At 48.1% G+C, this 284,388-nt stretch overlaps 6 protein-coding genes, 1 long non-coding RNA gene and 2 other non-coding genes across 19 annotated transcripts in view; 3 read left to right on the top strand and 6 right to left on the bottom strand.

The window, feature by feature from the left end:
* Positions 1-14,095, top strand: part of PLEKHG3 (pleckstrin homology and RhoGEF domain containing G3) — a 40,379-nt gene extending 26,284 nt beyond the window's left edge. For 4 of the 9 annotated variants that reach the window (XM_037031732.1, XM_037031741.1, XM_037031738.1 and 1 more), the window contains 16 exons: positions 450-547; positions 1,756-1,825; positions 2,159-2,205; positions 2,315-2,465; positions 2,557-2,688; positions 2,910-3,092; positions 3,292-3,384; positions 3,647-3,733; positions 3,994-4,027; positions 4,382-4,486; positions 7,182-7,220; positions 7,671-7,693; positions 8,215-8,568; positions 9,078-9,191; positions 10,804-12,223; positions 12,725-14,095. In XM_037031732.1, the coding sequence (XP_036887627.1) occupies positions 450-547; positions 1,756-1,825; positions 2,159-2,205; positions 2,315-2,465; positions 2,557-2,688; positions 2,910-3,092; positions 3,292-3,384; positions 3,647-3,733; positions 3,994-4,027; positions 4,382-4,486; positions 7,182-7,220; positions 7,671-7,693; positions 8,215-8,568; positions 9,078-9,191; positions 10,804-12,223; positions 12,725-13,455 (3,681 nt within the window). In that variant the 3' untranslated portion in view covers positions 13,456-14,095. The remainder of the gene's footprint in view (positions 1-449; positions 548-1,755; positions 1,826-2,158; positions 2,206-2,314; positions 2,466-2,556; positions 2,689-2,909; positions 3,093-3,291; positions 3,385-3,646; positions 3,734-3,993; positions 4,028-4,381; positions 4,487-7,181; positions 7,221-7,670; positions 7,694-8,214; positions 8,569-9,077; positions 9,192-10,803; positions 12,224-12,724) is intronic. The other 5 variants (XM_037031735.1, XM_037031733.1, XM_037031734.1 and 2 more) reach the window with 5 other exon arrangements.
* A 1,486-nt stretch (positions 14,096-15,581) lies between these two features.
* On the bottom strand, positions 15,582-82,132 carry SPTB (spectrin beta, erythrocytic). Its single transcript, XM_037031795.1, has 35 exons — positions 81,977-82,132; positions 65,201-65,352; positions 63,768-63,941; positions 62,650-62,741; positions 62,209-62,289; positions 61,715-61,830; positions 61,284-61,396; positions 60,317-60,504; positions 58,559-58,676; positions 57,773-57,931; positions 56,617-56,919; positions 55,744-55,894; positions 54,250-55,120; positions 53,026-53,163; positions 48,286-49,042; positions 47,625-47,827; positions 47,436-47,526; positions 46,015-46,161; positions 44,274-44,537; positions 43,735-43,941; positions 43,224-43,313; positions 39,362-39,640; positions 38,685-38,815; positions 37,535-37,739; positions 36,902-37,276; positions 35,280-35,524; positions 33,891-34,029; positions 33,127-33,211; positions 32,174-32,370; positions 31,821-31,870; positions 31,231-31,309; positions 21,535-21,794; positions 19,138-19,311; positions 18,848-18,890; positions 15,582-18,627 (listed from the first exon to the last, which is right to left on the bottom strand). Exons 1-35 carry the CDS (start codon positions 82,122-82,124, stop codon positions 18,460-18,462), a joined length of 6,993 nt encoding a protein of 2,330 aa, XP_036887690.1. The 5' UTR covers positions 82,125-82,132; the 3' UTR covers positions 15,582-18,459.
* A 71,751-nt stretch (positions 82,133-153,883) lies between these two features.
* Positions 153,884-160,516, bottom strand: LOC118976668 (uncharacterized). Its single transcript, XR_005064328.1, has 2 exons — positions 160,406-160,516; positions 153,884-154,087 (listed from the first exon to the last, which is right to left on the bottom strand). It is a non-coding gene; the product is annotated as an uncharacterized LOC118976668 (long non-coding RNA).
* Positions 160,517-160,646: 130 nt separating this feature from the next.
* Positions 160,647-172,009, top strand: CHURC1 (churchill domain containing 1). Of its 3 annotated transcripts, none has more exons than XM_037031370.1 (4): positions 160,647-160,766; positions 164,271-164,331; positions 166,613-166,683; positions 170,935-172,009. In XM_037031370.1, exons 1-4 carry the CDS (start codon positions 160,728-160,730, stop codon positions 171,025-171,027), a joined length of 264 nt encoding a protein of 87 aa, XP_036887265.1. In that variant the 5' UTR covers positions 160,647-160,727; the 3' UTR covers positions 171,028-172,009. The 3 variants fall into 3 exon arrangements, with proteins under 3 accessions (XP_036887265.1, XP_036887266.1, XP_036887264.1); XM_037031369.1 differs by having other exon boundaries at positions 160,654-160,766; positions 164,271-164,406; XM_037031371.1 differs by lacking the exon at positions 166,613-166,683 and having other exon boundaries at positions 164,271-164,406.
* Positions 172,010-176,945: 4,936 nt separating this feature from the next.
* Positions 176,946-180,411, bottom strand: GPX2 (glutathione peroxidase 2). The gene is made up of 2 exons (XM_037031368.1): positions 180,091-180,411; positions 176,946-177,637 (listed from the first exon to the last, which is right to left on the bottom strand). The coding sequence occupies exons 1-2, from the start codon at positions 180,310-180,312 to the stop codon at positions 177,287-177,289; spliced, it is 573 nt and encodes a 190-aa protein (XP_036887263.1). The 5' UTR covers positions 180,313-180,411; the 3' UTR covers positions 176,946-177,286.
* Positions 180,412-183,631: 3,220 nt separating this feature from the next.
* On the bottom strand, positions 183,632-205,896 carry RAB15 (RAB15, member RAS oncogene family). The gene is made up of 7 exons (XM_037031367.1): positions 205,627-205,896; positions 189,816-189,876; positions 188,935-188,995; positions 188,402-188,479; positions 187,658-187,747; positions 186,429-186,494; positions 183,632-186,253 (listed from the first exon to the last, which is right to left on the bottom strand). The coding sequence occupies exons 1-7, from the start codon at positions 205,748-205,750 to the stop codon at positions 186,095-186,097; spliced, it is 639 nt and encodes a 212-aa protein (XP_036887262.1). The 5' UTR covers positions 205,751-205,896; the 3' UTR covers positions 183,632-186,094.
* Positions 205,897-206,019: 123 nt separating this feature from the next.
* On the top strand, positions 206,020-282,849 carry FNTB (farnesyltransferase, CAAX box, subunit beta). Its single transcript, XM_037031366.1, has 13 exons — positions 206,020-206,192; positions 218,441-218,791; positions 232,137-232,201; positions 240,266-240,338; positions 242,552-242,643; positions 252,309-252,455; positions 252,559-252,642; positions 256,700-256,786; positions 265,190-265,319; positions 269,865-269,997; positions 276,227-276,338; positions 277,235-277,349; positions 281,382-282,849. Exons 2-13 carry the CDS (start codon positions 218,648-218,650, stop codon positions 281,511-281,513), a joined length of 1,314 nt encoding a protein of 437 aa, XP_036887261.1. The 5' UTR covers positions 206,020-206,192; positions 218,441-218,647; the 3' UTR covers positions 281,514-282,849.
* On the bottom strand, positions 260,653-260,780 carry LOC118976998 (small nucleolar RNA SNORA19). Its single transcript, XR_005064409.1, has one exon. It is a non-coding gene; the product is annotated as a small nucleolar RNA SNORA19 (small nucleolar RNA).
* Positions 260,900-261,027, bottom strand: LOC118976999 (small nucleolar RNA SNORA19). Its single transcript, XR_005064410.1, has one exon. It is a non-coding gene; the product is annotated as a small nucleolar RNA SNORA19 (small nucleolar RNA).
* Positions 282,850-284,388: the final 1,539 nt, after the last annotated feature.

The raw sequence follows: 284,388 nt of genomic DNA, 5'->3' as shown, positions 1-284,388 counted from the left end.
TCCCGGTTTAGGAGGCCAGAAGTTTGAAATCCAGATGCCGGCAGGGCTGGCTCCTTCTGCAGGCCCTGAGGGAGAGTGTATTCTAGGCCTCTCTCCTGGCTTCAGGTGGTTGCTGGCCATCCTTCCTGTTCTTTGGCCTGTAGGTGGCATCACCCCAATCTCTGCCTCTGTCTTCACGTTGCCTTCCTGTCTCTCTGTGCCTTCTCTTGTAAGGACACTAGCCATTGGATTTAAGGCCCACCCTAAATCCAGTATGATATCGTCTTGAGATCTTAACTAGTTACATCTGCAGAGGTCACATTCTGAGGTTCCAGGCGGATATTAATTTTGGGGCGGAACTGTCCAACCCAGACCAGTAGGTGATGTTTGAGAAACAGCTGTTCAATGAGGTGTGGCCAGGGCAGCATCGTGCCGGGAGGGGCTGGCCTCTGATGCCTCTCTCCATGCAGGACTACCTGCTGAAGATCATTGACACACCTGGGCTGCTGAAGCCAGAACAAGTCAGTGCCCTCTTTGGGAACATAGAAAGCATCTACGCACTGAACAGGTAGGGAGTGGGCCTGACATACACTGTGTTACACCTGTGAGGCCCATCTTGAGACCTGGGGGCGGGAATCTTGGATGTCCCCAATGTGGTGGGCTGTGCTGTGTGGGGCCCAGGGCCTGCTGTCTGAGGGTGGGGAAGGGTGGCCCAACCCTGTACAAAGTTCAGTTAGCTCCCTACAGGAGAAGAGGACCTGTGGGACTGTGTGCCCTGGGGTCGAGGTGCTTCCTGTCAGGCAGAGAGGTCATCTGAGGCCGTGAGCTTGTTGGGTTTAGCCTGAGCCAGTGTCCCCTCAGGGGACTGCTGGACCCTTGCACATGATACTTTTCCCTCTCTCCCTTTGTGACCCCTTTGTCCTTTTCATCTTTGTCTTCCACTTGCACATATCTTAATTTCTTCTCCATCTTCCTCCTGACCTCATGGGAAGGCAGGGCTCCCTGGAAGTGATCTGACCCATTAGGGAAGTGCACAGGTCAGACTACGTGATGGGTGAGGCTGAACAAGGCCTGGTGAGGGGCTGCTTCAGGGCAGAGGGGCCCTTCGAGGTCCCACTGTGTGCTGCCTGGACCCACAGATGCCCCGGAGGAAGGGCAGGGGTCGGGAGGAGCAGAGCTTGAGGGGGCAGTGCAGGTAGTTCAGGAGGAACTACCCAGGCCCTTTAAGTTGAGCAGGGAGACCTCCTGCTGTACAAGCTAGAGAAGTCTAGAAGGAGTCCTAGGCCAGATTGTGAGGGGTTGGGAAGGGGGGAGCGCTTTTTCTAGGGTTTTCTGTAGTGCCCCCATCTAAGAAAAAGGGGTTCTGTAGTCACCCTGTCTCTCTCCTTTTACTGCATCCTTTTGAACTGGGGACCTTGGTTCCTTTGCGAGCCCCCTTTCTCTTTTCTTTCTCCTTTAATCTCTGCTTTTGTGTATCTGACCCCTTCTGCCTGCAGAGGAGCCCTGTCCTCTCCCGAGGTGGGTACTGGTGTCCCTTCTTCCTCTTGCTGAGCATGTGGGTCTCCCTTGCTCCCCTTCTTTGCAGTGTTGCTGGATGCTTTCTGTGGTTGCTGCCCCGGGCAGGGCTCACTTTGAGGGTGGAAGCCCTGACTCTTTGGCATGACACCAGGGCTGGCTGTGTGTCTGGGCACCAGGAGGTTGGGAGGGGTGTGGTGGGTCGGTAGCTGTGGAGGCTGCACGTGGTCTGGGGTCTGATGACCGTTCTTCCTCACTCAGTCAGCTACTCAGAGACCTGGACAACTGCAATGGTGACCCTGTGGCTGTGGCCAGCTGCTTCGTGGAAAGGGTGAGGAGGGCTGGGTCCTTGCCTCTTGTCCTGTTCTGCTGGAGGCTCAGTGGGACAGAAACGCCCACCTTCACGGGACACCTGAGCCTTGGGGCCCCCTCTCCAGGGGCAGTGCCAGGCGTCCTGTCTGGAACAGGGAGGGCGTCTGGGGTGGAGCTAGGCGTTGCTGGGTGGATGGCATGTCCCAGACAGATGGGTGCAAAGGTGGATCTACAAAGGCTCAGAGAAAGAGGGGCAGAGTTGTCCTGGGGACTTGGGGTATGTCTTTGGTGCATCTGGGTTTACAGTCCAGTGGGAGTCTCTCTGAAATCACTATTTTTGATTTCTCGTTAGAGCCAAGAGTTTGATATCTACACCCAGTATTGCAACAACTACCCCAAGTGAGTAATTGGGGTGGAGAGGGGAGGCTGATCCATTTGGTGAGTCTGGAGCATCCCACTTGCCCATCCTGGCCTTCCGAGGCGGTGACAGTCCTTTCCCCACTCCCAGCTCAGTGGCCGCCCTGATGGAGTGCATGCGGGACAAGCAGCAGGCCAAGTTCTTCCAGGACCAGCAAGAGCTGCTGCGGCACTCACTGCCCTTGGGCTCCTACCTGCTGAAGCCCGTCCAGCGCATCCTCAAGTACCACCTGCTGCTCCAGGTAACCCAAGGGTCCCCTGAGTACGTGGGTGGCTGCGGGAGGGCCGGACCCTTGAGTCTGTGGGCTGCCTAAGTCCCTGCCTCCCATGTAGGAAATTGCCAAACATTTTGACGAAGAAGAGGAAGGCTTCGAGGTGGTGGAGGATGCCATTGACACCATGACCTGCGTGGCCTGGTACATCAACGATATGAAGAGGAGGCATGAGCACGCAGTCCGGCTCCAGGTGCTCTGGGCCGGTGGCCGTAGGGACGAGCAAGGGCGATCGGGTGGGCCTGGGCCTGGAGAGGGAGTGTGGTTGCCCTGCAGGGGTGAGCAGAGGGGCAGCGTCCGTGTGGGACAGGCTTCCCTGGGGAGACCCAGCAACAGCTGGGTTTTCAGGAGCCCTTTGGTGTCCCCAGCAAGGTCATAAGCCTGACCTCTGGGGGTGGGGCTTCTGTGCCACAGGAGATTCAGTCACTGCTCATCAACTGGAAGGGGCCAGACCTGACCATCTACGGGGAGCTGGTCCTGGAGGGCACATTCCGCCTGCACCGAGTGCGGAGCGAGAAGACCTTCTTCCTCTTTGACAAAGCGCTGCTCGTTACCAAGAAGCGGGGCGACCACTTCGTCTACAAGGGGCAAATCCCGGTACCCAGACTGCTGCCATCTCCTCTGCCCCCTCCCCTCCCCTCTTCGTCCTTGTCCTCATCATCCCCCAGTCTGTGGGGATGCAGCTCCATCCTTCTTCGGTTATTCTCCCTGCCTCCCCAGGCGATTTGGAGGGGCTGGGCTCCGGGTTGGCTCCCCTCCCCACTCCTTGTGCCTGACGGCCCTCTCCCTCCCCCAGTGCTCCTCCCTGATGCTGATTGAAAGCACCAGAGACTCCCTGTGCTTCACCGTCACTCACTACAAGCACAGCAAGCAGCAGTACAGCATCCAGGTGAGGGGTGGGCCGGGGGCCCGGGCTGGGGACAGACCCGCCTCCGCTCACTGAGCTGCACTGAGCCTCAGGGTCTCCCTCCGGAAGGTCGGGGTCATTGTGGACACCGCTCAGGCTTGTGCTGGCGAGTTGAAGTAGCCTCGCAGAGGCCCCAGCAGAGGCTCTCTGTCCACCTCTGCTCTGCTTGGCAGAAGCACGGCCCACGTCGTGTGCCTTCAGGCCTGGGGTAATCCCTGGCTCTCTCTCCCTTGGGTCCTCCCAGGCCAAAACAGTGGAGGAGAAACGGAACTGGACTCACCACATCAAGAGGCTTATCCTGGAGAACCACCACACCACCATCCCCCAGAAGGTGCATTCCTGGGACACCCCCACCCCTGGGTCCTAATGGGGTACAGGGAGAGGGTGTCCTTCAGAGCCAGCTGCAGGGTCCATGGGGCCTCACCCTGTGGACATTGGCTCCACAGCAGGGGTCAGTTCAGTGGAGGCCCTGGGTCCTGGGCCTCAGCAGAGCACTGCGGAGTGTCCTCACCCAGCAAGAGGGAGTCCGTGCACTGAGGGCGGGCAGGGCACCTGGCAAGGTGGTAATGGGGTAGGTTTCTTCCCTTCCAGGCCAAGGAAGCCATCTTGGAAATGGATTCCTATTGTAAGTATATGTGGCCTCCCTGCCTGCTCTGTCCCTGTTTGTGTGCATTTCAATGTCAGGCTGCAACCTGGGGAAGCCTTGCCTGACGCTGAGATTCCAGGAAGCCCCTAGGGAGGCCTGGGTAACTTCTGTCAAGGCCTGGGGGTCTACTGTGAGCCTAGGGGCATGGCACTGCTGAGGGACGGACCCTCCATGCCTGATGCTCCCGAATGCAGTTGGATGGAAGAGGAGGGAGCTTTGGAGGCTTCTGACCCCGGGGGCTGGGGTGAGCAGCAGGGATGTGGTTGGGTGTGGTCAGAGTCTAGGCCACAGCCGACAGGGTCCCAAAGGCCTGATCGTCTCTCTTGGGTGCAGATCCCAATCGGTACCGCTACAGCCCAGAGCGCCTGAAGAAGGCTTGGTCCTCCCAGGATGAGGTGTCCACCCACGAGGGGCGCCGCCAGGGCCGCCGGCAGTCTGGTAAGGGCTCTGTGGGCAGAGAGGCATCTTCACGGGCCCCTGACCAGGTGGGGGGGGCCCTTTGCAGCAGTGCTTGGGGCTGGCTCGCACCTCCAGAAATCCTGGGAAGGGCAAGGCGGGTGTGTGTGGAGCATCCTCTCCCTGTGGCAGCCCACCTTTTCCAGGGCCCTAGGAATGCTTGTTCCCTTGGGCCCTGGCACCCTGCTCAGCTCCCTGAGACCGAAACCTCTCTCCCTCACCACTCAGAATGCTGGCGGTCAGCCAGGAGTAACTTCGGGCGTGTTTTGTAGACCTGAGCAGAGGCAGGACGTGGGGAAAACAAGTTACACTCCAAGTGGCATCAAATCCAGACGGGAAATATTGACTTTGGGTCTCAAGAAAAGTTCCATTTTCCTCTCCTGGGTTTTCCACGACTGGACTTGCTGCAGTGCACTCGGAGTCAAAGGGGTTAGCTGTCCTTTGAGAAAGAGAAGACATTGCTTTTATTCTTAGCTCTCCTGGTGATGAGTGTGTTTTCTTTCTTTTTTTTCTGAGCATCCTTTTTTTGGAAAAAAAAACAAATTTTAAATTGTATTTTTTTTTTGTTTTTGTTTTTTGCATTTCCATTTATCCCCCTGAGTGTGTTTTCTACCTCTGTTTTTACTCTGCCTTTCAGTCTGAGGCCCAGGGAAGAACTTGGCCTCAGCCGGGTACCTGTCAGATTTCTCCATGTGGTGGGAGTTAGGGTGGGAAATGTCTTGGAGACCCCCGGAGAGACAGACTCAGGCGTGACTGGGAGCCGTGTCCTGGCTTGGATCTCTGCAGTGCTTTGGGCTTCGATTGGCTGCGGCCCACAGGCCCCATGAACAGCTGTGTGGATCGATGCACACGCTTTGGTCTCCTAAGCCGAGCTGTCTCTGGAAAGCTTCTGTGGTTTTACTTTGTTTGGTATTGCTCCCAATGGATCTTGAACCCTAGGCAAATTGTCACAGTTGCAAAATGTTATGGGGCCATATGTTAAAAGCCGCAGATTGGCGGTGTTAACTTCCTTCTATAATCCTCTTGCTGTTCCTCTAGAATTCTCTCGCAACCCGCCATAGCTTTAAATTGGAAGCTGCTGGCACATGGCCATGCTCAGTAAGTGTGGGCGGTGGTGGTGGTCCTGTAAGACTGCCTGTCATATGTTAGCATCCCAATAGAGCTGTCGAGGCCCTTGGGGAGTGAGCAGTTTCAGAGCTTAAGTGTCCATGTGGCCAAGATTTTAGCCCAGAAACTAAAAGAGTTAGGTTCACTCCTGTCTTGTTTTTGTGTTTTAGTTTTAACCATTACGAGAGAGACATCTTTCTAACACACACTTCGTACTCTGGAGCCTTTAAAACAGGATGCTGACTACAGGTGCAGGGCATCTCTGTGGTGTGTGAACTGCTAGATTCTTCAGGGCCTTCCAGAGTAGGGAACTGGGGGTCCCCGTACAGACAGCCTGCATTTGTGGTCTTGTGTCCATGCTTCCACTGATGAGTGTTTGTTCTCATCCGTCTTGTGTGCTTCCTATAGTATCCCTTCTTCCCCTTCCCATCTGCCAAAATCAGGCTGTTGAACTTGTGGGGCGTGCGTGTAAGAGCAGGCCAGGAAGTGGCCGAGAGGGGAGGGCAGGGAGTTTGGCAGAGCTTGCTGCCTGCTCTCAGCCAGCTGCTCCGACCACCTCGGTGCATTTTCTGCCTCCTGCTTCCAGAGAGCTGAGAGGAGCAGATAAAGAGCATTTGTGAATAAGTGAGGTGCTGGTGTCATTATTTGTCACTTATTACACATTCTTGATTACAGCTTCTAAAATGAAAGACTCGAGTGTTTTATGAAAACAGTTGGATGTTTACTTAAGTTGTGCAGATCGTGTGTGTGTGCGCGTGTGTAGGTGCACACGCATCTCAGGAGAGAAAAAGGTTTCCTATATCCTCCTCTGCCCAGGAGCAGCCAAGAGACCTCAGTAGACTTTCCTTCCGGCGTCATGTGTACAGTGGACTTCCCACTTTATGCCGGCTGGGCACCGGCAGTGTGGGCTGAGGCCAAGGCTCTACAGACTGGTCGTTGGCAAGTGTCCTCTTATCCCTGCCTGCCTGCCTCAGGTCTGTCTGCAGAAAGGCTGGGGTACAGGGTGGTGACATCTTCTGCCTAATGGATGTGTTTTGTGTCCTGTCCCTAGAGCCCAGTCGGCCCCTGTGTGGCCGGGCAGCACTCTCCAGCAGACAGCAAGGCTTTGTGGGGCCAGGCCTTAAGGGCCGTGGAAAGTTGGGTGCGACTTCCGCTTTCCGGTGGGGTGCTGTAAGAGAGCTTGGCCTGGGCTGCAGCTAATGTGCTGATGGGCTCTTTGTGGGCAAGGTGGGGCTTGAGGTGGCGCCATGGACCTCCAGAGTGGCAGCTAGTTGGTCTGAAGGCGGGGCAGTGTGGAGCTGTGGCTCCTTGCGTGAGCTGCCCTAACTCAGGGGATTGTGGGCAGTGCTGCCCCTGGGGACTGGCAGTCATAGCCATGGGCCCAGGCCTGATGGGAGTGGCCCTCCCTCCCTGTGGGGTAGGTGTGAGGACTGCCTCCTTCAGGCCCTAGGGCTGGGATGGGGGCAAGCCCAAGTGGACTTGGAGCTGGTGATGGGCTGGTGGTGCTGTGGGCGTGGGGGCAGGGCTGTTTCCAGGCCTGCGCTGACTGCCCGTGTGCTTTCCTTCTCAGAGCCAACCAGACACCTGCTCAGGCAGCTCAGTGAGAAAGGTGAGTGTGAGGGTCAACAGCCAATCGGGTGGCTCTAGGGCAGGGTCTGGAAGGTGATGTAGGTAACCACCTGGGTCAGGGTGTTACGGACAGTATAGAGGGGATTGTGTCTCTATTCTACCCAGAAAGTGGGCCTCTCCTTGCTGTCTAGCCAGGGGGCTTGATCCCCACCCCCGAAGCTTTCACCCTGTTCTCAGGTAGCAGCAGGAGCAAGCAACACTCACAGACCTGCATTGCTCTGCACACCTCCCCACCCCCGGCCCAGTTCCTGTTCTATCAGTCATTCCTTTGAGGGTTCTAGGAATAGGATCCCCCAGGGAGGTCTTCCCCAGGGGGCTCTAGGCCTCTGGCCTCTAGCCTCTGTCCTGTATAAAGAGGCTGGTTCTCCTGTTTACCCATCTTCCCTCTTCTCGCCCTCGTCCACGTACTGGAACTCTGTGGTGGCGGCAGCAGCCAGAGCAGTGGGAATGAAGGTAAGGTTTGTGGGCAGGGGGGACTGGATGGGTAGAGTGGGGTGGGACTGCCCAGGTCAGCCCCTGGCGCCTTTAGTTCTCGTTGTCTTCATTCATTTAACAAATACCTATCAAGCATCCCCTGTGCACCAGGCTCTGCCATGTGGGCCACAGAGGCGAATAAACCATGTCCCTTGCCTCAGGGACCCTCCTGTACCCTTCCCCTGGAAGGTACCCTGGTGGTGGCCTGCCCAGCCTGGATGCTCTCAGTTTTTCCTCTCTGGGGCAGGCAGGCTTCTCTGGTTCTTGAGTTCCTGACCAGGCCCCTGTCCTAGCTTTCCCTGGTCCCTACCTTGAAAACCACTCCTACCCCTTACTTCCCCTCACCCTTACCCGCTCTGGTCTTCACTGGACTTAAGTGGAGAGCAGGAGTTGGTATCTAGAGGTGCATCTCTGTGTAAAGCCTCCTCACCCGCAACCACTGGAAGGAGGAGGGGGTATTGCCCTGAGGCTGGTCACGAGGGGTCTTGTGCTCCAAACAGCATGCAGGCAGTGCTGGTGCTCTCCTGGACTTTGGGCAGCCGTCCCGTACTCGGGGCCTGCAGCCAGAGGCTGAAGGGGGTGCCCAGGAAGAGCAGGAGGAGGACGAGGAGGAGGAAGTGGTGGTGGAGGACGAGGAGGAGGAACAGGCCTTTCAGGTCTCTCTGGAGGACTTGGCAGGGCACGAAGGCAGCAAGAAGGGGTCTGGGCCGGAGACCCCAGGCTCAGAGGAAGAGGAGGAGGAGGAGAGCCTGGCAGTGGCGGAGCAGGTAGCTGACTTTGCCAGCTCCCTGCTGGCCGCCCTCCACTGCTGGCACTATCGGGCCAACGCTTTACTTTTCTCCCGGGGTGCTATGGTGAGGTGTCTCTTTGATCTCCCCTCCTCCTTGCATGCTCCCTGGCATGTTCAAAGCCCATGCTCATCCTAGAGTCCCTTTCCCTGCCCTTTCCACCCCTCTGTTCTCATTTCTGTCCTTCTGCCATCAGCATTTCTTAACCCCTCACTCACCGTCACGCCCGAGCGATCCCCTGGCATGCAGTGTTTCAGTACTGGGTGTGAACTAGCATACTACCCAACAAGCATGACTAACAGGGTGGAAGTGGTGGGGCGGGGAGAAGGCGGCACACAGCAGGGCTGCAAGGGTCGGCGGGGGGCGGGGGGGGTGGCTTTTCTGAGGCTGCATACCTGGTGGGGATTTGTGTCCCCAGGTCTGGCAGTTCAGGTTGGCTCTGGTGTGGCTCAGGTCCAGAGCTGGCTCTCAGCAAAGCCCAGCCCCCTTAGGGAGCTGCCCGTGTTGGGATGGATGCAGAAGGGACCAGCTTCCAGTTGTCCTGGGAGTTGATGACTCCCCTCTGCTCTCTGCAGGGGGAGGGGCGTGGGGAGTCTGAAGGCCCCGAGAGCTGCAGGAGGCCCAGCAGTCGGTCTGCCAACAGTGTTGAGAAGCGCTTGAGCTTTGAGTCTGTGTCTTCCCTGCCTGAGGTGAGTGGCCAGCAGGCGGGAGGGAGACCATGCACCGGTGTCTGGAGCCCAGATATCCAGGTCTGCTGGCGGGGCTCTGAGGCTTGGGCTCTCCTTTTGGGTCTCTGGGGACAGGACTCTACCATCCCTTCAGGAAGCCCGTCTGGCTTATGGGCTCATGACTTGGTGAGCAAACAGCCCCTTTCTATGAATAAGAGGAAGGCGCCCCTTCCTTTGGGAAGATGTGGCCCCTTGCTACGGGGCATAATTTGCAGAAGTGACCAGATTTTAGATCCCTCAGCCAGGCCACCCTGTGTAGGGCGTAAGGCGTACCTCCTGCATGTCTGGTATTTGTTTATTCCATCTGTTCTCTGCAATAGCTCTACAGGGAGAAGGAGGCTCAGAACAGTTGGGTGACGTGCCTGACGCGGCTCTGAGGGGCAGAGCTGAGACTGGACTTGGGCCTGTGGCGACTCAGAAGCCCAGGTTCTTCTTCCCACCACCCCACGCCGTCTGTGGGTTGTCTGGAAATGGAGGCCTTTGCTTTCCCAAAGTCACAAGGAAAATTTGTTCTCGGGGCCTAGACCTGTGAGGTGGGCCTCACAGCCAGAGACTGAGAAATTGGATGACACTGGATAAAAGTCTAGAGCGGTGCTGTCCGGTGATGGTAGAATGCTAGCCACGTGTGTGATTAACTTGTCTAGTAGCCACATTAAAAAATCATTTAATCCAGTATGTCCAACCTGTCACCATTTCAATATGTAATCAATATAAAAAGCTATTCGCGAGATGGTTTATGCTGCTTGGTATGAAATTTTTGCAGTTGGTGTGTATTTTACCTTTACAGCTGATTTCAGATTGGACTAGTCCCATTTCAGGTGCTTGGAAGGCACGTGTGGCTGGCGGCTACCGTCGTTGGACAGTGCAGGCCTAGGTCATGGCTTGTGCTCTGCAGATTCTGGATGATATCAGTGGGGTCGAGTCTGATTCCTCAGAGTGCAGTGTTTGCGCTTATCTTCTCCCTACAGACCTTTCTGGAAAGCTGCCTGTTCTAGCCAGTTTTGTGGTTCGAATGACTTACAGGGTGGTCAAGAGAGAGATCTAGACTTTGCTTCCTTCCTTGCCCATCTGCTAGGCACATGCAGAGGAGCCACATTCCTGTCTCGCCCTCTGTGGGATTCCAGCCTGTGGTTCTGTTGCCCTGTGGACCCTGAGCTGCGTGGGAGGCCCTGGCCTCTCAGGTTGCTTAGGCCTGGGTTTGAACCCAGAACAGCTCCCTCGTGGGGAGCCTCTCAGACTGTAGGGAGCTGCTTCCCCACTGGGTGGGGAGTACTGGTGCTGTGGCTCTGAGTTCGTGGGTTCCCGTCTGTCCGTGTAGCTCCCAGACAGGCTGCCACAGAGAGATGCCACCACTTTCTCCCATCCACGTTCCTAGAAGTTTCCTTGGGTTTGAGGACTGTGGGCCCAGCACCGAAGCTGCAGGGTCACTAAGGGACAGCATCACGTTCCTCCCTCTGAGGAGCTGTTGCCCCTTTTGTCCTAAGCTGCAGCCCCCTCTCTCCAGGCTTTGAGCAGGCAGGCGTGCTCTCCCCCTTGTCCCCGGGTCTCATGTGAGCTCCCTCTGCTCTCCCAGGCTGAGCCAGACCCTGAGCCTGGATCAGAGCCGGAGGTGTTTGCTGCCGTGGAAGGTCCCAGCTCTGAGGAGATGCCCTCAGACACAGAGTCTCCAGAAGTCCTGGAAACACAGCTTGATGCCCATCGGGAGCTGCTGGGACTGGACCACCGAAGTGACATGGTGGACTTTGTGGTGGCCAAGAGCACTGAAAACATGAAGGCCTTGAGCAGTGAGGAGGAGGAGGACGATGACGAGGAGGAGGAGGAAATGGGGACTGCCCAGGAGTCTGAGAGCCTCCTGCCGCCCTCTGTGCTGGACCAGGCCAGTGTCATTGCTGAGCGGTTTGTCAGCAGCTTCTCTCGGCGGAGCAGCCTGGCACTGGAGGATGGCAAGGCCACTGGCTTCGGGACCCCGAGGCTGCCCAGCCGGAGCAGCAGTGTGCTCAGCCTGGAGGGCAGTGAGAAGGGCCTGGCCCGGTGCGACAGCACCACAGACTCCCTCAGCTCTCAGCTCCCCTTAGCAGCAGACCTCAGTGTGGGCGTGGCCATGGAGAGTGGCCCTTCTGTCAATGGGACAGAGCCCCCAAGTCCAGGCTGCTCAGCAGAGACCAATAGGTCTTCTTCCTGCAAGAAGAAGGAATCGACGCTCTCCACACGAGACCGGCTGTTGCTGGACAAAATCAAGAGCTACTACGAAAATGCAGAGCACCACGACGCGGGTTTTAGCGTCCGACGCAGGGAGAGCCTCTCCTATATCCCCAAAGGCCTGGTGAGAAACTCAGTCTTCAGGTTCAACAACCTTCCCAGGCAGGACCCGGAGCCAGTGGCCCCGTTAGGGCACAAGAGACAGGTGGGCTCCAGGCCAGCTTCGTGGACCCTGTTTGACCAACCAGGCCAGGTGGGGGCAGGTTCTGGCGACCCAGCTCCTATCACAGATGCTGAGTTCCGTCCATCTTCAGAAATTGTGAAGATCTGGGAAGGTATGGAATCTTCTGTGGGGAGTCCTCAGAAGGGGCCAGGCCAAGGTCAGGCCAATGGCTTTGACCTGCATGAGCCACTTTTCATCCTGGAGGAGCACGAGCTGGGAGCTATCACTGAAGAGTCAGCCACTGCCTCACCAGAGAGCGCCTCCCCCACCCAGCGGCCCAGCCCAGCCCACTTGGCGCGGGAGCTGAAGGAGCTGGTGAAGGAGCTGAGCAGTGGCTCCCAGGGGGGTCTGGTGGCCCCGCTGCACCCCTGCATCATGCAGCTCTCCCGCGTGATGGACAGCCATGTGAGTGAGCGAGTCAAGAACAAGGTCTACCAGCTGGCCCGCCAGTACAGCCTTCGGATCAAGAGCAAGGTGGGGACCGCCAGACCACCACTGCCATGGGAAGATGCAGCTGCTGCTGTTCCCCACCTGCCGGAGGAGGAGGCTGGATTGCCATCCCGTGGCAAAGGTGTGATGGGGGTAGGGATTGGGCCCCTCCCACAAGTCTGGGGTGGAAGAGCCCTTTAAGAGTTAGTTAGCTTTTGGGGGAAAGGGATCCCTAAAGCTCTACCAAAGAGAGCTGGAACCCCCACTGAGAGCCAAGGGCCAGGGTGAGCCCTGGCAGCTGGTCTAATGCCTGGAGGCCACCTGTGCAGCCCTGGTTGGGCATGCTCACTGCCCTCCCGTGTCCTTCCTGTGGAACAGAGACCTTCGGAGGAAATGGAGCCATGCCCCCCTCTCTAGGAGAGCAGAAGCTCTTGTCTTTCATCCTTCGACTCGACCCCTTGTCCACTGCCTTTTCTTTATTCTCCCCATTTCCCTTTCATAAAGGGACCATGGATGGTCAATGAAGGTTCTCTTCCATCATTATACCCAAAACCCCACCAACTAGCCTTCCCCAGAAGTTCAGAGCCCTCACTTCTGCTCTTCCTTCCTGCCCGGTGACTCAGGCCGCTCTCTCTCCTCACAGGCAAGAGAAAGCCGGTGCTGTCCCTCTTCAACCACGAGGAGGTGCTGGCCCAGGAGCACAGCCCACCCAAGCCCTGCTTGGCCGGGGAGACGTCACCACGGCGTTTCTCCATCCCTTCTGCTGCCAACTCCAGGACCACTTCACCTGGGGCCCGGCCTGCCCCTCGAAGCCCTCTCAGCCCCTTTGACACTGAGACCTTCGACTGGCCTGACGTCCGAGAGCTCTGTTCCAAGTACGCCTCCAACGACGAGGCGGTCCAGGTCAAGGGAAGGCGGTCCCGAGGCCCACCCGTCAGCCGGAGCCGCTCAGTGCCAGAGAGCATGGTGGAGCCGCCTCGGTCAGGCAGGGTGGGCCGCTGCTGCAGCCTGAGTGCCAAGAAGGGCCAGGCAGGCCCAGAGGCCGTCAAGCCCCTGTCTTTGGGGGTGTTGCCCCAAAGTGGGCCAGACGGAGAGGAGGCCCTGTACGTCACTGCAGACCTCACCCTGGAGAACAACCGGCGGGTGATTGTCATGGAGAAGGGGCCCCTGCCTGGCCCTGCGGTGGGGCTGGAGGAAGGCAGAGGCCCTGGGTGGAGCTCAGCAGCAGCCATAGTGGGGCGGGGCCAGGATTTGCAGCAGTCAGCCGAGTACCAGCTGAAGGAAGAGGGTTCCAGGGACCCAGTGGACCCAAGCCAGCAAGGCATGGTGAGAAACCTGAGGGAGAAATTCCAGGCCTTGAACTCTGTAGGTTGACTCTTGAGTCTTGGGGGAGGGAGGATCTTGGGGGATGAGGAGGAGCCTTGACAGATGTCCACAAGTTTGGGCTCATCCTCCTTACTGGAGCCTTACCCAGGACCCTCGGAAAGGCTGTGCCCGGGAACAGTGCTCTGGTGCACTCAGCAAGTGCCTTCACGGGCTGTGACTACGCTGGCGCCCTCCCTACCACAAGCCCACGGTGACCTTCCACAGGTCCAGATGGGCCCTTCTTCCCTCTGAGGCCAGTGTGGCCACTTCCTTTATATCCAGTTCTCTGGTGAGAAGCCAAATATTTAAGCTCACCTCTTCCCAAGGAGAGCAAGCCCTGCTCAGGCCTCCAGTGTCAGCTGGCCACTGCCAGACCGAGGAGCCCGCTGGGGGAGGCGCGGGAAGGTGGCCTGGGGAGGCTTTGCTCTTTAGCCGTGCCTTCTTAGGATCCAGGCAGGAATGAGGTCCATAATTTATTGTTTGTGTGCGCGCGCGAGTGTGTTTTCCCTCTTTATTCCCGCCCTGTGAAGAATGTAACGGACTCCGTTCAGGTACTTCTGTGGATTGTTTCGCTGACCCTGTGGTTGTCGCTAATGTACACACATTTCATTATTTGCCAATGGTGCAATAACCACTGCTGACCAACTGACCTGTGTGTGGCCTCCTTACTGGGCCTGGCTGGGGTGGGAGGCGGGACGTTGTTGGGGGGGGCGGTGCTTAGAGTCCGCTTCTGCCCTCCATGCTTATGAAGCGCGAGGCACCAGGGTGCTCATGGGGAGCTGGCGCAGCAGGGGGGACTTGTATGGGAGGGGACTTGTTCTTGGCTGCTGCACTCCCACAGGCTCCTCTGTCCACCCCCAGCCTGGCATCCTGTCTTGGGGGCAGGGACATCGTGCCAGCCTTTAGGTCTTTTCCTCAAGTGCCGAAGTCGGACTAAAGAAAGTAGAGATGGGGGAGTGGAGGGAACATTTTTCTAATAGGCAGAGGTTTCTAATGTCTGGTGCTGTTTACTCCTTTCTCCCTCAGTGAGTCCCGGGAGGCAAGGGCTCTAAACCGGGAGCCCAGAAATGTCTCCAGGTGGCCTGGAGCATTGGGTGAGGCGTGCAAGTGCACTTTTTCCTGGGATGCATCCTCAGTTTCCATCCCATTCTCAAAGTGTCTTTGATTCAAAAGGGCTAAGATTGCCTCTCTATTTCTGGTTGTGTTTTCTGCCCTTTCTTCATGGGGTACCAGCCTTGTTTTACCATTTCTTATGTCTGGGGCCTGGGAGGAGCGGGGCCATGGGGCTCAGGTGGTAGACCGGTCCTCAGGTGTCCCCCCAGGTCTGCTGGTTCAGGGCCTCAGGAGGTTCAGGGCAGGGGCAGGGCTGGTGGAGCCTCTGCTGGGCAGCAGTGGACAGGGCAGAGACAGGCCGCGTTCTGCCAGCTGCCCTGAATGTTCCGTGGCCCCTTCCAAGGAGAGAGCTGGCTTGTCTACCAGGCAGGTCTTGGGCGATAATGCTGAGGGCCCACAGACGTAATGGAGAGAGAGTCAGAAGACCCAGGCTTTGGTTCTAGCGCTGCCGTTATCTAGCTGGGTCACCTAAACGCTTGCTTCTTCCTCATCTGTAAATTGAAGGAGATGGATGACTCGTCGTTCAAACTCCCTGACTCAGAGTCTTCAGTGGGTGGAGCCTGGGAAGTTGTAGTGAATACTTTCCCCAGGTGATTCTTACACAACCATCTAGGTATGTCTGGGAACCTGGAACCCGCTCAGTGGTTCTCACTGGCTACCCATCAGAGTCATCAGTGGAGCCTTTCGGAAAACGGCTGTGCCTGCACTCCATCCACCCAGACCAAACAAACGCTCGCCTTTGGAGATGCGCCCAAGCAGGGCATTCTGGTGATGCTGGTGTCCAGCCGGATCTGTCCTGAGCCCTGTGGGGAAAGGCCTGCAGCAGGCTCTCAGGATGGTAGAGTGCACGGCCCAGTGAGCTTTAATCCAGGTCTTTGGACCCTGGTGCTGGCAGAGTTGTCCCGTAAGACTTGGACAAGCCAGAGTCTTGGGTACAGCTCCCTCCTCACTCACTCACCTAGCCCTCTTGGCCCAAGTCAAAGGGAAACAAGACTTGTCAAATAAGAAATGGAGAGAAATATAGAGTGTTATTATTGGTTTATTAGAAAAACTAGTAAATGGGTTTCCTCTGTTTGGTGGAAGCACGTGTGAGCAGGTGGAGGATGAGGCCCAGATTGCATGGTCTGTGCCCCACAGGGTTGCAGTCCTGTCGCTGCCTCCTCCACTGTGACCTCCCTGAGCTTGCTTGTCCAAGGGACCAAGCCTTGTGGTCCTTTGGCTCTCTGTCTCCTCCCACAGAAGGGAGGAGGGGCATCCAGGACCATCCTTGGGGACCCTACTCGCCCTCCGAAGGGCAGGAAGTGGTGTGGGTGGGAGCTGAACCTTCTACAGGCCTCCTGTGATGGGTGCTGGTGGGGGGAAGGGGGAGGTAAGCCCAAGAACTGTCCACAGCCCCCTCAGCCAGAGCCCGTGGAGGCCAGGGGATGAAGGGAAGGAGGACCACCTGACCACACCCCGAAGGAGCTGCTCCTAAACTGCCAGTTGTGCTGGTGTGGACTGGAGCTGTGTCGACCTAGTCTGGGAGTACTGTTACAAGATTGCAGAGTAGAAAATGTAAGGAGGACCAAAAACAAACACCCCCGTCACCCCCCATGAAACCATGCCAGGGTACCAGGCGCCGAGCATGCACATGGCACAGTCTCCCACACTGGGGTGCCTGCAATTTCTGTCCCGTTGGTTGAGGGTCTTGGGGCCTGTGTGATGGGGGAGGGATGTGCAGGAGCTGGCACTAGATGGTGGGTCACATGCAGCTGGCTGCCCTTGACAGTGGGGGGCAGCCGGGTGGTGAAGTCCTAGCGCTTCCTTTGGGGCCCTTTCATTGGGACAGTGGAGTTGCTCCGTTGGCGGGGCCTCGCTCAGGCGCTGCTTTGACGCACAGGGGAGGGCAAAAGGTTGGAGACTCTTGCCACCACCTGTTCTTCAGCAAGGAACGTGCTCCCTACTGTGGAGCAGGACGTGCCCTCAGGTGTCCCGGGGGTCTTCTTTACTGCCACGTGAGTGTGGTCCCCTCACTGCCTCCTGCCTTGGTTTCTCCAGGTGGAGAGAGAGGCTGGTGAATGGTCTAGACTACAGGTACAAAGAGGGCTGTAGGGGTAGGTGCACAGAGGCCAAGGAAGACCCTGGCTACAGAGGTGGGGCCACCTGACTTGGGGGTGTCAGGATCCATCAGACAATGTCACCCTCCTGCGGTTCTCGTCTGCTGAAGTCAGCTTCACCTCGACACAGTGTTCTTGATCCCCGGGGTGTGCCAGCACTAAGTGCTCCTGGGAAGGCCCAGGAACCCTGGATGCCTACCCATGTGGTCTCTACCTGAGCCTCACCGCGTTCTGGAGGAATCGTCTCGGTGTGTCTGAGGCTCCTTCCCACAGGGAAGGTGATAAAAACAGCAGTCCCCAGGGACCTTTCTGGTCTTCTCAGGGAAGCACCTACTGCCACCAACTTGACCCTCTTTTGGACCTTAACCCCAGTTAAGATGATAGGCTGGAGCTATATTGCTTTCAGAGGGTGGGAGGTGGAAATCCTTGTGGAACGAGTGCCCCCCGCAATCCGGCAGTCCGACTGTCCCAGCCTGGGGAAGGCTTTTCCCGTGGGTCTAGGTTGCAGGGCCCCTTCGGCTGTGCTTGGGCGGGGGTGGGGGTGGGGTGTAGATATTTGGTGACTTCTGCACCCATGTGCAGAACCTTCAGGAGAAGCTGAGCAAGGGCTGCTACACCTTCATGGCCCTGGTGCCAGCGTCTGTCCCAGCTGTCCATGGGTTGTTAGATGTGTGGTAACATCCAGGTGTGGCCATAGTGCCACCCCAGGGTGATAGGTCACGTGTGAACTTGGCTGTCTGTCCAGTCAGTACCCTTGGCTGGTACCCACTGTACTCACTGGGCATTTGGCTTTGCTTTACTCCAGGTGCTGGGCTGTCCATCTGGTATCCGGGGACTGTACTGCCTCTAAGGGCTCCTGGGTCTGAGTCAGATATTGCTGGTTCAGCTGCTAGTGGGTGTTGGGGGAGACATCCCCGAGTGGAGGGGGAGACATCCCCGAGTGGAGAGGCAGAGCCTTAGGCAGTGTCAGGACTTGTCTACCGCCTTCAGGTCTGAGCTCTAGCCCTCAGCTCTAACTGAAGCTTTAAAAAGACAGCTGGAGAGCTTCCCGATCCTACTCCCATGGTTGGCAGCAAAGGACACTGGAGGCAGTGGAGGCCCCTTGCACTTAGGAACCGTGGACCTTGGAGGGTGCCCCGCTGCTGTTTTGGTGGGAGGAGGATGGGGGGAGGGATGTAGTGGCCCCTGAGGTAAGAGACCTGGTTCTGAGGAAGCCCAGCGGGGAGGAGGCCCATAGTGTCCCCGCAGTCCCCAGCAGCCCTTTCCCCAGGCCTAGGGCCCTGTGGGCCTACCTGAAGGCTCTGTCCTTGCGCCCCAGGGGTGGGTCAGGTATTTCCAGTGTCTTCTTCCCTTTCCCTGGTTTTGACTAAGTCAGGGGTGACTCCAAGTAACTTGCTTTGGGAGTGGGCAGCATCTGACAAATCGGTCAGCCTTCTCCAGCTTTTATGGGGCATGGGGGCCTGGTGCATCCTCAGCCCAAGAATGGGGTGGGGAGGAGGGTGTAAGCCTGGGAAAACCATACTCTGCCCGCAGGCCCGGAGGCCCAGTGGAGCTGGGAGCCTCTGTCCCTGGAGCTGCTCTACAGATGGTGGGGGAGCAGGCATCAGGCCAGGCAGGTGAAGGCAGGTATTGCAGTACAGCATGGGCCCCAGAGCCCCGCCTGGTGACTCGGAGCAGGCGGGCAGCAGGCAACCAGGCAGCCGGAGTGCCATGGTCAAGGCTGAGAGTGCCCGCAGCCTGTCCTGGGCAGTCGAAGGAGGCACAGTGGCACCGCCCAGCCCCACCTGTGGGGCGCCACAAGAGGCTACTTCTTTTTGGGGAAGAAGCTGAATCTCTTTTCCTTTTCTTTCTTGCCAAGGCTGGTGTCAGGGCCCGTGATGGAGGGCAAGGGCAGGCTCTGGGCCTTGGTGCGGATACTCTGGGACTCGTTGATGGCAGTGCTCACACCCTGCAGCCAGGACACCATCTCCTCCTGTGGGGTGGGAGGGTCAGGGCCTCACGCTTCTCTGAGGAGGCCCCCCCCCGCCCCCCTCCCCCCCCCATCGTCCCCCGCCCCGCCCCCCCGCACAGGCTGGGAGGGGAGCCCCAGGACTGCCCATTCTGTGAGAGGGAGCTTTGAGGTCAAGTGGCTTGAGCCTCCTCCACCTGCCCCTTTGTTAGTGGGGGTCTGGGCCGGGCTGCTCAGCACTTACCTCGTCCTTGCCATGGAAGAGCCACTCACTGCCATTGCTCAACCTGGGAGGACAGAAGAGTTCCTGTCCTGGGGCCACCTCTGGAGCCCTCCACCTGGGCAGAGGGCTGGCTCGATCCCACAGCCCCCTCAAACCCACAGCACCGTCGGAGAGAGGTAAGAACCTGGACCATTAGCCTTTTTGATCTGAACAACCCCTGAGGGCCAGTGCAGGCATGTCATGGACCCCCGTCCAGCCACTGGTGCAAAACCGAATCGCCAGGGAAGGAGCAGTGGATGGGTGGGCCTCACCTCAGCTTGAAGACGTGCTTCTTCTTCTTGTAGCTGGCGGCAACCTCACAGATGGCATGTCTCAGGGCCAGGGGCTCTTCCCCATGGTAGGGCACCCCCAGCGCCAGGTTCTTGGCGTCCTTATAGAAGGTCAGCTCGCTATTTCTGAGCACACAGTACAGGTTGTTCCAGGACCTGCAACAGGGCAGACAGGCAGGTCACCCACAGTCCTGACACGGCATCTCTGTACTCAGTCCCTACAGCTGTGCCTTTCCTGTTGCACAGTTCTCTCCCTGGTAAGTAGTGGTACATCTTCCTGTGAAAAAATCATCTCCATGTAATTTCATTACCAAAAGTGAACTCTGGTTAACCTTGAATGTATTTCCTTCTAGTCTTTTTCTATTTGCATATTCATGTTGTTTCTTACTCACATACTGGGGTGGACCAGAGTAGGTTTACAGTAGGTTTTGTGAGTACCCAAAACACAGAGTTTATTGTATTATCTGTTCATTGTATTTATTTATATTACAACTGTAAACCTATGTTTGTCCACCTCTGTATATGGCTGAAATTGGATTATACTGTATAACTAGTTTTATGTCCTGCTTTCAAGCTTAACACTAACATGAGTATTTCCTCATATCCTCAAATATTTCTCGAAAGTAATTTTGAATAACTATGTGGTATCTCATCACAGATATAAATAATCCCTTTATTGGTGGGCCATGTGGAAATTTAAACAGTACAAGTTAACAATGCGAGGAACATTCTTGTGCATAACCCTTTGCCTGTACGTCTGCTGTTGAGACGTGGTTTTAGAAGCAGAATTATTGACTCTAAGACCAACTGTGTAAACTTTTCAGAGCATTGCCACATCCATCAACAGGGTTGATTTTTCACTACAGAACTGTGGAATGAATAAAGCAGGGGTTGGCTTGGTGGTTGCTGGTAGCTTTCGTTCTGCTGGTGTATGCCGGTACACTGTACTAGCGCTTTTAAAAGAAGCACTTAGGGGTAGACCAAGGCTCGTCCCAGCTGGTGTGTGTGGTGACAGCTGCCAGCTTATAAACTCATGTGTGGGCTAAGCGGGGCTGCTTCACTGAGAAACGTGAAGCGTGTTGCATTTTCACAGAAATGAATGGTGCAAAACATTGAAGCTTTTGTTCCTTCCTCCTCCCCCCTCCCCCCTCCTCCTCCTCCTCTCCTTCATTCTCTCTCCCTCCCTTTGAAGGGCAGGAAGGTGGAAAACTAGTAGGCACAGTGGGTGGGAGGCCTGGAAGGTCAGAGAGAGAACCTGACCTGTACGAAGCCGGCAGCAGAGCCACTTCGCAAAGCCCAGATTTCTGACGCTCAGCTTGGGGACCTTCTCTGGAGCCTGAGCCTCCTGGAGCCTGAGTAAGGCAATTGCTACAAGGAACTGGGCCTTGGAATAAAATCCTGCCTTGAACAAATAAATGACTTAACCTATCTGAGACTCTGTTTTCCTATGTGGAAAATGGAAACCTTAATATTACAAGGTGGTTAGGAAGATTTTATCAGCCCTAACATAATGCCTGGCACACAGTAGGTGCTCAATAAATAATTGTTCCCTATTTCCTGGTGGACTCTCCACATAAGCAATAAACCTCTTCGGGCCAGTGGGGTCCCCAAATTCATTTCTGGAATTTGCATTAGCTTGGGCATTCTCCAGGACAGGCTCTGTGTGCCGCCAGTGGCCTTGGGAATGTGTCTGGCTTCAACCTTGAAGCTGCCCTGTTTTCCTGGGACCCCCTGGACCACTGCCTGAAGGCAGGGCTCTCAGAGTCCTTATAGGGGCATCCCCAGATAGACCAAACCTAAGGGCATGACTGCCTCAGGGCCAGGAAAGGACACAGCCAGTGAATGAATGCCTCAAGGTCACGGAGTTGCTGTGTCATGGTCTGGCAAACGCCCTCCAGCTGCACCTACACCAACCTAGCTCTTCCTCCTCTCCTGTGTTATAGCTAGGGAACTGAAGCCCAGATTGGTAAAAAGCGGGACTCTGTCAAGGTCCTATTGTTAGTGCCTAGATTGACCCACCCGGCCCTAGGATAGGAACAAACAGTAGTGTTCTCCAAGCTCTTCCGGTGCACAGGCACCTTTCTGCACCAAAGACACGTGCTGCCATTAACACCCCCGTTTTACAAATACAGACGTTAACTTAGGCTGAGTAACCTGTGCAAGGTCATAGGATTTGAACTTGGGGCCAGAACTGAAGACCGGCTTTCCCTGACACGCCAGGCAGCCCCTGGGCTGGGTGGAGGAGTACCCAGAAGCTCTCAAGACCCGGGAAGCAAAGGGCGCCCTCTCCCCCAGCACACACGCCTGTGTTGCCCAGGCTCTGCTGGTGAAGTCCCTGAGCGCCACCCACCCCTCCCACCGCGGCCTCTTCCCACACACCTGTTGGATGCCTTCTTGTTGGGCCCCTCCAGGTCGTGCTTGCGGCCCAGGTAGCCCTCCATCTGCACACTGTGCCCATGGGCCCGCTGGGCCGGCAGCGTGGTAGGCTCCTCGCCCTCGCTCAGAGGCGTGTCCAGGACCTTAAAGAGGGGCTCTGTGGCGGGCCCCTCATCCCCGCCAGATTTCTCCTCTTGCCCTTCCACCTGTTGCCCCGGTGGGGGTGGCGGCTGCAGGTCCTGCGGCCGCTGTTTGTCTTCCCCCTGCTCAGGGGCATATGGGAGGAGCACACCTCGCTCAGGGGGTTCTGCAGGGGTGCCTGCTCTGCAGAACTGGGGAGCCAGCAGGCCCCCTCCCGAGCCTGGTTCCTTTCTGCCATGCACCTCCGCCCCCTCCCCCAGGTCCCCCTCCCTTCCCCCACTCCCGCTTGACCCCTCCCCCTGCTGCAGGTACCCAGCTGATTTGCTTCCCTAGACTCCGCCCACGTCTCCGGCTCCTTTCCTACCCCCAATCTAACATCAACAAGTTCTTGGAGTGAGCTGAAGGTGGCCTGAGTGATGGTCTTGTCCAGGGGTTTCCAACATAGCCGGCAGAGCCCAGGCTCACTGCCCGGCGCCAGGCCCCCACCCCTGCTGCGGTCACACACTCTAACTCGGCCGAGTTCTGCGTGGGCTCTGGCAAGACTTCCTACGAAGAAGGGGCCGCTGTTAAGGCAAGTTTGAAAAACACGTGTATGAAATGGTGAATGGGAACTCTTCGCTTGCCTTCCACTTATATCTAACCCCTCAAAGTTAGGGCAGCCATTCCTTGGTGTCCCCCACTACCTTAAAAAGGAAGAACCCGGACTAACTGGTCCTGTTCCTGTCATTTGACAGGAATTTCTTGCAGTAGGGCAGTGATGCCCGCCGAGCGTGGCTGCCTGGTACCCTCACTTCAGGAGCTTTAATGAAATAGTCCCAGACCCCTCCCTCAAGACGCTGCTTTCACCGGCCTGGAGTGGGCTCTGCACATTGGTATCTCTTCTTAAGCTTTTCATTGCATTCTGATGTGCAGTGGGGGCTGACAGTCGCCCGTAAGGGGCCCCTGCCCTGGGGAAGGGCTGTGGCTTTACCCGCCTGCACTTCCTTGTGGAGGGTGGGGTGCTGCCCACCGCTGTCAACACTGAGTGGGGGGCCTCCACGTGTCAGGCGCCCATGCCCCATTCCCCAGCTGGGCCCCAGACTCCTTGTCAATCTGCTCCTGTGCCTGCGGCCAGAGAAGGCAGGGCAGGCCCAATGGGGCAGCAGCGGGCAGCCTGCCTCCCACCGCCAGGTAGGGCAAGAAGGGGTGGGTCTCCTGTCTGCCTGAGGAGCACCCAGGAAGGCAGCCTAGCTTTAGCCATCTGGTCAGAACCCTGTCTCAGAGGCCTGACCACTGGAGACGTCACAGCACCAGGTGGGAAAGAGCCTTGAAGGCTCCTGCACAGGCCGCATCTGAACACCTGTAGGAGCAGGGCCAGCCCAGGCAGTAATGAAACTCTGGCCCGTTATCTACTCCTGACTCCAACCACTGCAGATGGATGGAGGCCCAGAGAGTGTTGGAAAGGAGCTGGAAAAGAGCAGACACACCCCATGCTCCCCAACATCGGTCCCACAAACATGGGCCAGAGAGACGGAACACGAGAGGGTGTGGGCACCACGTTGGACATCAGATTGAAGCTTTAACTTGGGCAGGCTAAAAGCCACCAAGGTCTGCCTGAGATGGTGCTCTGGAATGGGAAGGGAGGCTCAGCAGAGACGTTTGAAGGCGGTGCTTGGAAGAAAGGTAAAACTAATCATGTTTGTGTTCCATAAAATTAGAGCTGTTCAATAAACAGTTGTAAGTTGGGATTCAGTGAGATCTTATTCAAAGAAAAGATAGTATGACTGGAAAAGTTTGAAAACCACACTACCCTAGCCTATTTACTACCTTCAATCTATGAGAAAACCTTTGCTCAGAGAGGTCAAGTGACTTATCCAAGGCCACATAGCTTCTGAGTGTTGGAGACAATTAGAAACACGCACTCCAGAATTGGACGAACCTGAGTTTTTATCACACCTTTAGAGCTCTCATCCTTTTCTGTTGTAGAACCCCTTGACATCTGTGGCCAGACCACACTGGTCTTTCTGCATCTTGTACTATTTGAATCTTCAAGAGTGCAATGAGCCAGCACTGACCACAAGGATCCGGGGGGCCCAAAGCCCTGCCTGCACAATCCTCTAGCAGGGAGCAAGGGCAGGAGTAGCAGGAATAAGGCTGGTAGCCTGGGTTTGGGGTCCTGTGGACCCATCAGGCCAAGCCTTTGACCTGGGTGTAGTTTGGGGAGGGGGTCTAGTATTGCAAAAAGTGAAGCCTCTTTTTATCCCTAACCTCTTCACCTGGCTGCACTGCTCCTGGCTGTGGTGGGTTGGAGCCCTCCCCGCCCTTGCCCTGGGGTCTCAGGGAGATGGCCCAGCAGACCCTCAGCCTGGTTCACCCCTCTTATCCAGCCTGTAACCTCCTGGGACTGGTCTTACTAGAGGCCTGTAGGTCCACATTTTCTTCCTGTGCTTTCACTTCCATTCTCCTTCCTTTTGGGAACTGTCCTCTGAAAACAAAGACGATTTTTCCAGGACTGCTTCCCAACTCAATTTCACCTCTGCTTCCTCCTAATGGGTGCCTGGCCCACATTCCCTGGCAGGGACATTTTGCAAGTTAAATGGCTGGGTCGCGGGTTGGCTTTGGAAAATAGCTTTTCCAATGTTTGCAAAGGTTTCTTATGTGCTCTTGACTGTTCACATGGAGACGGTATAAAACGCACCCTGTCCTCTCTATCCTGAAGGCCAAGGCCAAGGCCTGAGGAGGAGGGGGGGAGTATGGTGGCTGTTTCTCCCTCCCAGGCCCAGGACGGGCAGAGCTTCTCTCCCCCTGGCCTGGGGGAAGAGACATCCAAGAGAAGGATGATGTGGTGGTTTGGGCAGAAGGGCCCTCCTGTCCCAGGTTCCAGGGGTAAATACGCTTTGTGCCGTTTTAGGAGAGCAGGGGAAGTTGGGGGAGGCAGCCGCAGTTCTGCCGCTGCTGGGACGGTGCTCTCACATGGAGATGGTGCCTTGCCCAGCAGGGCGGGGTCTGTGGAGCCGGCTACTCCTGTGGCTGTAGGGACAGGCAGGTTCTGCCAAAAGGCCCTGGATGGATGAGATGATCTGATTCCCTCCTCTCCTCCATTCTCTAAGGCAGAAGGCCTGCTGCTTCAGCCCTCAGGTGGTTAGGAGGACACACAACTCACACCTGCACTGCTGAGGGGTACCCAGCCTACAGGGGTCACCCAGAGGAGCTGGGGACACTGAAGGGGGAAGGTCCAGCTGCCTTGGGATTCTCAGTTAGGCTGGTGTGGTCTGCGAGTCTTCAGCCATAAGTGGGAAGGGCAGCATGAGGGAGAATGAGCGTCTGGGGTTGGCTGCAGCATGGACCTAGGATCTCCAGTTTGGGCCCAGATGGGCAGGGGATGGGGAAACGACCAGAGGTGGGCACGTGCTCTGGCTGCTGGGATCATGATGTCAGGGGAGTGCAGGGCACAGACAGGAGAGCCTTTTATAGGGTCACAAACAGGGAGAGGCCCCAACACCCGAGGGGTGGGCAGTAGGGGGAGTAGCCACCTCAGAGTCTTCTAAGCTTGACTTTTTAGGGTCCCGCCTTGCTAGGAAGCTGGCTTGTGTGGGGGTGCAGGCAAAGGTTGAGGGTCTCCACAAAAGAAGAGGCACGGAAGCGGTGCAGGGTGGGTACATTTCTTCTCTGGACTAAAGGAGTTGAAGGTGTATTTCCAGGCTCAGCCAGCAGGTGGCAGAGGGCACAGCACACAGACAACTAGCTCTAGCTTCCAGGAGGGAGAAAAAAAAAAAACCAACCCTTTCTGCAAACACAAGATCTTTTAGAGGTTCTTTCAGGGGTGTCCAATCTTTTGGCATCTCTGGGATACACTGGAAGAGGAAGAGTTGTCTTGGGCCACACGTTGCAACACAAAATCACACACAAAAATCTCATAATGTTTTAAGTAAATTTGGGATTTTGTGTTGGGCTGCATTCAGAGCTATCCTGGGTCTCAGGCGGCCTGAGGGAGGCAGGATGGACATCCCTATAAGATGCTCAATGGCCCCCAGATACACTGACAAGCAAAGAAACACAAGCGATGAGGCTGTTCTCTAAAGGAGATGCTGATAAGTGAGAACCAGGGCATAAGGATGCAGCCCGGAAAGAGAATGTTTGACCTTAGCCACATGGTGGTCTTGCCTATGTCACAGCAAGGACTGGGCCCAGAGTGTGTGGAGCAGGGCTCAAGGGAGGGCCACTCGAGGAAAGTCTGGGAGGCTTGGGCAATGGAAGCTGGAATTCATACGGAGGACATTTCTTTTAAGAGATCCAAGTGTACAGTGAAGGATGGAGAAAAAACCGAAGGGAAAAAGGAGGACTTAACGAATCACCTGCTAGTTGCCAGATAGTCTACCTATGTTCTCTCTCTGATCCTCACACTCCCCCTGCGAGGCAAGTATCACTGCACCAATTTTACAGATAAAGGGAACCCGGGGTCAGGGCGAACGGATAACTTGCCCACAGACACACCTCCAGTGAGTGGAAGGCTGAGGATCTGTGTGGTCTCCAACTCTCTACTCTCCTTGCTGCGAGGGGAGGAGGGGCACTATTCTAGAGGAATGTACCTACCTGATGGGGTTCACAGTCTGAATGAGACGGCTTACTAAGACCTGTGGCCCGTCCTTCCAAGGCAGAGCGGGGTCACATCGGAGCCACACCGGAAGGGGCCAGAAGAGGGGCTTGGAGCCAGTCAAGACCTATTGCTGATGTTTTAGGTGAGCAAATAGCACTGGGGAACTAGGGGGTGGGTGGAACTGGCCATGTTCACAGCCGAGAGTTTTCCCCTCCCCCAGCCTTTGCGGTCTGGGCTCTCCTCCCTGGGTGAGGAGGGGTGAAGGGGTGAGGGGCCATTGGCAGACAGGTTGGGAAGGCTGTTTAGAAGACAATTTTTTGCAAGAAAAGAAAAACAGATGGTTTGTTGAGTTGAGAGCAGCCATGGAGATAAAGAGATAGGAACTTAGGATGAGCAGAGACAAATGTGGGAAGAGAAAGAAGTTGTTGCTGGATAAGGAAAGACTGCGTGAGGAGCGGAGGCTGGACCAGGCAGTGAAGGGTCGCCCGGTGGGTGGTGGGATGGTGAGGGGCTCTCATGAGAAGTGGGATGGAGGGAGCAGAGCAAAGCCACACTGTGCTCTAGGGGCAGCTGTCTGAGATGGCAACTGGGGAAGCAGGGAAGACGGTGGGGGGGAACACAGAGTGGACGGCCACCAGGTAAAGTGAGGGGGAATGAAGAGGGGAGTGTTCAGGGTCCCCTCAGGCAGGGAGGGCAAGACCTGGTCCACCAGCAGTGTCATGGTGAGAGGAGAAAAAGCTTTCTTGGGACCTGTCTCCCTCATTCCCACCACTGGTGTGGGCTCTTCGGGCCCCTGCCCTGGAGGAGCGAGATGGGGTGGGGGGCTTGCTGGATCAGCATTAGAAAGGCTAGAAAGGGTTAGAAGGCACTGACTCCCCCATCCAGATGCACCACCCATCTGACAAGTGGGCAGCTTCAAGCCCCATTTCTGAGATGCCTCCGGTGCTACCTGAGGCCACCCTGACTGAGCCCATTGATATCTGGGATGCTCTGAGACGCAGTTGGGAAGAACAACTTCGGAGAGGCCTTTGGAGCAGCAGGGCCAGAAAAGATCACGTCTGACCACAGCACAGAGAGCTGGGCACACCCAGCGGTGAACAGCTAGCTGTCCAGAAAGAGCCTGAAGCAAGTTTCTCTGGGGAGCCTGGAGTGCTGGGGCTCTGGGCCAGACTGCAGGCAGACACACCCCTGCCATGCTGACTCAGGCATCCTGGGGAGACAAGGACACACCCAGGTTTAGGGGAAAACTGAAGTTCTTTCCAGGTGGGGTCTGCTCATATGAACAAACACCCAATCGGCCTTCACAGTACAATGCCAGAAAGAGCAGCTCCATTCGCCCTCACAGGGGGAGGGGAGAAGGGATGGGGAGAGCTTGCTCGGGCAAGAAGAAACACAGCTGCTGCCTCCACTCCCACATCCCTTCCATCTGGGGACGTCAGAGCCTGGTCTCTGGCTGCTGATTAAAGCTTCGGGCTGCCTGCCGGGGTCGGGTGGGGGTGGGGGAGCTGTGCAGGTTGCCAAGGGGGTGACAGCAGCAGGAGCCAGGCGGGCACTGGGTGAAAGGGGTCTGGTCTCACAGAAGAGTGGGAGGGCCTGCAATCCAGTGCCCCTTCAGCCCCTGGGGCACCATCCCTCACATTGTCCAGCGCTGGTCACTCCTCTGAAGCGACAGCGACCTCGAAGACTGTGGGGGGAGAAGTCTTAACTCCCTGTGTTCACCCCTAATGAGGAAGCTGGCTGCAGGCAGTCTTGAGAGGTTGCGGTAAGAGAGTGCTTGGGAAAAGGAGTTTTCCCAGACAACCGGAGGCCTGCTGCAGAACAGCACCCAGGCAGTCGCTTTCTGGAGTGGCCTGGTGCCCGACAGTCCTGAACCACAGACTGGATCCACCCTGGAGGCTTGAAGGCAGCCAGGGCATGATTGCCCCGAAGAATGAACCCTGAAGACAGGCTGTTTCCTGTCACAGCCTCTAGAAGCACCAATCCCTTTCCCGGCTGTGACTGTCAGAGCAGCCCTGCTGGGCGAGTTCCTAGGGCAGGCCCTGNCTCACCACCACAGTCACACTGAGGATTCTGAGGCAACCAGAGCCTGGAAGATGAGAACCTTAGCAGGACCACTCAACCCTTCCCAGAGCCACACCCAGGATGAAGGGGAGACACAGAGGGTGGTGGGGTGAGGGCGTCCCAGACACTGAGGGAGGGGGTTGGCTCAGCCTGCTGCCAGGGCTCCCAGCAGTACCCAGGGCTGCCTTCAGGGCACTGACCCTGTCAGGAGCCGAGGTCCAACCCTGCCTCTCTTCCCTGAACAGGGACACGGGCAAACACCCTGGCCTTTGCTCTGTCCTTCCCAGCTCCTGCCTCACACCCGCTGGCACCTGACAAACACAAACCAGGTCCCCTAGAGCTACAGAGAAGACAAGGGGAAACTGGGGAAAACGACCTCTCCCTGCCCCCGCCTTTATTCAGGCACACTGATGACATTCCGGAATGTTCTTGACTTTCTATAATCCTGCAGAGGGCTTTATGAGGGCGAAGAGACCCAGGAAGATTAGATGGCTTGTCTAAAATCATGCAGGAAGGTTCCTGAAGAATTCAGGACTACAACCCAAGGTCCTGACCTCCACCCCAGGAGTTCCACTGTCATAATAGCTTGTTTCTTGTGCTTGGCCTCACATGCACCTATGTATACACTTACCTGTATGGATGGAGTGGTTTTTTTATCAGAACACTAATGTGGAAAAGTAAGAGGTGAGGGAGGCGATGCATTACCATGATGTGCTTGAAGAACATGGTGTGGCAGGGAATGGCCCTTGGGTCCCTGCGTGTACACGTGTGTGTGCTTCCATGCACTGGGCAGGGGAGGACTGGGATGGGCCTGCAGGGTGGCCGCGCCTGTGGTGTGCAGCGGTCTAGACAGCGGTTCAGGTGCCCGTCCACTCCCGTCTGTTCCCCGAAGCAGGAAGCCGGCATGCACTAGTGATGGGTTTCACACGAAGCAACACCGCGTGGGTCTATTCTATAGGGCACCGACACCAGACCACACACAGGGGGACAGCAGACAGCCACCATCACCCAGGCCTACCGAGAGAAGGCCCAGCAGACAGCCCGCACTCCCTGGGAGAGGCCTGCAGTTTCTGCAAAGGTTTCCCAGCCTGTGTGGGACCCATTCTTTTTTCTTCTCGTATCAAAAGACCAATTGGGTAGCGCACCCTCCCTCCGAGTTTCGCAGATCCTCATGAAAACGCAACACAGGGCTGAGACGGGAGAAGCAGCAGGAAATGTTTCCATGAGGCCTCGGGCCTGGTGTTCATTGATTCGCCATCTGGTTTCTTCCCAGGACTGGGCACAGGCCAGCTCTCCCAGCTGGCGTGGCTGGCTCTCTGAGCAGTGTCTCAAATGCGGGCTCACTCCACCCTTCCAGAGATACTCAGGTCCAAGCAAGTTTTATTCCCCCCGAACCCATTGACATTGAGATGTTGGATGGAGGCGGCTCTGATTCACAGGTAATCAAACTTGCAGAGACGTACAGGACACAAACAATGGATGGAGTCATTCAGGGGGTCACAAAGGAGCCTGCAGACCTGGGACACCACCGCACACAGACACACAGGGATGCACAACGGAAGCGCAGGTAGTACAGGAAGCAGGGACAGTCCCAGCCCCCGTGTCCACAGTCTGTGCCAGCCCCCAGTTCTCGCTCCTTCCAGTGGGAGCTGTCACTGGGAGAGAGGGGCTGGGACCAGACCCCCACAAGCGATGATGGGAGCTTCAGAGGGAACTTCTGGGAGAGGCCCTCCAGCGGGAGCCCAGGAATGCCCTCTGCTGGACATGAAGGGCTGGTGCAGCTCAGAGAGGGAGGCGTCTGGCCAGGCTGGAGGCCGCAGAGGGTGAGGGTGAGGGTGAGTGTGAGTGTGAGCGTGTTTCACAGAAGTGTGGGAAGGGTTGAAGTCTGGACCCAACAGGGATTCTGCACAGGAAATTCTCAGTGTATGTGTATTTTTTTCTGGGATGGTTGGTGTACCAGAAATTTCAACCTAGAATACCAATGTCCCTACCCCCCAAAGTTCCGGCAAGCTCACCTGGGCACCTGTCGAAGTGGGGTACATGCAGTGGTGAAGCCATGCCAGACACATGCTGAATTTGTACTTTCTTCTCAGCCAGCCATTCCCCAGGGCACTTCCCCCAAACCTGGGTTACAGCCTCCCAGGCCTCCTGCACGGACCTCCTGGGTCTTTTTAGCTCAGAGACCTCTTCCAGGTGGAGTTCCCGGGGCCATATGCCCCGGTGACTGGCAGCTGGTGTGTCGGAGCTTCTCTCATTTCCTCCCCTCAGCCACACGTTCTCCTTTTCTACAAGTTGGGGACTGGCTCTGTGACCTCAAAGCCCTGGGGGGTCTCCCACATGACTGCAAGACTCCTTCAAGTCTGTTCTTGCCCCAGGACCAGGTCCATATTCAGACTTGCTGACCAGCAGACCTCAGGCCGGGAAGGTGCAAGGGGGGTGGGCTCTGCCTAGGAGGGAGGAATGTGCTGGGTGGGGGGCAGTCCTGAAATGCCCGTGGCTGTGGCAGGCAGGGCTGGGCAATCTGTTTGTGGCTGTGTGTATGTATGTGTGTGTGTAGGGGCACTATGTTAATGAGGGAGCGAGAGGGAGAATGGGAAAAAGGACAGTGTACAAAAACTGATCATCTCTGTATAAACTGTTTCCCCTGATGTAGATGGTAACATATTTATAGAAGAAAATTTATTAGACTAGATAAAACCAAACTAAGAGTCATGCCAGTGGGCTGGCATGTCAGTTTCTTCTGGGTTGGAGGAAACCACCTAAGTGAAAAATGCAGGCTGGTCTGAAGGAGCATCTGGGGCTGGGGTGGTGTGTGCCTGTCCTCGACTTCCGCCCTGGCCCCCTGGCCAAGCCTAGTAGGGATGAGCGGGTTCTGGCAGCAACGAATCCAAGGAACTAGACAAGTGGGACAGGAAACTGACCGGGGACGTTCTCACGGTGGCCGCTGGGTCAGGAACTCGGGGACCCTCCCCCGCTGTCTCTCCTTCCTCCTCTTGAGGCCTGTGAAGACGCAGCCCCTCTTTAGAAACAAGCACCTCTCTGAGGCCAGCATCTACCCCCAAACCTGGCTCTCCCACCCTCCTCAGGGAGCTCAGGCCACGCGTCTCCCTGTCCAGGCTTTTGGGCGGCCTGGCAGGTGCCTGGCAAGGAGCTGCTTAATCTGCCCTAACTGTCTGGTTAAGGCAGGTACTTCAGGAATGGACGCTCTGGGGCACGTGTTCAGCCGGCTCCCAGAGCAGGGGAGGTGACCCTGCAGCAGCCCCTGCTCTCTACCAGCCCTGTCTGTAGCAGGTCTTGAGGCCACCTGTGATTTGGGGTTAATGAAAGCTCCTCTCTGCCTGCAAGATGCAGACACTCCAGATTTCTCTAATCAGTGGCCCAGGTGTGTGAGAGGTCACCAGTGCATTATTAAAGCATCAGAGGGCTGTTTCTGATGAAAACTACCCTCCTCCCTCGCCCCCCGCCCTTGGCAGTGCTCCGGTGAAGCCCCCACTCAGCCCCGCCTTCTTACCCAGTTTCCTCCACGGGTCTCTCCAGGATCTGACGTTCTTTTAGCTCAAGCTAGAGGACGAGAAGGCCAGGGGTGTCAGAGTCACCATCAAATAGGGGAGACCACTCTCAAACACATTTCTCTAAAAGTGGCTCTCCGTACCCAACACACTCTGGTGTATGTTCCTTTTGGGATTTATCCCCTTTTGTCTTTGGGTTCAAAAGGCAGTACTTTCTGCCACTCGTACTTCCTTCCAATTCTCCCACCTTGCCGAGCCTTTTACACGGTTTGGGGGTGTCTACGAACTGGCTAAGAGTTCTTGACTTGAGATACCCTCCAGGTGTGGCTGCCCACCACCCCAGCCTCCCGCTCACCGTGGTGGGTTTCTCCAGGGCAGCAAAGCGCTCTGCCCAACTGGCTGTGGATTTCTCAAAAGCCTCATGCCTCTTGATGAGCTTCTCCACACTGTCCACTGTGTGTCCAAAGTCCCGGCTGGCCAGGTAGGGCTCCTGGGCGATCAGCCACGCTTCGGCCACAGAGGCGTCCCGAGAGAACTGGCACACTTCCAGCACTGCCGCGGGGAACAAGACGCAGGCCGCCCAGAGGGCCCAGGGGGCTGTCAGCACCCAAGGGTCAGCTCCCGCGGGCCTCGGGGCCGTTCTGCAGACCAACTCGGAGTTGGCAGTCAGGCAGGAGGCCTACACCTGTGTCCTCTTTACTGTGTGGACACCTGCTCAGTGATGGCCTTCTGCCTGAGATGGCCCCTTCCCACACTGGGGCACCGCCTCATCTCTATAGACTGGTATTTTAAAAACCCACCAGTTAGAACCAACTCCGTTTTGAAAACAAGATGTAGTTTAGACATCTCCCTCGGAGGAGCTGTCATCTCTACCCTGAATACTCCCTTTCCGGCCCTTGGCTGTCTCACAAAATTGTGCACAAGTAGCCACATGACCAATCCAGGTCTTCTGGGCTCTGGCGGGATTTCTCCACCTCTCCTAGTCTCTAGCTGCACAGGATAGGGCTCCCTCTGTACCTGACGCGCCTCGGATCAAACATCTGGGACGCACTAGAGCCCTATCCTGACCCCTCTCCAAGCCATGGTCTATAGGGATCTCAGCCTGGCATGAAGTGGGGGGCTGGGGGCAGAGAGATTGGGGGCTGGCTGGCTGGTTACAGCAGCTCGGGTCTCCTGAGGGGATCCCTGAGGCCCTTGACCATGGAACTTTCATGATGAGTGTGCTGTGGGGGCTCTTCTCCCAGCAGTGGTGATGTCACTCCCCGCCCCCCCCCCCTCCTGGTTCCCTGGCTCCCAGGCTGCACTCACACATGCTGAGCCGCTCCCAGCGGGCCTCCCACTTCTCGTTCATCTCCTTCCTCCTGGATACCACCTGCTGCAGCTTCTCCCTGATCTGCGGGGAGGGAAGGAGGGAGAACAACAGCCCAGGCTTGGGTAATCCTGCCCATGTGTGAGGCAGTGCACAGACAGATCCTGCAAAGAATGCTGGGTGGGCTTGGTCACAAAGACCTGGCTTCAAGTGTGGGCTCTGCTTAATCTGCCGTAACTGTCTGGTTAAGGCAGGTACTTCAGGAATGGACGCTCTGGGGCATGTGTTCTGTTGGCTCCCAGAGCAGGGGAGGTGACCCTGCAGCGGACTCTGCTCTCTACCAGCCCTGTCTGTAGCAGGTCTTGAGGCCACCTGTGATTTGGGGTTAATGAAAGCTCCTCTCTGCCTGCAAGATGCAGACACTCCAGATTTCTCTAACCAGTGGCCCAGGCATGAGAGGTCACAGGTGTGCAGCCTTGGGCACGTTACTTAACTTCTCTGAGGCACACGTGCCTCCCCTGGAAAGTGGGTGTTGCCAAGTGCAAAACGTGCACACAGGGGGCATCAGGTGGGTTACTAGCCTGCTCTCCCTGCAAGCAGCCAGCCCCTTGAACAGCGGTGGGTGGGGCTCTCATCGCCAGTACTCCCTGGGGGAGAGAAAGGTGCGCCTCCTCTGAAGCACCCTCCCAGGAAGCTGTCTGGTCCAGCAGGAGTGGGGGCAAGGACAGGGAGGAGGCCATCTCTGGCCCACGGTCCCTCTCACCTCCTCGGAGGCCTGGTGCTGCCGCTGTAGTAGGGACTCGCCAAGCTCCAGGCAGGCGTTGAAGTTCTTGCTTCGGGTTTCCATCTCTGCCTTGATTCCCTGGTGATACTTCATGAGCAGTTCCACTGAGGAGACGTCCCTGGGGTGGGGGTGGCAGGCAGGGGGACAGCAGCAGGTGAGAGAGTTTGGGGGTGAAGCAAATGCTGGTGACTACGGTCAGCCTGAGGCCGAGTCCCGATCAGGGGCGCCCCTCCCTCTGGCTGCAGGTCTGAGGCCACTCCCTGCTCTGCCCGCCTGGCCCCGGCAGGAACGCTGACGCCTGGAGTCTGCCGCTGCTCGTGGCCAGGGCATGGGTCGGGCAAAGGGACCCCAAAAGAAGCCTGGGAATGCAATTCAGCAATAAAAAGGAATAAAGTACCGATACATGCTACAGTACAAAGAAATCTTGGGAAGGGTGTGCTGAGTAAAAGTCAGACAGGAAAGACCACATATTGTATCATTCTACTCATGTAAAAAGTCTGGAGAGCCCTGGCTGGTGTAGCTCAGTGGATTGAGCGCGGGCCTGCAAAACAAAGGGTTGCCAGTTCGATTCCCAGTCAGGGCACATGCCTGGGTTGTGGGCCAGGACCCCAGCTGGGGGCACATGAGTGCAACCACACATTGATGTTTCTCTCCTTCTCTTTCTCCTTCCCTTCCCCTTTATCTAAAAATACATAAATAAAATCTCAAAAAAAAGTCTGGAGAGACAAAAAACAGATTATTGGTTACCAGGGGCCGAGGGGAGGGGGGATGTGGGGGAGGGGGTGGTGAGGACTGCTGAGGGGTACAGGGTTTCTCAATGGGGTGATGACAACCTTCTAAACTGGTACTGTGATGGTTCTACAATGGTGACTATATGAAAACCCATGGAATATTGAATTGCATGGTATGTGAGCTGTATGCCCCCAAAGAAATATACAAGCTTGACCTCCAGAGCCTGCACCAGAGGGGCAGAGGGGGGCAAGGGCTACAGACAATTGCTAGCCCGACACCAAGTGCAAGGGGAGCCCTGGTCCCCACGAGGCTCCCAGTGCCCAGGGCTCTGCCGCTGCCTCCCACGAGCAATGAGCTCCTCCCCGAGTCTCGGGGAGCAGCCCCGTAACCCAGAGCTGGGTGAGGAATAAACAGTGAACCCCGTATTTCATGCCCATCACTGTAGAAGTTCAAGAACAGATGTCTCTCTAGCCACACTCAGGATTCCCTTTACTTGGAATTGGTCAGTCCTCCCAGCGGAAGCTGAGCCACTCAGATCATCCCTCAGGGGAGAAGCCTCCGTGCAGCGCCCTGGGCTGCCAGCATCTGGGACAAGGTGGCCAAGGCGTGGGGCTGCCCTGAGGATGCCCCCCTCACCTGGGCCTCTCCTGGGTCTCGATCTGCCGGATGATGCTCTCCATCCAGGAGAGGAGGTCGCGGGCCATGCTGAAGAAGCGGAATTTGTCTGCCGTGTCCACGAGCTGGGTACGGCGCCCGGCACAGGCGTCCAGCAGTGCCTGCCACGCGGCAGACACCTCCTGCTCCTTGTTCTGGATGGCGTCTGCCTTTTCCCCTGCGTACGCTGTCTGCAAGCGGGTGGCCACATCCTGGAACTGCTGTACCTGTGATCAGACGAAACTGGACATTGTTCCCCAGAAAGATGCATGTTGGGCCTAGGATGGGTGAGGGCACCTCTCCTCCCAGCCTCCCTTCCCAGGGCGCTGCTGGAAGGTACCGCCCACTGGGTGCCGCAAAAGGCTTTTGCTTTGGCACCTCTGATGACCCAAGGCACCCCCACCCCTTTGACCTTCATCAAAGGGTAATAAAAGGGACTGTTCTAAACACTTAGTTTATTACTCTCTTCGTTTAGTTTATTACCACCACCCTATGAAAGAGACACTGGTACTATCTCTGTTTTGGAGATGGGGAAGCAGAGGCATGGGGGGCTAAGTGACGGGCCTGAGGTTACCCAGTGGAGCGGGACAGCTGGGATGGGAGGTTGCTTCCAAGTCCCCGTTGGTAACCACTCATGTGGCCTCTCCGAGGAAGGGGCTGCAGCAGACCCCTGTCGGAGGCCAGCCCAAGGGCAGGGCCGCCTCAGCCCTAAGAACTCACTGGGGCTGTGCCTGCCTCTGGCTCTGGCGCCTCCAGGGCACAAGAGCTGCACTCTAGGCCCCACCTCCAGTTGGAGGACAAATCCCTAGGATGCCCGTCCCACCCCCCATGTGAACCGGGGGCCCCGAACCCCCTTGGGTTGGTGCAAGGCTGCGCAACAGCCCATCTCTCCTGCCCCACAGGAATCCCAGCCAGCCCCCAACAGCTGGGGTCCCTTGCCCCTGCTCTATCCCACTGAACTGTGTAGAAGCCTATGGACCTGTGGCGGTACCTCAGGGGCACCCCAATGAGGGGAGGAGGGGGTGGTCTAGGCAGATTTGGGGGCTCCTGCAGCTCCCATGTGGAAAGGCTGAACAGCCTCGTGGCTGAGGACACAGAGTCTATAGCCAGGCTGCCAGGCTCCCAGGCCAAGTGCGGGTTCTGGGCCCCTTACTGACCCTGCTATGGCTGCCTTTCCTCATCTACAAAGTGCAGGGAATACTGGTCCCTCCCTCAGCAGGTGGCTCCGGGGTTCAGTGAATATGTGTGCAGCTTAGAACAGTAGCTGGTGCTAGAAAACACGTGTGTTTGCTGATAATACTGTACTACTTCGCACAGCCAGAGAAATTGTATTCTAAGGTATTTTAGGCATTGGGTTTTTGTCAAGATTCAGCTTGAAGAACGAGAGGCTGAAGAACATCTGAAAGCCACCACTCCCTGCCTTCCTGCCCTGAGCTGTTGCCTCTCCGAGGAGGTGGAATCCCCTAGTGCCTGTTCCAGAGGTTTCCCCTGCAGAAGCCAGGACAGGACCTGACACGCTTGGGCCCCCAGGACACTGGTCATGGGGAAGACATGCAAGGCGGGACCCCGGAGCCTGCGGGTGGACAGCAAGGGACAGAAGGCACCTGCACGCCCAGGAGGTGGAGCTCCCGCTCGAAGGCCGTGTGCACCCGGTGGAAGGACTCGGCGGTGCTGGCGTCCAGCCCCACGTCCTCCGGCAGCTCGCGGTGCTTCTCGTCGATGAGGCCCAGGATCTCGGTGCCTGTGTAGAAGTAGCGGTGCAGGTCGTAGGAGGCGGCCAGCAGCTGCATGCGTGTGTCGATGAGCTCCAGCAGGTCGGCCCACATCTCATTCAGTCCGTCCTTCCACTCGGCGATGGTGGCCGCCTCTCCGTGGCCCGCATCAATGAGCCGCTCGATGATGGCATTCACGTTGTCCACCCGCTCCTGCCCAATGGCCCCAGTCTCCCGGGCAAAGTCCCGGAACTTGTCCCGGAGCAGCTGGACAGGGGTAGAAAGAAACGCAGTTATTGCGGTCAAGGGCAAGTGGGGTCACCGCACTGGCTGCAGACTCTCCCAGGCGGCAACCACAACCATGGGGAGCCACACTCCTACACCTTCCCCGGGGCATCTGGAGTGCCCGCCACTGTGCCTGCATCTCTGTGGGCCTGGCAGGTGTGTGTGTGGGTGTGCACACGGCTGGAGCACTGGCTCTTGCATTTGAGGAAGACGGAGAGGGTGTTTGCTGCGAGTACTCACAGTAACGTGGTCAAAGTCTTGCCCCATTTCTGGGGACGAGGCCACCAGCTCCTTTTCTGCAATCCACTGCTCCAAGTCATCGGCCTCCCTCTTCAGCTGGAACAGGTGGTACATGTTCTCCAGCTTCCGTTTGCGCTCCTCCGCCACGTCCTTCAGCCCCGCGTACTGCTTGTCCACTTGCCCCTGGAGTCTGATGATCTCTTCCCTGGAATTCAAACAAGAAAGCGTTCAGAGTCAGTGGCAACAGAAAACTCAGAGCAGCCAGCTCAGGGGAGCCGACCACTCCTCCCAGCCCTGCGACCGGCCCAGGTGGAGAAACGCAGCTTAGGAGAAATGGCAGTGACTTCTCCTGGGGAAGAGGCAGGGAGATAAGGAACCGCCCCATAGACCATGATGATTCAGGGATGACAGAACATGTCCTTCTTGGAGGTGGATACTTCCTGCCTGGCACCCTGGGAAGCCTACAGAGACAGAGCGAATGGGGAATTCCCCATTATTCTTCCAAGGAGTCTGAAGGGCAGGTGGTCTGAGTGGGACCCCAGCAGCAATGGGCCCCACTTAGCTCTTTAGAGAGGGCCGTGCAGTACCCAGGACTCCCTCCTCAGGTCTCCTTGGGAAATGCTGGGGGGGCTGTCGAGGACTCACAGCTGTGGATGCTGTAAAGGCAGCTGAGGTGGAGCCATGACTGGGAGCAGCCTGAGGTGGGTGGCCCAGTGGGCTCGCATCTTTGCAGAACCTGCACAGCTAAGCAGCTGAGATAGATGAAGGTTGCTTCCTCCACCCCTCTGTAATAATTTTGTCAAGAGACTGAGATTGTGAAATGCCTTCTGGACCATAAAATGAAAAGTGAGCATCTCCTAGCACAGCCCAACTCTTCAAAAGATTGGGGCTCTCAGTTCACTCAGGGGGTGGTTTCACTATTTTGTTTTCTGATCTTTTTGCAAGCTAGACCTCAGTTGGCTCCGTTTGAAGTTACCCATATAGAACCCAGGCATGAAATGGAATTGGGCCAATCAGGAGTCCAGAAAGCAGTTTTCTCAAACCCATACTTTTCAGGGAAACTGTTCCTGTTTTCCCACTTGAACCCGAATGGATCCTGGTTGGTGGGGCCTCTGGCCTGACGCCCATGACCCAGCCAGGTCACACGCACCCCTCGGGATGGCCCGCAGTGAGCAGGCTCTGGGCCCGGCCAGCCAGCTGCTTGATGTTCCGCCCATACTCCTCCACCGCACGCTGCTGCCGCAAATGCCGCTTCAGCATCACGATGGCGCTCTCTTCATCCTAGGAGGCAGGGGACCATCAGCATGGGCTTGGGGAGCTTGGCCTGGCCCAGGTTACAGCCCAGCTCCTGGAGGTGCCTGAGATGGGGAGAACCAGGCTCCAGGGACACCCACAGGGAACTGTGCTGTCCTTCCCTGCAATGTCTGCATCCTACCTTCCTCTCAACACCCCCAATCTGTTATCTACCCTTCTGGGCCCAGCTCCAGCTTTCCGTTTTGTGGAAACTCCTCTATCATTCCAGCTTTTAGAGACCCACTCACGCCACCTCTAACCCCCTTCCATAGCACAGGACCCATGGTACAAAAAAGGAGAAGAATCTCTGGGTTGGAGCAAATTTAAGTTGGCAGACAGGGCACTTGGCTACAGTATGTGCTCTCTAGGGGTCCATGCAAGAGGTGGGGCGACCTGAGAAGGAGGGTCCCTCGGACACCCTCCCCCTGTCCTCACCCCTCACACACCTGGCTTCCACGGCTCCCCCTGACTGCCCACCCCCAGCTCTTCCTCTTGGCCTAGGCGCCCAGCCTGGCAGCCCTGGCCTGAGCTGACCTTGGGGGTCTCGTCGGAGATGACATAGAGCTCCTGCTCACTGATCCAGGCCTCAGCCTCGCCCGCGTCCAGGTAGTACTGCTGTGCCTCGCTGGCATCCCGCAGGCGCTGCAGCCTCCCAGCTGCCGCCTCCCGCAGCGTGTCCCATGAGCTCTGCAGGTGGCCCAGGCGCTCCTCGATGTCCCCACACTCGATCTCTGCCTCCTCCACCAGCCTCTGCCCTCTCTGCAGCACGTCCTCGATCCGTGGTGCATGGCCCAGGATCTCGTTCTGCAGGGTCTGGGGCCAGAGGGGAAGAAGGGCTCAGAGGCGGGGCCTTCTCATGGTGCAGGTGAGACCGGACCTACAGTAGGTTGCCCAGGTGACACCCTGGGACCTCTCGCCCCCTCCCACTCAGGGAAGCTAGAGCAGAGTTGGGGGTGGCCATAAAAACTGCCAGGACCACACATCAGGCACAGTGCTAGGCACTTCACATCACTCTCCTTCCAGCCTCCCACAGTCTGCTGGGATGAGCACCAGGCACTGGCCCAGAGCAGGTTAGGGACCTGCGGGCAGCGAATGGCAGAGCCGGGATTTGAACATGACTTCCTCTGATCCCATAGCATGTGCTCTGGACTGCTCCCTGTTCCCCCTGGGTTGGCAGAACTTGAGTCTCAGTTGTACAGGACGGAGGAAAGGAAAACAATGCTCAAATGGTCTCTTGATATCTTATCCTAGGAGTTTTTCTTTAAAGATTTTATTTACTTATCTTTAGAGGGGAAAGGAAGGAGAGAGTGAGAGAAATATCAACATACAGTTGCCTCTCGTGCATCCCCTGCTGGGAACTGGCCTGCAACCTAGGCATGTGCCCTGACTGGGAATTGAACTGCGATCCTCTGGTTCGCTGGCCCACGCTCAATCCACTGAGCTACACCAGCCAGGGCTTATCCTAGGAGTTTTCACTCCTATAAAACTATAGTTGAGCCCTGGCTATGTAGCTCAGTGGATTGAGCGCTGGCCTGCGAACCAGAGGATCGCGGTTCAATTCCCAGTCAGGGCACATGCCTAGGTTGCAGGCCAGTTCCCAGCAGGGGACACACAAGAGGCAACCATACCTTGATGTTTCTCTCCCTCTCTCCTTCCCTTCTCCTCTAAAATAAATAAATAAACAAATAAATAAATCTTAAAAAAAAAAACAACTATAGTTGCCTGTTTCCCCTTGTACAGAGTTAAGGGTTTTGTTTTGTTTTCCTCCATTTCTATTTCTCAAACCTCTTGGGAGCTTTGTATTATTTTCTTGTTTAAATCTTTCATCACCAGAATGGTATTTTCCTCCCACTCTGGAACTGGGTCACCTTGTTTTTCAAGGGGCTGTGACCCATGTATCCCCTCACTTTCTGGTCCCAGAGGCCTGAGCCTGGGTGCTTCTTGCACATGGCTCCTGGCCCCTTATACCTCATCCTCCCTGTCTACAACTGTCTGTAGCCTTTAAAGCCATCTGGAGGGTGGGGGGCAAAAGCAGGACACGTGGGCAGCACAGTGACTGACAGGATTGAAAATAGAACTAGCAACATCCACGTGGCACCTGACTTGGAAGAGAGGCTAACACTTTCCTGTGGTCTGTGCAAGTGTATTCAAACCTCCCAGGTGTCAGCTCTGTTTGTTTCTACTTTCCCTGGATCTTAGGACCTCAGCAAGGAACCCTAAACGGTCTCTCTCTCTCTCTCTCTTTAAAGCGATTGCTTTCTGGGATCCTGTGCAGTGAGCTTGCTTGTGATGTCTTCTTCCGTGACTTCATTCATTCAATGCATATTTATTAAGTTATTTCACATAGAGCAGAGCCTGTTCTAGGGACAATGTGGAAATGAAACCTCTGTCTTCATAAAGCTAACACTCAGTAGAGGAAATAGATGGTAAGCAGGTAAGTAAGTGCAGGTAATGGGTGCTAGAAGGAAAATATGACGAGATGAAAAAGTCTGTCGAGGTGCGGCGGTAGCTGCTTTAGCCTGGGGAGTCGGGGGCCTTTCTGAGGAGATGACGTTTGAGTGAGATGCCCCCACACAAAGATCTGGGGGGTGACGTTGCTGGTGGGAGGGACGAGCAACTGCAAAGTCCCTGGGGTGGAGGCAAGCCTGGGCCATTTAATGGCCAGAGTGAGGGTCGGAAAAGCTAGAACACTGCGAAAGGGAGAAAGTGGTAAGAGATGCGATTTAAAGGCAGGTAGGGGCCAGGTCAGACAGAACCGTGGTTGCCACAGTGATCCTCATTAGTGACTTTGAGGTGGCACTGCGGCATTCGTAGGGTTAAAAGTTCCCCCAGGTGATTCTACTGGGAAGCCTGAAAACCACTCAGGTGGCACCTCTCGGGATTTGCTCTAGTTGCAGGGCACAGCCCATAAGCAGTGGCTCTCAAAGTGGGGTCCAGACCAGCAGCCTCAGCACAATGCGGGGTCTTGGTCGAAATGGAAATTACCAGGCTCTACTCCCAGTTTGATTCAGTGGATCTGGGTGGAGGCTGGTCAGCTGTGTTTGAACAAGCCCTCTGGGCGCGTCTCCCGCACCTGAGGTTGGAGAGCCACTGCAACAAAGGGGAGGGTAAAACGGGACCTGTGCTATGGCCAGGTTAGCCTGAAATAGTCTTCACTAGGGCAGCCACGCTCTCCCAGGAGATTACCTTCCCCTTCTTATTTAGAAGAGCCCCATTTATACTTGCCCTTTTCTTAAAATAGCATCCTTTGGCCAGGGGAGATGAAAATCTTTTGGCAATAACACTAACTAGACCGTCAAAAAAGTCTCTAGTCTTGGAAGGACTAAAGTCGGCTCATTTTACAGTTGAGGAAACTGAGGCCCCAAGGACACTGTCTTCTACCAGCCTCCTCCCCCCTCTCTAGTGGAGGTTGTGGTGCTAATCTGCATCTTAGCACCTTCCAGCCCAGTCCCTTCGTGTGGCTGCTGGAGCCTTTTGATCATGTCAGCTGGACGCGAAGGCTCTGAGGGAGCCTTTAAAGAGCCCCTCTGAATATAATTCAGGCCCTGGCACAGTTGCTGGGCTCTGTGGGCAGATGGCAGCTGCTGTTGCTCTAGGGCAGGAAGTACTGTCGGCCATGACCTTCCTTTCCTAGGAGCTGCAATGCCGACTGGCACTCTGGGACACCCTGCTCTCTCTGGGGTAGGTCCCTCGGCTCTCGTTGCTCATGGCTGTGGCTGCCCCTAATTCTTGACTCAAGGCGCAGACCAGGCAGGAGAAAGGACTCTCCGCCCAAAAGCAGGGTCTGCGGCCAGCCTTTGGCATGACACGGAGGCAGCACGACCAGTGTAGCTGGCCTTGGAGGAGACAAGGTAACTCTGACCCGAGAGGAAGTGTGGCACCTGGTCGCTTCTGGCATCCTGACCAGGCCTCAGAGAGAACAGAACAGCACACGCGTGTGGCTCTGAGTCCGAGGCTCGGAGTCTGGGGTTTGTGCTTCCTAATGGGGTTTGAGCTCTGCAAGTCCTCACATGTCCAGAGAAGTGGGGCCTGCTAACCCCAAGGAAACCTCGCTTGCCCAGCTCAGCCCTGGAAGAGGGAGAGCGGCCAGGAGCTGTGGGCCTCCTCTCAGGGAGGCTGTGGAATACAGAAGCTGCAAAGTTAAACTCGAGGCCATGTGTCTGGGTTTTGCATTCACCGGTGCCCTGATGACTCTGAACAGCCCCAAATCCCAGAGCATCTAAACAAGCCCCCACCCTGCTCCCCTGTGGTCCTCCCAGAATTCTCTCTGCCATCACCAGAGCTGCTCTGTTAGGGGGTCTGGGGATCCCAGAGCTACTAACGAGAGTGATAATCTGCTGTAGCTGGTCTTCTGCAGGAGGGGTAGGGGGCGCTGACAAGGTAAGGCAGTACCCACCTGGTTCTTCTTCATGAACAGCTGCACGGTTTGCAGGTTAATGCCGTAGTTGGCCGACTGGGCCAGTGGCAGCCTCTCCTCCACCCAGAGCTACGGAGACCAAAGGCAGGAGGACAGCCGGTGACAATTGTGCCCTCCCTTTCCCAAGCACCCGCCACGATCCACACAGAGTGCTGCTTGTTGCATCTCCCTGGTTCTTCCCAACACCCCATGTCAGGATTTTGTCCCCATTTTACAGATGGGGACATTTTGATATTTTGAATTGAGGTTCCTGGTCACACAGGGGAATGGTAATGTAGCTGGATTGGGAACCCAAGTCTGTCTGGCCTGAAAGTCCATGAGTGAGTTAACATTCAGAAAGCAGTGGCTTTACTTTTATATTTAATGTATGCATTGCAACAACCCTGTGAGATTAGGGGGTGAGATGACCAGACGTCTTCTGCCAAGAGCTGCCCTGGGCGGCAGCCACTGCCTCGGCCGCTGGGGGGTTTGAGGGTTGCAGCACACATACCGTCTCATCCTCTAAGTCCCGGCTGATCTGCAGCTTGGCTCTGGATGATTCTAGCTGCCTCTTCCTCCTTCCCAGGGGCTCCAGGAGGTCCAGGAACCGCTTCTCGATGCTAAAGTCAGCGCCCTCCTCGTCCTCTCCCAGCGAGGGCACCTCAGCAAACAGCTCCCCCAGCTCCTCCTTTCGCACATTCACTTGGTCCTCCACACGCTGGGACACAAGGGGACAGTGTTGGCACTTGCCTGGCACCTGGGCAGCCCCTCCCTCCTCTTCACCATTCACATCCCCCCCATCCTTTACGGCCCAGTTTGAGCTCCCTGGTTGCCCCACTCATCTTCCCCTCCCTGGAGCACCTGGACTTCTCTTCTCAGGCATGCCTTTATCAACCCATCTGGATCCCTGTCTTACCCTCCGCAAATGAGACATTTTTGCACGATAAAGGTAAGCTCCGCTGAGAGGGAGGAACTGGCTTTCAAGGTTCAGATTTGCTCCCCAAGATCCCTTCTACTCCAACACTCCCAGTCTGCAACCCACGCACGTGCCTTCAGCTTAGCCAACATCCGGTTGACACTGGTCAGGTCCTTGCCCGGGTCATCTGACCGAAGCTGGTCCTCCATGGCGCTGATCCACTTGTTGAGGTCAGCTTGGGTCTTCGAACGCAGCTCAGAGCTCCTGGCTGCTGAGAGCTGTTGGGTCTTCTCCTTCGTGGTGGCCTGAAGCTCATCCCAGAGTCGGTGCAAAGTCTCCAGCCTCTGGGACACCAGGGCTGCAAACTGGGGCTTCTCTTCCCTCAGCTGCGTGCCTTCCTGTGCGGGAGAGAGGCGAGCTCACCGTCCGGCCTGGTGCAGCCTTGCTCCAGGTGGCTGCAGAGGGCTGCCCGAGGGGAGGCCAGAGAAGCCAGGAACCTATCTAGAACTTGGTGGGGCCCATTTGAAAGACTGTGTATCCCTGAGTTATTTGCAGAAGGCGGGACAGCGGGAGCTGTGTTTGGGGCAAGTGACTCAGGAAGTTGCAGTATGGAGAGCTGCAGGCAAAGGTCAGCTGGAACTAAAACTGGTTTTTAATTAAAGAAAAAAAAGGTTCAGGATCCATCCAGGTAACCGCCTGGAAAGCCTGGAAACCGCCCTGAGTCCACCCTGTCCTGATCGCCTCCCCAGAGGCCGTGCACTGACCAGCCTTTCAGTTACTGTCTTTGTCTTCGCAGGTTTTCACCTTCACAAATGTATCTTTTGGGGGTGAGTACAGTATGATATGACTCGGGTCTAGACCTATGTACCACTCGTGACAGTCAATGTTTATTAAGCATTTAATAATCTCCCAGGACTATTCTGAGTGTTTTAATGCTCACGACTCCTTTGGGGAGGGAGCTGTTATTACCCTCGTTTCACAGATGAAGAAACGGAGGAGCAGGCAGGGGGAGGGGGACAGTCTGGCTTGGAGCCCGCACCTTCCACTACTGTGGACATGGCCTCGTGTGGCCCCCAGGCCTGCTTCTCCCCACACTGGTTGCCACCAAAGGAAGGAACAAAGGTATCTGATGCCAAGATCTAACGCCAGCCACGTTTTCACTTGGGCCCCCGGGGCAGACTCATTACAGAGGGGATCCTTGTACCCTCATCTGCAAGGGGTGTGAATGGCCCCTCCCCAGTGGTTCTGCCCAGGGAAAAGGTGAGCGCCAATGGACTGCTCTGCTCATGTCACAGGTCCCCCGGGGCTGGGGACCTGGGGAGGACAACAGAAGGCAAACAGAGGTAACTGCTCTCCTGCCAATGGATGCTAAAGACACTTGAGTGTCTTCAGTGTCCTGCACTGTCCCCAGAGTCAGGTAACCCAGAAGGGGCACCTATTCTGACCAAGCTTGACAAGACTGGATATATCTGAAGGTTTAACTACTGTTTGGAGAGGTTTTTTCACTTTCCAGTTCTGCGCTGTCCCGCACGTTTCAGGACGGTGTTCGGGCCCGGGCGCAGTCCCACTCCGAGAAGCACCCCTGAGCACCCGCTCCACTCACCGCATCAATGCTCTCCAGCCACCCCTGGTGGGACGCCAGCTCTGCCATGAACGCCTGGTGCTTCAGCCATTTGTTGTGAAGGTTTCGCGCTTCATCATAGGAGACATCCTGAGATGTCATCAGCTTGTCATTGATCCAGAGAGTGAGCTACGGGCAGAAAAAGAGGGGGGCAGTCATCCCCAGGTGTACCTTCNCCGCACGCTTCAGGACGGTGTCCGGGCCCGGGCGCAGTCCCACTCCGAGAAGCACCCCCGAGCACCCGCTCCACTCACTGCATCAATGCTCTCCAGCCACCCCTGGTGGGACGCCAGCTCTGCCATGAACGCCTGGTGCTTCAGCCATTTGTTGTGAAGGTTTCGCGCTTCATCATAGGAGACATCCTGAGATGTCATCAGCTTGTCATTGATCCAGAGAGTGAGCTACGGGCAGAAAAAGAGGGGGGCAGTCATCCCCAGGTGTACCTTCCTGGCCAGGGGCTCAGGGCAAGACCTGCTGCCACCTCAGGCCACCGGGCCACCTCAGGCCACTGGGCCACCTTGGGCCACCTCTGGCCACAGAAGGCAGCCAAGCAGAGGCAGTGCAAGCACAGCAGAGCATCATTTTCTAACTCTGGGTCCCTAACTCTCAGCGCAGGGCACTTACCCACATTATCACAGGGCTAAAATATGGACACTGGTGGGCCTTCCACACCAGTGTGTGCCGTGTGACACCAGGGATGTCTATGCTTCTCTCCATATTTCTCGGACCTAGGACAGAGCCTGGGCTACTGTGGGAACTCAACAACTATTTACTGGATGGATAAATCCACTCTTCAGCAGCAGGGCAAGTGATCATTAATAAACGCAGAGAAAATGCTTTTGGAAGAAGCAGCCAAGGCCAGAGCCCGTAATTAACAATGAGGGAAGAACTGTGAGGGGCAGCCAGCGTTTCCAAGATGTCCTGGCACCATACCTGGCCCGGTCTACGCCAAGGGCAGAGGTAGATACAAACACAGTCATTTGGGCCGAGAGGAAAGGGGTATGAGGAATGAGAGTGGGAAAGAAGTCAGGGAAAGCCCCATTCCACATGGAGATACTGCTGATGGAGGGGCCCAGGAGAGCAGCTCAGAGACCTGTCTGCACAGCTTGTCCTAGGCTGAGCCACGACCTTCGGATCAGTGGTTCTCCAACCAGGAAATTGGTTGAAAGTCTTGCTCTCTGTCCGCCCTTACGGATATGATTTGTTGGGCCTGAGTGGGGTCCAGGACTCTGCTTTTAACTGGGGCCAGGACTGGTTCCTAATTGCAGGCCTCGTGCAAAATGGAAATGTTCAAAATCATTAAGAATTTCAAGATGGCAACAGCAGAGCATTAAACCCCATGTGGGCCCTTCTAAGCGCAGGGCTCTGTGTGAACGCACAGGTCACAGGCCCTTGAAGCTGGCTCTAACTAGGGCCATAGGTGACTCTCATATAGATGGTCCACTGAAATGTCTTAGATTTGACAAATTAAAAAACATCTTTTCAGACTTGAAAAAACAGTATTGTGGAACCAAAGATTCTAGAGGATGACCTAAGCTGTGGAGCACCCAGATAACCCCCTGATGGAACCCCAGAGTCCCCAGTTAGAGGGGGTCCTTGTGGACGTCCCACCTCTGGGGCACTCTGCTCCTAGAAAGGAATGTTCTGCCAGCGGCCTGCCTTGCGGGAGCCTCACCTCCTGGCAGTTCTGGAGGAAGTTCTGGAGCTCCAGGTTGTCTCTCAGAAGGACTGAGGCCTCCTGGGCCTTCTCGTTGTTCTTCCTGTGCCTGGAAGGGAAGCCAGAAAGCCGCAGTCACACAGTGTTGAGTCCGGGGTCACCACGCAACACCGCCAGTCCCACCATCGCCCAGGGGGTGGAGAGTACCTGTCCCCAATCAGCTGCACTTTCTCCCGGATCTTGTCTGAGTAGAGGTTTCCCTCGGCCACCAGCTTGTTTCCAGAGTCCACAGGACTCAAGACCTTATCCTGGTTGTTCTCCATAGACACCAAGAAGTCCTCAAACTTCCGGATCCCAACCTCTGCAGCTTCTAAGGAGTCTGGGAGCTCCAAGTGAGCCAGTGTATACTCCTGTTGAGGCAAGTTTCCAGATGAGGCACGGAGCCAGTCTGAGGAGGTGGTGAGGGCACTCCAGGCCGGAGTGCCACGTGCAGCCATGCAGATCATAGTGTGAACGGTACCCCTGGGGCTGTGCATGAAAGAGGCACCCCAGCCTTGCCCCTACCCCCATCCTCACCCAGGGGTACCCCATGAACAGCAGGCCTAAAGCCATATATGGAAGGGCAGCCACCCAGGGGGAAATTCACTTCTCCAACCTCTAAGTAACCCAAGAATAGGCATAGTTTGGGACATAAGGCTGAAAAAGGCACTTAAGAAACAAAGAGGACTGTCCCCTAATTAGCGGCCAGAGGGTCCAAGAACAGCATAAGTTGGTCCCTGAGCCTTGTAGCATATTTGTAGACTCACCAGTGCTGTTGCCCTGAGAACCCGCCCCTCCCGCCCCCCCGGCCCTGAATGCCTCTCCCTACCTGGTTAGTAAGGATGGCTTCAGCCTGCTTGGCATCTTTCTGGAACTCCTGGAAGCCAAGGCACTGGGCGAGGGAGCGGCCGCGGCTCTCCCACATCCGGTGCAGGGCGTCCCAGCCAGTACCCAGGCCCTCCAGCCGTTGGCCCAGGAGCAGGTACTCTGGGTCTGTCTGGTCACGGAGCACTTTCTCTCCAGATGTCCTCACGTGCTCATAGCTTCCATGGTGCCCATCAATCTCATCCTTGATGGTTGCGTGCTGCTGCAGGAGCTGCTCGGCCTCTGGGAGGGACTCGGGCATGTCCTCGGAGGCCACGGTCTTCTGGGCCATGGACAGCCAGGCCTGAAATTCATCCAGCTCCTGCAGGAAGGCCTGCAGCTGGCTGGCTTCACCAAGCGAGGCCTCCTGTTCATTCAGGGCTTGCTGTAGGCCCTGCCACAACTTTTCCACATGCGCCTGCCGCCCGCCAATGTCCTCCTTCAGTTCTGGGTGTGACCCCATCAGCCGCTGAGACTCACGCTCCAGAGCACCCACACGGGCCTGGATGGCGGCCACGTCACGCTCCAGCCCAGACAACTTCCGCTGGATGGAGATGACTCCCGCCAGGTCCCGGCCCAGGTCCTTGATGGACTCTACCACCTTCGTCTTGTCTGTGATCCACTTGCAGGTCTCCTCACAGTCCACGCAGTAGTTGTGCACCCGGAGGGCTGAGTCTACCGCTTCCCGCCTGTCTGACACCATGGCCTGGAATGCCTGCCACCTGCCAGGGGAATACAGCCGGGGGGACAGAGAGACACCCTCTTCCATAACTCTTCCCACAGGGTATCTCTTCCCAGACTTTTCACCAGAGTCTCTCCCCAGAGACTTTGCATACTGAAAAAAATCATCTACCCAACAAACTGCAGTGAATAAGGTTCATTTACCCAACTTTGCCCAGCACACCATAACTCCCCGTTGGGTCTTTCCATCCACCGGAGGCAAGCAGTGACCTGATCCCAAGCGTGAGGGAAGGCACATGACACTTAGCTGGCTCTCTATGTAGTTGGATTTCAGGCTAACAGACCATTGCCCCAGATCTTCTGAAATACTGAAAATAATTAGCTCGCGTTGCCAACTTCAAGAATGCTTTAAGGATGTAGGTTCCTAGCTGCCCTAGAGAAGCCATGGAAATGCCTAAGACCATGTTCAAAGTGCCCAGAGCCTGACATAGTCAGCTTGGCCCAGAAAGAAAAGAGGCCCAGTGAGGAAGGGGTGAGAAGAAGGAGCGAGGGATACAGTGGGATTGTAATCGAAATGGATAACACAACCTTAACGTTCCAGTGCACTGCTGGAGTGGTACTGGAAAATATGCAAAGGTCTGGTAGAGGTCCTGGGGACCCGGGGTGGGTCTGCAGCCCCTAACAAGCCTTTCTAGAGGGCTGCCCATCGGCCTGGGTCCAGGCCTCTAAGGACACCTCCCTTGGACCTGGGTTTACTCCTTCTGCATTACTGTAATAGCTCAGCCCAGAGAGCACGCTGGACGCTCATCTGCTAATTGAACCCATTTTTTCTTGAGTACCCACAGGTATAGTAGGTCCATAAATAATGCCATTTCATTCAGTGTCCTTTTGTCGTAACACTGATGATATGCCATAGGAACTTAACTCTTGTTTATGTCAATTAGTCACTGTTAAAATTGGTTTTGTAATAAATCATTTTGCTGAAAGTCATAGAACCTATCAATGCCGTTAAGTGAGGTCTTACTGTATGAGCATTATGTCAGCATTTGGGATAATGCAGACATAGCCAGACTTTGCCTTATGGAGTGTAAGACTAGAGAGAAAGTAAGACCACCTCACAGAATAACCATGGTATAAAGTGCTACGTACATGGCCCACATCAGGCAGAGAGGACTCAGGGAGCTGTGAGGAGGGACGGGGGTGATGGTGGCAGGTTTCACGGTGGTCCTGTGAGCTGTATGTCAATGAACAGATCTGTTTAAGGAGGAGACCCTGAGTATGTCACTCATCTGTGTACCCCCAGCACTGGGGGGATGGCGGTTACAGGACTATGCTGACGGACTGGGGAAAGTGCGCCGCGGGCATCCCAAAGTGTGACCACGCTCTGGTCCAGGTTGAAAAAGACAGTCTTGTTGGAAATGCCTGGAGAGAGAAGAGGGAGAGTCCAAGGATTTCTCAGCTCCTCTCTTAGACCAGGAGGCCCCTGAGTTCTGGGGACCTCTGTGCCTGGCACACAGATGGCATGGAGGTTAGGGAGTCAGGGGAAAGGAGCCGAAGATTTCCTCCAGGTTGGCCTGAAACCACTGTGAAAAGATAGTGATATGCGCTGGGGCCATGAGACCCCCAGGCCCTGCACAGAAGCCATGGGCAAGGAGCTGGCTGTGTCCCCAGGCAAGAGGCCCTGTGGAGATTTCCTAGGCCTCTCTGAGTCTGGCCTTACTGCAGCCACCAAGTGGAGGCCGCACAGGGCACAGGCTGGGGTTGGGTCCAGTCTGCCTCCCAACCCCACTGTCCCCCTCGACTGCACCATCTCCTACTGTAGGGAGGACATTGATAGAGCTGCTCCAGTAAGTGCTGCCCAGGAGATGTTGGGTGTCCAGGTTTGCTCCTGGGCCCAAGGTCATTAGAAAGGTGTTGGTCATCTGGCATGCATGCAGTGGAAGGCAGTCACACATTCAGTGGGGAAGTGTTTGAATAACTCACATATGCCACGCTTGGTGGAAGTTATTTCTGCATTGTCGCTGTTACTCATTCACTAAGCATTTATCATACAACTATTACACGTGCTTTGCCAGGCACCAGTCTAGGCTCCGAGGATACAGCAATGAATGAAGCAAGGTGCTGGCTCCAATTCACAGGGCCAGAGACAAGTAAATAAACCCATAATCTATCAAGTGGCGACAGCCTGATGAAAAAATAAAGCAAAGTAATGGGACAGAGGTGAGGAAGAGAGGGGAGAGAGAGGCAGGCGATATTTTCAATGGGGTGGTCTGAGAGGACTGCTCCAGTGAGTTGACATGCGAGCTGAGATCTGAGTAACATAAGCGAGTAAGCCACGTGGTATCTCGGGAAAGACTGTTCCAAACAGAGGAAACCTCAGACAATAATGGGCAAGGTGTGTAAAGCGCTGTTGGGCAAGATGTAAAGATACTGCCCTTCATTTGCTTGTAATCTAGTAGGAGAGTTCTTCAGCATAAAGGTAGCCATAATACAAGGTAGAATCTGAAGCTCTAAACCAGTACAAGTTTCATCTGGGACATTGGGAAGGAGAGGACCTTGGGCCAGCCTAAAGGGTGGGCAGGATTTGGAATATGTAGTTTGCAGAGGATGCATTCTGGTAGGACTGTAGGTAGAGGTAAAGAATGATAGTCATTTTAAAAAATACTTGAAGGGCTAGCCCATGGGAGAAGAATCAGAATAAATTTTGATCTTGCTAAAGGGCAGAGCCAGAACGACTTTACAAATTTCAAGGAGGCAGATTTCCACTTAATGTGAGATCAAACTTTCTAACCAAAATGCATTGCCCAAGTGGAGTGGGCTGCATAGTGAAGGGGTGAGCCCTCCAGGCCTGGAAGTATTTGTGCAGAACACAGGCTGTCTGGAGTTTGGAGGCAAAGGGGCTTGTGTGCGTGCACAGATGTGCGTGTGTGCAAGGCAGACAGGAAGCACTTGTCAGCTACATATGTGTTGCCTTAAAGAGCTGTGGTCAGAGAATGACCCCTGCAGACCCCTAAGCCACATACCCTTCTAAATGAGACAGATTGGCTACTCACCATCTTTAGGTGAGAGAACCTGAGGCCTGAAATGGTGGTTTTCATGAATCCGAATGTTGAAATGTACCTGAGACGCCATCTAGCCCACAGAAGAGCACCCCTGTCCTCTGAATACACCTCAGAGTGCAGAGGCGTCTCCTGAACTACAGGCCCCATCTTTGGATGCGGAGAAAATTGGCCTCATCCCAGTGGCTCCAAAGTATCCCCCAGCCTGAGGTGCCTGGAATAGCCACTGCACTGACCCTTCTCTTCCCTAACGGCACCTCCCAGATGGCCTCAGGCAAAACAAAGCTCAGAAACGAGTGTGGGGAAAGGGACAGAGGCAATGGGTAGGTGGTGAACATGTGGCACTGTGTGTACAGGGCAGGGTCCAGGGTGACAAACAGGGGACATGAGCCTGTGCTCTGTCCTTCTAGATCCTCGAGGACTCATGGGTAATGATGCCCTATACTGAAAGCACCCCACTTCCAAAGCCTTCTCAGGGCCTGTTTTTTGCTCTGACCATGAAGTGTGCCCAAGGCTTCCTGCTCATTTTTCTCTTCATTCCAGCCAGCCGCAAGGTCGATGACGCACTCGATACAAGCAGCAGCTTTCTTTTATGGACATTACTAAGGAGCTCTCAGAAAGCAATTTTCCCTGCCTAAGAAATGTCTGGGTAAATGTGGCATGAGTGCCATCTGGCCTAATTCTAACTACGGTACACTAAGAATGTCTCCCTGCCTCACACAGGGCCAGCCCTACGCCCAGATGCAGTATTTGCAGCTGTGTGAACACATCTCTCCCCTTCCCTGGGCTGATCACCGGATAGGTCTCTCGTTGCTGCTACAGAAGAAGACAGGTGAGGACGACAGGAGCACTGAGGGTGCAAACCTGGCAGTGCAGAGCCGGTGTCCTGACTTTTGGGCCACACCCCCAGGGGTCTGTCAGGTGCAGAGCGATGCTCCCAATTCCCAGGCAAACCTACACCTCACCTGGTGTTCAGGTTGTCCTGGTACTGCTTCACTTCCCCGCTGCGTGGGTGGCCACTCTCTATCAGGCTGTTGGCAGCGAGGTTCACACCACCAATCTGAGTCACCAAAGTCTTCATCTCCTGGTCCAGGATGTCAAACCTGATAAGGACAGAGAAAATGAGGACTGGTGAGGCAGCAGCAGGCACTTCATTTCCAGCGGCCACCCAGTCTCCAGAACGTGTAGCTCTTGTTTCCTCCTCCCACTTCCTAATTACATTTGACCAGGTAAGGGGTGGACGGGAGAAAGGAGAAAGATATGCTGACACAACATATTTGCTGGTTCATGGGTCCGGTTTCTGGGTTCACTATTTCTCGGACCAGGCTAGGAGAGAGCTGGTTCATTACTACATTGGACGCTGGCTCAACAGAGAGGCAAAATGAGGTGATGGGAGGCTAATAATCACAGAGACCACCTGCTTCCACTGCCTAAGTTGCTACTCTTAGACCCCAATTCCACTGCCTTGACGCCCTGACCTGAAGGTTACTCCCCAGCCAGATGTTCTGTCCCTGGGTAGGAGAAGGGACAGCTGCTGTGGGGAGGGGAGCCACGTGGTTGTGAAAGCTGACACTTCCAGTGTAAGAGTCCAGGTCCCTTCAGCATCAGTGTGGGACCACCCGATCATGCCCCAGGCAGTGACCTTTTCTCTGCCTCAGCTCCCTGGATTCTATGCTTGGAATTCTAGAAGACACATGGGCAGGCCTTCCATGCTAAAGTGCTGATGGGGTCAGAATACCGGAAGTGAGTGGCCTTGCAGACCAGTGGTTTACCAACTGGTCTCCGGGGCTCCTCTGGGTTCTGTGGCTTAGGGACTGCCACAGAAAGGTAGAGCTGCTGGGTCCCAGCCTCTCATCTCCCACTTAACCCTATCAGCTCTACTTTACTCTGACTTAGAGGTGAGGGATTCCGTATACAATTCATTTGAACAAAGACTGCTGTAGCTGAAAAGTCATTGAATAACTGGATTAGGAATAGCTCCTTTGCTTGTTTTGAAGAAAGCCACTGGGCTGAAGTACCCAAAGCTACACAGACAAATTAGAACCTGTGACTCCTGGTGCCTGGCCATTGCAATAAAGGGCATCCCTCAGCCTCTCAAAGAGACCCTGGCTGATCTAGAGGCTGTTCCCGGTGGAGGGGCAGTGCATGCCTTGGTGTGGGGAGGCAGGAGGGGAAGGGCCAGCTCTGACCTGTGCTGCACGACCTCCAGGTCCTCCAGTGTGTCTGGGATTTCCATCTGAGCCAGCCACTTCTCCTTCTCGCCCATCCACAGCTCACAGGCATCTGTCTCCCCAAACACTGTGTACAGGTCCAGGGCATCCTGTAGCTTCTGCCGACGCAGGTCTGCCTGAGCCACCACTTGCTGGTAGAGCTCCCGGAGGACCTGCAGCCGATTGGTCACATCTGGGGAATCCCGAAACTCTTGGGGGAAGCCCTGGGCCTGCCGTTCCAGATGCTCCATCACGGCACGATTCTCCTCCAGCTCCTCCAGAAAGTCCTTGTGCTTCTTCCCCAGAGCCCGTGTGGCTCCTTCATCCTGCCCCACGTCTTCGCCCGAGAGCAGCTTGTGAGCATCTTGCAGCCAGGCCTTTAGGTCATCTGCATCGCCTTGGAACTGGAAAAAGTTTTCAGCATCCTGGAGGTTCTTCTTACGAAAGGCAGCCAGCTCCTTCAGCTGGTCCCACTGGGCAGACACCTCCTTGATTCGGGCTTCGATCTGCGGGTGCCCAAACTGCTTGCGTGCGACCATGCCCTCGGCCTCCTGGAAGATCTGGTCTAGGTGGGTGTCCAGCCCACGGAGCTCGTCCTCAAAGGCTTTGTGCTTGCGCTGCAAGATGAGCACACTGGTCAGGTCCTTGCCATAGTCCAGGGAGGAGTAGATCTGTTCCTTCTCCTTGATCCAGCTCTCCGCCTCATCCATCTCCCAGAAGAACTTCCAGAGCCGTTTGGACTGCTCCAGCTGGACCTTCCGCCCAGCTGCCATGTTGCTCAGCTCCTCAAAGCACTGCTCCAGGTGGCTGACACGGTCCTGGATGACCTGGGGATCACAAGGCTGGTACCCTGGGAGTAACGGGAGGAGGAAAGATGAGAGGGGGAAGGGCTTCAGTCCCTGGCAAGCTTCAGATCAGCTGCGGGGCTAGAACAACATGACCTAGAACCTGCCATTTCACTGGAGCTCTGGGACTGGATGCAGGGCATCTCAGGTGCTCAAAGCATCTCAGGGCAGGCCAGCTTCTTAATAATTACTTTCCAGTAAACTGCCAGGGATAAGGGGGATTAAAAGTTGGGTCAACTCTCAGTAGAAATGTACTACATAAAATTATTTTTTAAACAGCCTAGACACAAATTGCAAGATGATTATTCAAGGATGCAACAGAGTCTCCTATTTAAGACCTGAAACGATAAACCTAATCGTCTCTGCTATAGCTTGAACTAGCAGAGAGGGTGAAAGATGGGATGAAGCCTTGTGGGTGCTTATAAACACCTTCTGATCATAGATCGCCATAGCAGTTGCCTGGTCTCTGGAGAGTTTTGCTGTCCCTCAAGCTTCTTCCTTGCACCATTCATTAGTTAACCAAAGAAGCAGAATTCTAAAGCTACGAGATTCATCCAAGCTGGGGTGCTGAGACAGAGATGGGGCCCTGGCTTCTGAGGCCTCAACAGGGAGACTTCAGAATTCTCACCTTTCTCCTCAGTGAACTTCAGAGTGGCCGTGGTGATGGCCTTCACTTTGTCTCCCTGAATGGCAATGTCAGCCTCCATCAATTTGTGTTTCTGTAGCAAGTCCTCGACCTCCAGCAAGTGCTTCCCAAACTCGGCAGACAAGAGGTGAGCCTGGCAAAGAGGACAGACAGGGTGGAGGGAATGAGGAGAGTTGAAGAGACCGATGTGCTAGAAGAGACCCCTCCAAAGGGGGGATCCATGGTATCTGGTCTGGTGTGGAAGGGGCTGTAGAGCAGGAGTTCCTACGAGGGGTGCCCACTGGACTCATTCTTGGGTCACCTTATGCAAGCTTGAGCCCCTCACTCGATCTTCTGAATCTGCCCTGGGTTTGTGTATTTTAAATAAATGGATTGTAAATACACAGTCCTGGGCAGGTGTATTTTAAAAAAGCGCCACGGTCACTCTGACGTGCACCCTGAGCTGAGAGCACTGTGGTGGAGGGAGAGGAGATGCAGACTTCCTGGTTGCCCTTCTGCTGGCAGGTCTGGATTCTAAGCAGTCAAATCCCAACTACTCAGAGCCCAATTCTCCAGGTTCCTGATTAAGGTCTGTCTCTCTGGGGCCTGCAGGTCAGTGCCCGTGCTACTCTGAACGCAAGATTTCTTGATTATAGGGATAGAGCAGACCTGGGCTGGTGACTTGTCTGGAGCATAGTGAGCCACGCAGTTGACAGGCAGATGCAGCCAGACACTGTGTGGCCTCAAATTCTCCATTCTGATTCAGGGACGTGACTGGCTGGGAGGCATCTAAGGAACCACACACTAATGCAGGATAAGCACTGAGGCCCAAGGTGGGTGCTGGAGGTGTGGGGGATGGGCAGCCCCCGGGCCCACCTTGATCTCGTCCATCCAGTCGATGCTGTGCAGCATATCCTGGAAGAGCTTCTGCAGTGCCAGGGTCGTCTCGAGTCTCTGGCGCCGGGCCTTCAGCAGCTCCTGCAGGTAGTTCCACAGGCGCAGGATGTTGTCCTTGCGGGCCGTGATGCGCTTCTGGTCATGGTAATTCTCCTTCTCCAGCTCCTGGGCCAGGTCTTCCAGGGCCCTCACCCGCTCCTCGTAGGCGGCTGTGTCGGTCTCGATGGCCTCATGCTTCTTCTTGGCGGCCTCCACGGCTGCCAGGTCGTACCCAAAGTTATCCTGCCCCACAGAGAGAAACACGGGCAGCTCAGTCAGGCTCCTCTTGGCTAGTCCCCAAACACAGAGAAACAGACGGTCCCTTTGGAATGACTGCTGGGTGGGAGGACCATTCCCAAGGACTTAGTCCTGCCACCTTTTTCAGCCCATCTCATCGGAGCCAAGTTCCAAAGACTAAATGTCTCACAAGAACCCTGAAAAGAAGCTTGAGATTCTACTCACTGTGCCCTATGCGTGGGTGCGCTGTGTGTAAGTTATTAACAGAGCCGTGCTTGGCCCGCTGGCGCTCACTCACCACCTGCCTTGAATGGACCTGCCTGATTCTGGGCGGGAGGGGGCTTCTGACTCAGAGCCAGGCAGCTCTAAACAGATGTCTTGGGGTGCACACCCCCCCCATTCTCTCAGAACACTTGCTTTCCCCTTTCTGGATGGAATGCAACTTGTTTCCAAGTGGGAAGAAACATGCTGTCCTGGACGATGGGCCCTGGGCTCAGTTTTTAGCTAGTGAAACATGACTCAGTCCTGGAGGCCCGAGCCCAGAAGGCATGCCTGACACACACGAGGTGTCCTGTTTTCATCACATCCCCAGAGGACCATGGTTCGGTGTCACCTCGAACCCTGGCTTTAATTGATGACAGCTTCAGGGGCCATTTTGGGATTGTGAGGCTCTGTCCCTAAAAATGAGATGTTACATTCCGAAGAGTTTTTCTTCAGATGTGAATCTTGACCCACCCAAACCTGGGAAGCAGGGATGCAAGGTCTGGGGAGAGGCCAGCCTGGGCTCCAGCCCAGCTGACTACTGGGGTCTCTGGAAAGCTGCCGCTCTCCGGCCATCCCCAAGGGTGTCCCCCTTTACCTGGGCCACAAGGCGCTGGTTTTCACTGAGCCACGTCTCTCTCATGGCGGCCTTCCGGTCAAAGCGCCGGGCCAGCTGCTCCAGCTTCTCCTGCCGAATGAGCTCATTTCTCAGGGCCAGCTCCCGCCGATACTCGGCTTCCTCCAGGCTTTCCCAGGCCTGCCCGGGGGACAGAGGAGAATTCTTAGGGCACAAGAGGAACATCTGGGTTGGGGGTTCCATTTCTTTTACCCAACACTGAGTGATTTCAGGAATGTAAGCAGAGCCTTCGGCTTTCATGCAGGGGCCAGCCAAAGATTCTGGGAGCCCTGCTCATGAGCAATCTGTTCCCTCTTCCCCTAAACCTGCCTCGGACCCTCGGTCTAATATACCATTGTCTCCATGGATGTGCTGTAAATGGCTATCTCCATTCTAATAGAATTTCCAGGGGTTATGAAGCCCCTAAAGCTCTGAAATATTAGAAGGTGCTTCCCTTCTGTTATAAGCAGTTAACATTCCATCTTAAAGAAATTCAATGTTCGACAGTGCTAGATTTTAACAACCGGCTCCAGAAATGGATTCTGGGCATCTGAACAGGGGGCGGAATTGAGGGGTCATGGGTGGAGCTGATGTCTCAGAATTAGGTTCAGACAGCACCCCAAGTGCTGTGTGTGTGCAGCCAGTGTGTGCAGTTATTAACACCCCAGAAAGCGGCTTAGTTTAACCCTGTCCAGCGACCACTCCCTGTGCCCTTATCACGAACTCAGCCAACTCACTGGCAACATGCAGTGGAAAAGGCTACTGTACCCGGTTGATGTCAGACACTAGTTTCCCATCGTGGGGCGTGTACACTTTCTGATTATTGGCTCTCATCCGGGACTGGATGGTAAAAAGTAAGACTTCCAGATTCCCCTTCTCCTGAAACCTGGCAAGAAAACAGAGGCAGGGAGGGCAGTGTAGAGATCCCTATCGCCAAAATGTCTGAGTCGATGTGCAACCCTGGGAACTTGGAGCTTGGATAGCAAAGCATATTTCCTTTAAAAACAGAAGGTAAAAAGAACCTAGAGGTCGACTTCCCTGTTAAAACATCCATCATGCTCGCCGGCCGAGATCTAATGGGGGTTGAGCCTTTACAGCACCAGAGAAAACGCAACATCCACCATGCGGTTGCTTATCGTTTGTTCCCCAGGGGACGGCTGACTGAGTGGTCTGGGAATTCCTGTGGCTATCATTTTACCAATCGATATGAGGAAGCTTTCCCCCATTCAGCAAATGAGGAAGGCTTCTGACTAGCTCTTCCGTCAGGTTTTTATTGCGTGAGACAATAAATCCTTAGAAACAGCATTGTCCACATAAGAACATATTGCATTGAAAGCAACTTTCACCCGAGTCCTAATGAGCTGGCTCTCCTGACAGGTCCCAGAGGCCAGATGCTTCTGAGGGGGCAGGGAAGGCTGGGTTCTGGGAGGATTTTAGGTGTGGGAGATGAGAACTGGCAGTGGGGTGATGTCTGGAACTTGGGGTCCAAACTGCAGGTACCAGGGTACTTTGTCATTTCTGCATGTATGCAGGGATCTGCGAACTTCTCCATCCTCCACCTGGCAGTGGTGGGTCAGAGTAAGCTCTTAGGCCAGCCTAGTAGCTCTGCAGGCTCACAGGCGCACGGAGGGCTGTGGCACTAGGCACTGTGCACACAGCCAGGAAATATCACCCCTGTGTGCAGAGCCTGGTAGACTCACAGGGGATGTTGTCTGTGTTCAATTCAGGGCTTTCAGATGGGATAGTGTCAGACCAGAAATCAGATACTTGTTTATAGCACATTCCAGGCTCCAGCCTCACCTTTCTCTGTGTGAGAATCATGAATGAAAGTGTAGAAGATGAGAGGAGGAGGAACAAGGCAGAAGGTACCACTGATGAGCTGGAAATCTGCTTCAGGAGAGCTGGGCAAGCTAACAGCAGTAAGCTGGAATGCCCTATGTGTCTGTGTGTGCCTGTTTTCACACGTATGAAGGCACACGTGCACACATGGTTGTGTGTGCCTGTGCACATGTGTGTGTGTGTGTGCACCCAGGCCCTGCACACACTGGGGGGAAGAGAAGTCCCGACAGGCAGGCTCAGCGCTGTCCTGATGAGCAGTGACAGACGGGAGAGAAAAAGAAGGATTTATTTGATGATCAACACGCAGAGAGTTCTGGGGCTTACTGTACAGACGTCATTGCCAGAAAATAAGCCTGAAGCTCAGTGCACAGATGAGAAAGGAACTTCCAAGCACGAGTTCTTGGAAGGGACCCAGATGCCTGAGATTTTGCTGCTGCCCCGACTCAGGGATCTGGGAAAGCACCTTCTTTGGCTATGAGTTGAAGGTTACTCCCCAGCATCCATTTCCTATAGGCTGATGCTTGGGATCGGGAAAGCTAGGAGGGGATGAAGCAGGTGATGGATACAAAGCTCTCTAGCCTCTAGAATGTGCCTGCAAGGTACACTTCTCAAGGCCCAGAGTCTGGCTCTACCTTTAGTTTCTCAGCCACTAATGACCACCCTCCCTCCCAAAAGCCAGGGCCTTACTTGGGTGGCTTCTCCACGGTGCGGTAGGTGCTAAAGGCCTGTAGCTGCTGCTGGACGCCAGTCAGGGAGTTGGCAAATTTGCGGCTGTTCAGAACTGTGATGGTCTGCTCAATCCAGGTGAGCAGGTCCGAGGCGAGCCCGCTGTACTTTTCAATCATCTTCTCTGTCTCAATGGCATGGTCGATTACCTAGGGAATCACCTTATTACTCATCTGCATCAGAAGAGCAATGATGCCATCAATGAGGACCACTGTCAAGGTGGTCTTCCTCCTCTCCAGCCCTGCAGTGTTCTGTGTTGGGTCTGTTCCCTGAGCCTAAGGCTGTGGCTAAGGCAGAAGGAATGGCAACCTTAGCAGGCAGCTAGTCCTGCTCAGGTTTAGGAGTTGCCTCCTTTTCATCTAACCCCATAGAAGATTGGTCGGCTCCCTGTGCCAGGATACCAGCCATTAGAGGGGCCAAAATCTTGTTCATTTTTCAATATATGTTAGGAATTGAGGGCTTCCAGACACTGTCTTTGCTAAACACCAGGCACAGGAAGATGAATGAGAAATGGTGCCCACACTGATGCAGCTAAGGAGCCAGCAAGAAGAAGAATCTGGCATGAAGTTCTTCACAGTGGGATGGCTGCCTGGTATTCCATGGGAGCCTAAGAGGCCTGCAACCACAATAAACCAACAAATAAAAGGCCATGTGGGAATATTCGTGAGGCGTGGTTCTGCAGGTGGAAGATGGGCTCAGAGCTGCAGGCTATGACATCTTTCAGGACAGACCACCAATCGGCTTTGGAATTTAGAATGGGAGTCATTAACCTGGCTTCAGAGGAAGTGGGTGGGTGTGACCTGCCCCTGGCCCCACTGAGGCTGGAGCTCTGGCACAAAGCTCCCGGATGGAAAGGCAGCATCTCAGTCATGGCGTAGGTGTGGCAAATGGGGAAATGAGGGGCAGCAGTTATGAGATAGCTCAGTACCTTGCCAACGCGCTTGCCCTCCACCGCCAGCACCTTCATCTTGGAGAAGTAGTGGTAAAATGCCACCACATAGGTAATAATGGATTTCTCATCGGGGTTTTCTGTGAAGACATCTGCAAGGGAAAAGGGTGCTGTCGGGATTGAACTGGAAGCCAAAAATGTCTGGCTCAAAGGGTTTATGTCTATGTTTCTCCAGCATGAAGTCCAAAGGCTGCCCTGGCCACTGGTCAGGCCAGGGGAGGTGTGAGGAACCAATTGGAGCTGAAGAGCAGGCCCCGAGCAGAGCCCTGGCCTGGCCACCAACCACCTGTGGTGCCCATGGCTCACCCAGCCCCTGGCCTAGACTCCGCCAGGTGCCCTGTTGGCCTGGTGCTCCCTCCAGCACACCAGCTCCCGCAGCTACAGCCAAGGCTGGGGTGGGAGCTGCTCACCTTCAGGGTCGAGGAGTGGGATAATGCCCAGCTGACGCTCGGCCACATCGAATGCGTGCTCCAGGTTGTGCCGGGCATTGGAGTCTTTCAGCTTATCAAAGTCAATCAGGTCAGGCCTGAGGAGGAAGCCAGACTGTCAGAAGGGAATGGCAGCCACGGCATCCCCACCAACAGGGCAGCCCCAGTAGGATGCAAAGGCCCTGGGCAAATGCAAGGAGGTGGTCCAAAGACTCTGGGCAGACAGAGGGAGGTAGATGGGCAGGAAAAGTGAAAGGAGGATTTGGGAGCAGAGGGGCAGGGGCAGCTGTGAGCACCTGCATGTGGGGAAGGTAGCAGTGGGAATTTAAGGCAGGCAGGGCTGCTGAGGGTGAGAGAAGGACGAGCAGAGGTGACACTCCTGTGAAGCTTCAGTAGTAACCTCCATGCTGAGTGCAATGTGTGCGAACACCTGCGAGGGTTCTGCCCCACCCCCACAGCCCTCTTCTCCCGCTCACCGGTGCTTGTGTATCAGGGCATTAAAGGCCAGGCCATCCTTCCAGCTGGAGGTGAAGTTGGTGACATTGACATTGGGGTAGCTGCATCCAAGAGAAACATTAAGACCTGAGAATTAGATTCTTTTCGAGTCCCAAACAAATGTATGAACAGAAGGGCCAATATACTGGGAGAGAAACGGGCCTGTTTCTCCTCAAACTGCTTCAAAAGGAGGGCTCCCCGATAATGCGGGCCTCAAAGACTCATATACCCCAAGAAACCCCCAGTCTGATCCAGGCAACTCTGGAAAGGAATCCTGTGTTCCAGGCCTCAGAGAATCAGGTCAGGACTTTGCATCAGTTATCCCCAAGCTGCTATAGTTCTGGGTGGTGATGTCGTGTCCCTTGGAGATGGCAGAGCTCAGGGAAGCAGGTGGGTGGGGAAACGTGGGTCCCAGGGCATACCCTGCCGTCTTCATCTGACACCATAACAGCAAGGCATCCTTGGCTGAGCGTGTCTCACGACCTTCCTGAGTTTGGACAACAATGTCCTGAATCTGGGGGTGCAGGAACGAGAGGGACAGAATTAGATTTGCATCTGGTTCAGTGCCTTCCTGCTCTGCCTTGGGGGGGACTCTTTCCCTCTTTCCTCCTCCTTAGCCATCCGTCTGCCTCACCAGCCCTGCAGCAACACCGTTGCCTGAGGCCCTGGGTCCCTGGGTCCCAGTGGCCTGCCTCCTGCCTTGGTCAGCGGCAACACACAGGGATGGGGACAAGATGGCTGTGACTTGCTAACTCTGCTGGGAGGCTGAGAATGAACAAGCGCTCTGATCCCTCTGCAGAAGGAACATGCTCTGCAAGCCCAGGAAACATCTGGATTAGGGGTTTCTCCTGCCTTTTCATTCTTCCCAGTCCTGCCCTCATTACTGTTTAATCACGCACACTCACTCAGAGTGAGAGGGCACACCCAAGGTCACTTGGATGAGAACTTCAGTCCGCGAGCAAGTGCCGTATCTTCCTTTCCCTGCCTTTCCCTGCCTTTCCCTGCCTTTCCCTGCCTTTCCCTGCCTTTCCCTCCTCTGACCAGGTTCTTCCTGTCCCCAAACCAGCAGGTGGAAGGCCCTGCTTCCTCCCCTTGCGCTTTCTAAATTTCCTTACTAATAACGAACCTTGAATTTCAGAGTGGGAAGAATGAAGTTTCTGATGAAACACATGAAAGCAGATCTTTATTGTTTTTGCAATTTCTGAACCAAACTATGTCCAAAACCGGAAAGTCACACACATTGGGGGCAGGGAACAAAAAGCACATCTTCTAGCCGGATCTCACTCAGCGCAGCTACTAAATTCTGTCTTCTCCTTTAACAGACCACACTACTGACTGAACAGCCGGCCCTGTGCATCAGCCGCTTGGTGGTGCAGAGGGTGGTCTCTCCTTCCCACCTGGCATTTCCCCCATAGGACAGGTTGCTAGCCTCCCAGAATGTACACAAACATTCACACTTTATATACCCTTTTATAACATCCCCAAGCCCTGTCTGGCCCAGAGAGGCTACCCCCACCCCTTCTGCCCTCTGGGAACCCACCTGGAAGCGAAGGATGATGGTCCAGATGAGGCCCAGGACCAGGCGGTGGTTGCCGTCCACGATGTCGTGGGAACCCATGTTCTCCAGGTGCACGCGCTGCTCCTTGAGGAACTGCAGGGCCTTGTCCACGTTCTCCAGGCAGTGGATGCGCATCTTCCCCTTCGTGGGCTTTGGCTGGGGGACAGCAGTGGCCCCACGGGCACGGAGGGACCTCACAGTTACCACACAGGTGGTTGCAATCTGGACCAGCTCCTATTGTCGGCATCCACCCTGTATCCTCTTGGTTCACCTCCAACTCCCACCATCACTCCACGACACTTTCCGACTCTGTTCTTTCAGGCAAGTTCAGAGGTTCCCTCCCTCAAGTACCCTGCCACCTGGCCATGTCAGTACTGAGCCTGGGACTAAACAAAGCCTTCTGAGTGGGTGATAATGGTACTCAAAACACAATACCACAACAGGTAGTTGAGCACCTACAATGTGCCAGGCACAGTGATGAGAACTATTTACTGTCAGGTGGTGACAAGACTGGCTCAGTTTGGTGATTGCTAATGGGTCTGTCCCACCCTCCAAGCTCCTCCCTCCCCACCCTGAATGGCCCCAGCCCAAACTGAAGGGGACGGCCATCGATGAGTAACCTCATCAGCTAAAGGGTTCCCAGTGGTAACTCTCTCTAGTGTACTTCCAGTGCAGGGGGAGAATCAGAACTTAGCCCGGCGCTGAAAGGCAGCAGAAGAATGTGGTGCCTTTTCATTCAAATCCTGAGGTGTTACACTTGGGGAAAATGAGACAGGGACGGTCTTGCCTGATAGGCCCAAGGTCACAATGAAAGTAACTGAGCAAAACATGAGCCTTAATCTGGTTCTCCCTCAGCGGCAACACCACTGCTGGCGGGTTATAACCGACAGGGTCTGTCATAAACTCCCATTTACAAGAGCAATAGAACACACAAGACAGTATCTCCCACGATTTTCTCTTGGTTCCAAGAAAGATGCTCATTTCTCCAGCTAGGTAACGGGAACGCATCAACGGATATATCTTAGCCTGTGTAAGGAGGCTCCAAACAGATGCCTTGGGGTGCACACACACGCTCGCATCCTCTCAGAACACTGGTTTTCCCCTTTCTGGATGGAATCCAGACCAGCCACAGAGGCCCAGACCCCACATGGAGAAAGTCAAGGACTTTGTGGCTTCTGGGAGAAGCACGGAGGGTGGAAGAGGCCAGAAGAGGCAAGGAATTCTGAGAACAGGTCAGGGAACCTCAACAACCACAAGGACACCTTCCATCATTAAGGATTAAAACCTCCCAAAAGAATAGGGAGTGAGTGTGGAAGGCCATGAGAACTGGAGATACCCGCAGACCACATATTTCCTGAAGAGGCATGATGGCCCGGGCACGGGGAAAGGGACCACGGCACAGACACAAGCTTTACCAGCATCTCTCCAGACAGCACCTCCAGCAGCTTGATGAGCATACGTCCATCCCGCAGGTCCTTGTAGAGGTCGGTGATGCGGCAGGACACACGAGCCAGGTGCGAGTTCACCCACTTAGTGAAGGTTTTCTTCTGGACCACTTCTCGCTCATCTGAGAGGGGTGGGGCAGGTGGGGGGGGGAAGAGACCTGGGTTAGGTTTCCAAGGTTGGCAAAGTCCATGTACAATGACATGGAGTCAAAGAGTTTTCTCTGAATTGCAGGGTCCTCCATCCCCAGCAGAGCTATTCTGCACCTTTCCTGGGAGCATTGTGATCCAGGCACAGCCATAACTGGGGCCATAAAGAGATGACTTCCACTACTGTATTCTATGCACTGTATCAAGACACCCTCATTCAGTCATCTGTTTTCCTGTGCCAATCAGAATGCCCTGCACCCTTGTGCCAGTGGGCTCAGACTTCAAGGCCAGCTTCACCAATCCACCCATTCACAAATATTCCCTCTGCTAGAATGGGTTCTCTTGCCCCCTCCTCACCCCACCCTTTCACCTAAATCCTATTCATCCTTTACATGGATGTCAGTGTAAAAGATTCTTCTACGTAAAGATTTCTTGACTCCTTGCCTAGGTCAGGTCTCCCCTTGTGTGCCCTGACCCTTGCGTTTGCAATTCTCATTTATGTTTCTCTTCACACTTGTACTGGTTTAAAGTCTGTCTCTCCTGCAAGACTGTAGGCTACTTGAGCCCAAGGAAGTCTCTCTTGTACCCATAGCTGTACTGTGGCTGAACGTACAGACATTTGCTCAGTGCTTATTGGTGGCACACCTGTGCTAGCTTGATGGCACATACAGGGGAAAAAAATTGCCTGTTTTCAGTGAGCTCTGGGCAGGGAGAGGAGATGAACAAGGAAATAGTGAGACTATGTGGAATGTATGATCCACCTGGGGTTAGGGAAAACAGAGGCTTGGGCTGAGGGCTATCCATGACTATCCTTTTCGCATGAGAATGGCAGGCAGGGGTTCTCCATCTTCAGACCTAGGAAGCTGACGTGACACCCACCCCCCAATCCTAAATCAGCATCAGCCGAACCTGGCTTCCGGCCCGTGTTGCAGCAGTTCAGGCGGGATGCCTCTCAGCGCCTCTGCAAAACAGGTGCTGGTGACCTGTCTGTCAGGACTGGGACCCTGAACAAGAAGCTGGAGGGAGGACAGAAGGCTGGGCTGGAAGGACGGAGTAGGGAGAGGTGAAAGAGAGAGAACGGTAGTAGACAGAAAGAGGATGAGGAGCGAATCCTCCTTCTGTTCGCCATAGTGAACTGTTTGTGGTAACCGGCTTCTGGGCACTTTGGTTGACGAGTACAGGCAGGAGCTGGGCCTGCAGCCACGGAGAATCCCCAAGGGTCAGTCACAGCGAGGGGAGACTCAGAGCAGCCCAGCCAGGAGCGAATGTCAGTGCCTCTGGGGCAGGCTAAATGTCTGCTCAGCGGAGCCTGAACCGTGGAAGGGTTGGCTTCTTAAATTATTAAATATCTGATTTAACAATAACAAAGAGAGCAGCCCGGCCAGCATGGCCTCAGGGGTGTGACCGGCAGATCCTGAGGCTCTCACAGCACCAAATCCCTTCCTACTGCAAAGCTTTTAGTGTTAGGAGTGCAGATCCTTCCTTCCTTCGTTCATGCAGCAGGTATTTGCTGTACAACCATTAGGTGCCAGGCTCTGGTGGCGGTGGGCAATTCAAGGACAGGAAGATAGCTCCTGTGCTTGAGGCAGACATGCTCTACCACAAATATGAGAAGCGCTGGAGTCTCATATAAAGAATTCATTAGCAGCCATCTAGATAAGACTTACAAGAAAAGGAAAACACTACTTCTGACTATACAAATCTAAAATATGAAATTGAAATGGCACTTCATTCACCGTAGGCCACCGGGCAAAGTTGCAGCGGGGAAAGCCCCCTGACTCTTTTGCTGGCAGCAAATTCAACCACTTCCCTGATTTCAAGGACTGCTTCAGGAAAACACAGCTGAAGTTCGGACAGCCTACCGCACGGAAAGCGTTTGCGTTTATTCTGGGGCGTGCTTGGACTCCAGAGTCGGCCGCAGTCCCACAGCGAAGTTCCCAGAAACCAGAGCCGTTCTGTGAGAGGCTGGCCCTCCCAGTCAGAGGTGGAGCTTTGACCGAGGGGTTGGTGTTCTCAGCCCCTTTAGAGGTGAATGGCTCACAACACTAAAGGCCTTTCTTCTCTCTCCTCCTCCTTTAAGAATCCAAAATTTCATTCCATGGGTGATGAGACCCATGTATTTGTGCCTAGCAAAGTGTAACAGAGTGCATTTAGGTGGATACATGGAATTCAATCCTAGGCTGCTGGGCTGGCACATAAATCAATGCAGATCTCCCAGTTTTCAACACAGAAATGATGCCTCCAAGATATTGGGGGTGCAGTGAGCTCAGGCTGGTGTTCCAACATCCGGCATCCAGGCTGCCTTTACTTGAAGGCTGGAGTGGAACTGCCCAGAATCCCTGGCACCTTGAAACACTCTGCAGTGTGGAGACATGGGAAAGATTCCGAGAGGCTAATGATGATCACGGGAGAGAAAAGGCCCAGGGGTGGAGATTCCTTTCCACTATCGGCACACTCAGCACATTTGCTCCCGGCACAGCCCAGGTGCTCGCCAGGAGCCTTCCAAGCTCCGGAGAAGCAGGTGGCTTGGAGCCGGCTGGGCTGGGAACCCTGGTGGTTCCAATAGACCCGGGAGGTGGCCATGCATTGGGCCTGCTGGCCCCAGGGCACTTGGGCCACTCTGCAGGGACCTTCTGTGCAAAGGAGGCCTCAGCAAGGCCCTGCCAGCACCCAGGCCTTACAGGAAAGAAACCCTGGCAGCACAGGAAAGAAAGCCCACCAGCATGGGCAGTCACTCCTGCCCCTGCTGCCACCCCACCCAGGGCCACTCCACTCCCGTGTGTTTCTCTCCCTTTCCTTCCCAGGCTGTGGCCATCCTCATTCCCTGCTATGTGTTAGGGATCTCCCTCGAAAAGCCCTAATCACCCTCTCTGACCAGCTAGCTAGAATCACTGTCCGGGTATTGTGACCGGGTGATAGTTCCTTTACACACCCCTTCAAAGATTCATTTGAGGCCAGATAAACCCACGACACCAAAACTCTCGAATACTTATCCACTAATACATTAATACATGAAAAGTGCTTCAACTAGTACCTGGCCCACAGAAAGCTTGCCGTAAATGTTAGCTACCGGCTACCATTGTTAGCATCACCACTATTACTATTCCCATGTGCGGGCCCATTCTAAACGCTGCAGGAAGGCCGGAGCAGCCTCCCCTTCCCCAAAGGCCGCACAGGCCAGTAGAGGAAGCAAGGCACAAACCCACAAGTAGTTAATTTTGCAACCACACTAGAGGTAAAGGGCAGGTCATTTTAATAATACAAAAGCTGTCATCAGGTAATATTGGATTAATTACCAGGTAAATGGCACATACAATAAATGGTCAAGGTTGAAGAGGAGAGAGGTCATTTCTAATTGGAGGAGCCAAGGGCAGGGGGAGCTCACAGAGAAAAGCACTTTGGACAGGCAGAGGAGGACGGGAACAGAGAGACAGAAGGCGCCCACGCGGCGTGGCAGAACAGGACAGAGCTTTTTAAGGGGACTACTGATAGCTACAGGTAAGAAGAAAACATGTTGAAAATAGGTTTTAAACCAGATGTGGAATGCCTTGAATGAAAGGCTAGTTTAGATTTCATTCTAGAAGCAAAAGGAACCACTGAATGTGTGGCAGGGTTATTTCCTGAAATATTAATTTGTGGGGCTCCCAACAGTAATAAAAAGACAAAAGTGTTTTAGCTTAAATTTTAAAAGATGCATGTAAAATCTGTCCAAAAAAACCCTTGAAAGGGTCCTGAGGTGCACGAAAGTTCTGACTAAATGGAAAGGCACACCAAACTCTCAACTAGGGAAACTCAGTGTCATCAAAGTATCCATTTACCCTAAACTAATCTATATATTTACTATTTTAAGTATAATTAAATTACATAATTTAAATTAGATGACCTAGAGAAACTGTTAGAAAATTCGTTGGAAAAACAAATAAAAATAGCTACAAAAATTCAAAAAAAAGAAAGGGTGACTAACCTTCCCAGCTGTTTTTTTCTATCAAGTATTAAACAGCAGTATAAAGTTATAATAAAGCTGTGTGGTACTAGTATATGAACAGACAGACACACCAGTGGAAAAGAAATACTCCTAAGCACACATAGGCATTTCATATCGCATAAAGGTGGCATTTCATATATGAAGGGGAAAGATGGATCACTGGGCTAAGGAGGTAGGCAAAACTAGATGGCCATCCAGGACGAATTAATTGAAATTTATACCTTATACTCCAGAATATATTTCATTTGGGTTAAAAAACTTAAATGTAAAACATTAAACCATAAAAGTGCTGAACACACCCTGGCTGTGTGGCTCAGTGCCACACACTGAGTGCCAATCTACCAACCAAAGGATCGTAGGTTTGGTTCCCAGTCCAAAAACGTGCCCCCTACTGGGGACGCATGCCTGGGTTGCAGGCCGGGTTCCCACTAGGGGGCATGGGACAAAGGCAGCCACACGTTGATGTTTCCCTCTCTCTCCTTCTCTTCCCCTCTCTAAAAATAAATAAATTAAGTATTAGAAATATCAAACCCAATGTTTTACTTATAATGTTCATGTGGGGAATATGAACACAAAATCCAAAAGCCATAAAATAAAAGACTTAAAGACTATGTTAAAAAGATTTTTGTGTGGGATAAAATAAGTAAAATTAAACAAATGAGGAAAGATACTATGAAGGGCTAATTATCTCATATATAAAAACATCTACAAATTAACAGATCAATAATCCAATAGCAAAATGGACATAGGAATGTGAAAAGTTAACAGAAAAGAACCATCAAGATCTCTTAAAAGTGTGGAAAATTGTCCAAATTATTCATAATAGAAGTGCAAATTAAAAGCATACACGCACACAAAATCTAATACATGGCCCTTAATGAGTTTGGACAAACTAATCATAAAAGACATTTTGAGACAACTGGGAAATTTTGAATATTAAGTGGGTATTAGATCACATTATGGAATCATTGTTAATTTATTAGGTATAATAATGATATTATGGTCAGTTGTGAAATGTTCTTGTTTTTCAGAGATATGTACTAAAGTATTAGAGGTGAAATGTCATGACCTTCAACTTACTTCAGTAATACTTCCACACCCACCATGGACAAGCCAACCCGGCAAAATATTATCAGTTGTTAAATCTACGCGATAATTCATTATACTTTTATTTCTACTTTTTTGTATGTTTGAAAAATTTCATACTAGAAGTCAAAACACTAAAATGAACATACACCAAGGTGCTATGTTATGTTTCACGTTATCAGGTGGGCAAGGATCCAAAGGTCTGACCCGATACCTGTTTGGCAAGGATATAGGGAAAAAGCATTCATATGTTGCTGGGGAGAGAATAACAGCAATTCGGAAGACGGATCAGAATTACACACGCATATTCTTTTGAACTCCGTATCCTACAGGTAAACATACAATAACCTACATAACAAGGTTATTCACTGTATATTTGAAACAGCAAAAGATTGAAAACCTAAATGTCCACCAATAGGGGACTAGTTAAGTTAAAATTATTTGTGTATAACAATGGAATATTATACAGCTATAGAAAAGTGAGTGAGCTTTTTAGGTATTAATATAAAACAATCTTAAGCCCTGGCCACATGGCTCAGTCAGTTGGAGCATCCTTTGTGGACTGAAGGGTTGCAGGTTCAGTTCCTGGTCAGGGCACAAGCCTGGGTTGTGGGTTCAATCCTCGGCTGGGGCATCAATTGAAGGCAACCAATTGATGTTTCCCTCTCACACCAATGTTTCTCTCTCGCTTCCTTCCTTTCTCTCTAAAAATCAATGAAAACATGTTCTCAGGCAAAGATAAAAAAATAAAACAGTCTTCAGGGTACCTGGGTGGGAAAAACCCAGTAGAGAATAATGTACAAGAAGTAGAATAGACTGCTTGCTAATCTGTGCATGAAACACTCCTGCAAAGACACATGAGGCACTGGGTGTGGGGAAGGAGCGGGGTGTCTGGGGCCCAGGGTGAAAGTAAGACATCGTCTGCCCTTTCACATCCTGAGTGATGCCCACTGGGTGTACATACGACTCATTCAATACAGAAATACACTTTTCTTTTTCTAAAGAAAATATTAAACTGTTTTTCTCTCCCTCTCTCTCAAGATAGCCCAGTTTTTTTGTGCCCCCTGCCTCAGGACTTTGCACCAGACATAAATTACAAGCATAGCTGCCTACACCTCCCCGCCCCCCCCACCCGAGAGAGCCCAGAGAGTGGCCTTCGGTCCTCAGGGCGTCGAGGCTCCCTGACCACCTCGCAGCTCTCTCAGGTCTCGACCTCTGACTGTCCTGTAACAGGGGTTTCACAGCATAGACTTCTCCCTGCAGGGCCAACGCTCTTTCCCTCTCTTGACTTACACCTTCTCCAGGCTTTCTCTTGGCCGCTGGCCCCACCCACTCTAATCCCTGCTTGGGATGTGTGTTATCAAAAGGTTCCAGTGGAGCTCTTTAAAAAATTTGTATTTTATTGATTATGCTATTATAGTTGTCCCAATTTTTTCCCTTTTGCTTACTTCCACCCAGCACCTCCTTCTCCCATTGGCTGTTCTTAAGCTAAATGGTAAAGTCGAAATATCTTCTCTTGGAACCTTAATCACCCACTTCTCAGCCCATCTATTTCTTCCTGCCATGGCTTCCTGTAAAATTCCTTGCCTGCATCATGCCTCTCTGTTACAAGTCTGCTCTCAACATAAGCAAGCTAAGTATTTAATAAGAGGGGATTATTTAATAATTTTGGTATACTCATGAGGATACTAATAAGGTTGTAGATCTAACAGCAAGAAGGTATACCCACAGAAAAAAGCTGAAGTTGGGTGTTACTATATAGCTGGGAGGCAAGACTGTGGGTGGCCTTTTTTCTTTTTTTTTGCTTATTCATGTTTTCCAAACTTTCTGCAATAAACAAGTATTACTCTTATGATAAGAGCAGATTAAAAATAGGATATAAAGCTCATAAACCCTGAGGAACAAATGACGAAAAGTTAAAAGGGATCCTTCTTGAGGAGGTCTGCATTTTCACTAGCACATAGCCATAAGCTATGGGTAAACCTAGGTGGCCAGAAAGGTAAGTGCGAGAAAAGGCACCGTGGGAGGCCCTGGACCACTAGCCTGGGCCTGAAAACAATCGCCGAATGAGCCCTTTGCAGGTTTACAACGTGGGGGTTCTCTCCTTCTCATGCCAGGAAGAGCTTAGTGCGCCTGAGCGAGCTGCGCTTCAACTCCCATGAATCTGTGACAAACTTCGATGGTGACGACGACGATGCAGATGCCAATCCATTATGGAGCCTGGCATGGGGGCAGGCCCTCAGGGCACACCGCAAACGGCGGGGCCATTCTACTCTTCTCGCCTACTCTGGAGAGAAATTTTTCTTTCAACCTACCTATTCCTGTCACGCGGCTTCTGTGAACAACGAGAACATAGCTCCCTGCCTAGGGGAATTTAAAATCTAGCTTGGGTTGTTTCTAGCAGAGAATTTTATTTTATTTTATTATAATTATATATTTAGTAATTATTATTTTTTTTAATTATTCTGTTTTTTTTAAAAGATTTTATTTATTTATCTTTAGAGGGGAAGGGAAGGAGAGAGGGAGAGCAACATCAATGTATGGTTGCTTCTCATGTGTCCCCCACTGGGAACCGGCCTGCAACCCAGGCATGTACCCCGACTGGGAATCAAATCGTGATCCTTTGGTTCACAGGCCTGAGCTCAATCCACTGAGCTATACCAGCCAGGGCCTTATTTTATTTTTTAAATGAGTAAGAACTACATAGTTTTAAAAGATTTTATCTATCTATTTTTAGAGAGAGGGCAAAGGAGGGAGAAAGGGAGAGAAACATAATGTGCAAGAGAAACAGCGACAAGTTACTTCTCTCATGCCCCCAACTGGGGACCTGGCCCACAACACAGGCACGTGCCCTGAACTGGCAGCCTTTTGGTCCACAGGCTGGCACTTAATCCCCTGAGCCACACCACCCAGAGTGCAACAGAGAACTTTAGGATGCTTATTACAAACCTGCAAATGCAAGAAAAAAAAGCGCAAAGACTGACTTAAAAGTGATCAGTTTAACACTAAGATGTTGGTTAACTAGACTGGGCACATTAATACAGAGGAAGACTATACAGCCATGAAAATGATGATCTGCATGCTTACTGACACGAAAAGATATTCATAGTATACTGCTCAGTGAAAAAGATTCTGCGATTTTACTATAGATGATATTTTAATACTTACACATATAGAGTCATACCCACAGGCATTAAAATGTCTACATGAGACTTGAACAATGTCTAGTTTTCTGTTTTTATCTGCTTTTCTAATTCTTTTCTAGACTAAATACATATTCTTGTGTAATAAAATATTTAAAGATAGAAAAGTAATCACCTGTTTTTTAAATAAAAGAGTCTTTATATACTGTAGGAAAAGAAAACAAGTTATCTTAAATCAACTTAAATAAAGGAATGTTTTTGAAGAAGGCTAGTTTCGGTCTGAGGTTTGAGGATGGTAATGGTTTTAGAATGGGAGGGAAGGGTCTTGTTTAAAGCCCTCAGGTGGAAACGGGCAAGTGCACACGTGCACATGTGGTCATGTGTGTACCTGCTTACAGGTCTGGGGGTGAGGCTGAGAACCAGTCAACCTATCCAGAGAAGAGAAGTTGAAGGGCAGCCTAGAGAATCTGAACTTTGAACTTTATACTCCAGGTAAAGAAGAGGCTGGAGATTCTTAAGTCAAATGACATCTCACTAAAAGCTGTGGGGGAATGATTCTAACTGCCCTGTGTAAATGGGATGGGACAGAGGAGAAGCCAGAGCGAGGGAACCAGCTCTGGGGTGGCCGCAGAAGCCCCTGCTTGAGGTGACACGGTCCAATGGCAGGTGAACTATGGACATGAAGTGAGAGGGGCTGATGTGGACAGTAACACAGAACAAGGGTCAGCGGGCTCTGGTAGGTGATGGTATTCAGAGGCTGTAAGAGAAGTAAAAATGAGTTCAGGGTTTTGATCAAAAGGTTCAAGAAGCTGGTGGTGGCAGAAAAAATGGGACAGAGCATCTCAAGTGCGGCACCAAGGAGGAGAGAATGCAGGACATTCGAGAGGACCCAGGAGCTGCAGCATGAACCCAATGTCAGGAGCTGCAGCATGAACCCAATGTGAGGGCTTTAAAACCCTGCAGTTTTGTCCTGCCCTGCCACTTCCGGCTGTGACCTCCCTCATGTGTAAAGGGGACTGGCTGCCAGGTGCACCCCACGCCCTTCGTAGTGCCTGGAGGGCCAAGTGGGCCGCTGCAGTAAGACGCACCTGGCACACTAAGCAGCTGTGCAGGCACCCAGCACTGCCATCCCGCACACCGGTGATGGCTGCATGGAGGCACTACACTCTCTGAGAGTGAGGGGCACACGAGTAAGAGGCTCCAGGACTCAGCTCAGCCTAGCTTCTGAGGAACAGAGAATTTATGGGGAACCCACTGATATGCTAAAAAGGATCAATGCCCATCCCCCAAGCCAGGAAGCAGAGCTCCACAGGTGCCTCCCTTCCAGGCTGCCAGAGCTGGAAAGGCCTTGAGCATCCTCAGGTTCCTGCCCCTCATCTGCCAGGTGAGGAAATGGAGGCCCTGAGGAGCAGAACAGTGACTTGGCCAAGGTCACAGAACCAGAGAGAGCCTGCAACGGCGGCGGGACAGAAGAATGATGTTGCTGGGAAGGACCATGTTCTCTCCCCGCTGGCCCCTAGGCTGGCTCACACTGCCACCTCCCCTTCCTGGACTGTGGCACCTCCTCCCCACAACCTGTTCTCCCCGTTGAGGTCTGAGAGATCTTTAAAAACCCTCATGTAACCATGTCAATTCCCTGCGAGAAGCAGGTTGACGGGCTGGGAGCAGCTCCATCCGCTGGCAGCTCCCGCTCTGGGAGCCTATAGCTCTCCTTGCTAAGGGCTCCCACCCTTTGATCTGAAAACCAGGCCATTCCTTTGCAAAATAATCACCTCATTAAATTCCTCAGTCACTCCTTTTGCGTTTCCTGCTGCTTCCTGCCAGGACCCCGAAGTGGCCATGGCCTACAAGGGATCCTGTGATGTGGCTCCTGCCTGCCCCTCTCCTACCCACCCTTCCCTTCAGGCCCACTCAAACAAGCCCCTGCTCATCCCAAATTGGGTTGTAAGCTATAGGTTATGCTATAAACTCTTACAGTTCTCGGGAAACCTTCACAGCATCTAACTTGTCATTATACACATATGTCCGCATTTATATAAACACATGCGTGATTGTCTGACCCACTTCACTCTCAATAGACTGTAAAATGAGATTCCCTGGTTGATCTAGTTTCCAGAGTCTGAAGGCCAAAGGGTTCAGAGGCAAGATGCTCCCCGAGACTCAGCTGCCACCAAGCCTCCCTGTCATTCTCTCTCAGTGACACGATTAAGAGGGAAAATGAAGAAGTGCCACAGATGCTCCGAAGATACCGCCCTTCCCACCAAGCAGCACGCAGGGGGGCCCATCCTAGGGGTGAGGGGCGTGGGTGCTGGCTGCTCCCAGTCAGGGCCTGGTGCCAGAGCCTGCCCTTGGGAACAAAGATGAAAGCCCACAGGAATGTCCCAAAGATGGAGGAGGCTATTACCACGGCTCACTCAGACCGCACCGCGTGGGGAGGGAACAGAGCCTTATTATTAACCTCAGTGTATTAATATTTGATCACGGTTCTTCACGATGATAGATAGCAGTTATCCAGAGACAGGGAGCGGCCTTCGTCCTGCAAAGCTTCTCAAGGAGGAAGAGCAGCTCTTATCAAGGGGGGAGAAGGAACAGTGAGAGAAGGTGCTATGTCCTGGGCTGGACCACACACAGTGTAGGTCACACAACCACCTCTCTTGCAGGTTTGCACAAGTAAGTGGCAGGTTCACCCGAACAGAGGTCTGTCTTGGGGGAGGGGGAACTCACAATGGCTGAATTCCAAGAGAAAGCTGCTGAGCCCATTTTTCCCCTTTGGACAGTACACTGAAATGATGGTTAATGATTACACACATTTCCGTGAATAGTATACGTCCCCAATATATAGTCTCTAAATAAAACTCCATTCCATGTTTCGAAATCTGAGAAGAAAACATTTGAAAAATCTCTCACTAATGACAGCTGATCTTTGTGCCCACAGGTAGCTCATGAGAGACACAAGGACTGTAAACACCTGATGCCTTGGTCTCCCTTCAGGCGCTGCATCTGAGTTTGTTGACTTAACAGACTTCCAAGAAGCTGCTGATCCCCCACCCCTGTGTGGCAAAAACAAAAAAAGAAACCATTCACCCTCTGTACATAAAGCCCTTCTCAGGCGACTGGGGGACCTGGGCTTAGCGTCATTTTGGTGCAGGTGGGGAACGAGGAGCAGGGAGACGCCAAGCATCATTTTTGCCACCAAAGTCAGGAAGGAGCCCAACCACCCTCTCTGGAGAGTTCCTGGGGAGCCATGGGGGGTGGGCAGGGAGCAACAGGGTCTGAGGACCACCGTCCTGGGGCACTGATGGAACACCTGTCGATCACAAAACTTGACCTTGGGGCCTGGGTACAATGGGTCTGGAAGGTGTTGAAGGTTCAAAGAGGCAGCAATGATTGCTTCAGGGCACAGGATGCAGCCTGCAGTGCACCTGCTGTCCTTGGGCATTCTCTGAATTGTCCTTAATCAACCTCGCCACTCGGCCTCATCTCATTTATAGTATGAAGTCTACAAACAGAACACAGAAAGAAGCGCATCTCTAGCTTGAAACCTCACTCAGATTCCCATTTTGAGTGGACTACACAATTTTGCGCTCTTTGTCGGAAAAGGGCAGCTCTGTGTAGTCTCTCTTGAAGCCATTGTTCAACAAACCAGAGAGGAGAAAGAAGGGCGTGTCCATCCCTCTCCTTCTGACAGGCCTTATCAGGAGGGACTGCAAGCTGGTGCTCTGTGCATGGGGGAGCTGGGACGCCAAACTGTGTGCATGTGTGCGGCAGGGGGAGTAGGCAGGAGGGAAGCTGGTGCACAGGGTTTTGGGGGCACCTTTCTGTTGCACTGCTCCTCTCCCAGCTGGGCCACATCTGCCCTGAGCCCCTGGGGTACACGAGCAGGTGTGAGGAGGGATTCAGGCAGCAGGGGCCTCCTCTGGGATGTGGAGGGAGGGCACGGCGGGTAGGCCTTCCGGCTGGGTAATTCCCTGCAGATGCCACAAATGTCTATGGAATGGCTTCCAGTATGAAGGAGGGAAGGGGAGGAAGGGGGATGTGAGTGACAATGAGGGTGACTCCAGAAGACACTGAAAGTGACTCTAGAAGACACTGATTGCTTTTCTACTGAAACTCCAAGGCTGGAACATCTTGGTGGGATAGGAACTTGGCCTTTTCAGCTGTTTCCCTACCTTAATCTTTCAAAGCAGGCCCGGAAAGTGGTCTGTCTGGGAAGGTGCCGGAGCCATCATGGCAGAGGACAGCTCCCTAAAGAACCCTCATGGCTACGCAACACAGAACCTCAAAAAGTGCTGCCAGCTTCAGAGGCTGACACTGAGAACTAACATCTGCCCAGGGACCTGCTGGGCAAATATTCCTGCTGGGCCCCCAGCCCTCCCCTTGGCATTGCCAAGGTCAAATCCATCTCCTTTCAGGAGCCCTCTGCAGTGTTTTCTCCCCCTCCCCCTTCCCTCCTTTCACTTTAGCCAGGCTGATCTGCAGTTTCCAATCCAGAGTAATTCATTCTGGAGAGAGGTCGGGTATCTGTGTAGCAATGTGGTGATTTCTACCTAGAATAACCAGATGTCGTGTTAATCTTGGCCCAGGGAGGGAGAGCTAGAAAGGATCAGAAAGGGAGAATAGGGGCACTTCCTCTGGAGCTGAGAGAAAGTTGACTGAAGAGGCAGAAAAGATGGAATCCCGTTAACCAAGTGGAAGTCTTTGAACTGCAGGTCACTAAGGAGAGAAGGACTCAGGGGCTGCCACGCCAGGAGGAGCACTGCACAAGGCGGATCCTTTGGATGCCTGGGCTGATGGAAGAGACATGGCTGGGGTCTTGGCCGGATGCTCTTAAGGAGATGATTCTCACAGCAGGGGGCTTCCTCCTCATGGGCACTGGGTCTCTGGGGACCAAGCCAAGAGCTCCAAACACAAGCGTCAGCCTAATTTCCCCAGTCCCTGGTTCTTTTTTCCAACCCAGGCATTCTGAGAAAAAGTTAAATGTGAAGAAGGAAGAAACTGACCCTAAAGCAGGCCAAGGTAACTGGGCCATAGAATGAGCTAATGATCTTGAATGTCTGACGTTGGTAGAAGGGACAGAGAGATACTAGGAAGATTTCCTATAAATACAGACATTCACTTAGTATTTCTTTAAAATAATTTTTTATTTTTAAAATTTTTAAAAGATTTTTTTTATTCACCCATTTTTAGAGAAAGGGGAAGGGAGGGAGAAAGAGAGGGAGAGAAACATCAATGTGTGGTTGCCTCTCATGTGGCCCCTCACTGGGGACCTCGCCCGCAACCCAGGCATGTGTCCTGACTAGGAACTGAACTGGTGACCCTTTGGTTTGCAGCCCGTGCTCAGTCCACTGAGCTACGCCAACCACGGTGCTCAGTATTTTGTTACTAATAAAAAGCATGCATAAACTTTATGTTACTTGATATTGACAACCTTGGGAAGGTACTACTGTCTTGATCTGATAGAACAGGAAACTGACTCAGCCATCCTCTACAGAGTAGCATTAGAGGTGGAATCAGGACTTGAACCTGGGTCTGGTGATGTTTTCCTTCTCACCCCAGGATCTTTGATTTTAGACAGAAAAGGCCAGGCCTATCTCTCCGACCTTGCCACACGAACCTACAAAGCAGATCACCACCATCTTATAAGAAACGCAGAACCCAATGCCTTCCTTGCCCTAGTACACAGGCGTCAGGGGTGGCCATGGAGCATGTCAAGATGATGGCAACCAGAGGTAGCTTCTGCTTCCTAAGCCTGGTTGGAAAGACTGACCCTGCCCAGACTGCCCAGGCAGCTCCAAAGGTGGTGCTGCAGAGAAAAATGTCAAGAAGCTAAACCTGGGGAGGATGACACTTCCTTTCTCTGCTCTGCCCACCTATCAGTATGGGTCCAGCTGGCCACTCTACTTTGGACCTTCCTTCTCAAAGCTTTGGTTTCTCCCATAGGTCGGTCACTCAGAGTGAACTCCCCGAGAGGACAAGTTGGCAAACTGTTTGGGTTTTTGTTTGTTTTCACAAATCCCGAATGGAGCCCAAACTTCCATGTCTGCTTGTTAGCCGGATGTTTGAACCATTGAGGCCCCCGCAACTCTCCACTCTGTGGTTCTTCTCTCCCTGGCTGGGCATTCAGATTCTTTGGTAGATAAGAAGCACGCTCTTGGTGAGGAACAGGCAAAGCTGGAAAAGACTCTTTCCTGATTAACCTGATTAACCCATTTCTACTAGTTTCCCAGGTTGCTCATCAGACCTGGTTAACACTTTTAGGCCAAGTGGACAAACTCTTAGCCCATTTGCCTGTCAGTCACACGCACCCTTCAATCAAGCCCCAGCTCAAGGCCACCTCCTCAACAAACAAGTCCTTGATTCTCCCTTCATCTCTTCCTTTGCTCTCTCTCTTTTTAAAAAAATATTTATTTATTTATTTTTAGAGAGAGGGGAAGGAAAGGAGAAAGAGTGGGAGAGAAACATCAATGTGTGGTTGCCTCCCATGTGTCCCCTACTGGGGACCTGGCCCACAACCTGGGTATGTGCCCTGACTAGGAATCGAACCAGTGACCCCTTGCTTCACAGGCCCGTGCTCAATCCACTGAGCGATGCCAGCCAGGGCTCTTCCTTTGCTCTCTTATTGCTATTTAATTATGTGCCTTTCCCACAGTTCCTCTCTAATTCTACCCATGCTAACTAATTATGAACAGCATTCATTTTCCCTAATAGATCATACACTCCTTACAGGCAGACACTATGTAGTAATTTTCTCTGTGCTTCCCCCTCCACTTTCGTGTCTGGTCAAGGGTTTAGCTCTACACAGAGTAGGAGTTCAATGGATCGTTGTTAAAATGGAATTTACCTTGGTTCCTTCAAAAACAAACAAACAAACAGGATATCTGTGAAACAGATCAAATGATCCTTGCACAAAAGGCAGCCTCACTCCTCAAACTGTCCTTGACAAACCTCACGGAATAGGTGCCCTTCTCCCTCCGACCACATTGCCAGGGTCACTGTAGCCAGAACCAGCCAGCACGAGGTACAACCAGACTGGCAAAGGCAAGGGTTCCAAGTTTGGTTATTTAAAGAGGTTAAAATTACATAAGCAAATGCAAGGGACTGGTGCTATTATATGTCCCCAAGGAAAACCAAGGAAGGATTTTGTGACATAGGGGCTCATGAGGAGGCAATGAAGGAAAAAGAAAGGGAGTTTCCTGCCAAGAATAAGGACACAAAGGGTGATAGCTGAAGCCTAAATGGATCTCCCACCATGAAAGGGAATGAGACACCCCACTCCTTTTATGGGGATGGGACACCCAGACATTCCTGGGGTGAAAGGTCACTGCGGTCTCACAGGGGCCTAGGGCCTGGCTTATGCTTCAAGGTCAGCTATAGACCAAGGCATGTGGGAGCAGAGTGGAGGGAGGGAAGTTGGAAGGGTACCATCATGAAATTCAGATAAAGCCATGAGCAATGGGGGCCGTGGGAGAGTCAGTCTAGAAGATGCTTGTGGAAAAGCCTGTGCCCTTTGTATGCGGCAGAAGATGGGAACAAGCCAGGAAGGGGAAACAAGGCTGATCTGGGCCACTCACTGGTAGAGCAGGGGTAGCGATCCACCCCTGGCCACACCCCACACCGCCCCATATCACTCCAGCTCTCTTTACTGGCCAAGGACTTGGGATCAGCATGTAGCTCCGCTGGGCCAGGCTCCAGAGAGGCAGTGGTCACCGGGGTTGGTGGGGGGAAAGAAAAGCCCCAAGAATCAGATCTCAGCCAGCAGGAGAGGAGAAGGTATTTCTACTGGAGATCTGAGCTCTCCCTCTACCCTTCCCCCTACCCTCAGAACATACATACATACATACACACACACACACACACAGACCTCTATTATAAATCTGGTAAGTAAAAATCTAATTCTCATTTAAGGATAAGAGGTTTAGTCCAGAAAAATCCTTCTTTCTGAAGCAGTGTTCTCAATTTTCTATCAAACCACTCTTTCCTTGTGGGACCATGGAGAGGATGACGGTAACACCTCTATCCAGGTCCTGGCAAGAGACCGAGATGCATACGAAGGCCCCATGCACCTCTTCCCCCTGTCCTTCCCCCAGACTTTCCCTTACTTCTGACTTTGGCCACAGATCATGCAGGACAGAGGCAGAGGGCAGGGCCCACCTGGCAGCACCTCCCACCTAGGAGGGAGTGGAGGACAGGCGGGAGCAGAGGCTGCCTGAGCCGGTGCTCTCTCCCGAGGGGGCCCTGCTTCTCTGAGCCACACAACCACGTCTCCATCACTGTGCTGCCAGGGCTCACGCTGATGCACACAGAGGGTTCGCCACAGGCAAGGAGGGGAGTGAGCTTTGGGACTGTGAGAACAGCTTCCCTAACCCGCATGGCCCCCAACGGTACCTGCCAAGGCCTTGATCCGGGACCTCTCAAAGAGCCTGGCTGAGCTATTGTCATTATCCAGCTCATCGTCCGGGGCATCCCAGCGGGCATTGATCCGGCTGTATGGTGGCTGGTTGCCCACGTTTTCAATCTCCGTGGCTGATGTCATGTCAGCAGGCTCTTAGCAGCTACGCCTGCCTCAGTCTTCATGGAAGGGTCCCTGGGGAGGGGGGGACAGCAACACAGTCAGAGGGTTAGCTCCCACCCCCTTGGACTTTTCCTCAGGGGAAACTTATTTGGAGTAGCCTACAGGAGTAGATCCTTGTGGGAGCTGCACACAGTGCCATCTGGCTGGCCACACTGCTTCCTACCAGGGGTCTCTGGCTCCTTGGATATAAAATATTGCAGCAGCAGCAGCAGGAACAGTAACAGCAGCAGTGGCGGCGGGCACAGAGCTGATGCAGCAACGGTCAGGACGGCCAGCAGGTGGAGACGTCAGTCGCAGCAAGCCCTCTTCCTCCAAACCCGCCACTGCTGCTGCTGCGGGAGCCGGGGAGGGCGGCACTTCTGGGAGCCTGAGGCTGGTGGCTTGAGCTGGGAAGAGCAGCTCCAACCCACCCCCACCAGGTGGACTGAGGAGAAGAGGGGAGAAGCTGGAAGTTGGCTGAATCTGACTCCAACACGAATCAGTGGTAAGAGAGATGAATGTGAGCTTCAAGATGCCATTGGTGTCAGCAGCGCCGGCAGCTGTGTGGGAAAGTGTACTCCTCCCAGAGGCTGCCCAAGAGCTGTCTGAGGTCTTTCTCAGCTGCAAATAGTCAGAAAGCTGAGCTTTCAGTTTTGCCTTCTCTGAAGTGAGACCAGGTGCTCAGACAAGGTCTGTTGAATCCCAGGACAGAGCAAGGAGCCCAGGCGAGCCTGCTGTCCCATCAAAGCCATCAGCATGATGGGTGTGGGGTGGTGAGGGGATCCCATGGACAATGGAGCTGTGTGTGTTCACCTATGTAATCAACATGGGACACAGGAGCACTGGGGCCTCACTCACCCGTCACTTATCATGTCTGCCCACTTGTTCATTCATTCATAATTAATTCAAATGTGCACCAACCCCCAAAGCGATGGCAGGCACTGCACTAGACAGTTATGAGTAAGACAGAAAGGACCCTGCCCTCATGGAGCTTATATTCAGGCAGCAGGAGAGATGATTAAATAAGCAGTTACAGTAAGTGTGGTGTGTGTACCCTTGGGAAAGAACGGGAGAGGTCTGGAACTCATGGTGGGACTGGGTGGTGGGAAGGGAAGTTCAAGCTGATTCCTAAAGAAACCTCGGAGGCATCCTGTGAAGGGCTATATGGAAAGGGGTGAGGCCCCACACAGGGGAGCAAGAGCAGAAGCATAGTTCTGAAAGTGAGAGAGAACATGGCAAAGTGAGAAACCGTGCCATGCAAGGAGAAGGTGAGGGTGAGGGTGGGGAGAAAGTGGGGCAGGAAGCTAGAGGCCCCAGGCTAGGTCCTGAACGTCTTAGGCCTTTGGAAAATGACTAGCTTTCCTTCAGCCTTAATTTCCTCACCGGTACCTGCCACTGAGTCATCTCTCCAGGAAGCTTAAGGGAGCCCAAGATCAAGTCTGTAAGAGAGGACAAGGCGTTCAGAGCCTTCATGTCCAAGAGAGCAAAAGTGGGTGGGGTGGGAGGCTGTGTGGCAGACAAATGACATATGTTCATAACTAGTGAGCGGTTAGGTAAGCCACTCCCTCCATGAGTGTGTGCATTCACTCACACTACACACACAGACACATATTCCAACACACACACTCACCCACCTGAGTAGGCACACACCTGAAGAAGAAATGAAGTGCACTCACCAATCCAAGCATAACTGCAGTGCTAGAGCCCTGATTTTCCAAACAAAATCACTTCAGACTCTACCCCCCCCACCCCCCACCCGCAGTCTGACTAATCAATCCCACCACATCCCTTTGAGGTAAGACAGGAGCCAGAATTATCCACCCTAATTGCGTAAGGGAGAAAACCAAGCCTATTATAGGATGAGACCTCCCCAAGGTCATCTAGGAAATTACTGTTGTGTCTGGGACCAAAGGCCAAGCTGCAGCCAGTTCATCCCCTAGGAAGCCAGTGGGAAAGCGGGGACATGCCCCAGCTTCCAAGGCTTGGCAAGGTGTTTGCTACTCAGGAGAGGGAAGGTATAAGGTGGAAAAGCCGGTCCTTACCACTACACAACATGTACCATGATGCCAGGCCTGTACCCAAGAATACCCTGGCCCCTCTGGAACAACCTGTTATGGTCTACAGTGGGACAAGCTACTTCCAGGGCTCACATTCCCTACACAACTGGACCGGCCAAGGTAGCCGGGAAGGACTCCACACTCCACACGCCTTTCCCCACTTCCCCGAAGGGGAACTACAGCTGGCTCTGAGCAGGAGAGGCTGAGGGACCCAGCACCCAGAAGGGCTGAACTGCCAGGCGCAGGAGGCGCAGGAGGTGAGGTGAGATCAGATCCTGCGTGCAGGAGGTAACCGGACCCTGGCTCTCCATGTCTTGGGCTATTTTTAAGAGTGGCCGCGAGAGGCCCACGCCACAGGGCTGGGGGAGTGAGATTACCTTTGCCGTGGCTCCGTAAATAAGTCTGCCCCAGAAAGATGAGCCTGAGCAGGCAGCCCAGCAGCTCGGCATTCAAGACAAGATTGATGGCCCTGGGTGCAGAAGAGCAGCCACTAGACAGCAATTCATCCTGCTTAAAAGCGCCATGCCTCCTGCCACTGCGGCTAGGGAGGGCGGCAGCCCAGCAACAGCTCTGCTCTGAATGCGAGAAAAACATGTGTGTGTCTAACTGCACAAGTCCAGGGTGTTTCCTGGTGGTTGTTTTTTCAGAAGGGTCAGGCCCCTGAAGACAAACGCCAAGGAAAGAAGATTCAGAAACTCAAGGGAGGTCCTCTTCCTCCTGTCCCCAGCCACGCCCCCTGTAGCGGCCTGCCCAGATGGCTCTCCATCAGTGCCAAGGGGTGGGGGTGGGGTGGCAAGGGGAGAATCTCGGAGAATTTAGGTGCAAGAGGCAGAGGTGAAGAAAATAAGAAAACTACAGACGGTTATTCCAAGAAAACCAAACCAAACGAGACAAAACAAAAACAAAAACAAAAAAACCCCTTGATGCCTAAAACCAAATTTAACCCCGTGCTTTCCCAGTGTCATTCACATCTAGTTTCTTTACTGTCACAATGTCCTGCTGAAGGCCTGACAACAAAAAAAAACCCATCGGGATTGAAAAGAATAGCATATGTTGGGCACTCAGGCAAAAGAGGAGTCATGGAAATGACTTTTCAGTTGGTGTCCAAGAGGAACTCGGGGATGAGGTGGGCTGGTCACATGAGAGGCTGTAAGTCACCTGTGCATCTGGACTGTTGTTCCCTGAGTATGCAGGCAACCAGTACACGGCTACCCGTACACTGGAAGCTGTACCCCACTCCCCTGCCATGAAACCTAGGAAAAAAGGCACAAGTAGTTGCTCCTTGTTCAATCACCCCCAAGCCACTCTCAAGCTCCTAAGAAGTCCTTCTCATAACCTACTAGACCCTGGTCGGACTATACGTGGGTCTTTTCTGGCCTGGGTGACTCTGTGCCCAGGAAAGCCCACCTTTCCTGTCCATCTACCCGACTGTCTAGCAGCTGGGCAGGCCTGTCTCTAAAGGCAGAGTCCACTGGCTTACCCCGACCCGGTGAGCTCTGCCACCTCTGACCCCAGGCTATATTTTGAGCAGGATAGGTCCCTAGAAGATTTGCCCACGGCTCAGGATTGAACAGCTCATCTCAGTTCACAGGGTGCTCACTCGCAGACGGAATGCCTGCTTGGTATGCAGATTTCACAACGTTGCTGACGAAATCCACAGCTCCGCCCTTTCCACGTGTGCCCAGGAGCCCATCCGCTTCAGGGATCAGGTGTTGGGCCTCGGAATCGCAACCTCCCATGCTATGCCCAGTTAATCCCTCCGTGCTAGGAACCCAAGAGGTGACTGCAGTAGCAGCTGCTCTCTGCCTGCAGGGTGCTGCTGAAGCCCTAGCTAGAACTCACCTCGGCCCTCCCCGCAGTGCCCAGCAGAAGAGGATGGCTTCTCTTTTCGTCTCCTCCCTATCCCCTCTGCACTTCTCTGGGCCACTCACATGTGAGAAGCAGCAAAGCCCAGTGTACTTCAGGAGTGGCAAATGGGATAAATACAGGGTGGTGCCACTCAGCCTTAGCAGGGTCCCAGGTGGAGGCTGTTGAAATAGCTTGGACACCATCATGCTGAAATGGAATTTACACCCACTCTATCTTTGTTTTCTCTCTAGCTGTAAGGTTTGACTCCTCACCTGCGATCTATTTTGTACTGCCCCCAAACCTGCTCTCGAATGTGTTTTGGTACTATGGCAACCCAGGTTAGAAGATTAAACCCTTAAGTTTCCCTGCCAATGCATTTACAATGCATGTTCACAGACACCTTACAGAGTCAAATACATAAACGTTCACTAAAACATCATGAGACAGTAAACCAAAAAATGGAAAAAAAAAAAAGTAAAACCAGCATGAGAGCCAGTGAGATGCCCAGTGCAGGGTACTCTAAGCCTAGCTTCAGCCTTAACCTCCTCCCCAACCTCAAGCTCTAGTCTAGCACTTCCATTGGCCTACCAGATGTCTCAACCTAGAGATTACAGCTCAGGCTCAGTATGGCTAAGACTAGGCACGTGGCTCCCAGGATAGGAGAATAAGGGGGTTTCAAGACCATGGGGTGACAGTGAGGCCCAGGTAGGCCTACCACCTGTGGGTGACCTTTCCAGCAGATGGACATTACCACTAGTGCCTGGACTAAGCTGCTTCCCCTCCCCAGAGCACATTCTACTTTTCCACACTCCATAGTTCCCATCCCAACCTGTGGGTCCCAGTCTTTCAGTGGCAGGGTGTGGCTTGGGGGTTCTTAAAGTCTCCAGATCCCTACCTGTGGTTGACATCATCAAGAATTGCCATGCATTTGCAATGTCCCTGTCATTCTAGTCTGCTGCTGTTTGGGAAGGCCTTACCCAGACCCTTCTGCTTTAGTTTCGGTCACCAGGCAGGGACTTAGGCACACATGTCACAACTTGTCCACCCTCATCATGGAAAAATTTCTTACTAAGAACTGGCTCCAGTTATGCTGCAGCTGCTGGAATTGGGGTGGGGGGGTGGGATCATGGCCCCAACAGTTCTTACAGGGATTGGGCTGGGGAACAGGTGCAGCTCAGCTCTGATACAGGGACGGTCTCATTAGCTGTCTTAACAGCATCAATCAGTGCCTCACCTTCTACACAGAGGCAGATGTCCACTGGGAATGACTAAGGAGGCAGGAGAGATGATACTCTTAATATATATACATAGTTTTCAAAGATCATCTTCTACTGGGATTCTTGGGCCCAATATCTACATTCACAGAAAGCTATTACAATCCAGTAACTCTTATCTCTCCCAGCTCACTTCTCTCAAGATAGACACGGGTCCCCTCTCCCCAAATAAGTACCATTCTATGGTAGTTGAACTGAAAGCTGATGCCCCATTTCTCATCTTCTACGGAGACATTTCCAGAACACCCACAGCAACCTCTCCCTTTTCTGGTGAAAACTGTATGGGGGAGGGGCAGTGAAGTCTCAACATTGAAAGTGGCCAAGAGTAGATCGAAATAATCATTGAGACATTTTTAATGAAGTAACTGATTCAGAAAAGATCATAAAAATAAAATGATTAGGTAAGAGGTTGACGGGAGTTACACAGTAGGATCAAGTTCCCAATACTGGAATTCACTGACAAGTCTTAACATTACTACAGGACAATAGATATTGCGTGTCTTCTGATATGATGTAATCTAAAGGGCATTGTGACCAACGACACCCACGCCAAAGAAAGTTGAGTCTCAATCTGATGAAGTCTTAGAACTAACTTCCCATTTATAGGAATTACAGGAGATTGAGTGACAATGTGAGGAAGCAAACAAACCCAGAGTGTAGGACATGCTACAGGCAACTGACCCTATGTCTTTGATAAGTCAATGGCATTAAAACACACACACACACACACAAGACACAAAGAGTAGGGACTTCTACAGATCAAAAGAGCCTTAGTAGATGCAATAACTGAATGCTTTGTGTACCCTGTTTGGATCTTGAATCAAATAACTATCAAAACACACTTTTGAGACAACCAGAAAAATCTGAATTATAGACTCCATACTGGGTGATAACCAGGAATTATAATCAATTATGTTAGGTGTGATAATGGTGTTGTGGTAGTGTAAGAAAATGAACATTTTTTTAGAGATGTTGATGTATGTAGGGAGTGGGACATGACCTGTCACCTGGGATTTGCTTAAATACACTTTGGCAAAATGGGAGCAGATGAAACAAGTGGGGAACCCCTGAAATAATGTTGACTTGAGGTGATCCACACTTAGGGATGTTCATAATACTATTCTCTCTACTTTTCATATGTTTGAAACTCCGTACAGTAGAAATGTTCATATATTATTCAACTTAAATTTTACCAATTTTATAAAAACCACTCGCATGCCCTAAATATGCTGGATCATAGAGGAAAAGCCAACCCCAATGCTCAGAGTGGTCTGGCTTCTGCCTCCTTCTCCAAGCTCATCTCCCACACTCACTATAAGCAGCCTGCCAGCCTCCTTTTAGTTCTTCCAACTTGCCATTTTCCCTGAGCTCAGGCTCTTGCGTATGCTGTGCCCCCAGTCAGGGGCACCTCCTGAAGCATCTTTGCATGTCTGGCTCCTCCTCATTCCTTAGGTCTCCTCTCACATGTCACTCCCTTGTGGAAGTCTTCCCAAGCACCCTATCTAAGTTCTTTGTCATCCTCAGTCAGCGCACCCTGCTCAATTCCTTCACAGCACTCATCTGTCAGTTTACCTACATACAGCTTGGTCCAGGCACTGCTGGTGGTGCCCGTCTGTTGGAAAGTTCACCTGCAGGTGGAAGGCTGGGCTTCTCCTCGCTTATACTATAGGTTCCAAGCCGGCAGCATGTCGATCTTATTCATTTTTGTTTTCCAGTACTTACCACTGTGCTTGGGACATACAGGTGCTCAATAAATATTCTCCTCCTCCCATGGACCTAAGCTCAAACTGTGGATTCTTTTTAAACCCCTCTGTCCCTCCATGCACTATCCATTCAGTTATCCTACTTATCTGTGGTGAGCACTTACTTAATATTTATTCATCACCAAGGCCTGTCATTATGCCTCTGTAAAGTGTCTTCCATTCATCATTTCTTTATGTTCTAAAGGTTCCACTTCACTCTAGGCTCTGCCATTTCCTGCCTGGGCTTGTGGAACGGTCCACTGCAGTTCACGCTCAGCCTCTGCAATCCATCCGGTGCAGCTTTCCCAAAACAGCACACTTCTGCTCCATAAGCCGTCAACAACCCTGTCACACACAGTCTGATCCAAAGCTCTACAGCATTTGGTGCTGAGCTCATACTCTCTCTTATGCTAACTCTTCTCCAGCCAGGAGAGTCCGCATGTCCCCCACCCCGACTGTTGTGCATGCACCTCTACGATTTTGTGTCACGTCCCATAAGCTGACATTTAGGCATCTCTCCTCTTCCCTTGCAATTTAGAACAAATATAGTTTGTAAACATTTAGAAACACAACATATCACATTTTTCTAGAATCCGAGTGAGGTTGCCTTTCCCCTTCTATCCAGCCTCATGGATTCCCCCCTGCCTCTGTCCTAGTGAAGGGGGACATCAGATGGGCTCAGGGAAAGCAGGTGATGATCCATGCACTCACTCCCCCTCCTCATTCCCAGCCCCTCCCCACCCTCATTGCTATTGCTGGGTGAGGCCAGATCCTCCCCATCCTTCCCTCTGTCCATCCTTCCAGTCCTGAGAGAAAAATTAGTCTTCAGCTTTTCTCCTTTCCTTCTTTACTTTCACATGCTCAAGTCTTTCCTCTCTCAAATAAAACTCCTCCTTGCCATCTATCCTTTCTCTCCTCCCTTTCAGAGACAAACTTCTTGACAAAGTTACCAAAGATATGAACAGGTGATTTACAAAAGAGGAAGGAATGCTCAGGCCATTAGTTACCCAAGAAACTCAGATTAAAACAAGAAGGAAACACCAGAGGCAAACGTCATCAAACTGGACAATGCGAGGTGTAGATGGTGATATGAGAATGGGAGTGTGGACTGGCCCAGCCATTCTGGAGGGCAGTTTGCCTGTTCTCAGGCAGGTCGCATGCCTGCAACTCTGTTCCTGGGCACAGGGACCAAAGAAATTGTCACTCAGGTCTAAAAGGAGACTTATCAAGGATGCTCAGTGCAGCACTGACTGTGGTGGCAGGAAGGAGGCAATGGCCTGTGTGTCCATCGCTGGGGGAAGGACAGTAACAGGTGAACATACGCATGGAGGGCACGAGGCAGCCCTGGAGGTTCTTAAAACATAGTGATAAAATAAGAAGCAGAAGGAGATCTTTAATACACCATAGATTTAATTATAAAATATATGCATATAAAATGTATGTATGTAAAACAATATATAAGAACATATAAAACAAAAGCAGAGCTCTTAAAAACATGAAAATGGTTGCCTCTAGATGGGGTGATGGGAATAGAGAGGAAAATGGAAATAAAAGGAAGTCAGTCAATCAACCCACCAATTAATCAGTCAGGAGAGGGGTCTTGCCTAGAAAATGATGACAACGTGGGAGCTACCATGGCCTCTGCTGCTAAGGGAAAAGCAGACACAGTATATGAATGTACACTCACGAGAGCCTCCTGGTCCCACACCTAACTCACTCCCCATCACTTAATGAAGCTGTTCTCTCCAAAAGGTACTGACACGTCCCTCCCTTACTGCTTAAAACAGTAGACACTTGTCAGGTCTTTTCTTGACTCCCAGAAGCATTAAGCTCTGTTGGCCGTTCCAAAATTTCCTGAAATCACTTCCTTTGTCTTCTGGGACCTGCTCTCACCAATATCCTAATGGCCCAAACCTAGGGTCATGCTTACCCCTCTCCTCTCCTAGTATCTCACTAACTCAGACCCCCTCAGTGTCTCTCAAGTCTCTGCTCTCCATCTCCACGGCTCCCTTACTTCTGGCCACAATCATTTCAAGTCTAGTGATTTCCTGCTGATTCCTTTGTATCCATATTTGCTTCTTTGCCTACCATCCTGACCTATGCTCTGTGCTATAGCCAGAAAGATCATCTTAGAATACAACTATGATAATGTCACTGCAATAGTTTATTAGCTTTTCCCTATTTCAGAAGAAAGTTTTAAAAACCCTAATAAATCACAGTCAAAGCTCTTCATGGTCTATCCCCTACCTGAACACTTTCTATCCAATGCTTCCTCTCCTCCTTAAAGAACTCTATGCAAACCCTTGGCTACCTCTGGTCATGATCTTTGCACATTCTGTCTCCTAATCCCAGAAAACCCTCCCTCTTTTTCAGAATAATTTCTTGTCCTTTGGAACTCATCTTAGCCTTCACTCCTTCAAGGAACCTCCCCATCTCCACCACCAGCCCCTGGAAAGGTGGGGTTGCTTCCTTTTTCTTTCTATCACACTTTGCGCTCATTTTCATCAAAGTCCTTAACCACATTGTAGGATAATAATCTACTTGTCTGTCTTTTCTGATTGACTGTAAGCTACTTGAAGCCAGGGACATCTTTCATCATTCTTTTTGTCCTAAATTACCCAGCATAATGCCACATACATGAAATGAGGCTACAAAATGTTGAACAAATGGATGAGAACTGAGAAATGCACAGCACTGCTCCTTAAGAGGATAACAGTGGCTCCTTCAGAGGACATACTATGTGAAGGCCAATTTGGAAGTCAAGGTGGCCCCGGGGCTAGAAATGTGACATGTAGCAGCAGTGCTGTGGATTCAGACTGGGCATTGATGCCTTGACATTGCCACTGTTGCTTTGCTTCTGCTGCTCCAATGATCAGTTCCTGCCATCTCTTTTTCTTTGGCTAGAACTGTGGTGACAGCAGGGTTGAGCAGTGGCCACAGGGTCCAAGCTCCCATAATGTCTACAAATCTTGAAACCATTCAGGGCAGCTCTGACTCAATCCATGCCTTATTTTCTCATGGGAAACATTGATGAAAGCAGCAACTTCTCACCCAGAACTCTCCTAGATAGGGAAGCCATACTCCACTTAGCCAAGAAGCCCTTTTCTGTTTTATTTCTTGTGTCACAGAAGTGTCACTCATAGAATGATTTCTATACATCTCTGCCACACTAATGAAAAGAGCTATCTTAAAAGTTGAACCTATGCATAATATGTTATGGATGCCAATTTAGTTATTCATCGTTAGAGGCTAAACATAACTAGATTAAAATTAATCTTTTAAAAGTTGCTCAGGCCCACAAGGACACCTGAGGGGACAAGTGCTGGCTGGAGGAGTTTCCCATGCCTGGCCAGGGCACAAGCCTCATGCAGTGGAGCTGTCCTGGAGACGCATGGGGAGTTGCCTGCAAGCGGCAGCTCCAGTCTTGTAGCAAAGTCCTGGAAGGGCCGGTTTCTGCTGCACCCAACTTCCCAGGCCTGCAGAGAGAACACCTGTTGGTCACTAGAGTCTATTCAGCCCTTTTTTCCTAGACTCTGCCAATGGGGACACACCAGCAGCTGGCTCATGCAGTCAGTCAGGTGCTCACAGTCCTCAGGGAAAATCCTTGGCTCTTTATAGGACTAGGTAGCAGCGTTGGAAATTTACTAAGACCTTTATGTGTACTGTCCCATTTAACATATACCCATACTCACAAGCTATTAGAATTATTGTTGTTATTACTGCCATTATTATCATTCCTGTTCTATCAACACAGATGACCTGGATTGAAATCCTAACTCCTGTACTTAGTAGCTGTATGTTATACTGTAAGTCAGTTAAATCCTCTGTACCCGCTTCCCCATATGAAAATGAGGGAAACACCCTATGCTTCTGTGGAAGAGATTGCTTGGGCCTACCAATGTCTGAATTCTACTCCTTGTACACACCGCCTGGAGGCGTCTTCCAGCCGCCCTTGCAACTTAGTTAGGGCTGTGTGATTAAATGAGCAGAAGTGATGTGCACCACTTCAAGGTTTTAGCCATGAAAATATTCCCCATCACTCTATAATTCTTTCCCCCAAATTCCTAGAATATAGATTATGGGGACAAGATGGGAGGAACCTCATTTCCTGGGTAGCTGAAGGAGAGCAAAGCCTCTCTCTCAATTTATATCCATTTACTCATTAATGATGTGAGCAAGAAATAAGAGTTTGTTTTATAGTTCTTTATTAGAGAAGTTAGGGTACCCTAATTAATATACCCACCACTTACCACATAAAGTTGTTATAGAGATTAAATAAAGGCATATGAAAATGATGTATAATCTGTAGAGTACCATATAGCCCCGAGATATTGTTATTTACAAACATTATACATTACCTCTTAGTATCAGGGTTGCGAGTCTGCTTAACATGCACGGTCTCTGCCCTGGTTGGTATGGCTCAGTCAGTTGGAGCATTGTCTTATACACCAAAAGTCTGCATATTTTATTCCCAGTGAGGGCACATACCTAGGTTGTGGGTTCTGTCCCCAGTCCAGGTGTCTGTGATCCTCGGTCTGGGCATGTGCAGGAGGCAATCAATCAATGTTTCTCTCTCACATTGATGTTTCTCTCTTTCTCTCTGTCTGTCTCTCTTCCCCTTCCCTCCCCTCCTCTCTCTCTTCACACAATCTCACAGCAAAAGGAAAAATGTACATGGAGTGGAGTCTGTTGCCCCTTCTGCAACTCTCACTTTCACCCCTGCATCAGATGCTCATCCATGCTCTCCCAACCTCCCTTTACGCCAGGTTTCTCCACTGAGTTGAATGATCCAAGAGGCACTCCTTCAGCCCTACCCTGCAATCCCCTCCTTTAAATAAACTTGACTTTGATCATCTAATTCCTTATCATTGTAAGCCCCTTAAAAGGAAGGATGCTATTTTTCACCTTGGAGGTCCTTGCATATGGTAGGTGCTCAATTAGTACATAACAACTGGGTAGAACAAATGTGAGTATCTACCTTTCTAAGGGACCAGGATATCCTTCCCAGGGAACACATTAATGAAGTCTTTATGGAAATATAACACCTTATTCAAAGGAAAGATATAATAGGAGTAGTTTAGGAACCAAACCCGGCCAGTGGGTAAGAAGTGCTTGGTCAGGTAAGCTACTCAGCATATTCAAATCACGCGAGGGAGGCAACTGTCTATTGCACCTACAGGGAAGGCCAGCTGTGCCTAGAGAGTACCTGAAAAGCACAGACTGCATTCGATGTACGACTTGTGCTACAAGGCTGACCCTGGGCAGGGAGAAGGAGCGGTACAAGGTTAAAAATGTGGTGACAAGGATGTCAGAATGAAACCCATAGTTCCTGCCTTCTAGAGTTATACTTAGACCCCTTAGTCTCACCGCTGGCCTGGGCATCCCCAAGGGCTTCAATGAGTTTGCCAACCCCTATTCCAGCATCTTGTATTTGACTATAGAATCAAGCCAAGCATTCACAAGTAGTTGGCTTGAATAATTAATTACTTATTCATTAATTCAACAAATTTTATTAAACACTAGCACTCCAAAGCCTATGAAATGCTTATGTATAAATAGGATAAAAGATGTGCAAGATCTATAGGCTGAACACTACAAAACACAGATGAAAGAAATTAAAGATCCTAATAAATAGAGAGACATACCATGCCCATAGACTGGAAAATTCAATACTAGTAAGATGTCATTTTTTTTTACCACACTGATCTACAAATTCAATGCAATGTTAATAAAAATCCCTAAAATATTTTCAAATATAAATCCACAAGCTGCCTCTAAAATTCTTATGGAAAAACAAAGAGAATAAAAAACTATTTTGAAAAGAACAAAACTGAGGACTTACACGACCTGATTTCAAGACTTACAATAAAGCTACAGTTATCAAGACAGCCTAGTACGGCAACAGGATAGACAGAGATCAAAGGAACTGAGTAAAGTCCATAAATAGACTGACACACACAGAGAAATAGACTGACATGCATATTCAAATGACTTTTGACAAAGGTGCAAAAACAAATGGCGCTGAACAACTGGACATCACATAAAAAAGGGAATGCACCTTGACACAAACTGCACACCGTGTACAGAAATTAACTCAAAATAAATCATAGACCTACATGTAAAATCTAAAACTATAAAACTTCTAGAAAAAAATAAAACAGGAGAAAAAGCTTAGTGATGTTGAGTTAAAGTATTTTAGACAGTATACCAAAAGTATGATCCATACAAGATCAGATAGCCTAAAAATATTTAATAAATTTTACCACCAAAATTAAAAATGTCTGCCCTTCAAAAGACATTGTTAAGAGCATGAAAATACACACACATATAAAATATCTGCAATACATGTACCCGATAAAGGACTTGCATCCTAAATATATAAAAAACTCTCAAGTATGATATGAGTTACAAGATACAAATCAATATTCAGAAATCTGTTGCATGTCTATATACTAGTGACAAGCCACCAGAAGAGAAATTTAAAAAATAATCCCATTTACAATTGCATTAAAAATAAAAAATACCTAGGAATAAATTTAACCAAGGAGGTTGAAAGTCCTATATACTGAAAAGTATAAGATATTGGTGAAAAAAACTAAAGATAACACAAATAAATAAATAGAAAGATATTTCATGCTCATGTAATGAAAGAATTGATAGTATTAAAATGTCCATACTAATTATTTTTTATTTTTTGTATATATTTTATTGATTATATCATTACAGTTGTTCTATTCCCCCCTTCACTCCCCTCCACCTGCACACTCCCTCCTCCACTATTCCCCCCCCCTTAGTTTATAACCACGTGTCTCAAGTTCTTTAGATTCTATATTTCCCACACTATTCTTGCCCTCCCCCCATCTATTTTCTACCTACTGTCTATGCTATTTTCTGTACCTTCTCCCCACTTCTCCTCCTCCCACTCCCCTGTTGCTAACCCTCCATGCGTTCTTCATTTCTATGGTTCCACTCCTGATCTAGCTGTCCTCTTGGTTTGCTTTTGTTTTAGGTGTGGTTGTTATAACTGTGAGTTTGCTGTTCTTTCACTGTTCATATTTTTCATCTTCTTTTTCTTATATAAGTCCCTTTAGCATTTCATATAATAAGGGCTTGGTGATGATGAACTCCTTGAACTTGACCTTATCTGAGAAGCACTTTATCTGTCCTTCCATTCTAAATGAAAGTTTTGCTGGATAAAGCAATCTTGGCTGTAGGTCTTTGGATTTCATGACTTGGAATACTTCTTTCCAGCCCCTTCTTGCCTGTAAGGTCTCTTTTGAGAAATCCACTGACAGTCTGATGGGTACTCCTTTGTAGGTGACTGTCCCCTTATCCCTTGCTGCTTCTAGAATTCTCTCCTTCATTTTAGTCTTGGCTAATGTAATTATGATGTGCCTTGGTGTGTTCCTTCTTGGGTCCAACTTCTTTGGCACTCTCTGAGCTTCCTGGATTTCCTGGAAGTCTATTTCCTTTGCCAGACTGGGGAAGTTCTCCTTTATTATTTGTTCAAATAAGTTTTCCACTCGTGGCTGTTTCTTTCCCCCTTCTGGTACCCCTGTAATCCGGATGTCGGAATGTTTAAAGATGTCCTGGAGGTTCCTAAGCCTCTCCTCATTTTTTTGAATTCTCATTTCTTCATTCCTTTCTGGTTGGATGTTTCGTTCTTCCTTCTGGTCCATTCCATTGATTTGAGTCCCAGTTTCCTTTCCATCGCTATTGGTTTCCTGGACATCTCCCTTCATTTCAATTAGTTTAGCCTTCATATGTTCCTCTAATTTGTGACTCTAATCAACCAGTTCTGTGAGCATCCTGATAAATAGTGTCTTGAATTGTGCTTCTGAGAGGCTGGCAATTTCTCAGTCGCTTAGAGTTATTGGCTCTGGGACTTTGAGTTCTTCTTGCGCCATCTTTTGAACTGTTCGTGCCTTTAAGTATCAGGATCAAAGCCCTAGGTGTTCACCAGGGCGGGGCAACCCCGGTTGCTGGGTTGTGATGCTGTATGTGGGAGCGGGGTCAAAGAGGAGCAATGGCGGTCCCTCTGCCGCCTCCTGCCACTGCTGCCACAGGTGCCACAGCTGCCACTGTCACCAGGGCCCGAGTGCTTCATCTCCCCGCACGCAAATGTGCCACCGCCGTCAGTCCTCCACCACTGGGTTTGCCTGCTGGGGTCTGTGTGGTCCGTCTCACTGTGCTCGAATGTGTGACCTTGGTCAGTCTGCCCCACACCCTGACTGGGTCCAGGCTACCTGTGCGCCTTGGTCAGGGGATCTTTCCTGCCCGACCCTGCTTCGCTGCTGGCTCCGCCCCTCTTACCATCCCGGTTGAACGGTTTGGTTTGTTGTTGTTGGACTTCCGTGTAATTCAATTTTCTGTTCTTTGGCTGTGTCTTTGCTCTCCAAACCTTTATTGTATTCAAACTTGGTTGTGGGAGAAGGCACAGTGTTTCCACCTATGCCTCCATCTTGGCGGAAGTCCCCCTGTCCATACTAATTAAAGCAATCTACAGATTCAATTTAATCCCTATCAAAATTCCAATGGCATTTTTCCACAGAATAGAACAAACCATCCTAAAATTTACGTGGAACCACAAAAGACCCTGAATAGCCAAAGCAATTCAGAGAAAAAAGAACAAAGCCAGAGGCATTTCACTCCCTGATTTCAAACTATACTAAAAGATACACTAATCAAAACAGTCTGCTATTGGCATAAAAACAGACACATGGATCAAGGCAACAGAATAGAGATCCCAGGAATAAACTCAAAAGTATAAGGTCAACTAATTTACAACAAAGGAGCTGGGAATTTACAACAGGGAAATGACAGTCTCTTCAACAAATGGTATTGGGCAGTTGTATGCAAAAGAATGAAACTGGACCATTGTCTTACGCCATACACAAAAATTAACTCAAAGTGTGTTAAAGACATGAACGTAAGACCTGAAACCATAAAATTCCTAGGAGGAAACATAGATGGCAAATTCTTCAACATCAACCTTGGTGGTATTTTGTGGATCTGACACCAAGAGCAAACACACCCAAGTGGGACTTCATCAGGCTCAAATACTTCTGCCTAGCAAAGGAAGCCTGCTGAATGGAACGACATATTTGCAAATCACATATCTGATAAGGGGGGGTTAATACCCAAAATATAGTAAACAATCCTGAAACTCAATGGCAAAGAACCCCAAATAATATGATTTAAAAATGGGCAGAGGACCTGAATCCACATTTTTCCAAAAAAGATATATAGATGGCCAACAGGTACGTGAAAAGTTTCTCAGCATTATTGACTGCCTGGGAAGTGCAAATGGAAATCACAATGATACATTACCTCATACCTGCTAGAAGGACTGTTATAAAAAAAAGACAAATAAGTGTTGGGTGTGGAGAAAAGGGAACCCTAGTGCACTTTTGGTGGGAAAACTCTAAAAACAATATAGAGTTTTCTCAAAATTTAAAAATAGAGCTACCATATGATCCAACAATTCCACCTCTGGGTATTTATAAAAAAAAAAAAAACGCCCACTAACTCAAAAACATATATGCACTCTCATGCTCATTGCAGCCTTATTTACAAAACCCAAGATTTGGAAGCTACCTAAGTGTCCATCAATTAATGAATGGATAAGAAAAATGTGAGATATATATATCTATGCAGGCAGAGATACATAGTGTAGCCTTATTCGACCATAAAAAAGAATGCAATCTTGTCATATGCAACAATATGGGTGGACTTTGAGGGTCTTAGGATAGGTGCAATAAGTCAGAGAAAGACAAATACCATATTACCTCGCTTATATGTGGGGTCCAAAACATAACAAAAACCAAGCTCATGGATACAGAGAACAGACTGGTGGTTGTCAGAGGCAGAAAGAGGAGGGGCAGAAAGGGTGAAGGGAGACAAGTATAAACTTCCAGTTATAAAATAAGTAAGACATGGGCATGTAGTCTACAGCATGGTGACTACATTTAAGACTGTACTGAATATTTGAAAGTTTCTAAGAGAGTAAATCTTAAAAGTTCCCATCACAAGAAAAAAAATTCTGTGACTATGTATGGTGATGAATGTTCACTAGACTTATTGTGGTGATGATTTTGTAATATATTCAATTGTTATGTTGTACACTTGAAACTATGTGGAAAGCCCATTGTTATGAATTGCTCTGATGATAATGATGTAGAGTAGCCCTGGCTGGTGTAGCTCAGTGGATTGGGTGCCAGCCACCAGTTCAATTCCCAGTCAGGGCACACATCTGGGTTTCGGACCAGGTCCCCAGTAGGGGGCACGTCAGAGACAACCATACATTGATGTTTCTCTCCCTCTCTTTCTCCCTCCCTTCCCCTCTCTCTAAAAATAAATAAATAAAATCTTTAAAAAATAAAAATAGCCCTGGCTGGTGTAGCTCAGTGGATTGAGCACAGGCCTGTGAACCACACAATCGAGGTTCGATTCCCAGTAAGGGCACATGCCTGGGTTGCAGGCCAGTTCCCAGCAGGGGACTCACAAGAGGCAACCATACATTGATATTTCTCTCCTTCTCTCCTTCCCTTCCCCTCTAAAGATAAATAAATAAAATTTAAAAAATAAAAATAAAAATAAATATTGTATAGACAGGGATTCTGCCCTCATGTTGTCTAAGACATAGATATAAATATGATACAACAAGATAGAATTATGCAAGTGTCAAAAGAGAGGCACAGAGACAATATCATGGGATTTCAGAGGCAAGGGAGAATATTGAAAGCTGGAAAAACTAAAGAAGTCTTTGTGGAAAAGATGGCATGTGAGTTGGGTGCTGATAACAGGGAGTGATGATTTCATTGTCCATATAAGCAATGTTTTATCAGGAAGTTTTCTCATACAGCTTTTTAAAAATCGAATGACCCTGTGTGACAGAAGGGTTAAGTACTATTGATCTTAGTTTCAGCTAAACGAAAACTTAGAGATCAAGCTCCCCTCTCAACATTAGGGTGGCAAAGCCAAGGTTGAACTCATGTCTTCTGACAGTTCAGTTCATAATTCGCTCCATGGTACACCCACCAGGAACAAACGTTCTTCCTTCAATAACATAGAGACAGACTGCTAATGGCCCGTTTCTACCTTAGGACCTTTCCAAGAGAATGGGCTACTTCTTGCCTTTCTGGCCATTGAGAATGACCCACAGGTTACCATGCTTATTTGAGTCTTTCCTGCATATGGGAACGAGAGCCAGCAGAGTAGAGATTTTTTAAATGCCATTTGTTTAAATGCACAAGGGTAGCCCTGGCTAGTGTAGCTCAGTGGATTGAGCGCCAGACTGCGAACCAAAGGGTTGCTGATTGGTTCCCAGTCAGGGCACATGCCTGGGTTGTGAGCCAGGTCTTCAGTAGGGGGCGTGCAAGAGGCAACTACACATTAATGTTTCCCTCTTTCCCTTCCCCTCTCTCTAAAAATAAATACATAAAATCTTTTTAAAAGGTTAAAAAATAAATTCACAGTATAAAGATCTGAAAGTATCTTTGATACATACTAAAAAAGCAAAAGGCATGAAAGTTACAAGGATAATTACTGACTTCCTCAAATGTATGGTCACACAGATAACCTGAAAATGTTTAAAATGCACCCAGACCTTAGAGGGCAAATTGAGAAAGATGTACTCACTCTTGGTGGGGATCAGCTCCCTAGAAGAACTCTGAGGTGATTTCAAGACGCTCCCTTGTGACCGGGACAGAACACCTGTTCTCACGCCTCACTTGGCTGAGCTGTAACCCAGGACCCTTCCTTCAGGCATTTGGGAGCTCCTCCCACACACACTCGCTGAGCTTGTCCCTTTGAGTCTTGTCTACGTGCTAACCATCAGGCTTTAAAGACCACCTTTCTGTGGGAAAGAAACATATTACCAAGGAGATTATAGGGCCTCTGCATTTTGCTGCTATCTTGATCCTTTTGGTACACTGCTAACTTTAATAACTTTATAATGATGCCGTTATAAACACCAGTTTAATCAATCAAACATTGCCTGAATGGATACTATAGATGTACTCAGAATGAGATGGTCCTTTCCGCAAGGAGCTCACGGCCAGGCAGGGAGTTTCAACGCTCCTCCCTGGCACACTGGAGAAACCGCTTTCTCCTTCCTGTGTTTCAGTTTTCTCACTTGGATAATAGGGAGCGAATTTCTCCAGCTGTTAAGTGGTCATCATCAAATATTTATTGAGAGCTTACCTTGTGCCAGGCACTAGACTTCACAAACACCATCGCATTGAATCCTCAGAACAACCCCGTGAGGCAACCTCTCTCATTATCTCCATTTTTTTTAGGTGAAGAAACTGAGGCTCGGAGGGTTCAGTGATGTGCCACAGTCCCTCAGCCAGTAACTGAGAGCCAGGATTCAAACTCGGCAGGCTGGCTGAGAGCCCTTGCCCTTGGCCACTGTGATCCCAGCCCTGCCTGACCCAAGCCCTCTGCAGGAAGGAATGTGGAGATCAAAGGAACAGGATGCTTATAAACAGTTTTTAAATCATCTGAGACAGATTCTTCCGCATCCAGCTCAACGCCAGGCAACAAGAACATCAAGAAAGGCAACAGGAAAGAAAGATGATCTATGCTGGGAAGCCAAAGAGGCCCTTTCGGGTCACAGTTAATCCAAACCCAAGATTTCAGAACACAAACACGCAGGGTCTCCAGCCTGCAGCAGATCCATGTTTCCTCTGAGATCTCCAAGCTCCTTCCCCTCATCCCCACCCCAAATCGGCACAGAGAGAGGATAGGAAAGCCAGGTGGGGTCGTTTTCCCAGTACAAACAAGTGGCAGAGTCGGGAGGGAAATGTTTCTGCCTAATTTCCCAGCTCCCCTCTCTTAAGTCCCACTATTTTTTAAGTCCCTCTGTAACACAGCACACATCTGCCTATTTACAGAAGGGAAACCCCAATGTGTGGAATTGGAAGAGGGTTTCTTCCTAAAAGTTTTCCAAGGTGCTGCAGTTTGATAACACTCTCCTCATAGCCGTTAAAGAGCGCGGGCAAGCGTTATCACCTGGAAGCACCCGGGGCAAGGGTACCCCAGTTCTGAGCACTGTAAAGGGGTTCCCAGAAGCTTCCCCTGGAAGGCACATCAGCACCTTACCCTGTAATCAGGCTCAGCTGCTTGCTAAGTAACTGTGACCACATTCCTCTCTGGACGAGACCTGACTCCAAATAGCTTGGCTAGGGCAAGGGGCAGCAGGAGCTGCCAAGTGCCTGTCGTTCCCAGAGAGGCGCGTGAGCGTGCCTGGGGTGGTGGACACACAAGCCAGGGTAGGTCATGTGAAAGGTGCGGAGAAGTGAGTGGTCATTGCTAAAATTGTCTGTAAGCAACTCCCAAAACCTTGCCATGCCTCATCGTTCCCCAGTACATGGTAGCAATATTCCTCCATTCAGCAAGGGCTTGAGTCAGTTTCCAGAAAGAGCCAGAGGGGAGCATGCAGGCAATTTAGTGCCAGAAATAGTAGACTAAGGTGACTTTGATCTGGGGAAGTGAACCAGGCAGTGCATCTTAATGGTTAGGGGCATTGAGAGTTGAACTGCCAGGGGAAAACTCCAGACTTAGCCATTCACTAGCTGGGGGGCCTTAGGCCATTATTTATACTCATCAAGCCTCAATTTCTTCATCTATAAAGTAGAGTGAATAATAGTCATCACCTCAGAACACTGCTGTTTGGATCAAATGAGATCCCGCATTTGGAGTCTGTCACAGACTGCCTGGCACGAAGTGCAGCCCTGAAAATGTGTAGACCACTCACACTGCACAGTCTGCGGCTGCTTGCTTCCACAGCCCAGAAGAATGAACTGTTAGTCTGCCTTTGTGTCTTCATTTCTCTGGTAATAAAACAACAACTATTTCTCAACTATATAGCTCACGGCACTTAAAAGCAGGGGACCTGCAGAAGTCGAGGAACTTTTTAATCATCAGAAATGTTACCCAGGGTTCACACAACATCCACAGAGTGATCAAAGGGCTTGCCCTTTGTGGGGATCTGTGTAGAGCCTCTAAATGTTGAATGACAGATTTTTTCATATCGAAACAAGCAGCCTATACGTTAGTATTTCTCAAGGCTATTATGGTGCCCGGAGCTGATGTGAGAAAGCAACCATCTCCCCTGATGGCCGAGATACATCTGCAGAGGAGATGCTCAGGGAAGCATGGAGAGGAGTCACGGTGCTCGAGATTCGTCACGCGACTCCGCCTTCTTTCCCCTCAAAGCAGGGAGAAAGATGTTTTCACCCCACTGGGGGATAAAACAGTGTCTGAATGTTCGCCACAGTTCCCAACAAACAAAGCAGTAACTTCCTTACTTTCTCATTTCTACTTGGTTACAGCCGCATCACAATCCCTTGCTTTTCCTGCTAGGAAAAAAAAAAAAAGAGAGAAAGAGATGGGAGTGACAGTGCATTGAGAGTTAGCACAGGTTCCAGGCTTGCTCCAGTGGCTGCCTTCTCTGGATGAAGGCCACCAGCTGTCAGGCCAACCTGAGGGGCTGGGCTCTGAGAGTAGGTCTGCATGGAGAGGAAACCTGCCTGGCTCACTTCAGCGGCTGACCCATGGGTCAGTTGGCAGGCTTGGAGAATATCAACATTCGCCTGCTCTGAGCATTCACTGTGGCCCTTGGCCTGAACTATTTTACCACCACCAGCATCACCACCCCCAACAAGCCTCCCCTCCCAGAACTAAGCTGTGTTTTAGCCCAGACAGGACTGTTATTAACTTGGTGTATTTCCTTTCCACCAGTCTAATATGGTTTAGTTGACTGTTTTTAATTTTAAAAAGTGATATATGCCAGGCCTTTAGAAAGTCCCAAGAATAACGACGACCAAAAAGAAAATCCTAACGAAAGCAGAGTCTACCCCCCCCTCAGAATGTACACCCACACTGAGCAGAGACTCCTCACAAGAATCCCTCGTGGCGACCCTCATGGGAATGTAAAAATGATGGGCTAGGAAACCCACACTTCCTCTATTCTTACAGTTTCCCTTGTTGGCCCGTGAGTGAATGCCCGCAGTTGCGAACCATCCACACCATTCCTGTCCAAACCTTCTCCCTGCTTTCCAGGCAGCCAGACTGCTGGTGGCTCACATGTGAAGGGCTCTGGTCCCAGCACACAACAGGAATCTGAACCTCCAACTGCAGACATTTGTAGAAGACCACCGCAGAAAACAACGACGACGACAGGAACAGCCACGGTTAGCAAGGCCTGGGACATGGGAGGCCCTGTGCTCAATGGCACACGTAGCTCATGTCATTATTGGCACACTCCTGGAAGTGCTTTTCACTTTCTCCACTTGATAAAGGAGGACACTGAGGCTTACAGAGGTTAAGGAACTCACCCCAGGTCACACAGCCATGAGGAGCAGGTGGAGAAGTGTGACACATGCCTGCCCGATGCTGGTCTGACAGCACAACTTTTGGATGAATTGTCACTGATGACAAATTGCAGCCTTGTTACAATGCAGGGATTCATGTGAACTTTCAGCATGGCTTCAACTGAAAAGAAACTCGAAGATGTGGAGGCTCCCCATAAGCGTCTCCTGTTTATAAAGGTCAGATTTATGATTCTTCTCTCCCATTTCTACCAAAAATAGCCAGACATTTCCAAATACATCTGAACCACATTCTAGGAATCCTACCTTATCTGAGACCTCCCCTTGGTATTTAGAAAGCCGTCTGGCTCTTTTGTGGCCACAGCATGCTACGTCAGATATGGAGAGGGAGCTGCTGTCCCAGACAGGCCTGTGCATTGCAGGTCACCAACCCAGCCAGATACAAGACCCATAGAATACTCCCTCGATAGACAGACAGACAGACAGACAGACAGAGACAGACATGGAAAATTAGCAAAACACTGGGAAGTGAAAGATCCAAAGTAACCTGTAACCAAATGAGCCCTGGACTGCCTGTATGAAATGAACTCCTCCTCAGCCCCTGCCCATTATCTGGGCCTGGCAGAACTGGCCTGCTCCCCTCCCTTATCTCTCTTTGTGCCCCACACAGTTCGCTACACCCACTGCATGTAGACATCCTTATCAGAAAATAGCCACTTAACAAGCATTTGCCTTTGAACAGAAGTAGCTATTTAGCCCGCCAAATGTCGATAACTCTGCGTATGCCTATTGGTACATAAATTACAAACACATCCATAAAGCTCATGAATACAGAACAGGCACGGACCACAGGGCATAAGGAGTGAGCCTCTTTGAGAACTGCCAACCTATTTACAAGCGGCAGTCTCGGCCCTTCGACTCAAACACAGGCCACTCCCCTCTCCTCTCTGTCAACTAGACAATGGGAACAAAACCTGCTGCTCTGTGAATGAAAATTCATTCATTCCACAAGTATTTTCTGAGTCCTGTGCTCTCAAATTTAAACTGTTACCAAACTGTAAGATTCTACTGATGAAAAGGAAAAGGTTGTGCTGCGGTCCTTTTGCCACACTAGTATCGGGTGACGGCAGCATCATCTGTTTTACAGACTTGCCAAGATGGAAGAGTCTTTGACAGTATGAACTTACCATTCTTTAGGGATCAGAGCTTCCCTACGTGTGTATTCGATACTGTGAAAGCACCTCTGCAAGAGGCTCATCGGCCCTTTATTTTTGAATCAAATTATTTTGACTCTTTTCAAAGTTTATTATTTTGGTTTTTTAATGTGCGTGTGTTATTTGTTAAATATACTTTGTGGTCAGGCATTTTGAACCAATATTGATTTTTAAAAAAAATGTAGTCTATATTTTATGCATAGAGTAGGCAGATCACGGAGTTGCAATGAAATTCTGATGGCTTCGTGGTGCTTAAAAGACTGAAACCACCACTGTAAAGCCCCGTTGCAACCACAGCCTACAGCGCCTAGGGAAATACTAGATGCTACATTCCTGTATCACCTGCTGTGATCACAGTGAAAGCAGAGAACTGTTACTCCTGACTTGTGGTAACTTGATTATAATGCATCAGGATGACTGGAATTCTCTTCTCCCTACACAGAGAAGCCTGATCTCAACCACAGAACAAAGCCTACATGGTAATTAAAAACCCTGCCCCAGGAGTGGAGTGGGGAGTGGACTTTATTCTCCTTAAACCCTTGCAAGGGTCAGGAAACATTAGGGGTGGGAGAGAAAGAGGGAGTTGTGAAGCCTCTCAGAGGTGGGCGCATGTATTACAAAAGGCTGTGTACGAGGCCTGGCAGGCCTCACACTTCGCAGAGCATGTTTGGCTAGTGGGGTCTGTCCAGACAACGCACAGCTGCAGGAAGTCTGTGCAGGTAGAGGGGGGTGGGGATCCTGCAAGGACAGCTGAATGCACAGGTTGTATTTGTAGCTGGATGAAAGCACAAGGCAGATAATTGTGTGCACCTGTGTTGTGGCAGCTGAATAATTCAATTAGTATTTATTGAGCACCTGCAGGGCTCATGGCCGCACCATGGGGAAAGAAAGGTAGTGTCTCCTGCCTTCAAAGAACTCGTGATCTCATTACAATAAGACAATGACATGGAGGGGATATAGCTGAGTATACTCGAGCATATGTGCACCAAATATACATGCATTGCTTGTTTAAATTGGGTCTAAACATATATCAGAAATGGTCTTTGTCTCACTGACCCTCCTCATTCTTGGTTGCCGACCACAAGAAAGGAGTCAACTCAACAATCAGGTTCCAATCTGCTCTAGGGTTTTGCTGATAAGGTGAAAAGAAACATCAGGAGCTCTGGCCGTGCCTCAGAGAAACTGCATGTCTGGAGAGAGAGGCACTGGCCCGAAGCATGGACGTCAAAGCCCAGGGGCTCTGCAACTAGCCCACTAAGCTATCAGGAACCAGTCACCCACCAGTAGTGCCTCCATCCTCATGTTTCTTAAAAGCCATAAAAACCACTTGTCTACATGTAGCATCACACCTCAGGGTGTGATTTCCCCAGTCTTTCAAAAGCTTTGCAGCCTAAAGCACAGCCAGTTTTTGGACAGGCATCCAGTCCTAGAGGTTCCAGAAAATTAAAATAGAATTCCACTGGGAAACAGTGACCCAATGGGCCTGCGAAGGGAGCCCAAGGTGACTACTGCTGGTCTTCTCTCCTAAACAACACTGAAGCCCAAGATCCTGGCCACAGGAGGAGGTACGCTCCATCCACATGAAGGAGAATGGGCAGAATGTATCTGCACACAGCCCTTTTCCAAGTATACTGCAGATTTTCACCAAAATGTGGACATCAGGGGAGATTTTTCCAACTTGTCTCCAGTGGGGGTGGATGAATGAATGGGGAAAAGCCTGTTCATCTATCCTTCAGAGACCTTGCCAGGCTGACGATAGCTCCATCAAGCTACACTGGCTTTGAACTGGAACATTAACTCAGAAGTGGAAATCTGGGGCCAGGAGAAACAATGAAACCCTTAAGTCAAAATAGCAAGCAGGAGTCAAGAGAGTCTGCGATGAGAGCATTTACTTCCCTGAGACAGCGAGCCAGCTGGGGGGAAATGCTGACCTGTTACATTCCCTTCCTTTTCCAGCCAGATTCTAAATAAATCACTTGAAACTCACTCCAGAGTTCATGCCTAACAGGACATCCCACCCTTCGCTGTCACAGCAGCCAGCACAGACTGGCTCTTGCAAAGAAGGGTGCCTTGCTTCCTGATGTAGAGGGCAAGGGAGGCACGCCTCCAGTTCCTCCTCAGCCTCGCCCAGGTGGCACACACATCCTTTACCTAGAAAGTGCCTTTCATTCCTCTTATCTGCGTCCTCATAGTTATACTGATCACGATGTTTGAAGCCACACCTAAATATCTTCTGAGAATAGGGACATCCGTGACCTTGTTTGATCATCTTTTCTGGTGACTCATTGCATCACATTTGTAAGTTTTATGTTTCTCTTTTATTCGTTCACTGCACTTAAATCTACTTTTTAACAAAAAATAACAACTGAATGATGGTCCCTCCTATTTTGCCCTCATTACGAAGATAGAAATCTGATTACGGGCACACACTGGAAGTCACACCCACTCTCTCCCTCCTGCCTGTTAACAACACAGTCCAAATACCTTCAGCCTTTCATTATGGATCACGTTTAAAAATCACATTCATTTTCCTTGCTCTCATTGACACCTCCTGCTTCCCCTCACGGCTCTCTGACTAGGAACTCCCAAAGAGACTCAGCCCTAAGTAACAAGCTGACCAGATGTTGAGAGAATGGCCCATCTGTTCCCCTCCTGCTGATGGCAATGTTTTCAATATTGTCAGGACATCACTTGGTCATTTTCGGGTCTTGGTTTAAATAGGTAGTTAAGACTATGGCACAATGAACCTTCTCTGATATTAACAGTATTAACATAAATTAAATAAGTTAATCGTTGTGCATATTATAGTTCCTGAATTACTGAACTACAAGGCACCCCCACGAATTAGCCAGTCTGTCTCAGAACTTAGCCACTCACTCACTCACATGTACAGAGTCCAGCTGCTTTCACATTATTTGCTACTTTCCCATCTGTGAGGTATCAAAGCAGCTTTTGGTTTAATTACTGCTTACAGGGGAATCCAACATTTTGGAAAACACATTTTGATTTTAGGAAAATAAGGGGCTACTTGTAAAGTAGCCTCGTAACTTGTTTATGTTAATTTTTTAAAAATCAGTTGACTTTTAATGAGCACCTACTATGTACATGCACCATGCTAGGCACTGTGGAGGATACATCCATCCACTCACAGAGCTTCCAGTCTACTTTAAGAGACATAATACGGATTATAAGCCCCTATCTGCAACAATTGTGAAATTCACACAACTCTGAAAGCGTGAAGATATTTGTAACTCATTTGCTGGTGAGGTTTGCCCTGAACTGAGGTCAGGCTAAATTTATTGTCTTCATTTAGCTTTCTTCATATAAATATAAGTTTTACTGCAAAATTAAAAACATGTTGATTGTAGGATGCTGCCCTGAACACTTTATAATGCTTCCAAGTCTAAAAAACTCTTAATTCCAAACACACATTCCCCAATGGCTTCAAGTGAGATGACCACGGGCCGCGGAAATAGCACAAGCCAAAGTTGCTCCATCCACTGAGTGAGGGGTTAGGCAGAGGGGTTAAGCCCCGTTACTCTCTCAGTTCTCAATACCTTTATTTTATTTATTTTTTTATCCTCACCTGAGAACATTTTTTTCATTGTTTTTTGGGGGGTGGGGAGGAGGAAGGGAGGGAGAGAAACAGAGAAACATCAATCAGTTGCCTCCCATACACATCTGGACCAGGGATCAAACCCGCAACCTAGGTATGTGACCATGAATGAGACCCACAACCCTTCGGTGCTTCAGACAATGCTCCAACCAACTGAGCCGCACTGGCCAGGGCAGTTCCCAGTACCTTTAAAACATCTACTCTGCAAGTGACAAATGTGTGTCACAGCAATGTTTAAATTAACTTAGTCCTGTGAAAAAAGATACAGACAATGGCAACAATATAGTTGGGAATTCGGGCTCCATTTTATTAAAACTTGGACATTTGACCCTAACTCAACCCAGACAAAGCAATGCTCAGAGCATCTCCTCTTTAAGAGCAGAACTTGCATTTTCACCTACTGGATGGAATCTTGCTCAGGTCATTCTCCTTCTTTAATGTCAGGGACCCCCATCTTAGTCACTAAAGTGACCCTCAGAGTAAAGTAGGACATTTGCTGACTTCATTAACCAAAAACTCACCTTTGTTACCATTGTAATCAGGAGACCAGAGAGAGGCACTACCTGGTCAGTAACCTCCTGCTCACCTTCAGCAGTTAAGGAGAAGCCCCTGAACTCCGGACTGACCCCAGCTGCCGTAGTTTACAGATGGAGTACTAACCCATCTCAGGTCACAAAGGCTCTAACTCAAAGACCAAGTTTAGCATAACCCGGGGTCTTGGGAGCATTCACGCTGCACACGGCAAGGCCTGAAGCTACAGCTGGCTTATTACTCTAGACCATGAGAAATCAAACGACGGCTCCCTGCCTGTTTTTGTACAGCCCAAGAGCTAAGAATACATTCTACATTGTTAAAACACTGTAAAACAAACCAACAAGAATATGTGACAGTGATCATATGTGGCCTACCAAGTCAAGAATATTTACAGAAAACTTGCTATTTACAGAAAAATTCTGCCACTTCCCCACCCTCCAATTTCTCATCGGTGAAGACGGCAGGGAGAAGGATTTAATGTTTTTGTTTTAAAGATTAAAAAAAAATTTTAGAGAGTGGGCAAGGGAGGGAGAAAAGGAGGTAGAGAAACATCAGTTGGTTGCCTCTCACAGGCCCCCAACCAGGGACCTAGCAAGCAATTCGGACGTGTGCCCTGACCAGGAGTTGAACCAGCAATCCTTTGGTTTGCAGGACAATGCCCAAACCACTGAACCACACCAGTTGAGGCAAACCTTAATGTTTAAATGCCCTCTAAACATCAGACACCACGTGTGACCACATGTGATGGCAGAGTAAGGGCCTTCCCAGTCCACGCCACACACGCCCGTGGATGCTCTCTGGAATCCTATCTTGGAACTCTCTATCAGGAGATCAGAACCAACTGATTCAATCTGCAATTTATTTTAAAAACAGCCACTTTTTCTTACAGTACATTTCCCCCTACCACACCAGCACACACACGACGGCAAACACCTTCAGGTTTCAGGTCCCTCCCCCAGGGCCCACTCACCAGCCACCCTGCCCTCAAAGCCCAACAGCCTGAGCCAAAGCACTCAGGTCCCCTCCCCAGTAAGACTCCAGTTGCTGGGAGAAGCGAAACAGGTGGAACACTAGAACTTCCTATTTTCTTCTCATTCTTTAGGTTACCTGTCTGTGTAAACACTGTGAAGAAACTGAAGTTCTTTTATGGGGACCCCAGATTCCCCCTCTTCTCAACAGCTGCCCTTCTCAGTGATGGCACAGTTCTTTCTGCCCTCGCTCCCTCTTTCCCTTCCCCCTGCCAAACTCTGTTCTGAGGGACCAATGATGGCCAGAGTTAATGTGCTCCTACCCTCACTCGACAAGGTGATGGTCTGAGGACCGGATGATTCAATGTGGCTGCTGAGACACTGGAGATAGAAGAAATATTAAACACAAGGCTAAGCCGGCCTTGATCTTCACGTCATATCCTCCTAAACCTGATACACTTCCCTGGGAATAATAACCTCCTTTCCACAGAAATGTCCAGCGAGACCCCTGCCTGGACCTGGCTCTTTCTCCCTTCCCCAGAGAGGCCCGGCCCACGTCAGTTATGTCCTAGCTGGTCTTGGAGAATTTCCACCAGCTGGGCCAGGCCCAGAAAGCCACATGGGTAAGAGGAAACCTCCTCAAGTTACTCCCCATCCCATCCTCCGGGATGCTGGGAGACTCACTCCCTGCTGCAGGCTGAGGCCACACCCTTCATTGAGGGGAAAACTGAGAAACTTGGTATTATTTCCTGCTGGACAAAATAACAGCGCTCCCTCACCCCAGACACTTTCCCTACAAATGTGTTCTCTGTGCGCAGAGAGAGGCTGGCAGAGAAGGGCTGCTGAGCCCCTCTGATGGGCCTGGCTCCCTGATCACCCCTCTCAGGAAGTGGCGCCTGAATGAGATCATCCTTGGGACCCTTGCCCTTACTTCACGGCAACTCGCCAGGAAGCAGGCGCCTCTCTCAACCACTCTGTGGTCAAATGACAGCAGGGACGCCTGGAACCAGTTGGCTCAGTGGAAGAGAAGAGCAGCCCTGATGCTCCAGTAACCAGGGGAAAGCTTCCCAACCAGCAGAACACTTGGAGGAGTGACAGATCTAACAAGAAAGCAGCAGCAGCTTGGGGGAGGGGTTGAGGGAGGGAGGCGGAAGGGAGGGGGTGGGGGGAGGAGGAAAAGAAGGGGGAGAGTGAGAGTGAGAGAGTGAGAGAGAGTGAGAGAGAGAGAGAGAGAAAGAACAAGGGGTGTATAAGTAGAAAATTCTGACCCTGGCTGGGTGGCTTGGTTAGAGCATCGTCCTGATAGCCAAGATTGCAGGTTGGATCCCCAGTCAGGGCACATAGGAATAGTAACCTGTGAACGCATAAATAATTGAAACAACAAATTGATGTCTCTCTCTCTCTCTCTCTCAAATCAATAAATAAAAATAAAAAAAAGAATAAGAAGAAAAGTCTGGGTAGTTCAAGAGGCAAGCACCTACAGGGAGACCCTGGCCCATCACCAGAGGGAAATTTGTACTAAACACTATGCCTTACGAAATACAAAAATGATACTCTGAAAAGGTAGTCTTTATGGTTTGGGGAGATAGAGAGAGATGGGTTGTATTCGATAAAATATTTCTATCACAGGATGTCATTGTCCCTTGTGTTCTAACATTACACAAGTGGCTGAAGAGAAGTATGACCTCCTCTTAGTGAGTGGCCTCCAAAGTTGGATTTTCCACATAATTTCTTTTGCAGCCACTGGGATCACAAAACCCAGCACACATGAGTGCACACACACACACACACACACACACACACACAGAAACCAGGGGACTGTGATGACTGTCTGCCTTAGAGGGGACCACCTGAGCCCCACCCTTCTGGTCTCCTTTCAAGCAACACCAGGCAGGGCTGGAGCAGGACCCTGGTTAGGACACCCGTGTAGGGACACTGAGAGACTCGGGCTGGGGTGCTGGGCAGAACTGCAGAAGCACTGGCCAAAGCCCAGGCTCTGGCCTGAAGAGTGAGGCCTGGCAGATGGCAAGGACACACGCAGCCCACCCGCTGGCCTCGGAGCCTCCTTGCCTGGTGCAGGGGAGGAAAGCAAAGGCGAGGACGTGCTCATGCTAGGGTCCGGAGCTCCCATGGGCCTAAGGAGGTGAGTAAAGCCCAGCAGGCTGTCTCTCCAGGACTAGACAGGACCCGCTTTAGGACCAGACAGGACTGCTTCTGTTCCAGAAGGCAACTCACCTCCTGGGAGAGGGGCTTTCTGACGTTCACATTACAAGTCATGCCAAGAGCCCTTCCTGAACCTCCTCACCTGGACTCGCCACAGCTGCCATCTGAGAGGGAAGATCCGGTGGGAGGGAGGAGCCCACCGCCAAGTTCGTTCAGACTATCCAGCTTTCTCTGCACTGCTGACCTGCCTCTGAGCCATCTGCTAAGCAAGCTCAGCATGACGTCCCTCAAGGGGCTTAGCCAAGTTCAGCAAGGGAGCAAGAGTTGCTGGGTTTTGAAAGGAAAATTTAGTCTTGCTATTGACTTTGGGAGACTCTAAGCAAGACCAATATTGCTCTTGCTCACAATGCTTTCTGTCACTTGAAAAGGAAGAGATCACACTAGACGACCTGCACCAAAAGGATTAGCAGGAGCAAATGCTGCAAAGAGAATGTCTCAGGTTTTCTAATCCTTCTACCCTGGGCGATGACATGTTTCCAGGGTTTTTATTATACTTGACCACACAGGAGTTCAAAACACCTCAAAAGGAAGGGGCTCTGCCTAAAGGGCAGGAGTCCTCAAGAATTCGGCCCCTGATGGGCACCAGAGGAGGGACGACTTGGCTCCAAGTGTGGGACAGCCACTGTTGAGAGGCCACGAGAGTCACTGGCACAAGAGATAAAAAGGGAGCTAGTGTGGTTGTTGATATGCTTTGGGAACTTGGGCAAGTTCACTACCTCTGTGTGCAGGGAACAAAGTTCTTAGTTTTCTTTCAAGACTCAAAAAAAACCTGAGTCCATGTTTTCATTTCCTAATCACTTGTCCATGTGGTGCAGTGCATCACCATGAAGGATTACCACTAGAAACAAGTAATTCCAAAATGCAAAGTATGCAACCCAAAACTGCAGCATGCCTTCTACAAACAACCTGAGTACACACGTTCAGTGGTGAGGGTACCAGGAAACCACTACCATCATACTCTGCGGCTGACCCTCAGATGAACCGGGGAAGCCTTTGCTTAGAAACTCTTTCGTGCACATGTGTGACAATCATCAAATCACAAAGAGCATCCCTCCACTCAGTGGCTGGACCTCAGAGAGCTAAGGACACCAGATTCGGAGAACCATTTGCAATACATGGAAACAGCTATTCTCTGGAAAATACAAATTATTTCTAGTACATGGGACTTCAGGAAGACATCTAAAATCTTGTCCTAAATTTTTGTTTTATTAATTATTTTGTTTACCACTGCCAGGAACAGGAGAACCATTAGTTGGCAAAAATATTAATGTTCAATATTTTACATCATTATAGGATCCATTTCCAATAGGACCTTGAATGCATTGATTTTTGGACCACTTATAACACCTAACGATACTGGCCAAAGATGAACATATTTGCTAAAGAGAAATCAAGCAACAATGACAGGAAGTAGCTGTCCTTTTTGGTCACCGACCACCTGCCAGTCATCTGACACGTTTTTATCTAGTCCATAGCACAGTCCTGTCTTCAAGGTTAGGTATCATTATTCCCCATTTTACTGAGGAAGAAAATGAAGATCAAACAGATTAAATTACCTGCTGAGGTCACACAGGTAGTAAGTGTTGGAATCTGGATTCGAAGCCAGGTCAGACCGTAGCCAAAGCATGTGTCTCTCTGCCACACCGCAGGGCAGGAGTTTCCACTAGAAATGAAGTCACCTCGCAAGGAATGGAAATTTACTATCACAGTACAGTGAGCAGAGAGTGAGGACGTGTACCAGGCGGCATCAGGCAAAGGAGCAGCTGTCTTAAGCTTGGTTTGAATTCAAATCCTTTCAAGGGTAGGGTAGGTGACGTGGGGAAGCAGTCATTTTCATATATTTTGCAAATGAGACTACGCAGAAGCCTGCAGACACTAACAAGGGCACCATCTAGAGAGGGTGGAAACTTGAGCAGGGGATAAAATGAGATCAAAGTCAGGAGCGGTGGGAGGCCTTTCTGAGGGAGGGGAAGGCGAGTGGAGCCTGGACACTCCGGAGCTACTAGAAGAGGGGAAAATTCGAGGGGAAGCTGCAACCAGACGCCAAGTTGGAAGAGGAAGGAAGGGGGGAGGAGAAAGAAAGGAGGGAAAGATAAAAAGCAAAACAAAATGGCAGTGTAATTTGGCCTACGTATATTTCATAATAAAAGGTGGGTGCCTGGGCCCTGCCTGGGAGAAAGGACAGGTGACTGACCCTCTGGGCAGCAAGAGAGGTCTTGCCCTATTCTTTGGATCAGAGGAGAGAATGGAAGGAGCCACGGAGCTCAGCCTTCCACTCCCCCAACAAACTTGACCTCGTTTTCCTGGCCCCCCTGAACTTGAACAGACCACCTTCCACTAGCAGTTCAAAACTAGTACCACATTATTGGTTAGAGGAAAAAGAAAACAAAACCACATGAAAATAAAAACAACCTAATTTGGCATCATTTAGAGACTGGTTAAATAAAGTGTAGTTCCTCCACACAATGAAAGAATTTTGAATGAAGAGAATCTATAGGTATGTATGTGTGGAAAAATGACCCTGTGGATTGCTGAACAGAACAATGTAAACTGTTAAATCATATTCATATTATAAATATTGTGTAGAAATAAATAGCAAGCATGTATGTTATTAGTATATGTGTTGTTAATAATTTGGAAGAAAATGCATCAAATTATAGTGAATGATTATCTAGGGCAGCGATTTTCAACTGGTGTACCACAAGAATTTTTAAAACCTGCAGTACCTGACTATTTAGTCAGGGATACTGACTTCTTTTTCCTTAGACTGTCAAATAAAAAAATGACAACAGCCAACACAACAATAGCTCTTCGGTGTGAATGAATCAAAATTATAGCTATTTTTTTCTCAGATGGGCAAAAATATATATTTTGGTGTGCCACAGAATTTTAGTAATTAGTTTGTATGTGCCATGAGATGAAAAGGGTTGCAAATCACTGATCTAGGGGATAGGAGGGTGAAAGATGAGAACTTTCATTTTCTACGGTCTGTGTTTCAGCAATATTTTAGGCTAGTAAAGCTTTGTACTGCATTTGTAACTAGAAAGGAAATAAAAGAGAGAAAATTTTAAGTGTCCTGAAAAAGATGACAAGTAAAAAGTTTTCTCCCGCCTCCTCTCAATGACAAAAAGTAACATTGCCAAAAACAAGTCAGAAACGACCCTGTACACGAACACTGCACACTCATGGAATTATAGCAAATGGAGCCGGATCCCTGGGCTCCCGCCCTTCCCAAAAATAGAGTTTGGGATGGCAGGAGCTAACCTCCCTAGCAAAGGGCCCTCTTGTTCATTGGGCAACAAGGAAATCCCCCAGTGACATGAACCAAGCAAAGAAAGCGCATTCACACCCAGAGAGCTTTCAGGAAACAAGATCCTCCCTTATCACCGTCAACAAGGAGACTCATCTTTCACCAACTCATTGAATGAGCCCCTTTGTTTCCCCTAAAAGATCATCCTATATTCCTTCCCTGCTGCTACAGAAAGTCCAGGTGCCCCAGAATCAGCACTGAGAGGCGCAGGAGGAGTCCCAGTACAAACTTACTCGTCCACATTATAAGAGGAGCAGGAGCTGAGCTGGCAGGGCACTGAGAAAAGGGAAGAGCAAGAGTGTGGCGGTAGGAAGGTTTGCTGTATAACCATGCTCCCAAACTAAGGTGTGTCACATGCACCACATGTCCCACCACAGATCATTAAAAAAGGAGAGAGGAAGCATGGGCCCTGCTTCAGGATGCTGTGGAACAGGGACAGGAAGCCCGTCCGTGTGTTGACAAGTACACACTGACCTGTCATTCTCTGTGCCAGGCTCTGGTCAAATAGTCAACATAAAGTCTCCGTCCTTAAGGATCCTAGAGTCACCTGAAGCCTCATGGACAGGTGGGATGCCACTGTGTTACCCATCATGGTGCCTGCATGCAGTAGAGGCTTGGCGACTGCTCAGGAGCTTACTCTTTTCACCTGTGTCAGGGCACAGGGGTGATGGTGCTGACTGGCCACCCTGGCACTTGTTGCTTTCCTGCCTCCCAAAGACTTCCGCCATCCACCAGTCCTTTCTCACCCCTTCTTACCTTCTCATCCTAACTTGCTTTCCAAGGGTCCCCACCCTGTCGTCTCATAACTCACATTCTCTACCACACAAAAACTTCCTTTCACCTGTCTCAAACCATCCTTTTTCCATCCAGTTCTCAGAAGAGCAGCCTGCATTCACTGCCTTCTCCTCCCCACCACAGCTTCACTCTAATTCCCGATAACTGAATCGCACCCTCCACTAAAACTGCCTTCGTGAGGGTCACTTGAGCTTCTCACAAAGCTACTGGCCTCCTCCCGGGCCTTCCTCTTAACCTTCTACTGTGTTAGATACTATCAACCATCCTTTTCTGGAAGCTGCATTTCCATGGCTCTGGATTCCCTTGGCTTTTCATCCTCAGTATAATGTTACAAAACAATCTTATTTTCTAGAGCCTCTTCCTCTACCCATCCCTTAACTGTGGGCATTACTCAGAGTTCAAGTCTGTTCTCTTCCCTCCTGGGATCCTCTCCCCTTGCCGTGCTGACTGAGAACTGTCAGAATGGCTCCCAGTCCCAGACCCTCCTGGGCTCCAGGTTACTATAGCAACTCCACTAAAGTTTCTACTGAAGATGCCGAACTTTTACTTTATCCCCCTCCCCAACCTCAAAACTTCTACTTCGTTCAAGACATAAATCTCAGTGAATTAGCAACACTAACCTCCCTGACACCCGAGCTAGAAAACTCTAAGTCATGCTCAACAGCTCTCTTCCCTTCCCCTCTGCGCCTTTGGGCACCCTGCACCTACAAATGAATTTTAAGGACGAGCAAAAATGCTTTAAGACGTGAACAAAATTGGCACCAAAGTATAAAATTAAGACTGTAGAATCAAAATTAAGAATAATTCCAAAATCCCTTCAAATGCTTTTGACAGCAAAAACATTATATGTGATGTAGGATACTGGTGAATTTTAATACCTTTGGCCCTTTGTGTGACAGGGCCCACAAAAGCCGGCAATAGGTCAGTGCTTCCTCACACAGGAAGTTCAGATACTCTGCCTTCTCAGAATCTCTTGGACTCACCTCTTCTCTTCCATTCCTGTTGCCCTGGTTTAAACTCCCTTCATCCCTTCCTTCTATTCTATGTCCTAAAATACAGCTGATAGCACGTCACTGTCCTGTTCAAAAATTTTACAGTGTCCCCAGGACCTGAAATACAGTCATGCCTCTGTACTCGTCGGCTTGAGAACTCATCAAACCCTTTGGTACACCATAGCAACCCTTTTGTCCTCATAGCATTGTGATGAGAAAAAAAATGTTGTGGGACTCGTCACATTTGCCAGAACTTGTATGAGTTATGATGCCGTCCCGCAAGAGAAAATGCTTCATCGTTCAGTACTGGTCGGCTTTGGCACTCATGGTAAGTTCTGGAATGAATTAACAGTGAGTACAGAGTTACCGCTGTATAAACTACAAGCTTTTTATATGGAATTCAAAGCCTGCTACAATCTAGCTGCAGCCTACCTCTTGGGCCCTCCATCAAAACACGCTCCCACTCATCCTCTGCAGCAAACCACACCAGACTCACCATGTCCCACGCGCCTCTGCTTGCCCACGGAACGCCCTTTCCCCAGCTCAGCCAGCGGAAAACTTGCACTCGTCTCAAAAGGATCAGTTTAGCTGGCCATTCCTCAGTGAAGGGTACCTTCCCCGGACCCTTAGCCCCAACCAGTCCTAGCTTCCCGGAGACACTTTCCACAAATCCACTTGCCTCACTCTGCCTTGTGTTACACTCTGTCTTCTGGGTGTCTGTCCCCATTGCAAAACCACAAAGCCCCTCAAAAGCAGAGAGCTGTGTCTTAGTCAATCGCCTGTGTTTCCCACACAGCCAGCCCATAACAAACAACAATGTGTCCTGAGAAGCAGCCACCTCCTGTCCCTTCTCCCCACATCGTCTGTCTCTGCTCCACGGCTACTTGGTCCTCCTTGTCATTGCTGCCTGTATAGTGGACCCTTAGCTAGATCTAAACCAGGAAATCTTGGAAGCTGTGAAAAACACTTCGCTTCAGAGCCACAATAACCATTCTTCTTTGTGTCTTAGATTTTAGATGGTGAGAAAGAGCATAGGCTTTGGGGTCAAGCAGTCCTGGGTTCAAATGTGCAGTCTGGCACTTAGCTGACTGTGTGACTTTAAGCAAAGTTGGTTTGACAAGCCCCAACCCCCTCATCAGTAAAAGGGGGATTACATCTAACTGAGTGGACTGTTGTGAGAAGTAATTGCGTTAAGGCACTTAGAGTCCCAAGCATGGCACCTGGCACAGAACAGAGCCCCATAGTACGTAGCAGCAGGAGATAGGAAGAAGGTCTCAGATTTCTTAAACCATTGGGCCTCATCAGAAGTCATTCTCTTCCATGGATGCTCCTATAAAACAGGAATTTTTACACTGGCCTCATAAATTCAGAATTCAACGATGCTGCTTATGTCTTAAAGTCATTGTGGGGAAGTAGAAGGAGCATAAGATACTATGCAGCTGTTAAGAATGAAAGAGGCCAATCTCTACATCCTGATACAGAAAGACATCTAAGTGTTTCATCATTAAGTGAAAAGGGCAAGTTGTAGCACAGCATGAAAAATAAGTAGCCACAACATACATATATAGGCACATATGTGTGTATGTTATATATAGACAGACATATGCACACATGCATATATATACTAACACAAACCCATACCTATATCTATGTGTATATGTTTGCCTGTGTCCAGAAAATCTCTAAGGTATATGAGAAATTGTTAATAGTGGTTACCTCTGGTAATGGGTCTACAAGTACCACTTATACTCTTCTGTATGGCTTAAATTATTTTTACCATGGGTATGTGTTCATGTTATAATTTTTTAAACCTGTTTTTAAAAGCTGTTGGAGAAGGAGGAAGAGGATAGACAGGGAAGGAGGAAGGACTAGGTCATGGATGGAGACCTGAGTCCCACTTACAGCCCTGCAGCTAACTAACTCTGTGACCTCAGGGAAATAACCTGCCCCCCCACCCCGCCCCGTGGATCTCTCCCTCACTGTAAATTAGGGGAGTTGAACCAGACACCCTCCTGAGATTTCTAGGTTACTAGATGACGTCTGCAAGGTGCTCTGAGTACATTTTATCCATAAAACATCTCTCTCTCTCTGAGACGTTTTGATGCTTTAAACATCAGGCTTTAAAAAAGAAAATTACACTATTTCATTTTTGACCTTCTCACACTTCACGGAGAAAGCACTCCCACCATTTACAGATAGAGAAACCAAGTATAGACTGTAATGATCACTTGCTCACCAAACACACGCTGCTCCCTAGACTCTGCTGTTTGCAAAGAATTATGACACCAGGAGCTTTATAGCTCCCAGTTCCTTCCGCGCCTCTCTGCAGAGGAGGCACAAGGCTTATGCAAAACAAGCAGAAGGCACTGTTTGCTGGAGACAGGGTGAGATGTAAAGTGACTTCCTCTGGGTCAGAGCATATAAGCAAAGTTCACTCCAGCACACCTCGGAAGTATTGCTCCCTTGGGATCAATTCCACGTCCTTCTCCCCACCCAGACTGAAAGCTTCACCTTGAAGATGCATTTCACTGCAGTCATTTTTCCAAGCGTTTTCTGGGTCAGAAGCAGGGACAGCAGCTAAACCGAGGCTGCTGACAGAGTTGCTACGCTGAGGGCACGGTACTGACTTAGCTGCTCTACCCACCAGCTCACCCAGCGACTGGCTAGTCGGGTACGTTTCCAGTCTCCTGGGCAAAGTGACTTCACACCGCTTTGAAAGCAAACAACCTCATTTGTCCTCATAGGTGTGGGCCTCTGCCTTGCAGAGAGTATGGACTTCCTTTCCCCAGGACAGTTCGCTTTGATTCCACCATAGCATCTCACTCCCTGGGCCTATAAACACCCCTACTCTTCTGACAACTTCCCACACTGAGGAATCCTCCTGCTTCAGACTTCAAGATGAATGTCTGGACATCAAGACTGCCCGGCAGTGGCAGAGAGCATGTATATAGAATGCTCATATCCATCCACCTTGCAGAGAAAGGCAGGGCCTGATCCACCAGCCCTAACAGTAGCCTAGATTTTAAGTAAGAAAATCCCAGATCAGAGCACAGTTAAATACCACAAAGTAAACCAACCCTGAAAATAGAAAAGGACTGTTCACCCAAAAAGCATGCTGCCAGACCACGGACCAGTACTCAGCCTGTGGGTGACCTTTGCTGTGGCCCCTAGTAATCCTTGACATGGCAAAATCATCACTGGCATCTGTTGCATTCTAGAACTTCTAGAAGCTGCTATTAGTTGACCCCACCCTCACTGTCACCTCTGGATCAAGTTTGCTGACTGATATCTGCTTACCCCTGGCCTCATTAATGCCCCTTGGCACTCACTGGGGCTTCGGTTGCCTTGGCCGATTCCCTTCATTTGTCTCTCTACCCTCAGGTCCCTCACATAAGGCCTAACACTGTCCTCTGCCCTTCGTTATCCCAGGCACATCTTCCTAAGACCTTCCAATCATCAGTTCATTTCAGACCCCCTTCACATATTTATAAAGGCCTAGCAGCTCCACTCACTGCCTTTAGAAGCTAAAAACCAGCTGTCAATCACTGTATACAGAATGCAGCAAGAGAAGGAGAGAGCAGTTAGATTCCAGTGGGAGTGTATCCCTGACAGAGAGTTTTGTTGAAAGAAATGAAACATTCTCAAAGGCCTGAGCAAGCAATATTCTGGTGAGTCCAGCCACTGGTGAAAGTGTTTGTTCGGGTAAGGCAAAAATGAGGGCAGGACGAACCAAAAAATGAGTGCTAAAATATTTTCCAAGGTACTTTCTACTTTGATATAACTTATGCACAAACAAAAGGATAAACGCACCCAGAAACCCCCCCTCAAAAACCTCTATATAGGGATTTTTGGTCTCTGTCCCCAAATGCCTTTCTTAGTTCTTCACCATTAGAAAACAGATCATGTGTGTACAGTCTGAAACACCCACTCACAGAGCCTTTCAAAGCTGCATTCTGAGGGTCAGCCTCAAACATTCACTCAAAAATGAGGTGGGAGGGACTGTATTCTGGATGAATAACTAAAGTTTTCTAGCAATAGACCTACTCTGATGAAGTTAGTTTAAAACCAGCTGCTATTTTTCCTTTGATAAATGGAAAGCAATTGGGGGATATTGGGGTGGTTAGATAACCCCCACTCAGGGCGAAAGCGTCCCTCATCACTCCTTGTCTGCGCCCCATCGATGGTGAGCACCTTCCATTACTTTCAGTACTGAGTATCCTTGCAACTTCCCTATCACCCAACTGAACCAGCATCGCTTAAGCACTGCACATTATTAGCCAAACACTGAGTTAGACTCTGGGGTCCTATGGACACCAGACGAATGTCCCTTCTTCAAGGAACTCATAATTTCGAGGACAGTAAGTCCTGTACATGACCAACCAGGGGACGATGTGAAAAGTGACAGCTTAAGAACTCAGAGGAGAGAGTGGGTATCTTCCTGGGGTAGGGGAGAGAGAAAGCGCCAAAGGGGTTACGTTGGAGCCAGGCCGCGTAGAAGAAGAATTTAGGGCCAAGGAGAGGGAGAAAGACATTCCAAGCTTAGAAAAAAGTACAAGCAAAATCGTGGAGGCATGAAAATGTACCCCAAGTTTAAAGTCACAAACCTCCAACAATTCCAGGGTACGTGCAGAGGGAACGGAGTGGGAGAGGAGGTTGAAACAGATCATGAAGGTCCTCGCCTGCCTGTNTAAAAACTCAGAGGAGAGAGTGGGTATCTTCCTGGGGTAGGGGAGAGGGAAAGCGCCAAAGGGGTTACGTTGGAGCCAGGCCGCGTAGAAGAAGAATTCAGGGCCAAGGAGAGGGAGAAAGACATTCCAAGCTTAGAAAAAAGTACAAGCAAAATCGTGGAGGCATGAAAATGTACCCCAAGTTTAAAGTCACAAACCTCCAACAATTCCAGGGTACGTGCAGAGGGAACGGAGTGGGAGAGGAGGTTGAAACAGATCATGAAGGTCCTCGCCTGCCTTTTTAAACTTTATTTTGGGGAAATGGGGAATCGTTTAGGATTTTAAAGCAGTTGAATGACTCAGTCATAGTCATGCTTTTAAAAAAATAATTCTGAGGTCAGGGTGTGAGATGAGTGACTGAAGACCAACTATTCAAACGTAAGACAAGGAACAGTGGGAATTGAAAGAAACTAATTTGAAAAGCTTAGAGAAAAAAATTGCACAGGACTTGACAGCCAACTGGTTTGGAAGTGTGAAAAGAAGAAAAACCGAACATTTGCTGAGGTTTTTACTTGGGAGGATGGTGACACTGCGAACCCAACTTTGAAAACAAGCAGAAGAGCAGGTTTGGGGGTGAAGGAGAAAGCCAAGAGGTCCTACTGCTACACAGTGAGTTGGAGACCGTCGTCAGACAGCTGTAACGCAGATCTGGAACTGAAGGGGAAGGTGGGAGCTGGAGAGAAGGACTTAGATGCATTGTGAACCCCAACAATGAAAGGCTGGTTGAGAGGAAGAAACAAACAAAAAGAGAAGCAATGGTAAGTAAGCTGGGAGAGAAGGAGGAGAGCCCAAGTCCTAGAAACAAAGGGAGGGCATAGTTCCAAAGCAAGAGAGTGGTTAACACAATGAAAGACTGCGGAGAGGTTGAGTTGGGTGTGGAGGACAGTCAGCACATGTAACGATACCAGATCTCTCCTGAGGCAGCAGCAGTGCAGCGGTGTGTGTGTGTGTCGGGGGGGAGGGGGGGCTGCCTCCTGACAGGGAGCACACCGTGCAGTGCTCACTAGCATCTTCATCCTTAGGTGTCAAAGAAGTGCATCGGAAGTAGAGTTCCAAGCATGAATTATTTATTAAAAACTAATGAGGAGATTTGAGCCTATTAGATTAAAACATTGCAAAGATAAAGCAACATAAACAGGTATACAACTAATTACCCTTCTAATTTCAGAGCAGTGAAGATGCAGGATCAAAGGGGAAAAAAGAAACTCTTAGAATTAAGAGCCAGAGATTGTTGACCTCCATCAAAATATGGTGGATGTGGTCATTCTAAGCAAGCATTGAATAAATAAGCACTCTACTTCTAAGCACTCTAGAACAAATACACCAGGGTTCAAGTCCAGCTTTGATCTTCTAGGTGTGTTGTCTTGAGTAAATAAACATCTCTAAGCCTGATTTTTTTTATCTATCAAACTAGCATAATAGAAGTAACAAATACATACAAAAGCTCTCAACATAGTGCCTGTAGTAAATACTGGTTCATTATAATAACAACTCATCATTATAATAATGCTTTACTTCCAAGTTAAGATATAGATCAACTCAATTATATGTAACTTTAAATGTTCATTCTTTATTTTTTTTAATCAATAACTATTTTCGAGCCACTCCCCTCTATGTACCAACCATGGCTCTAGATGCTGGGCACGAGAGAGTGAGAGAGTAGGCACAGACAGACCCAGTTCCCTATCACAAGGAGCATGGTCTGATGGTGTAGAAGACAAGTTGATAATTAGAAAACAAAATGATCTGTCCTGAACAAAGGAATGGGAAAGGTGCTACACAATACACAGGAGGAAGCACTCAGTCTCCCCTGGGTTCTGGCGAGGGAGAGGGGCTGGCAGGCAGGGCTACCAACATGAGGCAACACTTCTTCGGCATTGCTAGGAAACCTGCAAAGCTTTTAAGGATAATAATAAACATTAAGATACCATCACACACACACCCTCCTCTGAAAAAAACGTCAGAGAAAGAGAAAGTTCTTCGCCAAGGGCAAACAGCAAGAGAAAAGGAGCTGGAAGCAACCCAGGTTCTTGTCATCCTGCTCAAGGAGATATTTTGGCTGAAATATATCATCACATAATATTTACACCCTTTCCCACCTGCATCTGGGCTACATGTCCTACAAAGAAAATTAAACATCTCCTGCCTGTCCTCTAAAAGTCTAAAATTTTCAGATAGGCAAACTAATACAAGAGCTTTGATGACAAACTGTCCCCAAATGATGGTGTTCTAAAACACTTCTGAAGTTCAGTTTCGTCCCCAAGGTGAGGATGTTAATAGGTTTTGCCCTTTCCTTTGGAGATGTCAAACACCAGGGAGAAATACTAAAATTGCATGGTTTGGGTTCTCAAAAAATAAAAGTAGAATTACTGTATGATCCAGAAATATACTGGAGTATATACTTCCAAGACTTCCAAGTATATACCCTGAAGAAGTGAAAGCAGGGTGTTGAGATATTTGTACACCCATATTCATAGCAGCACTATTCACAATAGCCATGGTGTGGACGCAACCCAACCATCTGTCAAAGGATGAATGGATCGAATGGATAAACAAGATGTAAACAATACATACAATGGAAGATGATTCAGCCTTAAAAAGGAAGGATATGCTGATATATGCTGTATCATGAAGGAACCTTGAAAACATTATGCTACATGAAATAAGCCAGTCACAAAAGACATCGATTCCACTCATATCAGATACCTAGTAGGTAAATTCATAGAGACAGGAAGTAAAATGGTGATTTCCAGGTGCAGGGGTAGGGAGGGTGGGCAGGTAGGGAGAGTTAGTGTCTAGTGGGCACAGACACTAGACACTAGAGATGTGTCTCCATTCTAGAGATGGATAGTGATGATGGCTACACAACAGTGCACATGAATTTATGCTACTGAATACTTAAAAATAATTAATATGGCCAATTTTATGTTACATGTTTATAATTTAAAATTTTTTAGCCCTGGCTGGTGTGGCTCAGTGGATTGAGTGCTTGTCTGTGAACCAAAAGGTTGCTGGTTCACTGTGTCCCAGTCAGGGCACATGCCTGGGTTGCAGGCCAGGTCTCCACTGGGGGGGCACAAGAGGCAACCACACATTGATGTTCCTCTCCCTCTCTTTCTCTCTTCATTATCCTCTCTCTAAAGATAAATAAATATTTTAAAGCAATAAATTTTTAAAAAACAGTGTGATTGAATTGTTCATTAAATAACTCTTCTTGATCATTTAGGAGCCAATGAAAACACCTTGTTTCTGACACTTAGATGCAATGCCCTATGAAGAGTGAATGAGAGAATTAGACCAGCACACTAGAAAATTCTTTATCCAAAGTGGCAGTGTCAGGTACCATTCTCTGGAAATGGACACCTACATAACCCACTAAGAAGGTTGCTTTATTGGCAGCCATCATCTGACAATTTTTTAAAAATATTTATTTATTTATTTTTTAGAGTGAGGGAAAGAGAGGAAAAAAAGAAAGAGAAAGAAATATTGAGCCCTGGCTGGTGTAGCTCAGTGGATTGAGTGCGGGCCTGCGACTCAGACGATCGCGGTTTGAATTCCCAGTCAGGGCACATGCCTGGGTTGCAGGCCAGTTCCCTACAGGCCAACTCCCAGCAGGGGATTCACGAAAGGAAACCATACATTGATGTTTCTCTCCCTCTCTCCTTCTCTTCCCCTCTAAAGATAAATAAATAAAATCTTTAAAAAAAAAAAAGAAATATCAATGTGAGAGAGAAACACCTATTGGTTGCCTCTTGCACATGCTCCAACAGGGACCCGAACCTGCACCCAGGAATGTGCCCTAACTGGGAATTGAACCAGCAACCCTTCAGTTTATAGGCCAGTGCTCAACCAACTGAGCCATGCTGGACAGCACATCTAACAATTTTTAACAAGATAATCCGCATGTACCAGCACCACTACATTAGGAGGTGATTGTCAACGTGCACATTCCAAAAATTACTAATTAAACTTCTATTTGCAAAAGCATAGGCAGGGCTTTCTGTAAGACCCATAACTAATACTCATAAATCAGTTTGTGCCCTTCAGCAAATAATAGGTGGACACAAGAAAAGTTAAATAATAATTATAAAAGAAGTCTATGATTATGTTCACTTAAGTAGTACATGTAATTAGTTCTTTAACAAATCTGTTTTTTATTGTATTTTTTTCATTATCACTTCTCCCCCTTATTCCCTCCACTTCCTTTAACAAATCTGGGGAAGGGAGAGATTACGAGGCGCTGGAGTGTTCCAGGAAGACTGAAGGGAACTATTCCAAACCTGGGAAATATGTTCAGGAATCGGTCAGTAGAAAAAAACTGGGTTCAAGTAGAGGGTTTATCATAGGAAATGGTAAGAGATAAAGATAGAGATTGGGGACAGATTACAATGGCTCTTAAAAATCAACTTTATGGGTTTGGATTTCCATCTCTACCTGGAAGGAAACTACCAGAGGTTTTTGAGAAGGAGTGTTATATGTTGTACATAGTGTTCCAGTATAGGATGGCTTTGGAGAGGGAGACCCTTAGCAGATAGAAAGCTGGATGCCAGGCCACTTAAGTATATACCTGGGGGCTACAAACTCACAAAATGAAATCAAACATGTGCTATGGCTAGGTTAAAGCTATGACTCTGAAATCTGGCAGGCCATGAGCTGACATCTGCATTGGATTTTTCTTGAAGGATATACAGGATGCTGTTGACATTAGTAACTTTTTAGGAGATGGATAAAGGTGGGGGAAGACTTACTTTTCATTGTATAATCTTGTACAATGTGGATACACTTAATCATGTGCATGAGTTCATTTTATAATTCAAAAAAGTTTTTAAGACACATCAAAATTACAACTAAAATCTATTTGAAAAAATAATGACAGAACCTATTTGGTGAAGGAAATAGACATACAAATCCAGGAAGCCCAGAGAGTCCCAAACAAGAACAAAAAGGCCCACACCAAGACACATCATAATTAAAATGAAAAAGGTTAAAAACAAAGAATCTTAAAAGTATCAAGAGAAAAGCAGTTAGTTACCTACAAGAGAGGTAAATAAGACTGTCAGCTGATTTCTCAATAGAAATTTTGAAGGCCAGAGAGACTGGCAGAAAATATACAAAATGATGAAAAGCAAGGACCTATAACCAAGATTACTCTATCCAACAAAGCTATTATTTAGAATCAAAGCACAAATAAAGAGTTTCCCAGACAAGAAAAATCTAAAGGAGTTCATCACCACTAAACCAGTTATATGAAATGCCAAAGGGTCTTCTTGAATAAGAAAAAAATTTAAAAAGATGAACAATAAAATGGCAATAAATACATATCTACCAACAATTGAATCTAAAAAACAAAATGAATAAACAAGCAGAACAGAAACAGAATCATGGATACAGAGAACATTTTGACAGTTGCCAGATAGGAGGGAGTTGGGGGAATAGGTGAAAAAAGTGAACAGCTTAAGAGGTATAAATTGGTACTTATAGGATAGTCATGGGGATGTAAAATACAGCATAAAGAATATAGTTAATAATATTCTCATAACTATGAATGGTGTCAGATGGGTACAAGATTTATCAGGATGATCACTTACTACATAATGTCTAATCACTGGGGTGTACACCTGAAACTAATATAATAATGTACGTCAACTGTAATTGAAAATAAAACATGATTAAAAATAAAAATAAATAAAAAGTTTTTTGAAATATGACAACACAAAGTGTTAAAAAGTATTTGGGCTCTAACCAACAAATTCAAAACATGTCTACGTATAAGTGAAATCTACTTCAATCTTATTTGTACCATATCTTAATCTCTCTCACATGGCGAAGATATTGTAAGAATGAGCTAAAACTAATAGCAAAGAGTACATACACAGAACTAACTGTACATTTAAGGCTTTACTTTGAAACAAATAGGTGTTATGAGCCACCCACAATAAAATACCTCCCTTTTGGTATATTTAAATGAAAAGTCTTTCTAAGTCTATTACAGACCAACTCCTCAATGAAAACAAAAACCAGAAGTACCATCCCACAGTACCTTTGACAAGATATATCCCTGGCTCAGTAAAAGGCTTTTTTGTTCTTCCGGTGCTCAGACAAAAACCAGTTGGATCGTCCTTTACATGCCCTTTCTCTCTCATCCTCTATATCTCAATCCTATTAACTCTACCTTAAAAAATCCACTCAGAAGCCCACTGCATCTCACCACCCCGCCACCATCAGCCAGGCCATCCTCTCTAATCTGCACCACTACCATAGCTTTCATTCCACTCCCTGCTTCTACTCTTGTCTCCTACAGTCAGTCTTCCACAGAACAGACAGAAAGGTCCTCATCAAACAAGTCACTCCCCTGCTGCCCACAGCTTCCAGTGGCTTCCTATGGCATGGCTGAAACCCAAAGTCCTTGCATGACCTCAAGCCTGCATGACCCAGACCCCATTTCCACTCCAACACCAACTCCTGCACTCTCCCCCTGCTCCCTCCACTTGAGTCACCTGGGCTTCCCGACCAATCTGGGACAGGGTAGTGGGCCCGCCTCAGGGCCTTCCTTTGCACTCAACCTGAATCTCTTCTACAAACATCCTTTCTTCTCCCCACACCCCTTCTTCATTTGTGTCTCTGCTCATATGAAAACAATTCAGAGAGGCCCTTCCCACCCACCCTGCTTCGAATAAAACTACCTCTCTTTCCCCTCACACTGCTTTATTTTTCTTTGTAGCACCTGAAATTATGACACATGCTCACGTGTTTGCTGTTGTCCAGTATCTGTCTAGCTGAATCAGAATGTAAGTTCCACGATGCCACACTTTCTTTTTGTCATGTACACTGCCATATCCCCTGGGCCTAGACTGTGCCCAGCAAATGAATGAGTTTATAAACAGTTGTTAAAGACTGAAGTACAAATCAAGGCACTCAAGATCACTGGACAAAAAGATTTTTAAGCTCCAAATGCGGCCCATGCATAATAACACCCAGTAAATTCGGAATAAGGGAATGAAGAGCCAAAACATCATCAACAGGCATATAAACCTATCATTCATCTATGGTACCCTAGGAATCCACATGCATGCTTAACATTAATTCATTGCTTTGAAACATCATCTGTGTAAATTCTGGAGGGCCATTCTTGAGGTTTTGTGGCTAGAGAATGTTTCCTCCCCCCTCTTTCCAGAGCTAATAAACTTAGACTGAAAATTCTGCTGAAGCGAGCAAGCGCTGTCTCAACCAGAAAGCCTAGAATATTCTGTTACTCCACAGGTCCCCAAACCCCAGGCAGCAGACTAGTACCAGTCCATGGCCTGTTAGGAACTTGGCCGTGAGGGAAGCTCACCTGAGCTCCACCTCTTGTCTCCCCATACTCCCTGTGTTCTCAGAAAAACCAGTCCCTGGTGCCAAAAAGGTTGGGGACTGCTGAGTTACTCTATTGAAGAGATCTGGACAGAGCCCCAGCCTTGGATCTAGGAAACTAGGTCAAAGTCAGGTTCTGCCATCATCTACTGGAGAGACCTTGGGACAATCATTATTCATTTCTAATCCTGTTTCCTTGGCTGTAAAGTAGAATGACAAGATCTTTTTTGCTTTTTCATGTGGGCATTATAAAATAAGATGATACATATACAAAGGCATCCCGAAAACTGAGTGGACTATACACCATCTGTGTGATCATCACCTTGTGCTAGCGGATTTCTAGTTCACGTTTCCTTCACTGCCACTGGTGAGCTTTGTCCAAACACGGATCTGATCAGGTCAATCTCTCGCTCAACCTTCACCAACTTCAACTCACACCTTCAACGTTCTTCACAAACTGAACCCAGACTATCTTTATGGCCACATCTCTAGTCCATTTCTGGACTACACCCTACACAGCCACAGGGACCTATCCCTCATGTCCGAATCTAATTATGTTCTATTGCCTGTCTATTTTGGACCAAATGCCCAGGCTCCTAAGCTGGGACCCCATCCCTGCCCATCCTTCCTTCTTCCATTAGAAAAACCCTAGGCTCTCCGTAACCTGAAAGGGATGCTTCCTCTGCGAGGCTCTCTCTCGGGTGCCTGTTGAATCACCAGACCAACAGGTCTCCATCTGATCCCTTTTTGTGTCCTTAGCGCATAACAGTGTCATGTACATAGTAGGTGCCCAATGTTTGCTCTTTCTGTTTCTCAAAAGGATCTCTCAGGCCTTTCCAGCTCTAACTCTATGACTTAGAGCTCAGAGTCTGTATTATGAAAGGCCTCTTCTTAATTTCCCACCCTGAGAAAATATGATAGAAGGTGAAATTGACTGACTATTCCTAGGGGGGCTGTGGAAACAGGCAGGAACTGTGCAGAAGGACAGAATGAGGGTAGGGACGGACTGCTTCCCAGTCCTCGTCAATTATGTCTTTCAAGTATCCTTTGTTTTACATGAAGTACTATGAATTCTCAAATGAGACACACTCATATTTTCAACTTACTCCCTTTTAGGATTATGCAAGTTTCTGCTTCTTTTCATGGTGGTGGAAACTTCTGAACTGACTATAATTTAAAGCAATTATTGTTCTTTAGCTGTCAAGGTGCCCTGTTATTCTTTTCATAAATATCCTGGATGATCTGAGCCAAGTTCACTGCAAAGTCTATTTTTCCCTAGCCCTTTGCTTTTTCACTTGCTCAATTTATAGCAATGAAATGAAAGAAAGAAAGGAGGTCTCACTTTTGCCCCCAGTGCTAACATGATAAATGTCTGGGTTTTAATTGCCCTTGCAATTATACCCTTGGCCAGGTCTGCACAGGTATAGTGTGGAAATTAAACATTATGGCAAAGCCTGCAGAGGCCTCACTGAGGTAGAAAGAAGATGCTTCATTATATTTCCCGCCACCAGGAGAAGGAAAGAAAAAAATCAAAGGTGGTCTGGGAATGTCAAAAGCGAGCCAGGCAATGCATAAAGGAAGCATTTTCTGTCTATGACTGCTGCTAACACTCACACTGTGTGAGCTGCAAAGCTGGGATCCCCTAGTGGTTTGATATTCAGCTAAGGCTGGCTGAAAATGGAAGAATTGGCTCTTTGGCTGTGAATTAAGAAATAAGCACAGCAACAAAGGGAAACATGCTATGACATTTTCTAAATATTTACCAAGGGGAGTTGACAATTCAGCGAGTGAAGCCAGATCTGACCGTGAATTCTCCTGACTGCTTTCTACGCCGTCCCTCAATCACCTTCCCATCTCCAAAACCACGTGGCCAATGCCTTTTGGGGTTGTCAGAGGAAAGCAGCATCTTTGTGATACACCCGACAAAGGCTACCCAATGATTCTGGCACACAGATCACTGCATTTACCCTTCCTCCTCAGATTTCTTATCTAAAATAGGGAAGTAACCAAAGAGCTGTTTGTAAAAAACTGAGTCAATACAACCGACTTTTAAGACAAAATACTTCTTTCCACAGTAACTTTTGGCTAGTAATATTCATATGGTTTCAAAACCCAGTATCCATGAACTTCCCTGCCAGTCCTCATTATAAAATCAAATTTCTCATCAGCCCACACAGCACAGTTATTTTCACTCTCAATCCTCCCAAGTGAATTTGTAAATGCTAATCTGCAGGTTTGAAGTTAGAAAAAATCATTATGGATGATGAGGAGATAGACTTTATTTCAGTTTAAACCTCCCACTGTTTGCCCTAGCTGGTGTGGCTCAGTTGCTTGTGCATCGTCTGGCAAATGGAAAGGTTGCCAGTTCAATTCCCAGTTAGGATACACACCTGGGTTTTGGGGTCAGTCCCCAGGCAGGTTGGGGCACAGATGGCAGCCAGTTGATGTTTCTCTCTCACATCGATATTTCTCTCCCTCCCTTCCTCCCTCCCTTCCCCTCTAAATAAATAAATAAATAAATAAATAAATAAAATAAAAAATAAACTCCTCATTGGTTAGGTTTCCTACCTTTTCAGATATTGGATAGAGGATAAAGTTTGTGTTTTATTTTGATATAATTGACTGAGTTTAGATTAAACAGGTATCCGAGAGTCCCAATAATTCCCTAAGGTCCTTTCTTTCCTCCACAGCCCCAGAAACGCTACATAATTGTTGGTCTTGAGATTAGTACCATCTCAAGACAGTAATGTGCATACCTCTTACATAAAAATACATGCAACTGTAACCCTAACAGGTAAAGGGGAGATTATGGAACAGTTCAGAGTTTAATGTACACTAACATCTCTCCTGCCTATCTCCAACATATTTTTTTGAAGATTTCACCAAGATGAAAGTATTAAGTTTACAGTATATCCTCTCAAAATCTTCCCCAAAAGCCCTGGCTGGTGTAGCTCAGTGGATTGAGCACAGGCCTGTGAAGCAAAGGGTCGCTGGTTCGATTCCCAGTCAGGGCACATGCCTGGGTTGCAGGCCAGGTCCCCAGTAGGGGACACATGAGAGACAACCACACATCGATGTTTCTTTCCCTCTCTTTCTTCCTTCCTTCCCCTCTCTCTAAAAAATAAATAAAATATTAAAAAAAAAATCTTCCCCAACGCGGGGAAAAACTTCAGTGGGTTGATTAGGCAGAACTCCAGGAAATAAACTCAATTTTGGCCTTGAGAGAGAGAGAGAGAGACAGACGGAAAAGAAAGAGATGTGTAGGAGGCATGTTCCGAGTCTGCACATAAGCAACCAGGTAAACCGCAGCCAGCCTCACTATGCAGCAAGTGACTACACAAGCAGGAGGCTAGACTCAGTGACCTCCAAGGTCCCTTCCCTCTCCAAGAGCGTTTGTCTCATGAATTTTTTATAGTCACCCTCTGTCCTATCACACTGTCCTCATGCAGCAGCAAGCCCTCCTGGCCACTTCCAGGACTGAAAGGAAAATCTGTTTTCAAAAAAATCCATGCTTTGACTACTGCCAACATTGCAGTTCTGTCCTTGAAACAATGACCTAAACCTCATGGGCAAGGCCAAATATCAATGAGCAAATACATGCCCAATACCATCTTCAGGTAAGATTTTAAAGCCTCTCTGATATAAGCAGAATTATGACTCAAGATCTTGAGATTGAATGATTGTGAAGGTAACAAACAATCCTACAACCAAATCTCTCCAATTTATACTACTATATCCCTTGCAGAGTCTCCACCTTAAAAAGAGGGTGGACCCAAACAGCCGAGTTTGAATCCTGGCCCCACCTTGTATCAGCTGTGTGAGGGGAGGCAAATTATTTAATTTCCTTGAGCCTATTTCCTCACTTGTAAGATGCTGATAATATGAGCTACCTTGCCGAGTTACTGTGACAACAAAATAGGCTCATATAAAGAAAACTCTGAGCATTTACTTATTCATTCTCTCACTCACTCAACAAAGGTTAACCCAGTGTGCAGGCACCAAATGAGGCCCTGGTACATGAAAGATGAAGGGTGGAGGAGAAAGTTGTTACTATGTTTATTGACCAAAAACAGTCTGTTCCCAGACCTGTGGCAGAATCCTCAGATTTTGACTTTAGTGCAAAACTTTCATTCACACCTAGTTTGCCTAAAATAGTCATTTTTATTTTGTCAGATGTGATCCCAGCTAGGAGCCAGCCTCCTGCCATATCTTTACCTGCCCCAAAGCCAATCATCTAGCAGGTGTTCTGCTAGGGGACACCTAGCTGGTGAGCCACACCGGCTAGGGCAAACTTGGAAGCAGCAGCAACCAGAGCAAAAGGTGGTATCTCAGCTCACAGCTGGGCAAGCCACTCGGGACAACCTGATATGCCTGTGCCACAAGGCCCGTCCTGGATGCCGGGGAGTTTTCAGGTGCTTTCAGTTCTACCAGCAGACTCAGAGTCTTTCCAGAACTGGGGATTAACAGAACTAGCTTCTCCCCAATCATTGTGACTGAGCCAGTGATAAAGCTAAGAGCAAGAGCTAATGGGTCTAAAGGCCAGGTTTTCATAATGTAAGGGTTATGTCTTTCAGTTGTGCTTTATTCCAGAGTTTGATCAAGTTCTGTGTAAATGACCCACCTCTGAGGAGTCCATTGTTTTCGAGGCTGGCAGGCTCTTCTTCAGTGTGGACATAGTATTCCTTTCCCTAACTGGCCCACAGCCTCAGGGCAAGTACAAACCTAGCTATGTTGAGTGCTGGGTGTTCAGTACACTTAACTTTTTGCACCTATCAAAGAAAGAGGTTAAGATATCCTGGAACTCAGGGCTCCTAGTGAAAGAGTAAAAATCTCACCCTGGAATAGAAGACGACCTGCCCTGGGTCATGGGGGTGGCAGGTGGTCAAAGAGGAGATTCTAGAGTAAAATTTGGGACCATCTGTGAAGCTTAGGACAAATGAGTGGATAGTGGAGAGGTGCCTGAAATTTTCGTTTGCAGACCCAACTCCTCTCATTCAGGAGCCACCAGAATCATTTGCCTTAGAGACTGAAGTATAGATCGCGACTATCTCAAGGCTGTGGATTTTGTATGGGTGTCTTTTACCTGGAGATAACAGCCTTGCCTCTCCTCACAAGAGTTTCAGTACAAAATCTGTCACTATATTACACACACACACACACCTGTACATGCCCATCTGATGCATCTAACATCAAACACACACACACACACAACAACCCAGTGGCTTCTTTTCATTTTCCTTCAGCGAGTTAAGCCTGCTGTTACTAACTCCTGGCGCCTCTAACTGCTCACTGAAGACAGTGGTTTGGATATTAACAGGCTACGAATCAAGGCCCTACCTTAAGCTCGTTGTCACGGAAACAGTACTCAAGCCCACAACTGCTTTCCCACCCTTGGAAGTCTGGGCGAGTTGGTGGGAGTTGGGGATTGTTTTAAAGCTCCTGTTATTTCTCTCACTTTCTATTTCTCAGGGCCAAGTTGTTGGAGAGAGAGGGACTGGTGAGGCGGTAAGAGTAGGCTGGACCATAGCAGCTTTCAGGCGGAACTCTTTGGGCGAGAAAGGGTGGGATCCTTGGAGTATGGCTCGGAGAACTCCGATCTCTCCTCCCTGGGTCTGCACCCGGCCATTCCACGTCGTTTCCAGTGCCCGGGGGCCGCCCCGCTCCGCTGCCCTGCCCTGTCCTTCCTCCCAGGGTCCTGGGCTGCCCGGGGAGCGCACAGCCAAGTTCCCCAGAAGAGAATCTGAGCAGCCCCAGGACTGAGAAGCCCGGCAGCATGAGGCAGAGAGGGCAGAGGGAAGGTCGGACAGGCTAGAGACAGGACCCCCTTTGCCCCCAAGCGGAGGTCCTGGAGGAGACAGCCCAGGACCAGAACACGCACCCCCCTCACCGCCCTCCCGGCGTCCCCGGGCGACACTCCAGGATCTGCCTCTCCAAAGCAAGTGCTCAGCTCACCAAGCACCTCCCCAAGCCCACGCGTATTCCCGCGCCCCGGGGTATTCGTTGCCGCAGACGCCAGGGCCTCCCGGTCCCCGCGACGCCCCCACGCCCCGCACCTGGGGCTGGGCCCCCACCGGGGCCCCTGGGCCCAACATCTCCTCTGCGCTCGCGGCGCGCACCCCATACTCGCGCATCCGCATCCGCGCCGAAACCCCTAGGGCCCCCGGGCCCTCCCGGGACTCACCTGCGTCCGAGCTGTTGCGGCGGCCAGCCCGAGCCCGGGGGCGGCGGCGGAGGCGGCGGCGGCGGTGCAGGGGGAGGAGGGCAGCGCGGGGCTCCTGGCACAGCGGCCGCCGGGCGCTTGGTGCTGCCGAGCCGCGGACCCGCCCAGAGATATAAATAACATTATCTGAGGAGGGACATTCCTGCCGGGGGACATCGCTGCTGCCGGGACCAGATAGTCCCGCGGCGGGGGCGGGGAGGCGGGGCCGCAGCCTCCCGCAGCGCCAGGCCCAGCCCCCGCCTTCCCCACCCACTCCCGCACCTGCCAATCAGCCTCCGCGCCTGGGGGCACCTGCCAGGCTCCCCGGGCGGGCTTCTGCCTCCTAGCGGGCCGCCCAGGCCCAGGACACCAGTCGTCCGAGCCTCCGCAGGGCCCCGTAGTCTCTCACCTCCCCAAACCGCGCACTACCCGAGCCCCTTGCGGCAGGGAATAGGGTTTGATCTGCAGCTCGGGCCTAATTCTTGCGCCCGGAGCTCAGACCGGCTAGCCCGGCAACGAAAATGAGCACTTCAGCCTTTCCCGCCCTGAGTCCCCGCTGTATACAGTCAGGTGTTTTAAATATATTAAAAGACTCGCTTAGGCCCTAGGGTGGGCGAGCCGAGCACCCGGGCAGTGCGCCCCCGTTGCAGCGGTTTGGGCAGGGACTGATTGTCCCCCGGGGCTAGTGTGTTTGCCTGCTCCGGGGCGGGCTTCTTCCCTCTGGCCGTGAGAGAAGATGCTGGGGCACAGAGGTGGGCACTGGGCCGGAGGCCCCCACTCCCAGCCTGTTTCTGCCTGTAAACCTGGTGGGGTCGGGGCGGACCCGGCAAAACTGGTGGAGCGCAGCCCGCAGTCCCAAGGCGCTCGCACACTGCGGGGACTGTAATCAACAGGCAAGCTGCCACACCAGCCCACCCGCAGCTCCTGGCCGGCCCCCAGTCTCCAGGCGAGACTCCAGGTCTTCCTCACTCTAAGCCTAGGTGGTGCGGGATACAGCAGGCCAAGGAAACACTAGAACCAAGGTGGTGCCAGAGAGGAAAGACAAGGCACGTCCGAGTCACCTCGGGAGAAAAACTAGTAGAAGAACACGGACAGCTTGCAAGGTGGTCCATTTTCGTGAGTTTCTTGTGCAATAAATAAAGGTTGCCGGTCCTCCTTCTCTACCTGCCTACCTGGATTGGCTTCTCATCAGTCATCAGACCTGGTAATCTCAGGTATTAATGGAGATGGCAGTGGAGGGTAAAAGGAAGGAGATGCAGAAAACAATTTTAACTTTGATGCTGCCTGGCGTTCACAACTACGGAACAGTCTTACTCCTGAGTTACGTGCCTGGGAGTATAATTATGCTGTTTTCGAGGATTCACTGGGAACAGGCTATTTACTGGCCAGATATACATGCTTAGTTTATACATCGAGCATTAGCAAAGATATTTCACTTCCTGCAGCAGCCACACGCCCTGAGAGTGGGCAGTTAGACACCGAGATGTGTGAAGTGGGGTGAACTCCACAGCTACTACAAGGCCACAGGACTCTCCTCCACACCCCCTCCTCCAGCTTGATTTCCCAAGGACGCTAGTAACACAGGGAAGGTCATATTTGTCATCATCCATCAGATTAGCAATGATTCTCCCCTTTTTGATAACATTTAAGAATACATTCATTTATTACTGAGTTAGAAGCAGAAATATCTTTTTCACTTAAAAAATTATTTAAGAACCAAGTTCTGGCGAGGGAAACTTGAGAAAAACGGGCCAACTTCAAAAGCTGAGAGAATCATATATGTCAAGTAGAAGTCCTTGATCTATTTTTGAAAGAAAATAGGAGAGATAATACATTTTTATAAGTCTCGTGTAAAACAACTTATTAAATAAATCCATGATTCCTAGGCTTGCAGATCCACAGCTGCATAATTATATACCTTGTGAAACGGATCATTCTTAGCTATAGGTTTGTGGCACTAAACTGAGAAATTGCACACAGATCTCTTTGTAGCCTTAAAGTTTATCATTGTTTAACCACGAGAAAACGTGAATATGATAAAAGCACCAATTCAGTGGACAGATTACCCCAGGATTTTACAAACCAGCTCAGCTGCCTTAGTTGTCTCCACTTTAGCTGAAAGCTAAATAATTCAATACAACCTCATTCGCTAGAGAGGCTGTTACTCCGACAGCATCCCCAAAGGCTTTACAGCTAACAGAGTTACAGTGAAATGATGAAGCAAAACCGAGGGAGAGAGCTGGGAAGTACAGGCATACCTCGTTTTATGCATTTCGCTTTATTGTGCTTCCTTGGTGTTGCATGGTTTACAAACTGACTGCAAGGCCCTCCACTCGCGAAAAAGATGACGACTGTTTTTATTTCATTACGTGCTTTTTTTACGGTGGTCTGGAACCAAACCCACAGACTCTCCATGGTTTGCCTGTACAAAGGAAAAGGGCAGTGTCTGATGAGGGGGGAGGCGGTAGAACCCAGGGAGTCGGAATTAGAAACTGGGGAGAGGGAAGTAGCAAGGAAGGAAAAGCTGATGTGAGGGTCGATAACTGAGGTTATTGTCATGGGCAACAGAGATTGAGTCTGCAGAGACTTCCTAAGAATAGTACAGGATACCTCCTGGAATTATTGGAAGTGTGGGAGATTGTCAAGGGCCCTCCCCTCTGACCACCACCCCAGATGGCCAACAGGCAATTGGCAGCTTTGGAAAAGTCCTGGGCCAGAAGAGAAGGAGTGCTTGGGAAACAGAGGCTGTCAGCCAGGAAGTGGGGCGAAGCCTTCAGTGCATCTCTACCCGGCCCCAGCTGAAATCTGTGGGTGAGGCCAAGAGGATGTAAGTCAGGTTGCTAGAGAAATCTGACACAAGAAAGAACATTCACTTTTTATCTATTTCTATATCCTCTGAATTTGTCACACTGAACTTGCATTATTTGATAATGGAGATAATTAAGAAAATAATAGGTAGAGATAGGATCAAGATGGTGGATTGAACACATTTTTTTTCTCTTCCCTCCCAAATCTTAGAAAAAGCTATGTCTTTTATTTTTATGTCTATATATTTTTTTATTTATTTTAATTAAAAAATTTTAGTGTCATTCAAGTAATTTTCTGCCTCCCCCACCCCCACCCCAGCCCGACACCCCAGTCCTGCCCACCTCTCTCCCTTGGTCCCCATGCTCTTGTCCAGGTGTCCTTTGTAATTGTCCCTGCAAACCCTTAACCCTTTTCCCTTGAAATTCCCGCCTTTCTCCCCTCTGGTCATTGTCAGTCTGTTTTCAATTTCAGTGTCTTTGGTTATATTTTGCTTGTTTGTTTGTTGTGTTGATTAGGTTCCTGTTAAAGGTGAGATCATATGGTATTTGTCTTTCACCACCTGGCTTATTTTGTTTAGCATAATATAAAAAGCTATGTCTTAAAGAGAACCGGGAAATCTAACAGCACAGAGAAATAAGAAAAAGGGCGATCAATTTTCTAAGAATTCTTATGAAATTCTGAGATATTCAAGAGAGAGGCAGTACTGTTCTAAACAGCAACAATCAGGTTTCTGATTTTGTTTTGGTTCCCAAAACAAGATCAGAAGGAATAGTTTAGGCAACTTCCAAGAAAGAGTCAAATTGTACAAGAGGCAGAAAGGGCCCTAGAATAATTCACTTAAGCCTCCTCTTCTCTGCTGGCATTGAGGACCAGAGCTCTGCCTGTGGGATAAGTCAGTGGGGATCCTGGGACCTAAGACCAGGAACCTCCTGACCCCCTAGATATGAGAGGGAACCCTCACTATTTCTGCATAGCACGCTGTGCCCTTCCTTCCCAGCCCCTGGGAGAGGCTATGATAAACAGACTAGGCAGGCAAAAAGCATTATCAAAGAGAAGATGCGCAGATGATTAAAACCACCCAAGATTTTTGTGGGGGGAGGGAAAGCAATCCCATGAAAGAGAAACACAAAACTCAACTGACAGAAGGAATATCAGAGGAAACTGAGTTCATGAAAGAAACAGAAGAAATTCTCCCAAACACAGAGCAAAAGACAAGGAAATGGAAAGTTTATGAGATTTTTTTTTCATGAGTGAAAGCCAGAGCCATGGAGGCAAGATACTCACGGTGCAATAAATATCTAATAAAAGTTACAAAAGGAAAGAAGAGAGAGTAGAAGGGGGTAATGCATAAGAACAAAGTAGAACGAAATTCCTCAGAGTTGAAGAAAAACGTGAGCTATCATATTATAAAACCTTCCTGTGTTTAGAGCAGGATGAAGATTTTTAAAACATAGTTTACAGGTTATTGTACAGTTTACGGTTCATGATTTTATTTATAAACTCTAAGGACTTAAATGAGATTAAATCATGAACCCAAACTGTAATAAACTAGACTAACTTGCTGTGCCTTGAATTACATGCTTAAAACTATTTTTACTGAAAAACTTTTTACTGAATCGCAGAACCATACTTATTTGAAGTTAATTTAAAAACTTCCACTTAGAAAGGAACATATATATCAGAAAGCTCCTTAAAAACAGAAACACAAAACCGAACGAACCTGAACTGACCGGATGTGTGACGCAGCCAAACCCCGGGGGGGGGGGGCACCAATGGAGGGGGCATCAAGAACGAGGGTGATGTACAGAACAACAGCGCTTAGCGCTTAGAAAACACAAGTTCCCTCCTTTCTCGCCCTTTCACCAAGAGATACTTTTCATAAAACTAAGCTGAAATTTCCACTCCATTTCTGGAAATATTTAGGGGGACCACGCCCTCCACACGAAGACAAAGAAGTAGAAAAGCCCGCCGTTTACAATACAGAGGAGAAGGGTGTTGGAGAAAACCTCCCCTTCGGACGCCTCAGGCAGAATGGTCCCTGGCGTGAATCTGAAAACCTGCAGTAAGGGTACAGATACCCAACTGGCCACCCTTGGAAGGAGCCGGCGACCCCAGTTTCACATTTCCCTCCACCATAATGCAAAGAAGCAGAAGGCTCACATCCCACCATCCACTCCAGGGCTGTCTGACCCTTGGCCCAGGGTGGCTCTGACCGTGGCCCAACACAAAATCATAAATTTACTTAAAACACAATGAGTTAGTTTTATTTTCGTTAGTGTTTGTGTATCGAATGTGTGGATCAAAGCAACTCTTCTTCCAGTGTGGCCCAGAGACACCAAAAGTTTGGACAGCCCTGCCAGTCCCTGGGAGCACTAATTGGGGTTTGGAATGGATAAGCATCTTTCCTTTTATAGCTCTTCCTCCCATTTTGGCTGTTACCTAAGGGAAGGAAGACTGTGCAGAGGTAACGGCAGGTATGCGTTGGGGTGTGCCGGTGAGCTGGTGCCTGAGGTGCTGATGTCCTTCTGCAGCTGCCGTGTTCAGGCTGTATTAGTGTGTGAGGGCTCTCCTGACAAATGCCACACACAGACTGCGTGGCTGGCATGACAGAAATCTATGCTCTCACCATTCTGGAGGCTAGAAGTCTGAAGTCAAGGCGTTGCAGCCTTGTTTCTTCCGAGGCCTCTCCCCTTGACTTGTAGATGGCCGTCCTCTTCCTGGCTTCACAGTGTGTCTGCTGTGTGCCTTTGTGCTTATTTCCTCTCTTCCCGAAAGGATACTAGTGTATTGGGTTAGGCCCACCCTATGACCTCATTTTACCTTCATCACCTCTTCAACAGCCCTCTCTCCAAATATGGTCAGTTTCTGAGGTAGGTGGGTAGGGTTCAGGGGAGTTAGAACTTCAATATACAAATGTGTTTGGTGGAGGGAAGTGTGTGTATAACTCAGGCCTCATCTTTTCTCACATGAGTTGCTGCTGTTAGCCTCCTAAACGGCTCTCCCGTTCTTCAGTTTCTCTCTCCTTCTATTCTTTTTCCACACAGTAGCCAAAGTAGAGCTTATTAAAAGGAAATCTGATTATTCACTCTCTACTTTAAATCAGCCAGTGGCTTCCCATTGCTTTCATGATACAGTTTTACATTTCTCAGCACTTAGCCCAGTGCCTGACATGCAAGATGTACTTAGTAAAGGCAGAAAGACCTGAAAGTGAATAAGTGAATACATGGATTAATGAACAAACAAATAACAAAAGCTAAAAGAGGTTTGTAATCTTGGAGATCAACAAAGAAGTAAGTAATCCAAAGACATTTCTATGTGGCTTAAAAATACATATTTGTGATTTTTTCCCATGAGATGCACTTTTCTATTTACTTTTGAGTAAGGTTATTTAAATGAATTCTCATTCCCTGAGACATAATTGGCAATATTTGTGCCTGAATTTCTCCACCTCCGTAGCCACTGTGGCACATTCCTACCTAACTGTCTGTGGGTGAGAAGTAGAAGTAGTTAGATTGTATATTCACACCGACCATCAAGTTCACCTATGGGAGCAGGAACCTAACATCTTCTGGTGTCTCGTTTATAACGAGGTAGAGCAAATCCAGCAGTGGTGGTTGGGCTACGTGGACCTTTGTCCCTGCCTGCCTCACACTCTCTGTGCCGTTTCCGGCCTCATCCCCCGGCAGCGGCCCAGCTCCCGTCCCCACACTCCATCCAATGTGCTGAAGCCTCGACACACAGGCTTGAGAACATAGAAAGGGGGGTCAGAAAGCCTTACAAGCTTTGAGTGATGTTGTTTGACATTAACACTATCTTGGCTATTCCACAAAGTGGAGAATCTGTGTGTGGACAACCAAGAGCACCTAAACCTTCAGGGGAGAAATGTCAAAACCAAGGTCGTTAATAAGGAGCGACCAGTTCAACCAATTAGACAATTTTGTGTTCATATGATAATTACTGCCAGCATAAATGGTCTTGTGCCTTTATTTGTTTGTAAGCAATTTCCAAGTTCACAATATTTTTTAAATGATATTAACCAAGACCTTTGGGGAAATTTCAATAAAGTTTGGAAAGATACTGCAATAAAAGACTCCATTACCTCTGCAAAGTCATCTCATTTTTTGATTCTGTGGGACATTTCTGCAGCTGCTCAACTTCTGCTTGAAAAATCTCTTCAATGCTTTGAAGTCCACCAGAAACTGATTCACTCGAACATGATTTATTTTGTGGAATAACTAGTTCTTCCCCAAAACATCATTTTTTCCTATTTTCCTTTGTGTATGGCTAATTTATTTTTAAAAGATTATTTATCAGTTTCTTTTTGCCAAATGCCATATAATCATTTCTATTCAATTTCATGAAGTAAATTGCTATCATTATCCTTATTGCTGAATAAAGAAACCGAGAAACTCAGAGTTTAAGTGATTTCCCAAACACTGCATAACATTCCAAATTCCTGGCTTATTAGAGTTGTTTATCCAGGGAGCAGTATCCCATAGTTTTTAAGTTAACAGATTCCCATGATAGTTAATGTAGATGATCTATGTTGTGGCCTAATATTTTAAGTCAATCATTAAGAATTTAGCCACAAATTGTACTGAGCATGTGGAAGGAAGAAATTTGTGCTGCTTGTTCTATCCCATTATCATGTTAATCTTCCAAATGCACTTACTTAAGCATCCAGCTCTGGACTGTCCACAGTTGAAACAAACAAATAAGAGCAGAAGACTCTTCTGTTGGAAGGGTTTCTTTCAAAGCTGTGAGTGAGCATCAGTACTTCGTCCCTGAGCCCAGCCTTTGCCTGACCCTGTTTCCCAAATTCCACTCTTCACCTGTATCCAATACTGCCAGAAAGTCCTGAGTAGGAGCCTGGCCACATGATTTCAGGTGCCTGGGATATTCCCTGCCCTCATTCCAAAGATTATATAAGAATCTGCTAACATATTTCATAACTAAAAACAAACATTAAAGTGTAAATGGCCCTGGGAAGAGTTAAACTTCCAAGGTATAAGCTATTGGCTACAACTTCTAAGGCTTCGGCTATTAGAGTTAGCAAAAAATGGCACTTAGTGGCATTTTAACAGTAAAGCAATTAAAAAAAAATCTTTTAAAAAGAGCAAAGCAGGGTGGATTGAATGATCAGGAGACATAGAGTCAAAATACCAGGATTGTACTCCCCCTTAAACCTCTCTGCGCCACAGTTTTTCTTCTGTTGTGATGGCATTGAACTAGCTAGTTTCTCCGAGGACTCTGTTTAGCTCTGCCTGTCTATGCTTTACGTTCATAAGAATATACTAGATACTCATTACAACGTTCGCTAAAGTGAGAATTGGAAATAATTTCATTCTTCATCAAAATGAAATTGGTTAAACCAACTATAGTAAGTATACACACACTCACATAAAAATTCTGTGTAGCTGGCTAAGTGATAATGGGATTTTATATTTATTGATGGGAAAAGATGTCTTGACGTAATGTGGATTTTTAAAAAATAGACTTCAAATAATTCCTATATGACTAAGAAATAAAGTATTTTGTATCAGAAAGTGTACTCCTAAAACTCTTGTTATTTCTAAACAGTGGCATTAAGAGTGATCCTTCCGCTCTGGCTGGTGTAGCTCAGTGGATTGAGCATGGGCCTATAAACCACACGATTGTGGTTCGATTCCCAGTCAGGGCACATGCCTGGGTTGCAGGCCAGTTCCCAGCAGGGGACTCACGAGAGGCAACCATACATTGATATTTCTCTCCTTCTCTCCTTCCCTTCCCCTCTAAAGATAAGTACATTTTTTAAAAAAAAAGAGTGATCCTTCCTTCCTTCCTTCCTTTTCTACGACGCTGGGGTATTTTATAAGCATAGTATATTTTCATAAGAAATAATTAAGTTATTTTCAGTTTGGGGAAAATATAGTTAAAGTGTAGCTAGCAAATATTAGATCCTGTCCTATGAGCCAGTTTTGATGGAGAAGAGGGTGAGGGCAAGAACAAAACAGCAGTGAACTGAAGGGAAGCAGTGTCTAAATACTTTCATTAATAACTCCGGTAATGAAACAAACATGCGTCATGAAGGTCAGGAACTGTTCTCGTTACACAAAGTGGGTGCAGTTGGTGTGCTTCCCTCGGTGCTCTCAGTCACCACCGGCCACGGGAGATGGATGGAGCTGCCAGACTGGCGCTCACTCCCTGGCCCATCCATCCCATGCACAGTGAATGGGAATATTGGCCAAAGCCGTCAGACTGGCCGTTGGATCCAATCCCAAGCTAATCATCTTCGGACAGAATTAATCCCATAACTTTGTTTCCTTTATTACTGTGCTTTAATTATTTTAGAGTTTCCTAAGTTTACCTAGTCAACCTTGATAATTATATTTATTGCTGAAAACAAATTTGAAAAAGAAATGTAGAACTAGTTATTAGAAGATAGATGAAATCAAATAGAAACGTATACATCAGTCAACAAAGGAAGACTAGGCTTCCTAAATGCAAAATGGTGAACGATAGTTTCGGTCCAAGTTGAAATTCGCTAGGAAATTGAAGTCCAGTGGAAGGTCACAAGCGCAGTTCTACACTGGAGTTGCTGTTCAGAAATGGTCGGGCATGGCCGCATCACTCAGCAGGAGGGGCCTGGAGCCCATGCCCCGCAGCGATACCGAGAGGTGGCCACAGTTAAGTTTGGGGGGAGTCAAAAGTTACACGTGGATTTCCTCTGTGGAGGGGACTGGCGCCCTTCACTCTCACATTGTTCAGGGGTATTTTCTTGTCACCAGTTATATCAGGACTTCTGTGCTAAGATTTAATCCCTCGATTTAAGTTGGGGGTCAATGGCTATGTAGGTTAACAGTCCAGGAGCTAGACCGAGCAAATGGGAGAGGAGCTCCGCCCACGAGGAAGGGCATTTCCAAGTTTCAGACCCAGAGAAGCTCAGACTTCTCTGGAAGTGCTGGCAGTTTGTGAGGACCATGGTGGAAGACTGTAAGTGAGATCACTTTAGGTCAAGGACAGCCAGTATATATTAAGGGCGGTATTATTTTAAGAATGCATTTATTATTTATTTTATCATATTCTGCTTCCTGGGAGGATTTTATTTACCAGAGCAGCTTCATGTATTCTCTTCCCAACTAGGTTGTATATAATGTCTGGTACTTGAAAGCACACCTGCAATTTCTTTTCTATTGCCCAAGGTGCCTGGTAGAATGCTGAACAACAATAGATGGGCATACATAAAAATATGCTGCCCTGGCTTGTGGCTCAGTGGATTATGCACTGGCCTGTTAACTAAAGGGTCACTGGTTTGATTCCCTGTCAGGGCACATGCCTGGGTTGCGAGCCAAGTTTCCAGTGGGAGCGTGTGAGAGGCAACTGATAAATGTTTCTTTCACACGTGGATGTTTTTCTCCTCTTTCTCCCTCCCTTCCACTCTCTGAAAATAAATAAAAAATATATTTATATCTACCTATCTATATCTATCTATCTGAAGACTAGTAATCAGCATATGTACATAGTTACTGCTGGTTTAATTAGTAAAACCATGTTACAGATTCTGACTCTCCCCCTGGGTCCCATGGAAGACATAGTGACTGACCATCAGGTGACCATGTGTTCCAATTTACTCAAGGCAACCCCCTGGTTCACACCTTTTGTCCTGGCAAGATCATTAATAGTTTTCCCTAGTACTCTCAAAAGTATCCAGATTATTTAATGACTCTATTGGCCAGGCATCACTAAGGGGCTTCCTAGAAAATTCCAATATAGAAAAAGCAATTTGACTTTAGCAGTGAATGAAAACTTTGTGGCAAAAAAATGACCACAAAGTACAAAGTTAAGATTACCTAATTAACTACTTGCTATTTCCTAAGACAGTTCTCTCTATATAAATTTAAGTCAACTCTGCCCTCTACTGTCGTATGACAGTATTAAGACATCTCGAAGACAGCACTGCTTGGCTTCATTGAAGCTGAGGGCGTTAGTTCTGTCGATTGCTGTAGAGGGCTGGTCCTCAGCTGTGCTTGCTGCTACCTTAGTTTCTAAAAACTTACCATTGCCTATGTTGCACCCCCAATCAATTAAATCAGAATCTCTGGGAATGAGACCCAACTGTCAATTTTTTTAAAGCTCCCTAGTTGCCACCAATGTACAGTAAAGGCTAAGAACCATCGTTCAGAGCATCAGATCAAATAACTTGTCGTGGTTCATTTAGTTGTTGAGTTCATGGCCCAAACTACATTCCTAACCATGCCTGGAGAAACCTCGGAAACTGGAAGAGACAGACGAATGTATCAGGTCAAATCTACATCACTACTGGGAGGGAAAGGCATTAAAAACATTCTATGGGATCGTGTCTTTTGGGGGTATAATTTTTCTTTTACTTATCATGATGATTTAGATAGTGAAATGAATCTGTTCTTTTGCCATCAGTTCTGATGACACAGCTCAACCCTAATTCTGTGCTGATGACATTATCTGCTGAAGAAGTTCCACAACAGCCAAGAAAGTTGGATCCGAAGATGGGGTCAAATGAGGTAGAGCCCATCACATAAAATGACTGCTTCCTTTCTCTTGAACGTTCAGAGACTTGTTAATAGAGTTTATCATATGAGAAAGCACTGATGCGGAAGCCCAGGAAATCTGCTGAAGTAGAAGTTGCACTAATTAGAGCATTACCTAAATTAAGTCATTGGGGGGAAGTGAATCCCAAAGGGAATGAGAGAGGAAGGAGAAAAATCATCAATGATCAGCAAGAGGGAGATGGCTTTTGCAAAAAATCAATCAAGAAGCAGGTTTTTAATAACAAGCCAATAGTTTACTTCCCACTCCCTTTTTCTAAAGTTCACTAAAAATAGCTAATGGATCCAGTGTCTGAGACTGACCCTGTTAGGAGAGATTTTTTCCCCTCCTAAAACAAACTCTTAACCCAAACTCTGGAATCAGTCAGCGTGCCGGCATGAGAAAGGAGGGGTCACTTGGGAATTTTGACAGTGAGCATCAGGGTAAAAAAGCCCCTGTGAGAGAGCAGAGGCCTCCTAATACTAAAAAGATGGGAGAGGAAGGAGTACATAATAGATGGGGAGGTTCTCATACATTGCCCAGGAGATTGCATTATTCAGTTCTTCAGTCCAGCCAAAGGCCAGACATAACATTAGTGGGGCCTGAGTGGAGGTCTGAGAGCTGCATCAGGAATTGAATCTGAATTATTCTCTCTGTGCTGTTTCTATGTCTATGGAACAAGTACCAATAATTTAAAAAATTCCTTTGCAAAAAATAAACAGGGACAAAGTAAAAACGTTTCCACAGATGTATTGATTCATTAGAACGGCTCTTACTCTTTTCTGGGTCACAGAGCCCTATGAGAATCTGATGAAAGCCATGGACCCTCTTCTTTCCAGAGAGAAATGGAAATTTTTAAAAATACATAATTCAGCATACAGTTGCATCTTTAAGAATCTTTCATTTATAAAATAACCTTCTGCAAGTGGATTTATCATCAAAATTATTATAAAATATGTAGTAAGAGCTTAAATACACGAATCTTTGAACGGAACGTTCCACACACGTTAGGTTAGATGGCAAAAAGTCCTTGTCTTCTAACTACTCGCAATCCAGCACAAAATGCCATGACAGCCACGCTGAAGGGCATGCAGTTGCTGCACTGAAAAATGAAAACATTTGAGTCTTCACAGCAAGGAGGAACGACACGCTGAGAGGCGGTGCGCAGTGTTAGAGTTATGTAAGGGCCCATAGCCTACATGACCAGGGAATTTTAAAAATGTATTGAGTGCTCCCAGTACAAGGCATAGTGCTAGACCATGGAGGGGGTCAGAGAGGAGGACCATACCGTCTTTGTCTTCAAGCCGCGCGTACTCTACAGGGCAGAGATAGGGGAAGCACACAAATTTCTCTAATAGGAGGCAGAATCCCATCTAAAATTTACAAGCAGAATATCTCGGGGGAGGATTCAGACAGCAAGATTACATTCCACAGAATGTGAAAAATGATCTGCACCCTCTTCTACCCACTTTCGGGGGAAATCCTCTGCTGTTTTCGAAGGGGAATTTCACTGTGTCCACTTGAGATAGAAAGAGCAAGTGACTCCCTCTTTTTCATGCCTATAGATCAGTTTGAATTTAAGGAAATTGTAAAAATGAAGAGATAAAAGGTAAACCAACGCCATATTATGACTGGCTTTAAAAGCCAGGGTGAGGAGCTCATACTGAATGCAGCCGACAATGGGAATTTTTGAAGGCTTTCAAGCAAGGCACAGATTAGATCAGAACCGTGCGGTGGGAAAATTGACCTGGCAGCAGTGTGTAGGAGAGCTGGAGTAGAGAAAGACAGGAGACGGGCTGTTCAGGAAGCAAGGTGTGAATGAAGTAACTGGGCCTGAACAAGGGTGGTGGCCGAGGAAGTGGACACCAGGCTGGCAAATTTATAGGTCACTGAGGGTTTTTTAATGGTCGGGTCTTGGGGGATTTACAGAACCCTAAAAAATACGCAGTATTTTAGAGATGCCCTCTCCTAACCTGAATGTCTGCCCTAACTATAGAAGCTTATAGTTTTTGCAAGAATAAAAAGAGACCCAGCTATATGGAAGAGATTAGGTCCACTCTAATTACCTGGTGATGACTATTGAATCCTTTATCAGTTCTCTGTTTATCTATATTTTCTTCCTCCCTTGCACTAGTAAGCTTCTTGCTTGGAATTCAGAGGAAGAAAGGTGAGCAATTTGAAACGCCAGAATTCATCCTAAACCAATAAAATGCTACCTACAGTTCAATATAGAACATAATTTTTTATCATATCCTCTTAGCAATTCCTTCCTTAATACTGGCTATTTCTTGAAATTTCATTATATTTTTCTTCCCTTTACTACTAAATTTATCACAAGATCAGCCTTCATTCGTGTCTTTTGAATCACTATCTCTCATTCCTTAACCCATAGAACATGGGGTCCGCCTCTACAACAACTACAGTGAAACAGTAGCCCCTCCTGAGACTCTGGGTCGTCCTCACCACCAGACACTATGAGTTTTCTGTTCTCAGTCCTCCTTGTTCTCTCCAACATTTGGTTCTGCAGATCCTCTCAAGGTTGAAGCCTTCTTTTCCTTTGACGACATACCGTCCTGTTTCCCTCCACTTCTGGGATTTCTCTTGTGCTGTCTTGGCACACTGTATTCCTTCCTACTTTACAAAATATAATTGCAACCCAAGGGATAATCTTGGGCTGTCTACTATTTATGATCCTGAAAAAGAAAAACTTTTTCATTCCATTTTCAACACTCTGAAGAACTCCTAAATCTACATCTGTAGTCCTTGCCACCTGCCTCAGCTCCAATTTATTATTTTCTGCTGGGCATCTTCCAATGGATGTCTCAAATTCATCATGTCTGAAGGGAAGCTCATTGATTACCCCCCAAAAGCTAACTTCCCCTAACTCACTCACACTCATCATTACACCATCATTATCTCAGTACTCAGATTCTAAACCTTGACTTATTCTTGACTGTTCCCTCCCCTTGCGCAGCTAATCAGTTACTGTGGTACTCCATCAATCCTGCTTTAGGGAACTCACATCTGTCTCCTCATGTCCCTTCTTCCTGCCACTATGTGGACTCTGGTCATCTCTCTCTTAGTCATTTCCAACACTAGTTCTTCTTTCTTTTCCTTTCAATACATTGAACACTTTAGTTGGGAATATTAATATTGCAAAACCATTTTGTCGTAGGTATCATTCCCTGCCCCAAACTCTTCAGTTAAATTCCAGTTCACGATGAAATACAATTCAAATTTCTTAATCTGACATTTAATATCCTCCACTACCTAGTCTTTGCACACTTTGTTGTCACCTCACACAAATCCTCTTCACAAATTCTCTTCTGCAGCTAAAGTGATCTTCCGATTGCTCCTTAAATATGACATATCCCTAGAGCCAACAGGGGTACAATCCACAGGGCACCATTCACAGAGGACGTAATGAGAACAGTGTTCCTGAGGCTGTGCCCTGGCTGTCTTTATTCCCACATTTGTTTCAGTAGCTTTGTTCTTGATATCCTCCTGTGAATTGCTCTCCTCTAGCCTCTTCCCTAACTCTTCCTTCAAGGCCCAACTCAAGTTCTACCAGCATTACCAACTGCCCTAGCCATGATAATACTCCCTCCCCTTAATTCCTAGACCACCGATCTGTAAATAACGCGACCATAGAATTTATCATCCAAGCTCTGATGCCTGAGAATTAAAGGGGGCACAATTGCTCTGGGACAGCAGGCACAGACTGGGGCTATCCAGAACAAACTGGGGCATATGATCAGCTACTTATGTATTACTCGTATGGCACTCAGTATGTTTTATCTATGAGTTTTTGTTTGTTCAAACGTGTGTGTGCATTTAAATGTACATTCCTTATCTCCTCAATACCCTAAATCCTCTGAGCACAAATCACATACACTACCTCTTTATTCACCTGAGGCCTGGCCAGCATCTTACATATAATACACACTAAAAATTGTTTGTTCATCATGATGGTACCTTTACTGTTATTTAGGAATGAAACTTGGGCTGGGAGTAAAATTTCAAAAGCAGTTAATTCACCCAATTATCATTCTGGCAGGAGGACAAAGTTTCTGTGTCCCTAGAAAGAGATATTGACATTAAAAATGTCAAGTTTTAGGTGAGGGCTGGGTGGTGGACTCTGGGACATGGCTCTGCCTGGCTCCCTGGTAGTATCTCTGTCTGTCCACTCTCTCCGTCTCAACAGCATCCCCTTTCCATTACTGTCTCATGGTGCCTCGAAGAAGAACACTGACAGCCCCAAAGAGGGGGCTTATGTGACCCATCTCAATAAGCCCTTCTCTAGGAAAATGCTGCTGTGGCTAACTAACCTGAAACCAAATATTTGGAAGTTTTGATCTGCCTGACTTATTTTGCTTAATGAACATCTGGCCCCAGGTCAGCATTATCCGTGCCAACCTTCCAGTGTACAAAGGAGAAGGAAGGAGACCTAACAACAGAAAAAGAGAGCATGCCGTCATGATAGCTGGGCTCCAAAAATAAACTAGAACACAAACTGAAAAATCAAAGACATGTGGGAAAGAAAGAATTAGGACAGAATCATCTCTCGGGAGCAGCAGTGTTACCAAAGAGCATCAAGTCAAAGTCAAATGGGCTGTGAGTAGATGCTGAAACGCTCCTGGGAGGAAAATCATTGTGTTCAAACTCTGACGGTTTAGGCGTTTCTAAAAATCCCTCCGGCCAAGCAGGTGACTCACATTAGGTGGCATTTATCTATTTTTTTTACAGGAATCATATAAGGAAGTCTGCCTTTGATTACTTCTAAAATTTTGTTCTGGCAGAGGTTTCATCTGCAAACCTTTGGCCTGAGGTTTTTGCCATCTGTTGAGCAGTAGTCTTTGAACCCCTCCTGACCTCAGCAGTCCTACTAAACACAACAGATAATCTCTCTAGAGAGTCTCACGTTCTCCAAAGTCAGATGAACAGCACCTCAGAAAGAACTCCCAAACATTCCTAGAGATGCCCTTCGTTTTCCTAGGTAGGATTTTTTTTATACCTAGACCTATCTGGAAGTATTGGGTATATGACCCCACACTGGGCGTTCCCAAACCTTTCACTTGGTTCCTTTTATCACAAAGAAGGTCATGGTCTTCTTTGGAAGATTGAAGCCCATAGTAAGCAACTAATAATGGTGGATATGCCGCTGTACTGTATCTTCCATGCCCTTTATCAGATCATTCTGCTTCCTTTTCTCCGTATCTCTCATTCCCTTCTTTCCGCTTGTGATTTTATTTTGTTTTCTTCCTTACCCTATTTTTCCTCAGATATATTCAGGACCCTTCATGCCAGGCAGGGCCCAGTACTGTCGATGTAAGTGTTGATCTTCTTAGACACAGAGAAGTATATTAGATAACTTGTTGAGAGTTCATCTGCCTCTGGGATTCTCTGGGGCTGCAGCTAATTACCATCCTTTGATTATCTACCACGCCTTACATCTTTATTAGAGTCTCTGGCCTCTTATTTGTCAACATAGCTAACATTTATGAAACACCTAATATATATATCAGACCCTGCGCTAGGCAAATGATCTTATTTGACTTTCACAGCAACTTGATGAGGTAGGCACATTCCCATTTTGCAAATGAGGAAAAGGGCACAGAGAAGCACCTCGCCCCATGTGTCACAGCTAATGTGATGGAGCTGGGCTGTGAACCCACATCTGCATGTCTCTGTAAAACCCCTTTGGTGAAAAATTTGATGCTGGTGTATATTAGGAAGAAGCCTGAGCAATTTGAAATCCATTACATGGTCATGTCCATCAGGGCTGTGTTAGCATAATTGTGAAGTCAGTCTCCTCTGACTTAAGGGTGGAAAATTTATCCTTCACGTGAAAAGACCGGATGTTACTCAGATCCAGGCTACCTACTCTATGCACCAGCCTTCCAAACTTGTTTTCCCACGCCTCTGTACTTTCGCACAGGTGGTTCCCCCCATTTAGGGAATACCCTGTTCAACATCCCCTCACATCCAAGAAGTCTGCTGAAGTAGCAACTCTTTGGGAAAACCTTCCTTGACACAGTGTGTCTCCTCTGCCCAACCTCTCCCAGGCTGAGGTGCCTGCCCCGGTATCCCTAAGAGCAGTTATGCCACTATATTGTGATCACTGTTTTTTTCTACTCCCACCCCAGGTTGCAAGTTACTTGAAGGCAGGCATAACGTAGGCATTCTGAACATCATATGAATTGAATTAAGTTGAATTCCTGAGCTTTAATATTATCACACTCCTTCTTCCAGGCATGTTCACACTTTGAGCACTATTTTAAATTTTGTAGGAAAGGCTCTCTGATGTAGGCAATCTCAAGTAGTAACTGAATTGGCGAGTGAGGATCTGGTGGAAAAGCCACGTACCCTTCTTTGACCAAAAACAACACACCATTATGAATCCAATTATCTATAAAAGAAAAAGACAAAATAGTGTATAGAACCAATTAAAGTCAGGGAGATGTTGCTAAACTTCCAGGAATGAGGTGACAGAGCGAACTCTAAGTTTGCAGATAATTTCCTGGAGAGAAATGTGGTGTTGAATTGAATGATAGTAGAGCACGTTGTTTTCCCTGTGGAGTCCTCCAGGCCTCGGGCAGAATCTTCCTTCTGGGGGGCTTAGCATGAAGATACAACTTCACAATATATTCTTGGCAAGTAAATGGAGGATGTGGAGCTTAAAACAATTTTTAACCCAAAATTTGTTCCCTACAAGGATTCTGTTTTCTTTCTCAAATATTAAAACACCCAACAGCCATGACCTGGAGTGAAGACAGCGAAGTGTAAAGGAGATGGGGGGGGGGTGGTTGCTTGGGCCCTGGCATTGGGGGTGAGGTGGTGGAAGTGTTCGGCTTTTCTAATCAATCAAAAAACATTGCTGAGCACCCACTGCGTGTCAGGCTTAGAATGCTGAAAGCTGCAAAAGAAGCATCGTCCTCAAGGAGTCCCAGTCAAGTGGTGACTGCCACAGCCAGGGAACGAGTAATGCATTATTGCAGGAGTTTAGAACGGGAACTAATATCCAGTCTTTGTGGAAGAGGCAATGTTTGGACTGTGCCTGAGAGACAGAATATGACTTCAACAGGCAGAGAAAGGACCATTCTGGGCGGAGGGAACAGCACATCAAAAGCTAGAAAGAAGACTTGAAAGCATTTGGTGTGGTTAAGGCCATGAGAATTTTGGGGAGACTACAGATAGGTAATGTGTGAAGACAGGACAGGATAGCAGAAGGAGAGGTGGGGAGCAGCAGGACATTAGTGAGAGAAGGAGACTGGGGCCAAATTGTGGAAGGCTGTGAATGCTCTCGTAAGAAACCTGGTCTTTATCTTGAAGGCAGTGGGGGACCCAGGAGGTTTCAAAGCAGCAGCATAATAAGATTTATTAAAACTGTTACATTGGGGGCGCTGTCTTCTGTAGACGCCTCAGTTCTCTCAAAACTTGGTATGTATTCTTGCATGAGCTCTCAAAGAAGATTTTTGTCAAGAGAGAGAAATACAAGAAACCAGAAGTGGGATTGGAAACCTGTGATTAGGGCTCCCTGCCTCTTTGTGTCTTCGGGTAGCTCTTCAAGACTGCTTCCTGGAGAAGCGTGGCTTCTTGCTCTCTTTCTGTCTTCTGTGGCTTCCCTCCCTCACACAACTCCTCCCCCACAGTGTCCTCTCCAACACGACATGCTCACTCAGTCTTTTCAAGCGCACACAAACCACCTTGTACAAATTAAAGTACACAGTCTCATATTACCTGATTCAGCTAGACACAGACTCACATGTTGCGCAGGCTGTTAGTCACTACCAATCCCCTTTTCCTAATTTATCATCCTCTCTTCTGTCTTAGACCTGCTTATGGCTGGAGTTACTTGTCTTAGCACCCTGGAGTCATGTGTATATACTCATGTATCTAAGACATTTGTGTATCGTTTTATAAAACAACTGTGTGGAGTAGGTATACTTATTATTGTCATTATTTTACAGATAGGAAAGTTGAAGCCCAGCCAGTAAGCAACTTGCTTAAGGTCCTTCTGTTATTAAGATACAGTTAGGACTGAAATCTAAAATCTTAGCTTTAAATCACCATGTTATTTCCCAAATATTTCTTACAGCTTCTATGTACCCCTTCTCCATTCCAAGTCAAAACTACTCTTTTCAATACTACCCAAAATTGGTTTTTCTAAAAAAAAAAAAAGATTTTATTTATTTTTAGAGGGGTGGGGAGACAGGAAGAAAGAGAGGAAGAGAAACACTGATGTGAGAGAGAAACCGACTGTTTGCCTCGCCTACGCGCCGTGACCAGGACAGAACATGCAACCCAGGTATGTGCCCTGACCAGGAATCAAACCAGTGACCGTGTGCTTTGTGGGGTGACACCCGGCCCACTGAGACACACCAGTCCGGACAAACTACCCAAGCTTCTTGATTCCCATGATTTTTGTGCCTGAACTACTGTGAAGTACACCCTCTGTCTGCTGACCATTCTCCAGGACAAACCAGGGCTTCTGGACTTCCCTTTCCTCACTTCCTTGGCTTCTCTAAAAAGTCCGAACTCCTTCACCTCTCAGGGTCTATACAGATGGCAAATAACCAAAGTCTGCGCCCAGTCTTACTATATCCTGGGGCACACATTAAAAATAAAATAAAATAAAATAAAAGCATATTTAAAACCCAGTTACATTTTGATAATTAAAGTCACTCCACTTGGATAGGGTTTGAGAGAGACTATTTCTCCAAAGGCCACTATGTCAGAGATTTTGAGCTGTATCGTGAAAATTGTATGTGGAAATGATCATCTATATGTGCAAGTGAGGAGAGCTGAAGGAAACAAAGAAACAGTAGCTGTTCCCTTGCTTTTAAATGCCATGTGTTTGAAAGCTGGAGTCTATAATCTGAATAGTTATGAGAACCACAGACAGAAGAAATTTAGTCCACTTGGCCACTGAGCTAAAATGTAAAAAGCCTGGCCCTGACCCTGACCCTTTCGACCAGACTCACCTGTGTTCACAGTGTTAACCTGGAATTGCTGCTAGTTCATTCACACCAGACAGGTGATACCAGAAACAGACAAGCACTCCTATTTCACACTTCTCTTGAGACAATGGAGAGAGGACACATACATTCACCAAGCAGATGAACTGCTTGGCGATGAGCGTCACTCCATCTGTGAAACTGGTCGGACACTGGTGCCATAAAAGTTCTGGGGTGCTTCCTCACCCCTTTAAACAAAGAGTGAAGAGGATAGTTACGCTCAGCACTGCATCCTTCCAGCCTCTTGGGTTTGGGTGTCATAAAAGGCAAAAGAAAAGAGGTTCTAGAAAGAGGGTGTTAGGAGACTTAAACTGAACTCTCAAGGTAAAACTTTAATCCTGTCTCGGGGATATAGTTTAGCATATACAACTGAACCATTTTAACATCTAGGGCTACCTAAATGCACTCCTTTGCCAAAAGATAATCTCTTGCATAAACCGCAATACATGAGTGTATTTGATAGCATTGTTCACATCACGTGTTTATTAAAAGAACATTCTATTAGAAGGTAATCCTTAAATGGTTCCTATAAACTATATTTTGCATAATTATCTAGAAGAGAAAATAGAGGTTTTGTAACTTTTTAAAACTACATGGTCATTCCTTTCTGGTGCTAATTTCCTGTTTGTAGCTTCTCTTTTCCTTTCTTCCACCTGTCAGCCTCAGAGATTATCATGCCTACTACCATAATCACACTTTAATTTCTGGTCCTTTCCATCTCCTCCTGCCAGAATCATTTGCTAACTCTCTTCCCCGAACATGGTTATATTTGAATACAGAACTTTGTTGGGTGGATAGCTATAAGCTCTTGAAATTTTGTGCCTATGAATAAGACGACCTTTTAATTTATTTGCTAACTTTATTAACAACATACAATATCACTTTGGAAAGTTAGAGAGATGTTGGTAAATGTGTTGATTGCTTTTCATGCTTCAGAACATAAAAATCAGTTCATGCCAAAGAGCTTGGTCATTGAGATCTTTGCCATGTACTTTTCATTTTTAAAAAATATTTTATTTATTTATCTTTAGAGGGGAAGGGAAGGAAAGAAGGAGAGAAATATCAATGTATGGTTCCTCTCGTGAGTCCCCTGCTGGAAACTGGCCTACAACCCAGGCATGTGCCCTGACTGGGAGTTGAACAGCTATCATGTGGTTCGCAGGCCCGCGCTCAATCCACTGAGCTACACCAGCCAGGGCTGTGTACTTTTCATTTTAAAAAAATCATGAACGTTCTCTATTGGTCAGGAGGCAGAGAGCTATATGTCTCCCCCCTGTGGTTTGTGTTAGTGTTTGCCTTTTGCATCCAATTTCTTTCCATTTCCATCAGTCCCAATAAAATGCTGCTAAAATAATCTTCCTAAACTACACACTGATGTCACTCCCCTGCATGAACTTTCAGTGGCTCCCTATCACCTGCAGGATAAAATCCAGACTCTTTGGTATGGTCCCAAAATTCTTATACTAAAGCCTCTGCTTTTTGAAATCCTATACATTTTCCAAGGCCCAAATTCCCCTTTTGTAATTTCCTACCTGCCGAAGTCTCTCCATTTTGTGCTGTAAAGCCACAAAGAACTGATTTTTATGTTCTGAAGCATGAAAAACAATCAACACATTTACCAACATCTCTCTAACTTTCCAAAGTGATATTGTATATTGTTAATAAAGTTAGCAAATAAATTAAAAGGTCATCTTATTCATAGGCACAAAATTTCAAGAGCTTATAGCTATCCACCCAACAAAGTTCTGTATTCAAATATAACCATGTTTGGGGAAGAGAGTTAGCAAATGATAAATTATAGGCATTTCTGCTCATTTTATCTCTGAGACTCTACTGTGAATATCTGGGGACTAAGAAAGGACAATGTCTTTTTCATTTTTCTGTTGTCCACATGGTTCCTTGCACAGCAATGACACTCAACAAATGTCTACAGAATCGAATAAAATAGATACAGTGATTAGTAATGTTAAAAGTCACCATTAGGCCTAAAAACAGAGGATGCATTTAAAAAGTCAATCAAGAAAGGGAATTGTATATGCCAGCCTTGTGCAGTAGAAACTCAAGCTACATGTGTAATTTAAAATTTTCTAGTAGCCAGATTAGAAAAAAACAGGTGAGATTAATTTTATTAATTTATTTTTATTTAGCCCAATTATTTTAACATCATTAATACAAAAATTACTAGTGAAATATTTTACATTTTTTCACACTAAGTTTTCTAAATCTGGTGTCCAAGATGCACTTACAAGACATTTCAGTTCAAATTTGCTTCATTAAAAGTGCTTTGTAGCCACATGTGGCTACTAGCTATTGTATTAAAAGGAATTTGAGCCCAGGGTAGGAACCAAGCCCTAGTCCTTCCTGACGGACTATTAAGTAGTTTTGTTACCATAGAAGACCTTTAACCACTTATTTTCTTGGTTTCCTTATCCAAAAAGGGAAGACATACTTTTCTCACTGTTAACAAAAGTCCCAGTTGAGTACAGAAAAGGAGAGCCTTTATTTCTGTGAACAGCTGCAAACCAGGAAAACACAGCCTCCCCAAAGTGCAACTGCGGGGGGTGGAAAATAAGGGGAGGCCACCTTTCATAGAGAAAGTTCCTACACTGGTTCCTGACTGGCCTATGTTTATGCAAATGAGGAATCCAGTTGCACAGTTCTGATTGGTTCAAATGGCACTGTCCTGATTGGAGTTGTGCATTCCGATTGGTCTCATCATAGAGCAGCTCTGATTGGTCAGCATAGATGCAAATGAGGATACAGCTGTATAGTTCTAATTGCTTAGGGGTAGGTCAATTGATCATAAGAGGATACCAAGAATTCCCTTATAAAGGTTGACTCAAATGGCAGAAGCCCAGTGAAGGAAGCTGACAGCTCAGTCCATGGATTTTTCCTGAAATGCAGTGTGTAAGAGGCCTCTGTCAGCAATAGTGCTAGACTCTGGTTATGAATTTGGGCCCCATAAACCATGAGGAGTCCTTCTTGGCAGATGTATTTCTTCTCAGGGTTCACATTACTAATCTTACACAGTTGCAAAAGCATTAAATTAGAAAGCAAAACGACACTGAAATGTCAAAAATGTCATACAAATGGAAGGCATTATAATTATTCCAAGAATAGAGTGAACACTGATGTACCACTTTTTGGCACACCTGTGACTTTCAGTAACTAGTGCAGACCCTTACCAGAGGCTGAAATACCAAAGGTTACAATTTCAGCACTCCAGTGGAGATAGAATTCCCGTATTAGCAAACCCAATTAAGATGGTTAGCTTCGAAATGGTTATTGAAAAAGAAGGAGGGCACCAGTTGCAAGCCTTCTGAGCTCCACAGAATTGGGAAATGATGCAGGGATCACTGATCTGACCATTTTCTATTTATCTAGTGCTTGCCTGCCACTGATGTGCTTCCGTCACACACACACACACAGAAACACGTTTCCCATCCCTGTGTTCCCCAGAGGACTCTGGGATGGTCATTTACTACTAACATTTAACGTGTTCTTTTTAGGAGATTCTCTATAAAACTTTAAATGCTTCTTCCCAAACACTTCAGCTATTGCTTGGTCACCTGCTGAGATGTGATATATCATTCTCACTCCCCTAAGAAATGGTTAAGAAAAAATATTTAAATTATACTTTGAGCTTTATATATGGAGTAAGCCAAGGCAGCTGACAGGTTGAAACAAAGATGAATACGGGAAACAATTACCTTTCTTGTGTATCGACTTGCCTGTCAGCCTAGACTCAGGAAGACCTATTAGAGCTTTGCTCATTTCAAGATCCCTTTCCCCTTCCCGCCACATGGTCCTCTTTCTCGACATTTTTAGAGTCCCATCGGTTGTCCTCAGCGCTGCGAAAGAGACCAGGCTGTGCCCTAACAACAGTTGCTAAGGGGCGGAGACTAAGACAGCGTTCAGAGACTGAATACCCCAGGGTCGAGTACTTAGGGCGCATGCGGAACCTTCTCTTAGCTCTCGCGAGGTTCGTCTTCCCGGAAGCCCTGGAGGACCTTCCCGGGTAACTGTGTTGCGATGTGTGGCGACTGTGTGGAGAAGGAATATCCCAATCGGGTGAGCGAGTGAGCGCCGAGAACTTCCCGCTCCCTTGGCCCGTGCCCCTTCCTGGAGGCTTCTCATACCCTCGGCCTGCCTCCCCCGCGAGGCCGGGCGCGGGTGGGGAGAACTCGGCGGCTCTGCCTATTCCAATGACCCGGTAGCTGTATTTAGGCACTTGACAGCTACCGGGCGGCCGGTGGCGGTCCTTTCCCAACGTTCCCCGCCCTTTTGGCTGACATCAGGCTTCACCGTACTCCTCTATAGCTCTGGGGGACAACAGAGGAAACCCCACCACTGTCAGCCCAGCCGACAGCAGACACCCCCACCCCTACCCCTAGTCTCATCCTCAAGTTAGATTTGATGGAGTTCAATTTTTCTTACTGAATTCTAGATCTGGAAGGGACCTCTGAGGTCATTTGTTCCAACCTAGTTTTGCAGATGAAGAAACTAATGCCCCGAGAGACGAAATCACTTGCCCAGTTTCACATTGTAATTAGTATGAGAGCCGAGACTAGAATTTAAGTTTCCTGGCTATTATTTTCTTTTAAACCTCTGTTCCTCTCAAACTCAGGAGGTTGCAAAGCTTGTTTATTCCTATTCATTCAAGGTATTATACTTACTGGACTTTTATATGTGTGTAGCTAAATTACTTTGCTCCGAAGAAATAAGACTTCTATCTTACACAGACTTCTGTGCAGCCTAAGGGCTTACATTTTAGGGGAGTATGTGATTAACTAGAAATGAGTAGTGTAGTCCATAAATGCCATTCAAGTCTAGAGAATGGGGAGAGCAATAGGGAGTAGCACTGGTCTCCCAAAAGAAAGAAGGACTTACGTTGGAACTTGAAAGTTAGTCGTGACTAGGATAGGAAGGGAAGAGTTTAAGGTTGGGGGAAACAAAAGAGCAAGGATTCTTCTATTGGGTGGGAGACAGAGAATCTGTATGGTTTCTTCTGCTTTTTACTATTAAGAGTAATATTTAGTCTCTTGGGAAAGATATATAACAACATGAAAACTCATGTGGGACAATCTCTTTGAAAAGAAGCTTAGGATTATCAAATAAAGTTAAAGATGTGTGTACTGAGTGACCTGGCAATTCCCATTCTAGAGTAATATTGTTTGTACAATATTGTTGGTAGGCAATGAGATATACCATTTTACATCATTAGAATGGCTAAAATTAAAGAAAAGAATTATAATGCCTTGTACTGGTGGGAATGTGGAGCTACTGGAACTCACACACCACTGGTGGGAATGAAAACTGGAAAACAGTGTGGCAGTTTCTTATAAAGTTTATATGATATCTTTACTGTATGACTCAGCAATTCCACTTCTAGTAATTTACCCAAGAGAAAGGTATATGTCCTCATAACATTTGTGCATGAATCTTCATCACTGCTTTATTTATAATAGTAAAAAAACCCAAAACCCAAATGTTTGTTAACAGATAAATCCATGCAATGGACTACAAAGCATGAAGGGACTTCCTGGGAAGATAGAAACTTTTATATCTTGAGTGTTTACCTTGGCATATATGTTTATCAAAGGTTTTTATCAATACCCTTACAATATGTGGATTTTATAATGCTGGCAATAAGTTATACCTCAATAGAGTCTGGTGTTGTTTTAATCAAAGCAAAAAACACTTGTTTTTAATAGCTGGAAGTTTATATTGGGCTGACCAAAAAGTTCATTTAGTTTTTTTCCATAAGATGGCTCTAGTAGCACTTAGTTATGTTTAACTTCATTGGAAACAATTTTGTTAGATTGCATTGTGACAGCTGTCCCATCAGCATGCATTTTTTAAAAACTTATCAAAATTAATGAATTTTTTGTAGCCATTTTAATATTGAAGATGGAAAAAATGCGCATTTTTGGCATATTATGCTTTATTATTTGAAGAAAGGTTGAAACACAAAAAAAGATTTGTGCAGTGTATGGAGAAGGTGCTGTGACTGATCGAACGTGTCAAAAGTAGTTTGCTAAGTTTCATGCTGGAGATTTCTCACTGGATGATGTTCTATGGTCAGGTAGGCCAGTTGAAGTTGATATTGATCAAATCGAGACAGTAATTGACAACAACCAACGTTACACCACGTGGAAGATAGTGGACATACTCAAAATGTCCAAATCAACAAAGTTATTGGTGAAAATGAAAAATATGTTTTTTATTTTATAGAAAAAACTAATGGACTTTTTGGTCAATCCAGTACTTTAATCCCAGGGCTTCCCCCCACCCCCCTTTAGTAGTTTAGTGCATGTGCCTGTGATTTACTGTCTTCAGACTATATAGTTAGCTCTGACCAGTGTGACTCGGTTGGTTGGGCATTGTCTCGCAAAGCAAAAGGTCACCTTTGGATTCCCTGTCAGGTCACATGCCTAGGTTGCACAGTTGGGTCCCCAGTCAGGGCAGGGCGCCCTTGAAAGGCATGCAATGGGTGTTTCTCTCTCACATTGATATTACTCTCCCTCTCATTCTCCCTCCCGCCCCCTCTAAAAAACAAACAAGGTAGTTGGCTTGATTTCCCTCCACCAGAGTTAATCTCCTCCTTAATACATAGCACTGAGGAGCTATTCAGAAGGGAGAGGTTAATTGTGCAGGGAATGCGGGAAAGCTTCACTGTAACATCACTTCATCTGGGTCTTAATTCCCCTGATATTTCATAAACTGTTTGAAGGAAGAAGCCTGTGACTCTTCCTCGGATTCTCCACTCAGTAGGAAGCACACAGCTATACTGGTGAAATGTTGATTTGAATGGTTTTTCATCACATTAACTATTAAAAATACTCTTTACATTTGCTGGTCAGAAATGAGGTTGAAGTACATTATTTATGAAATGAGTTTTAGTTCCAAACAATTATTAGTAAGCCGTTAGCAAAGACCTTCTTTGAGCCAGGAGCCTAAGTTGTTTCTTGGTGATGAAGCCAAACCCTTGCCTTCGAACGCCATGGTGTCAGTCTAAGGAACTGTGGAGTTTTTACCTCTCCTGCCTGAATCACACACTTCCTCCAGACTGACGTCTATGGAGTCGAGAGTTGATTTTATGGTATCTTTAAGGCTTCAGAAAATGCTATTTCAACAGTCACCTGAGCACAGTGTTAAGATAATTTTCATCATTGGCCATGTTTCTATTTTGATTGTATTTTCATTCTAGTTTATATATGATATACCTTATCTAATATTCTTGGCTATTAGGTTTTCCAATTTTTCCTTTTCATATATTATTAAAGCTTCATTAAATTGTTCCTAAGTATCCACTTGCATTTAGTTCTCTTAAACATAGTTGCAGACCTCAGAGACTTGCAGCTCTACCACTCATTTACCATGAGGACATCTGGAGGAAATGTCCTCACTTAGCACGTCTAGAGGGAAGATAATGTCAAAATTAATTGGTGTTACATTTGAGCAAGTGAATTTTGACTTTTTATTTTTTGCCTTTGGAGGTTCTAAGTTTATTAATCATTTTCACCAAGTATTCTGAAATAGAAGAAAATTTAATGACCATTTTTAATATTTTAGGGTAACATCTGCCTGGAGAATGGATCTTTCTTGCTGAACTTTACAGGCTGTGCAGTGTGCGGTAAGCGGGATTTTATGCTGATCACAAACAAATCTCTGAAAGAGGAAGATGGAGAAGAAATAGTTACCTATGATCGTGAGTAGACCTTTTCTTTTCATGCAACTCTGTTAGCAGGTGTTGACTTTGGGAAGTTGGCATGTTGTGCAAAGCATTATGAGGCCTGTTTTGGTATTGTATTGCAACACATAGTTACTAGTTAGTAGTTAGGTTTTTAAGAGGAAATTATAAATGACTCCTCATTTATCTAGCATCAGATAGCCTACTTAAATGACTTTTGGAGAGAACCAAAGCTTATGATTCAGGCATCACCTTTTTAAAAGCACTTATCATTTTTGAAACAAGATATTGAGACCTTTTCTTTTTACTTTAGGATCATACATGTGAGTTTTCACCTGCTGTACTGTAACACAGTGATGTCCTCCATCAGCTATTAAAATGTTCAGGGCTGTTTGCCCCTGTTTTACACTTGATCTTTTTTTTTCATTGTTACTCTATTACAATTAAATAGTTGTCCCATTTTTCCCCCTTTGCCCTCCTCTGCCCAGTCCCCCCACCCCCACAGTCAATCCACACACTGTTGTTCTTGTCCATGGGTCATTTATGCATGTTCTTTTTTTTTTTTAGATTTTTAATGTATTTATCTTTAGAGAGGAAGGGAAGGAGAGAAGGAGAGAAGTATCAATGTATGGTTGCTTCTCGTGAGTCCCCTGCCTGGAACTGGCCTGCAACCCAGGCATGTGCCCTGACTGGGAATCAAACTGCGATCGTGTAGTTCACAGGCCTGCGCTCAATCCAGTGAGCTACACCAGCCAGGGATATGCATGTTCTTTGACTAGTCCCTTCCCCTTCTTTTCATCGTTATCCCCCTCCCCACTCCCCTCTGGTCACTGTCTGTTCTGTTTCCATGTCTCTGGTTCTATTTTGTTCATTAGTGTATGTTTATTCATTAGGTTCCTCCTATAGGTGAGATCATGCGGTGTACATTTGATCTTAGCCAGAGACTGAGAACTGATGTTTGCCCCTATTTTAAATGTCCCTGAGTGCTATGATCTAGTGTTGTTTCTGCTTACATAGCTTTTTTCATCTATTTCACTGTCAGTCTGGTGTTTCTTTTGCTACTGTAAATATGCTACCCTTATATACTGTTTCTCATCCTCAGTGCTGGGAAACAAACAAATAGACTGTGTGTAGTAAAAATAAATTGATTCTGAGATTGGCATTCAGAAATTCTATGAGTAAATTAAGTGTATGCATACTTTAGTGCCCAGGTATTATGACAAGCAGTTAAGCTGTGCACATCCCCCCCTGGCTTGTCTCCTGGTTCTTTGGTGTGTTCTGAGCATATGAGGAGTAAATGCACAAATAATGATACTTTGCAAGTAACCTTTAACTCAGTTTTGTTCCAGGTAGTAGGTTGTAGTGGTGAAGAGCTAGGGCTCCGCCCTGACAGGCATGGCTCACTTGGTTGGGTGTCGTCCTGCAAAGCAAAGGGTCACCAGCTTGATTCCTGGTTGGGGCGCATGCCTGGGTTGTGGCCCAGCTCCTGGTTGGGGTGCATGCGATTTCTCTGACACGTTGATGTTTCTCTCTTCTCTTTCTCCCTTCTTTCCCCTCTCTCTAAAAATAAATAAATATAATCTTTTTAAAAAAGAGCAAGGGTTCTGGAGTCAGAATGCTTGGATTTGCATTCTGGTTCTAGCGCTTCCTAACCCAGTCTCTTACATAATAACCACAGTGTGCGTTTGTTTCTGTATCCCTAAAAATTGTGTCTCCCGCTTTGGGTTTTTGAAAAGATTAGGTGAATAAACAGATTGAAAGTATTTAAAAACAGTGTTGGCACACTGTAAACACTCAATAAAGCATTATTATCATGTGTTTTTATTAGAGTCTTTTGTTACCATTAAATTCAGTCTGGCATCTAGCTTTGGTTGTTGATTTTTGATCGATTATAGTAGCAAAGTTTCTGTCCTTCCTGAGAGTAGAAGCCTTGACATAGATAGGTCTAGCTAGTTTAAACAACACGTTTGCATGTTCGTTCATTGATTACCTTACAGAGCTTTCAGTGGGAATTAGGATATGCACATTGGCCCTTAATTATGCAGTGTTACTTTGTCACAGATTCCAGATTTCTTATCAAGGAAGGTATTATAATGGGTATCCTGCCGTGTTAAATATGACAGTTAAGATTCTTTTAAAGCAGCGCCATTGCTGAGAATAGAAATTTAACTGTCTAAAGACACCTTCCATGACTTAACCACTATGCCTCTCTCTGTTTCGGCAGATCTGTGTAAGAATTGTCATCATGTAGTAGCCAGGCATGAGTATACATTCAGTATCATGGATGAATTTCAGGTAAATGTGTAAACATGGGTATGTTACTGTGCGGGCAGGGGAGATAATAAAAGAACCTTTGAAAATCTAGATATAGTTTTCACAAATGAAGTACTAGCGAATGTTAAGTGAGACCATCCCTCTCTGTGTAAGTTGAGAGAGAGACTTCAGATGTAGCCGATCTGCTCAAACCTGTTTTTACAGGAGTCAGCAGTCAGAGTGTGTGCCTTACAAATGATTTCTCAGTCCTGTCACTTTTGTTTATGAAGAACAGCACATTGTAGCTCTTTTGAGGTGACCGTTGTGCCCCTTTTGTCCCTACCCAGTTGTGTGATTGCAGTGTTGGTTCGGGTGTCAGCCCGCCCACTGCCACCATACTTGCTGGGCATGGAAATTGTGAGAAGGGTTCCCTGGTAGGCACGTCGAGTTGAGCGATTCCGTAGTCTCAACTGCAGTAAGACATGCTAATATTATTTGTTAAGTAAAATAAGAAAATGGATGTGTCAAGATTGGAGGAGAGAAGCTGTGCCACTGTAAGGAAAGAGAATAGGAATTTGTTATAAGGATTAGTCCTTACACCATCATGAGAGCATGAGAAGAGAACAACAGAATTCTATAGGCTGGTGTAGGCCTGGAGTAGGTGTGATGGCCAGAAGGAAAAGCAGGATTAGGTGGGAGAGCCTGGCCGCACCGGGAACCACAAGGACACACCACAGCCTGCGCCCATGCCTCCCTGCCTCCGTTTTCAAACCTCCAGCTTGAGTTCCTTATTTCATGTGAACTAAATGTTCACCCATAGGATATAAATATTACTTTAGAGCTTTTAACAGGTAAAGGAGTTTTTAAAAACCCTTCAGATTTTCCTGTAACTCGGAAAAATAAAATCTTTCATAACAGCATGTTATAAAATAATATATCCACTCTCACTCATTTTAATAAGGAAGAAAGCACTTAAGTCACTTGTCATAATATGGTCTGATATGTTGTGCTTAATCTAAATAACATCTTGACTACATCTCCTCAGCATCCAAAAATTAGGCCTCAAAAATATTTATATGATGTATATAGCTTAGGCCAAAATCCAGATCTCAGTGAATGAGTGGTGGCCAGATAGGGGAATGAGCGTGTCGTGGGCTTGAAGGAGCAGCTTTATTCTTTTATGGGAGGAAAGAAGCGCTTGTAGCTATTTTCCAGAAGCTTCTAAAGGTGAGCTTTTTAGCGCCCCTAAATGGACGTCGAGATCGCTTGTTTATGCCCCAATTGAGCTGTTGTATATACTGCAAAGTATGTACAACAAACTGTAGCTGATTTCCCGTTATGACTGAACACAGACATTTTCAGAGCTGCCCCAGAAATCACTGTGGGATAGAAGGAAGGTAAAGGAAGATAGCCTGTACTCACAATGCCCAGGAAAAGTGAAATTCTCTTGAAAAAAACTCTTAAACTGGACTCTGTACTTCCAGCATATCTCTCCCAGAATCCCCTCCCCACTACCCATGTGTTATATTCTGCCATCAGGTTATTTTTCTTAAAATGGTGCTTTCAAACTACCTCACTGGCCTTTGCACAGCTTACCTTTAGCTACAGTATAAAATCCAAAGTCCTCATCCCAGAGGTCTTGCTGGGCTGCAGCTTCGCTTTCTCTCATTGCCCACCACACTCCTTATGTACCACACATAGCATTGACTTGGGACTTTCTCATCCCTGCTGTTACAGAGGGAGATTTTTATTTCTTCCTCCCTAATGCTTACCCTTGCTGCATTTCCCCAGGAATTGTATGTTACCTTCTCTCCTTTTAGCATCTTCTTTTTTCCCCGTGGGATTTAAGATTTCTTTACATTAAATATACTCAGTTATTCTTTGTTTAACTGAGTTATTCTTTGTTTATTCTTTGTTATTCTCAGTTATTTGTTTTTATTTGTTAAAAACAAATTAAAATCTTTAATTTTACTTAGCTACGCCCTTGATTCATCCTCTCATCACCTCTTTCCTTTCTCTGGGAAAAATAAGGATTCTATTTATAAAACAACCACAGTACCATGGCTAAACTAAGTAAAATTTTCTGATGGCAGGAATAGAGGGGAACCCAGCTGGGTAGCTCAGCTGGTTAGAACATCATCCTGATAAAATAAAAATAAGTGTTTCCCTCTCTCTCTTCTTCTCTCTATAAAATAAATAAATTTTAAAGGAATACAGGGAAAAGTGGACACAGAAGTACAGAGTTTAAACAGAAAGTACATTATAAATGATCACAGATATATCACCCTAAAAGCCATTAAAATAACTATGTTTTGCCCCAAGAAACGAGAGGGGAACTGTGAGGCTGCTTTCTGTTCCTCTGTGAACTCAGGAAGTGGAGGACCTGGGGTCAGAAATAACAGATAGTGATAGAGAAAAAGGGCCGGGGGACCCTCAGAGTAAAACAAGGATCTGGTCTTACCCAAGAATCCCCCTGCCCTCGCCACCCTGCTTCCCAGTCTGTGCCCTCAGGCTGAACGTAGGTGGGGGCTTTGAGGGTCTCCATGAATGACTGGGGGCGATTTTTATTCTCCCAAATTGACTAGTTTTGATAAAAGATTTCCTAATCCCACCACATTCCTGGCAGTACACAGAGATATGTTTCTGACATTCCGAGGTAGAATTCTAGACATATTTTCCCACAGAAGTACTGCTATATATGGTTAGAGTCTATAGTACTTGTATAATATAAATTTAAAAGGCTGCCTGGATTTCCTGGGAACCTAACTGTTGGGTACAACTACTTCTGTGGGAAACTGTCTTTTCCTAACAGTTGACCTACAATGAAATTTGGAATACAGACCGCCTGTAAATCAAAGAGTGCAGGTGTAATCTGTCTTATTGACTTGATCATCTTATACCATATGTTAGGTTTTTTCTTCCTCCCAAGTTAGATTGTAAGTTTTGCAAGGTCAGACCTTGTCCTTGCCTTTTCTCGTGTCTACTAGTGTACCTAGCACATTGCAGAATATTTAGGCACTTAATAAAAACTTGCCAATGGATAGATTAGTGGAAAAGTCAGGTGTTTGTCTAGCTTCACATTTTCCTATTTTGACTTTATTACTTTCTGCTTCTTCATTTCCAGTGAGAGGGTGCCATCCTACCAGTAAAGTCTGGCGGGTAAAAGCAAAAGTATTTGAGAGCAGGAAAAGACCTTGGAGAGAGGGGATTTTTATTTTTAATTCATGAGACTCATGTTTGCTGATGTCTAGACTCTATTTATTTCTGTTGTGTGTGCAGAGTAGACTGAAAAATCAGCTGCAAAAAAAAAAAATCAGCTGCGGTCTTTAAGGAATAATCTTTCCACTGCCAGAGCCAAACTCCTCTGCTGAGCCCACTGGAGGCAGGAAAGGCAGTCCCTGGTTCTGAGACCTTGCACTGTGGTCATTGTTCGTCTCTGCGACTGCCTCTCTAGTGACTCTCTGGACCCATGAAACACAAACTGCCCTGACCGATCACTTTCCTGAGAGCTAGCAATCTCAATGTCAGGCATGGACATACTAATAGATTGAACGTGGATGTTTGTTTTCCTAAAGAAGATGAAAGGTTTTTAAGCAAAGGGTTTAAAAGAAATGTCCCTATTGTTTAGGACCATATTAAATGCCCTAGAAAGGTACCACTATAAAAATAGGACTTTGCCCTAAGCATGTTTACCTAAAACAGAATCCTTTCTGTCACCAGTCTGAACATTTGTTAAACCCAAGAAGCCTAAAATTCCTTAAATAGATCAAATTCTAGACAACCACCTACTTGAATATGAGGTACGCTTAACATGCTAGTGGATTTAACATAGTTTTTTATTTTCTTGGGGTAGATAAAAATAGCTTTTTTGGTTTAGGAATTTTCTCCCTTTTTTCTTGTTTTAAAAATATTTCTATTTCATATTAGTGTTAACTATTCTAGATAGGAACAGCTCTAAGACCAGGAATTTGTCCTTAGGGGTTCGCACTCAGATTGCTTCATTACTTCAAATAGCAGCACTATTTCTTAAGTCCACAAAATGGCCAGGCATGTCTAAAATGACATTCTTTTGCAAGTAAACAGAACATCAGCATGTACTCTGTCGGTATAACAAAAGGCTCTGGGATACACAGAGTAAACTGGAGACATTGCTTATAGGTGTTGAAACTGATCTCTTGTACAGAAAGAACACCCATGACGATGCAGAGAACAGTTTTACCTGAGTCAGTTAGGAAGCATCTTTCTCCCTGTTCCTCACGGTAATCGGTAATCGTGCACTTTCTCTTGCCCTAGGAGTACACCATGCTGTGTTTGTTGTGTGGCAAAGCTGAGGATACCGTCAGCATTCTCCCTGATGACCCCCGACAGATGACTCTGTTGTTCTGACCACCCTCCTGCCGTGCTGTTGTAGCTCTGTTGTGTTGGTTTACAATACAGCAAGCCTGATGGCTTGTCTTCTGAGTTAGTAATGGAAAATATTTGCATATTTTTTTCTGCCTACACTTACCTATTCTTCGAAAGAAAAGAAGTAACTTAGGGGATTGGCGTTCTCTAGAGCTGGGAGTTCTAAGTTCCCAGTTCACATCAGTGCAGCCAGACAGGGAGTTCACCTAGTGCCCAGATCTTGGTCCCAGTAAAAGGAGCCAAGGGCTCCTTGGAGAAATGACTTATTCTAGGATGGGGGCTGTAAATGTACAAGATGAACTGGGAGCATCTCGCACCACAGAAAAAGAAAGTGCTCAGAAAACGCACAGTGATGGGGTGTGTCAGGAGGACAGAAGAGCCGCTTGGAGGAGCTCCCAGTGACCAGAGCAGGGACAATCTGAATAAAAAGTTAAATAGCACTGGATTATAACCCAAACTATGAAATAAATATTCATGAGTCCATACTGATATAAACAAATGATTGAATAAATACATACATAGATTAGAATAGGCAAATCTCCCATACAAAGATTTTCAAATAACTTACGCAGATACTCCCCACTCCTTAAGTGTGGGTTGTGGATAGTGACTTCCTCCCAGAGAATAGTATAGAAAGGGGGACAGACCCTAGCCAAGAGCAAGATTAGCATCAAAGGGGATAAGCCACGTAGCAGCATATGTCCTTGATGTGATGTGATGAGACTGGCACTTTACCTTGGTGGCATTCCTCCCCAAAACCTGTGACTCCAGTCTAATCATGAGAAATGGATGATACAGCTCCCGTCCAGTAAAGGGACGTTTACAAAATACCTGACCAGTGCTCCCTGGAACCGTCAAGTCATCAAAGACAGGGAAGTCTGGGAACTGTCACAGCCAGAAAGAACCTGAGGAGACATGAGGACCTAAATGTAATTTATGCTGAATGGGATCTTGCACCAGAAAAAGGACGTTTGTGAAAATGGGGAAATCTGAATAAAGTGTGGACTTTAAGCTAATATGAATAAATAGAATTAAAGTGTGATTTACACTATAATCCCTGTTCCTTTGAGATCTCTAACTCTTGGAACCTCATGGGAAGGACCTAACACTTTGTACCGGCATGTCTTCTGAGGATTAACTAAATATAAATTTAGTTAAAAGATTTTTATTAAAAATAAAACTTCACCTTCCACGCCCTTGCTGTTAACTTCTACTGACAAAGTTCACCGAATTGACTTCCCAAGAAATTCTCAAGGTTCTGGGTCATATCTAACTGGCCCAGTGCCCACACTGATAGTGACTTCTTCCGAACTGGACTCCTCAAATCTTAGTACTTTAGGCATGTCAAGCCCTAAATGGCCCGTAGCATGACGCCCACATTCAGGACACCCAACTCTCATTGGATGTAATGACAGGCTACAGCACTGTCAAGATGATGAACAAATCATTCTAGCATCCAGCATGAATTCTATATTTCATTTCTTCGGGGGAGCAATTTGTCTCTGTGGCTATTGCTCTAAAGTCAGTGCTTGGTCCTGCCCTGCCCCCCAAATCCATACCCTAATGTTGGCTTTCAAAGCAGGAGCTTGAAAGGCTTGAGATTTAAATATAAATTTAGGCTATAAATGTAAATATAAATTTAGTTAATATAAATTTAGTTTCAGTTGCTTCACAGGGATCTTAGAATATTTTACTTGGAAAGAACACTAGCTTGGGTATCCTAAACCGTGGCATTTAGGCCTCTGCCATTTGGTAGCAGTATAACCATTAAGCACAGCATTACTCTGGACTTTATTGTCCCCTTTTTAAAAAACTAGGCTCATCAGAATGGATAGTGTACTTCCTTTACAGTACTGTTGGGAGATCCGGTGAGTAACGAATGACACAAGGAGATGGCTTCAGTGGTTCTTCTCACTGTGAGACCAAACTTAAAAAGGCCAGGCATTAGAAACAGAATTATTTCCTCTTCATATCTAAGGGACTTGGGCATTGTGAACTTAGGCTTTGCTTATAAGAAAAAAAAGTGAGCAAAATGTTCATTATTGGTACCAGGGAAAAGCTTTGAGGTATAACAGGAATAATAATGACTGAGGTTTCTTGAGTACTCACTATGTGCCAAGGCCTTTTTAAGCCCTTATTTAGTCCTCATTCACAACTCCATGCACTAAGTACCATTATTCTGATTTTAGAGCCAAAGAAACGAAGGCACAAGAAATCGAATAGCTTATTCGGGGTCACACAGCCAGGCCAGCGGCTCCCTCTCAATGAGAGTGTTCAGCACACATGAATATGAGGGTCTCTCAGGGTTGGGAAGAGGTCGAGAGTGTCAGTGACCACACTCAGAGCCATCTAGGCCTGTCAGCCCAAGATGTAAGATTTGGAAAAGTTAAGTCAGCTGCCCCTTACAAATCAGTTGTTTTATTCCTAGAAAATGTTTTCCACTTTCTGCAAATCTATATCTGACCTGCTGAGGAAATCATTTGGTGAATTGAATCCAGAAAGCCGAGAAAATGCTTCATTACTTTAAATAACAGCACTAAGCCCATTATAGCCTCAGAATTGTCCCTTCTTGGAGTTTGAATGCTTCCAACTTAGTCATTTGGAGCTCAAGAGTATGATTTTACATGCCTGTACTGTTATCTTCATCCATTGCATACTATGTAATTATCTATTTTGGAATATACAAATTTAAAACATAAGATCCTACCCACACATTTTATTATTATACCAGCATCGTGCTGTGTTTTGTGATGCTTTCTTTTTCATCTTCTAGAGTTTTTCTCTGGATCTAAAAGAATAAAGACCTTTTGAACCCAGTTCTACTGAGTTTCTGTCTTTCCATGTGAATAAAGAGGCATCAGGCCAAAGCAGCAGCCCTTTTTACCTTCCTGCCCTGAGAGGCAAGGAGGCAGCGACTCCCCCTGCAGGTGTCGCTGGGGGTGTGGGCTGGTCCTGACACCTTACTCTCTCTGTGCCCCGTGGCATACAGGTCTGGGGAGTGCAAAGCTCAGCATGTTTGTTGTGCTGTTTTAGCCAGCTCTCTGTCTTCCTCCAGTGGTTCTGGGTTCTCCCAATACTAATGAATTGACATGTGATTTAATCTGGGTATGGTTTGTTACTTGAACAAACTTGGTAACTTGTAAGTTACCACTAAAAAGTCTATGTTCAGTGTTATTTCAGTGTATGAAGAACCCTTTTGGTTTTGTTCTTTTGGGAGCAAGGTTAAGTTACTTGGCTTCATTTGAGGCTCTTGGCTTTAGAATGTACACTTCTTGACTGTAGTACAAGTCTCTCATGAGACACTATGGTTGGGGAGAAAGGAAATCAAGAAACCTGGGTCTAGCGTGAGCCTTGCCACCTACTCGTGGTGGAATATTAGGCAAGTCATTCCATCTGTACCTTGGTTTCTTCCATGGAAAACTAGAGATAATCATGCCTCCTTTGTGGAGTTTTTAAATCAAATGATGTAAGTGAAAGGTCCTTGGGTTGTACAGTGGTGTGTAGGCAGCTGTCAGTGGTTTCTGCAGAAACTGAGACGGAAGGATGCACTGTTGTCAGGGTTGAAGGCGGGGGCTTGGGAGTCGGGCTGACCTGGGTTTAACTTTCAGCTGTGCCACTCTGTAGCCCTTTGTCCTTGGCAGGTGTCTTACTCGATTACCTTCCGTTTAAATAGAGATAACAATCCCTCACAGGGTCAGCATGAGATTGACTAACCTAACCCATCTAAAGTACTTAGTCTATGAGCATGGAAAATGGCAGTTCCGATGATGGTTGTGACGGGGATTATAAGAAATCACCTGTTAGAGTTTGGCTGACTCTTTTCTAAACTGAGGGCAAATAGCTGTGGGAACATAGTCATGGAAATAATCATGTTTCAGCCTGGATCTCGGTCCTCCAAAACCCCTTTCCCCAAGCTGTAGTTTTGTAAGAGCCCTCAGAGAAGGGACCATCTCTGCCTCACCTCCACCCCAGCGCTCCCTCTGGGGAAGGCCTGCTGGTGAGGCCGCTCCCCGCCTCCCGAGTGCCCCAAGGAAATCTGGTTAACTGAGTTTGTTGGTCTAGGAAACTGGGTGCTTCTATTAAGCTTTGTTTTGTCTGTTTCTGACCACAAGCTGATTCTTCTGAGGGTGTCAAGGCTGACAGACAAGATGAGGGATTAAGGAAAGGAAACTTCTCATTTCTCTCCCTGTTAATAACAGCACAACTAAAGATTCGGTAAACGGATGCCCTGTAAAACAAGTTCCTCCAGTCCTGCCTTCTCTGTTCCTTCCTGAGCCAGACTGGGCAGCTCCCCTCTGAAGCAAGTGCATTTTCCTTCTTCAAGTGGGGCACCTTCTTCCTAGCGTTATGGCTCTTTCCGACCCTGCAAAATCACTTACACTATAATCCTTATTCCTTTGGGGCCTCTAACTCTTTCAATTTGAGCCTTGTGGGAAAGACCCAACACTTTGTACTGGCACATCAGGCCCTAAATGGCCCGTAGCATGACGCCAACATTCAGGACACCCAACTCTCATTGGATGTAATGACAGGCTACAGCACTATCAAGATGATGAACATATCATTCTAGCATCCAGCATGAATTCTATATTTCATTTCTTCAGGGGAGCAATTTGTCTCTATGGTTATTGCTCTAAAGTCAGTGCTTGGTCCTGCCCTGGCCCCCAAATCCATACCCTAATGTTGGCTTTCAAAGCAGGATCTCGAAAGGCTTGAGTTTTCCAGAGTCAGGTTAAGGACACTTAATTTAGCAGAAGGCCCTGCAGGAAGATGCCAGGGGATTCCCACCGTGACACTCAGGTTACCCCTTTGAAATAAAACATTAATTGAAGGTCAGACAGTGGGGATTCTTAACCTCTGTTCCACATTTGCTTCTCAGGTGATGCAAGTTCTTAGAAAATAAGGACACGGTATGAGAAAAGCATTTCCCCATCAGCACTGGGGTTCTCAAGCAGTGTGTTAAGTTTGGAGAACAGTTCAAGGGCTTCAATAAAGAAGTAAAATATTCCACCTAGTGGTCAAAGAAAGAAATGTGAAATGAGATGTTTCCAGAAAGAGGTTTGTGGCGCAAATGACAGGGCGGTGGCCTTTGGGCAGGTGTCTTTTCCAGAACACGAGAGCACCTGGCCCTGATGGTGGTGATGGTTTTGAAGGCCTAGACTCGATGAGGAACCTGGGGCACGTCTTCACAAAGCCACTCAGCAGGACTGTCGTCCCCGAGAACAGCTGTCCCGCTGTGAAGTCTGACCGAAGGGAGGCCCTTGGCTGCCCACCCCTCGTGAAGGAGGACGTGAAGCCGGTTCGTTGCCCACACCCAAACGTGTGTGTCTAGTGCCTGAACTCACCGTCAGGTGAGTCTGAGAAAGACAAGGGCGTAACGGGAACTTCGGGAAGGAGGGAGGGTCAGCCTAACAAAGGATTAAAAACAAGTGCTCCTTGGCAAGGTGACCAGGAAACAGATGAATTATCCTTTGTGTAGCAGTGACTTCACCTTCCACGCCCTTGCTGTTAACGTCTACTGACAAAGTTCACCAAATTGACTTCCCAAGAAGTTCTCAAGGTTCTGGGTCATATCTAACTGGCCCAGTGCCCACACTGATAGTGACTTCTTCCGAACTGGACTCCTCAAATCTTAGTACTCGAAAACAAAGGTCTTTCCCCTTCTTCCCTCCTCATTATCACCTCCTTCCCACAGTTCTGGAGAAGAGCCAGAGAGGAACAACACAATTGACTTCCTGGCAACTTTACCTGCCTTCGAACACCTTGACCGGGGGCCTGCTCCCCAAATAGTAATTAAGGTGTCCCCTTGATCAGAGCCCTTCTCGCCCCTGCCTTCGGGTGCCGGCCTGCAGTTAGTACCATCCCGCTACCCTGTCAAGGAAGAAGACACGGAGAACCTGGCCATTTCCACACCTGCCCTTTATTGGACTCAGCTAGGAGGCTGGCTGGGGGCCTTCACGAGTCTCAGACACCACCCACACAGGTTTAGGAAGGTGCCATCATTCTGTGAAGGTCCAGAGCCCCCCCCAAGTCTCGGAGGCCCATGTTGAAATCACCAACCAGAAGGCTGGGAGAGAAAAGGGAGACAGGCAGACAGGAAAGGCAATGCCCTTCAGAGAAGGAGACTGACCTCAAGGGGAAGCTTAGGGCCAGCAGTGTCTCCTGAGGGTGCCATGGGTCCTAAGGAAAGACACACAGGGGCTGGATGCAGTAGGAGACCTGTGTGCTGAGTGGCTGGTGTCTATATGGCAACTTTGAGGAGGCGCTTGATGTCGGGCTCAATGTTGATGGTGTGGAAGGTGCGGCTGTAGCGGCGGAAGGGCTCCCCCTCCGGCCCGATAAGGAACTTCTCGAAGTTCCAGGCCACATCGGAGCGGCGCACTGGGCTCCAAATGATGAACTTGGGATCGGTCATGAGAGAAAATGGGTCATCATAAGGGTAGGGGAGCTTGTCCTTCAGGTAGGCGAAGACAGGATGCTCGTTCTGACCATTCACCTCACACTTCTGGGCAAGGGTAAAGGTGGGCTGGAATCCATCCCCAGGGCGGACATACTTGAGACTGTTCAGGATCTCCTCATTCTGACAGTTCTCCTGGGGGAGGAAAAAGACAAAGAGATGGAAAAGGGGAAAGGGAAATGAGGGTCCACATCATGCAAATCTTTCAGCTTCTGTGCTCCCTTCCCGGGATCATTCTCTTCTATGTACCCTTTCCCCTTCTGTTCCTTTTCTTTCCTTCTGTATTTGCTTTGCCCTACTTTTAAGATTTTTTCGCTTACAGATATTGGTTTTTGCTAGGCCATTTCTGAAAGTTTTTGCAGTTCCTAACTTGGTTGTTCTTATACTGACAGATTTAGCATTTTTGATCTGTTGCTTCTCTCTCCAATCTACCCTGAGCAGTTCTTAGGGGATCTGTCTGAAGCTTCAAGAACCTTAGGTTCAGGGCCCTAGAAAGAGAAAGGAGGCTCAGGTCATACCACCTAGAACCCTCCTTCAACTTACCTGCCCACACACACCTACACAAGCCTCTGCTGCCACCTGGCCTTTCTCTCTGCCCTGTTTTTTTTTTTTTTTAATCAATGTATGGTTGCTTCTCATGTGTCCCCTGCTAGGAACTTGCCCCTGCTGGTGACTGGCTTGCAACCCAGGCATGTGCCCTAACTGGGAATCGAACTGTGCTCAATCCACTAAGCTACACCAACCAGGGCCTGGTTTTGTTTTTGTTGCTTCAATTTACATGTGAATGGTGAGGCCTTTGCCTCTGCTCTACTCAGCTCCTCACACTGAGGGTGAGGTCCAGGCCTAGGGGAATGGGATGTATAGCTTCTTGCTTTCACCTTGCCTTGTCCTGTATCTAAGTGCAGGTAGGGGGAAGCTTTGATGAGGGAAGTCTAGTTTTCAGGTGCCATGAAGACAATGTGAGTTAGAGACATCAATGAATGTATTCTAAATGTAATTTCTTAGTGCCCGCAGGGGTGAATTACATGGGATAGAGGGTATAGGGTTCTGGCATCGGCCAGGGAAAGGGGGAATTAAGGAAACTAAGTGCTTGAGGGCTAAAGGTTGCAAATGTGTAATTATCATTCTTTTCGCTTCTAGACCGCTATCCCGACTCCTGCCCCTCATGCTCACTCTGCTCAGCTGGGAATGCTTTAGCCTGAACCTGTTACCTCTCTTTCCTGGTCACCCGTCTCCCCCGCCCCACTATCATCACTGATCTGTCCCCTTCAGCATTCCCCACCCATGACGTCCCCAGAGGCCCACAGAAACCCTCATTTTCCACCCCCTCCAAGTCTAAGAGTCAGATATCTCCCTCTGGGAGAAAGTTCCTCCTTCTGACCTACTAGGACCAATTAGTACAGTCTGTTCTAGGCCATCATGGCATCTCGAGCCTAGAGTTGATCCCCATTAGGCTTCTTATCTCTAGTGCAAATGGCTCTCTGGCTCCTGGTGGGTTATGGACTCCCTCCAGCAACTAGCTAGCCTGAAGTGATGTGAGGCTGCAGGCATCTCTAGGGCCAGATGGACACTGCTAGGCTTTGCCCTTTCCAGCTCTCCTGCTCCCGCCAAGCCTAGAAACAGACTGAGGCCAGGAAGGAACAGTCAGAGCAGGAACGGTTGGGCTCAGGTGTGTCACTGGGACCCTTCAGCCTTCCCGTGTGCACCTCTGCTACCCTCCTTGTCTTCGTGCCCCTGTGAATTGAACTAAGGGGACTACTATTAGAGGGTTCAGTCGAGGACATCCTGCCTGCTTGTGCCGTTCAAATAATACGTGAAAATAGAAGAATCCCTATAAGATAACTTGACGTGTGCGGGCTGAAGATCTATAACACCTTGACCTGGTAATCAGAGACAGAGGGGTGCAGGTGATGCCCAGAGGGCACCGAGGGCACACTGCACACCCTCAGCTCTCCCCCACACTCACTCTCCGCTTGGCTGATTGCAAACAAACAAAACTCTTCGATCCAAATAATAATGTTGCTTGTATTTGTATAACTTTATACTTTTCAAGTTACTTTTGTTTATCATATCCTCAAAGCCACACAATAACCCTAGGACATAAGTGGTATTATCCCTAATTTACAGATGAGGAAACTAAAGCAGAAACATGGAGTGACTCTTCCTGCGCACAGAGCCATTCAATAACAGGGCCCACACTAGCTAGAACTAAGGTCTCCTGAATCAGTTCGGTCCTTGTCTGATTCTTGATCTTCTATTTCTTCCATTCACTTATTCAGCGAATATCTAATGAGAGTCTTCAGTACCCTCGGTACTGATGACACAGGGAGAGAAAAACAGACCTGGTACCAGCCCTCATGGAATACAGTGGAAGGACAATAAACAATAAAAAACCCACACCCTCAGTCTTTAGTCACAGACAGTTAGACTTCATGTATACTTCCCCTTGGTAGGCACACATACTAAAGACCTGGATTAGCAAAACACACCCCATGATTCCAGACACTCCAGCATGCATAGTCTTGCTTCCCTCCCCTTAGCCTACTAGACCACCCAACTCCTTGACTGCAATACAAGGGACCCCTCACCTGATGTCCAAATTGGTTGCAAGGAAAGCCAAGAACCACCAGGCGCCTGGGATAGCGGCATTGCAGCTCGTTGAGCTGGTTGAAGTCCCGAGTGGTTGTGCCTCAGAGCGATGCTACATTTTCAATCAGCACCGCCCTGCCTCGGAAGGTATTGAAATCTACTTTCTCCCCATCCAAGCTGACAGCAGTAAGGTCGTAGAACGACTTGGCAATGAAAGCCATGGTGCAAGTGCAGGGTGAGCCTGGCAGAGTGGCTTGAGCCCACTTCAGGATCTATTAAAAGGGTGGGGAGGGAGGAGGAGCCTGGAAGGACAGGAAGAATCTCACTCACAATGGGGCTTTGAGCATCCCCAGAATGACTTAGCAAAAACAGTCACCCACCTGCAAGGGCTGTTTGAACAAGGCTGCTCCTATTTAGAGACAGAACAAAGCCACCTCCCTGCCCCACCCTGCTGGCAACCTGGGAAGGGCCAATTTGATATCTATGAGCATACATGAATAATTCATACTCACAGGAAACCAGAGCCCCAAAGGTCACCAGGGAGGAAAAAAGGGAGGGAGGGACGAAGGATTGACTCCTACTTGCCCCAGCAAGTTGTCTTCCCTGGGTGCAGATGTTTATTGAATGTCTGCTGAGTGCCAGGCTCTGAATTGTGCAGTGGAGAGGTCAGAATCTGCCGAGATCTGAAAGAGGATGAAGAGAATTGGGGCGCATGCCCCCTTGACTCAGACTACAATGGAAATATACATGTTACTGTTCACGGTTTCCTCTCTGGTTGTTGCTTTCCACAAAATCAAAGGGACCCCCTAGGGTAATAGTGTGTGATTTTACAAAATAATGGCTTTCAGGCCTCAGCTTGCACCAGGCTGAAGAAATGAAGTGTGTTTGTCTTGCCAAGTCCTTTGCTGAGTGATGTTACTTGTGCTGGGGAGGATGTGCACCCCTGCCCTGTGCCATCTCCTCTTCTACACCCCTATCAAGGGAACTCAAAAGGAGTCTGGAGGCCTTGCTGGAAATATATAATAAAGATTCATTCAAGACTCTTGGAGTTTGCAAACAGGGAACACAGCTAGGCAGAAACCAGACATGTTCCAAAGATGAAAGTTAAAAATTTTCATAGTGTGAAGTACACTCTTGTGAATTATGAGCCCTGCATTCTGAGCCCTAGTATTGGTCCAGAACAGGTATCAGTCAGGGGTCAGGCAGTGAGGATGGTGGATGCCAGGTTGTCTGGAAGACGGGGACCAGGAGGTCAGGTCAGGTCCTGGTGGTCTGGATAATGGAAGCCAGGTGGATGTATGTGTGGGTGACCTGGAGGTCCAGATGTACCTACAAGACTAGAGGTTCAAAGAAGTTTAAGTTCCCAGGCTAGTTAGAATAAGAATTGAGTCTTCCCTCATGCCTCAACTTCCATAACATTAATAATTTTGGCAGTTGGTTAAAAGGACTTCATTTTATGTATTCCCTATCATTGCTCTCTCTTCGCCCCATACCTCACCCCCACAGGGTCATGAGGATGCAGACCGTTGTGGGCAGGGCAAGGGTGACAGGAGTCACACAGCAGGTGGGGAACTCAGAGAGGATGAGCCACACCTACCTCTTCTCAGACAAGGCCCAGTCCCAAAGACTTTCCAGAGGGTTTGTGCTGGTGATTCCCCCACAGAAGGAAGTACGCAGGGAGTCAAACAGCTGTGCTTCTAGACCCAGCCAGGCCACCCATGGTGTTTTCAACTGCAGCCATGCAGAGTGCTGCAGGCCAGCTGGGGACCTGCTAAGGATTATATGGTGTGAGCACACCCTGGAAGCCCATAGAAACTAGAAAGACCTAATGCTTCCCTTCATCCCTCCAAGCACCTGACAACTCAACAAATCACTTTTTAAAGATGCCTGGATTTCTCTGTCAGTGAAACTGGCAATTAGGCTTTACCTGGCTTTGGGATTTTAGAGTGAAATTTCAACAACAGTGCAAATGTTTACGAGAGATTGTTTTCACAGGTACATGCCCGTGGGGAACTGTCTCCTGGAACAAAGAATAAGCAAGGCTGGCAGCAGCTGGGCTTGAGAATCTGTTCTATTTAGAAGATAGAGACTTACTTGCCAGAAAGCGCCCTGCTTTTCTCTTTTGCAGCCTGGCCCATGGCTGCTTATAGCACATGGGAACCCACGTGTCTCGACCGGCAGCTTCCTAAAATCAAGCCTCTATTACCCACATGGGAATGGAACCTTTGGCCAGTAAGAGAGGCAGCAGGAAATGCAGCATGAAGTGTGTCCCTTTTCAGGCTGAGTGGAGTTCCCAGAAGCAGCCCATAAATGTCCCTATGAAGCCACTGAATCAGAAGGACTTGGCCTTGACGGTGGGCTAAACTTTAACATGAACTTTCCAGACTTACGTGCATGCCTAACGTTTTCCCAGTACTCTCTGGACTTCCAGACACCACTAACTGGCTGCCCTTCCACGAACCCTCCAGGAAGGCCATGGGAGTCCCTTCTCCCATAGGTAGAAGCCATTCACTTTCTCCAGGAACACCATGAGGCCCTCTGAGTCACCACATTATCACCTTTCACGACTGAATAAAACTGATGAGTCTTTCCTAAAATCCCTTTCTCCAATCTTACCTCAAAACAGCCCACTTTCTAGAAGCTTGTAACCCTGTGACATGCACAAAGTGCTTGCTTCCCACGGCTTTGCATAAGGACAGCAGTTATTCTGGAAACTGCAGGGGCTTAGCAGGCAGACAGCTTACAGCAGTGGTTTGCAACTCTGGTGGCAAATGAGAATTGCTTATAGAGACTTCCCTGCATAGAGGTAGCAACGCTTTCCCCTCCAGAGATTTCACTTCCGTTGTCCCTAGTCATGACTCTGCCACAGTTCCTTGGGGCCCCTAGGCACCCATTTCCTTATCTGTTGAACCAGGACAATCGCCCTCCTTATCTCACACAGGTGTAGTTGGGATGGAGGAAATAAAGCATTGCAAGCACTCTGTAAGCTGGAAGGTGCAGGTTAAGATCTCAGACTACTGCCCTGCCTTGTTTTACTCCTTCCTTCTTCAACTGATCCTTACCCTCAAACATTCTCCACCTCTCCCATCAACTCTGTGTCCCAAGGTATAGCATTCGATAGCTACCACTGCCCCCACCCCTCCACACACACACCTCTGAGACTCCAGTCTGCCTTGTTCCCCGAGAACACTCAATCACAGGGCTGAAATGAACTTCTAAAAGCTGACTGAATCCCCCTCATGCTTTCAGGAAGGCCTGTGTCTGTTCCATCTGACAGGTGAGAACCTTCTTAGCTTTAGAGACTCGCTGAGACAGAGATACTCATCGTCTCCATGACTTCGCTCAGTCTCATTTCCGCAGTGTAGGCCCATCACGGAGCAATGGAGGCTTTGCTTGGGGCTTCCCTGCAGGTAGCATTAGGCAAGGTATAAAATGGAAGACATTTGTCACTCCCACTGTCATTCTACTGCCATCGTTTCCCCTTAACTGCCAGGGTCTGAGGGAGACCCACTCCCAGGGATGCATACAGGCACCCATACCTGCGGTTTGAAATATTCTTTATTTTGTAAACATCTGTGTTTAAAATAATGAACCCTGCTCACAATTCATATACTGGACCCGAGACACAGTACACAAAGTTCACCCGTCACAGGGAGATGGGGGGGGGGCTCAGGAGCAGGTGAAGGGCCTGGGGCTGGGCTGAGTCTCAGGGCAGCAGGTGCAGAGGTGGTGAGGAGTAAACAGGCAGGAGCACCTGCTCAACAGTGCGGGCCTAATGCCAGACCCCAGGCCGCCTCCTGCACTGCAGCAGTTGGGGTGAGCAGCCGACTCTGGTACCTGTTGAGAGTAACTGCCCCCTAACATTCCAACCCTCTTCCCACCCCCATACCTTCCGCAGCTGTGGTCCTAGAATGGGGCCACTCAGGCCACGACTCTTGACCCCTTGGCTTCCCTTCCAGAACCCCTAGTACAGTTAAAATCGAGTCCCTCTGTCCCAAGGGGGTTGGGGAAAGGCCATAACACTCTGCCTGATCGGCAGGGAGAGCTGCAACACTACACACAAGTTGAAGCCAAAACGAGTATGACTTCCCCTTTCTGAAGTCTGGGTTGAGGGCCGGCATCACCGACCTCCCCACCCCCAGGGCGATGCTGATTCTGTCCTGACACCTGAGGAGTCCTCAAGGAAGCAACCCTAGCCACGCTAATGACTTCATCCTAGAGTCAGCTGTCTACCTTTCTCATCAGACTTATAACTATTTCTGCCTCTTTCCTTCCACTGTGCAACCCATACCCGTTCCCATGTCCTCGGCCACCACCTCCTGGTTTGATAAGAGGCTGAAGGAAAGGTTTGATGCTCTCATCTCCCCACTTTTTTGGAGTAAGGAAGTGGGGCTCCTAATCCTTCGCATGGGGGTGCCCTGAATTTTGGTCCATAGTTGGTGAATGCTCAAGGCCCAGTGGTTTTCTGGCTCCAGCCCCAGCCATGCAGCACGGATAACGTGGAGCTTGGGAAGGCTCCTCCTGAGGAAGGTGGGAGGAGCCCGGCTAGGGCTGGTAACTCACGTGCTTCTCCCTGGGCTCTGCGGGTTAAAACCCTTCTCCCCGGACAACGAGCTCCGGAGGAGCCCTGCTCCCTCCCCCTGTAGCCACAGTGCCCTCGGGCCAGGTGGCAACCCCTGGAGGCTCCCCCTCAGGGACTAGCAGGGCAAGGTGGGCACTCTGCACTCTGTCCAGAGGCTGAAGAGGACAGCACTGAGCAAGGCCTGCTTCCTTTTCTCCCGTGAAGCCACTGCTCTTCTGCCACAAACTCTGGGTCTCAGGAAAGCCGTGGGCTGGAGGCTGGGTTCTGTGAAGCCCCACCTCTCACCTGCCAGGGAGCTGTGGGGAAATGCTCTTCTTAGACAAGAACTGGAAGGTGGGGCCCAGGGAGCCCATGTTTCCTTTGGTTTGCAAACTGCTGTCTCTGGCCTGCTCTCTCTTGCTATTAACTTGATTTATAGTAACTATTCCTTCATTTACAAATACTCCTCTTTCTGAGTTGGCTTGTCAGCCACTCCCTCGGGGCTCTCCTTGCCCCTGCAGTACCCTCAGGCTTTGGTTCACGTCTTTAAATTCAAGAGCCCAGGTGGGAGAAACTGTGTACACACTGAGTGGGAGGTAGAGAATGGAGGTGATTTTTACCCCTGCCGCCCCTCATCATTTTTTTTCTTCTCTGAAGCACCTGCCTCCAAGCTCAGTTCCCTGAGAGGCAGGTGGGCAGGTAGGCAAGCACGGCCAAAGCTGGAGTGGAAGGGGGCGGCAGGGAGAGGTAGCGCAGCCCCAGGCGAGGGACCGCGTTTGGTGTTTCCTTCCTACCTCGATGTTCCACTTTCCCAGGTCACGGGGGAGGCAGGCCCATGGCACAAGAACGGGCGGTGGGGAGCAGAGGATGGGAAGAGGCACCCCATCACCTTTGGCCCACTCACAAAGCAGGGTGAAGGTTCTCCCAGGAGCAGAGACGGAACGTCCCCATAAGCCTGAGTCCATTTCCTCGGACGGGGTTCGGAGGAAAAGAAAGAACGATGCTGCATCAGCAGCCACAAAGCAGGCCACACAGGGAAAAGGGCTTCAGGGGACAAAGAGAAGAGGGAAGAAGAGAAAAAAAGCAGACAGGAGACGAGATGCACTGCGAAGGAGCCTTGAAGTGGCCTTGGCTCTGGACAGGCTGTTGCCTGGGGAGCTGGGCATTGAGGGTGCTCAGGCGCACCTGGGGCTCAGAGCAGGCCTGCAGCTAGGGAATGGGACTGAAGATGCCACTCCGGGGGCGGGGCTGGGGCAGAGGCTGCTCAGAGAGGACAGCCAGGTCGCTCCGGAGTCGCTCTCAGGGCCAGGCAGAGGGAGCAGCAGCTACTGATATCCCACAGGGTCGCCCAAATGAGAGAAGCAGGGCAAAGCCCAGACTCCCTGTCTGCCCGCAGGCCTCCTGAGGGGAGGGGGGACTTGTGGGCGCTCCACGTAGGACCCTCAGCACCAGCAGGTTTTGGAAGAGTTCACTGAGCCCTCAGGTTTGCTCTCATCCTCCTCAAGCTCTGCCAGTGCCAACTCGTTGCTGGCACGTGTCCGGAGACCATCTAGCTCCTTCCTATGGGCCTGCAGCACCAGCTCCGTCAGACGTGTGAAAGACTGGGGAGAAACCGGGGGGCACAGGTTAGTCCGGTCTTCCCTCCTTTCCCTCGTGCAACCCTGTAATGCCCAAGGGCAGGGTCTCATGTTGGCTCCCAGTTGCCCCCTCTCCCTCTGGCTTCCCCACTCCAGCCTTCACCAGAGACAGAGGGCAGCTGGGCTTCAGAGTCCTCACCTCTTTAATGTTGAGGTTGGTGCAGGCACTTGTTTCATAGAAGTCCATGCCATACTCCTTAGCCAGCTGCAAGAGAAGAACATTCCTGAAAGGGAATCAGTGAGGGAAGGGAGGTGCCCATAGCACCGGGCACATACTTCTGCCATTGCCCTCACAGCTTGGGCTGTGTTGTGACAATTTCTCAGAGCAGGTAACTGTTTGGCTGAGGCTAAGAGCTCCTTCTAAGACACAGGCTAGCGTACACACACACACACACACACACACACCAGAGTCAGATACCAGAATGTTGTAGCAATATGGTAAATTAAGAAAAACCTAGGCTTGGGAGTCAAAGAGGCCTGACTTGAATATCAGTCCTGCCACTTAATGGCTGTATGACCTTGGACAAGATATTTATCCTAAGTCCCACCTTTGTCATCTGTTAAGGGGGATGACAGTGTCTATTAACCAAGGCTATGAAGTGATTAAATGGGGCCACCCATCTCAAAGCACTTGCTTAGCATATAGAGTGCTCCACAAATACTATTATTACAGTGAGTCTGCTTCTACATTCAAGTCCTTCAGTGACTAGGTAGTATTTTTTAATACTAAAAAAACCCATCAACTTTATTTTCAATGTTAAAGGAATGCTATTGACTGAAGAGGTAGAAAAAATCTCTTGAAGCCCTTGGAGTAGATGGATGACTCTTGTCCCAGTGGTATCCGCCTCTCTTTCTATTCTCTGGGAGGATGGTCTCCCTGTATGCTTGACAACCCCTAAGCACCCTCCTCTTACCCTCTCTGCCCCCAAGGCGTAGGAGTCTGGGCCCTTCGTTCCCTCACTTACCTTCCTTCCTCTTGCAAGTGTAAGGAGGACAGGGAGTGGGTGTGGAGGGGGTGGATGGCTGTAAGGTGGCAGCTATGCCTGGACGCTGCCAGAGAGTCAGCAGCTTGAAGCCTTTCCTCACCACTAATACCGGATAAGCTTGTAAGCAGAGGTAATTTTGCCCTGGGGGACTCTGAGCTCGGAGAGTTGCTTCCCAAGAGGTCTTTGTATCAGGATGGACCCCGTATCACTGTCCTGAAGGTAAAAAAGCCAACTCTCAAGGATGCAACTCACCCAGTGTCCTAGGCTACGACAGAGGTGTAAGGGTGCCTGATGGTGGAGCGAGAACCCTGGGTCCCAAGTCTCAGGACTGGAAGGTAGCAGAAATCCCCAGGGACGGACTCAGCCAGCTCACTGCACTTACCTGCTGCCCTTGCTCTCTTCCCACCTGCCGTTTCTGCTCTTCATCAGCCTTATTTCCTATAAGGATCTTCTGGACACCTTCTGGCGCATACTGGGGACAAAGGACAGGCAGAACCACTGGTGAGTGCTGTCCCTCCCATATTCCCACCACACCACCTACACTGGCCTCCTCAACAGCACCAAATTTAAGAGCCCTAGGGACAGAGTGGCCTGACTGGGTGCAGGTACCAGGCTCCTTCAAGAACCATGGCTGACCCCAGAGGTCCCAGAGGGGTGTCATGGGGACAGCTTAGGGAAGGAAACACACTGGCTAATTCTAGTGCTTCCTTGGATTGGACGACTGGTATCCGAGCTGGAAAGGACATTGAGTCCAGTCCCTCATTCTACAGATAAGGAACTGTGGACGCAAGAGAGTTCAGATGGCTTGCCCAAGGCTCCACAGCTATCATGGCAGAGCCCTGAGATTTCAGGAAAGAGTCTGTTCACAGGGCAGGCTCTGACCGAACTCACTTCTGGGAAGAATCAAGTCTGACAGCGGCAGCGCACAGGGCATGGAGGGCCTGGCAGCTCGGCTTCCCCCCCATGTCATACTCGCCCAGAGGTCTTCCCCTGGGCTGTGGAAGCCAGGCTTCCTGGGAGCATTTACTCACCAACCCTGGGAGCTTCGGCCTTTGCCATCTGGCCCTCCCTCTGCCTTCCCTTCTGAGGCCCTCCCCGACCACAACAGGGAGGCAGCATCTCCTACCTCATCCACATCACTGACCCACTTCATGATGTGCTGGTAAGAGCGCTCGCTGCTAATGTCGTAGACTAAAAATATTCCCTGAGAGAGAGAGCAGAGAGAGAGGTGGGGGAGGTAGATACACAAAGGGAGCGTGCACAGTCAAGGGGCCAGAGGCGGATGTGGTACTTTAAATGCTGCATCCCGCTCTCCAAGCTCTCTGCTTAGCGTAGTGAGGACCCTTCAGCACCCAGAAATATCTTTTTCTGTCCCAGACCCTCAAAACTATTGCTTCCTAGGCCCTCCACAGAACCCCCCACCAAATACTTTGGCCTGGGTCTTTGGCCCAGGGTGGGGGGTGAGGGCAGGGGACATGGTGGACTGAATGCTCAGGCAGTAACTGAGGAATGAATGGCTGGCAAACAACTGAGAGACTGCCCTGAGGCTCCCCGCCTAGGGCCCTTTCTTGGGGGTGAGTGGCACAGGTATCTCAAACAGCAGAGCTAGGAATGTGGGTGGGAGCACCCCACCTCTAAACCCTGAAAATGGCTGCTCACCTGGGCTCGTCGATAGTACTGCTTGGTGATGGTCTGATATCTCTCCTGCCCCGCTGTGTCCCTGCAGTGGAAAGCCAGTCCCTCAGAAGGGCAGGGACCACAGAGGCAGGTGAAGGGGGAGGAACAGGAGCTGGGAGACCCTGCGCGCATGCAGTAAAACTGGGGAGCCGTAGGGTGAAAAACCAGTGGAGCTTTGGTCTCTAAGGGGATCTGAACATACATGCAGGGGAGATGCCTGGGCACCCGGTGCTGCAGGGCTGGTGGTGCCTCTTCAAATACATCTGCACCAGAAGCCACAGCCATAACTGGGCCTTGACAACTCTCTAGAATTTGGCCCGTGTGACCAGGCTGGTTGGACAGCTACACTTCCAGACCCTAGGGGGCCTCTGAAGGCAACGCCCACACCAATCTGAGATTGGGAGACAGCTGCCCCGCTTGGCAAAGGCAGGGAGTGCCACCAGGAGGGCAGGCCAGAGAGCCACAGCAGCCCCCTGTGGCTCCTCGTGGGAACTGCACCATACTGCCCTGACAACTCTCACCAGGCTCCCACCCGAAACGGAATGATGGGGTGCATAGCCCTTGCTCCTTCCAATCCTAAGGCGGCACAGCCCAAGGACCAAGCCTTATTCTAAGACAAACCCATAGTGGTTAGTCTGCCAATTCTTCTAATTCCTGCTTTTTGGTGACTTGTGGTCAATCCTGCAAAGGTTCTCAAGAATGAGATCAGAGATTAAGGCTCATGGGCACAGGAGATGGGCGCTGAGACTTCTGTTTCTCTCTACCAGTCAGTTAGCCAGTTGTCCCAGGCGAAGCCCCAGGATTTGACTCATGGCAGTGACAGGTAGGGAGCAGCCCCAGGCCCTCGCTCCCACCCAACTCACCAAATCTGTATCCGCACTTTGATGCCGTCTACCTCTATGGTCTTCATCTTAAAGTCAACACCTGGGGAAAGGAAGAAAGCAAGAAAGTTAGGAACTGAGAAACCCCTGAGAACTGACAGAGATGGCCCAGGGCACTCACACTTAAAGGGCTTTCCTCTGGTTTAAACGGGCAGAAAGACGGCATGAAGCAAGGGCCTTCCTGAACCAGAAACTGACCCCAAAGAACTGTCTGAGGCTTTGAATGGGGCTTCCCTTCCCCTTTGAGGGAGCTGCCAGCAGTAAAGGGATTGGGGGCACAGAAAGTGAATATCAGTGAATATGAGGGAATCCACTCCATCGCTGCCTCCCTTACCCAAACGTGTGTCACTGTTCACATGTGATGTCTTCCTAGTTATACTTCCAGAAAGAACCACTGCGTTTTTCCCTCCTGGGCCTGAGTTTTTCTCTCCCTGCCTTATTACTAACCAGGATGGGTGACAGCATTGTCACAGGGGCATGTGGGGACGGCACATGGACCCTGGAGAGAAGAGGGCTGTTTCCGCTCCTTGGGGTATATGAAGCCCCTGGTGCCCCTTTGCTGGGTGGATCTGCGGTTGACTGACTGGTTTACTGTGGGAGGCACTGCTGTTTGCCAGGAGCCTGGGCTCTGAACTCAGGCCTGACCTTGAATTCTGACTCTAGCTACTTAACTCATAGCTAAGACTTTGGGCACTTTGCTTCTTTGAGCCTACATTTCCTCATCAGCAGAATGGGGACATTACCAATCATTTCAGAGGGCTGCTGAGAAGACCACGTGGCACAGAGTGCCTGGCACCCGGCGGCTATTCAATCGACTACAGCTCTCATTACGCTCCAGCATTGTCTCATTCACAGTGCGAGCTCGCGAGTGACCACCAGGGACCAGGTGAAGAGGCAGTGGCCCAGCATGTCGTTGGGGGAGGGAGAGGAAGACAAATGGGGTTCTCAGGCTTGAGGAGCTAAGCTGCCACAACACGAGGGACTCATAAGGGATTTGGCAAACCAGCCCGGGACAGAACACATATTTGAGGAAATCTGCAGCGAGACGAGTCAGCACCACCAGCAGCACATGCGCTGGAATCAGTGATGAGCCGAGAGTTTTTATCGCCGCGCCTCTCCTCAGCGCTGACTGTGCCCAGGCACCGTGCCCAGAGATTCGGGAGCTGTCTCCAGTAGGTTAATTAAGCTTAAGTCTCCGTGTACTCCCCAGAGACAAGTCAGGAATGGGCCTTGTTAACCAGTTTTGGGGTGGAGAACCTGGGAAGGCCAGAGTCTGGGACTGTAGTCACCAGGCTGCACAGCGCAGTCCTGAAGACCCCAAAGGTGCTGGAATGCCCCCATAGTGGCCATTCCACCCGGGGAATTGGTCCTTTGCTAACAATAACGCTTTTCCCCTTACCCATCCTATCCCTACTGTCCACAGATTCAGACGGATTAAGGTTAGGCTCTTCCTCCCACCCTTGAGACCAATCATCATTTAATTAGAAGGAGAAAAAGGTTCGAAACAGACAACCCGAACTAAATTGAATTGGTCAGACGTGAATCATTCTCGCTGCCCACGCTGATTCGTATCTATGCAGCTGTACTTTTCCAAGCGGACAATGCCTGGCAGCCACCCTCCCAAGTGCGCTGAGAGGTGAGGAGAGGAGGGTGAAACAAGGAGGCGGCACCTGGCCTCGGGGCGGGGGGCAGCAGCATGCTCACACCCCCCACCCAGGCAAACCGTTGTCAAGAATTTGCCTCTTCCCAGTACCTGGCATCAAAGGGAATGCAAAAAATTCTGTGTCCCTCGTGGAACAGTCCCTTCCGCCCAGGAGGACCGGCAGTGTGGTTCATTTTGGAACAGACCTAGCTCGCCCTCACACTAGCCCAGCAAGCCTGGTCAGGGATAGTGCCTTGTTTGTGCAAAGTGGTCACAAAGGGGCTCGGGGTGGAGAGAGAAGGTTCCACTTGCTTTATTTCACCAACTTCTGTGGGGACTTGCTTTGTGCCCTGCACAGCGCTAGCTGCAGAGAGTGGCAAAATGGCATGTGGTCCTTTTGGAGCTTAGTGGGAAAGAGACAAAGGCCCAGGGAATGACATCACCAACCTAAGGTCAGCACGGCCCCAGCAGAGGCCTGTTTGAGACCATGGCCCATGCCACCCCTCCCGCTGTTTCTAGAGGGAATGACGGAGACTCGTATGTCGTATGTTAATTAGGCACAGAGGCCTCAACTGCACTCGGTTTGCCGTCCTTGAGAAGGGCTGCGCTGGGGGAGGAGACTCCAACACCAGGGGAACCTGCTGAAGAGTGAACGCAGGCTGTTACAAGAGGCAGGGCAGACGAGAGAAACGCAAGGACCCTGGCAGTGCGAGCTGGGCTTGGGTTCCTTCTCCTCTCCTTCACCTCTTAGCTGTGTGGCTGGGGATCGAAGCTGAAGAACTCTGGGGGCTCACAGCACCCCCACCATCTTGTAACCCAGGCCCTCCCGACCACTCAGTAACATTTGTTTTAGCATCTCTGAGAAGTCAGATCCTCCAGTTTCGTCTCTTCATACGCACTAAGGAAGAAACAGAGAAAGTCTATGCCTTCTGGTGGATTTTCCTCTTCCACCCGCTCCCCATCTTTTTTTTAACATTTGAAGATTAATGGCCCCAGGGTCTTCTGGTAGAATCTATTCCTGATACTCTACTCCCACACACTTTGTGCCTTCCTCTGGGTCCACCCTGCTGGTCAAGCCCTGGCCCGCTGTGACCTGTGCCCGCTGGTGGCCCCTGCTGTACCCCTGCATGGCGGTCAGTTCCTTCCCCTGCTGAGCAGGATGAAGTCACAACGCTGGCCTTGTTTAGTCCCTGCAGACACGTGCTCTGTCACCGCGGCTGGGCCTCACGGCTGCTCAGCAACCTGTCCATTCAATGTGTGGTCACCCCTCACATCCCTGACAGCCGCTGTCCTCCCCACTGAAGGCTTCAGTCCCAGTGCGCCCCTGCCCACAGCTGGAGGCATTCAAGAGAATACCGTGCCCCTGTCCGATGAAGGCTGCCTGTTGAAGCCTTTTCTCTGAGGCCCACCTCATTTCCTCGGAATTTCCTGGTGTTTCTCACCTTATCTGGGGCAGGAAGAGTTCTCTCCTCTTCCCAAGTCTCCCCCTCAGCTGTCCTCATCAGCCCCCTCTGGGCGCTCATCCTGACTGTTCCACCCCTGGCTGCTGCATCTTCAGAACCCCAGGAAGGAGAGAGATTCTTCATCCACCTCCACCCGCAGTGTGCACTCATCCTGGCTCCTCCAAGGGAGCACATCTCAAACTTGAAGGTGCAAGCAGATACGTGGCGATTGGGTCAAGACGCAGATTCTGACCCAGTGGGTGGTAGATGAGGCCTGAGATGCTGCGTTAGGCCTCCATCCAGATAAGGCTGATGCCACTGGTCCATGGAGCACACTTCAGACAGCAGCTTCTGGGACCGTGCTCCTCAGAGTGTGGGCCCAGGACCTGCAGCCTCAGCATCAGTCGGGACTTGTGAGAAATGCAGATTCTCTGGGCCCACCCAGCCCTACTAAATCTCAGACACACACGGTATGAGAACCACTGTCTGGCCCATCTTTAGGCAAAACCACACCCAAGGCTCCCGACTGTGCTCATAACACCAGCACACCCCTGGCCAAGGAACCCAGAGCCCTCAGTTCTTAGGCCCATGAAGCAGGGAGGAGTGGGGACTACCATTGGGAGACACAGAGAGGCCAAGGATCCCACTCACATTCCCACATCTTATGGCTGAGCCAGAGCTGGACACCAGTCTCTTTAGAACCTCCCCAGGGTACTCCTCGCTTGACCAGTGGCCGCCTGACTCTCGAGGCTGTGGGGACTTTTCTATCATGCCCCAGCAGAGCCCACGCCTGTTCTGGTGTTACGAGGCATCTAGAAGTGAGCAGTAGGCACACACAGGGCAAACCCACTGTGCCCTATTTTCAGGGAACCCCTTGCTCCTTGAGCATCCACTAAGCCCAGAAGCAACACCCTGGACAGTGCCACCTCCGTGTCTCCGTAAGAGGGCCTGCTTCTCTTCCCTGACAGAGGGGAGACGCAGATGTGAAGAAGCAAGCAAACCCTCTCCACGCAGCTCCAGCAGAAGTTCCCAGAGACCTTGGAGCCTGGGAGGAGAAAGTCAAGAAGATGGGGCCCCTCCCCACCACATGTGGAAAGCATGGCGAGCGGTACCTCAGACATGTCCATCATGGTGGCCGCCTCACCCAGTGTCCTTTTCTGGTTGGGACTGCCCAGCCCGAAGCATCAGTTCTGCGTGTTCTCTGCAGAAAAGCAACCCTGACTAGACCGGGGGTGGATATCTTACCAAAAGGAAGCCCACCACTGGGTTTGCTGGTGACTCACAAGGTGACCTGGCCAAAAGGGACCAGGGGAGTTAGCTAAGCCAATCAAACCAGCTCCCTCCAGAAGGTGCAGAGGGGACTGGCCAGTTGGTAATGAGAAGCATGAGGCAGACAGGTGAGCAGGGAAGCAGGGAATGCCTAAGACCCAACGTGCCGGCTGGAGTGAGACTCAGGGTGCTGTGTCCCAGCACAGCCACCGTCCACACCAGACCCCACTGTCTAGCCTCATAGCGCCCCATTTTCTTAGCACCTCAGGATGCCCAAAGAGTCACAGCCCGTGACTGTCACCTGCTGCCTAACGGCTACCCACTGCCCTCACCCAGCTGGCAGGCAAGACACTTCAAGGCTGGGACTGCGAGGAAGACTTCTAAATGGTGTACCCTGTTCCTTAATACCTCCTATTTGTCTGTCTTCTAGCCCCAGCTAGTATGTAAGGGAAGATAATATACTTTGTATTGAACAGGTTTGTTGTTTGTTGATTTTTAAAATTCTGCCTCCATCCAGTGCCAGGCATAAAGTGGCAGTTCCATCAGCGGTAATCCCCGGCCCCCGAGAGAGCGTAAGGTACGGAGGGCTGGGTGCCGGCAGATCAAGAGCAAGGACAGGTGTCCGGCCTTCTGAATGCTTCACAGACACCAGCAAGAAAAGCCCCTCAGTTAAGTGGCAGTGCCAGGTCCTGATCTACCAGTGGCCTCTGGCTCTTCCTGCTGTGTCCCTGGCAGTGTGGCCACTGTTCCTCCAGCAACTGCCAGGCCACACCCAGAGCACTGGAGCACGGTGGCAGCTGCTGTCAGAGAACTGGGAGGACAGGCGGGGCCGTCCTCCGGGCCCAGGGGGCTAAGGTCCGGTCAGAGGGACAGGCCAGGGGAGCAGGCGCCGCACATGCTTGGCTCCTGAGATTGGAGCCTTGGGCACGAAGGCAGGGCCCAGCTGACCACCCGCTAAGGTCTAGCAGTGGAGGGGCCGTGAGGACTGTGGAGAGAAGGGAATGGGCACATCCAGGGGAAAGAGCACTCCTTACCATCGCTGTCTGCCTCCAGAGAGAGCCCTGGCAAGCAGGGAGTCCGGCTCTCCAGCGTGTACGGCTTTTCCGCGTGTTCAGAAAAAGTACGGCTCAGAAAACGGTGGTGTGGGCATTCAGAACATAGCTGTGAGGTCAGAGTTTGGCTCCAACCTGCCTCTACCACGAATCACCTGTGTGGTCTTGGGAAAGCTGTGTAGCCTCTCTTGGATTCTGTTTCCTTGCCTACCAAACGGGGGTGACGGTCCCCACGTCAGGGAGTTTTTGTGAGGACTGCGCATTGCTCAGGGCCTGGCACATAGAGCTTTATTAAATGTCAGCTCCCTCGGGGAAGATGAGCCGAGGGGGCCCAGGGGCCCAGGGGCCCAGCTTGAGGAATGGGAGCGCTCTGGGAGGTAGGCAGGCTCACGGTGGGGAGGGGAGGTGGAGAGCCAGCACTCAGCTGGAGCGGTTTTAACAAAAGGAGGAAATGCCACCCACCAGGGATCCCAGATGGCCCCTGGGAGTCCGGCTACGACCTAAATTCTGGAAAAGCCAGGCTATGCCTGTTGGTGGGCCAGTACCTCATGGGTTAATGTCAGGTGCCGACCTGCCTGTCTGCCAAGTGCCACATGCTTCCAGTGGAAACAGGGCTCTTCTGGGTGCCAAATTATCACCATGATCAACCACAGCCCAAAGGACCAGCACGGTGACCTGAGCCTTTTCAGGAGCAACGAGATGCCACGACAGGAACAACCTAATACACCTGAAACCCAAGGCAGACACCCAATCCCTGGAGCCATGCTGGCTCCGGTTACCAGGCCCGGAAGGCCCGGGGCCTCTCTCCCCTAAGAAACCAGCATGTGCTGGACATGTGGGATTCACGGGGGCTGTGGCAGGAAGTCACCTCCAAAGAGGTCACCTGAGTCACCCCAAGACAAGTTTAGGGATAGGCGGGCCCTGTGGGGAGGTGGCCGCCTGACTTTGCCACCCCATACAAGGCATCAGAGTGATTCGCATTCAAAGCCACCTCCTCTCAGCCAGAGAAACCAATAACACTAGGAGCCCATAACGCCATTTCCCCTAACTGAGGGACAAGTGGGGAAGAATACTGAGGGGAGCAAGGGAGGGAGAGCTGAGAGGCAGAGCTCAAGAGGAGATTCAAGACAAGGGCTCCTGGCACACAAATGCCCCTCGTGCCATTTAGATGGGTGGTTAGGGGACAGCATCTTTGCCCTGGACCTGCCACCTGCTGTATCCTCTTCCTCCCTTCGGCCTGGGGACTTTCTTCCTCACCGTCTGTGGGACTCCACACCGACTGACTTCTTCCTCTTGCCCACTTGCAGACTGACTGCCCCTCATGCCGGCTCCACCCAGGCTCTCTGTGCACAGGCTTCATCGACCTTCACACCGCCTGGCGCTGGCAGTGATGGGAAGCAGAAATGAAGAGAAGACCCTGGTCTTTGGCAGGCAGAATCCTGACCTTCCACCACCAAGACCAAGTTTTAACCTCCAGGGCACTGGGGCCAAAGGTCTGATTAGGACGCCCATCCACAAGAAAGACTGGGGATTGCAGAATATACTCTACCCCTCTTCTTTTTTTCAAGACGCACACAGATGACCTCAACATGGAAGGACAGTGGTGATATGGGGACCAGGACAACTCCAGAGGCCTTCACATAAAATCTCAAGGGTCAGTCTTTAAAAACCCAGGAATCTGGGGGCTTTTATCATGTAGGAGGGCTTCCCAGTCAAGCCTGGACTCCCATGAGGCTGGAGGGAATGCACATCCCCAGTCCTGGAGCCCCAGGAGCTCCCCACTCCAGCGCCCCCAGCCGTGAGGTGGTCCTACATCGCTCCCGCAGCCTGGCCCGGGCTGAGGGGCATCCTCTGACACCAGCAGTGACCCCGTGCAACCGGCAAAACGGACCTTAGCCTAAGATACCAACCCCTTGTCTCTTCATACAGCGAAGAGGACCCACTCACACAGGGATCGCGGGAGCACGTTCTTGCTCCCTCAGACATCTGAGCTTCTCCTATGACGTACATCTGAGCAGAAGGGCTGCAAGCTACTGGAAACAGCTCCCCTTTACAGGATTCTCCCCCTTTCCTCCAAGTCCCAGACACATGTAGCGCAGTGAGTCTCTCGTGGTCTTAAGAGACCCAAGAAACCAATACTGGTTGTGACTTCCCTCAGGGAAGAGCAAAAGTCCTCTAGGAAAATGCATCCATCCACTCATTTGATTCATTCTTCACTCATTCATTCACTCAAACAAACAGTTAGTGAGTGCCTACTGTGTGATTGTGTGTCTGGAACTAAGCTTAGCAGTCACAGCAGTGAACAGCACAGGGAGATCCTGTCCTCAGAAAGCTTCTATTCGAGTGGGCAAGCAGATCGCACATGACCAATAAGTAATTTCAGAGTGCTGTTAAGAGGCAAAAGCAGAATGATGGGGAAGACGGTGGAGAGATGCACGCAAGTGCCTTCAGATCAGCCGGTAAAAGAAGACCTTTTAAAGCAGGTGACATCTGAGCTAAGACCTGAATGACAGTAAGGTAGCAGGAGGGAGACGAACTGAAGGATCCGGGGCCCAGGCAGGGAAAGCAGCAAACATCCCTCAGACAGGAACGCATTCCACTCAAACTTACAGTTTCTCAGAAGAGAAAAGTAAGAGGAAGCAGCGTTATTCCTTCCTTGGTTATAAAGAGAAAAAGCACAGCGAGGCCCGACTTCCCTTGGATCTCATGGGCACCCACCCTCACTTGCGTACATGTGCACCCATGTATGCACACACGCACACTTGTTTGCAGGCTCTAGCCTGAAGAATGTGCCGAGAAACTTCTCAAACACTAGCAAGGCCACTTTGTACCTCCCACTTTATACCTCTGCCCTGCCCTGTGTATAAAGCACACTATTTCTGTGTATATAGGACATACACAAAGTAGGTGCTCAGGGCCCTGACCAATGTGGCTCAGTTGGTTGAGCGTCATCCTAAAGAGCAAAAGGTTGCTGGTTCGCTTCCAGGTCAGGGCACATGCCTAGCTGAGGGTTTGTCCCCAGTGGGGGCAGGTGTAAGAGGCAACGGATCTATGTTTCTCTTCCTCTCTTTCTCCCTCCCTTCACCTCTCTCTAAAAACAAATAAATAAATAAAATTTTAAGTAGATGCTCAGGAAATGTTGGTTCACTCACCCATACCATGTCCACTGTTACGTGCACAGGCCTCCGCGGGGCCTCTGTGACATGTGCCATGAGCTCCAGCTCACCCTGTCCCCCTCCACTCTGGCAGACCCCTGCCCTAGGCCTCGCCCTCCTCAGCCTGCTGCTGGGTGGTCAAATGGCACTGACCCCTTGCTCCTGCCCCTCTCCTCCTCTTGAGTCCCTTCCCGGGCAGCACAGGTTTAAGGAGGAAGATACTGAGGCCAGGAGCCTCAGGAGCAAACATTTTAAAGGGGACAGGGCCTCCAAATGCATTTCCCCTCACAAAGAGCCTCATGAGGATTGAGTGGAACTGAAGCTGGTCTGCTCAGGACCTGGCCGCCACCAGCTGGCCCAGCCAGGCGGAAGGCAGCGCCTCCTCCCCACTGCTTCTCCCCGGGGGAGGCCTTCTCTGTCTCCAAGGCCCCACTCAAATGTCACTTCCTCTGTGAAGCTTTCACCAGCCTCCCCAGGAGGAAGTTGTCACTCCTCTGTGATTCCAAAGCACATTGACATTGCATTTGCACAAAATTCCGGTTGTCTGTTTGGAAGCCTGACTCCCCATCTGCACTGGCGGCTCCCAGAGGGCAAAATAGCATCTTATCCACTTCATATTCTCGTCACCTGGTAGTAGTCATTACATACTTTTCAACAGATTGAATAAATGAAAGGATAAAAAATGAACGAGTGAGCAAGGGAGTGAATAAATGAAACCAGCACACGCCAGAAGAAGAGTGGAGAGAAGACTTTAATCAGGAAGAGCAATGAAGGAGGCCAACGGCCTGGCCCCTCTGTGGATCACGGTGCCCTGGTCACCGAGTTCTCGGTAAATATGTTATCAAAACAGTAACACGAGAGCAACAATCAGCTCTCATCCTCAAAGGTCCCCCAGTGGGACTCCTCAATCACACCCCAACTGTCCCCCAGAGGGACCAAGGCCAGCAGCAGAGGCACAGCTGCCCCCCCGACCCCCCATCCCAGAGCCCTCAGAAGGGCCCAGGGAGGTTCTGCTTGGCAACCTGTGGAAGGGCCCTCCAGGATGAGCAAGGGCGCGCACAAAGCCAGTGTGGAGAAACTAGAGTAGAGGAGAAGATTCGAGTTTGGGCAACCTGCACACAAGGCATGAGTCATCACCCAGCTCGGGGCCCCACTTTCCCCAGTTATAAAGTAGGGCTGATGATTAGCTGCTTCCTTGTCCTCGGGAGGACTTACATGTCCAGGAAGTTCTGTGGCCCCCTTGACAAAGCACACTGCCCAGGCAGAAGAGCCAAGGAGAGGTCAGAGGCCTCCGCAGTAAGTTGGCAGTTTCACAGGGAAACAGGCACAAATATTAGATTACAGAAGAAGGCACTCTGAGAAGAGCTGGCAATCGGGGAAGAAGGGTAATGGCCAAATATCGACTTTCATGTTATAAAGCTCATCACCAAGCTGTCTGGGGAGCGGGAGGAGGCTGGGAGGAGGAAGAAGGAGCAGGAATCAGGGCGCTCAAAGCCGTGGGCGAATCTGCAGAGCTGTGAAGGGGGCACAGGTGCACAGAGCAGCACAAATGAAATCCTCTGAGGGTTTCAGAGCCATTATCAGGGATCATGACCTTGGAAAAGGGGGCAGGCAGAACAGCGGCCTGAGGGAGAGTGACACTTGGCAGAGACCAGCGCCTTGAGCCAGAGCCACCCCCAACCCCTCTAGGGTCACCTCTCTCCCTATTCCTTCACACCTGGTCACCAACTCTTTCTTCTCAGTCCTGGGGCTGCCAGGGCCAAGGGGGAAACTGGCCCAGGTGTGGAAATGAAAGTCAGAGCTACTCCTGTGCTCCCTGGGAAGTGAGACGATGGTGCCCCAACTCTGTTCTGTGCCATTCACTGCTGTGTCCCCAGCTCCTCACACAGCGAGAGGCACAGAGCGATGTTCAGCAACCAAATGCATGTGTTTATTCATCTCTGCAACTTTCTTATAAGCTAGGAAAAATTAATAATAATAAACATATAATAAGAGCAGCTATCCTTTTTTTTAGCCTCTTTAATCTTCACAATGACCCTTAAGGAAGGTTCTGCTATTATCCCCAATTTACAGATGAAAAACCCAGGCACAGAGATGCTGAATAAATGTCTGAGGGTGGTGGAGCCAGCAAGTCCACGGGAACCTCACACAGCTTGTCTGTGCTCTTTGCTTTCTTTTTTTAAACTTGTTTTTTATTGATATAGTTGAAGTTTACAACAGTGTCATAAAACAGTACAAACAGAGCCTTCAGAGAGAGGAAAAGAAAGCAAATTTAAATATATTAACCAGACTAAAGCATGTAAAAGAGCCAGTGATAAATACATTAAATAATAATATGCTAATGTATCTAATTTACCCACTTCACATTCTGTCATAAAATTATTAGTAAACATCGGTTTGAAATTTGGTGAATGGACTCGATTCCCAATTTACATATAAGATGTGGCACACCCTTTGCGTGTGTGTGGTTAACTTTAGTGGATGTACTGCGGTACCTTTAGAGAAGTTTGGTACTGGTATATATTTACTACCTAAAGTGCAGTAACTAATGGCTAGAAATGCATTCTCCTAATTTTCTCTAAGAACTTAGAGCATTAATGAATTAACAACATGGGTCACTAAGGAACCCAAATATTCCCTACTATTCGCATTTACATGTGTGCCCCTTTCATTCTATTCATGGCACCTCACCTTCCCTTCCTTTCTTGGGGGCTGTGGGAACCTCTGGGAAGACACCTGGCTCAGGCTGCCTGGCGCTGGGGCAGGGACTGGCCCAGACCTCCCATGGTGTCACGTAGCACAGGCACACAACGCCTTGGTCTGAGGCCCACAGACCCCAGCACCCAAGCATTGGCCTGATTCCAGGACCTGATTCCAGGCTCTCCTCTGTGGCCAACCTTCAGCCTTCTTCCTCCCCTTTGGTCACCCACATGTCCTTGCCCCAGGTGCCCAGACTCCAGTTCGAACAGAACTTCCTGAGAAAGCAGCCCTGAAGCCACAGAAGTTCAACCAGCCAAACTGGAAAATCACAGAACACAGAGGGGTGCAGCTGAATGTGGCCTTCCAAACACACGGTGTAGAGCCCAGGGGCAGGTGGACTCAGGGAAGACCAAGGATGCGCAGGAGAAAGTCAACTCATGGGCGGTCCCCCTGGCTGCCACGCAGAATGGAAACCCAAAGTCCAGACACACAGATGTCTACATAGGATAGGACCTCTCCACCCCTCCTACTTGCTCCTGGGTCTCCTTGCCTAGGCAGGCAGCACACATCAGCTGAGGCCCCTTCAGAAGTTGCCAGGTTGCTCAGTGGGAACGGAGAACAGGTGCTGATACAGAGTTTGCAGTTGGTGCCCCAGGAGGGGGTAGGCAGGGCTGAGAGGTCCCTTCGTGCCCGGATACTACCATAGCCCCTGACTGGCCTGCTGCTGCACGTCTGGTCCCCTCTTCTGGCCGCCACCCTGAGCGCCTTTTTCACCACATCAGAAGTTGCTCAGAAACTTCCTATACTGTTGTGAAGGCTCAAGTTCCACCCCACTCAGCCAGGCCCTCAATGCCCTCACTCATTCATTCATTCACTCATTCATTCAACATTGATGGAGATTGTTCCTGGCCATGCACTAGGACTGAAAACACAGAGGAATAAGATTTGGTCTCACCTTCAAGTTTGGGAGACAGAGAGACAAACAGAGGAATGTTCTTCCTCTTTCTCCAAAGCCCCTTCTGTTCCAGCCAGACTGCCCCGAGTCGCATGAACACCCACCAAATTCCCACCTCTGTTGTCCCTGCTGGGGCGACACCATCTGCTCCTCCCCCTACAGGAGCCGAAGAGCATCCCACACGGCAACGCGGCTTCAGCTTCAGCTTCCCCTCCACCTGGAGCTTCCCTGTGACTCCTGGTCCACAGGGCCCCCTGCTTCTCCAGCCTCCTCTAGCACTTGGTTCTAGCAATGGCACTCACAGTCCCCTCACTGCGCACTGGCTGCCTCACGCATAGTCTCACCTCATGGTTCAGATGCTGACAACAACCGGGAGACCTTCGTGAAGAGCAGCCATCGTGACCACCGTGGATCCCCTACCCTGGATGAGCCTTCACTGAGAGCTCACAGACATGTTGTCTTGTGGCCAAGGCTCTTTTGGCTTGTCTTGCCTCCCCAACTAGATGACAGGCTTCTGCGGGCAGGGGAAGGCACAAAGCAATTTGTCTCTAAATGCTTGGCACGGTGCTTTGTCATTACTGCTCAATTGATTTAACAGGTAAGACAGTCTTGTCAGGAAACAGCAGAAAATATTAAGGCGCCGGCTGCCCACCTCTGCACCACGTCGTGGGACCGGTGGTGCAGGGCCAGCTGCAGGGCCACCTGGCTACCTGCTGACTGGAAAAAAGAGGGGTGGTCAGTGCCTATCTGGGAGGTCTCCTCACTGCTCCCTGGCAGGCCATTTCTCCAACGTCACAGGATCCTATAGGAAGTAGCATAAGTAGTAACTCACAAAAGTATCAGCCTAGGCGACACCAACGTGGTCCAAGAATCTGAACTCTGTCCTGGCACTGCTTGGTGAGTTGCCCCATTTTCTCCATGCACAAAAGCAGCTCCCAAAAAGGTGACTAGATCAATGCCAGCAACATGCCTTAGACAAGGAGCAGCTGGAGAGACGGGACACACATTATTCACCTTGGAATCTCCAGGTCTCAGCACCGAGTCTCCCTACAGGACACGGGCACAGTTTTGACCAGAAAAATGAAGGGCTACGACCTGGTCGTGCCCATTTCCTTGGCTTCTTGATTTGCCTCCTGGCTGCCCCTTCCTTCTCCAAGGAAAACGTTCTATACCCAGAAAAGGGAAGAGCTTTTCCTGATCATCCCACTCCTTCCCCAAGTCTTAGTTAATGCTGAAAACATGCCCAAGATGAGGCAGAATAAGCTTTCAACAAGAAGGCATTTAAGAAACATTTTAAGAGGCTGATGTGAAGAAAGACAGGGTTCTTTCTCTTCCACAGACTCCAAACTCCGAAACAGTCCTCTGTATTCTGGGGGATGGGGGGGACCCAGCCATCAGAAGCTGAGAAAAAACTAGAAAAATGGGCTCCAGGTTTTAGGTCAAAATGCCAAGGGCTTTGTGGGAACAGAGGGGCTGGGATGCTGTAGAAACATGTCCGCCAGTTCACTGATTCACCTCTGCCCACAAAGTGGTCAGCCCCAAACAGAACCTGAGACGTCCCTGTGACCTGGAGGGAAAACGACACGTTTACCTGTCTAGCTGGGAAAACGTCTACGATGGGCCAAGACAAGGTAGAAGGTACATTAAGAAGGGCTGGTAACCAGCAATATGGGGGTCAGGGGTCTAAGGCAAGAACAAGCCCCAGGAGGGCTGTCTCGGTGTGTCAGAAATGGCAGTTCACTCATTTGTCTGTGGAAAAGGGGGCTACATCTCCTAGGGGAGACTAGCTCCCCCACAGCACTGAGCAGGAGCCTGAGAGCTCCTGAAGAGAGATGGGGGAATAAAGCTCTCGAAGGAAAAACTCTGGTCCCTCCTAGGACTTGAGATGTCATCAGGATACCAAGGTGCAAACTCCTGCTCTTCGGGTAAAAGCCAGGGGCCGCCAGGCTGCCCCCTGCCCATTGCGATAGCTCAGCAGCACCTGGCACCAGCCCATCCCCCTAAATAATCACGGGAAGTTTCCTTAAGTGTTAACCTGCTGCCTTTTGCCCCCACACCTAACCTGCACCTGTCCTCATATGCCATCTGGTTCCTCAGCCACTCCCTCCTCACTCCCAGGCCCCTTCCCCAAGGCCTCCTCTTCCCCCTGAGCCTTCCCCACAGGCGTGCAGCCCTCTCCTGGCCTGTGTGTCTCACCCATCCCTGTGAGGTGTCTCTCATCCAACTCCTGGGCCTCTTGGGAGCCTACCTTACAGCTTCTGAGCCCCTAGGAGGTCAAGAATGGTGACAGTAACGACGCCACTGGCATTATGCTGTTTCACCACGTGTCTGAGTCTGTGCCACGTGCTTTTACAAACATTATCTCATTGATCCTCACAGCACCTTGGTAGGCAGGTACTATTGTCATTCCCATTCCACACAGGAGAGACTGGAGGTCAGAAGCTTAAGTGATCCTCAAGGTCATGTTGCCCCAAAGCAAGGTCTGCAGGTCTGACAACAAAGACTGCCTCTTAACTGTGAGGCCCTGTTCCTCCTGGCACCACCTGCTCTCTCTTCTCCCTTGGCAAGAAGTGTGTGCTGGGAGGCAGGGCAGAAGCTTCAAGAGTCATGGAGTGCCAGGGCCCCGGCTGGCAGGAGGGGGACCTGGGCAGTGCTGAGGCTCTTGTGGACATCAATCAGGGGGCCTGTTAGATGTGGGTGGAATTCCCTCCACTCAGACCTCGCAGAAGAGGCGCCCCTCAGAGGGGAGGCCACCATCCCCTGCCAGAACAAGTGATCCCATCAGAGTCCTGTCTGCGATGCCACCAGGCCTGTCCCTCTAAGTACAGGCCCCACATGGCTGGATCAAGGAGATGTATTCTCTAAGGTGGGTCCTGCCTGCCTTCTGACCCGTCTGGCCAAGTGGTCCTGATGTTCCCCAGCCTCTTTCAAAACGGGTGCTTCAGTCAACTGCTTTCCCAGAACTGGCTAGTAAGTGTCGGTTTCGCAGACCGTGGGCATCTCAGGTGCCCTTCTCCAGGTGTCCCACCTTGTGGCTTACCTTCACAGCTGTGCCCTAGAGACTCAACCTCTTTGGCCCCTCCCTCCCTTCTTCCCACTCCAGGATCCACACTGGGTCACCCCTGAACGGGGAGGGGGGGTGTACCCAGTGAGTCAGTGACTTGGCTCCGCACTGTGAACTCCTCAAGCAAAAGCTTTAATTCCCCCCTTCTCTACCTGGGGGTGTGGGGGTGTCATTTCAGTGGTTAAGATCCTGGCTGCCCCAGCTCAGGGTACCCAGGCCTACATCCGCGCCAGTAGTCTCGGCTTCCGTGGGAAGGCTCCCCAGAGCGAGCCCGGAGAACCCATCTCCAGTCACAGACAGCAGCAGGGACCCCTCACCTCCAGGAACCGAGGCTCAGGTCCCCAGCCGGGGGCCCCTCACCTAGGGATTCGTGAGCTCGTCCTAGCCTCTCGCCTCCCGCCTTCAGCGGAGGAGGCGAGCAATTCCTCCCGGCCTGGGTGGGGAAGGGGAAGGGGCCACCGGGCAGGTGGTGGCGGCGGGGAGGGTGGGGCGCCCCTCGGCCACCGCCCCTTACCGATGGTGGAGATGTGCGAGGAATGGAACTCGTTGTCGGTGAAGCGGCACAGCAGACAAGTCTTGCCCACCCCGGAGTCCCCGATCAGCAGCAGCCGGAACAGCACATCGTACTGCTTCGCCATGGCTGGGGCCGGAGGAGCCCACGGCTGCGGCGGGTGGCGGGCTCAGCCCCGCTCAGCCGCTGCCATCGCGGCGTGCGCCTGCCGCTGGAACGCCGCGGGCGGCTAGGAGGAAGGCGGGCCGGCCCCCGCGCCGCCCTCCCAGCTCCAGAAGTGCCTGGGAGCGGGGTGCGGCGGGAGCGCGGAGGGAGGAGAGAGCTGCGGCCGCCCCCGCCCGCCCCTTCCCCTGCGCCGCCGCCCGGAGAGGGGGCGGGGTGCGCGCGCGGGAGAGCCGCGACCCCACCGCGCGGGCGAGGCGGCTGCGCGCTCCCCTCCCGCAGGGAGCACGGCCCGGGAGGGGCCTCCCTCCCTCTGAACTCCTTCTCGACCCCCTTCCAACCCCTTTTTGACGGGAACCAAACCCCGTGGGAAACATTTTTGTTTTTTCTGCGGACATTCCGAATGGGTGAGTTGGCGTGAGCTCCCATCAAGCCCACCTCTACCAAACTCGGCTTTTGGGTTTCATCTTTTCTCCCCTTATCCCATCCCGAACCCGTCAACAGGCCAGTTCCGCCTCCCCCGACCGCCCCCCGCCCCCCCAACACCCCGCCCTTCAGAAGCTTGGTGGTGGTGGAGGGGGCGGGGGCGCAGTGGGTGGTTGCCACCTGGGTTCTTCCCAGGGCGAAGGCCTTGATCAGGGTCTGGATTCAAACAGCCATCTACTCTTGAAGCCGGGATCTCCAGGATCGCTGGAGAGTGTTACTGGAATTCTCCCTCTGCCTTCTGGCCTCCCCATAACCCTGGGTGACTGCGTCTGCCCTCCCCTGTCCTCCCCATCCCAGTTTCTCTTTAATCAGGGAGAATTGCTGCCCTTCACCAGGTTGAAAAGCTACATGATCATAAACACATTTCCACATGCAAAATCCTTTGGAAATGTTGTGCAGGCAAAAGTCTCTGTTTTGGGTCTGAGCCGCTTAGGGTAGGCGCTCAGGATTTCAGTACATTATTTCAAACCACTAAGTATTTCTGTTAGTGTACACAATGGCACCGAAGAATGAATGGGCCTCCTTCAAGACCTAATTTACTACCGTTGAATGTGTTAACACTTCTGAGAGGCAAATAAATATTCTCTGGAGTCTAGAAAATTGCTTGTTCCTAAGAATGAGTATTAGGGGAGTCTAGCCCATTAGATCTTTAAAAAGTGATGGAAGTGTGTGTGTGTTTGGGTGTGACTGTTTTCAGGCTGAGTACTGAATGGAGAGTGTGCTTTTCAGGAGTGGGTCAAGGAAAGCAGTAAGTCCATTTACTTGAATAATTGTATTTCAGGCAAAGTGTCTAAATTTATAATAAAGAGGAAAGATTCTGAACCCGATAGCTACTTTGATTACATTAAAAGTGAAGCAAACTGACCCTCTGAATTCCGTTAAGATTCCCTGGTGTGTTTCTCTTCTCTGGATTTACACTGGGTCTTTGGTGCTCGCTGAGGGCTCTGCCGTCAGGTGTCCCTGGGTCGTGTCCCAGCTCCTCCACTGATGAGCTGTACAACCTTGAGCATGTCATAGAACCCCTGTGCCTCAGTTTCCTTGTCTGTAAAATTAGGATGTCCTCACAGGATTGTTGGAAAATGTGTGGAAGGGATTTCACACAGTACTTGACACAGTAGTCAGTAAATGCTGGGGTGGGGAGGGCACCCAGCATTGTTACCCCCTGTGCACACGTGGGTGGTGGAGGGATGTTTTCCAGGACTCAGGCCTGTCCTGCTGTGGTTTTCCTCCACAGAACACACACAGTGCAGAGTGCAGGTCACTGCAGTGACCCCACCTGGGCACTGCAGTGGCCTTCCCATGGATGGGCCCTGTAATGATGGATGCTCTCCACAGGCCTTGCTGGGGCCGTTCATGGCTCACTGATTGCGTCCGTCTGGGGGGCCAGGAAAGCAGTTGCAACAGGTGAATTCTTAGTCCAGGAAAGAACTTCACTTTGAAGGAAATGATTTTCCCCAGGCAAGGCAGGAAAGGAAGTAAGGTTTCCTGAACAAATCCAGGGAAATAAATGCCCAGACTCATGAACAATGGAGGACATTTCATCCTGCTGGACTCGTCTCCAATGCAGCAGCTTACATTGCTTAAGAAAGTAGGGGAGGCTCCAGAAGAGAGCGTGGAAGCTCCACGCTTTTTCCCCAGGCCTTGACCCAATGCATTTCTTCTGTCTGGCTGTTTGTGATCTATTATATATATAAAGAAGCAGTCTAGAAGCCCAGACTTTTAGATTTCCATTATCATCCTGGCTCAACTACTTGAAAGATGTGTCTGCAGAGCTGTCATACAGATACCTCCTTTTCTCGTGTGTGTGCGTGTGCTCACGTGTGTATACACCCGTGAGGTGTTGGAGCTGAGAATTTGGGACAGTGTTAGCAAAAGAACCACATAACTACTAGAGACAAAAAAAAGTTTGCTTTCACCAGGGTCTTTGTCAAGAAAATGCCTAGTTCTATCCCCTTCCCTCAGTCACTCAGTGGGACAGTTTGGCATTCTCTCCGGTTGAGGTCAGCTTGGCCTGGAGCAGATTTCAGCAGAAATGGGCGATATCTGAGGAATGGTTGCTGGAGGTCTCACAAGAGTCTCCAAATTACATTATTTTCATTCTTTTAGCAGGGACACAAGCGCTCACCCCTGCTCCCTGCCACCCCCAGCTAAGCCACACTGAGCATGCTCCTAGCGAAGGCATCACTGTGGGATCTGCCTTAGCAACAGCTGAATAAGTAGAAAGATGAACCGATAGGCTGCTCACTGCCGAGACTCAACGCAGGTTGCCCGTGGACTCCTCATGAGCAAAACCCGGTGCCTCCTCTAGACTCACGCCCACGTTTCCCACTCTGGGTGGCTGTAAGCGATGTCCTCACCTTGCAGAAAGATTTCCACCTTCTAGTATTAGACGAAACAGCACAGACTCCCAGCATCATCATCTCAATACTGTCCCCCGTTCACATTCTTTTTCTTTTCTATCTCTGATATGTAGAGAAAGGGGCAAAGAGACTCTGAAATGACAAGGAAAGGGGAGAGGGCAAGTTGTCGGACAGTTGTGCATAGTGGGGTTGGGGGCCAGAGAAGACAACCCCGATGGTAATTTGTGTTCACGCAGAATGACCCACCGGGCCATTTCAGGTTGTCGCTGGTGCTCTGGCCCCCACCTTCCTGGCTGTGTTAGTTTGCTCAGGCTCCCTTAACAAGGTGCCATAGACTGGGTAGCCGAAACAGTAGAGATTTTTTTCTCTCACAGTTCTGTAGGCTAGGAATCCACGATCAAGGTGTCAGCAGGGTTGGTTTCTTCTGGGTCCTCTCCCCCTATACCTGCCATCTTAGGTTCACCTTTCCTTCATGTTCAATTGTTATGTGCCTGCCTGTGTCCGAATCTCCTCTTCTTAGGGGGACACCAGTCACATTGGATTAGGGCCCACCCATATGATCTCACTTTACTTTCATTACCTCTTTAAAGACCCTAATGCCAAAAATACCTTCAGTCACATTCTGAGGTATTAGGGGTTAGGACTTCAATATAAGAATTCGGGGGGGGGGGCATACAATGCAGCCTATGATGAGGAACAAATCCAGGAGCCACAGCAGATATTTCCCATGTACAAATAGTTTTTAGAATGATTTTATTCTCTCAGAACAGGAAATGAAAGTTGTGTCTTTCTGTGGCTTTTTGGTGGGTGGTCTAGACTGTCAATGTGGACGTTTTGTGATGGGGAAGCCTCAGAAGAGATACTTTTCTTTATGAGACTGGAGCTGAGAGACGTGACTAGCAAGCACGGACCAAGCAATGTTTGTTGTATTGAACTTTTATTGTCAAAGTTATCTTTTGGGAGACAAAATACAACATGAAGTTAGGAATCTTTGCACAATGAGTCATTGTATTAATTAAGGTGATGCTAGTTACTGTAACAGACAAACCCCTGCCTCTCAGGTTTTCACACTGTTAAGATGTATTTCCCTCTCATGTGAAGTCTAGTGGGTAGCAAGGAGATGGGGGTGGGGGTGTGTAGCTTTGTTCTCCCAAGTCATTTAGGCTCCCAGGGTGGCAGAGACTCTGCAACAAGATTCACACTGTGGGACTCATTTTAAAAGCCAGACATTGCCCTTCGTTAGAGCTGACATGCAAGATGGTTGACGAGGAACGCCCCCCAAACAACAGTCAGGAAACACCACATCCGAGGTCCCTCACACATCAAGACTGCAGGCTTTCTCTTTTAACCGAGTATGTCCCTAGGGCCCCCTCCAAGACTGGCTTGTAGAAAGCAGGGAAGAGGGGCTCTGTAGGGAAGATGAAAGTTTGGGGCACAGCACAGTGGGTGGGAAGTTAACCCTGTAGTCCCAAGTTAGCAAGCTTCAAAATGGCTTTTTACAAGGGGTGGTATCATACACATTTGAAAGAGGTCACAATATTTGTCCAGAAAAATCATTTGAATCTGTAAAGGGATTAAGCCATCCGTCCAGTGGAACAAAACACTGAAGATCTATCTCCTTGTTAACTGAGATTTTTTTAACTTTCAGATCACAAGGCATGAATTTCTTTGGACTATGAAGGACTGCCCTAGGCATTGAACTTCTGCTGGCAGAGGAGAAGAGAGGAGATAGAGGGTGGAAGAGAAGGTGTTAAAGGGCCATGCCTGAATGTGCAGTGCATCACTTCTGCCCACACGTTCCATTGGCCAGCGCCCAGTCACAACACCCTGCCTAAATGCAGGGGGCACTGCTGGGCAGCCACTGCCCAGCTGCAACAACCCCGCTACGGACGGGGAGCAGAACTCTAATGGACGGACAGCCAGCACTTCTGACATATAAGTAGGAGTTGTGTGGTGGCTCTTAGCCCTACCTGTGTATCAGCATCCCTGGGGGGGGGCTTTGCAAAACTACATGTGCCTGGGCCTCAGCCCCACAGATTCTAATTCTGTAGGCCTGGACTAGTATTGGGGAAAATCTTTGTTTTTTAAAAAATATTCTTATTTTATTTTCTTTTTAGAGAGAGAGGAAGGGAGGGAGAGGAACACTGATGTGTGAGAATCATCAATCGGTTGCCTCTTGTGCGCCCCCAGTTGGGGACCTGGCCTGCAACCCAGGCATGTGCCCCTGCAGGGAATCAAACCGGCAATGGGCAAGGCAACTATTTGCTTCACAGGCACTCAGTCTGCTGAGCCACACCTGCCAGAGCAAAATCTGTATTTTTAAAGGCACAGCCTGGGTTGAGAGTTACTGGTATCCTCTGGAGTATCCATTCCTGGCATTACCTCTCAACAAATTTTAGTCATTTCTCAGATTTTTCAGTGTGAGCAATGCTGTTTACCTGGCTTCAATTTTGTATCTGCTGGTAAGATAGTTCTCACCATTCTAAACCTCAACCAGGACTGAGAGTCAATACTTTGGTATGGGTTTTCAATAGTAGAGTATATGGAATGATTAGTAGTATCCATGTGATTAACTTTATATCAATATATGACACAGTAAAACAATGCATTGTGTGTAATTGATAGTTTTATGACATAGTTGTTCTTGGTGCCATAGAGTCACTGTCCTCAGAAAGCCATTTGGGGGGGATTTTTATGAGTTTGTCTGGGCTGACATTGATGACATGCTTGTATCTCAAGTGCTCCCCTAGGTGCCATTTCTTTGAGTCATTTTGAAACTTTTTGCATTTGTGTGTGTGTGTGTGTGCACCACAGGAAATAAGAATGAAAAAAATAGAATTTCACAATTTCCAAATTATAATTTAATCCTTTAAAAATTATTACCAGAGAAGATTCCTCCTATTGAAAGTGTTACTAAAGCAAAATACTGTATATTAAAAGACTGTCCTCATTAAATAGATTAAAATGAATTAATCCTGCCCTATTATTCCCGCTGCATCTGTGTAAGTATTGTCTTGTTTTGCTTGTATTTATGCATGAGTATTATTTTATATTTTTATTTATTTTATGTATTTATTTTATATTGATATTGTGTCTGTTTTTATTACTAGTGAGCTCCTGAATGGGGAAGGCTAATATTATATTCATTGTTGTTATCTTCTAAAGGATGTTACACCAACCAGTGCTCAAGTGTTTATACAGCAACTGAAAATTATTTAACTTAATGCCCATTGTGTATGTACCAGAGAATAAGCAATGAATAATATAAAAATCCCTGCCCTGAGAGCTTACATCCTAGTGGGGGAAGTCAGAGAGTTAACACAATAAATGCCTAATATACCAGGTGTGGCAGCTGCTGTCGGTGCTGTGGAGGGAAATGAAGCGGGAGAGCGGGGCAGAGTACTCAGCACGGGGAGCATGTTTCAGTCTTGCGTGAGGCGGTCAGGAAAGGCTTCAAGAAAAAGGACTCTGAGTTGGACTAAGGACTTTGAGTAAAGACGACCAGAAGTGAGAAGGTGAGCCCTGCCTGAACCTGGGGCAGAGCACTGCAGAGGAGGGAATCAGGAGCACACATGCTGTGAGGCTGGTGGGAGCCTGGAGCATGCACAGAACAGCAAGGAGGCCTCTGTGCGTGGGCAGAGTCAGCAGGAAAGCATAAGAATGGGCTCCCTCCCTGAGGCCTTTGAGTGAAGGCATGGCTTACACTGAAAAAAGTGCAGCTGGTTTTTGAGTTTGTATTGGGCTCACTGGGGACAAGAGTGGAAAACAGGAAGAACAGTTGAGAGATGAACGTAAAATCCAAGTAACGGATGATGGTGACTTGGACCAGGACACTAGCAGTGGATCGGTAAGCAGTGGCCAGATTCTGCATATATTTTCAACAGGATGCATGGGGCGTGAGAGAAAGAGACATTAAGGATGGTTCCAAGATATTTGGAGTTAAATGGAAGGAGGAAGTTGACATAGTTGAGTATGGAAACCAGCAGCTCTGTTGTGGCCACGCTAAGTTTGAGATGCCTTTTCGACCTCCAAGTGGAAGTGCAAGGAGGGTATTAGATACAAACTCTGGAGTTCAGGGGAAAGATCCAGGATGGAGAAACAAAGGAGGGAATTGTCAGCCTGCTGGTGGTGTTTAAAACACTGAGACTGCCTGGGCTTGTAGGCAAATGACTGTAGACAGAGGACCCTGGGCTGCTCTGAAGTTAAGGTGTTGGAGAGATGAAGAAATAGCAAAAGCCAGAACTAGACACTCCAGGAGGTATTTCAAGAAGAATAGCATGATCAACCATGTGAAATGTTGCCAGGGAGTCGACTAGGAAGATGAGATGAGGACTGAGAACCAGCCCTTGGATTTCACCATATGGAGTTCAACAGGGACTTCACGAGAACTGATGGGGAAGCCAGGCTGGAGCGGATCCATGAGACCGTTGGAGAAAAGGAAATGGAGACACTGGTAGGGAGGAAATGAAATGAGTAATGGGGAGGTAGCTGGAGGAGGAGTGGAATCATGAGGGTTAAAAATGCCCCCCGCCCCCGGCCAAGAATGGAGAAGAAGCCTATTTGAAAGTGATGGGAGTGATCAAGTATAGGGACAATGTGGTGTTTTGGAAAAGGCGAGGGAAATGGTGGAATAAAGTCTTGGGGTGGGACATGATGGAAGGGGAGGAGGGGGGAGGGCTGGCCTCAGGTAGGAGCTGGGAAGTGATTGTGTCTGGGTTGGTGAAAGAGCAACTATACAGGAGAACATTAATTATCTAGTGGGATAATAGATGGTTTCTTTCCATTTTTCAAACTTTCCAAGATATGCATTGCATAGTTCCACAAGATATTAAAAGAAACAATTCATGATGACATTATGGTCTCCCGAGAGTTACTGCAGTGAGAGCAGTTTTGAAGCTGGCTTTATAGGCTTACACTAGGGTCAGAAGCGACCTCTAGTGGTTCATTTAGGCCATTAATTTTTTTTTTTTTTTTTTTTACTGTTGATGGGAGGACAAAATAGCACTATCCATATAATTTTGTATCATTTTGAAATATACTTTATTGACTACACCATTACAGTTGTTCTAATTCCCCCTTTATTTCCCTCCACCCTGCACACCCCTCCCACACCATTCCCCTCCCCTTAGTGTATGACTACGTGTCTCAAGTTCTTTAGATTCTATATTTCCCACACTATTCTTGCCCTCCCCCCTATCTATTTTCTACCTACCGTCTATGTTACTTATTCTCTGTACCTTCTCCCCCCTTCTCCTCCTCCCACTCCCCTGTTGCTAACCCTCCATGTGATCTTCATTTCTTTGGTTCCACTCCTGATCTAGCTGTCCTCTTAGTTTTTGTTTTAGGTGTGGTTGTTAATAACTGTGAGTTTGCTGTCCTTTCACTGTTCATATTTTTTATCTTCTTTTTCTTAGATAAGTTCCTTTAACATTTCATATAATAAGGGCTTGGTGATGGTGAACTCCTTGAACTTGATCTTATCTGAAAAGCACTTTATCTGCCCATGCATTCTAATTGAAAACTTTGCTGGATAGAGCAATCTTGGATGTAGGTCTTTGGATTTCATGAGTTGGAATACTTCTTTCCAGCCCCTTCTTGCCTGTAAGATCTCTTTTGAGAAATCAGCTGACAGTCTGATGGGTGCTCCTTTGTAGTGACTGTCCCCTTATCTCTTGCTGCTTCTAGGATTCTCTCCTTCATTTTGGTCTTGGCTAATGTAATTATGATGTGCCTTGGTGTGTTCCTTCTTGGGTCCAACTTCTTTGGGACTCTCTGAGCTTCCTGGATTTCCTGGAAGTCTATTTCCTTTGCCAGACTGGGGAAGTTCTCCTTTATTATTTGTTCAAATAAGTTTTCCACTTGTCGCTCTTCCTCTTCCCCTTCTGGTACCCCCCCTATAACTTGGAGGTTGGAATGTTTAAAGATGACATATAGGTTCCTAAGCCTCTCCTCATTTTTTTAAATTCTTGTTTCTTCATACTTTTCTGTTTGGCCATTTTTTTCTTCCTTATCGTCCACTCCCTTGATTTGAGTCCCAGTTTCCTTTCCATCACTATTGGTTTCCTGTGCATTTCTGTTCATTTCAATTAGTTTAGCCTTAATTTGTTCCTCTAATTTGTGACTAAAATCGACCAGTTCAGTGAGCATCCTGATCACCAGTATTTTGAACTGTGCATCTGATAGTTTGGCTATTTCTTGGTCACTTAGAGTTATTGGCTCTAGGGCTTTGAGTTCTTCTTGAGCCATGATATTTTGGTCTGTTCGTGCCTATTACATATGAGGGGCAGAGCCCTAGATGTTCACCAGGGCGGGGCAACTCAGTCGTGATGCTGTATGTGGGGGTGGGGTCAGAGAGGGGCATTGGCAGTCCCCTCTGCTGCTTCCGGCCACTGGGGCCTTTGACGTCTGTCTCACTGCTCGCTCCTTTGCCTGGTTTATCTGCTCGCGAATGTGTGACCACAGTCAGCCTGCCGCCTTGCGCTCTCACTGGGTCCTCCCGTTGCTACCCCACGCCTGGGATCCGCCAACGGCTGCCTGCGCGCCTGGGCCGGTCTGGCGGATCTTTCCTGCCTGATCCCACTCAGCCGCTGGTTCCGCCCCTCTTACTGGTCTGGCTGAACAGTTGGTTGTTGGACTTCCGTATAGTTCAATTTCCTGTGTTTTGGTTGCGTTTTTGTTACTAAACTTTGTTGTCTTTAAACTTGGTTGTGCGAGGAGGCACAGTGTTTCCACCTATACCTCCATCTTGGCCGGAAGTCAATTTTGTATCATTTTTTAAAAAAACAATTATAATTCACAGTGTAATTCAGGAAACTATCAGGAATTTTAGTAAAATATCCCCCAATCATCTACAGTCCAGGCTGGAGTTGCTATGAGTTATCATTGCTGAAACTTTCTCCTGTAAGTTCCTCACTCTCTGCCACGCAGCCAATGACTGTGTTCATTCTGCTTCTTCAACCAATGGTTTTATTAAACCCAGAAGGACAATTGGTGGGCCACTGTCGATCCAGCACTGAACAGTCTTCTTGGTGCTACATAGAACACAAATTCCTCACTTTTTTCATTCCTTGTTTCACCTGATTTTTGGTTGTCGCTGGGCTTTTTCTGCCTGGGATGGACCATCACTCTGGGTTAGTTTAACTCTTTTCCTCATGCGAACCTTTACTGACCTTCCAGATTGCCTGTAGTCCCCTCTATTATGCAATCTCAATGCCCTGTGCTTCTTTCTCCCTCTTGCCATTTCCCTCAATTAAATAGTTCTGTAATGATTTGTAATGGTTGTTTTTTCTGGTAAACCATGAGACCCATAAGAGCTGAAACTGTGTCTGGCCTGTCCACCACTGTCTCCTCAGCACTTAGCTCAGTGCCCAGCACATAATGGGTACTCAATTGAAAATTAAAAATTTCAATATTTACTGAATGAACAGACTCTATACTGCAGGTGACCCTAGGCATGCCCTCATTAATATCTTTCAGACCCCACCCCCAGAGGAGATGGCATTTCAGAAATGGATTTCTATTTGAATACAATTTACAGTTGCTTTAAGAACACCTGTGATATAGATGTAACAATTTGTTACAAAATGCTTCCAGCTGCTCTTTCAATAGCTCAGTTTAAATTTCTAGCCAGCAAAGTAACTCTTTACGAAGAAGGCTGAATCCTTCCATACGGCCTGGACTTCTGTTATACAGCTCTTTTTCTAAAAGAGAACTAAGGAAAAGACAGTAGGTTGCCAATACAGAGGGGAGTATAGTGAAGCCGAATTAGTGATCCTAACCCACACAGTCTCACTTATTCTCAGACTTCATAACATTCTGCCACCTCCAGGGCTTAACTTGACATTAGTACCACTAAAATGGCATAGGTGTTCAGAAGGAGTCACCCCAAGGTACACCTGTGTGGTATTATTTTGAGCTAAGGGTAACTGTGACCTGGAGGGCTCAAGAGAAACTTCTGTCCCCCACCCCTTTAAGTACCTAGAAAAATCCGAATTAGGAGGCTTGCTCATAATAAGAGATGACTGAGAGTAACCTTTCTAAAAAATGTATCTATATAGCAGGAAAAACTACTAATTACTGAACATCTGCTCTTCTTGTCCAGCAATGACCCTTTGAAGCCCCACGACACCTTGCCTCATACTTAGCTCAGAATGCCACACATGGCCCATTTTAACTGTCTAAATCTCTTCTGTGAGGTTCCCACATGTACATATGTAATTAAATTGGTCATTTTCTTTTGTTAATCTGTCTCAATTTAATGATTAGATCAGCTGAAAAAATCATAAGTAAAGTTTCTTCCTCCCTCACAATGGACATGGCTTGAGGCCTTTAGGCCACCCTGGCCTCATCCTTAGAATCTTCATGAGTGCTTCTTTTTGACACCAGACTCTGGGACCAGGGGAATGGCTGGTTGTGCAATATCACACCACCATTCCCTGGGCCCTAGACATGTGACTTGGAAATGAGTGAGAACAGATGAAGGTGTTCTGATAAAGAAACGGAGCTTGTGTCCAAGTCTATGTGGGAAGTCCCTTATCTCATCCTCTCCCAACCCCCAACAACTCCCACGCTCTGAACAGTTTAATGTCTTGGTATTAGATTTTGGGGGTCGTCCTTTTGATGTGGGCCCTGATTCTTTTCTGTTGCTTGTCCAAAGGTACTAGGGGTTTCCCAATGTCACAACTTCAAGTTATTTTTATGGAGGTGTATATGATTAACCCCATTCAATAGGGTTTCTAAAATTCTGAATACCTTCAGAGTAAATGTCAGAATTATTATTAACACATATATGTCTATTTTTGGCACATTGCCTCTACCTTGCTGTTTCTTCCTCTTGAGCTCTTCACATGGATGGCTCCTTGTCATCCTTCAGGTCTCAGCTTACATGCCACTTATGTGAAGAGGTTTGGCCTCACCACCTATTCTAGTTAGTCCCCTCCTACTTTAATTTCTCATAGACCTTGTTTTCCTCAATACCATTTGTCACAAGTCTTCCTATAGTTATGTATTCATTCACTTAATTCTGTCTATTCCACTACACTGTAAGTTTACCAAGGGCAGGGACCTTGTTTGTTCTTTTCACTTCTCTGTTCCCAGGACCTAGCACAGTGCCTGACATGTAGTAGGTGCTCCATAAAACAAATAGATAAATGGCCCTGGCTGGTGTAGCTCAGTGGATTGAGCACGGGCCTGTGAACCAAACAATTGCGGTTCGATTCCCAGTCAGGGCACATGCTTGGGTTGCAGGCCAGTTCCCGGCAGGGGACACATGAGAGGCAAGGATACATTAATATTTCTCTCCCTCTCTCCTTCCCTTCCCCTCTAAAGGTAAATAAAATCTTTAAAAAAAGAATTAAAAATAGATAAATGAATGAATATTGCCTTTGTTTTTTCAGTTACACTCATTCCTTGTATTGAATTTTAGTTCCTGCTACTGCACTGTAACCCCCAAGGGAATAGGAGAGATTTACAATGCCCCTTCCCTTCCTCACTGAGTCCTGAGATGGCAGTTCCTTTGTTGAGAAGCTGCTGGCTTCTCCTGGGGAGGCTGTCACGGACCCAAAGGTGCACAATAATTCTGTTAGTAATAGCGTAACTGAGGCAATCAGGAAGGAGAGCTGTCAGAAATGCTTTCAAAGTTACAATCACTGGGTTCTTGGGCATCCGAACTACAGCTTATAATTAAGTGAGAATGTGCAGAATGTTGAAGTGTGTGTATATTCTTTCGCCTAACGAACCGAGGTATCCTCCACCGCCTCTCAAAGTAAATTCAGAAGCATTGTACACATCTTTCCTTCTTTGCCCTCCAGGAAGTTGAGCCTCTTGCAGCAGCAACTCTAACCAGTCGGGGGCGGCAGCATCTCGGTAACTCCCTGAAGATTCGTAGGTTGGAGATTCGCGTTCACAATCTTTTTGACTCTAACCGTTCGCCGTAGCTCCTTAACCCGCTCGAGTTTCAATGCGCGTTGTTGTTGGACGAAGCTGAGCCCAATACACCACCCGCTGCTCTACTGATCATGGCTTCTCCGAGTTCCTTCACCTGCTACTGCCCTCCATCTTCCTCTCCTGTCTGGTCAGAGTCGCTGTACTCTCTAAGGCCTGAGCACGCGAGGGAGCGGTTGCAAGACGACTCAGTGGAAACAGTCACGTCCATAGAACAGGTGAGATGACAGGACTAGGTGAGGCTTGTGCGCGGGGTCTTCTGGGAGTGAGAGTCCCATCCGGTGGGCCGCCCGTATGTGGAACTTATCGCGGAACTACGACTCCCACAGTGCAGCGCGGAGCCTCCTTCCTGGGATGGTCTGGGCGCCTGGGCTTGGTCTGGGGAGTGGAGCGTTTGTGGGGAGGGGTCGTTGTCAGGGGCTTGGCGGAAAGACAGTACCTGGGTCCCTCCGACTTAGGAAGCAGAGAGAATCATGTTCTGTGCTTGGAGGTCACAAGCAATTCGGGTGGGTCAGACAGCCCACTCCATTCTGCCGGGACATTGGGAGGTTCTCGGATGGGTAGTACACTTTCCCCACCTTACCTGTACTTTTCGAGTGGAAGAGAAGCGGCCAGAGTGAGGACGTGCCATTTCGCGATCTGTTTAATTTCTGACCTCCAGTGCCAGTTTTGAGGCCTGCCTCGTGTGTGGTCATTTTAGTAGTCATTCAATCATTTGAGTACCAGCAGTGTGTTGGACACAATGTTCAACTCTGGACATGCAGAGAAATAAAACAGTGTCCGACCATGAGCATGGCACAGCCTACTTGGGGAAGACAGACAGGAAAACAATATAGTTTGGGAAGTGTTTACAATAAAAGTATAAAATTTGGACTCCTTGTGATTCACTGAGTCATCGAAGTAAGACTGGAACTATTGGTTTGAAAACTGTTTAAGGAATGAGTGGTGAACTATAGTTTTGTTTTTCTTCTCATTCCCCAACTGTTCCCGAGTTATTGTGGAAATGTTTACCCATCTGTCAGCAGGAGAAGTGGCCAGGGTGATACTTCTTAGTACTTATAAGTAAACATCAGGCTACTGACTAAAATAAGATCTTTTGGTAAAATCCATCTCAGGCTTAATCTTGGAGGGACCTGCTTGGACTTTCATATCTGAAATTGAGAGCCTCCTCTGAGGCAAAATTATAGGTTGTTATATGGTGTATTGTGGCTATCGGTGTAATTATAAATTAGTTAAAACAAAAGCAAAGGCTTGACCAACTACACAGTTATACATGTAGAAGCAGAGAGAATGTTAATACAGGAGATTTATGCTTCAGGGACCTTGGAGTAGAAAAGGAAACATTTATCTTTTTAATCTAGCTCCCCCAGGTTAGTTAGACCACCAGTGTGTCCTTTTACAGAAGTCTTTTACAAAAGACAGCCAAGAAATCTCCTGTCAATCAAAAACCTACAGGATCTTTGCAGTATTATTCCTAAGTGATGAATTGTTGAGTTGATTCAGATCAAGCCTTTTTCTTTGTATCTGACCTAAGACCATTGGGTCAACTTTTATGTAGTTAATTGCAGTGACCCAGCACATAAGGCTATGGATAGAATGCTAGTGGAGAAAAGGGAATATAAGTTGGCCTGTGTATTTAGAAATCAGAACTAGAGACATCTATGGTTAGAGGGGTAAGTAAAAAAAAATTTTAAAAAGGAACATTATCAGCAACCTTACTGATCTGCTCTTTCTCTTTTTTCTGTATTACTTTTTATTTCAGTAGAGTGTCCCTGCTTAGTTCTACCAGGAAAACACCTGGTAGAAAGTGAGTGATGCAGAAATGAATGGGGCCAGGAGTGGTTGCTAGGTTCAGATGTGGAGCATTAGTATTACAGGGTGTCTTTCAAATGTAGGCCCAGCTGTGGGGTAGATGGAAAGGAGATAAAAGATTTCCTTGTGTTGTTATTCCAGCTCGAATTCTAAAAGTCTAGGATAAACAGTGCCAGATAGGGGAAGATAATGTAGTATCTCATTTTCATGGTTGCCTCAATGCTTTAATAATCCCCACAGTGCCCATTTATTGGGTCCCAGCACTGTGCTAAAGGCTCTCCACACATCATATTATTCATACACATTTTACAGACAAGAAGACTGAGGCTCAGAGAAGCACTAGGTTGGGAGTTTGATAACGATTTATTAATAAGAATAAATAAACCTTGCTAGGGGGAGTTGTTTACAGAAGGCACTACAGTCATTCTTTTGGTTCTGACTGAAGAATTGATAGAGATTTACCGTCAGAGCTCAATTTTGCGCCGTTACCAATAAAACAAATGCTTTTCACCTGCGTCCTATCTGATTACCAGCAGACTTTATTTGTTAAAAAACAATTTGATTTTGAAGTTAAACCTATAAGTAATGGAAAGAACCCTTAGTTATGATTCCTTCTGTTTTATGAACTCATTTTAATTTATTCAACAAATATTGAGCCCCTTCTATGTATCAGGCACTGTTTTGGGGCACTAGACATAACACAGTGAAAAAAAAAGGCCAAGGTGATGGCTTTATGGAACTTTTTGTTCAGGATGCAGTTCATTAAAAAAGGGCAAACTCTCTATCTATTTATCTATCTGTCTATCTGTCATTTATTAGACATGTTAATTGGAGGGAAACACTGCACAGAACAAAAAAGCAGGACAAGGGAGATAGAGTATGCCAGGAATGGGTGGGGTGGGAGCAGGGGTAGTTTTTAAATAAGGTGGCAAGAGAAAACCTCTGATGATGTGACATTTTAGCTGAGACCTGAAGTAAGTGAGGGAATGTGTGTCTATGGGAAAAAGCGTTCTGGGTAAACAAGCAGCAGGTACAAAGGACCTGAGGCAGGAGTGTGCCTGCTGAGTGAAAAGCCACTGTGAGTAAAGAGGTTAACAAACAGGAGGATGGGAGATGAGTTTGGATTGTGGAGGGCCCTATGTAAGTACTTTCAAATACCCTGACTGAGACGGGAAGCCATTGGACTGGGTAGCTTCTGTCTCCTTCCCCAGATTCACTCTATCCTGTCGCACCCTGCTTGCTCTGTGGGTGTGCCCCAGGAGGTGGACCTGCTTGACAGGCCCCCTTGTCTTATGGCTCCTGGTTGTGTTTGGCCATGGGGAGTAATGGGTAGGGGGTGACAGAGAGGAAGAAAAATGAGATTGCACATTTATTCCCTTCCTACAGGGTTGCGTGGGCTGGTGTGTCTCTAGACTTAAGGTCACATCTCCTATTAGGTGCCTTCTTCGTGGTGCTCTCTGCGTCTGTCTCCTTCTGTTCGTACCTTCCGGCCTAGTGGGGGATCAAGCACCCTGGTGTTGCCAGCCCCAGAGTACTGCACTCTGTTTTGCGGTTTCGCTGCACCTGCCTATGCCTTTGTAACTCCTTCCTTCATAAAATCTCCTCAAAGCACCCACTTTGAATGTGCCATCTGTTACCTCCCAGACTGATCCACCATCGGAGGGTTCTGACACACTCTGACTAGCATTTCATCAGGCTCATTTAGGTCACTGCTGGGAAGTATATTGTGAGGAGGAGAGGGTGCAGGGAAACTAGCTAGGAGGCTGTTGCAATACTGCAGGTGACAGAGGATGGCTGCTTAACTCAGGGCCATGGCAGTGGAACGCTGGTGTTGTAGAGTGTCTCAGGTCAGGTTCTGGGTATTTTTTGAATGACTCTACCTTGACAGACTGTGTTACTGATGGATTTGAGGCATGGGGCACCTTTTATAGCTCCTAAGGCAAGATGGAGTTGTTTTGTTAGTGGTTGTCTTTTTTTTTTGCCATCTGCAGTCACCCTGTTGCAAATGCTCTGTGATTCAGGTTAGTAGGTCAACACTGGTGCAGTCTCAGAGGTAGCAGCTTGTTAAAAACAGTTGTATAGTGAAGGTATTATTCCTGTTTTTTTTCTTGTGGTTTGCCCTTGAACAGGGTAAACGAATCCTCCACTTGAAATGGCATGATGTCATTAGACAACATTCAGTGAAGTGACAATCAACTCTGAGGGAAATCAGAATTATTAGTCTTAGTCCCTGCTCTCAGAATTTTTTCTCTTAGAGGAAAAAATAACCATGTGCCTGAAGCAATCACAGAATCACTTATAAAAGCATGTAATTCAGTGCTAAATTATGACTGCATTGCTCCAGGATTTCAGGAGTTGGCAGCCTGTGTGTTGTGGGCTGAGGCCCTTTGGAAAACATCCTTTCATGGGACCGGGTTGGGTTGCAAAGGATGGAGTTGGGGGTGTGAAGGAAGACTTACCGGGAATGAATGGAGGGTGCATGTTGGCTGTGGTAGGAAATTAGGTTAGCTGGATGGGGGAGGTGGTGGGTGGGGTGGGCAGCCAGGCTGAAGACCTGTCCTGAAGTGACGGGCATTGTGCCACTGCAGTTCCCAAAGGGGGGAACTCTTGCTGTTGACTCGTTTGAAGTCATAGCCTCCAAAAGATTATGAAATGGAGGCGGAACAAACCACTAAATGTGATCAAACTTACCAGTTTTTTTTTTTCCTGTGTCTGATAGAAGGAAAGAGAGCTCTGCTTGGTTAAGTAGTCAGTAGGGTAGCTATGTGAATCAATTTTATTTTATTAAATTTAGCATATATTGCCCAACTGTAAGGCAATTTCAAATATCAAAAATTTCCTCATTTTCCCTGTTAAAAAGTTCCCCAAAGTGTTTTTGGGGGTCAACTTGAAAATACATGTACTTTTAGGTATGTAGGCAAACAAATCAAATGTCTACTTACAAAATTTACATTTTAAATTTAGGTACATCTATTTAAAATCATATACTCTATAAAAATCACAATAATTCATTTTTTATTTCTTTTCTTTTTATTTTCATCTGAGGACATTTTTTTCATTGCTTTTAGAGAGAGAGGAAAGGAGACAGAGAATCGTCGATGTGAGGGAGAAGCATTGATTGGTTGCCTCCCATGTTCTCTGACCAGGGGATGGTACAGTCCTGAATGGGGAATTGAACCTGCAACCTTTTGGTTATGGGATGACGCTCCAACAAACTGAGCCGCACTGGCCAGGGCAAAGTCACACTCATTTGGAAATACTGTTTTTCCTCTTCCTCCTATTTATACAGTAGTTTTCTTCAAACTCTTCACATCCATATTTGACCTTAGTATTTTTATCATTACTGGGGCCACATTTTGGATGAGCTGATATATTTTTCCAAACCACACTTACAGTTTTTGAAATTCACCCTTTGTGAGTATGGTGAGATATTGTCATTGACTATTTTACTACAAGTTACAGTTAAAATTCTCCTACAATGTGTCCAGTCTGTGTATATCTGTGATTGCCACAATTTAACCACATTATTACCTTTTAAAGAGATCTTTTAAAAGATTTTACAATGGCAACTTACATGTGGAAGTATGAGTTCATATCCCCAGGAATACTGACTAAATCTGTGTTTAATTTGTCTTCTTCTGTAAAGGTAAAGTCAGCTTACTTCTACAAACAGCCATGACCAGACCTTATTTTAGGTGGATGTGTCAACCTCAACTGGCACTTTGTGTTCAAAAGAAAGAATTGAAAGAACTCACCACAGCAAGAGTAACTTTGTAAAGATTGCTTATAAAGTGACTCCCCCACCCCCCCCCCATGCCCCGAGAGACTTTTTTTTTTAGGAGGAATCCTTGCCTTATATTTCACCCATTAATGATTCTTTTACCACATCTTCAGAGTTAGCAGGAGTCTCAGGCAGCAAACCTGCTTTCTGGAAGTGTCCTCCCTGGGAGAGAGGAAGAAATGTAGGAAGAAGAGAAGCGATGGTCCATGATATAAAAGTTAGGGCATCATGAGACATGCTGTGGAGAGAACCTGTGAGAGAGAAAGTACCAAATGCATTAGTTGGTTTTTATGACTCACCTATGAGTGGAGATTATTCTGTGCTTCTGTTGGTTGCATTTCTAGAAAAATTTCAGAAAATACCTTCTAAACAGAGCTGTCAAGAGTGAAGGTAGATGGTTGGATCTGCATTTATTTATTGCTATGGCCCTTCAGTCTTGTGGACTCAATACCATTACTTTATCTCTAGACCCTGGATTCTGACGCAGTCTGTCATCAGAAAACACACACTAATACACATATTAGTTTCTGTCATGTGTACATATGATATGTACACATGCTGATATGTATTTATTAGTTTCATTATACATTTAAAGATATATGTGCATGCACGAATATGTAAATATAAATATATAGTAGAGCAGGGAAACACCTTTTCCTCTATCCACTTTGGATTCTCCAGCTGGGCCCTGTAAATTAGACTAGCCAAAGAAGGTTCACGAGAGAAAAACAGTAAGTACACATGGTAGCACCCATGCATGAGTAACCCAAAGGGGTGGTTAGAACTTGGGGTTTTTTATTATTTTAGGCTAAAACAAAGAAAAAGGGATGGGCCTTCTAGGTGGGAGAGCTAAGTTATGGGAAGAGAACGGGAAAAGTATGGTAAACAAGAGTTGTTTAGTAAGATTTGTTATGAAGAGTTGAGTTGCATCTTCTCCGCTGATTAGAGTTGTTAAGAGTTCTCCACTTCTGGTACAGAGAGGGAGGCATTTTTACAAAAGGAAATTTTTACAATATGAAATTTTATGCCCCGTGTTTAGATCTTTTTCTGTGTCTCTCGGTTATCAAATGGCCGTTACCTCAAAATAATCCATATGCCAAAGAGGTATATTTTGGGAAGGCATATTCTACCACCCCTCAAAATATATAATCTGACTTTAGCAAACTTAAAAACATTCTGTGCCTAGAAACTCCTGGCCTGTGTCCAGTCAGAAGCAAGTGCAAATTTCTAACTCGGAACCGTTGTCTTCTCTTTTTACCCTGTAGTAGGTGACCAGTTGCTTCATGACTGGAGGAAATGAGAGATGTTCTGTTAGAATTAACAGTTAGAATTAATGGTTATGTTATACATTAAATAGGTTTGGAAGGGCTGGCTTGGAACCTGTTTGGCATGACATTGTTTGGATGGCACAATCTTTAAGATCTAAATGACTGACTTACCTGTGAACTTTCAGAACAGTTTCTTTGCTGTGACCTATCTGTGTAGGATGTGGGGAAGCTTGGGAGATAAGGCATCATAAAACTATGCACTTTCTAATCTTTTTTTTTAAAGATTTTATTTATTTTTAGAGAGAGGGGAAGGAAGGGAGAAAGAAAGGGAGAGAAACATTGACGTGAGAGAGAAACATTGAGCGGTTGCCTCTCACACACCCTGAGGCCTCTTACACACACCCCAACCGGGGACTGAACCTGCAACTCAGGCATGTGCCCTGACAGGGAATCGAACCTGAGACCTTTCAATCTGTGAGCTGATGCCCAACCAACTGAGCCACACTGGTCAGGGCTCTCATCTTTTTCTTTTTTTAAAGAAATTTATAGTTAACAAAAAGTATAAACAATAACATAATTAACAGCCATTTTCCTATAACCTAGAATTAGCAGTTGCTAACACCTTAATTTTTAAAATTCTGGTTGTTTGTTTGAAGGAAAACAATGAACATTTTGTCCCTCCCCCTTTCTGGAAGCAACTTCTATCCTGAGTTGACTGTATATACTTCTACTTCTTCAGTTTTAATCCTTTTTTGCATCCATAGTTCTGTATTTATGTGCTGTTTAAAAAATATTTATTTATTTTTATTGTACTCTTTCCATGACTATTTATCTCCTGTAAACCCTATTCCCCTCCCCCCACAACCACTGTTGTCCATGTTCATGAGCCCTTTTTCTGTTTTGCTCAATCCCTCCACCCCCCAACCACCCACTCCTAGTCAGCCTGCTGCTCTCCCAGCCTGTTTCTGTCTCACACTGATGTTTCTCTCTCTCTTTTTTTCTCTCCTTCCATCCCCCCACCCTGCTTCCTCTCTCTCTAAAAGCAATAAACATATCCTTGGGTGAGGATTTTTAAAAAACCAGCACATCAGTAGATGAGTGGATAAAACCACTATGATACGTTTACACAATGGAATACTACTCAGCCATAAAAAGAAGAAAATATTACCCTTTGCAAAACAGTATGGATAGACCTGGAGAACACTATGCTAAGTGAAATAAGCCAGTCAGAGAAAGACAAATATTGTATGATCTCACTCATACGTGGAATCTAGTGAATAAGCTGAACTAACAAGCAAAATAGAGACAGACTCACAGCAGAATGACAGCTAAGGTGGGTGGGTGGAGGGATTGAGCGAAAAGGAAAAAAGGACTCATGGACTTGGACAAAAGTGTAGTGATGGGGGTGCCTAATAAGCGGGCTAAATGGTAATGGAAAAAAATACAAAAAAAAACAAAAAGAAAAAAAATGGTCATGAACTATGTGCCTTGTGCCCAAGAGAAATGAACCTATGGGCCCTTTGCTATTTATGGAAAAGAAAATTATCTATTGTTACAGGGCTGTTAATCAGCCTTTGTGTTGTACCTAGTTGGTAACCACCGTGCCTGTGAGGGTTCTGCAGAAGGGAAACATTAGCTGGGGTGGAACAGTCCGTTCCTTTGGGATGGAAAGGAAGCATGGAAATTCAAGATAAAACGAGAGGCCAGGGAAAGTGGCCATGCCTTAGGGTCCCTGTACAGAAGCTGCTTTCTGTTTTTTTGAGTTCCGATGAGAGAGCCATCTAGTATTCAGAGTTTGTCACGACTTAGCTTTCTTTTTTTAATAGTTAGCTCTGAGTTCTCCTTTAAGTGAGGATTTTGATAATTTTAAAAGGAATTTAATTATAGATCTTGTTTATAGATGTTGTGCAGTTGTTACGACTAATTCCCTTAGTTCTGTCCCGGAGTCTAAGTGTCTAAATTGACTGCCGTGATGAAGGTCCCCAAGGCCACTCCTAGGTTCGGTGATTCAATACAAAGATTCAGACGACTCAGCATGTGGTCATCCTGACGGCTATGATTTATTACAGAAAAAAGCTACACAGCAAAATCAGCCAAGGGAAAAGGCTTATGGGGTGAAGCCTGGAGAAAACGCGGCATAAGCTTCTGGGAACCCTCTCCCACGGGCCTCACAGCGGACGGGCTCGATCCCTCCGCCGCACTGAATTGTGAGGCCACATGTGAAGTGCTGTGGGCCAGGGAGGCTTGGGACAGGCTTGGTGCCTGGGGCTCTGCCGGAGGTCGCCACCCAGGTGCCCTCCGCCCAGCGCTGCTCAGACCTCTGCACTTCCAGGAGAAAAGCAGCTGTTCAGCGTAATCCTCAGGGTTCAGGCAGCGAGCCACTCTTTCCAGTCTGCGGCAGAGTGGGGGCTCCCCTGAAACCCAGGGTCCGGGGCACCAGCCCCGGGCCAGCCTTTCAAATGGCACTCAGGCCTGCTATGTGAACTCGTTTATATTCAGCTGGCTTTTTTTTTTTGTCTTTTCCTCCTGCTATGCAAATCAGAACATTTAAAGAATGCTTTTATATAACACTGGTAGGCTATATGGGGAGAAGTGGAGGCAAAAAAAGGATGTTGCATGTTTTGGTGATTGCTTTGGCATTTTCCTCCCCAGATGAGTACTTTAAAATTCCTATATTAATTCATTACTATTTGTCAAAAACCAATCCAGGCTTATTGCCGAGTGTTATTTGTAAAGCTGTACTTCAAAACTGTGCTCTGTGCTCTTGGGTGATCTTTTTCTATGAAAAAATACACCAGTTCCTAAAAAATACACAGAATGAGAACAGATTTTTGCAAGTCATGTATCCCACAAGGGACTTGTATCTGGAATACATAAAGTACTGTTACAGTTCAGTAATAAAAAACAAATAACCCAGTTTTAAAGATGAACAAAGTATCTGAATAGGTATTTCTCCAAAGAAGATCTACAAATGGCCAATAACCCCCAAAACATGTTCAACACCATTCGCCATCAGGAAAAGGCAATCAGAGCTCTAATGAGATGCGGCTTTACACCCCCAGGAGCGCTGTAATCAAAACAGGTGATACCGTGTGTCGGGGAGGACGGGACGTGGGAACCCTCAGGCACTGCTGGTGGGAATGCAAAATGGTGCGGCTGCTGTGGAAAACAGCCTGGCAGTTCCACAGAGAGTTAGGCACAGAGTTGCCGTAGATCTAGCAATTCCTCTTTTAGGTATATACCCAAGAGAAATGAAATGTTTATAGCAGCTTCATTCATCATAGCCCCCAAGTGGGAACAACCCTCGTGCCCTATCAAATGATGAACGGATAAGCAACATGTGATAGAGTCCTATTCACATAATGGGATAATCCTCGGCAATGAAAGGAAATGAAGTGCTGACACATGCTGCAATGTGGATAAAGTCTGAAAACCTCGTGCTGAACGAAGCCAGCCACAAAGGACCGTATATCGTGTGATTCCATTTACACGAAGTCTCCAGAATAGGCAAATCTCTGGGGATAGAAACCAGATTAGTGGTTGGCAGGAGCTGGGAGGATGGAGGTTTGGGGTGAGTCCTAAGGGGTGCAGGGTTTCTTTTTTGGGGTAGCGAACATGTTCTAAAATTAATTGGGGTAATGGATGTACAACTCTGTGAAAATACTGAAAGCCATTGAATTGTACACTTTAGATGAGTGAATTGAATAGTACGTGAATTTTATCTCATAAAACTATTAGAAAATTTTACCAGTTCTTAGGAGAAATAAAGTGATTTTTTATTTATTATTATGAAAAGCTGACCTGTAATACTGAGGTATTAATACAATTCATAATTTAGATTTTCAGACACAAGTCAGTTATTAACTGCTTGAAAAAAGCACTTGTTCATTTTGAAGAATGTGGTTAGGAAATGTGTTGAGGAAAAATCAAGAAGAAGCCCTGGCTGGTGTAGCTCAGTGGATTGAGCACGGGCCTGTGAACCAAAGGATCGCGGTTCGATTCCCAGTCAGGGCACATACCTGGGTTGCAGGCCAGTTCCCAGCAGGGGATGCATGAGATGTAACCATACATTGATGTTTCTCTCCCTCTCTCCTTCCCTTCCCCTCTAAAGATAAATAAATAAAATCTTTTTTAAAAATCAAGAAGAAATGACACCATACTGGGAATATTTTAGGCACTTTCTACTTCACTTTATGACATACATACCTCTCTGTTTCTGTCAAGTGTCTTAGTTTAGAAATAAAACTCCATTTTCCTCATCTAGTACTTAGCTGCTGGTGTTGCCCAAGTAGGAACTGAAGTTTTTCATCAAGGAATTCTTGGCTGGAAGCTTTTCTCCCAGGGGTCTAAGTGTCAAAATGCTAAGGAGGGGACAGGCTCATCCATTAGCCTTTGACTATTAAGTCGTATGGATTTGCACCAGCTTGTATTTGAGTAAAGGAAATGAGTTTTCTGCCCACTTTCTTTTGTTTCATTCAGAATTCACCAATTCACCTAATATACCAGCACATCTTTTCTTGTATGTATTTCTGTCCCTTTTGGCTCTCAGTTAAGGAAGGCACAGCTGAGAAATGCAGTCTGTGCCCCATTTAGGCTGGTGCTTTGTATTAGTCCCATTGTAACTGAGCAGACAGGGGCCCGTCCATGTGCCGCCTTGGTGTATGACCCAGCAATCAGCATTGGAAGAAACAGGTTTTTATCTACAACATTCCAACCTCAAGGTGGCTGGGAGAACTTCAGCTCAGAGCCCTGTTCTCCTGTGAGACCCAGGACTTCCCTTGCTCCCCCAAAGGCTATAAGCCAAAGGCCCTGAAGTTCCCCATATCCTTATCTGTGCTTAAGGGGGCTGTGCAGGTAGTCTCATAGCAGCTCCCTCCTTCAGGATCTGGGGTACGTTGTCAGCAGCCTCCGTATTATAGTCTAGGAAAACGTGCTGTTTGGCATGGGATCATGGTGAAGTCCAGGAAAGGCACAGGTCCCAAGAGTCTGGATAGAGTCTGGGTCCATGAGGCAACAGGTCAGTGGACCTAGGGTGGGCACCGTCAGAGCGGCAGCATGTCCCCTTCCTTACTGTACCAGGGCGCGTGGTGGGATCCTGACTGCAAACTACACAGCTGCTTGCTTACTCTTCCCTCCACGTGTCTGCTATACCATTGCTCTCCTTCCTCCCTCATGGCTCCCTGCTTACTATGCCCTTTCCAAACCGCACGGTTACTCTGCTCACTACCAGCAATGTGGTTCTCCCCTCATGGCTGCCTGTCCTTAGCTTAAATCCTGACCAGGAGCTTCCCTCCTGACTTCCTCTCTGACCCCACCCACAATGGGCTACGTTTGCCAGTTTCCCTGTGTTGTGCTACCTGCTCTCGGCTGCCACCTCTAGTCAGGACAAGCATGACTCAGTGATGCAGGGGGAACTGCCTCCCTGCCTCCTGCACAGGCACCGAACAAACCCCTGGCTATGTCACAAGGCACCATACGTTCTGAAAGTCACATACACACCTACTGCCTCAAGGCGGTATTATAGTTTTCATAGGACAGACATGGCTATCCCCTTGCCATTATAATGCACACCCCCCAGCCAAGTGCTGTGGGGGTTTTCTGGAGATCCGCCCCCCCACTCTGCATCTTGTTACACCACGCAAGTGTCTAGAATGGGAAAAGGATGAGGAATCTGGGGCGACTTTCTTACTCCTCCCGAGTCAAGTTCTCATAGTGACTTCAGACCGTTTTTTGAAGTATTGCCCATCCTTAGCCAGATCATCCCTCAGACTTATCTTCCAAGGCACATATCAAAGTACATCCTAAAACCACATATAAATGAATTTTAGATTGGCTGCCATGTTAGATGACTCACATTACTACTGCCGTTGTCGTCGCAAATCGTCTCTGCATAGTTGTCGAAGGGACGAGAAGCTGTGTTTCAGAAACAAATAATACATTTAAAAATTTTCCCAGAGAGGACATCATTATATATCTTGAAATCTCAGCGAGGACATGCCTCCCTACAGAGTAGGGACACCAAGGAAGGTGAGACCCTGTATCCTGCTGGCCGCCCCCTCGCATTGCTGTCCCATGTGACTACATCATGGTGTGGGCTGCTGAGGACGCGGGTGACCTGGTTTCTCTGGTGATCGGGCTCTCGTAAATCCTTCGGTTTGGTCTTGTGAGTGATGGAGAACCAGTGAGCAGATACGCTGTTTCTTTGGTGTTTCTATGATGGATGTTCTTTTAAGTCCCTTAAGGGATTTGAATTCTGTTCATTCTGTATTTAAATCTGTACCTAAACAATAGTAAGTATGATTCTTAGCACAAATTAATTGTGTATTTGAGAATGGCCAGTAAGATGAACACCTGCACAACTTCATCGAGTAGGCAAGAATCAATCTTTCAAGCAAAATGTATCTGTCTTCGTCTGCGCCCTGAGTAGCTGGTGCCAGGAAGCCAGACTGCCCTTAGTTTGGACGTTAAGGGTCAGTGTACTGGAAAAGTCCATTGTGAGCCAGCACAGTGCAGGGCGTTCGCTCTCTCCTTGTCTCAGCCTGTCATCCTGCAGGGCTGCTGCATGCAGCCTCACGGTGCTGTGAAGTACAAAAGCACACCAGGCAACTCAGCCGGTGGGCCTTTGTGGCAGCAGGAAGAAAAAGCCGATGGCGGTCTCATCTGTGTTTGTTTTCTCTCTCCTGCCTCCTGCCTCCTTCCCAGGCAAAAGTAGAAGAAAGGATCCAAGAAGTCTTCAGTGCTTACAAGTTCAACCACCTTGTACCAAGGTAAGCTGTGGTTGGGAGTTTGAGGGGGTTTGGGAGATATACCCCCTCCTGTTGGGGGCTTTCTTCTTTCCTCCTTTTTTAAAAGTTGATTTGACACAGAGAGAGAGAAACAGCCATTTGTTGCTCCACTTCACTGGTTGATTTTTGTCTGTGCCCTGACCAGGGATCAAACCCGCAACCTTGGGGTATGGGGACATAGAATGCGGTTGGGAGATGCTCCACTTGAACTGAGCCAGCAGGTGGGACGTGGGGATGCCCCTCGAGGCCTGGACCCTGCAGGCTGAAGATGGAGAGAGGCAGTTCGGGTTTCTGTCGCTTAGTTGTGAGCTGGTTGCTGCTCTGCTGTTCACATGAGAGCTCGCAGGTTTTCCACATTGCACTTGGGGTCCAGATGCAGGTCCAGGGGCGTGGCAGGTGATGATGGATTCTTTGGTGTGTATTATTACTGGACTGGGAGACCGTGGGAAGTTTGAGCTTCTCCCAGCCTGGCCCATGTTGGTAGCTGTGCAGCAGATCCCGAGGGTGACATTTCAAGTGGGAAATGTAAGGCCTTTTGTTTTCTTCAGCACCAAGCAGGTCGAAATCTTCTAAGCTCTTTGATGTCAGAAATGCCGGAAAAGGGATTATAAGCAGAAACTTATTATCCAGGGCCTGGCACAAATAATGCCCCCCGTTTAGCACAGGCATGTAATTCTGTAACATAACACTGCTACACTCAAACGCACCATAGGACATTGTAGGTGAAATGTTCAAATGAAAACTGTGAGTTACGGCATCCACGTTATTACCCTACCAACGTTGACAAAGGGAGGTGTCACTTTGGCCGGGCCCTGTGTAATGTGAACCTGTAGTTTTGCTTTTTTCTAGTTTTCTAATGTATCCCAGAAGAATTGCTTGAGGTTACATCATTCCTTTATTAGCATTTGTCTTTTAGTCATAAATTATTTCTCCCAAACCGCCCTGTGCCATATTTCCAGCCCTCAGAATGGGTTAGTCCCGAACTGTGCGTGGTCCTCATTCTGTCTCAGGGATACGGCACTTTCCCGAGACACCTCTGAACGAAGCTGGTCAGGCCGCTGGCCGACTCACTCCGCATGGGAAGCTGGGGGCCTCAGGTCCAGCCAAACCACCCGTGTCCTGTCTCCCAGCTTCCTGAGGCCTCCTCAACAGGCTGACTTCTGGCCAGTTAGGCTCTGGGATCTTCTGCCCCCTGGGACATTGCAGATGGTTCTAGCCTGAGTTAACTTTGTGTCTTTTTCACCACCATTCTATTTTGCCACTATTTCCTTGAAAAAAAAATTTTTTTCTCTGAGAAAATTAGCCAAGGCAGGAAATCATTGGAAAAGGCAAATTGGAAAAAGGGAAAGATAGGTGGGAATGTTATATTTATCTTTCTTCCCTGAGGAAGGAAAGAAGAAAAATGTCAATTAACAAGAGGAGTCTTTCCCCAAACCGGTACACTGAATCTCTGCATTTACTCAAAGCTCAAACCTCAATAATGAATTATTGCTCTCCCCCAAGCCACAGTCAGGGGGTAGCAAATGACACCATTTGTTTAAATAGCTTGGAGAGAACGAACTCTCTGCCCAAAACAGGCCGTGTCCACAGCGGTGCTGGGACCAGGCGATCAGTTGCTTGGTTGGGGTAGGAGGGGATTTGTGGTAGCAGTCAGATCCCCAGTGACTCACCTGGCTGGGCTCTGAGTCACTGTCTGCTGTCTTCAGCTCTGTGAGCAGAGGTCCTTTGTGTTGCCAAAGGCACCGTTGACCATTTGGCATTCCTTGTTCACTCACCATCATAATAGAGTCCGTGGACTCTTATTCTTACCGAGCTGTGAGGGAGAAAGGCAGGTACAGTCTGGGAGGATGAGGTTGTTCTGTGGGAGTGAGGGCAGAGGACGAAAGAGGCCCGGTCTTCGGTCGGATGTGGGAGAGGAACCAAAATGCTCCTCTCGGGTTGGGATCCTTTGTGGACATAGAATATATCGGGGCTCAGGGTTTGTTTCAGGAATCTAACATTTCCCATTTTATCACTGTTGCCTTGAAAATGATTATTTTAAAGGATGCTAATGAGCATCTTATATTACACATGCTAATAAATATTAGAGCTATTACACATTTTGGCTGATTGCGTATATAAATTATATATCAATATAAAGTTGAAGTCAAATATCACCATCACAGAACAAACTTATAGAATATAAGCATAAATCTGAAAGAGTTATCAAAATTTTAAATTATAGTCACAATCTCAGTATCTAACATTTCAGTAGTCAGATTTTAAGTTTGGCATTATATTGTAGGAACAAACTCTCACTAGCTCAAGTGGATATTTAGGTGCTGGCAGTAAGTCTGGATGTCATGGCTTGTTTGTTTTTCCGAGGTCACGATGCTGGTCAGATGGGATAGAGTCCCACACACTCCCAGGACCTCTGACTGCACGGCACCAGGGGGACCAGCAATGATGCTGAGGGAGGCATTTGCCTATTCAGCTTTCCAGAACCACAGCCAAATAGCAGATCTGGCTGAAATTCAAGGCTGAAGCTAGATGTCAGTGCATTCTACAGTCATTCCCCATCCCAGAAGTGATTTTAGTCTCCCTGAAAGACTGCAAAGCACATGCATGCTGTCTTGGATAAGTGGGTCTGTCCCAAGGAGCTTTTTGGCCATTGTTTTCATAGTTTTGTTTAGCAGGATGCTGCTTTCCTGTGGTAGTTAAGTTCTCCTTCCCCATAGTCAGTTATTCTTACTGTCCCACACACTTATGCACTGACCCTTTTCCATTTATTACATTACCTTTAGTGAGGAATCTGAAATGCATAAGCTAAACACACACATTCCCTATACCCCCAACTCAGATATAATTCTAAAATGTTTTTTTTTTCTTGGGAAAAGTGCCTGGTGCTCCTTGGACCTGAGGAATATTGCTAACGGCCTGTGCTAGCAGAGCAGAGCACGTTAAGTGTTGGCAGTTGCCCCGAAGTTAAAATGCTCTGAGCTCAAGCCGGGTTCCGCGTTTTTCTGCCATTTCTGTATGTGATGCTGTCTTAGAACTCCCCAAGTCCTCCTCACTTAGAAGATACAGCTCTTCACACTGCTCTGCCCAAGGTTCTTTCTTACAAACAAGTTCATCTTCCCACACTCCCTCAAGTGACTTATTACTTAAGTGCCAGAGGCTTACTTTTGGACTGGAGATGCCCCTGGCTTTGGTGGGTTTAGTGTCTTCCCAGGAGCCAGCAATGGACTGAGTCCCTGTCTTCTCTGCTATTACAGCTAAAGGCACGGTTCTCGGGGATGGCCCTGTTTTAGGGAGAGGGGAAGATGGCCCGGGTCTAGGCACTGGCTGTCATTCAGTCTGCCATATTTCTTTAAACTCATTCATCCCTTCACTCCTTCAACAAGAGTATCTAGAGTTTCTCTTGTTTAGTTGCTTAATTCAGCCCACTAAAAATACTAATTCCCATAGGAAAGGTTAACCTCTGGCTCCTGGGTGTCCTGCAGTGTTGTGTATCTGGACGGACACACAGGAGAACTGACAAACCAACCCCTGGGCCCAAGCAGATATGCTCCTGAGGCTAATTGCCCTTCTCCTTGGCCTCTGTTTGATTGTATTTTAAATTCCTTTGGAGATTCATCATTCTTTATATTGAAGGACATATGTCCAGGGAAAACAGTGTCTTTTTGTTGGTTAGAAACTGACCTTACCATTGCTTTGTTCTTTCTTTTGCTCATTTGACAAAAAGCTGTTGAGACCTGTTTGGTGCTAGGCACAGATGCTGAAGACAGACATGAGCTGGCTCACAGGGTCACAGGCAGCCGGCTAGGCAGGCACACTGAGCAGATAATTCCACCTGGCCCTTTTCCCAGCGTTATGCTTATTTAGAAGAAACCTTTAATCCTGATACTTCTAAATGGGGTGACTAGTGTTCTGCTTTGGAACTGAGTATTTTTCCTTCCCTCTGTGGTTTAGCATCACAAGGTACTGAGCATATCTGAATTCCTTTACCTGGTTTTTTGGTAAGAAGAATTGACCTGTAGGAAACCCCACTGTGAATCCGTCCTTTCAGAGTTCTGTGCTTGCCCTCACTTGGCTTGGGTTTCTCATCCTCCTCTTACTTCTTGAGCGGATGCCTGCCTGCCCTCGTTAATGGTCTCTTGGTTCTTCTCAGCTGTTGTACCCATCCTGGCCACACCCAGCCTGCTCAGCTTGGGCCAGCTCGTATCATGAGCTATTTCCTCAGTTCTGATCTCATTCAGTTCCTTTACAACTCTACTTTTCTGCTCTTCCCATCTTACCCATCCTTACCACAGCAACCCCATTGCTGCTTCTGTTAATGGGTCCCAGCAGGGTTTCCAGGGAAACAAAATCATATAACAGAGCCAGCAGAATGGCTTCACCAAAAGTTGATACTTCTTAGCTTCAGCTGGGCCCTCACTACTGCTATCTCAGCCTTTCATTCATCTCGTGTAGATTCCCTAACACACTCACCACAGTGGCCGATCTGCAGTTCTCCCATGGCCTCGTCTCCTAATTCCTGAGAAAACTGAGGCTGTCCCCCATTCATCTCCACAGTTCCCCTCTTCCCCACGTCAGAGTCCTAGATTTGTCTCACTGAACACTCTCTCCCATCATTTCTGTCTCCAAGAATGTAGAATCCTTCCTGTTTGCCACACTCACCTCCCCTACTGAACCCTCCATCCCAGCCCTCCCGCCTCCCTGTCAGGCACCTTCCTTGGTGGATTTTTTCTGGGCTCTTGCATTTTCAGCATCTCCCCTCCCCTCACCTCTGTTGGAACCATTTGTCTTCACCCATCAGGCTCTTGTCTTTCTTCCCTTGCAGCCACCACAGACTCACCTAGACGGTGGGTTTGGTTCCCTGCTGCTGGCCTGGGACCACCCCAGCCTATCCAGCGTGCCGAAGCTAGCGCAATGTGGAAAATGCAGATCTCACCATGTCTTTCTCATGCCTGAAATATTTCAGTGACTCTCTTGAAACATTTATTAAAACTATTTTTATAACAGCTTTAGTTCATGTATCATACAATTCACCCATTTAGAGTGTAAAAATTCAGTGGTTTTTAGTGTATTTAGAGTTGTGCAACCATCACCACAGTTGGTCTAGAACGTTTTCATCACTCCCAAAAAACCCATCAGCTCTCAGCCTCCAGTTCCTCCCTGCCCCTGCCTTCAGCCCCTGGCAAACAATCTACTTTCTGTCTCTAAGGATTTTCCTATTCCAGACCTTTCACTTAAACAGAATTATATGAGATGGCGTCTTTTATGACACCTTCTTTCACTCAGCAGAGCGTTTTCAGGGGTCATCCATGTTGTAGCACAGCGGCTCCCGTCTGCCCTTTGGTTTAAAATCACAACTCCCAGTGCACGTTGAAGTCCGCCTCTGTAGCGCTCCAGTCTCATTTCTCACTGCTCACTGCCTTGTGCCTTGCTTGGCTCCAGCTGAACTCAAACTCACTGGAATGTGCCACAGTAGGCCCTGCATTTTGCCCGGCTGAATCATCGTGCCCTTTGGGTCTCCTTCATTCATTGACTCAGTGCTGTGTCCTTCGGGAAGTTTGTTCTGACCCTCTGTGCCTTCCCTTGTGCTGCCAGAGCCCACCGCCTTCTTGATCAGAGAGTTTGTCCGACAGGCCTGTACTTGCCATTGACTTGCCTGTGTTCATCTCCCGACCACAGCTCGAGGGAGCTGTCAGCATCCACCCCAGCCCTGGGCCCTCAGCCCCCACAGCGTGGGTGCTCACTGAGTCCTGGCCCCTGCACCTCCTTGAAAGAGCAGTGGAGTCTGACCTTCTCCTCTTCTGCACGATCTGGAATCTGCCCCCATTGGCCCCTGAACTCTCTTGGAGGTTGCCAGCCCCTCTGTGGTCTGTCGTCCTTTTCCTCAGTCTTGCTGCAGCATTTGCCATGGCTACTCACCTCCATGAAATTCCCTCCTCCCGAACTGCCTGTGACCCAGCACTGCCTGTGTCCTTCCCCGGCTTATGTAACTCTCTTTATTTGTCTCCTCTGGCTCCTTGTCCTGCTCCAAGGATGGGCCGTCCCCCAGTTCTGCCCTGGAACTTTGTCTGCTCTATTTTCCACCCCTGCAGCTTCCCCAGTCACGTGCATGCAGGTAAACGGTTCCCAGTCTGTCTGTGTCACCTGGCTCCTGCTCTTGAGTCTCACATGTGTTTCCAACAGTGCGACCGACATCCTCACCTGCATGTACTTTCAGTGCCTTAAAGCCCACCTGTCCAGAAGTCAGCATATCATGAACGACCATGCCAGTTCGAGCTTAAGTACTCTAAGTATTTCTCACCTGGCTGACTCTTCACAGTTGTTCGATAAACAGTGGTTGACCTGCATACCTGGAAAAGAGAATGGCTCCCCTCTTTCCCACCTCACCTCACCAGGCTCCCCATCTCACCTGTCTCCGCACTTAGTGCCTTCATTGAGTCCAGTTTGTAAACGCACATTGAATACCTCCTGCTGCCAGACAGGTTTTCTAAGGCACTGTGCTGGCCATGTTCTTTCCTCAGCTCGAACCCCACAGGGCTTCCATTTGCCTATTAACTTAGGCAGAAATTCCTCAGCTGGAACCCCAACCTCTGTAAGAAGGGCTTCGGCTGCCTTCCGACTGTTCCTTTCTGCTTTCATTCCTAATATTGAGGCCAAGTCCCCGACCTGTCACTCCTCTTACACACTGTGCCTGTGCTGCACAGTCGTAGCCATTAGCTCCCACCGCGATTTAAATGTAAATGAATTAAAATTAAAGCTTACAGATCAGTTGCTTAGTCACACTAGCACATTTCGAGTTCAGTAACCACACGTGGCTGGTGGCTGCCTCGTGGGCAGCAAAGATGTCACTCCTGTCATCGCTGAAAGCCCTTTGGACAGCTCTGGTCTGTACCTTAGTGTTTCCATCCCCCCAACCCGGCTGAACCGCCCTCCCACCATGGATCCGCTCTGGCCATCTCTACCTGCACAACTTTCTCCCTCTCCCAGAGCCACCCACCTCATGTTCCTCCTCTTCCACGTAACCCTTCCTGGTCACTCCTTTCTTAGTGAGCTGCCGCGCCCTGCACAGCCTCGTGGGGTTTGATCTGTGTTCCTTTATGAGACCTACCCACTCTCCCCTTACATTGTGACCGCTCTTGTCCTTATTTCATTTCTGATACTGAACAGGAGGACTTTCTGAGGTAAAGACTACATTCATGACCTTATTTTGAGCACAGTGTAGTGGGAGTTCAGTAGACAATTGTCAAATTGAATACCTAGAAAAGAGAATGGTTCTTCTTTTATTTCTGAAATCTGCAAGCACAGTGAGTGCCTCGCCACCCCACCTTTCTCCTTTTCTTTGTACTCACACAGGCCTCTTCAGTGAGACCAGGCACAAAGCACAGCCCCCGTCCTTTGCCTGCCTGTGCAGGTGGCCATGGGCAGCACATTCCATCCTAGAGCCTCTATTGCTGACATCAGGGCCAGGGAGAGCAGCTGGCTGCAGAATACAAGTCGTCCTCTGGCTGGGGCTGTGGGTCAGCATGTAGGAGTGGAATTTCGGGGAGGGAGTGATAGACGGGTAACTGAGAGGCAGGCAGAGTGCAAACTTCAGACCTCAGCGACGTGACCCCAGGAGAAATGCCTGAGATCGAGGGTCAAGGCCAACCAAGTCAGGGAAGTGGCGAGGCTCAGATTTAAATCACTTGCAGGATGGGGAGCCAAAGTTGGGCCCTGGAAGAACTTTCTGGGTCGTTTGTCACTGCCTTGCTGTGTGTGTTCACTGTGGCTTTTCACGTACCCCAAAGTCACCTGCCATAAAGGGCATGATCACACCCAAAACATTTGCCAGCCCAGTTGAGACCCTTTCAGGCCGTTCAGACACTGGAGGGGCTTCTCTGATTTAGCCGCCCTTGGAGCGAAAGCAGTGGCTGGTTACCCATTCATTGACTCAAGCGGGATGTTTTGAAGCCGAGAGTGAGTGTGTGTACATGTGTGTGCATGTGTGTCCTATAGTGGGACGGAAGCCTAGGCTATTAGAATGAGTTTACAAGCTCTTTGTCTTTCCAGGCTGGTTTTGCACAGGGAGAAGCACTTCCACTACCTGAAAAGAGGCCTTCGACAGCTGACGGATGCCTATGAGGTGAATGCACTGTCCAGGAGCCCTTCCTATCAAATTGTCAGCCAGATCTTTCTCCCTTCTTCCTGTGGAACATAGAAGACTCACGAGCCTGACCTGTTGCAGGCTCACTCGTTGTATATGCGGCCTTGGCAGGGACTGGGTGCACAGGGGCCCAGGCCGTGCAGAGCAGGGCTCCCAATTATGAAAGGGCGGAGTTGGATCTCTTCCTGACTTGGTGTCCCTCGGAGCTCACGGAGCACCCAAGTGGCTTTCTTCCTCTTAAGTCACGGCCAAAGGGGTCAGGTGCTATCTTCCAGACAACTCATGACAGCTAGCTAAAAAGGCACTTGTTGCCTATTCATCTCTAACCCTTTGCCCTATAAGCCAATATAATTCCTAGGCTGGCCAAAGGATCAATGTATAAATCCCAGAGAATACCATGCAGTTTAACACTGTAAACATGCCCACTGTAAACATCAGATCCCTGGGGTTCCACGGAGGGGCCTTGAGGGGCAGGCAGTGGTTGGGGAGGTGGGGGGGTGTGGAGAGTGGGCCTGAGTGGCAGGCAGAGGGTGTGTGTGAACAAGAGGGCCCAGTCTTTCTGTCCCACTTTGCACAGAGCAGCCCTGCTTTCAGTTTGCTTTTTATTTTGAGTTTGTACATGTGATGATTTACTACAGGGACTGGCCAACTCAAATGCCTGTAGACCCAAGCCGGTAGCATATATAGGAGAAGTGGGCTCGGGGAGACTGAAGCAAGTCAGAAGCCCCATATTTTTACTCTGTTCCTGCCCATTGCTGCCATCCAGGAATGCAGATCAGGGTTGCCAGATGTCTCTCTCCCTCTTTCCCAAATGAAGCCAGAGATTCATATTTTTGTGTGAATCTCCAAATGCTAAAATGTTGCAGCCAATCCAGACAAACAAACAAGCAAACAAAACCCCACTGGAGCAAGCAGAACACACCCACAGGCTAGATTTGGCCTTGGGTTCCAAGCTTTCCATCCTTGACTCCAGTCCTCCATGGTCAGGGTCCAGTCAGCCCTGATACAATTAGTACCATAATAGCTAACAACTCACTGAAGTGTGCTAAAAGCTTCCTGAGCTTTATCCCAGCTAACTACTTGTTGTCCTTACAACTGACTACTCCATGAGGTAGGTGAGTCTTTCCTTTCTTATGGATAAGGAATCAGGCACAACAAGGTGAAGTGATTTGTTCCAAGGCAAATAGCTAGAAAGAGGAGGAGCTGGGACTCACAGCCAGGCAGACCAAGTCCGTAGCAGTGTCCTCTGTCACGACACCAGGTGGAAGCTAGTCAGAGCTCATTTATGAAGAGGGCAGAATGGGCCAGTGGGAGAAGCACTGGCTTGGGAGCCCAGAAACCTGGGTTCTTGTCTCACCTCTGACATTTACAGTTGTCATAATCTAGAAAAAGTTCGTCTCTCTGTGCGTCATTTATATACTTTAAATCTGTAAATTGGGGGCAGCAATACTACCTGCCTGCCTGGCCTTGAATGCTCCATACATGTTTTGGCCTGAATTAGGATAAAGTTCTGGTCACAAGTCACGTTTGGACGCCTTTTCCCGGTTCTCCAGGAGAGCCAGCTAGTCTCTTACCTGTGCTTCCTCAGGGCTGTCTCTGCCCATTTATCCAGGTTCGTGCACACATGTACTACATTCCACCTGTTCCAGAAAGAAAGAAGGTGATTCGTGCTGATGTGTCTGTCTAGGGCCCTCTTCCTCTGCATGTACCCGCACACAGTCTGTATTCCAAGCATCACAGAATTTTACTCATTATTGTGCCCCCAGCATCTGATACAGTGCTTGGCACAAAGTAGATAGGTACTAAATATTTGTTTCACCAGCGAATGCGTTAACCCAGGGAAATCTAGTCTGGGATTATAGCTCTCCCTGGGTCTACACTGAGGACACAGCAGCACTTAACGTCCCTGCGTGTGAGAAGTACTCTGCTCAGCCTTCCGTAGGTGCCTGTCAGGGAAGGACCCATTGGGTTCAAGGTAAACTTCTGTGTCCCGTTGACCTTTCCTCACATACGGTTATTTCAGCTCCTGGCTAAGGCCATAGAGCTGAGTGCCCTTCATTCACTGATTGTTTGTCAGGTGCCCTCCCCCAGCCCTGGCCAGGCTGCCAGAATGAGATAGATGCCTCCTTGTCGGCAGTATCTTGGAGCAACTCTGAATAAAGGGTGTGTTTTCTCCCCTGTGCCTTTCACAGTGTCTGGATGCCAGCCGCCCGTGGCTCTGCTATTGGATCCTGCACAGCTTGGAACTGCTGGATGAACCCATCCCCCAGATGGTGGCGACAGAGTGAGTCTGGCTGCGGGGCCATCTAGGCTGCCCTCTGGAATTGTACTTAGGGTGCTTTTTGTTTTGTTTCGGTTCTATTTATTTTAAATGAAAAATCACAGAGTGCTTCAAAGAAACCCATGCTTTTTTCGCCCTCCAGTAACTTCCTGAAACTCCTCCACTTGAGAAGCCCATTGTAAGCTCGTGGGTAGAAAAAGTCTTTGAACTCCCGAGGGAAGGATTCTGATTTCTTTATGGCCTTTTCTTTTGGCTCTTGTTCTGGTCTTTGAGAAAAGTCTTTATCATCAGCTTTGGGAGGCATGATTTTGCCAGAAAGTACAGTATGCATTTGAATAGCTTCTGTGGGGAAGCGTGTGCCAACCCAGTGAACAAAAATGCCTTTGCCTTCCATAAACACCTCCACAGAAGTCCCTCCCACCAGTGCCTGGGGGACTGCGTAGCTCTTGTTGGCACTGGATGGGTTGCTGTGTTGGTGTGCAGATGCCATGACTCACAATTTTCTTACGATTAGAGATCTAAGCAACTAGGAGCCTTCCCAAACTGCTGGCTCAGATGGTATTTTCAGTGTGGTACCTCATCCTTGGAAGCTTGTGAAATATATGTTTTAAAGAAGAAGGAACTGGTCATCCTTGTAGTCTTAGGGATACCTGGGGGAGGAGAGGGCAGCCAGGCATTGGAGCTAATGTCCCAGTTCTCAGTGACAGAGGACATGTCCCATCTCCAGCAACTTGAGTTCATCCACTCCCCTGGGGCTTCTGCGGGAGAGGAGCCCGGGAGAGGAGGCCCCGAGCCAGGTTCCTTTTCCCACAGCACGCAGGGGTGGCTGTACCAGGACGCGTGGAAGCTAGCTTGTGCCCCTCCCTGGTCACAGTGCCCTGCCTGGGTCACACTGTCAGGTCAGAAGAACAGAACTGCACATTGTCTCATTCATTCTGTCTTCACAATAACCTCTCATTCTTGCCTTCCTGGGCAGGGTGTCTTGTGATGAATGTGGATAGGGAAGATAATAAAGAATTAGACCATTAACCCTTGTGATATATACGATACTTTTTGAGGGAGAGGAAAAATATGCATTGTCTTCCCCACCATGATGCTGCTACAAGCCTCGTTGCTTCTAGCGCAGAGTGGAGTTGGATACAGTTCCTGCAGCACCAGGAATTTAATTGTCAAAATAAAGGCTCGTGTGTTTTTCAAATACCAGTTGAGGGTTGTGGCCTGTTTGGGACGTTTCTCTCCCACACATACACAATCAGGATGTTCCGTAGGGGAATGGGAAAGTCCTATAGGAGAGAAGGAAAAGGAAATGTGAGGATCGTGAGAGTAAAGCACCGGCGCCCCCTAGAGGAAGACACAGGCCAATCTGGAGAAGGAAGACAGTGCTAGGAGTTCCTTGGGTCAGCACGGACTGGGAGGTTTTTCTGGCTTGTCTGCAGGTGAGGCTTTTCTGAGGAAATAAGTGTCAGCGCAGCTTTTTGTGGCATCTGATAGGACGAGAGGACTCCTTTCAAGCTTGTCACACTTAACAATCGGAGACAACCTAAATAGTCCCAGTAAGGGGTGCTTTAAAGTGTATTTAAAGTTCACGTAAATTATGAAGCAGTGCATACAATGAAATACTATGCAGCCATTTAAAAACTGAGAAATTAACAGGTGCTAACTAGACTTATTGTGGTGATCATTTTGCAATATATACAAGTATCAAAGTACTATGTTGTACACCTGAAACTAATGTTATACGTCATTTAGACTTCAACAAAAAATATATGTAAATGTGTATGTTTGTATATAAAAATTAGTATATTTATAGAGGAGTTCATGATTTGAGTGCAAAAGGTAGTTTAAAAGATTTCACTTTTCTAGATTAAAAATATACATGGTTATATGCTTAGAAAAGCCAGAAGGATGTATATACAAGAAGGATGTATATACACATAGTAGGTATGATTTCTGGATAGTGGGGTTAAAGGTGATTTTTTTCTCTTTTTCCCTAAACATATTTGCATTTTCTACAATGAACCGTCATTTTATAATTAAAGAAAGTCTTAAAACTGAAAAGCTGATTTCAAGAACAACTTGACGGTGAATGACTGAGGATCTCGGGGCAGCCTTGAAAGCTTTACCTGTGGTTCTGTGGAGCATCAATTTAACGAACTCTTAAAGAATTTCTTAGATTTTCCTAGCAGGCCGGTAATTTTAGGTGCTGATAATATTTTTATGTACAGAGCCTCGTGGCTTTGACCTGTAAAGAAAGATTTGTATTAAGATACAGAGAAATCTTAATGATTTCTGTAAAAATATGGGGATTTGTTTTTTAGACTACCTAATGTAGGATCTCGCCTTTTTATTTATTTTGCACAGGGAAAAGAATTGCTTTGAAAATGTGCACCGGCTTTTTTCTTCCCCATACAAACATTAAGGTGACCTAGTGGCTGAGTTTAGCTCAGGATTTTTATTATTTCCTGTCCTCTTTTCTTCCCACTCCCTCACCTAGTATGTGACCCACACATACCCACACTTTGCTCTTTCCTGTTTTGTTCACCGTTGTGCTTCTATTTGTTCAGGGGAAAAAAATGCCACACTGAGTTCCCTCTAGTGGACAAAATCACTTTTGTCAGCTACTGGGACTGCTGACTGGAGCCAGCAAGGCCAGTTTTTACTGCGCTGTCACACCTTTCGAGAATAGTGTATTAGGTAGGAATTTGGCTTGCCTCTCTTCGGGCATTGTATCCACAAATGTATACATGTTTGCTCATAATGAATTTGGAACCAGGCTAAGTATATTTGCTTTCGTTCACAATTTTAGCACTGAAGGAAGCGTTCTTTAATGAGAACCCCATGCTTTGTTGTTGAAAACCACTTTAATGAAATGCACGGAAAAAAAAGAAAACCGCAGGGAGACCACTGCACCCTTGAGTTAGGTTTTTAGCTTCTGTATGATCTAAAAATTGTCTTTAACTTAAAAATCGTTGTCGGACTTTTCCACTTGTAAAGTTTTCCCAAAGATTAAAATTAAATTTGCATGTGTCAGCGTTTTATTATTTCCCTTTCCAAAGGTTATTAATAGTTTCTCCCCTGAATAACTCCTTAAATATTTTTCCTTTTAATTTTTAAATTTAATTATGATTTGTTTCTTTACCTTTAGTGAGGACACCTTATCTGTGTTCTGGGATTTTTTTTTTTTTTTTGCCAGCAGCACCTGGCATGTGGTGGGTAGAGGCCAGGGATGCAGCTAAACATCCTCCACAGGACAGTCCCCACAGCCAAGAATGATCCAGCCCAACATGTCAACAGGGCCAAGGTGGAGCAACCCTGCTATAAAATGACCAACTTTAGACTTGACCGCACATCCCAAACAGCAGTGTCCAGGGGGTTGCCGGTGCTTGACGAAGAGTCAGAGAACCCGTCACACACCATAGGCAGCCCTGCCTCCTGGAATCGACCAGAGCCTGCCTGCCTTTCACCTGTTCATTGCTCTCGGTCTACCTGGGCCAGGAGTTCTCCTCTCCCTTGTAGTATAAGCAGAAACTGTTTTAAGTATGAAATCTGAAAGGCTTAGTACTAGAAGAAGCTCGATGTCAACTCATTCCTCTTGCATTTGCATCTACTCCTGAGCCATTCTGCTCGAGGATAACTGTTCCTATTTCCAAAGCTATAATCTTTGTAACTTATTCTAGACCTTAAGTCTGTCTGTGGTAACCTATTCTGGTGCTGACGTTTTTCTTACATCTAACCTAAAATCTTGCTGCAGATTAGGTTCAGTTTGTATAGTTACCCTTTGCATTTTTGATGTATGTTGCTGGGCAGCTTTCTACTGTGATTGCCTGTAATATTAAGCCTTTTAATAAGTATTTTATTTAGCCATCTTTGCAACTCTTGTCCAAACTTCCTTTGAGTTGGAAAATGGAGGCTTGAGCCAGACGCAGTTCTGACCAGTACTGTGTTTGTGATGCTTTTCAGAGGCACTCTTGTTATTGTTCACAGCTCGTGGGCTCTGGCCCCAGGCCCTTTTCTGCAGTATTCCTAGTCCTTTCCCGTGATACGTTTATACACTTCATTCATCCCCGCTCCTGCCACCCCTAAGCACATACATTGCTACTGGTACCTATTTGGTTTGTTTTATTCTAATTGCCTTCGGATTTGTTTTATATTATTCTACTTTAATTCTCACCATGGAGGTGTTTCTCTGCTCATTTGTATTATTTTGTTCTTCACTGTACATGAACAGCTTTTGAGTTCTTCCTCCAACTAGTGACAGTGATGTCCAGAATCAACCACACTTGGTCAGACCTCAACTGTCACCTAAAAGTCTGAGTAAACTCCTTATGAGACTGCCAGTAAGTCTTTGATACCCTTGCTTTGAACTTGACCCTCTTGTAACTTTTACGCACTCTTTAATAGTTGAATGTTAGAGCAGTGGTTTCCAGTACAACTTTCTGCGATACTGGAAATATTCTCTATTCTGTGGTAGCCACTAGTGACAGGTAGCTTTTGAGCAGTTGCAGTGTGACTTGTGTGACCCAAGGAGCTAAATTTTAAATTTTATTTAAGTTAAAAATTTAAATAGCCTTGTGTGGCTACTGTCTACCTGTTGGACAGTGCTGATCCATCCCATTGCTACCCAAAATGTGACCCACAGGCCAGCAGCATTGCTGGCACCTGGAAGCTTGCTGGCAATGCAGCCATCAGGCCCGTCCAGCACCACTGAATTCGATCTGCACTCTAACAGGATCTCCAGGCGATTTCTAGGCGTGCTTCAGTTGAGGAGCGCTAATGCTTGGCTGTACATTGAAGTCAAATGGGGAGTTTTAAAAATATTGCTGCCTGGGTCCCAATTGTACTGATTCTGATTTAATTGGTGTAAGGTGTGGCCTGGGCTTGGGCATCCCCCAGGTAATTCTAATTGCTCAGCAAAAATGTGTAGTGCTCACACTTTGTGTGTATCCAAATCACCTGGGAATTTGATCAAACTATAGAGGCCCAGGCTCTTTCCTGCTTTGGCAAGGCTGAGTCTGTGTATTCTTTACCAGCTCTCCAGTGATTCTGATACACACTTTTTGAGTTTGAAAGTTTCTGATCTACTTCTAGCCAAGATGGAGGCATAGGTAGACATGCTGTGCGTCCTTGCACAACCAAAAGGACAACAGCACATTTTAAAACAAAAAACAACCAGAACCGACAGAAAATTGACTCTATGGAAGTCCGACAGCCAAGGAGTTAAAGAAGAAACATTCATCCAGACTGGTAGGAGGGGCGGAGTCGAGCAGCCAGGCGGAGAAGACTCAGGGCAAGGCCCTGGGCTGGTGGAGCAGGCAAGGCAGCTGATTGCGGACTGTGTGGTCCCACAATCACGTGCAGATAAACCAGGAGGAACAACTGGAGAGCGAGACAGATCATGCAACCCTGGGTTCCAGTGTGGGGAAATAAAGCCTCAAACCTCTGATTGAAAACACTGGTGGATGTTGAGGCGGCAGTGGGAGAAACTCCCAGACTCACAGGAGAGTTTGTTAGAGAGGCCCACAGGGTCCTAGAATGTACACAAACCCACTCACCTGGGAATCAGCACCAGAAGGGCCCAATTTGTTTGTGGGTAGTGGGGGAAGTGGCTGAAAACTGTCAGAGAACAGAGCAAGCACCATTATTCCCTCTTGGACCCTTCCCCCACATACAGCATCAAAGTGCAGCGTTGTGGGTTGCCCCGCCCTGGTGAACACCTAAGGCTCTGCCCCTCATACGTAACAGGGGCATTAAGACAAAAAAAAAAATGGCCCAAATGAAAGAACAAATCAAAGCTTCAGAAAAAATACAACTAAGAGACAAATAGATAGCTAACTTATCAGATGCACAGTTCAAAACACTGGTAACCAAACACTGATTACCAATGTTTGGCATATGGCCACAAATTAGCTGAAAAAATGAAGGCTGTGCTAAGTGAAATAAAGGAAAATGTACAGGGAACCAACAGTGATGGGAAGGAAACCAGGACTCAAATCAATGGTGTGGACCAGAAGGAAGAAAGAAACATCCAACCAGAACAGAATGAAGAAACAAGAATTCAGAAAAATGAGGAGAGGCTTAGGAACCTCTAGGACATCCTTAAACATCCCAACATCCAAATCGTAGGGGTACTAGAAGGAGAAAAGGAAGAGTAAGAAATGGAAAACTTCTTTAAAAAAATAATGAAGGAGAACTTTCCTAATCTGGCAAAGGAAATAGACTTCTAGGAAGTCCAGGAAGTTGGACCCAAGGAGGAATACATCAAGCCACATTATAATTACATTACCCAAGATTAAAGATAAGGAGAGAATCTTAAAAGCAGCAAAAGAAAAGGAGACAGTTATCTATAAAGGAGTTCCCATCAGACTGTCAGCTGATTTCTCAAAAGAAACCTTGCAGGCAAGAGGGGGCTAGAAAGAAGTACTCCAAGTCATGAAAGGCAAGGACCTACCTCCAAGATGACTCTATCCAGCAAAGCTATCATTTTGAATGGAAAGGGAGATAAAGCACTTCCCAGATAAAGTCAAGTTAAAGGAGTTCATCATCACCAAGCCCTTAGTATATCAAATGTTAGAAAAAGAAGACAAAAAGTATGAACAGTAAAATGACAACAAACTCACAGTTAGTAACAACTGAACCTAAAACAAAAACAAAAACAAACTAAGCAAACAATTAGAACAGGCACAGAACCACAGAAATGCAGATCACAGGGAGGGTTATCAGTGGGGGAGTGGAGAGGGAGAGAGGGGGAAAAGATACAGAGAATAAGTAGCATAAATGGTAGGTAGAAAATAGAAAGGGGGAGGTTAAAATTAGTATAGAAAATGTAGCCCTGGCTGGTGTAGCTCAGTGGATTGAGCATGGGTCTGCGAACCACATGATCGCAGTTCGATTCCCAGTCAGGGCACATGCCTGGGTTGCAGGCCAGTTCCCAGAAGGGGATGCACCAGAGGCAACCATACATTGATATTTCTCTCCTTCTCTCCTTCCCTTCCTCTCTAAAGATAAATAAGTAAAATCTTAAAAAAAAGAGAGAAAATGTAGAAGCCAAAGAACTTACATATATGACCCATGGACATGAACTAAAGTGGGGGAATGCAGGTGGGAGGGGGTGCCCAGGTCAGAGGGGAATAAAGGGGGAGAAATGGGACAACTGTAATAGCATAATCAATAAAACATATTGAAAAAAATCTCTGATCTAGAAGATCGTTTCCCACAATCTTGGTCATGTAATTTGGAATGAAGTGCCTTGCTGATCTGGAAGAAAATTGATCGGCTAGATCTTTTAGTCATATGACCGTGTGAATGACTTCTGAATACTTGTGTTTTATCAAGTATTAGTTGGTGAATTTCTGGTCTCTGAGATTAAGTTTTTCTCCTTTTTAAGAGATAGAAGTACCCATCACATTTTGATTTTCAGAACGGCTAAGAATTCTGCTGATGACAGCTGGTAGCTTCAAGGTCAATTTTCCAGTTCATTTAACATGCTGGCCTCTGGATCAGAATGTCCCATAATGCGAAGTGTCTGGAAGTCAAGAAAAGCCCAGCCCCTCGTGCCCCAGCATAGCCCCACGGACAGTCAGATGCAGCCGGTCAGCTGACAGTGTTTGGCGAGGAGGCAGGGTTTAGAGGTGTCTGGTACATTCTGATCCCAGCTCGTTCCACCCTTCAGGCTACTGGGTCAGGAGGGTTGCATTTGGCATCGTTCTATCTTGGAGCTGGGAAAGTGAATGGATAACTAGGTGACTCTTTGCCCCTTTTTTTCCTCTTTAATGTGCTGTTTTATATCAGCTAAAACCTTTTGTGACAAAGAACACTTTTTACATGCTAGTGCAGCCAGGCTTTGTCAGGACATGTGTTTATTAGCTATTTGTTTCTGGGAAATGCAACAAAAATTAAGGACGGCTTGGAAAATATGTTAGACTTCTAGGAAGTCCAGGAAGCTCAGAGAGTCCCAGAGAAGTTGGACCCAAGGAGGAATACATCGAGGCACATTATAATTACATTACCCAAGATTAAAGATAAGGAGAGAATCTTAAAAGCAGCAAAAGAAAAGGAGACAGTTATCTATAAAGGAGTTCCCATCAGACTGTCAGCGGATTTCTCAAAAGAGACCTTACAGGCAAGAAGGGGCTGGAAAGACATATTCCAAGTCATGAAAGGCAAGGACCTACATCCAAGATGTAGGTCCAACCAACTCATTTTCTCTATTAAAAGTAATTGCTATTAAAAACATGCCACCAGCCCTGGCTGGTGTAGCTCAGTGGATTGAGCACGGGCCTGTGAACCAGAGGATTGCAGTTCGATTCCCAGTCAGGGTACATGCCTGGGTTGCAGGCCAGTTCCCAGTAGGGGACCCACAAGAGGCAACCATACATTGACATTTCTCTCCCTCTCTCCTTCCCTTCCTCTCTAAAGATAAATAAATAAAATCTTTAAAAAAAAAACATGCCACGAAACTGTCTTCCTTCTCTGATTATCAACTTCAGTTTCCATCCTTGTGTTTCTTACAGGAAAATTTTAGGGGCAAACGGAATGTAATGTGCGTTGTTTCTGACCTGTGATGGTTTCAGGACTCCAGCATCAAGTCAGCTGCCTTTTCCATTGCTCCCCCTGCCCAGATAAGGGAAGGTCTGAAATCAAACACATTGTGGAAAAGCAGCAATAAACTGAGTCTTAGTGGAGACTAACTAGACGCTACGTGGTCTCTCCGGCAGCTGTAGATAAGGAAGAATGGGAGGAGCCCAGGAGAAGAAGGCTGCCTGAGCACTAGAAGGTCACAGATGTACAGTTCGTCCTCTTAAATGGAGGCCTGTCCTCACAGGAAGCCCGTGGTCCCTGCTGGGTTGTGGGGAAAGAACTTGATAACCAGAGCTTTCCCAGGGTACCCCTTTCTGGTGAACTTCAGAGGACCTGGGTCGAATAATTCTTGGTTGAATCTGGAGCAAGAATGTGACTTCCGGGCAAACTGATGCCAGGTTTGTTGGCATGGGCTTGAAGGCCAGCCCTCACTGAACAGTCTCTCCCAGTGAGGGAGCTGGGGCCCCTGGGGGTTATGCTAAAAACTCTTCTTGAACCGACAGATGGGGCTGCATTCAGTGACATGAGTCAGCAGTACTTACGGTTTCCCCAGTGGAGATGAGCATGGTTCTCCTAACCACGGAGGCAGACTCCATAAAAGCTTGTTTCCTGTTGGTTAAAGGAATAAAAATCACTAGCCCACTGGGGCATAGGTGGCTATGGGAGTGAGAAGGCATCTCTTTAAATATTCTTGGTAGGCCTTATGATGGATCTAGACCTGGGTGGTTAGTGTGGAAAGAAGCAGTTGAATGAGAATATGGGAACGATTTGGTCAAGAAGCATGACAGTTCCCCCAGCCCTAGGGAAGTCCGTTTGTTTCTGCCCGGACTTATGTTCTTGCTTCATGGCTAGGCACATGCTTAAATGTAAAACTCAGATGAAGGCATACAACGCGGATGAGAGCAGGGTAGAGAGCTAGGCCTTTCTTGGGGGTTAACTACTTTAGATATGTGTTCAGTAGGTGGGAGGAGAACTTTTTTCTTGTTCCTTTTGAGGGACCAGGGAACATTTGGAAAGGCATGGACTCTGGTGGAATTTCATGCTTGGGAATCAATGTCTTATTGTGCTTTTCCCTTTGGCTGTGTACCTAGTGTGTGTCAGTTCCTGGAGCTGTGTCAAAGCCCAGACGGTGGCTTTGGAGGGGGCCCTGGCCAGTACCCACACCTTGCACCCACGTATGCAGCAGTCAATGCCCTGTGCATCATTGGCACTGAGGAGGCCTATGACGTCATTAACAGGTACAGCCAAAGCCAGCAGTGAAGGAAACGCAGAAGGGCGCCCCCTGCTGCTGACACTGCACTGACCTCACCGTGTCTGGCCTCTCTCCCATTTGTTTCACAGAGAGAAGCTTCTTCAGTATTTGTACTCTCTGAAGCAACCCGATGGCTCTTTCCTCATGCACGTTGGAGGTGAGGTGGATGTGAGGTGAGTGGGGTTTTTCTCGGGCCGCCGCATCAGTGGGTTCGGGAGATTGCCATTAGAGCCACCAGACCCGGGGAAGAGCACGGTGAAGCTGCTGCTCTGTCACCGGGTGACAGGCAGAATGACTTGCTGGTGACACAGTATCACAGTCATTGCAGAGGTGATACAGACATCCTCAGTGTGATGATCACTTGATGTCATTTATGTAAATACCAAAATATAAGTAAGACAGAAACAAAATCAACTGCTCTTGTTTTAAAAGTTAAAAATACATTCATCTGGCATAAAATGGTATACCATGATATATAATAACCATATAGTGCCATATAATCTTTCACCTCTCCGGGAGAGGAAGGGAGAGGAAAGGCCAGTGGGGACTTAGTGAATGTTTTCTGAATGGATTTGATGAAATTGTGACAATGTTTAACACCCACACAAGAACTGCTTCGACAGGCACAGAACCCTTGTGGGCCAGTGGAACGCAATGGGGTCGGCTTGCATTAACCAATTAGAAGGAATTGCTGCAGAATTATTACTTACCTCAAGAATCCCCTAGTGCACCCAGTAAGCAGCTTATTCCCCTGGCAGACGATTGCTTATGAAGCATATAGAGAATTCACTGAACAAGTAATTTCTCAATGGCAGCGGATCATTGAGATTTTATACCAAAGTCCAGTACTTAGTCTGAATAATACATTTTTATGAGATTTCTGTATCACTGCCTTTTTGTAAATGTGTTTGCTTCTACACGAGCAGATTAACATTCTGGGTGAGCCATTGGTTTGAAAGTGCAGGGGAAGAAAAGACATGATGGTCATGGAGCATGAAATACATTGCAGATAAAAGTAGGCACCCAGGCTGCAGAGGCCTCTAGTAAAGGACTTCCTTCTATCTGCAACTTGCCAGCTCACATAAAAAAACTAGCATAGGTGTCTACCAGAAAAGCTGTTTCTCTACTCATGACACTTATGATACCAGGAACGTGAATGAGGACACGCACCACAGGATAAGGGCTCAGTCCCACAAGACTGCCCCTACTTCAAATGCCAGTCACAAGTAGCATGTCATGTCTCTCGGTTATCCATACTCCTGTCCTGCTTGCTGCCTGACGTGGCTACAAACTGGGGGTTACTGTGATGTTCTCCTCAGGTTCAGCGATTTGCTAGAATGGCTCACGGAACTCAGGGAAACACTTTACTATTACTGGTTCATTCTGAAGTGTATTATAAAGGATACAAATCAGCAGCCTGATGAGGAGATAGATAGGGAGATGTCTGGAAGTTTCCAGGGCGCAGGAACTTCTGTCCCCATGAAGTTGGGGTGTGCCACCCCGCAGCAGGCACTGGGTGTATTCACCAACCCAGAGGCTCCCTGAATCCCTTCATCTAGAGTTGTTATGGGGGTTCTGTTACATAGGCATGATTGATGAAATCCTTGGCCATTGGCGATTAACCCAATCCCCAGCCCTTTTCCTCTAGAGGGCGGGGCTGAAAGTTCTGCCCTTCCAATCACAAAGTTTCTTCGTCTGGCCACTGGTCCCCATCCTCCAGGAGTCACCCCAGATACAGCAGAATGGGGCTTGTTATACAAATGGAAGATTGTACCATCACACCTGTAACTCAGAATATCCCAAGGGTTTTAGGACCACTGTGCCAGGAACTCTGCAGAAGACCACATTTATTTTTATTATATCACAATACCTCAGTATCTGTTGTTAAAAGAAAAACTGAGGCACATTAAAAGTTTTAAGTTTATTTCAGCAAAAATCAATTTGATTTGGATGGCAACCAGTCTAGCAGATAGAAAGGAACTCCAAGGAGCTGCATAAAATGAAATACTTTTATAGGCAGGAGGGAGCAGGGCACTAGGCAAAGGCAGGCTGGTGATGGCGAGGTCACCTTCGGGGATGGTGGGGACTTAGCAGGCAGATGACCTAACCAGTGCCGATCAGGCAGTTCCTGATGGACTGGTGTGAGATTCCACTTTTGGGAAAGCCCAGACTATAAATCAGTATTAGTTTAGCATAAGTGACTCCATTTTTAGCCTCTTACCTTGTTTTTTAAACATGGTATAGTTCACCAAAGCCAATACAACTACTGAGGAAAAGTAATGCAGTATTGTGTTGATGCCTCTTAAGGAAAAAGTTACAAGATTTTTTTCCCTTCAAGGTCACTACATTTTCATTCCTGTTCTATAGATATCCCCATCAAATATGCACAGTCTTGAAGTTTAGCTTCTTAAAGCTTTCTCAGATTACTAGACAAAAGCTAACAAACCCTGGCACAATTGCTTTGGCGTTTTATCACATACCTAGATGACAGAGCATAGGGTGTGTTCAAGAAAGAGTTCCTGTTGCTGAAGTGTAGGGGGTCTGGGGGCCGTGGGAGGATGGGGGCTGGAAGCACCTGTGGGGAACAGGTGAGGGGGCCTGAAGTCTTAAGAAGCCCAGAGTTTAAAGGCAGTAAGAAGCCACAGACAGTTTTAAGTAGGGAGTGATGTAATCTGACTGTATGTGATATGATCTGTGGATTATTAGTTCCCCAGTTGCAATGAGTAGATAGTGAGTAGTATTAGTAAAAGTCTTCTGGTTTCAGGGCTGAAGGGAAGAAGACTGGACAGGAGACTGATCCAGGTAACAGTGACTTGGATTTAGGCAGTAGCAGCGTGGATGGAGAGCAGTGGACAGATTTGAGAGATGTGATGACTGGATGGAGGGAGAGAGGAGGAAACTGCACCACAAAGATGCATTTTTGTTCCCTCCCCGTCTCAGTGTGAGATCTAGGACTGGTCAGTGGCTTCTGGCATCACACCTCAGTTCTTCCGTGTATGAGAAGCGAACTATGTGTGTGGCCTCCTCCCTGTTTCAGAGGTTACATTAGGATTCAAGAGCAAATACTTTTGAACCCTGTTGAGAGGCTTAAGACCTGAAGGAAATTAGATCAGACCTTCGAAGTTAGCTTTTGGTAGATGGCAACATTTGGCACCCAGGACCCTTGCATGCTTCCGATGCCTGCTGGCGTAGCTCAGCCTCTGCGGTGCCTTTGGCCAGCGCGAACAGGCTGTGAAAATGCTGGCAGGATAATACTGCTCACAGCCTCTGCAGGGAGTTCTTCGGAAAGCCTCAGTAAGTTTGACTAAGTTTGACTAACACAGAAACTAGACCCTTCTCACTCCCCCCTCTTGTAATTTCTTACGAGGTCTTAGAAAAAGAATTTGTAAGCAGAATTTTTATCTTCAAGATAAAATGGACTGAGATGCTGGCATTTGAAAAGACCATAGTAGGGAAGAAAAGACAGTTTGTAGATGTGCTCCACCATAGAGGGCGAAGCTGAAATAAATGTTTTGAGAAGAAATGGGGCTGGCAGAATCCTTCCAAATCAAGCAGGACAGCATTATGAGGATAAAAACATGTGCTCTTTCTTTTTCATTTAAAGACATGTGTGTATGTGTGTCTGTACCAGTGGGGTGCTTAAAATCAAAGGTTTTTTTTTCTCCCTCCAGAGGCTGAAGGAAGGTAGCTGAGTGGGCTCATCTTGCCCTCTGATCTAAGCAGCCATTATGGCCTGGTGGCCTGCTTTGCAATGTGTTTGTTGTAGAAAAAATATATATAGTCCAGCTTTAATGTGTCCACTCCATAAACAGACAGAGATCCTGGATCTGAGACAGTACTGACATCTGAGTGAGTGATCGCATCAGAAATACCTGGATGACACCATGGAATTTTGGGAACCCTTATAGGTCTTTGAAAGAAGAACTGCAGTCACTTTGACATGGATTGATACGGCTGTTGTTTCCTCTGGTGTAGATTTGACCATGTGGAGGTAGGGAGAATAGAATGTCATGTTCTTTTTGCTGAAGCCGTGCTGTGAGCAACTCTATCCAAACAGAATGTCAAACCTCTCGGTTGGAGACCCGGGAGGACTGACCCTGTGCCAAGAGTGAGGACAGGAGGTGACTACAGCTTACCAGGCAGAGACAGCAATCTGCCCAAGAAGCTCACTGAGCCTTATTTAGGCTCTTCCTTAGAGCTTAACACTTTCCCCTCCATTTCTGTCCCCAGAAGTGCCTACTGTGCCACCTCGGTAGCTTCTCTGACCAACATCATCACTCCAGACCTCTTCGAGGGCACTGCCGAATGGATAGCAAGGTGAGAGGAGCTGGGTTTGCCCTGGCCTCTTAGACAGCTGTGGCCAAAGCCTTCTGAAAAATAAAGAAAGTGAAAAAAGACTGGAAGGGAAAGTAAAGTTACAAGAGATATATTAAGGTTGTAGCATTGTAAGTTTCAAAATTACCTTAAAAGGTGCCCTCACCAAACTTTCTTTAATGTTGTATTACAGTTTAGATTGGCAAGGGTCAAAGACTTGGTTAGGCAGTAATGGTGAGAGTCTAAGTGGATTTACCCATTTTCAAGAGCAACTTGGTAATATCTCAAAGTAGCCCTTGCTGATGATCCAGTAATTCCACCCCTGCAGAAACTCTCATGCGGATGTGTGAAAGAGACAGACAAAAAGCTGGAATCAGGTTAAATGTTCATAAGCACAATGTGGACAAGTAAGTTTTGATATAGGTACATTGGAATATAATATAGCCATTAAAATGAATGAATGTGCCCTGGCTGGTGTAGCTCAGTAGACTGAGCGCGGGCCTGTGAACCACACAATCGCAGTTCGATTCCCAGTCAGGGCACATGCCTGGGTTGCAGGCCAGTTCCCAGCAGGGGACTCATGAGAGGCAACCATACATTGATATTTCTCTCTTTCTCTCCTTCCCTTCCTCTCTAAAGATAGATGAATAAAACCTTTAAAAAATGAATGAATACAAGCTACATGTGTCAATATGGACGAATCTCAAAGCTCTCATTTAGAATCAAAGGACAGATAAAGAGCTTCCCAGACAGGAAAAAGTCTAAAGGAGGTTATCACCACCAAACCAGTTATATGAAATGTTAAAGTGTCTTCTTTAAGAAGAAGAGAAAAAAGAAATGTGAAAAATAAAATGGCAATAAATACATATCTATCAACAATTGAATCTAAAAATCCAAATAAACGAGTAAGCAGAACAGAAACAGACTCATATACAGAGAACATTGTTGCCAGATGGGAGGGGTTTGGGAGGATGGGTAAAAAAGGTGAAGGGGTTGGGGAAGCACAAATAGGTAGTTACCGAACAGTCATGGGGATGTGAAGCACAGCATAGAGAACACACTCACTAGAATTCTGATAACTAGGTGTGGTGTCAGGTGGGCGTGAGATTTGTCAGCATGATCATGTAGTAAGTTCTATAATATCTAATCACCGTGGTGTGCATCTGAAACTAATATATGCCAACTGTAATTGAAAAATAAAAAAATGATTTAAAAAATGAACAAATGAGAGCTACATGTATCAATACGGACTAATCTCAACAATGTTGAGTAAAAAAAAGGGGTTGTTAAATGTACCAGTTAGTGTATTTACTTAAAATGTAAAAATATGCAAAACAGTTCTATATAGTTATGGAAAGAATCATACATAATAATATAAGAACATGCATGGGAAAGATAAATGCCAAGTTCAGGGTGAGAGAGCAGAGGAAGTAAGACTGGGCAGGCCACAAAGCTCCACTGAAGACTTGAACTGTATCTCCAATGGTTCATTTCTTCAAAATGTTTTTTAAAAGCCCTGAAATGTACATGGCTAAATGCAAGGTAGGTGTTGGGTGCATGTATGTGCTATATATTATTTCCTATACTTTCCTGGATGCATCAAATAGTTTATCATTAAAAATAAAAAAAATGTATGGTAGATACAAATGTATATTATGAAAAGATATGCAAACTGCATTGTTTTATTTTTTACATTTTTATTTTTATCAAAGTATATTTATTACTATGAAAATGTAATTTATAGCTAAACCAGATAATATACTATGAGAATATTTGTTTTTTTTTATAACTTTAATCTCCTAGGCTTAATCATTACCTCTTCTTAAAACGCATGTATCATGAATTCATTCCCACATTTTCTGTCAGAACTATACAGTTCCTCTGGATACAGTCAGACACTTCAGGCAACATATCGATTCTCTTTTGTGTGTGTGTATGAGTGTGCATGTGTGTGCACACACATGTGTGTTTTGAGTCATCCTACCTGGAGCCCCTGCCGTCCTGCTTCTGTTGGGCAGAGCGTGTTCAGCTGGCTGCCGCAGGCGTCCAGGCGCTTCCTTTCAGCGTAGAATTCTCTCCCCTTTGCTGAGGCCCTGCCCCCCTTTCTCTTGGTTTACGGATCCCTTTCAATGAAACGTGTACTCCAGGAGATCCTCCAAAAGAGCACTTGGGTGATACATTTAAAAACATTTTTTAATTCAGTTTATTAGGGTGACATTGGTTATGGTGGTACATTTTAAAAGATTTTATGTATTTCTTTATTCTGGTCTCATAGTTGATTGATAGTTTATTTGGCTACAGGTTTCTAAATTGGAAACTGTATAAATTATATTCCTTCAGAATTTTTAAGTGTTGTTCCATTATCTTTTGGCTTCCAATGTCACTGTTTAAAAGGCTGATACTAACAATAACCAGTATTTACTGAGGACTTGGTGTGTAGTTCTCGCCAGTGGGGCAGCAAGTAGTTTAGAGATTGCGAGTATAGACTGCTGGAGTTTGGTCATTTATTCTGCTTTGTGTTGCTCAGTTGAAGTTTCCCATCTTTTTATTCATAACGAATATATTTTTCTTTACTTCACTGAGGTAAATATATAATTAAAATACCTGCTCTAAAACCCTTATCTGGTAATTTTAACCTCTAGGTATCTTGAAGTTGGTATGTCATGTTTCCTGATTCTGCGTATGTGAGGTAGTTTGAGGGTTGTAGCTCAGACATTGTGGTGTTCTGTCGTAGACAGTGGGTTCTGTTAGGTAGCCCTAAAGAGCTGAAATACAAAGAAATTAAGTGACTGAAACCATTTAAGGTAACGACTGTGTTTTCCTGACTCCTAATGCCAATGTATTTCCAATCCATTGTATTTTTGTTTTGTTTTTCTTTTTCTCTGTCCCACCTCCCACCACCAGAAGTTTTTGAAATCTTTATTTCTACTCTTTGGAAACTTCATACTGATGAACAATTATAGGGATTTTTTTAAAAAATCATTTGCTGGGTACTCAGCAGGTATCTTCAGTCTGGAATTGTATATACTTCAATTCTTTTTAAAAGTATATTTTATTGATTATGCTATTACAGTTTTCTTGATTTTTCTCCCTTTCCCCTCTTCACCCAGTACCCCCATTCCTTCCAGCAATTGCCCCGTAGTTCATGTCCATGGGTCGTGCATATAAGTTCTTTGGCTTCTCCATTTCTTATACTATTCTTAACAGTCCCCTGTCTATTTTATACCTACCAATTATGTATCCTATTCCCTGTCCTTTTGCCTCATTCTCCCCCTTCCCCCTCCCAACTGATAACCCTCCAAATGATCTCCATATCTGTGATTCTGTTCTTGTTCTTAGTTTGTTTTTTAGATTCATTTGTTCATAGTTGTCAGTTTGTTGTCATTTTAATGTTCATAATTTTGATCTTCTTTTTCTTAAATTAATCTCTTTAACATTTCATGTAATTTTGGCTTGGGTATGATGAACTCCTTAAGCTTTACCTTACCTGGGAAGTACTTTATCTGCCCTTCCATTCTAAATGATAGCTTTGCTGGATAGAGTAATCGTGGTTGTAGGTCCTTGCATTTCATCACTTTGAATGCATCTTGCCTGGAAAGTTTCTTTTGAGAAATAAACTGATAGTCTTATGGGAACTCCTTTGTAGGTAACTTTCTTGCTGCTTTTGAGATTCTTTATCTTTAACTTTTGGCATTTTAATTATGATGTGTCTTGGTGTTGCCCTCTTTGGGTCCAACTTGTTTGGGACTTTCTGTGCTTCCTGGACTTGTATGTCTATTTCCTTTGCTAAATTAGGTAAGTTTTCTTTCATTATTTTTTCAAATAAAATTTCAATTTCTTCTATTTTTTATTTTTTATTTTTTTATTCTATTTGTCTGAAGGAGACTGGCAGCATTACTATTTAGTTATACTGCTAATTAACCTTCAACTACTTATATAGCACATAAGAAATAACACTGCTCACATATACGAGAAAGCAGGTCAATGAAATGTGCACTAAANGGACTTGTATGTCTATTTCCTTTGCTAAATTAGGTAAGTTTTCTTTCATTATTTTTTCAAATAAAATTTCAATTTCTTTTATTTTTTATTTTTTATTTTTTATTTTTTTATTCTATTTGTCTGAAGGAGACTGGCAGCATTACTATTTAGTTATACTGCTAATTAACCTTCAACTACTTATTTAGCACATAAGAAATAACACTGCTCACATATACGAGAAAGCAGGTCAATGAAATGTGCACTAAAATTTCAATTTCTTACTCTTCCTCTTCTCCTTCTGGCATCCCTATGATTTAGATGTTGGCACTTTTAGAGATGTCCCAGAGTCTTCTTACACTGTCCTCATTTTTACAAAATTCTTTTTCTTTTTTCTGTTCTGGTTGAATGCTTATTGCTTCCTTATGTTCCAAATCGTTGATTTGAATACTGGCTTCCTTCCCTTCACTATTGGTTCTCTGTAGATTTTCTTTATTTTACTTAGTGTAACCTTCATTTCTTCCTTTATGTTGTTGCCATACTCATTGAGTTCTGTGAGCATCCTGATCCCCAGTATTTTGAACTATGCATCTGATAGGTTGGCTAGCTCTGTTTCATGTAGTTCTTTTTCTGGGGTTTTGTTCTTTTTTTTCCCTTTGGGCCATATTTCTTTGTTTCCTCAATTTGGCAGCCTTTCTATGTTTGTTTCTGTATATTAGGTATAGCTGCTTTGAATCCCTGTCTTAGCACACCTGTTAAGTTGCATGGGGTGGAGCCTTAGATATTGGGCAGGATGAGTCAACCCACTTCACCACTTTGTGGCTCTGTGTGGGGGGAGGGCTTGGAGAGGGGACAGTGCTGCTGCCTGGCTTCTGGAAGTTTGCCTGGCACTTACACTGTTTCCAGTCACTTCACTCACTTCCTGTATATAACTGATGCCCTTCCAGCTGTTGCCCTGGTTCTGAATCCCAGAGTGGGTGGGTCTGTGTATGTTTTAGCCTCATGTAGGCCCTTTAATCAGTCTCCTGAAAATCTAGCAGTTTCTTTCACTGCCCCAACCCCACAGGTTTTTACAGCCAGAAGTTATGGGGATTTATCTTCCTGGTGCTGGAGCCCTTGGCTGTGCAATCTGGTCTGGGGCTGGGATTGCTTGCTCCCAAGATATCCCTCCTGAATTCTATCTACCACCTGTGACTGTGGGGCCACCTGTTCCACCACCGGCTCCTCCTGCCACAGCACATCTCCTTGCCTCTTGCCTTGACTCTGCATCCACTCCTCCTACCGGTCTGGATGAATGTGGCTTCTTTAAGTCCTTGGTTGTCAGACTTCCATACAGTTCGATTTTTTGGCAGTTCTGGATGCTATTTGTTTTGAGGTTAATTGTAATTCTTCTTGTGGTTGCCTGAGAGGGCAAAGCGTGTCTGCCTACACCTCCATCTTGACGAGAAGTCTGTATACGTCAGTTGTAAGAAACTTTATTATATTATCTATTTTATAATTTCTTCCCCCTCATTATCTGTGTTTGCTCTTTTTATAACATCCTTTAAGTAGGGTTGGTCTGCTTTTTCAAACATTTTTGCCTATTTTTCACCTCTTAGTTTTTCTTGTATACTTCAGAAAGATTCCCTTACCTCTTTTAATCCTTCTGTCATTATTTTTGCAATTCTATTTTAAAATTTCCAGAGCTTATTTTATCTTTACTTATAACAAAGAACGCTTCTTATATACTCTCATGTTCTTGTTTCAGGAATATTTTATACCTACACTGTTTTTACTTTATATTATGTTTTATCTAAAGATGTAACTTTAAACAGTTTACTTCTGCTTCCTACATATTTACTCCAATTTATTTGTATTTGTTTGTTTGGGGCTCTCTTTTTCATATTGGAGACTTTGCTCAAATGTCTGGTGTTCAGATTTAGGAGTCAAGTGCTAAAGTCCGATAGGGAGCTCTGTGTGCCAGGGTGGGCTGGGAGCCAGCCATTCACTGGGGAATTCTCATATATCAATATGTATAGGGTTTTCCCTTGAGCATGGGAGTTTCCCTAGAGAAGAATCTTCCAAATTTCTGGTTGGGGTATGAAATTGGCAGCCAGCCTCGTGAAATACTAGTAGAGTAAGGGGTTGGGGGTGTATGTGTTCAGGTTGTAGACTCAACTCCTACTGAGACTAAAGTCTCCTTCTTGCTCTCAGCCAGTTGTTCTGGATGTCCTGAATTCAGGTTCCCCCAAACCAACATCTTCTGCTGGGTCTGAGTACTCCTGCTGGGTACCTGCTGGTCTAAATGATTCTTATGTAAATGAGCAAGCAATCAACTTGTCTCCCGTGCATCCCACTGTAGGAGGCGTGCTGTGTCTCCAGTCCCTGGGCCTTCCGCTGGAGCAATGACCTTGCTTTCTGTTGTCTCCTCCCTACTCCCCGGGGCTGGTTTAGGTTTCTCTATTCTATTGAGTCCATTACTTTTTCTCTCTCTCCTTTCTAGCTTTCAAAATTTAGCTCCTGTCTGTATTCATATTCTATCTTATTGTCTTTACTGTGATGGTTTTTATCCCTTTTAAAATTGCCTTACTTTCATTTTACTGGACTCTCATGTTCAGTCCGTTATGTTTAGCTAGAAGACACTCCCAAAGAAGTGTACTAAGTTGCTTCTATGCATGCGAAAACAAAAGGAGGGAAAGTGGAATGCATATTGTGTGTATGTATATGTGTATGTTTATGTGTGTGTGCAGAGGGAGAGAGGGAGAGAGACTGGAATGCAGAAACGGACAGAGGTTGTTGCTGGTGAGAGGGACTAGGAGGCCGATGGGCAGGGGACTTACTCTTCATTGTTTATTCTTAAACTGAATTTTTGTACTTAAAAAATGTAAAGGTAAGCTAAGATAAAAATTTTAAGAGGTCTTTAGTGTGTGTATTCTTTACTCATTAGAACTTTAACTTGAGTTGTTTCTATGCTTCACGTAGCCAAATGTACTGGAAAGAAAACTTGGAGTGTGTGTTTGGGTGGTGCTCAGGGATCTGGACAGGGGATGGTAGCCAGTGTCTGGCTCTGCACTCGGTCTGCACTGTGATCCCCCTGGGCCTGTGGCTTCTCTGAAAAAGGTCTGTGAGTTCCCAGGATGCCTGGCCTCATGGACAGGGGCCTGGAGGACAGTAGGTATTACTGCTTCTACCGTCTCTTGGGTTAAGGGCTCACCCACCTGCACGCCTGTAGTGTGAGATGAATGCACCTGCGGGGACTATGACTCTGTGTACGTGTGTACAGTATGCACATACTTCAGGCTCACTGGAAGAAAATTCTCTGTCGTTACATGAAAATATACTGAAGTTTCTTTATTTCACAGGTAAAGCATGTTCGTTACAGCAAAAAGAAGAAAATCTAAACCATTTGTAACCCACTACCAACAACTCTTTGGTGCATATCTTTCCAGAATTCCAGAATAATCATATAGTACATTATCATTTTAAAACTTTTTCATGTAATATATTTGGAACATCTTTAAATATATTTCTATAGCATTTTACATGACTGTAGTATTCTGTTGTACAGAATTCTACAACATTCTGTTGTGTCCCCTGCCCATTGGCCTCCTAGTCCCTCTCACCAGCAACGACCTCTGTCCATTTCTGCATCCCAGTCTCTCTCCCTCTCTTTTACTCTCTTTGTACACACACATAAACACACACACACCGTAATGTGTATAACTAGTCCGCTCTTGTTGGGCACCTGTGTTGTTTCTAATATTCTGCTGTTATAAATGGGAACATAGTAAACATTCCTGTAATTCGATCTTTGGAAACATTCTTATTTTAGAGGGTTAATTCCTAGAAATGACCTATATTTCTGGGCCAAAGGTTATGCCTAGGATAGGATTTAATAAGATTTAATGATGAGGAAATGTACTCTTAACATATAGTCTAACTTCAAATAATAATAATAGTAATAGTAAGTGAGTCATTTGAGTAAATTATAATTTAAAAAATAAGTTTATTTTAAATAATTATATTTAAAGGCATATTTACTATAGAAACTCTGGAAAATACAGAAAAATAAAGAGGAAAAATACTAGCAATAAACCTATACTAAAAGATAACCAGAATTAGCAATTATTTTTCAATTTTATTTGAACCTGATGGTTATCATACTATATATTTGATTTTCTAACTTTTTTCTAAAAAGTAATCACTTGAGATATATGGTACATAAGTAGACTGCTGCTGAGTTCCCTTTGTTTTTTTTTTTTTGAGGAAAGGCATTTCCGAAAGTTAGTTAGATGACCTCTTTCTATCCCTAATTGTGATGCTTATGCCTTTATGTGAGTGAACGCATTTTTTGCCACCCAGGGTCCTACATTTGTGCGCATCCATTCAACCTGTCAGCTCACTGGTTGACACTGACCCCTTGCTCTCCTTTTGTCAATCTTCTCCTAGGTGTCAGAATTGGGAAGGGGGAATTGGCGGGGTGCCCGGGATGGAAGCCCACGGTGGTTACACTTTCTGTGGCCTGGCCGCGCTGGTCATCCTCAAGAAGGAACGTTTCTTAAACTTGAAGAACTTGTTGGTAAGTGCCTGTTCATCTTCTTCTTCCCAGATGCCAGGTTCCCCACCCTGCCATGTGACTACTCAGGCTTTGGAGGGGGCGGGGCCATGGGAGGGGCTCACAGAGCTCCTGCTTGGAGCGGTTGAACCCAGAGAGGAGCACTGTAAGGAAGCTGTCCATACAGTTGTTAGAGCGCTCACACTGTGTGGAGAAAGTAGAAGGAGTGAACACCTGCTCCCAGTTTCAGCTCCCTGCCTCCTGCCTTTCCATCTTCCTGCTCTGAACTTTCCACACAGTGTTTTAGGCCAACACCAGGGTTTTCTTGAGTCCCTCGGACATCTGGTATGAGCCAGGTCACCTTCCTCAGACTTCCAAGAAAAATGTAGCTTCAGTCTCTTAAAATTAGGGGTTATCATGTGTCTTAGAATATCTTAAGAGAAAAAGTTATGAGAAGAGCTTTGAGGCATTTTGAAGCCAAGCTTTTATTTCCTACCATGCTATGTGAACTTTTAGTAACTATCTTTAAATTTGCTGGGAAGAGCTGAGCAATTGCATTGAGCAGGTGGCCCGGCCCAAATGTTCATGTCTGGACTCCAAGCTCCTGACCAATACTCAGGAGGAACTCAGAAAACTGTCAGCTGCAAGGGGTGATGAGATTATCGTTAAATTGTTGTCGGAGAACTAGCACACAAATACACGCACAGCCACCCAGGAGATGTCTTTGGGGAGCATTTGTTCCCTGACTTGGACCTTAAAGCAAACAGATGCAACTGACATTTGTCTTTTCTCTCTGAGTTTGTGTGTGAGGCTCCTCTCATAGGCATTGTCAGGAGAGCCATCGTGAGCTCCCTGGAGAGTTTCCGCTCCACTCTGTAGAGATGTGACCAGCAGCTTTTGTCTTCATCCTTCGGAAGCCTCCTATAACATACTCCTTTTGAAGGTTGTTAAAGGCTTGAAGGTTCGTGCTGAAGTGGCCGGCTTTGTGCACAGGACTCTGAAATCCACTCAAATCTGATTACTAACAAGGCAGGAAACATAAAAGTTTTATCTCCTGCCATGACGGTATGGCTCAGCTGGTTGGGTGTCGTCCCACAAAGTGAAAGTTCACTGGTTCGATTCCTGGTCAGGGCACACGCCTGGGTTGTAGGCTCTGTCCCCGGATGGGGCACTTTCAAGAGGCAAGCAATCGAGATTTCTCTCTCCCCAGACAATATTCAAATTTGAACCCTGTCTACACTTCCTTGCCATGTGACCTTGGGAAAATTGTCTGATCTATTTTTCCTTCACCTTTTCCCCCTCTATAAGGTAGAGATAGTCGTTCCTTGAAGGTTAGAGGAACGTGCATATATAAACAGCCTGGCACATGGCAGGTGCTCAGTGAATGTTAGTGTCCTTCTTCCCCAAACTGCTCCCTCCCCTCCCTTTGCTTTGGGAGAACTAGGGCTCATATCTGAAGGATTTTATAGAGTCGACAGAATAAATCCGTGGGCTTAGACACTGGAAAAAATTAATTAGACTGGCTTAAAGGACTTAATATGTGGGGTAAACAAAAATGAAGCATGGACTTCCCACAATAGTGGTGACTGTCCCTTTTCTTGAGTAATGCATAGCTTACTTTCATTAAATGGCATCAGCCCCAAAGCACTGGTTCATTTAAGACTGACTGGGGATAGCTTAGTGCCTACATCTGCTGTGCAATTTTTTTGTCTTTCTTTTTTTTCAAGTATGTCTTTTTAAATATATTTTATTGATTATACCATTACAGTTCTATTCCTCTCCTTCATTCCCCTCCACCCGCACACCCCCTCCCCCACCATTCTCCCCCCTTAGTTTATAACCACATGTCTCAAGTTCTTTAGATTCTATATTTACCCTACTATTCTTGTCCTCCCCCCTATCTATTTTCTACCTACCGTCTATGCTATTTTCTGTGCCTTCTCCCCCCTTCTCCTCCTCCCACTCCCCTGTTGCTAACCCTCCATGTGTTCTTCATTTCTATGGTTCCACTCCTGATCTAGCTGTCCTCTTGGTTTGCTTTTGTTTTAGGTGTGGTTGTTAATAACTGTGAGTTTGCTGTCCTTTCACTGTTCATATTTTTCATCTTCTTTTTCTTATATAAGTCCCTTTAGCATTTCATATAATAAGGGCTTGGTGATGATGAACTCCTTGAACTTGACCTTATCTGAGAAGCACTTTATCTGTCCTTCCATTCTAAATGAAAGTTTTGCTGGATAAAGCAATCTTGGCTGTAGGTCTTTGCATTTCATGACTTGGAATACTTCTTTCCAGCCCCTTCTTGCCTGTAAGGTCTCTTATGAGAAATCAGCTGACAGTCTGATGGGTGCTCCTTTGTAGGTGACTGTCCCCTTATCTCTTGCTGCTTCTAGGATTCTCTCCTTCATTTTAATCTTGACTAATGTAATTATGATGTGCCTTGGTGTGTTCCTTCTTGGGTCCAACTTCTTTGGGACTCTCTGAGCTTCCTGGATTTCCTGGAAGTCTATTTCCTTTGCCAGACTGGGGAAGTTCTCCTTTATTATTTATTCAAATAAGTTTTCCACTCGTGGCTGTTTCTTTTCCCCTTCTGGTACCCCTATAACTCGGATGTTGGAACGTTTAAAGATGTCCTGGAGGTTCCTAAGCCTCTCCTCATTTTTTTTAATTCTCATTTCTTCATTCTTTTCTGGTTGGATGTTTCATTCTTCCTTCTGGTCCATTCTATTTGATTTGAGTCCCAGTTTCCTTTCCATCACTATTGGTTTCCTGTGCATTTCCCTTCATTTCAATTAGTTTAGCCTTCATATGTTCCTCTAATTTGTGACTATAATCAACCATTTCTGTGAGCATCCTGATCACCAGTGTTTTGAACTGTGCATCTGAGAGGCTGGCAATCTCTTGGTTGCTTAGAGTTATGGGCTCTGGGGCTTTGAGTTCTTCTTGCGCCATCTTTTGGCCAGTTCGTGCCTGTTACGTAGCAGGATTGGAGCCCTAGGTGTTCACCAGAGCAGGGCAACTCAGTCGCTGGGTTATGACGCTGTACATGGGGGCGGGGTCAGAGAGGAGCAATGGCCGTTTTGTCTGCCGCCTCCACCACAGCAGCTGCCACCGCCACCGGGGCCATGCGCTTCGTCTCCCCGCGCGCGAATGTGGGACCGCAGTGAGCCCTCCACCTGGGTTTGCCCACTGGGGCCTGTGCGGTCTGTCTCACTGTGCGTGAATGTTCCACCTCGGTTAGTCTGCCCCGCACCCTGGCCGGGCCGTGCTGCCTGTGTGCCTGGGCCAGGGGATCTTTCCTGCCCGATCCTGCTCCGCTGCTGGCTCCGCCCCTCTTACTGGTCCAGTTGAACGGTTCATTGTTGTCAGACTTCTGTATAGTTCAATTTTCTGTTCTTTGGCTGTGTCTTTGTTTACTAAACCTTTGTTGTATTCAAACTTGGTTGTGGGAGAAGGCACAGTGTTTCCACCTATGCCTCCATCTTGGTGGAAGTCCTGTCTTTCTTTTTAAGAATTTGGGATTGTGACTCTATCTGGGTGGGTGTGACCTTAAGTAGGGATACAATCTAAAGCCCACAACCATTTACTTAAAGAAGGGCTGGAACCGGATCCCCCTGCCCCCGTTTCTATAAGGGTCATGTGTGACTACTTTGAGGTATGCGGTCTAGGAAGACTCTAGGTACAGGGGGAATACCCTGCTTGGGCCGTTCAGTTTCCCAGGCAGTGCTGGAAGGCTGTGGCTGGTGGCCACAAGTGCCTTGCAGGGCTGGGAGGGAAATGGGAATGTCGTTATCTGCTCAGCCAGCTGGCTCTGCTCCTCCAAGTGGCCCAGCCCGTGACGATCTTGGTCTCAGTCGTAGAGTGTGCTTAGAAAACTTGGAGATAAGTGAGAAATGGTAATATCATACGTGACCACTGAGTGATGTCAGGAGCTGTTTTACAGGTCCAGAGGAAAAGATTTTCTCCCGTCAGCCAACCAGGTTCCCTGGTGAGAGACCAGACCAGACAGAGCCATCATTGCTAATTGGAACTAGTGGCTTCTGCTTCCAGTCTGCGAGTGACTTGCTTAGAGACCTGGGATGAGTTTCCTTAGGAGCCAAGTAAAAGTCAGAAACAGTTTGAGATCATCCAATGAGATATAGCACAAAATTCCTGCTTTTAATAAACTTCCCTGAGCAGGGAAAGTGATTAGAAATGAGCTCCTGGTGGTCTTGCCTTAAATTTCCTAGTGAAGGCCTGTTCATTAAGAGACATTTGCAGGTGTCCTTACAAAGCCAGCTTGGTCTCTTTATGCTGTTAGCACTAGCACCCATATGGAAGCTGGGGAAAGCTGGTTAAATTGTGTTCGTCTCTAAGCAGAGATCAGTGCTGGTTGCCTCGGGAGGGTCGGCCTAAATGTTCCACTCGAGGTCTGGCAGTGAGGGGAAGGAGGTGAGAAGCCAAAGCGCTAGAACTCTGAGCACCCGTACGCCGGGAGATGCCTCCCCAGATCAGCCTCTGGAGAAGTGGGCTTGCTGGATTTTGTGTCTCTTTTGGCCGACCACTGCTTCTCCCTCTTTGTCTCCTTCTCAGCAATGGGTGACAAGCCGGCAGATGCGGTTTGAAGGCGGATTCCAGGGCCGCTGTAACAAGCTGGTGGATGGCTGCTACTCCTTCTGGCAGGCCGGGCTCCTACCCCTCCTCCACCGGGCACTGCATGCTCAAGGTGAGCTGGGACCTGTTGGGGATGGGGCTGGGGATGGGGGTGGGGGCTAAGTGATTTTCCTAGGCTGCTAACCAAGTCAGGAAGCCAGGGCTCGTTTTCAGAGGGATTGAAATAGCTCTGTCTATCCTGGAGCTTCAGGCATGCATGTGCAGACTAGGAGTTAGCTCCAGTGGTTTAGGGATCACGGCTGCTTTGCACTGGCTGTGGCCGGGAGGGGGTGGGTGCCTGTCCTGGGCCCCACAGTGAGTGACGCCTCAGCTGGAAGTGAAGCCACAGTTTCCATGCAGTGCTCCAAACTGGTCATATCGGAACTGAAAACCCATGCTGTGCACGTGGTCACAGAAGTGACAGAAAAGGGAACTGTATAAAGGGGCAGAGAACCAGAACCCACAGAGAAAAGACCCACCGTGTCTGTCTGGCTATATAACTGCCACCATAAGAAATGTGGATTTTAAAATGTTAAAGAATCCAAAATGGAAGTTTGTTCTGCCTATACTACTGGAGTGGAGAGGCACACGTTTTTTTCTGTGGCCTCTCAGATGGGAGTGCCAAACTAAAGCAAAGCTTTGGGAGCCTTCCCATATTATCTCTTGAAATCTCAGGCCACCTGCTGCATCCTGAGTTATCCTTCCCAGTTATTTTGTGTGAGAACAGGATGTCTCTGAGGAAGTCAGTGCGGGGTGGGGGGAGGGGGCAGGCCTGGTTGCTCTGCTGGGCGCCTGATCTGTTCTTGGACGGAGATCCCTTGGCCCCAGGGAAGCTTTCCTTCAGACTTTGTCGTTGGGCAATCAGTCGCTCAAACGCCAACCCGATGAGATTCTTTTCTGCTGCCCACCCCTATCCCCAACACACACACACTTTTTCTCTTTGGCTGTTCTTTCTGGGCCCTTTTCTTTGGCTTCTTAATTTCATTTGAGTTGTGGCCACTTTTGAGACCGAACTGAAGTGAAGAGAGCCTCTGGCCTGTGCTCCCTTTCTCCCTGTCTCAGCCTGTCCTCAGAGCCCTCGGCCTGGGGCTGGGCTTCTGAGCCCGCCCAGTCTGGGCTGGACCACTATGTGGGGAAGTCAGGAACTTCCCTAGAGTCCAGCGTTTTCAAACCAGAAACAACACGGGTCTTTAGTGATCTTTTCATGAGAACTGGTGAGATTGAGCCCCCAGTAAAGTCGTCAGCCTTGCACAAACCTGTCCTTGGCGGGATGGAGATGCAGTCATCCCGCAGTTGCCAGGAAAATGCAGAGAGAGCTGTAACAGGAGCACCACCTGCCAGCATCTCCCAGGGGGGCCTGGGCTGACATTTTGTTTATTGCAGCACGAGTCCTGGAGGACTCGGCACATCAGAGTGCGCCTGTGGGAAAGGCAGCCTGTGTGTCTCGGTGCTTCGGCTGTTTCCACTGCCTGGAGAAGGCCCTCGCTGGGCCTGCCCCCCACCACTTATCAGAAGCGGTGGGCTCGGTCCAGGCAGGGTCTGGAAGAAGGGAAGCGTTTTGAATGGTGGGTGAAATAATGATGTGGGGAGGCAAAAGGTGATGCAGTCTAGAAAGATCTGTAGACTATACTGTGACCAAAGTTATGTGTCAAAGCAGTATGCAGATAACTGCAGCTTTAGGGGAGAGTTGGCTCCCAAAATCTAATAGAAGGTATCTGGATTGTAAAATGACAGGTGATGTTTGTTTTCTTTCTTTTTTGTTTGCATTTTCTAATTTTTCTACAGTTACTTTGTATTTCTTATATGAAGAGAAACACCAAAGTTATTTTACGAAAAAGGGAGGCCTGGCTGGTGTGGCTCAGTGGATTGAGTGCCTAAATGTCGTTGGTTCTATTCCCAGTCAGGGCACATGCCTCGGTTGCAGGCCAGGTCCCCAGTTGAGGGTGTGTGAGATGTATCTCTCGCACAGCGATGTTTTTCTCCCTGTCTTTCTCCCTCCGCCCCCCTCTCTCTAAGAATAAATACGTAAAATCTTTTTTTAAAAGAAGGGGAATGATATAAACAAAACAAGTAGCAAGGTGGGAAGAATATTTCTGACAAATGACAAAGGGCTAATGTCTCTAGTTTGAGAAAGTCATCTGAATCAATCAATCAATAAGAAACAACCAAACTGCCCGGTTGAAAAACAGGCAAAGGAGCCAAACAGAGAGAAAAAGAACCGCTATTATTATTACTTCTACAACTGCTGCTACGATGGCCGCTGAGACTTAGCGAGCGCTCGCTGTGCCCGGGGCTGGCACACATTTTCTTATTTGACCCTCAGAACAACCGTTTGAAAGAGGTGCTATCATTATTCCCTTTTTACAGCTGAGGAAACAGTACGTTGAGGGTGAGCGACATGCTTTATAAATACCTGACTGCTCCCTGCCACAGTATCAGCGTCCTGCTTGTAACCACCACCACACACAGATGGCCTTTAATCAAACGGAGAGGTGATAGTTAAAGAAATGCAAATAAAAACAGTGGGACAATATTCGTTTTTGCTGTCAGGTTGACAGAGATTATCAACCTTGATACCCTATGCTGGGGAAAGTGGGAAAAACAGGCAGGAGGGTAGTTTGGAGAAACCTGGTTTAGATCACTTGAATGCAGCAGGTGCACTGGCAGAACATTACCTGCAGAGAGATTAGCAAAAGGTGTATACAGGAGTTTTTAATTTTTTTAAATCTTTATCCAAGGACATTTTTCATTACTCTCAGAGAGAGAAAGTAAGGGAGAGAAACATCAGTGCAAGAGAAAATCATCTGTTGGTCACTTTCTGTATGCACCTAGACCAGGAATTGAACCTGAAACCTTTTAGTTAAGGGATGATGCTCCAACCAGCTGAGCCACAGTGCCCAGGGCTGAAGTGAAGCTTTTATAGTAAACAACTCCACTGTCCATGAAGGTCAAAAGTTAAATAAGTTATGATCTCTCCAAACATGGCTGCCTACCATGGGCCGATGCAGAGAGCTCTCCAGGACACACCGGAAGGACCAAGGCCAGGCCTAGAGCCGTCTGTGCTTGCACACAGGCTGACCCCCTCACAGCTTTCTCTGGAAGCAGACGCAAAGCCCCTCCAACAGTGGGTGCCTTTGGGTGAGGTGAGGACGCAGAGGGAGGGGACTTCCTTCTTAAGCTTTCTATCCTCTGCCCTTCTTTTTTTGCCACATGCATTCTTACTTTTATTTCTGTAAATGAATAAAAAACACTTTTAAAAGGCGATGATCATACCACTAACTGAAAAGGTGACAAGGGACCGACACGCGTCGGCCCGAAAACCCAGGCTGGACCCTGACTCTGCAAGTGGCCATCGCTGGTAGTTCCCCAGGGGTGGGCTCCATAATGCAGGTAGAAGACAGTGTTTGAGTAGAGGCACGAGTTATTATTAGTATCTTGGGAATATCAAATGCTGGCTGAATGCGTGAGTTGTTTTGTACTTGTGGAGGGATGCGGAAGCAGCAGGCCTATGGGTTTCTATCTGGATTTGTCCTTACTGGTTGCTTGCTTGTTCTTCGGGACATACCCCAGGCGTGTATTTGTCCACCTGTGAAACTGAGCTACACCTGTCACTTACTGTTTGGAAAAACTTTTGATTTCTTAGATGAAAGGAAACTTTGAAATGCAAAATGACATTATAATAGGGCTCTGTAATTTAAGGCCGAGGGATGAAGGACTTCTAAGCTGATTCCAGTGCTCAGTCTCACCCTGCAATCCTATCTCCCTTTGTCTCAGTATGATTCTGTGTGTTGGTGTGCAAACTCAAGGTCTCTGGGAGTCCCTTGTCAAGATGATGAACTTTGAGTTTGCAGACTTCAGTAATGTAGGAGGTAACTGAAGCACACTGTAATCTACTCAATAGAAAACAGCATTTTCTTTTCAGATTCCAATTCCAATTTTTGTGATAGGTTATCATTTACCTTATAATAAGTCTTTTAATTCTCATAGGATATGAAATAAAGGTCTATTTTGTATAGATGCTTAATGCTGTTATCCTGAAGTTGAATAAATATGCTTTTTAAAAAAACAGCTTTCTTGAGATATAATTCACCCATTTAAAGTATACAATTTAATGGTTTTTAATGTAGACACAGAATTGTGCACCATCGCCACAATCATTGTTAGAGCTTTCATCAAGGCCCTGCCCCCAAGAACCCCTGTACCCATTAAATAGGCTTCTCTAAAGGAGAAATTACAAAGGCAAAACCAACAGTGTGATTATAGCATGTGGGTTTTATATATGCATGTGTAATTTATCTAAAACCCATACACCCAAATAAGTGAAGGTATGTGGAGCATGTGGGTAGATGTGATAGAAAGTGAGATGGGCAAAATTGACTGGCTCTTGGAAGACAAAGGATCAACAGACACTCTCAAAAGAAATGCAACTAGCAAACAGAATTTATGGGACAATTTCACCCTCCTTAGTGATCAAAGGCATGGAAATCAACACCAATGACCGGGTACTGTTTCTTTTTAACATTTTAAATGCTGGTGATTTTTTTAAGTAATGCTGGAAGTAGTACCGGAACATCTTAAATTTTGCTGCCAGCTATATAAATTCTTCAAGTAGCTTACTAGTATCTATGAAAAGCCTTAAAAATGTTTATTCTCTTCAACTGAATACTTCTACTCCTGGGAATCTATCGGAAGAAAATAATCCTAACATAGAGAAGACCCACAGAGATGTGCGTTGCAACCTTTTTTAACAATTGCAAGGAACTTGACACGACCTTGGAAATAAGTAAAAGGAGGTAGGGTGAAGTCCCCATCGTAGATACGTGTGTCTTCTACAAAGTCCGCTCATAGATGGGGAAGGAAGAAAGAGGGAGGTAATTAACATACTGTGAGTGCTTCAGAGAGCATGCGTCTGGGCATGGAGTGAGCCTGAGACAGGGACCTGAGAGTGCTCTCCTTGCGCTGGGCTCAGTTCCATGTGCCTGGTCTACTGTGACCGTCCCAGGGGCTGAGTGTGGCTCAGGTGTTGGGGATGTGTGGTTTCTGTACCTGACCCCCAGATGTCAGCCAACCACTGGCTGCACAGCATCTCGTGTTCAGACCAGGAGATGGCGCTCACTTCCTGACTGCCCCATCGCTTACTCTCTCATTTAAGACATCTAAAAACTATTTTTCTGTATATTCTCATTCTCTCTCTCTCTCTCTCTCTCTCTCTCTATATATATATATATATATATATATATATATATATCCCACGATTGCATATTCTGCTTACCTACTTTCTTTATATAGTACATTTATTGTAAACATTGACAAATTTTTACCATAGAAGGTTCTGTGCTCACATATATGAAGTTTTGGCCCAGTGTCTATATTACCACAGTTACCTTGTACCTCCACTTAATGAAATACTATGTGACTCTTCAGAATGATGGTTATGAAGATTATGTAGCAGAAGAGGAAAGTTGATACCTATAATGTTAAATGAAAAACTTAAGATATTGTACAAAAGCGTAGTAACTATATAGAAAATCACTTAGAGATGAAAAATGCCTGGAAGAAAGAAAAAAGGGCTTTCAATTGCCATTGTTTGCTGACTTTGTAGCCCAGGTATCAAAGTGTAAGACTGACCAAGGAACTCATTCACAGCTCATATGTGTATTAAGAAATCAATCCCCATGTAAATGTTTCTGTGCACATCTGTCTCTTGGTGGATTGTCCCTCCTCCCCACTTGAAAACCATGTGGCCCACAGAATCCTCTGATGGTGCAGCTTGGACTTCAGAGTGAAGAGGCCCAGTGCTTGACAACACTTGAGCATAATTACTGCTGAGATGGTGCAAGATGGCAGTTCCTAGCAATGCTTCTCAGGGACATCTTTGAGCCAAAAGAAAAGTTGGAGAATTCCCTTTGGAGGTAGATTAAATTCAGGCTTAGAAAAGTAGAATAGACAGATGTACCATCCCTGTTAAGAGTCTGGTTAACAAGTTTCAGAGATGAGCTAGACGAGATGCAGCCCAGAGTGAGGAGTTGTGGACCAAGTCGGGAGCAGCGACAGAGATCAGTCTGGAAAGCCGAGCTAACGAGCTGCTAGTCCATGCCTGCCAGACATAGTTGAAGGTGGTCGTCCGCAGCAACGGGTGCGTTTCAAACAAGGCAAAGCCACTCTGCACTGCTGCTCTTTGACCCATGTCAGGGTTCAGGAGAAGGGACGTGTCACGGGTAATAAAACACAGAAGACTCATCGATACCAGGCTGGACTTGGACCAGGCCTGGGCCCGCACTAATCCTTTGTCTTTTCTCCAGGTGACCCTGCCCTCAGCATGAGCCACTGGATGTTCCATCAGCAGGCCCTGCAGGAATACATTCTCATGTGCTGCCAGTGCCCGGCCGGGGGGCTTCTGGACAAGCCTGGCAAGTGAGTGCCTCCTCTCTGGGGGGCAAGGGGTGGCGAGGGGTCAGACGGGCGTGCACCTCAAGTCTACTCAGAGCCAGACGGCAGCAGGCGTTGCCCTTTAAAAAGCCGGGGTGTCCCTTTCCATCTGCCTGCTTAGTGCTGGTGTGGAAGAAGCACCCCAACTCTGGAGCATCCCCTTTGAGTGCCATGGATCCTGGCACCTCCAGTGCCCGTCCTTTCCCCAAGCGTACACGCACTCCCCTCTCCAGACAGGCAAAGAAATCGCTGCATTGGTAGTTTTTCTTCCTCTTTTTTTCTTTTAACCAAACTGCTTTAAATAGAACAGGATATAGGATTTAAAAACCCTTGAGTATCATAATCAGAGATTATAATCGCAACTAACGCAGAATAGACTGAATACCTTTAGGTGCCAAAAAAGGGAAATCAAATAAGTTCTGTTCCCTTTGCTTCTCACCTGCCACGCACACGTGCACACACACACCTGCTGCTGTCAGCATCCGGAGGAAGGCCCACCTGAAGGCTGGTCCCCCACAGTGTATCAGGAGGCACTTGGCTCATTTGTAGAGAGATTGGTGGTGTTTTTTTTCTTTTTAGAGAAATATATTAATTTAGCACTAGCACCACCCAGGAGAGCTCTTTCTGGAAGGCAGCTGGAGGGACTGACTGAAGTGGCAGTTGCTGCCATCTGGCAGGGCTGCAGGACTGAGCTTTGAAAATGCAGCTGGGGAAAGCCAGGCTTCCTGCAGCTGCAGGAGGAGGGCGGGGTGGGGCATGGGAGTGGGGCATGGGGGTGCGTGGCCTCCCAGTCGGCGTCTGTTGGAGGCTGTGATGGGGGCTGTGATGGGGGCAGCGGGGAGCGGAGGAGTACCTGCTCAGAGCTGCCCATGTGCTTGCAGGTCGCGGGACTTCTACCACACCTGCTACTGCCTGAGCGGCCTGTCCATAGCTCAGCACTTCGGCAGTGGAGCCATGTTGCACGATGTGGTCCTGGGTGTGCCTGAAAATGCTTTGGTAAGTCAGGGTGCTCCACAGGGCCCCCTGCTTGCGCGCCCCCTCTCCTGAGAAGCCTTCTCAGCCCACCGTCTGTAACTGAGATCTCCCAAATGGTCTGCCACAGTGCCCTGTCTGTGCCCTTCATAGCGCTCATCACAATCTGTGTAACGTGTTTTGTTGCTGCCCTCGGAACCAGCCAGCCCCTCTCGGGCAGGTTGTTCAACTCCACGTTCCATTCTGGAGCCGCCTGGTTCTAGAGCTGCATCTGGAGACGCTCCTGAGCCTGGCGCCTGAGTCTAAACAGACTGTCCGCAGCCCTCCGATGGCAGGGCCTGTGCAGACTGTCAGGACATGTTCCCAACAGGGGAAGCGCCAATGGCCAGTCAGCAGAGTAACTAACGCCACCAGCTTTTTCAAGTCAGAATATTTTCCCCCATGTTTGCCTCCTCTGCAGCCCTCTCTCTCCATCTTCTCCCACCCTCCTTCCCGGTGTAACCCTGCCTTTGACATTGATCACACCTGCAGATGCTCCTGTGCTGTCACTTCAAACGCTCATATCCCTGAACACTAGAGTTGTTTTACATATTTTCATACTTTTTATAACAGTATCTACTGTGCTGCTTACTCTGCACTGCTCTTCTCATTGACCATTTATTATGCTTTTGAGGCTTTTCTGTGTTCATACCTGTTGCTCTAGTGTATGCATTTTAACTCCTGAATGGTCTTGTACAAATGTAACCCAACTTACTCTTCTGGTCTCCTGGTGGTTAACATTGGGCTGCTTTCAGCTTTTGCTGTCAGTGCGGCTGCAAAGATTCTGATGTGAGATTCTCTGGGAGAGGCCTGCTGGGTTGGAGAAAAGCCAGGCCTCCATCCTCACTGGAGGGCACCAGCCTCCCCTGTGCGGCCGTGTGGTCTTACACTCACGGAGCCCTGAGTCACTCCACAGTCCGATGGTTCCGTCCCGCTGTTGGGCAGACGTGAAATCGTGTCACAGTTGTGTTTTGCACTTCCCTGAGCATTAGTGAGGTTGAGCATCTTCTCAGATGTTGTCTTTTTGTGTTATGTCCTCTGTGAATTGCCTGCCGGCTCATATCCTTTGCTCACTTTGTTCCTGATTTGTAATTTTAATTGCTTTCCCTTTCTTACGTATTTGTGGGAGTTTGCTGCCTGTTCTTGATACGGCTCCTTGCTCAGTGGTGTGTGTGGTAAATCTCTTCCAGGTTTTTCACTTTGTTTTTAGTGGGTTTTTTTTTTAGTCAGATAGACAATTTTAATTTTAAAGGGAGCAATTTCATTTGCTTTTTTTTTTTTTGGTTTTTGAGATTTCTTTTTTAGGGGGTAGGTGTTTACCTAAGAAATCTTCCCCTAGGCTCTGGTCATGGATGTATTTCCTTCATGATGGTTTAAACCTTTGGTTTTCCCAGCTAGATGTTTGATTCTCTTGGATTGATGTCTGTCTGTTCTGAGGGCTGGATACAATTTTATCTCCTTCCCGTATCCAACAGCGTTTATTGAAGTTTGCAGCCTTTCCAGCTGGTGTGTATCACATGCGTCACACACTCAGTTTCCGTGTTCCGGGTGACTCTTTCCCACCACTGCTCTGTGCCTTTGGTTCGTTTGCCTCTCTGCACTGTCTTCAGGAAATCTTAGATACTGGTAGGTGAGTCCCATCCACCTCGGTCTTTTTCTTCAGAATTGCATGGGCTGTTCTTCTTCTTCCTTTGAATATAGAATCAGGTTCTCAAATTCCACAAAATACGTCTAATGGAATTTTTATTGCAACTGCATTGAATTTAAGATTAATGGGAGAGAACTGACTTCTCAATATTAAGCTTCCTGTTTGTGAACATACCGTGTCCTTCACTGGTCTTTTGTCATTTTCTCTACAAAGACCTAGCGCTTCTTTGTTATATACATGTGTCTAAGAAATTTATAATTTTTGCAACTGTTGTTTCTGGAATATTTATTTTCCCATTGTATTTTGTAATTGGTTGTTACTAATGTACAAAAAGATAAATGGTATTTATCTTTTAATTTTGTATCCAGCAACCTTGCCGACCTTTCTTGATAGTTGTTAATAGTTTGTCTTAGAATCTCTTGAATTTTCCATTTAGAAAGTAATGTCATCCTCAGTAAGGACAGTTTTGCCTTTTCCTTCCTGAGCTTAAGAATTTTATTTCTTGTTCTTGCCTTTTAAGGTTGGCTAAGGCCCCCTCGAGAGTGTTGACTGAAGGTAGTAACAGAGACCGTTCCTGTTTTGCTTCTGATTATAATTGGAAGGCATCTATAATTTCACCATTAGGTAGATGCTTACTGTATTTTTTTAATAAAAATTTTAAAGTATTTTACTTATTTATTTTAAGGGGGGGAGAAAGAAAGGGAGAGAAACACTGATGGTTGTCTCTCACATGCCCCCTACTGGGAGGGACCTGGCCTGCAACCCAAGCACGGGCCCTGTCTGGGAATCGAACCTGTGACCTCTTGGTCCACAGGCCACCCCTCAGTCCACCGAGCCATACCATCCAGGGCTATGGGGTTTTGATAAATACTTTCTATCAGATTAAGGATGTTTCTTTTTATTCTTGGTTTGTTAACTTGTTTTTTGTTTGTTTATTTCAACCATAGTCTAGTATAAGACTTTATTGAATGCTTTTTCTGCATCCAGTTTTTCTCCTTTAATCTAATATAGTATGTTTATTAATAAATGTTCTGTTGTTAACCTTACATTCTCGGGATGAGCCCTTCTTGGCCATTGTGGTATATGTGTGTGTGTGTTTGTTTAACACACTGCTGGATTCACTTGGCTAATGTTTTTGGCTAGTATTTTTATTTAGAATTTTTGCATATATGTTAATAACACTGATCTAAATTTTTGTTTCAGTGTCTTTTCCAGTTTGTTTCAGGATAATATTATAGCCTCATAAAATTAGATGGGTATCGTTCCCCCACCTTCTTTTTTCGGCCTTTGAGAACAATTGTGTCAGTTAGAGATGATCTGTTTCTTGTAGGTTCGACAGTGCTTGCCCGAGAAACCATCCAGGCCCTGTGTTTTCTGGGGGGATTGATGGTAGCAGAATAAGCAGTTGTTACTGTTGATTTAATTGGTTCCTATAGGTTTTAAAGAAATTCTTCTTGAGTCAGTTTTGAAAATTTATAAAATTATTCCGTTTATCTGAAATTTTGTGTGGTTGGCATGAGGTTGCTCACAGTATTCTTTTAAGAATTTTAAAACCTCCCCTGCAGCCATGTCCGCTTCTTCATTCTCTCCGAGTGGAAGAGACCCCTGACTGGCCTAGGCTGGGTGTGCCCGTCTCAGGCCTGAAGTTTCTCTTGGGTTTCTGTGATGTGGTGAAATGATGCAAAAGAACTGAATAGGGCCTGACAGCTTTGCTGTGAAATAAGGTTGTGGTTCTTTTGCTTTATTATAAATGTGAATACATGTCCATTATTTTAATCATTGGAATATATATAAAAGTTTAAATAAGAAAAATTAAAAACAATCATATCACTATGTCATGCTTCCTGTTTTGGTGTGTGTCCAATTTTTGCCTATCCTGACACATCACATCTATAAAAAGTTTTACTTTTATATATTTTTATTTGTAACTGCATCTTTTAAGTTAAAATACAGACATAAAAGATGGATAAACACTGTTCGGAAAAATGGCATTTTCCCAAGTGGCACACCTAACACGTTCTTACCCTGAACTGCACACACTGTAACTCAGAATTGCAACTATATTTTGAAAAAGCGTGGAATAATATTGTGCATACTGTTCTCCCTACTTAATATGTTATAAGCGTTTGCCCACATCATTAAATATTTAAAACCATGTCTTTTAATGGCTCCATAATATTCCTTTATGTCCCATGTACTATAAAATACTTTTTATCAATACCCTCCTCTTGCACATTAGGGCCTTGTGTGATAAACCTCTGTGTGAATCTCTGATGATTGCTTATGCTAAGTTCTTACAATCACTTTAGTGGGTAAAATTTCCAAGGACTGTCAGGGCGATTAACTGGCTTCTGTTTCTCTTTTTGCAGCAGCCCACGCACCCCGTGTACAACATTGGCCCGGACAAGGTGATCCAGGCCACCATGCACTTTCTACAGAAGCCAGTCCCAGGCTTCCAGGAGCACGAGGGTGAGGCAACGGCAGAGCCTTCCGACGACTAGAGGACACAGGGTCCTGAGTCTCTGTGTTCACCACAGCTCCGCGTTCACCTGCTCAGACCGAGGATTATACATGGCGATACATACTGCATTTTGTGCTGCACAGGCCTCGGCCACTGCGAGCTGTGCTTGCCCGTTCTTGTCGAACAGAACAAAACTGATGACTCTGGGTTTGGAGAACACAGTGACATGGTTTCAGAAAAATACTTTCCACTCCTGACAACCCAAAAATCCATCAGCACGTGCAGCATCTAAACCCACTTGGGCCTGGCCAGGGTGGGTTGGGGAACAGTACACGCTGGGAAGAGGCAGCCCCTCCCCACCAGCTCTCCAGCCCGGGCAGTTCTACGGAAACGAATGACGTCCATGAGTACGAGTATGAGTGTCTACCGCTGCGACTCCCGCTTGCACGCCACATTTAAGTCGCCAGGACGGTGCCCTCCCCTGGGCAAATAAATCTGCTCCGTGGCAAGACGAATTTTCCAGAGAAAGAAGCCGTGGTGGGGCTTCACTAGGAGGAGCCCAAGGCTCTCGCCTTCCTCATTTGCGCTAGAAAAGAGCCAGGCTGGGGGAGAGCTGTCTCCTTGAGTCGTGAGTCCCTCCTCCTCCACATGGGAGAACTGAGCCACACTCTCTGGAAGGCCACGCTTGGTGCACGGACAGGATTTGCTTCAGCTCCAGGTGTGGGAAACCAATTATGAGTGGAAAATTAATGTCACATTCAACTCTGTGCCAGAGGAAGCAGCCCCAGGGCCCACGCCCTCACCCGACCCCATCATGTGCCGTGAAACACCCTCTGATGGCCGCAAGGCAGCGCCCGCAGCCCGTGGCCAACTCTGCGTGTTTCCATCTTTTCCCACCAGAGCCCCGGCCCATGCTGTTCAAAGACAGTGTTGTCTTCTCTCGTCCAGAGTATTAATACTACTAAGTCTTTCACCTTGATTTCCAACTCAGGATTTATTCACGTTCTGCCCACTCCAGGCTCAGAGAAATAAAATCAAGAGCTAGACACGCTGGCGGCAGCCGCGTGAACCTGGCTGTGGAAGCGCTGAGTGCCGCCTGGTGTGTTCGGCCTCCGCTGTTCACACAGAACCCTGTCTTGGTCCGTGGGGTGTCGAGAGTTGGGTCATCTGTCCACTGCTGTGGTCACAGCAAGCTCCATGTCGCTGACCTGGCTTTCACTCAGGCGGGCATGGGCTGTGGGCAGATGAGAGCTCAGAGATGCAGCCTGAGGCTCTTCTCAAACACTCTGGCCATTGGCTGCCTCTAATTCCCTGTTGCTTTGGTGTATTGGACTATGTATTATCTCCTTGAAATAATAAAGGAATAACATTTTCTATGATGTCTCTCGTTTGTGACGGGCACTGAGAAAATCCCTTCAGAGTGCTCAGTGGTGGGGGTTGTTGAGGAGACACCGCCAGTCTCCTCCTGAGAGCGAGATTCCACACCAGGCGCATTAGTGATGATGAAGACATCTGCCTTGGGTTCCGCCCTCACAGACCTTCCCCAGCTGAGGACACGGCGGGCCTAATAAGGAGTGGGAAAGCTGGGATTCTCAGGTTCCCTGCAGCGGCTTGCTTGGCTTTTGACCCAGCACTCCGCATGCTGTGTTTCCTGGTCTGTCCGGGGGTCCGTCTCCTGGACGTGGCTATAAGCAGGGACTGCGCTCCTGAGTCCTGAAGCAGGTGTTCAGCAATGAGTGGGCAGGTGCGCGTCCTGGCCAGAGGCAGGGGAGCTGTCACACGGACACATCCGAATCCTGTGGTCACCTGGCTTTCTTCCTCATCTGGCAAGAGACTCTTTCCCCAGGGAGACCAAGAAGGTAAGTGCTCTGTGGCCTGACCCTCCTTGATGGATAAGAAGAGGTTGTCTTCAGAGATAGAGTGTAAACCAAATCCACATCCTGGGGTGTAGTTCCTGCCTGCATGTTGTTTTTGTTCTGCTAAAAAGGGTTTGGACTACAAAGCAGCACATTGAAATGCATCACCCCCATCGCGACAACAAGAATGCCAACTCTACCAGAGATTCTAAAATTCCACTCCTATCTCCTGTCCGTGCAGTGTACCAGCAGCCTTGTAAAAAATTAATGAACAGAAACCTCATTTAAAGTGAAGTAGGGTGACCAGGAGAGGGAGCTCTCATGCCCTACGTGGGGTGCAGAGAACACGGCAGAGGGTTCACAGCCCTTCCCAATCTCCTTTCCCCTCCAGGAAAGAGCTCCCTCTTTTGTTTTAGCTGACTTCACTTGCAGGTGGCTTGCTGTAGTCTTGTCTTCTCTCACACACGGGATCACAATTGCTTTTCCTAAATAAGCCCATTTTGCTGGAGAAATATCTGGCTTTTTGTTTACAGTCAACAGCCCCAAGGCATTCTGAGATAAACTGCAGTGGTAATTGGTGTGGTGAAGAGACAGAAGGGATCGCTCAGTGTGAGCTGGCTTTACACCAAGGAGGGAAGATTTGCATCGGGTCCCAAAAGGCAGGTAAAGTTTGGCCAAGTAAAGAAAAGAGGGTTGTTTACTGGTCTTACCTCAGAATAAGACTCTTACTGGTGTATCCATGGGACTTCCTTTCTGCTCCCAGCTGTTTGGAGGGTTTCCTGCCCTGACCAGCATTCAAGTAAGACCTTCGGGTAAATTCTCAGATTTATCACATGGATCCTTAAGTAGAAGGCACTCATATAGCACTCAAGGTGGGTTGCTCTTAACGCATCAGTAAAGAAACAGAAAACTGTTACAGATCTTTTCATCCAGATGAGCCTTGACTTCCCCCTTGGGTCCATCTCACACCCAGGGTGAGTCCTGGGGGAGTTGGGAAGGCTGCCAGACCCTGCTGGGAGCAGAGGGGGGCCTTGTGGATGAGCCAGTGCAAGCTCCCCC

The sequence above is a fragment of the Sturnira hondurensis genome, unplaced genomic scaffold (assembly GCF_014824575.4).
Source record: "Sturnira hondurensis isolate 20B ecotype Veracruz unplaced genomic scaffold, ASM1482457v3 Scaffold0021143, whole genome shotgun sequence".
In the NCBI taxonomy this organism is placed as follows: Eukaryota; Metazoa; Chordata; class Mammalia; order Chiroptera; family Phyllostomidae; genus Sturnira; species Sturnira hondurensis.
Note: the sequence above shows the minus strand (reverse complement) of the source record. Positions and strands in the feature narration are given on the sequence as shown.

Bases quoted from the DNA above. Each gene is read 5' to 3' on its own strand.
- SPTB (XM_037031795.1), bottom strand. From the start codon at position 82,124: ATGACATCAGCCACGGAGATTGAAAACGTGGGCAACCAGCCACCATAC. The intron at 44,538-46,014 runs GTGAGTGGAGCG...TCTCCCGCACAG, and splicing joins GGCTGGAGAGCATTGATGCA to GAAGGCACGCAGCTGAGGGA. The intron at 39,641-43,223 runs GTGGGTACTGCC...CTCTGGCCCCAG, and splicing joins TGTTCATGAAGAAGAACCAG to ACCCTGCAGAACGAGATCCT.
- CHURC1 (XM_037031369.1), top strand. From the start codon at position 160,728: ATGTGTGGCGACTGTGTGGAGAAGGAATATCCCAATCGG. The intron at 160,767-164,270 runs GTGAGCGAGTGA...TTAATATTTTAG, and splicing joins AGAAGGAATATCCCAATCGG to GGTAACATCTGCCTGGAGAA. The intron at 164,407-166,612 runs GTGAGTAGACCT...CTGTTTCGGCAG, and splicing joins AGAAATAGTTACCTATGATC to ATCTGTGTAAGAATTGTCAT.
- RAB15 (XM_037031367.1), bottom strand. From the start codon at position 205,750: ATGGCGAAGCAGTACGATGTGCTGTTCCGGCTGCTGCTGATCGGGGAC. The intron at 188,996-189,815 runs GTGAGTTGGGTG...TTTCCACTGCAG, and splicing joins AAAGTGCGGATACAGATTTG to GGACACAGCGGGGCAGGAGA. The intron at 188,480-188,934 runs GTGAGCAGCCAT...TCTCTCTCTCAG, and splicing joins AGTACTATCGACGAGCCCAG to GGAATATTTTTAGTCTACGA.
- FNTB (XM_037031366.1), top strand. From the start codon at position 218,648: ATGGCTTCTCCGAGTTCCTTCACCTGCTACTGCCCTCCATCTTCCTCT. The intron at 256,787-265,189 runs GTGAGAGGAGCT...ATCTTCTCCTAG, and splicing joins ACTGCCGAATGGATAGCAAG to GTGTCAGAATTGGGAAGGGG. The intron at 265,320-269,864 runs GTAAGTGCCTGT...TCTCCTTCTCAG, and splicing joins TAAACTTGAAGAACTTGTTG to CAATGGGTGACAAGCCGGCA.